The sequence below is a fragment of the Hemicordylus capensis genome, chromosome 5 (genome assembly GCF_027244095.1).
Source record: "Hemicordylus capensis ecotype Gifberg chromosome 5, rHemCap1.1.pri, whole genome shotgun sequence".
Taxonomy (NCBI): domain Eukaryota; kingdom Metazoa; phylum Chordata; class Lepidosauria; order Squamata; family Cordylidae; genus Hemicordylus; species Hemicordylus capensis.
In genome coordinates, this window is record NC_069661.1 from 132,797,082 (window position 1) to 133,085,439 (window position 288,358).

General features: G+C 44.1%; 1 protein-coding gene and 3 long non-coding RNA genes across 9 annotated transcripts; 2 read left to right on the plus strand and 2 right to left on the minus strand.

The window, feature by feature from the left end:
* The first annotated feature begins 23,809 nt into the window (after window positions 1-23,809).
* WNT7B (Wnt family member 7B) lies at window positions 23,810-189,027 on the plus strand. Of its 6 annotated transcripts, none has more exons than XM_053258412.1 (4): window positions 23,810-24,164; window positions 141,382-141,608; window positions 180,928-181,199; window positions 186,845-189,027. In XM_053258412.1, exons 1-4 carry the CDS (start codon window positions 24,082-24,084, stop codon window positions 187,322-187,324), a joined length of 1,062 nt encoding a protein of 353 aa, XP_053114387.1. In that variant the 5' UTR covers window positions 23,810-24,081; the 3' UTR covers window positions 187,325-189,027. The 6 variants fall into 6 exon arrangements, with proteins under 6 accessions (XP_053114387.1, XP_053114390.1, XP_053114393.1 ...); XM_053258415.1 differs by lacking the exon at window positions 23,810-24,164 and adding an exon at window positions 126,934-126,965; XM_053258418.1 differs by lacking the exon at window positions 23,810-24,164 and adding an exon at window positions 138,842-138,860.
* On the minus strand, window positions 112,771-128,096 carry LOC128328431 (uncharacterized). Its single transcript, XR_008309208.1, has 3 exons — window positions 127,897-128,096; window positions 120,827-120,945; window positions 112,771-112,894 (listed from the first exon to the last, which is right to left on the minus strand). It is a non-coding gene; the product is annotated as an uncharacterized LOC128328431 (long non-coding RNA).
* A 27,559-nt stretch (window positions 189,028-216,586) lies between the features above and the next one.
* Window positions 216,587-234,662, minus strand: LOC128327637 (uncharacterized). Its single transcript, XR_008308714.1, has 4 exons — window positions 234,579-234,662; window positions 231,856-232,006; window positions 224,813-225,117; window positions 216,587-216,725 (listed from the first exon to the last, which is right to left on the minus strand). It is a non-coding gene; the product is annotated as an uncharacterized LOC128327637 (long non-coding RNA).
* Window positions 234,663-235,860: 1,198 nt separating this feature from the next.
* LOC128327638 (uncharacterized) lies at window positions 235,861-254,208 on the plus strand. The gene is made up of 2 exons (XR_008308715.1): window positions 235,861-236,253; window positions 253,766-254,208. It is a non-coding gene; the product is annotated as an uncharacterized LOC128327638 (long non-coding RNA).
* Window positions 254,209-288,358: the final 34,150 nt, after the last annotated feature.

Sequence of the window (288,358 nt, forward strand, 5' to 3'; positions counted from 1 at the left end):
AACACTCGCATCAATTTTGCAGGATGAATACAACTGAAGGAAGCCCGGGCAGGTGCACAGCTGGGGGAGTCAGTCATGTGACTTGCCTCGGGTGGGGGGGGCCAAGGCAGTGGGCCCCTAGATAACTATCTCCCCTTGCCCTATTATAGTTACGCCCCTGGGCAAAGCCCCCACATTTGCTGATATCCATCTGTAATATACGATGGTTGCATTCCTGTGCACTGTTCAGCCACAAGTCCCATGGTCCTCAGTGTCCAGGACTGCTGCCAAATTCAGAGCCACATTGATACTGGAGCCACAGAGGTGCAAGAAGTAACAATGTGGTAATAACAAGAACCTTCTATGTAATACAGAGCTTACTCACACATTTAGAAATGCAAAGATCAACTATTGTGATTGATATTGTTCTTATTACAGAATAATAGAATCGTAGAATGTTAGAGTTGGGAGGGATCCTGAAGGTCCTCTAGTCCAGTTTCCTACTCTGTACAGGAATCTACTTTAGCAGGGGTAGGCAACGTGTGGTTCTCCAGATGTTGCTCAACTACAACCCCCATAATCCCCAGCTGTAATGAATTGTAGCTGAGGGTTATGGAAATAGTAGTCTAAGTTCAGCAACATCTGGAGAGCCACACAGTGCCTACCCTGTAGGGATGTGCAAATCAATTCGGGTACAAAACAATTTGTACCCAAATCTACCTGTTTGGAGTGATTTGTGGACAAAACAAATCGCCCCTGTGCTAGCTAGCCAGATTCGGGTACAATTCGCCCAGATTTCAGACCTGGAAAATTTGTAGATTCAAACCTCCATTTTGTGGAGATCTCTCTTGCTGTCTCCATTCTGTGTCAGGAAATATTTTTGAAAATCCCGCCCTCCCAAGTTTTAGATTGGTGACTTATAGTGTGCAACGATTGGCTGGCTATTCCCCCCTCATTCCAGATTGGCTCATTTCCATTCAAATCTTGTGTTGCCAGGGGTGACTGACTCTGCACTGGCTAGGGGAAGGTTCAAAGGGACAAGGGTGGGGGGAGTTTGAAGGAGAGATTTTCAAATGTACTTAAGGTGGCAACTCAACTGCCTGCTGCCTGGAGTGGATTCTCTGCTTTTTGTTCCTGCTTTCCTGATTGAGGAAAAGAGAAGATAATTTTTTCCACCCCTGCTGCTGAGAGAATCACTGCCTGCGCCTGCTGTCTATGCAAATCGATTTGGGTACAAAATGACTTGTACCTGAATCTACCTGTTTCAGGAGATTTGTGGACAAAACAAATCACCCCTGTGCTAGCTGGACAGATTTGGACCCAAAACAAATCAGGAGGGATTCGTTTTGGGTACAAATCAAATTGGAAAAAATCAATTTGTGCACATCTCTACTACCCCGGTGCTACAGCATCCCTTGCAGATGCCTGTTTGGCTTCCATTTGAAAACTGCCAGTAAAGGAAAGCCTACCACTGCCTGAGGCAGTTCCATTGCTGAGTAGCTCTTACAGTGAGCAAGTTCTTCCTAAGGTCTAGCCTAAATCTGCTTCCTTATAATTCCAGCACAATGGTTTCAGTCCTGCCCTCAGGAACAATAAGAACCAGTCTGCTCTACCAGTTCTATGTAACAGTCCTTCCAATCTTTGAAGAAGTCTTCTCTTTTCCAGATAAACATACCCAGCTCCTTCAGCTGCTCCTCCTGGACCTTGGTTTCCCAGCCCCTCAACCATCTTGGTTGCCCTCCTCTGAACCCAGTTCAGTTTATCAATATCCTTCTTAAAACATGGGGCTTTATAACTCAGTGGTTCCCAACTTGGGTTCCTCCAGATGTTGTTGAACTACAACTCCCATCATTCCCAGCTACAATTTGTTGTGGCTGGGGTGATAGGAACTGGATTTCAGCAACATCTGGAAGAACCCAGGTTGGGAACCACTGCTCTAATTGGACACATATTACAGGTCAGGTCTGACCAGCACAAAATAGGGTGCAGTGATTACTTCTTGCGATCTGGACATGCTACATCTGTTAATGCAGTCTAATAGTGCATTTGCTTTTCTTAGCAGCTGCTTCACACTGCTAGCTCATTTTCAACCTGTTTCCCACTCACACACCTAGAAAGCATCTGGGTACAAATAAATGCAGATTGATATAAGGACAACATTATGATTGGTGTCTACTATAGACTTCCATACCAAACAGAGGATGTGGACAATGCTTTCTTCAAACAGATGCTTTAAGGAAGGGAAATGAATAGTAATGGGGACTTCAACTATTCTGATATCTCCTGGACACAAACTGTGCTAAGCATGGATCTCAGAGGAATTCCTGACATGCCTTGCTATCAACTTCCTTCTTCAGAGGGTAGAAGATGGAATAAATGGGTGGTTAGGCTATGCTTGATTTGATTCTAATCAATAGAGAAGAGTTGGCCAATGAAGTTAAAGTTGTGAAAACTTTGGGGGAAAGTGACCATGTAATACTGGAATGTTTGATCTTATGGAAAGCTCAGGGAAAGCTCCAACATGTACCTTGAATTTCAAGGAAGCTGATTTTAATGAGCTCAGAAAAACACTACACATCATCTTATGGCTGAAGACGAAACTGCAAAATGGGCAATCACAAATTATTTCCATGAGAAAGAAAATGGGAGATATTTTTAAAAGCCAATGTGGCTGCACAAAAAGATTAGTGATGAGCTGGGGGAAAGGGGGACACACACAAATGCAAGGAAGAACAGATCATCAAGGAGAAATACAGAAAATTAACCCAGGTTTCTAGGGAGAGTGCTAGGAAATGTAAACCTTAAAATGAGTTGAGGATGGCAAGGGATGCTAAGAGTAAGAATAAAAGGCTTTTCCAGATATGTTCGCTGGTCTGTGACCATAATAAAGATTGATTGATTGACCCAGGTATGTTCAAAGCAAGAAGAAAAGGAAGGAAATTGTAGGCCCACTGCTCAGTAAGGACAGTAAACTGTCACCAGGTGACAAATATAAGACAGGGCTACTCAATTCCTAATGTGCCTTTATCTTCTCCCCAAAGGGGAACTGTGAGAAATTTCACAAAAGCAGCACGAATGATGAGGGGTCAGGATTTCAGTTCAAGTTGGATAAAATCAGGAAACACTTAACTACCTTAAAGGAATTCAAATCTTCAGGCAGGACAAGTTGCATCTTAAAGCACTTATTGATCCACTCTCAGGACCTCTATCTCAGGGACCTCCTGGAGAACAGATAAAGTGCCATAAGACTGAAAGGGGTGATTAATGTGGTTCCAGTCTTCAAAAAGAGAGGAAAGGGGGATACAGGATATTACAGACTGGTCCATCTGACTTAGATACTAGGAAAGAACAGGTGATAGTTTAGTCAGTCTGTAAACATCTTGAGAACACTGCTTTATAGAAGCCAGCACTGATTCTTGTCAGGAATAAATCCTATCGGTCTGATCTTCTCTCTTTTTTTATTGGGCTACTAGTTGAGTGAACTGTGAGAATGGTGTGGATGCAATTGATCTTGCTTTCAGAAAGGCTGAATTTGTGGTAAGCAAGGTGGTCAAATGTGGGCTAGATGACAATACTGTCAGAAAGGTTCACAGTTGTTTGGAAAACTGTAGTCAAAGGCTGCTCATCAATGTTTCCACATAGAACTGGAGGAAGCTTTTGAGTGGGGTGTTGCAGGGCTCTATCCTGGACCTGGTACTCTGCAACAAATTTATCAGTGACTTAGATGAAAGGGAGGAATGAATCCTCATTTATTTTGCAGATAATACAAAACGGAGGGAGAGTTAACCCTCAGAAGACAGAAATAAAATTCAAAGTCAGTATTATAGAATGGAAAACTGGACTGAACTAACAACATTACATTCATCAGACTCAGATGCAATAATAAATAAATAAATAATCAAATGCACTGGTATAGGGTGGAGGATACCTGGCTTGGCAGTAGTATAATCTTCTGTTTCACTCTTCAGTTATTCCTTTCTGTGCTGAAATGCAATGTTTTCAAGATGTTTATTCTCATTCATTCACTCACTCATCCATCCATCTCGTACATTTCTTCCATCATGGAATTCATGGTGACTTGCATGGGGTTATATCAGGTAGCCACCCACCCAAGCAATGAATTTGTGCTGTGCTTAACTTCAGTAAGGTGGCCAGATCATATGCCCTTAGACTATGTCCTAGGGCCCTTGCTCTTTTAGACTCCTTGACCTGAACCTGCATGTCTTAAGTTATTTGAAAATTCACTTCTTGATTTAATTTTTGTGAATTCACAATTTGTTATTTCTGACTTGGTGGTGTGATTTGCATAAGCAAGCTTGTGGGATACAAAATGCCCCACTGAGATACATTTTGGTTTCTGGAACTGATGATTATTGCCACCAAATTGCACCAACATCTTCCATTCCCAACCTTCCAACTAACCATACTGCGACAGGTACCAAGTCTTTTCTACCGGTATGTTTCTGGATGTACTCAAAGGCAGAACTCCAAAGACTGGGCTTCAAGAACCCCGTCCTTTGCTGCCCTTGTGCAGCTGCCGACCTCCAAGGAGCTCTCTGTGACTGTCGGAATCAGTTCAATGGGATCTATTTGCTCTATAGCCTTGTCTATGGACATGGCCCAAGGGAGGACCAAAATATTGCTTGAGAAGACAGAATGGTTTGAAGAGGATGACAACTGGAATAATGACAGCAGTGCTGTTTAGGTAACAAGGCATGTGGGAGGGGGTAGCTTGCCATTTAAATTATTTATAAGCAAAATGCTCATCATTCTGTCAGTGTGGGGAAGGACCTATAGATTGCAGGGACTCCACCAGGAGCAGAGACACACATTGCATTCCCCCCTACCAAAGAGCCATTGTCAGTGGAGCTGAGCCATTCAGTGTCAAAGGCAGTAGCAGACACTGGCCAGGTTCAGATGTAACATGAAACTGGAAGTCCCTTCACATCTGGTTTTGCTAGCTGAATGTCCAAATGTGGCAAACTGCAGTTGAAGAAAAAAATGGACCCGCAGTTCCCCCCGCCCCACTCCCCCGAAACTCCTGTCACCTCTGGTTGTCACTAAGTTTCCTTGTCCCAAACTCTGGTTTGGTGGTGCCTGCGTTATATCCAAATGCTGGCACTGCTGTTAGCCTTCGCCCAAGCCAGAGTTGAGGGAGAAAGCTCCTCCCTTGCTCTGGCTGCTATTGGCTGTGCGGGCTGTTCTTCAGGAAAGAAAGACACCCGCACAGCCAGCTCTCCCACCTCTCTGCAGCCATCTGGACTGCAGAGAGGACACTCTCCCCAACATCTGGATATGGATGGGAGAGCAGGGGGAGGGGCACAGAGCCATGGGTCCATTGGACCCGCGGTTCTTTGTTAAGTCTGAATTTGGTCACAGTGTCTGAATGAGGGACAGATTCCTCCCCACTTCATGTCCTAGATTGAAACCACTTTCATTTCTCTCATAGAACTCAGCAGAGGCCACTAAGAACTAAGCCTGCTACAAACTGTATAAACGAGTCACTCCACTTACATAGCTATTCCTTGGTTCCTTTCTTCCCTGTGTTATTAAAGGGCAATACCACTCTGGGAATTAAATAGACAGACAGACAATGTATTAACAAGTGAAGATCTACAAAAACCAGCCAATGCTCTTCCTGTTTGTGGAACCTCCTATGCTCATTCCCTGTTCACCCTACTCACATGCCGCATGAGGAAATGTTTGAAAATGTGGTCAATGCTTGCTTGGATTTCAGAAGCCAAAGGCAAAATGAGATTGGAAAAGATTTCTAGTGGTTAGAGGCAGTGGTGTAGTGCTGCAGGAATACACTCCTGGTGCTTCTTTTCCTCCAGGGTCTCAGCAGGGATGCAAAGCCCTTTGCTTTCCAAATGGAAGTAATATGCTGGTCCTGTGGTTCCGACAGCTTGGTACATAATTGAACATTGAAATGCAATAGATTCTGTGTTGCAGAGCTTTGCACCTGTTATTTTGTGACAGTAATAATTGCAGTTATAGAATGGGTCCCCAGATGATGTTGGACTACAACCCCTATCACCCCCAGCCACAATGGCCTGAGGCTGAGGATGATGGGATATGTAGTCCAACAACATCTGGGGACCCATGCTTGGGAACCCCTGAGCTATAGCATTTATAAGACAATCCTGTACTCAGAAAAAAATTTCATTGTGTTATATGGGACTTACTCCCTTGTAAGTGTGTTTAGGATTGCAGCTTTAGTCAATTGATTAGATTAGATTAATTGCTCAAAAGTATGTCATTAACTATAAAGATTGCCTGATTGACTGGACAGAAAAGTTTTACTTTTTGAAAAGTACTTTTACTACAAGTACTTACAAGGTGCCATGGTAGAAGCGGCCTTCCCCTTTCTCTCACACCCATTTTCAAAAATTGTGCCTGCTAAGACATGTACATGCATAATTTAACAGAGTATGCTTGCTTTTCCTCTTTCAAGTCTATTGCTTTGCTCATATGCATGTTTATGCAGACTGGATAGCTGGATCACTCATACAATTTTTCAGCTATGATTTCTTTAATCCAATGTCAGCCCTAATAAAAATGATTTGTTAAACATTTGTTCCGAGAAAAAGGCAAGTATCTTCTCCCCCTTTCAGAAGTAGTGCTGTTTTATTCATATGCAGATACAGCCAGCTAATTAATTAACTGGGATATGTGTGTGTGTATACACATGTGTGTATACACACACATATACATATACACATACACCCACTCTCTCTCTCGCTAACTTTTATTTAGAGAGCCAGCGTGGTGTAGTGGCTAGAGTGCTGGACTAGGACCAGGAGACCGGAGTTCAAATGATGCTAGCTGGGTGACTCTGGGCCAGTCACTTCTCTCTCAGCCTAACCTACTTCACAGGGTTGTTGTGAGGAGAAACCTAAGTATGTAGTACACCGCTCTGGGCTCTTTGGAGGAAGAGCGGGATATAAAATGAAATAAATAAATAAATAAATAAATAAATAAATAAATAAATATTTGACTAAGGCTGCAATCTTGCGAACAAGTCCCAAAGAAATAAGTGAGATTTACTTCTGCATAACCGTGTACAGGATCGGACTGTAAATTTTGTTTTAAATGGATGACAGTTTCTATGTGCCTGCTTCATGTACCTCTACCTGTGTGTTAAAACAGGTCGAGGGAAAGGGAGGGTGCAACTCGACTGAAGACAAATGCTTCAGTGCAGACCCTGTAATTATCTGTGAATCCCCCTCCCCTTTCTTGGGCATTTGGCTCCCCCTAAGCATTCTAGAACTGGGGAGATGAGCGCTGAAAAAGCAGAAGTGGGCGCAGAAAGCGAAAATGAGGTATGCGTGAGAATGAGGGAGAGAGGGAGGGAGGGCGAGGGAGGGAGATCCTCCTACCTGGAGCTACAGATCGCAAGATACGTGGTGTTACCTGTGGAAGTCAGAACAAGCAGAAACGCATTGAACTTCAAGGCTGCGGCAAGGCAGTCGCCCAGGATCAGAGCCTGCTCTCTTCTCAGCAGACTTCCCCGCAATTTTCAATGTTGCCTTTTTTATTAAAATGCAGCTCGCTCGCTCGCTCTTCTTCTTCTTCTCCTTCTTTCTCCACTTTTTAAATTTTATTTTTGCCGCTATGGTTTTAGGGGAAACAGATAGTCTGAATATTGTTGCGTTTGCCAAGGTTTCCCTCACTCTGGACTTTGGAGAAGTTTCAGCCAAGTTCTCCAGTGGGATTTAATCGGCAGAGATCACTTTCGTCTGCTTCTCTCCCCCCGCCCTCCCCCTGCACAATTTTATCTCTGTTTTATATGGCTCACTCCATGCCCTCCTAGATCATGCACAGAAACTTCCGAAAGTGGATTTTCTACGTGTTTCTCTGCTTTGGAGTCATCTATGTCAAGTTAGGGTGAGTACGAGACGATTGTTTGGCTTCGTGGGGGAGGGATGATGCGTGGGGGGAGGCAGGCGAAGGCTTTCGAAGCTGGGTGCCCACAACAATGCAACATATTGCTTCGGCGAAATGCCTTCTCTCCCTTTGCACCGTATCAGGAAAAGGATTGTTGTAAAACGTGTAGGAAACGCTTGGTCGCCAAGCAGGAAAGCTCTGGCGTCTGAATGCATGTCGCATGCTCTCCTCCAGCTCTGTGCCTGGCTCATGGAGAGGAAAGGGGCTTGTAAACACAAACCCCGCAATCGATCAGCCATAAGAAAGATCGATTTTGTACCTTGCAGGCGCTGGTCATGTGATCACAGAGACTGGAAAGAGATTTGTGTGTGTCTGGTGTATGCCTCAGTCCATAAAAGGCTCCACTTCAAGGGGAAAGACGTTTATCGCACTGGTGATAACAGGCCCCCCCCCCCAACACTTATTTTGTAGTTCATGGGGTCTTTTTGCAATACATGGGTTTTTGTTTTTTTAATGGTTTACTAGTTAACAGAGCCTGCAATACTAATCGCGTGGTTACTTAGAAGTAAACCCAACTGAAATCAGCGAGAGAGACTTATTGCTGGTTAAAAAAAAAGCATTTTGGGCCGAACCGTTCGCCACTGTCAGGATGAAACTGCAACCCCAATACGGACTTACTTGGGAGTAGGTCCGATTGAACTCAGTGGAACTTCCGAGTAAACTTGCACAGGATCGCTCTGTAAGGCTGCAGTCTTCTAACTACGCGGATCTGCAAGGAAATCTTCGTGAAACCTAAGGGGCTTCCTTTCCAAGTAAATATGGTTAAGGCCAGGCGTGTGAGGCGGTTAGACCCGATTGCGGGACTACTCAGAGACGTCAGAAGCCCCATCATGGGAGTCACAGTCCCAAGAAAGCGTCCATAGGATTTCAGCGGCGGTGGGACTGACTCCTGTAAGGCTTCAGGTAAGACTTGACCTGAACATAAAACCTCACCCACAAATAAGCAGGAGGAGCGCATTTCCATCTCAAAATGGTGAGGGGAGGGGAGGCTCCCAAGGCAGCAGTCCTGCCCCCAGTGACACCCGAAGCAGAAGGAAGGTGTGTGGGCGGGGGCGGGGGCAGGGAGCGAGGACTGCACCGGCGTCTAGCCGAAGGGAGGGCTCCATCCATCCCTGGTCCTCCAGCGCTGCCCTGCTAGCTAGCGGCCTGCCTGTGTGCTTGGGAGGTGGCTGTGAGGCCAGGCCTAGATCCACTTGGCCGTGGAGCCTCTCCATCACCCCCAGGCGTATTGAAATTAACCTGCCAAACTCCTGAGATGGAGACAAAAGCCACAGCCAGAGGGCCTGCACTGCTGGCTAGCTGGAGGAGGAGGCGGTGGCGGAGGAGGAGGAGGAGGCTGCAGAGCAAAGCAGACTAGTCGCTGCCTTTCCTGCCGCAGCTCCAGGCCAAATGGTAGCAAAGCTGGCTGGGCTGCGCTTGGGGGAAAGCAGCCAGCCGCAGGTTGGGCTCCGCGGGCGATCCCGTCGAGCTCGGGGCTGCGTGTGATTCCAGCGGGCAGGTTTTGTCTGCCTTCCTTGTTCTGCGCCCTTCTTCCTATGGCTTGTCGCACCACCAGCCTGCCTGCCTTCCTTGAGTTGTATTTCCACATTCCTTAGTCTCAGCCGAGTTCTTACCTGTTGAGCCGTACGCTTAAAGAGCTCTCCCTTTTCTCCCCCACCTCCTTTTTTTTTTTTTTTTTTTTTTTTTTTTTTGGGCATAGCTGCGGGATTATATTTTCTTCTCCCCCTCTCTAAATAAATGCACAGAGGAAGTCGGGATTTGCAGACGCTGGCCCCTCAGACTGGGGGAACCAGCCGGGGGAGGCCGGAGGGGGATGGATCGCTGCATACAAGTCCCTTTGGACCAGAATCGTGTGTCTGCAGAGTGTGCGGGCATGACGCTCGGGTCTGCAAGCATCTGTATTAGGTTTAGCGCCTTAGAAGGGGTTAGCGCTTGACATGCACTCTCTTCTCGAAGCCTTCTCAACAATCCTGTAAGGTAGATCAGCATTATCCCCATATTGCAGATGGGGAGGGCTGAAACAAATAGTTGCCCAGCGCCACCTAGTGAACTCCTGGCACAGGAGATGTTCGACCTGGAGGCTTGCGTCTGGATTGGCACCTCAAACTAGTGCACTGAGCTATAGAATATAATCTGACAGCAGCACTCAGAATCCAGTTCCACTGTGCTCAACAGAGCTACACCGAAGGCAGTGTGTGTATAGGACTTCTGACTTGGCCTCTGCTTGGAAGCTTACGACCCGATCGTCTGCATGGTTACACTGTGTTGAATGAATGGAGCACACTCCCAAGTATGCGTTCATGGAAATACGACCGTCCAGTCCTGTCATGACTATATTTACTCGAGTACCACTCTGTTCAATTGACTTGTTCTCAAGTAAACGTGTACGAGCAAACTTCAGCGATTCCTCTGAGAGGAAGAGAAAGTCGTTTTCACACGAGACACTAAAGGACTGGCTCCCACGAGTCTGGACGTCACTTGATGATTATGGTGCCCTCGATGACCCGCAGATGAATGTGTGAACGGACTCAATCCAAACGGCCTGCTTTTTGAGGCAACATTGGCTGAACGTTCTATTTATGATGGTCAGTCTGGAAATGGCCCATTTCACACGTGCGAATTGTCCCTTGATATTGAAGTCACTATGTGATAAAACATCATGTGTGAATCATGAATGTGTGAATCAACCTTTCTGTCAGAACAACTGTGAGTTTCTCTCCCTGCCACGTGTGAAAGAAGCACAATGCAGGATAGAAAGAAGATCACTATTGTTCCAACTAGTACAGGCTTTACGTTTTCATTGCACACCGTTTTAAGCACAAACCACCACTTTTATACATTTGATAAGTAGCTTCCCTGATTTTGTGTGTGAGAGGTGTGTCTGCGCTCCCTACAGGATTTCTTCCACATCAGAGCTATCCTGTCTGCCCAGTATTGTTGGAGTCCTGTTGTCTATGCTGATTTGTTTAGAAAAATGCATTTTCCTTACTGTTGTATAGCTTATTACCGTTGTATAGCTTTGAAGCACACAAAAACCCCATTAGAATTTATACACAGGGGTGCAAATCCCTAAGCATCTGAGGATTCCCCTCTCATTTTACTGAACTTCACTCAAAACATAATCCCCCCCAAGTCTTTTCTCTCCTCCCGAAAACAACAAAGTGAGGAGTACCTCCTCAAACTTTCCCTCTGTCTGCACTCCTGTTTAAATGGAAGTGAGTCCAACTTTTACTGAAATAAATATAAGCAGATTATATTTTCAGGATTGCAATCATGCAGTCGTATTCTAAATGGGTTCACTTGGAAATATGCTGCAATGGATTCCTAGGACCATACATGGGAATAATTTCCATTAAAATCCACAGGACTTATTTCAGATTAGATCTATATAAAATTAGGCTGTTTGTCCCATCGATTTAGATAAGAGAGATTTAATCATGTTTCTCATAGATATCAGTCTGATATTAAAAGGCTTAACTTTGACTATATCTTGAGCTTTAAGCCTGGTTCATATATCCATGCACATCAGTTGATTGTTCTGCACTTGATTACATAGCTCTTGTCAGGTGATGTGAGGATATATCACATCTACATACATAACACCTGCAAATAATGAAGTGCTGGATATGCATCTGTGTTCCAGTGCTTGAGTCTTTACTTTCCTCGGGTGGTGCAAAGGCAAACTGCAACAGTTACTGAAAAGGCAATGGAAGGACTAAAATGTGCAGTGTTTTCTTTTAACCAGGACTAGAGAGCCCAGAACTGAAGTCATAAGAAGAGACACCTCTTCTTATGCAATCATAAGAAGAGGTGAGGGTTGCCCATGGACAACTCAGGGCCAGTTGAGAATCGATATCAAAGATAATGACTGGGCAAAATTCTTTTTTGTTCATCTTCACCCTGTATCTCATCTCATCTTCTTCAAGAAATCAGTTTGCTAAGGATGCAGGCTCTTGATTAGGACAGCTTCATTCTGCAAGAAATGGATTAGGCTTTGAGGCACTCCAATTCTTTGTTGCTACAAAAGAATAAGGTGCACACATGCCTCTCTGTCCCTTAGTTAGGCAACCCCTACTGGCTTGCAGTTGCATTCTGTGTGAAGGGCTCTGAACACTTACTAAATGTACATCCTGCCTTTCTGTGCATGTACCCAAGGTGGCAAATAACATCATAAAGAAATTACACTACATTAGTGCAAAAGAGAAAATGGTGGACTGGTCCCTTCTGCTGCCACTGGAAATAGATAATGCTGAGTGACCACAGTAGGGATGGCAAATGGAAAAAAAGTCTTCTGATGCTGACAGTTGATTTCTATGTGCCAACAGCCAGGATGGCAGATGGAAGCAATTCTGACTGTGGTGTTATCAGTGGTGGTGTGGTGCTACAGGGATGAGCAAGGATGCAGGGACACAAAGCAGCGAGCAGAAAGGGGAGCAATTACCAGAGTGGAAGGAGGTGGGAGTTTTGAAATAAGCCCTCATGGAGCTACTGTCATTGGAGCAGCAGCAGCGGCAGTGGAGGCGCTCCTGGCTATAGTATCCAAAACCAATTGCAGTTGGAGGGAGAGGAACAAAGAGGAGAGGGGCAAGAGGGGAGGAGACTTGCACTCACACACCACAAAGAGGGAGGGAGCTGTTGGGGTGGGTGTGTCTGTCAAGGTGGGCTTGGCTACAGGGGGCTGTCATGGTGAGTGCCTACACTTCTAAATTTGCAAATACACCACTGGGTGTTATAAAGTTCAGGGGATTCATTCACGTACACATACAAATTAGCTATTGATGCTAGAGTGGTCAGTAATGAATATGTGCATGTGAACCAGTCTTAACACAGCTAAAAGGTAAAGTGTGCCATGGAGTTGGTGTCCAGCTCCTGGTGATCACAGAGCCCTGTGGTTGTCTTTGGTAGAATACAGGAGGGGTTTACCATTGCCTGCCCCCCTCTACTCCAGGACTAGAAAACAAGTAACTAAAGCCCCATTCAAAAGCTGGCCTGGATCAAGGAATGGATTAACCAAAAACACCAGGGGCTGTACAGATAGACAGCTCTATAACGTCAGGGCTGCTACTGAGAAGGCCTTGCTCCTGGTAAAGGCTAATCAGAATATTAATTAATCAGCTCATCAGAATATTTTATCTGAGCAGGAGGAGGAGACTCAGGGGCTTAATCCAGACATGCATGTTCAACTCTTGATTATTGCCAATTGAATGTATTGATAGTCTCAACTGAAAATCAGATTATTTGAAATTATCTCTAAGGTACCTGATGTACACATGCAAATCATAACTCATCTGATGCTGAACATCATAGGAACATAGGAAACTGCCATATACTGAGTCAGACTATTGGTCTATCTAGCTCAGTATAGTCTTCACAGACTGGCAGCAGCTTCTCCAAGGTTGCAGGCAGGAATCTTTCTCAGCCCTATCTTGGAGAAGCCAGGGAGGGAACTTGAAACCTTCTGCTCTTCCCAGAGTGGCTTCATCCCTCGCGGGGAATATCTTGCAGTGCTCACACTTCTAGTCTCCCTTTCATATGCAACCAGGGTGGACCCTGCTTAGCTAAGGGGACAAGTCAAGCTTGCTACCACAAGACCAGCTCTCCTCTCCCATCCAATGTGCGAACTGGCCCTTGCTTTATTTGACTGCAACATCAAGTGATGACTTGCATGAGTGAATGGGAATTGAATCACAGAATTGAAGGAGTGAATCACAGAAACAAGACCACAGAAAGAATTTCCAAATGGCCTACATGCTTTTCAAAGGAGACAACTCATACCTTCCTGTTATCAAGTGTACAGCAATCTAGTAAATAGAAGTCAAGTGCAGAAGTCAAGACTGACGTGAATCAATCTCTTCTGACGGATAGCTGACTGAGCGAACTTATTATAGCCAAAACTATTGCATTTGAGGGGCTGTGAGGTGATATAAGCTTTGCTAAGGTGGATCATCAGCTGGCGTTCATGACTTAATGAATGTGTGCAACCAATCAAAAATGGAAACCAACTGTAGTTTCCTATAGAATGCGCTATAAAATATACTCGTTTCTTGCACTGACCTTTCCCATATCTAGGTGTAGATTTAGAATGTGTGATGTAGCCCGGAGACTGACCGTCAGTGACAAGGGAAAGAGAGAGTTTTCCTCCGGCTGCTGCTGTAGGTAAACAGGCGAACTATTGCAAGAGAGGGGAAAGTCTGTCTGTCTGTCTCTCTCTCTCTCTCTCTCATAGACTTTCAATGTTGTTGTCTGAGCGGGCGGGCGGGGGAAGGTGCACAAGAAGTTGGGAGAGCGACGCGGGCAAGTCTAGCGAGAGGAGAGCAGATTGTTTTTATGTTATTTCTCTTACAAATGACACAGATGAGTCTGAAAGGGCACGGGGGGTGGGGTGCGGGGTCAGAGTAGCCCCAGACAAATGAATATTGATGAATCGGCTCCTCCTCTGGCTATAACGGCGAAGGTCCTATAAAACAACAAAAACCACCGCGGTTTTCTAAAGAGAACGAGAGCCCCCATCAGATCCTTCACCAGCCCTGGGAGAGAGATGATGATCCTTCACTTTCCCTAACAATAGTGGGTGAAATTGACTCGGGCTACTTGGAGGCTAGACTGGTAGGAGAGGCAATTATTCCTTCTTTCATCGAGCCTTGGAAAGACCAATTTCCCCCCCTTGTGAAACCATATCCTTTTGAATGTAATGATACCTCGTTTTCTTTCCCCGAGACAGTTTTTTTCTACACAAAAAAGAGGAGAGGATGAAATGATAATGTAGCAGTCTGGGTTGTTTTTTTATTTTTTATTTTCCCAGTGCCCCTTTTCCCCTCTTCCTCCCTTCCCCTTCTTGGATTTGCAGTATGAATAAAAGTGTTGTCTTAGGAAAGGGGGCGGAGAGAGATTGCGCGCTTGCTCTATTATTGGCCATTTGGCAAGACTTGATGACGACGATGAAGGCACGATCCAATCCTGCGAGCAAAATATTAAGGCTCCAGATGAAACTAAAACCTCTCCTATTCTTGTCGGCATGATATGCAATTATAGTACTGCAGTTAATATAACTTAATAATAATTTTGCATGGTGTTATCAATATGAAAAAAGGGACAAATTCTTATCCCGAAAAGATTCCAGTCTAAATCTTGGTAGCGGAAGGTAAACGAAAGGAGGGAAGAAACAAGGGACAAGGGCAGGGGTGGACTTTGAAACTGGATCTAAAACTAAAACAAACAAACATGAAGAACCAAAGACAATAGTTTCTGGAGTCAAGGGAGCCGACACATGAAAATAAGCCACGATTAGCTTTGTGATATAATAATAAACTTTAGCACTGTTTCACTGTTCAAGGAGTTTCACTACATCGTCTCCATGATCCTTAACAACTCTGTAAGGTAGGTCAATATTATCCCCCTATTGCAGATGGCGGGGGCGAGAGGAGAGAGAGAGGCTTGCCCTAGGATCACGCCAGTTGAGCATCTGCCTGAAGTGAGGTTTAAAACACCGACTTCTCGACTCACAGTCGCAGCTCCCGCCCTTATGCATGACGAGTTTATCCGGATCAGATCCTTGATTTGAGCACGGATCTCAGGCTTGTTGGGGTTGTTGTTGGTGACCTTATTGAACAAAAGACCAGCGGAAGAATGCTGACAGCGACAACAGTGGGGACATTAAGGACGGCTTTCTTCACTAGTCGGCTAGGGCGCCTTCTTAGATGAGGGGCGGCCGCGAAATCTCCTGATTTTGTATACGGAGGCCCTGAATGAAGGACTACTGGGATTTCCAGCCCAGTGGAATCTCTTAGATGTGTCAGATAAAGACAGCGAAGCAAGTGTGTGCGTCTATGAGCGAGAGAGAGAATGATGCAGAAAAGCCACCACTTTCTCCGGCTGCTTCATCCCCTGTGTAAGACTATCTAGAACCCCTTATGTTAATCTATGGAGTATTTCACACACCCTGAGTCGGCTACTACCTTCTTTCAACGGGTTCACATCTATAGAAAATATGTTTGACCTGCTTTCTGTCAAGTAGATATTTGGCTGAGGGACTGAATAACTAACCCCTTCCTTCTCAGTCAACAAGAGTTCTTAATATTGACAGTGGCAACAGAAAACTTCCAAACCACGTCTGAATTCCCAGTAAGCATTTCCCCTCTTCTGTACTCGTAATAGTCATTAAAGAAATGCTAATCAGAATCTCTCCTCAAGGCCAACCAAATCAAAAGAGTGGAATAAAACGTTTTCTAAGTCAATCAATTTCTTTATTTCAGTCAATGACCAACTTAATAACAACTTTAAACATTACATAATAAGTAAGTCTCACTGAGTTCCATGGAACGACTTAGGCCAAGAATTGAAGCTTTAGAAGGGGTAAAAAACGCTTAACTTAAACTCGGAGTTTATTGATAAAGTGGTAAATAGATAAGGTATATTTGTGAAATGGAATATCACATTGTTAACCATAAACGAAAAACGATTTTTAAAACCATCTTTAACGCGTTAATAGATCTCACTGCAAACAAAATGCCAACCTCCAAACAAATCAACAACAAAAACAAGTTTACAAATTGTCCTAGGAATGCCAAATGACATTCTTAGGTCAAGAGACGTAGGCTTACAAATACTGCTAGTCAAATAAATACAGGTGGCTTAAAAAAAAAAGATTTTAACAACAAACAAGTATAAGCAAGGCTGCAAAATATACATCCTTACATGGAAGTAAAGTCTACTAGACACATTGGGACTTAGTTCAGAGTAAACATGCGTAGGATTGCTCAGCACTAGAGAGTCTGAGCAGGCGTGGCCCATGGATGGAGCCCAGAGATCTTTCTTCTAACTTTGATTTCGTTAATGCGTTGTTTTCTATTAAGGGGGTGGGGCAGAATATTATCAAGTTTCCTGAAGACAACACAGAAGACATATTATCAAAAAGGGCAGTGACTGCTGTCTTTGATCACACAGGACGGGGTTCGGTTCCGACCCAGATCACACACAGAGCCACAGGAGATCTCTAATCCTAGACGATCATTCAAGATCTTGATATGAATCCATATTGAGATTTGACTCTCTTACGCACTAATTGGTGATAATTTTGATAGGACAATGGTTTTAGAACTTCCTATTGCAATTCCGAATCCCGACACCTGAAGAAATGAAATAAAACTGGTTCTTCTTAAACTGGCAGGTGGTGCTGGTATTGAGAGAGGACATTACTCCCCGAGATAAAATGATGGCACCGACTCATTAGTAACCGAAACAGGATATTGTAGGGTATCCCTGCCTGAAGAAAAGTAGATCCGAAGAAAATAAACGACCCGTTGTGATTTATTTATTTTCTTTATTTTAAAATGTCGAGTGTAATTTTTCTGCCATGGAGAACATTCTGAGGAAGGACTGGCTGTGGAATACGGGAATGGGGGTGGGGCGGGGGATAGAGAACTGAGAGAAATCGTATTAACTGCTGTATCTTGAACGAAATCCGGATTAGATCCGAAGGGCGGGCAGTGATTTAGATAACTTAAAAATTCCGAGGAAGATATTCAAATCGGTCGAGGTTGTTAGTAGTTCTTACTGATTTTCCGTTTTTGAGCGTTTTTTTTAAATTTATTCTGAGAGCCTTTAAGAAATCTGTCTGAGACTAGGCTGGTGGTTTACACTTGTATGTCAATGTAGCGTGGAAGCGTCGTCAATTTCCTTGCTACCCCATCCATGCTAAGGCCAAAAATGGAGCTTAAAATACACATCTTTCTCTCTTCCCCAAGTCAGAGGAATGGTCAACTCTTATTTCCACAAATCAAAACAATTTGATACAAAAACCAATGTGAGGCTTACTTTGGATTACGGGGATTCTGCAAAGGAATGGAGGGTGCGCTGCGCCCTTTTTCAATGCGAGGGATTTAGCACTTGTAGAAATCTACTGCATTCAAATCCTTTAGAACCTGTTCCAGGTTCTCGCCTTGGAATCGACGGGTCATGCAGGCCAAGCTTAGAAGTAAATCCAACTTTGTCGAATGGGACTTACTTCCAAGTAAGTATGCGTAGGATTGCAGCCCGAGCATATGAGTGTTTACTTCGGAGAGTAACTGCCACTTCTGGCAGGGGCTGCCTCCCATGGGATAGTGTGGGTGGAATTGCAGCCTTAGAAATGTCTCCTTTTGGCTTGATACGTAGTGAGTTCAGCTTCCTGATAACAGTTAACTAAAGCCATTCTAGAATAGTTTGCCAAATGTGTGGCTTGCCAAATTGTGGTGTTTGCTCCATGCTCCTTAATGACAGAGCTGGCTCCTATTTAACGCATCTTTTCAAAAGAGCCAAATATTTGCAATGGATTCCAAGACCAGCCTCATGAAAACTAGGAGACCAATGTTCTTCTAAACCCCTGTGATTCCTACCGGTCGGGTCTTAACAAGAACAATAATAAAGATCTGCTTGATTTCCACACAGGACCCTTTGAAAATCAATGGGACTTAAAAGTGCTTAAGCCTGCAGTTACTTGGTAGTGGCAAATGGCTTCAGTGGGACTTACTTCTGGGTAGGCAGGCATGCCTAGGTTTGCAAGGCTGCTACTTCCGAGTAAACTTATTTAGAATCAGGCTGTTACTTCGACTGGAACCTATCCTATTATACATAGGAGAGATAGCATGGAAGAGAGGAGTCATGGGTAAGACCAAGACAAGCTTCAAAGTATGTGTGCATATGCATTTATATTATTAATAGAAGCAAATATTTTCTGATTAATCGCTCAGCAGGGGCGTAGTTACAGTTTAACAAGGAGGATGTCCCTGGGCCCCTGAGAGAGCAGCCACAGCTCGCTTTTTTCTTTCCCCCTCGCACCTCTCTGAAAAAGAAGGCCAACCTTCACTTTTTGTCGCAGAGCCCACTCCAGCCTCAGAGCTACTGCTTTGAAGCATAGTTTGGCAGCCAGTCAGATCTTTAAAATGCTTTTTCGTCCCCCGGGAAGTAAGCCCCGCAGATTTCAGTGAGATTGACTTTCTAGCTGGAGAATCCAGAGGAAAGAGTTGTGGTAGGCAAGGACAAGACTGTGGAGTTGAATCAGGAATATTAACGCTTTACAGAGAGGCAAGTGCACAATGCCTTCAGTGCTCTTGCTGCTGGCTGTTTGTTAGCTCCACCTCTACTTCAGGACTGGATTAAAAAAATAACTAAAAGCACCATTCAAAAGCTGGTCTGGTCTGGATCAATGAATGCATTAAGCCAAAACACCACACTAGCCAACTGTTTTAAGAGTGTAGCCTCAGGGACATAGCTAAGGGGGGGGGGTGTTTACCCTTCTCCTTGGTGGCCCCTCGGTGAGGGAGATAATGATGAAAATAGGGAGGGGTGGATCTGGGGGACCCTCAGGAGCTGGGGTGGGTGGGTGGGTTCTTTGAACCCATCTGCTCAATTACAGGTACGCCTTGTTCTGTCTCCAACCCTGTGCTAGTCTACTCAGGAGCAAGTCCCACCCCAGCATACTCCCATCCATGCATGTAGGGTTAGGATTCCAGCTTAAGACTACTGGTAGATATGACAGCTCTCATTACAATAGCACACAGCTGCTGGAAACTTGTCCCACTCGGGTGAAAAGGCGTAACTGTTCTTATGGGAGGGCAAGGCTCTCTCTTCAGGATTATTTTCCTCGTGGATCATTCTCTCCCCCACAGAGGTGCTTCTACCCCTGGACTTTGGGGCCAAAGTCCAGGCCCCCCCCCCAGCCCCCGCCCCCCCCCGGCCCCAATTCTCTTTAGTCTGTCCCAGGTGGTGTGGTCGCACAGCAGAGCATGTTGATGTTTAATTGGGGGCGGGGGTGGGGGCTCCAAAGGCCTTTAGGTCCAGGCTAAACATAGGTAATCAGAAGAAGAAGACGTCGAAGAAGAAGAAGTCACTGACCTGGTCCACACAGTGCGTGCTCCGTGGGTTATAGAAGCAGCTCCAGTGTGGATGAGCCATGGCGGAGGGATTTGTTGTAGGGGCGGGATAAAAACTCAGTACTTAAAAGAACAAATCACCACCACGCACCACCGCCCGTCTGGCGCCCCAGAGGGAACTTTTCTGGCAGGTCGGTGGAGCCCGCGGGCACTTCACACAGCGGCCTTTCCCGCCAGCCTCTAGAAGCCGCTCTGGAGTGTCGCTAAAACTCAAATCACTTTCCAGCTCTCTTTTCTTTTTACGGCAAAGTTTACTATTGGCCTTCTATAAGTTTTAACATATACTGAAGGGTGATTAGAATAGAAGTTCAATTAGATAGATAAGGCTTCGCTTTACTACTTGCTAAGCCAGTTTTGGAGATGAAGCGAGACTGCTAGAGGCAAGGGTCCAATTAAAAAGCAAAGCCTCCCAGGAGCACTCTTTCAGGGTTGCCAACTTCCGGTGCCATTAACAAGCGTGTGAGAAGCGCTTGTTCATGCCTGAGAAGTTCATGCAAGAATGCCTGCTTCTCATATTTAAAGGGACAGGAGGGAAAGGTGGACAACTCGACACTCTGCAGTGGGGTGTGTGTGTGTATCTGACTGTATGGTGTTGTCTTCCTCCTCTTCAGAAGTAAAGGGCAGTTTTTGGAAACCAACTTGATTAAGGCTGTTATAGAAAGCACAAAGTCTTGAACTGGTGGAGCAAGTGGCCTCTCCTCTGTTACACACTCACCAGGTGGCCTTAGGTAAAGCTGAGAAGAATGATCCATGAGGAATTTATTTTATTTATTGATTGTTAAATTTATATACCGCCTTTCATTTAAAAATCCAAAGGCAGTTTACAAACGGTTGTCATGTTAGGGAATATAACCCTAAAGAGAGAAAATGCAATAGCCCTCTAAGAGGAACAGTTACACCTTTTCATCTAAGTGGGACAAGTTTCCAGCAGCTGTGGGCTACTGTAATGAGAGTACCCACCAGTAGTCCAAAGCTGCAATCCTAGCCCTACGGGTTTGGGAGTATGTTGGGATGTGACTCACTTCTGGGTAAACTGGCACACGGTTGGAGACAGTACAAGGCTACACTCCTAAAACTATGTTTTTCTCTCTGAGCCTGCTTCCCCCACCCCAGCATTTGTAATGTGGAAATAAATACCCACCTACCTTCTTGGGTTGCTGTAAAGATTAAAACAAGACTATGTATGTGAAGCTTTGAATACTCTAAAGCTGTGGATAGCTTCCATTCTTTAGGATCCACCCTCAACAGTAAAGGATCCAGCAATAAAAAAAATAGCTGCAGATTAGCACTCAGTAGGGTTGCAATGAAGGCCTTGGAAAGGATATTTAGATGCCTTGACATGTCTATACTTACAAAGGTTAGAATCGTTCAAACAATGTTTTTCCCCATGGCACTCTATGGATGTGAAAGCTGGACTTTGAAGAAGCAAGACAGAAAAAGCATTGATGCTTTTGAACTTTGGTGTTGGAGAAAACGTTTGAGGATATCATGGACAGCCAGGAAAACAAACAAATGGACCATAGAACAAATCAATCCAGAATTTTCACTCCAGGCACAAATGACCAGACTCCAACTATTATACTTTGGATACATTATGTGAAGATCCAGCTCCCTTGAGAAGTCCATAATGCTGGGGAAAGTTGAAGGAAAGAAAAGAAGAGGTCGATTATGACAGCTATGAATGCATCAGTGAAAGACTTTAAAGGCCAAGTTGAAGACAGATCATCCTGGAGAGAATCTATCTATGTGCTCGCTAAGCGTTGACACCAACTTGATGGCACTTAATCAATCAATCAGTTAACATTATTGAGCTCCCACAATCCTTCAGTTATTTACACTTCCACCCCCACCCCACCCCTCTCTCTCTCTCTCTCTCTCTCTCTCTCACACACACACACACACACACACACACACACACACACACACAGTTGAAAGGTGAAGAATGTTTTCCAAATATTTTTTGTGGGAAACCGTGACAGAGAAGATAAAATATGAGACACACACTTCAGCGCTGTGGGGTCATTTTCTGCTGCTGTTTTATTTTATTTTATTTTCCTTCTTACAAAGGAGGTGGACAGTTGACATCTTATTACAGTTTCACCTATACATTAAAATATGAAAACAGGCTGTTTCTTTTTAACTGGATGGGTGTGGGTACTTAAAAAGGGATCACTGGCATATTTCATTGTAGTGCCATCTATACAGAATTATATTTAAGACAGGAAGACAGCTGGCACACCTCGCTTTGGTGCCACACAGAACAATCAGGATCTCACCCTCTCCTTTGTGTATGTGGCATAGGTGGAGATTTTAAAAGTGATGGACTATGAAATTGCACTTCCAGGAGTTAGGGGAGAGGGTTCTCTCCTCTCCCAGGCAGCTCCTTAGAGTGAGGGAGATAATGAAGAAAACAGGAAGGAATAGGGATAGAGCTGGAGGCCCCTCAGACAAGTGGGGGCGAGGTTCTTTGTACCCATCTGCAATTATAGCTACACCCCTGTGCATCCCACATGAGGGACACACACTTTGCAGTGGTGTGGTGTCGTGCGTTTCCAGGAGCTGCCTTCTTCCGAGGTCTACAGGGGGGCTGCTTTCGTGGGTTGATGACCCCATTTGCCCTGTAGGTCAGATCGTGAGTCCCTTGGAGGGAAGAGCCTGGAACTTGGACTTTATCACCAATTGCCAAGGCCCAGACGGTACAATCCTCCCGCTCTCAAACACAAACACACCAGCCCGTCCACACAAGCCTGCAATATAATTAGAGGTGTGTGTGTGTGTGTGTGAGAGAGAGAGAGAGAGAGAGAGAGAGAGAGAGAGAGAGAGAGTTAATTTGTTTGGAAGCCAGTCGCGGTATATAAATAAGGCTTAACCATACTAGAGAATGAGAATGACACCTGATACGCTTTGGTTAACGCCGGTCAAGAGGAACGCATCACGTTTGTCCAAAGCGCTGTCGTGGTGATCTTTGCCGCAGCCGTGTTGGGTAGGCCTACACTCTTATGCCCACCTTGCAGATGGTGAAGGGAGAGGAAGAAACGGCTTGTGCGTGCTGCGCTCAGTTGAGCGAAGAAGGCGGCATCTTAGCCGCCCGGATTGCAAGTGTTCACGCAACACGCGGCCCATTGAGAAGGCCCGCCCCTGCCGCAGCCGCTGCAAGGTTTGGAAGTTCTGCTGCGCCTGCTGAAGCTGTCTTGCTCTGCCATCTGGGGCAACCCGTTAAAAAACGACAGACTTTGGCAAGCCTCGTCGTTGCTCAGACAAGCCGTTAGTAATGATTCACCTACACAATGCAGTCCAAGGGCATGGCACTGTATACAGCTTTCTAAGCAAAACACAACAGGTCCCTACCCCGAGGAGCTTCCAGTTTAGATTTCCAGAGACGACAGAGGGAGGGAAGAGGCAAGGGTAGAAGGACTGGGCAGCCGAGACTGGGCTCCCTCTGTTGCCTTCCCGCTCTGAAGGCGGTACTCTAAGCTCCTCGAAGTCAGGGTACACCGTCCTGCTGGTGTTTGTTCGCGGGCTGCCTGTGCCTTCCATCAAGACCATGCACAGTGGTGGGGCTGTAGAGGAATAGTCACCAAGCACTAGAGCACAAAGAAGCTCGGACTTCCTCTCGCCATAGCCAAGGCGATTGTTTCCCAAGCAAAGTTGGAAAGAACTGCCGCGCCACGGAAGGGTAGCTCTCCAGCTAGCTGAATCAGTGTCATTCCATTGTCATCCTCCCCCTTACCAACCAAAAAAAAAAAAAGGAGGCGGTTTGCCGGGATGGTTCGCCCAATGGTAGCTTGGAGTCTCTGGAGAGTTGGCGAAGAGAGCGAGCGAGCGAGAGGCGCAGTCTGCCCTCCGAATCCCCGGGAGCATCATCATTCCACCGAAAGAAGCCACTCGCTAACAAGCTCCCAACCGCTGCGAGATGACTGGCAGGAGAACTGCGCCAGGGGCAGCAGCAACAACAGGAGCAGGAGGAAGAACGATCGCCACTCCGCAGAGAGAGCAGCGACCTCAGCACCAGCCAGGGAATTGACTAGGCACAGCACTCCTAAGCAAACAAGCCCAAAGCGGCAGCCCCCTCTTCTTCCCCCCCAAGCCCAAACCGGATTCCAAGCACAACCTACACATCTGATCCCCCTTCCCCCACAAAGAAGAACAAACCCCAAGCAGGGTGGGGAAGTTGTGGGGGCCCTCAAGGAAGAAAGCCTAACCCAAAGAAGAGACCCTCCAAGAGTGGTTAGACCTGGATACGACCATGATCCTTTTCTCATCTCGCAGTGTTTTACTTTCAGTCTATTACCCTCAGATTTTCCTCATCCTTACCAGTGGGAGTTACTTGTAAGTGATCCAATTTTTTTTTTAAATTCCCCTCCCCTGTATGTTTGATCGTTTATTTGAAGGCTAGGTGGTGCCCACCCCCTTAAAACGAGCTGGTCAGTTGCGATGTGCGGGGGAAAGACGTTTGATCGAAGAATTGTTGCGGGGGAGAGGGGGGAATATGTGTTGGCACGGGAGGGGGGAGCGTTTTCTCTGAAAGGAGGTTACCTGTAGCGGGTCTGTCACTTCGGGTACTCTCTTGAATAGGGAAGCCTCAAAAGGAAGTCCCTCAAAACCCGTTGGTGTGGCTTTTTCAAAGGACTGTGGCTGTGGGGTTCTGTGGGGGAGATGCTACTAGCAGGTGTTCCATAAGGAGGACGAAGGGCTGGTGGACCAGTCTTGATTTCCGCAGGGTTTCAAGTCTCATCTTTCCAAATGGGGGCTTATAAGAAGCTCTGCTGGACAGAGCGTGAATGGCAGATGCGTGAAGCTCCCTGCAGACCAGGCTGCGGTCCCGTTACTCTTGGGGGAGAAAGGCCAGTTGAACTCAGACTGACTGACTTGCGCGTAATCAGGCATAGGATCGGACTATTACAAGATATGAAGGAAGCCTGCCGCGGGTTGGGCGGGGTGCGAGGCGTGGGGAGGAAAGCAAGGAAGGAATTGATGTGACCTGCTAGCTGCTGAGTTTCCAAACAATTACCAAATTATTTCTGGATTGACTTAAGTAGGCTGTAATCGTAGGAAAGCTGGGAGTAAATCCCACAAAAGTCCGTGGGGCTTACTTTGCAGGAAAGATGAAGAGATTGAATCCTGTTGAACGCTATATTTCGGTGGGACTGAGTGTGCTCTTGGGGAGAACAGTACCCTGGAGCAGAACTGAACAAGAAGCCCTCCTCTGAAGTATTGGTGATGAGGTGATCTTGTATTCAAATGATAGACTTACCATCTTAAGCAGATTCCTATACTGTAATACGATATAATTTAGGACACGACCCAGCCACAAGTTAAGTACTTTCTAATGTCCTACTGGTTTCAGCGGGAGATCTGAGCCCTGTGAAATTACCGGTAATGGCTTTCCACGCTTTGAACTTTGGCTAGATCGTGCCCATGGAGTCTCAGACACACAAGGGTTTCTTCTTCTCTTGCCCCGATTTTCACCCCCTCCCCTCCAGCCCACGATTTCCCAAGCAGGATTCTACTTCTGCTTTTCAGGAGGCGCTTGCCATCTTCTGAACAGCCAAAGGTTGCAGAAGGATATACGCGATGAGAATCGGGGCACAGCTGGAGGGAGTTTTGGGGAGCGGGGGAAGGGAGTCGTGTTGGTTCCGCTCGATGGGAAGCGTGGTGACTCCGAAGTGAGCGCAGTGAATTCCTGAAGCACTTCCTTCGGCATAACCTCATACGGCAGGCTTCCTGTCCGAAATGCCACTGGCAATATTCGGCTGAACGAAGCGCTCCCCGTGCACGCGAGAAATAGCCCACCCAATACGGATTCTGCCATTTCTACTTCATCTTCTTTGCCCGGCTGCGGAAGGTGGAAAAGGGGCTAGACGCGCGGGAGATGCAGGGTGCGCTGTTTAGCCAGCTTCTAGTGACCGGCTTCAGGGTTTCCAGACGCTTCTCCGTTCTGGAGAGGTTTCAAAGCGCTTCACATACATTATGTCAGCGGTCCTTGCAAGGGAGGCAAGTTGTATTATCCCCATATTGCAAATGAGGGGGGCAGGACAGAAGATGAAAGACAATAGGGGAGTCCATTTAGCCTAAATCCTTAATGAGTTCCATGGTGCTTACTTCCAAGTAAGTCCCTGCTAACTGAGCCAAGAGTTACCTTTTAAAATGGTGATTCTCTTTATTTAACAGGGGGGAAGCAAGTGGCCATATCCATCCCCAGCACAGCATCCCTCCAGTGGCTGTTGCTGGTGTCTTTCTTATGTTTCTTTTTTAGATTGTGAGCCCTTTGGGGACAGGGGACCATTTTATTTATGTATTTATATCTATGTAAACCTCTTTGGGAACTTTTGTTGAAAAGCGTTATATAAATTACCCATCCTATTTCCTTTCGTGTCCTAAATTACAGAGAAGCAGATTTAGGCTAGACATTAGGAAGAATGTCCTAACTCTAAGAGCTGTTCTACAACAGTCGGCTTTGGGCAATGATGAGGGTAGACTTTGTTTCTCTAGAGGCTGCCAAACCGAGGCTGAAGGCATCTCTCAGGCATGCTGTAGAAGCCTCCTGTTCTCTGTAGGGGGCTGGACGAGGACTCCAAAGTATCTCCCAGTTCTAAGATGCTCTGAGTCCAAGTTAGTGTGAGCAGAATTGGAATCTTAATAAGCTCATCGCTGAGGCAAGATTTGAACCAGGGACTTCCCAGACTGTCAGCACAAGTGTTTGTAGGTTGTTGTTGTTTGCCTAATAAATCCTCGGCCCTCATATAACTTGGAGAGCAAGAGGGCAGAAGCTAACTGCTTTGATTTCCATTAACTTCAAAGGAAATGTGTGCAAAGCAAAACTATGCACGTTTGCTGGGAGGCAATCGAACTGTGTTCGACGGAGCTTACTCTCTAAGTATACATAAGATCGCCGCCTTAAGCTCTTCGCTAAACCACTCCCATTGAACCCTATGAGATGTTCACGTTGCAATCCTATGTACATATACCTGGAAGTAAGTCCTGTTTAATCAGTGGAACTTGCTTCTGAGTAAACATGCATAGGCTGTAACGCTCAAATCACACGGATAATTACCTGGGAGTAATCTCAATTTAATCCAAAATTTATTTCTGAGTAAACAGGCACAAGTTGCATAGCACTGAACTTGAGGGTGGAGCGTATCCTTCTAACTTCTCCGTCCTGCGGATTATATTCTAGCAGCTATATCTCTATCAGCCTCATATTTATAATTCCATCGATCCATATTAGTGAATGTCCAACTTCTCATTCTCTGTGGGAAAATACACTCTTTCCCAGCTCAAGTTAGAAATATACCCACTTTAAAAAAAACAACAAAAACCCGGGAAAGAAACATGTCTATTTCTCCTCCCTCCTTAATTCATAATGAAATGCATATGCCTTGGCCACCGATTTTAAAAGAAGCCTGATTTATGGAACCACGTTGGGTTTGCATTGCGTTGGAGCCCAGTGATTAACTCGAATCACTCCGGCTTCCAGCTCTTCATATCGCGGGGCGCACAGACCCGTTAGGAAACTGCTTTCGGGTTCTTCTTTTGTAAAAGCCGGGACGGGGAAGAAACATTTATAATTGAAAGAAAGAAAAAGAGAACCCCTTAATATAAACCTAGTTGTATTTTCTTGAAAAATTGTAGGAAATGACGCTCCCTACCAAGTTTTCCTTTCTATAAATAGTTCCAAGCCTTGAAACAAAAGTTTTCTCAACCACACACCAGATGCTGGTGGTTTCCCTTGCAGTGTGACATAATTATATGGTCCGAAGGCAAAAAGCTATAGAAGTATAATAATAATACGAAGGCAGCTCTGCTGATGGGGGAAACACAAGCGTGGGCTTTATTTAGAGCTAACTTCCCGGCGATTGATTCCACAGCGCTGATTCCTGGGACAGTGAGAATTTGTGGTGCCTAAATTAATCCTGATTGCCCCCTCTACCCGCAGCGACCCCTTTCCCAGCTCATCATTTGTTCTGAAATACAGTGGGAGAGTTTAGGGAGCCAGCCGAACTTCGGTCCCCTTGTGTAACCAAGTAGAGCAGAAAAGGAGCAAGAGGTGAAGTGCAAAAAAGTGAGATGCGAATTCAGAACTTCAGAGCACACCAAATGGCCCATCTAGTACAGCAACAGCCAACCAGATGCAAGTGGACGCTCAGAAGCAGGCGTTGACATCCCCCTGTTGTTCCCCCCAGCAACAAGGGTATGCTGTTCCTGAACAAGGAGGCTCCACTTACCTGTTGTGATTAGGAGACCTCGATGGAACTATCCTCCATGAATTTGTCCAATTCTTTTAAAAAGCCATCTAAGCTAGTGGCCATCACAACATTTTCCAGCAGTGAATGCCATAAATTTATTATATACGAATACAAATATTTTTATGCCTTGTTTTAAAACAAAAGTTCCCAAAGCAGTTTACATAGATATAAACAAACAAAAAAATAAAATGGCTCCCTGTCCCCAAAGGGCTCACAATCTAAAGAAGAAACGTATGACAACCACAGCGACTGGAAGATTGCTGTGCTGGGGATGGATAGGGCACTCCCCTTGCTAAATAAAGAGAATAACCACTTTTAAGAGGTGACTCTCTTGTTCAGCAGGGAATTTGTTCAGTTAGTAGGGAATATATGCGTGTGAAGAAGCATTCGGTTAAATGTGAATCATGCCCTTACTTGTGAGTCGGTCAAATTAATACCAGTGGGATCCAGCCATAATTAAACCATTTAAATACCATTGATTTCAATGGGAAAGGTCAGCATATGCTTAAATCAAGTCCTCTTGTCTATTCTGAAGTCATTGGTAGGCGATTTAATTGGGTACCCCCGAGCTCTGTTGCTATGAGAGGTGGCACGACGTATCAGATCAACAAGCAACCTGCGTAATCCTCACAAGTAGCGGGGGAGCCCTGCCACTGCCACGTGGAAAGACGAGGAGGCAGGGCCCGGAGAAGCTGTCTCTGCAGCACCTCTGCTGCTCTTCCGGGTCCTTCCTGGCTTGAGCAGAGGCGGTGCAGTGGAGGAGCCCATGCTGACAGCTGAAAGGGTGTGCCTGTGTGAGCACGGTGTCGGCTTGGCTTGGGTGCAGGAAGCCCAGGTGCTGCTCTCCATCGGCCCCCCCGCGCCCCCCCACGTTTGGCTCCTGGAACCAAAACGGAGCCTGGGGAGCTTGACGGGGCCTTGAAAGCGCATGTGCGGAATCAGCCTTCCGGCCCGGCCCGGTGGAAGGAAGCTGCTTCCTGGCTGGCTGATAGTTCGTGTCTGAGTGCTGCTTTCTGTTGCCAGCACCGCCCCCCGCCCCCCGCTTTATCAGAACAGTTCTGAGACCTTCAAAACTGGGGTTGTTTTCCAAATCAAATATTCTCCTGTATACTTCTGTGTGTGTGTGTCGTGGGGGTGGGGGGGAAGGGTTCTGCACAGCAAGGGTTGGTCCCTCTTCCCATCTGTAAGGAAGGACCCATACCTGCCCTCCTTTCCCCAGTTTTGCTGTCCAGTGCTCTCAACTTCTTCATGCTGTTTATCCACTTTAAGAATATAGGGAGTAATAATGATTTCCTAGGACCCACCATCACATCCTGCCTTCTTGAATCATAGAAGAGAGCCAATTCCACCTGAATAAGGACATAGCTACAATTCAGACACTTTCTTTGGATGGCCACTGGAATGGCCATAGATTGTTCATCTAGCTCAGGCTACCTAGTGGACTTTGCTCAAACGAACCTTTCTCCTCAAAGCCAGGGAAGGGTGGTAGATAATGCATAGGTATTCTAATCGCATTTGATAGAATAGGATGCTGCTGCATCACTGTTATGGTGGGAAGAAACCCACACAAGTATCTGATGTGTGACACTGTGGAACTACTTGGACATGTCTAGCTTAAATAGTGGCAAAGACATTTGTGACAAATGTACAGTAGACATGTTCTGAACAGCAATGTCAGCAGTAAATGGACTGCTCTCCAGTCGGTTGTGTGAATAGCTTTCAAAAGTTATCAACTGAATGTTGACTTTGTATAGGTCTGTATTTTGTTGATTTGGCATCCTCTGGTCCTAGAACTTACTGCCACCAGGCATAATGAAAATGTACTGAAATTTCACACACCAGAAGAGAAGGAGAAGCCCTCTATTCTTTCTGAAGCATAGCGATATTGACGATAATAACCATTTGCATGTTTATAGCACTTTGCAGCACTGTGTTTTTCAAATGTTCTGCCTTCAAGGAACCCACTCTACATATGTGTCTGCCATTGCCTATTGAAGAGGATAATGAAGATAATACTTTGGTTTGACCATATGTTTCAGTAATCCTTATCACAGCCCTGTAATGAAGGCCAGTATTATCATCTCCAAAGATGAAGAACAGAAGGGACTAAGATGTAGCAGCTGAATTAATTGCACAAGCAATATTAGAACTAGAGACTACCTGACTGAAAACAGCTCTATGCTACAGTAGTTCTTGATTGAGTAGGTTCCTCCTTAAAGATGGTTATTTCACGCTCTGTAACCATGTAAAAAGGTCTGAGAAACCAAAGGATGGCAGCTTGGTACTGAAAGATAAATTATTTGGATTCAGAACACAAGTGCAGACTTTACAAGAACTGATATTCCCACATTATATCTTTCACACAATGGCCAATTCTGTGTGCTTCAAGGAGTATACACCACTTTTAATTCTGGATTATTTAATCTGGAATAATGATCACTGAGTTCTGCCTTCACAATCATTTCACAAACGAGAATCTTCACTCGCCTAATAAGCATGCATTGAAACGTGTGTGCGTGTGCACACACGTGTGTGTAGGGAAGTAAATTTTTCATTGTGTTGGCCTCTTCCCCATACATCCACATGAGTTGTTCTAAAATGCTCAACCTACATTAGGAAGTGGTAGCTGAGGTTATGAGGCAATTCATGGTTGCACCAACCTTTGGTTGCATACCCTCTGAGGAACCATACAGAAATACTGGGTGTTACCTGAACTGTGGTAGCACCAGAAAAAATATGGGGGTGCACAGAAGGGGTAAAGTTAATTTCCGGGGGGGGGTGAGAAGTGAGCTTTCTCTTACATGTTAGAATTCTGAAAATGAAATTATAGCATATTTCACATTGCCATCCTGAATATATTTTCTCTCTCTCTTAAAGTAAACACAGGAGTCCAGCAGTGGTGGGTGGGAGTGACCTATTTGTCGGTGTTGGTGAGGGTGGGGGAATTCTTTCCCTCTGGCACCATCCATGTATACTTCTTGTTCACTAGCCTCCAGCAACCTCTACAGTGGCTGCTGAAAACTTGATTCTCCTGTCTCCCATATGCTTTTATCACCTTTTCTTGGAACCCAGTTATACATTGGGTTATACATTGGGAACCCAGCTATACACTGGGAACCCAGTGATACACAGTTAAAATTTGGAACAATGAGTTCTAAAAACTGAATCTTGAACTGTGTGTGGGAGGAAAAAAATAATTTCATTCATTTTGCCTAAATTTGTTCCTGACCTAGAACAGCTGCTTGAAGGGATGGTGCACACATACATGTTCTTCGCTTTATTTCTCTGTATCACATTTGATGACTGGCAGTTGAATATACAAACAGATTCCAAAGCATTGCATCTCAGATGATGCATATGTTCTATCTGTGATAGTGCATTCTCACTAGCAGATCATCACCAGATGTTGAGTCATCCGGGGATGAACATGAACTTCTGAATCAGCCCTAAGCCTCTGTGTTTCTCTTACAGTTCAAAACATCTATCTAGGCTGAGTGCTGCTTTCCTTGTTATGAAATACTAAATAGGCTTGCTCATTATATAATTTACTCATTACTCATTAAATGCTAACACATGTAATAGTGCCCCAACACCATTACAGCAACAACCAAAATCCTTCTTCAGAAGTATGGGAGAATTGCAGAGAAATCCCTTGCCCATCTTCTCTCCATTCCAAAAAGTCACCAAGTGTCTCCTTGCATGTGGGATTCAAAGTGTGTATTTGCTTTCTTAGAAAATGTGCTTTTGTTCTTAGGTTTTAAAATGGTAGAATCAAATATATAGTAATTTCAGTTGATCATTCAAATCAAGCCTCACTGATAATTCTGCTGTATGCGTCTACATAAAAACTTCCAGATGACATTCTTTTGGTCAAGGACAGAAAACTAAAGAGAGGTGGGTGATATATTTAGACTAGACAGAGAGTTTGGATGGTATAGAAGTCTAATCTGGTATCTTTAGGCTTATGTGGAAGCCTTTTTAGAAGGGTCCAACAGAGATTGTGTTATCCTTGGAGCTAGGAGGACTAACTTCAAAGCCTGAACTTACTGTGTGGCTTGGCCACATTGCTATTTTTCAGCCTCCATCTCCTACTGTTTCGAACGAGTTGGACAAATATGGATTCCATTCTCTGCCTTAATGGTGGGGCTCTTGATGTTAAGAACTCCAAGGAGACAGATAACTGGCTAAACTGATGACATTGTGCAAACACAATGCAGCACTATTTTGAAATCATTCTGATTGGCAGGGTTGCTGTTGTATGGGATAGCTGGCCATGAGATTTGGAGTAGGAAAAAAGAGTAAGAACCAGCTCCAGACAGTTGGGGTGCGGCAGGGCAAGGTGCAGGTGAAGCAAAGAGAAGGTGGTCTGTAGCAAGTGTAAGGGGCAGCAATAGCAAAGTCTCCTTGGTGCTTAATCCCTGATCCAGAAGCCTTCATAGGGGGGTCAAGGGGTATCACCTGGGCAGAGGTGCTCTATCCCCTGAACTTTGGGCCCAAGGTCCGGGGCCTCCACACCCCTTGGGAGCCCCCAAGTCCTCTTTAGTCTGTCCTGGGTGATATGGTCACTGTGCCACACCACTAGCCTGTGCTGCGCCAGGTGGCCGAGTGTGATTGTGACCTACACTTTAGAGACAAAGTGGGAAGCGGGGAAAGACTGACATATGTGGGATGGGAATATGTTGAGTTGCATGTCTTGAAATGTTTCTGCTGAAGCATATTTGCATAAATATACCTTATATATTCTTGTGAGTTCAGTTGCTGTTTGTGACCTCAAGAACCCTCGTGTTAAAAATACATCATATGTCATGCTGTGTGTGCATGCAGGGGGATGATGCTTAACTTTCAGCCGGTGGGTGGAGGTGGGGCTCCAAAAGACTTCAGGTCCAGGCTCCAAAATTACCTGCACCTGGGTCGCTGAGTCCAATTGTTCTTGAGAGGCTTTCTTGCTGGTGTGTCTGTAGCTCTTTCCTGCAGATTCTTTCGTTGGCAAGAGTTGGGTAATTGTATACAAGCTGAATCCCTGCTTGACTTGTTAGTTCCTAGATAAATAAAGTAGTATGTAGTCAAAACAAAGTCAGCAAAAAGGATAAAATCATTTATGTAAAACTAGGCATTGGGTTCTTACACTAGTAAGACCAGACAAAATAATGTGAGATGATTTGGCCAGCACACACAAATGAACCATAGTCCATAGGTTGTCCACACCAGTTTCAGAAGCTTATGGTATCACTGAAGATGCATCACTATGAGAGTGCTGGCGCCTTTGCAAACACAAAGTGGATTATCTGAAGTCTACTTCTGCATCTTGTTTCTAAATGCATCTATACTTGGGATATCAATGACATACAGGTATGTCTAGCTGATCAAACATCTTGGATTGACTAATTGGATAATTGGAAAAAGTATTGTTATGAGTTGAGATGTCTTGATTACTGTGAATGGATATCAGTATAGTTTTACCTAAAATTACATACGATGTAATTCGTCAGAGCAGGGCAGTCTCCAAATTTTGTGGCGTCCTCAAGCATCGGTTTGCTGGTGCCTTGCATGATAGGTTTACCTTGGCATGTTGGGGGGAATTGATGATGTAGACAGTGGCATTTCCTCCACAGGTAGATGGTCCTCTCCATGAGCAGAGTCATTCCCTCCCTGGAATGGGATGCTCTCTGATAGTTCCTCCTCCAAGTTGTTGCTACTACTCTTGCATCCCCTTTTCTCTGATGGGGAGAGGGCAGATGCAGGTGCAGGTGCTGCCACAAGAGGACTTGGCTACAGTAGTTCCTTCTTCTTCCCTCCCTGCTGACCGATGGGCTTCCTCCCAGAGACCCCAAATAATCACAACAGCCTCTGAGAGCAAGCCTATTGGCCAATGAGAGGAGAGAGAAGGCAGTGGTGGTGCAGGTCTCTTGGCTGAGACCAATGCTGTTCCTGCCTTGTCCAAGCACACACACACTCCCATCTGCACTGGGAAGTTTTGTTCCTGTTGCAGGTGCTGGGAGAAGGAGGTAACAGTGGCAGTCATGCACCATCGATGTTGTCTTTTGGCATCCTCCATATGGTCCCTAGGGGTCAGTCATGTTTGTTTGTTTGTTTGTTTGTTTGTTTTGGTACCCCTGGGCCCCTGGACTGGTGTCTGTCCTGGCTGATCCCTGGATCCCTGAGTCAGTGGTTTTACAGAAGAGACTTTTCATTGCTTTAATAGCTGTGGATGTTCTCCCGAATGAGCAATTTACCTGTGAGGATGAGGCCTGTGACCTATGCTCTATGGCAGAGGTAGGCAGCTGTTGTTGAAATACAACTCCCATCATGATGTTCAACAACAGCTGGAGAAGCAAGCTTGCCTACTCTGCTCTGTGGTATATCTGTGTTTGCAAAACAGCCATTTTACAATTTGTATTTGAAAAAAAAAAGGAGGCAGAAACAGCTGATGGGACATCTTGTTTGGAGTTAGCGAAACTGGGGTGCAGGCATTAAGGAGACTGCACAAGTTGCTCTCTAGCAATCCTCTCTGAAGTCTGCCCTGCCCTGCCCTCATATCTTTAGGTTTTATGCACATTATAGACACACATAGCTGGAAATCTGCTACCTGATTTGCTAAAAGCATTGTAAATATCTCTTTAAATGCAGACAGACTGTTTGTCACCACCTGATGTAACTGACTATCCCTGCCTTTACTCTATATCTGGTGGGTTATAACTCAGGAAAATTTATGCATTAAAACATTGGTTCGTCTAAAGAACCTTGTTCTCCCCCCCACCTTTTAGCCTACGTTCCTTAAGGAAAGTAAGTTTATGAGATCAACCAACACTGTGTGTGTGTGTGTGTGCGCGCACACGCACATATGTCCTCCTATCAACTTTGCAATGCCTGGACTAATATGAACCAAATTTGCTACAGCTGTAGGGACTCATAGAGACACGATGATGTCATCCACTCCAATTCAAGATGGCAGATGCATGAACCTATGTGGTACAAGTAGGCTAACGTATGAACCACCTAACCAATTTGAACCAAATTTGGTACAGTTGTAAAGAGTGACACATAGGGACACCTCAACAGTGTAGTTTGTGATGCTGTCATTCAACCCAGTTCAAGATGGCAGACATGTAAACGTTTGAGGCGCAAGTGACCTCACTTGTGAACCGCCTAACTGATTTGAAACAAATTTGGCACAGTTGTAGGGACACCGGCATGGTTTGTGATAATGCCATTCACCCCATTCAAGATTTATTTGTGTATTTATTTGATTTATATATCGCCCTTTCAAAAATGGCTCAGGGTGGTTTACATCAAAATAAAAACAATTAAAATTAAAACTAATTCAATTAAACAATTAAAATAAATTAAATAATTAAAATCATTAACATTAAAATAATTTAAAACCAACATTAAAAATGTAAAACCATAAATCTAATTAGCAGATACATGAAAATTTGGGGCATAACTGGGCTAACTTGGGAACCACCTAATCAATTTGAACCAAATTTGCTAGCAACAAAATTTGCTACAGCTTTGGGGAATTTGCCCATACCTGTGGATGTATTAATTAAAATTTACCCTAATGGGAGAAAAATGGCCTCCACTGATTAATCAACTACAGATTAAATTGGTTAATCTGTAGATTAAACTGGATAATGGTTGCTGTCCTAGTGTATACTCTCCTGATGTATACACAATCAAATTATCCTTATTCTGCATTCCTTTGCATTGAAGTCTTTTGCACCTACTCATTTCCCCTCTTGATCCTTTGGACTCTCTTCTGCATATTCCTCACCCTCTTTGTGTTCTTCTGAAATGTCAGCCCATGCCACTTCTTATCCTGGAATCTTCTTCTGTAATGGGACAAAGCTAAGCACCAAGGGATATGATTTTTTTCTAGAAAGATAAGGGTGCAGCTAGATGTGCGAGCAGAACATTCACGATTGGATCTTTTTAAAGTTGAAGCGCTGTGCAGGTGTGTGTGAAAGAGAGTGGGGAGAAGGGAGAGGGAGGGAGATTCAGACCATGGCGCTGGGAGTTGATTTTAACCCTTTCTGATGTTTTCTTGATGAAAATCACCCAGATGAAGCTGCAGTTTCCTCTGTGGGGCAAGTAGTAGCATTGGGTATTAATTTCCCTTGGGAAAATAGCGTGGAGAGTCTCTGTCTTCCTATGTTAGGATTCTGATCTGAACTAGACACCCCTGTGGCTGCTATTCTTTTTCTTCTTTTTTTAAAAAGTGGGAAATCCAATAATAGATCGCCTGCTAACACGGCTAGTTGTCAAGACTGGGCTGTAGGCAGCCACCACAGGATACTAGTTCACAGTCTGAAGTCAGAGCTGACAAGGGGACGAGTAGGGAACCAGGAGTGGGGAGAACAGAGCATGGAAAGAGTCTGGGATCAAGTTGTGCGCTAAAGCCTGGGGTTGAAGCTGTCAGACAACCAGGAACCAGAATAAGGAAGCAAGCCAATAGTCACAGACAAAGCCAGGAGCTGAAGCTGAACAGTCAAATTAGGATCAGTAAGGAAGTCAAGGGTCAGAGCCAAAAACAAGGCTTTGGAAGATGAGCAGACAAACCAGGAACTGCAGACAATGTACCAGCACTAAGAAGAACTTGATACCGAGGCAAAGCCTTCATCTACCAGGCCTGCTCAACTTAGGCCCCCCAGGTGTTTTTGGACTACAACTCCCATAATTCTCAGCCACAGCAGCCAATAGCCAGGGATTATGGGGATTGTAGGCCAACATCTGCAGGAGGGCCGAAGTTGAGCAGGCTTGAAAGCAGAAGCTTAGGGTCTGAAAGAATCTGATGGTCTGTCCAGCTTAGGCAGGGCCTGAAAAATAGATTGTTCCAGGAGGTAGGAAGGAGTATCAGGTGCTCCCTGCAAAATATTTCCTGCTCCCCCATCCACCAATTTGGAACTTTATAGAAAAGTATCAGACAATACAATCATAGTATATTATGGTCATATAGTCTGAATTAATTATTTTAAAAGGCCTTCATTGTTTAAAGAAGCTTCATCCACTCAGTCCTTTACCCCAAAACAAGCAGGAGAAGCCAGGGCAGCCTCAGGCCTCCCAGGAGCCAGGCCAACCCCTTAGCTTCCTGGCCAGGAACTGGGCTGGGTGAGACCATGTGTGCAGGGGGTGCAGGGTCATCTCCCCTGCAGATTTCAGCTGGTTTGGTACTGACCTCTCTCCCCACTCCAGTCTTTCTTCTTGCCACATGGACAGGAAGAGAAAACTAACCTGAAAAGAAGCCTGGAAGGTCTGGCCTAATCCCCAAAGACAGTGTTTTCTAAGAGGCATCTGACTCATTTTCTGAAAACATTTGAAAATGTCAAGCAAGCTTCATTAATAAGGTAACTAACAACATTGATTACCGTATCTCTATAAGTATTTAATATATAGCAGAATCTACGCTCCGGTGGTAACGTTCTTTGCTCCCCCAAACCAGTTCTAGTTTGCCCCTGGCCTGAGAGTTCTATGTTCTGGTATGGTTGTTGCAGTTCAGCCTTCCGTCACATGGGGCAGCGGTATAAAGAGTCTGTTATGGCTCTATGCCTCGAACCAGGCAGTTCCTGACAGAAGTTAGGCCCTTAAAATGATGAATAATCTGATTCTCGTCTCCTTATAGAACATTTTGTGTGAGCCACATGTTGGCAAATCTGAATGTGATAGCAAACAATTTAACAAACTTGTTACCAAAGGCTTTGGAGGTCGGTTTTAGCCGCAGCTCATGGACACTGGGCAGATCAATGAGATTTGTAAAAGAGAAAAGGGCATTCTTATTGGCTGACATTCTGACTAAGACTGTGCATGTGCGAGCAAAAGAAGCAGGTGTGCAGTGGTTGCAGTGCTACTTCTGAAGTGTGGGTGCGTGCTTGGGGGAGTGTTTTTTTGCGGGGATCGGTTCCTTTAAAAAGCAAGCAAACAGGTTCTTACCTATTCTGCTGCCACCCCACTGCTTTTCTGGGTGCAGTTACCTGCTTTCCAAAAGGCCATGTGAGGTTGCAGAACTGCTCCCAGCAGCCTGTCTGTGGCCATGTGTGTGCTGACACCAGGAGCAGGCTGTTGGGAAGCAGCAGCACTGCAGCTGCACATGGCATTTTGGAAAGGGAGCGCCGCACCTGGGAAAGTGGTGGGGCGGTGGAGGAACAGGTAAGGACCTGCTTACCTGCTTTTAAAAGGAAGTAATCCCTGCCCCGCTGAACTGATTTGAATGTTGATGCCTGGGCCTGTTTGATGTTTCCTTAAGGAGACTCCGAACCAGTTCGGACACATCCCTAAAGTACTCTTACAGCAATCCTTCACTATTATCAGGGAGTCACAAATACAGGCTTAGCTCACGAGCCAGCCATTATCTGTGGTTGTCACCAATCTCCTCTGCCCTCAGATTCTTTTCTGGCACACAGGCAGAGGCCTAAGGAGAGAAGCAGGTCTTCTGTCATTTGCACTGGGCTATGGATATGGTAAGAAACAGTGGGAGCCCTCTGCTACTGCTCAGAAAGGATTCCTACTTCTTCTTACCTTCTCAAAAATGGCAATGAGACCTCTGGTGAGGAGATTTTTGTGGTGCTTGGTGCACTGCTTGCCAGAGGGCTGGGGGCACACTCCACTGGTGAGCTGGTAAGTGGATTTGTAGATGCCTTACTATCATTGATATGATATAACCTGATTATAGGTATGACCTGAAAATTGCTTTCCTATGAAAAGTCATGGAAACAAATATTTGCAACATGGTTTTATACTATACATAGTGAAGGAGAAATTAGATAATGATCATGATGATGTTGCTAGTGCAGAAAGATAAGTTTTCTCTGAAATGCTCAAGGAAGGAAACACTTTGTGTTTGCTAAGGCATTGCACCATTAAAGAGAACTGGAGCCTTGCACTTGTCACATGAAAAGTAGTCTTGTGTAAGCCAGGTAAGTACTTGTGTAAGTAGTCTTGTATAAGACTGTTGAGAATTCAGAAGGCTCTGTTGGAGATAGGTAGAGAAAGCTGCAGGCAAACACAGATGGAAGCAGGCACCTATTTCCATCACCTACCTCTAGCATCTGGGTTTTTTTTGGCTGCTTTCCTTCTTTCTGCTTGGTAGCTCATCACACCTGATTCCCCCCACCCTCAACCTTTAGGGACAATTAACCTCTAATGCTGGAGAGATAAATATAACCATGTACATGGGCTTTGGGCTCTTCAGAGGCTTTGGGATCAAGAATGAATGAATGAATGAATGAATGAATAAGAGAAGAAAAACAATGGACAGGCAGACAAAGGTATCTAGAGGCTCCCATTTGCTTGCCTACAATCCCTTTGAGCTTTCTGTGCCTGTCTTTGGAGTAAGCTTTGAAATTCTCAACACTAAGAACATGGCTTACATTTGGCCACCTTTGATGTCTAGGGTCTTGAGTTCATTCATAGCCAGTGGTATAGCAATCTGTCTAACTATGTCTCTACTCTTCCCTTGAAATTCCTTGGGTATTTACTTGGGAAAGAACCTCCAGATTCACTTCAAATCTTACTTTAAATTTCAGTGGCTTTGCTATCTCACCTTTCATTTTGCCACATGGATGTGGTGGATGGGTATTAGACTGTTCATAATTTGCCAGATTAAAAGGTGACACGTAAAATAGTCAGTTTGGCAGTGACATACCATGGAGCAGCTGTAGTGGCAAAAGTATCCTGTACTGAATGGATATCCCATTTGCCCAATGGACTGGGAAGTCAGCTTGTGGAGAAGGAGGGAGGCCTTGCAAATTGATATGCTGGCACAATGTCAGAGTCAGCTCTGAAGTCAGCTCCAGGCAACACATTCTTTATTTTGGGGGATTTGGGATGGAGAGAAATTTGTGTGGTACCTATCAGTGATACATTCTGTCAAATGAAGACATTTACTCATTGTTTGCTTATGTTTGTGAGCACACAACAGGGCTTTGCCAACACCAGATGGTTTGGCTGACTAGTTCAGCAACAAGAATTAGCAGGTGACATATGACAAAATAACAATACCTTGGGGTGTTAGCGAGCATGAGGTGCATTCAAGTGTTTCTAATCCACTCATGAGTATTGTTTACTTGCAATAACCACACCCTCAAGTGCTGTCTGATTGAGGTCTTGTAATGCATTCACTTAAAATCAGTTGCTTGCTTGGCTTGCAGTGAAAGTGACAACACAGTCAACATTTTGGTTGTCACTGGACGCAGCTACGGTTTGCCCAATGCACATACTTTGACACCATCACCTACATTTTATTGATGAAAACAAACTGAGATCCAAAATGGGTAAAATGAAGAAAACAAGATTCTGTTGGTGGAAAAAATATGAATTGCACAACTTTCAGTTTAAAAAGACTGGACTTTTCAAATGCACAGCTTCAGCCGTTAATTTCAATAGTCAGCGGCTTACTTTTCTGTGCAGCATTAGTAGGACCAAACAAAGCAGTATACCTGCAGAAATGAGAAATAAGAGCTCAGTTAGCATGTTGCTCAATGGCCAAATGCGCCAGATGAGGAGGGGAGGGAGATTTTTTTGCTGCTCTCTCCTACCTTCAAAAGTACATTTTGACTTCATAAATATGTCCCTGAGGGTCATGCAGCCCCTGAGGGGCTGAAACTCTCTCTCTCTCTCTCTGTATATGTATATGTATATGTATATGTATATGTTTGGAAGGAGGGGAGAGAAGCAAAAATGGTTTCACCTCCCCCGCCACACACATTTGGGTGCTCAGCAATATGCAGACTGAGCTCCGAAACAGAGTTTTTGCAGGCACAGTGCTCTGTTCTCCCTTTTTTACACTACACAGAATGTAAGCTATTATTATTACTCTTACTACTACTACTAAAATAAAGTAAAGTTGTGCTGTTGACTCCTGGCGACCACAGAGCCATGTGGTTTTCTTTGGTAGAATACAGGAGGGGTTTACCATTGCCATCTCCCATGCAAATGAGATGATGCCTTTCAGCATCTTCCTATATCACTGTTGCCCGATAAAGGTGTTTCTCATAGTCTGGGAAACATACCAGCGGGGATTTAAAGCAGCAACCTCTTGCTCCCTAGGCAAGTTACTTCCCCACTACGCTATTAGGTGGCTACAGCACCATTAATGTAGATGGTACTTTACAGAGTCATATAAGCAAAAACATTGGGTCTCTTTCTGAGGATCTTAAAATTGAAATCTCTACAGTGGATGATAAAAGAGGTAGGACCATTCTAAATTTTCTGATTTTGATACACCTTCTCGAGTACTTCATGCTATTGGACACCTCATGACTAAATTAAAAGACTTCTGCTATTTGGATAAACCAATTGATTTCGATCCATTATGGGAGAGGTTTATGCGTATGTATTACTCCTGGCTGAATTTCCTTTAGTTTAAGTCTTTAAACTGAAAACTCCCTTTAAACTCCCTTTAAAGGCAGGGAGAGTTGCTCTGGCCTGTAGGGATGTGTATGGAACCTGCGGAGCTGCGGTCCGGCATTGGGGTGGGGGTTCCTTTAAGGGTGGGGGGAGGGTGTACTTACCCCTCCCGCCACTTTCCCCCTGTCAGTGTGCATATTTTAGTAAGCATTTGGGCGGCAGGGTACCTGCCTGCCACCCCTTCCCCTGGTTGTCAGCAAAAGTCTTCAGAAAGCCTTTTGTGCCCGCGCACGTCATGCGCGGGCATCACATCTCCGTGACGTGATGATGCAGGGGAGGGGCAGGGGGCTGCGGCAGCTAGACTCCCTCCATGCCTGGTCATGGTTAATAAAAATTAATAAGGAGAAAGAAGATAAAAGAGGAAGGAGAGGAAAAGCAGAAGCAAGGGTTACAGAGGAATAAGATGTGCAGATGCCCTTATCCTGTCCCAAATAGATGTTTTGTTCCAGTTTGGGATAAGGATTAAGAAGATAAGGCAAAAGATGGTGGTGGTGTTTAAGGGAGCAGGAGACTTTGGAGAGTGACTGAGAGTGGCAGAGCTGAAGGAGTGAAGGCCACAGAGAGGAATATGATGGGAAATAAAGGAAGTGTTTTGGAGAATACTAGAGTGAGGATGAAGAGTTTGCTTTTGCTGAAAATTTTGCACCCAGAGGCGCTCTTACCCCTGGACTTTGGGGCCAAAGTCCAGGGCCTCCACACCCCCTGGGGGCCCCCAAATCCTTTTTAGCCTGTCCTGGGTGATGTGGTTTGTGCCCTCAAGAAGTCAAGAACCTATGTGTTAAAAATGATACTTAACTTGCAGCGAGGGTGGGGGGTGGGGCTTTAGGTCAAAAGGCCTTTAGGTCCAGGCTCCAAAATTACCTAGGTGACCTCTGCACCCAGTTCTTTATAAAAAGCAGCAGTAGTAGTAGTGAATGTCTTCTCTGGAGCCTTGAAATGTAACAGATGCCCCTGTGACTGGCACATGTTGTCCATGGCTGAAATTATTTTCAGGTAATTCACCTCAGTAGTTCACCTCACCTATTTTCAAGTAGTACCTCAGTAGTTCACCACAGAAATTGGAGCACAGAATGACAGTTCTGTACTCTGCAAAGAAAATTAGATGTCAAGGAGAAGGGTTCTAGCCTCAGGTTCTGCAACATGCTAGTTTTCTACATGCAGGGAAGTTTTTGTCTGGTGAATCTTTCAATCCTTTAAGCTGTTACCTGCAGTATCAAGTGGTACAGCCAGTCATTGGCTTTCTCCCTCAGTGAATACCAGACAATATCCTGTCATTTATTTAACATCTAATATTGTGTCCCAAAGTGTAACAAGAGGACAAGGCCCTTGAAGGAATCTGTATTTTGAACTACTTTCATTCCTCTACCATATGCATTCTCCTATTTTTCTGTCTCCACACACCAAATTAATGTGACCTCTCATGAATGCTCCTATTGCATTTAAAAGTTGTTCTATTTAAGCCTCTGTTATTGCTGGTAACCTAAGCCCCTGTTTTGTGTTTCTTAATATTGCATAATATGTGTTCCAAGGAGTATCATATCTATGGCTGTCTGATAGCTCTTCAGTTCCTATTGTTCCTTGTACTTAATAAGAAAATCTTCCTTAGCCTTACAGCAGTACCTGGCACAGATTGTGTTCACCGTGAGACATCTCGAGAGATAATTGAAGTGATGACTGATGCTACTTAATGCAGTAAAAGAATTTCTCACAGCATGTAGTAGGGACAATTAAAGGTTGCTTCTGCCAAATCCATCCCTGGCATAATTCCATTAACTTCAGTTAATTACACCAGTTTGTGTTCAAACTTTGTAGCTTCAGGGAACCCTTTCCACACTGAGTTATCTGCCATGGAATCCCTGCCCATTGCAGAGAATTTTGAAAAGTGTTCTTGAACACTTTTCACTAGGTGCTGGCTAGGCCTTTTGCAGCGACCTCAACAAAGATGAAACATGATCTTATTTTCTGCTGCCCATAAGCAGCCGGGCCACGACATTTGGTATCCATTATGTATTGTAGCTGTCATATTTGTTGCTTGTTAATATAGACAAACAGACAGACGAAGAGAATGCCTCCTAGATTCAACACTCTGCCGTGCATTTTAGGTAGGGCTGTCTCTAGATTTTGCAGGGTGCAGGTGGAGAATAGTTTGTGTGTGGTGGGGGTGGTCTACAATGGATAATCATTGAGGTCTTTTACACAACTGAAAACTGGATAGGACAAATGTTTTACCCAGGCTTGGGAACTGTCTGTGCTGCTCCCAATTTTCAGTTGTGTGGCAGCAAATAACTAGGTAGAAGGAGGGACAAGTGATTGTGTGGAATCAAGGTAGGAGGAAAAGCTGGGCAGTGCTGTCCAACCCAGCTTTCATACCTAGCATTTGACCAAAGTAGGAGGAAAAGCTGTCCTACCCAGCTCCCTCCAGGAACAGGGAGCCATTTTATCTATCTATCTATCTATCTATCTATCTATCTATCTATCTATCTATCTATCTATCTATCTATCTATCTATCCTGCTTTGGGAACTTTTGTTGAAAAGCAGTATATAAATATTCATCATATTTGTATTCATATTCCTCCTACCTTGATTCCACACAATCACTTCTCTCTCCTCCTACATAGTTATTTGCTACCACACAATTGAAAATTGGGAACACACACATCTCCCAAACCTGGGTAGGATAATTGACCTACCCAGTTTTTGGTTGTGTGAATGACCTCATTGTATGTTATTTTAGTTTATATTATTTATTTTAGTGAACCAATATTGACAGTGTATGGCCACCCTATTAGTTTGCTTCAAAGCTAAAATGAGGATCTGAATCCCCTTTATTTCCTGCAGCCAATACCCCACACAACTGAACAATTGAGAGCCAAAGTGGTGAAGTGGTTGGAGTGTTGGATTAGAACTTGGAAGACATGGGTTCAAATTGTTCCTCACTCAGCCATAAAGTTCACTGAGTGACCTTAGGCCTTATATTCTCTTTCATCCTAACCTGCCTCACAGGATTGTTGTAAGGATAAAAGAAGGGAGGAAGAACCTCGTATGCCAACTTGAGTTCCTTGAAAGAAGGGCAGGATATAAATGCCGTAATAAAATGCTTGTATATTACTTATATATAACATGTGCATATTTGTGTTATCTTTTCACCACATGCACTCTGAATGTAAGCATGTAAACTGAGAAGCAAATATATAGGGCTGGGAGGGACCCTTGTCTGAAACCTTAGAGAGCAGCTGCAAATCAGTGTTTGTAGACAATAGTGAGTCAGATGGACTGAGTTTTGTATCTCAGCAATATAAAATGAATGTGAAGATCAGACCTGAGGTGTGGCTATACTGGGCATCGCTCCAGTGCAGTTAACTTGGACAACCTTAGTATGGTATAATGTGGTAGTCATCAAGGCAAGGATAGATCACATTTAACTCCTAGAGGAGATTAATAGTTTGCTCAAACAAATGTTTTAACTCATTTCTGAATGGCTACTTTTTAAAAAAGTAGCCATTGAGGGATTCCAAGTTTCCTTGGGATGCAGTTGAAAACCACTGAATTGCACCAATGATGAATACATCATATTATTTTAAGGGTAGCTGACTAATGCTAGGACTGTTCACAGACTAAATTACCAGATCCAATCTGATTCCAATCCAGTGCAAGTGATTATCGAATCATGTTTCTGATAATTGTACCAGCCGGATTGAATCATTAGATGCATTGTCCCATAGCGTATAATAGCCCATAGAGAATACAGTAATGGGAAATCACTGAAATATATTGTTGTTAAGTCAGAATTGGATAAAACATTCAGACATGGTAGACTGCTCTTAAAGTTGATGGTGGATCTTTTTAGGGCTTGATACCAACCCCATTTCATATAGGTGGGAGGATTTCAGAGAAGCATCTGCAAAGCATGAGGCATTGAAGCAGAAAAGTCTGTCACATCACTACTCTCTTCCCCCCACCCACTGCAGCATTTTCGAAAAATGACATATCACCAGATCTGACAACAAGCAAGTTTTGTGACATCATCGGCAACAGAGAAAAGCATATAAATAGCCATTCATCATTTGGAATTCAAAACAGCCTGATATGATATGGAAAATATTATGTTGGGTGGTACTAATATTAGTAATTTTGCATTGAAAACAATGTAGTGCAAAATGCTGCTGATAGGGGCTGTATCAAATGTATCAGAGATGCAAATTTTGTGCAGTATAAAAATATGTTAAAGAAAATAAATAAAAACATAAATGGGATTAGATAATTGTTCAAATTTGATGCACAGCTGTAATGAATACTTCTCAATTCTTAAACAGTGATCAACCAAGTAAAGTAGTTTCTAGTCAGCTAGTGGTGTGGGTGAATACTAATGCACACTTACTAAGTGGTAACTTACTGTGGTGTGTGTGTAAATACCTTGATTAACTGGTTGTCTGTATTGCTTGTTAAGAGATGAGAAGAATTTTCTCAAAGATTTACATTTATTCTGAAATCTGCAGAAGAAGGAGAATACAACCACCACTTGGCAACTTGGGCATAAGTATTGTTCTGTCAAGTGAATATAGTCTGACATCACTAGTGACCAGTTAGTAAATGGTTGTCCATATTCACCCAGTCATTTTTACATGTTTATCAGTAAAAATGTTGATCTAAAACTCAGTATGGCAGAGCAGTGACATGTATAGAATTGAGGTTGCTTCTAGAATACCTGCAGCACATAAGATCTCAAAAGTGCCTGATCCTAGGGATGTGCAGAACGTTCTGATGGTGAGACATTCTGACCTGAAATGGGCTGTTTTGAGTGTTTCAAGCTTGAAACAGAACACCTTTTAAATAAAGGGCATGTTTTTAGCTTGGAGCAGAACTCCCATTTCAATCAAAACATTTTGACATTCCAAGTGCCATTTTAGAGGCCTGTTTCCCCCTTGCTAATTGGCTTTCTGGCACTGGCTTCTGATTGGCTTGCAATCTCCTTGTTTCTTGGTTGGCATGTTGTCATACAAATCAAGTGTTGTCATGGGCAATTGTGCCCCCATTGTCTGGGGAGAGGGGGAACACTTTTGGAAGGAATTTCAAAATGCTTTCAAAGGAACTGGGAGGCAGAGAGAGCCCTTATGTCTCTCTTGAAGAGGATATATCAGGAGAGGAGGAAGGAATCATAGAGGGTTTGATTTTGTGGTTTTATTTCCTCAGCACTGAATATAATATGCTGTGCTATTGCTGCTCTAACTATCTGATTTTGCTGGATCTCAGATTGACAAAGGCAGAACATAGGTGCCTGCCTTCCTTGAGTTGTGGTTTGTTTTGTTTGAGAGATAGTGTTGTGGTGAGAAATGGACAGTGGCAGCTCTCTGTATGTTATTTCTTGGTGGTTGCTATGATTAACTCCATGTCTGGTCTTGTGACTAACTTGTGTATCTATTCTGCAATCTGCATTGCAAAGTGTACTCAGTCAAAATGTGGTTGAAGTTCCTCTAGATAAGCTTATGGCTATGCTTGCTGTTACGTAAGGGTGCTGTTGTGGCAGCTGTTGCTGTGCTAGGAAGTAACATAAGGAGTCATAATTTTGTGTGAGACAGTAACTTGTGCCAGTGATGTTACTGCAGCACAGACATTGTGGCTGTCAGTGGCAGTGGATCCTGGGTCAATAATTCTTTTTTGTCCATTTTTGGATTGTGCTTGAAATGTGTGTTCTGTATTGGGAGGGACAGATTCTCTTTTATTGTGTCCTTCTGCAGTGTTTTTTTTTAAAGACAGGGTTGCAAAATGCATTGCAAATTGCAATGTAAAACTTATGTACAGTGCACTCTGTGAGCGCAGCTTGTTCCAGCCATAGGGAATAATGGGGAACTTGAAACATCCCATTGTTACCCATGGTTAGCTCCTAGGGACACAAAAGTGGGTTGGTTGGTAGGGCATTATGGGTGCTACCTACCATCCAACCCACAAAACAAATGAACAAGCGGGTGATTTTAAACAGATTTTTAACCTTTCCCCCAAATCCCCATAGGATTCTATAGGGGTTTTGGGAAAAGGTTAAAAAATATATGTTAAAAATCGCCTGCTTGCCCATTTCTTTTGTGGATTGTGTAGTAAGTAGCACCCATCATGCCCTACCAGCCAACTCACTAGGAACTACCATTGTTCCCCATTGTTCCCTATGGTGAAATACTCGAAACGTTTCGAGTTTGTTCCATTGAAACAACCAGTCAGACTGGTTGTTTCAACAGAACGTTTCGACCAGTTGCACTTCATTTTGAGCTCGAAACAGAACTCAAAATCTGTTTTGTGCACATTCCTATATGTCACCTTGGCAAGTAGTGCCTCCTCATAGTTACAGTCTTTGGTGCTCCAGCTAAGAGTCAATAGGTCAGATCCAGCCCCTGAAGCAATTTACTTGGCCCTTGGAGGCCCTATCGTATATTAAGATATGTCTGTTTTTGGAGGTCCTGTGTCATAATGTCCATAAGAGGATCAGTCATAAAATCCTAACGACCATTGAAGTTGCTCTGGGGGACTTCTTTCCTTGCTATGTGAACAAAAAGGAAAATTGTTCAATTATGAATTTTCTTTTTTCTAGCTGTAATCACTGACCATTCTATCATGTTTCCAGCACTTGCCCAACCCTCTAGCAGACCTCTCCAGCAGCAAGGAGGTACAGGAGGTGTGAAAACTGAGGACGATCTCCCACTGCCTCTAAACACCTTCAGTTCTTCATACAAAGTGAGAATGGTTGTGCTTGCTTGGGTAATGAATATTTTGCCCAGTTTGGGACCCTGAGTTAGGCCTGTGTATGGATGAATCTACAAGAACAGAAAGTAGACATCAGGGAGCAAATGTAGTCCTAGCAGTGGCAGCAAGAAAAGGTACCTGGCAAACCTAGTGCGCTGTTAGGTCATTAGCTGGCCAACCAGAACAATTAATCAGAATGTGCTTTTAGCTTTCCTCTTGAGGTCCTCTTTTGAAAAGAAGAAGAATGAATTGAGGATAAAATACAGTGCAATGTATTACTTTGCACAGAGTTTGAATGCTTTGAAAACAAACCTTTCCCCCACCCACAATGCAATTCCCATATCAGCCCCATCTTTATGTCTCATCCGTGACCTACATGGACAATGTCTAGGCATAAGTGGGTTGTTCTTCTTTCCCCTGTACTTATGTAAACCTTGGCCAACCTGCTCCAGCTGACAATCAGATTGCCAGTTGTGGTGGTGGTTTCTGTGATGTGGCGAGTGGCCCACAGGGAACTGAATTAAGATCACCGACACATTTGTCATCCTTAGCCACAACACATCTGCCAAACAGCAACTCATTTTTTTCTCCTCTGGTCACTACAGACTTGAACCATGTTTGGATCAATGATGAAAGTTTCCACATCCCAATAACACTCCCTCAAACAATTCGGTTTCCCAGAATAATTGTTTTTAAGAATAAGAAGGAGTAAAACCACATCATATTGTCTTAAATTGCTTTTCATGTCCTATTTTTAATGGCATGAGTTAGCTCTGTAGGTGTATGGTTCTCTAAGCCTAAACCTAAATACTTGGGTTATGTGTATTGGATATAGCTTCCAAAGAAGGAGGTGTTGTATATTGTTGGTCTAGCTGAGTCTTGCCACAAAGACAAAGAAGACAAGTACCCACAAGGAACAGAGGAAAGTGTTTCGGGTTATGTCGAGGTCTAAGTTTTGCCCCACATATGTTTTCACAAGAAGGTGCCAAAGAACCTGGGTCAAGACTCTACCCATGGCTCAACTGTGTTGAGAAGGCAGAATCGGATTGGTGGCCACACCACATAAAGAGTCAGTAGAGTAGTAGATGCCAAAGTCAAGAAATGGACCAAGAGTTTAGTTTGGGAAGTCGTGCTGAGTCAGACGGCCCAGACTGAGGTGCGCATCAGCAACATAGGGTGCAACCAGACTAGGTAGCCAACCACTAAAGCATTATCGAAATATGTTGTGCTTCCTGCCAGAGCTTTATATAGCGGAGAGTGGAGCAGGCTGCCTAGCCTATCATGTCTATATATGCAATACCATGACTGAAACTTAGGTTTATGTTTGTAGTAGGGGTGTGGAAGGGGAGGGGGAGAAACCCCAATTTCCTCTCTCCATTTCATTTCACTACTAAAAATTCATGTGTGGTTTTTTTTCATTTGTCAGAATTATATTTATATAACTGTAACATTTGCTCATTTTCATTCACTAATATATCCATTGATTCAAATGGAGGTCCCAGTTCCAGTTCTTTTGCCTCTAACTTTGTGGTTTTTCACACAATCTGCATGAAATTTGCAGTCATTTGAGGACCTCTTCAGCAGATGATGTCTGCCAAATTTAGATAGACATAATCAAGGGGACCTCTTTTAGAGGGCATTAAAAATGCACACAGACACACAGCCCAACCATTACCAAAACCAATGGTAAATAAAAATAAAACTGATAGGCGCAGCACTCTCAATAATATCCAGAGATGAGAAATTGGATTAGTGTGGTGAGGGGTAAATTCAACATTTAAAAGTTGTATGTCTTCAAATATACTCCCTCAGAATATATCAAGGCAAGGAGTGCATCCCTAGTCAGTATACTATCTCTCAATCAGTTGAGGTAGATCAGCTTTTTGAACAGCAGATTTCAGATGAACTTATCATATGATAATATAATTCCACCACACCGCCCTGTTAGGGAATGGGAACCCTATTTAGATATAGATACCCAAAGACAGCATAGGCAGCCTCTGACTAATGATAATAATGTGCACCCAAGGGGGGGGGGCATTTTCTGAGAACGAAGGAATAAATGAACAACTTCAAATAAAGTGAGGGCAAGCAAGCACCCAAGCAAACACAAGCTTCAAGACAAAACACCCAAATGCAATGCAGTATACACATGCATGTGCATACACACTCGATGGTAATCAACAATAATTATATCTTTATCTACATCTAAATAAAGTACAACACACCTCAGCAAATTGTACTTCTTCTCCCTTGCAATAGAGCAACCAATGGCAGAATTAAGAAACCATGTGTTGTTCTTATGTTTTAGATTTCTGTACATCCCTCCCCTTGTCACTCTGGATTACAGGTTTCTGTATGTCAATAAGTCTTATCATATTCTTAGACACTTTGGTGGGAACAACAACAACAAAAAAAAACCTGGCGAGTTTCCACAGTCAATTTTTACCCTGCATTCTCTCTCCTCTCTCCAGCCTAACGGCAGAAATCAAAACCAAAATGAATGAATGAGGCACAAATGGCCAAAGAGATCACTGCTTGCTCAGGATTCATTTGTGACCATTAGGCTCAGCTCCAGTCGAAAACTTCCTCCTGTTTTCCCATTTGTTCCAAAATGAATGCACACCCTAATTTGTACACCCAGCACAAATGGCCATATAGTTACAGCTGAGCTGCTAATATGTACAGACCCTGTTCCTAAGTCTGTGATACTCAGGTCATGCCAAAATAAATGAGATGGGACTTAAGTTGGTTGCAGATAATATACCCTCTTTGACTTTTGTTTTCTAACTGAAAAATTATTATACTACCAGAAATATAAAAGGTTAAAAGATTAACATCAGTATCTTCCAGAGTATCGATTGCTACAGGGTTACAAGTAACTGAAGTTACAAATAGAAAAAAGTTCTTTCTCATTTATAGTTCTGAATAATTAATATAAAAACCTTGAGTATGATCTTAATCTAGCCTTAAAAAGCTTACTTGGAGAAGAGTAAAAAGCTCTTCTCCAAGTAAAAAACTTAAAAAGCTTACTTGGGGAAGAGTAAGCCCTATTGTATTTGCTAATTACTTTCGAATAAACGTGCATAGAATCATCCTAATATGTTCTGGGATGGGTTGACCAAATTAATAAACAAGATTTTAAAAGTTGATGTACCAAATCCCCTTCAAGTGATTTTGTTACATGTGTAGTGGGAGCAGACCTTTAAGTACATACAAATCTTACTGGCCTTTCTTTTATTAGCTGTGGAGAGCTGCATCCTATCTTGGCACATGGAAATGCTGTGCTGGGGATGGATAGGGCCAGTTGTTCTCCCTCAGTTAAATAAAGAGAATCACCACTTTTAAAAGGTGCCTCTTTGCTCGTTTGGCAGGGAGTTGCACTTCCACTTAGTACACCTGCCTGCCGCATCTATCAGTATGAAATTAGTTGGCTGCCTCATGGGACCGAGCAGGAATTTTTAGTTTCCATCTGATTAGCCATTTCTCCCACCTGTTCTGCACCAGTGCGCCCCCACCACCCGAGCATTAGCTTGCTGTGAGGGGTGGGTGCCTGTTAAATCAGGAGATCCCATCACATTGGCAACAGAGTGTGGGTGCTCGGGAAATATTGAAGCAGCATCACTGTTTAACTTGAGGCAATGCTAGGTGAAGGGGGATTCTATGGAACAGCCCCATAGATGGGGCCCAGGGATGTCTGAGAATTGAACTGGTTTTGAAGACTTGCTCAGCTCACCCACTCAGACCTTTGGGGCTTGAGGGGTGGTGATTGGAATTGTTCTCCTAATCTCCCTTGATGCAGTCTATATAATCTATAGCATTCTATCCCAGCAGTGACCAGCTGGACAGGAAGCCTCCAAGCAGGGCAGAAAGGCAATTGCCCTACGACCCCCTTTGCTCCTTCCCTAGCGACTGATATTTAGATAATGAAGCTGGAGTGTCCATTTAGATATCATGAGTTGTCAGCCCTGTCCTGTAGGGGAAGTATAGCATTATCCAAATTTTTAATGCTGAAATAGTTCAGTTCAGGTCAGTTTATTGGATCTTTGATCAACTATACAGATTTCAGCTCAGACCCAGACAAAAAAAACCCCTTAAGGATTAAATCTAAATCTATCTATCTATCTATCTATCTATCCATCCATCCATCTACATGCACACACATGCACTATTACATAAAAGTAAAATAAAATAAAATAAAATAACCTAAAAAGCCTAAATTGACAATTTCCAACACACCATGTGCGGATCTTAATCACAGCCGTATAAAATCTGGCTACATGCTGCAAAACATCAGTGTGATTATCAGAAAAAAGTAAATTTATGTAAAACTCATCAGAATTATTTGGATATCTAAAAACAAGAGGAGTAATTTATCTAAAACATAAATCACAATAAAAAAGAACTATACAAGAGCACATGGCCCACTTTCTCAACATCCCCATTCTGCAGTTTTTCTCAATGTTGAATTAAAATTTGCTTGGTCATTGTAACTGTATTGGGATGGAATTTCTAGACCCTTAAAAAACAACAAAAAAACCACCCAAGAAACCCAAACAGCAACAAAACAAACCCTTCTTAATGCTCTGACTAGCATTCCTTCTTTCAATTGAAAAGGCTCTAGTTTCGGTACATGAATGCAGCACTACAGCCAATAAATCTTCCACAACAAAATAGCTACTGTGTTTCATTGGTGCCTTAGTTCACTACCAGTACTTTTTCTATTTTATAAAGTAACTCGGGTAGTTCTTTTTAAAAAAATTTAAAGTGTGATCTAAATCAAGCCCATCTGTATATCCTTATATATCTGCATACATGCACCTCCCCATTCATATATGCCTGCAACAGCTAGAAGGAATCCATGCGAGATATGGTGAAAAGCATATTTTCAAAGTGGCCTTTGAAAAACACCAGACCAGCATTTTCTAAATGATAAGCAACTTGCAAGGCCCCCACCCCACTGGCAGGTACCTCTTCAACAGGCAAGTGAGCAGGATCCTGCACAAAGTCCCTGTATGCAGCAGCCCACTGGTGTGCATAAGAATCTACAGAGTGTGGCATGCATCCTACATTGCCATTAAAAGAGACAGGTTAGAACAGAGCATGCCAGGGGGGCAAAAGCCAACCCATGAGGACAGCGGTAGAGAGGAGAGAAGATGCTGGAGCCAGGAGCTCCTCGATGTTCCCTGCTTCTCTGCAGCTTTCTGCTGTGTAGCAGTTTTGATGGCTGCAGTTCTGCCTAGTGCTGGATCCTCCTCTCCCTTCCTTGGTAGGAACATAGAACATAGGGAACTGCCATATACTGAGTCAGACCATTGGCCTATCTAGCTCAATATTGTCTTCACAGACTGGCAGAGGCTTCTCCAAGGTTGCAGGCAGGAATCTCTCTCAGCCCTATCTTGGAGAAGCCAGGGAGGGAACTTGAAACCTTCTGCTCTTCCCACAGCAGCTCCATCCCTTGAGGGGAATATCTTGCAGTGCTCACACATCAAGTCTCCCATTCAGATGTAACCAGGGCAGACCCTGCTTAGCTATGGGGACAAGTAATGCTTGCTACCACAAGACCAGCTCTCCTCTCCAAGTTTGGGTGTTTCATTTCCTCACCTGAAGAGTCTGCCCCACAGTTTGAAAGTGCAGTTTGATTAGATGTGGTTAGGGAATCACCATTTTAAAAGGTGTCTCTTTACTCAGTTAGCATGGTACTGCATTTCTTCGAAGATGAAAAATAAGTATTTATCCAAATAAAGCTTGAGATCCTATTTACAGTTACTTAGGGTTGATGCCCTTTGACGCCAGTGGGACTTACTTTCAAATTTAACATTAATAGGATCAGGCTGTAAAGCTCTCTTAGCAAAAACAGAGAGATTTGTGTATATGATAATGGCCTTTTAATGGATTTTAATGTTACTTGGCTTGATTCCAGTTTTTATATTTTATTGCTTTATTGTAACCACCTTGAGAATTTTTTTGTTAAAATGAAGGGTATACATTCCAAAATACATGTAAAAGAAAAAAGCAGAAACTCACATATATTTGTTACTGAGTTGTACCATTTCTGAGTGAGTGAGGGATCAAACGTTGGATTGTTCGATTGTTCTCCTACATGCCTACACCAGCATGTTAGATAGAAGGTTCTAGGCTAGCCTTTCCCCTGACATGTTAATTTTGTATACATGGGGGACCATTCAGTCCCATTTCTGCAGTACAAAACAGGACAACACAAGAACAGATGCAGCACTCTGCTCATCCATTTCATTTCTGGGAGAATTATGGTAGGTGAGATATATAGAGAGATATATAAACTCCTTCAGAAATTTAGCTCAAATGCACTTCCACAAAGATGTCCATTGTAACCATATGCAGCTAACCTCTTTTGTCCCACAGCATCATACCATTTCTTTCCTCTAGCCCCTAACAGCTGAGATGGGCCTAAGGCACAGTGTTTAGATCTGAATCCAAAGCATCTCAGAGTTATAGGATCCTTTGCTATTTGAGGTTTGGCATCCAGCCATTACTAAAGTTAGCCCTAGGTTCTAACACTTAGACTTGTGTCCAAAGTTTCAGTGGGTATTATGTATGTATGCAAGACCAAAGGAGAGTACAAATAAAAATAATAATTACATGTTGGAGTTGGAGAAGTAGAATTAGATTATATAAGAGTAGCAAGTTGATATGTGCCCGTTCCACAACACCTCCCTTCCATTCTGTGGCAAAGTAGTTTGGGAGCTGCATAGATTCCGCATGCATGCTGTCACATCAACTGAACATTCTTTTTCTCTGGTTAGTTATACTTTGTCCCCTACGGATTCCCAGATTTCTGATAGAGCTGTTGCTGAGAGTTGTAATAATGACACAGTTGACATCTGTGGCTGGCTTTTAAAAAACAGCCAAAGACCTTTTTATTTGTTCAGGCTTTTACCCCTTAGGGGTTGCCAGGACTCTCAGCTCTCCTGCTTCTGTTGTCTTTTTTTATGGCTGGTGTGTGTATGTTTTCTAGTTTTTACTGTTTAACTGACTTTAAAGTTTTAAAGGAAGATGGACTTCTCTTCCCCCCAGATCTATCTTCCTCCCAGCACTGGGGTTGTGTGTATGCTCAGGTTGCATGCCCAAGGAGACTCCTGGAAGAATCCCCAAATGCACTGTGCTTGTCACGCAGTGTGTTGTGGGATACCTGCAGGCTGGGGCAACAAGTCCAGGCTTCCAGCAATCCGTGCTGCATGCAGCAGTGTGTGGATCGTGTTGGTGTATGATGGCACGACTAAGGAAGGATCTATGCCCGCCCAGCCAGTTGCCCAGTCACCCAGTCGCTCAGTTGCCCAGTCGTGCGCCTAGCTTTAGTGTCTATAGTACTGGTCTCGTGTATAATACATTTCAAACTCTAATGATTTGGAACTAAAAAAATCCCCCAGATTCAAAGCCAGGACCCCATAGCACATTCCTTTGCAAATGCCTTGTGTCCCTCTGCTGTGCATGCCAAGAGCCATGAGGTAGCTATGAATAGTACAGACACTGGCACATGTGATAGTCCTGCACTCACAAATGCTTTTTACAAACTCTTTTTAAGGTCAGCACCATGTAGAACACCATGTAGTTACAGTAACCTAGCATTGATGTGAACAAGGCATTTGTGACCATAGCCAGATCTCTAGAGACCCTGGGGAGGGAGCTAAATTCTGAAGGCAGACAACTCAAGCAACTTACAAAATGTTAACAAGACATTCCTGAAAGACAAACATAGGAAGAGATATTACAGAAAAAGGGACAACTGGAACACACAACAAACAAGCATAGGAACATAGGAAGCTGCCTTATATACCAAGTCGGACCCTTGGTCCATCAGGGCTGCTCAACTCTGGCCCTCCAGCTGCTTTTGGACTGCAGTTCCCACAATTCCTAGGAATTATGGGAGTTGTAGACAAACATCTGCTGGAGGGCCTGCAGTTTCTCCCAGTCATATCTGCCAGGGACTGAATCTGAGATCTTCTGTATGCAAAGCAGATGCTCTATTACTGAACTACAGCTAGGGATGTGCCGAAACGCAATTTATCTTCCAAATCATGGAACAATCCATTTAAAATCAAGGGCTTGCCCATCCCCTTTAATGCAGAGTATAGCAGGTCTAGCTCTGCTCTTCCTCCATTTGCCACCCCTTCCGCACTGGCGGCACTCCCTCAGTTATCAGTCTGTGCCAGTGACGCTCTCCCCCAGCAGCCTGTGCATGACACTCTCCTCTTGTTCTCCTTTGTGTTAAAGGGGCTGGGTAAGCCCTCGATTTTAAAGGGAGTGTGCCATGATTGGGAAGCTGAGTCTCATTTCAAGCACATCCCTAATTTCAGCCCCACACTTTTAAGACTTGAGATTGGAGTCAGGTGTGGAGGGAGGCCAGCAGCAGCCTGAGCTCAGCCTGCCATCCTGGCCCTCCTAGCCCTGCCCCCTGCATCAGCATCTGACATCAGATGACATCAGATGCAGGGAGCAGTTAGCCACACCCCCTGAATCTGATGTCAGATGGGGGCATGGTTTAGGTCCCAAACGAGGCCTCGTGGCCCCGTTTGGGAGCTAAAACCCCCATCTGACATTAGGGGCATGTCTGGGGTGCAAGGCGCAGCCTCTGAGGGGTGGCAGCCTGGGTTCTTTGAACCCGTTTGCTCAGTGGTGACTCCATCCTTGAATGGAGTACTTTCAAAAGTTGCTTCTCACTTGCTTCAGATACCTCCATATTCTCCATAAAGTGAAATAAACTGAAGTGTGTTTGAAATTGAATCAAAGTCATACAGTATTAGCACGTGAAAGAGTTGAGGAGTCTCTTTCAATTCATGAAAATGTCCCACTTTTTGAAGCAAAAAAATTAAGGTAGTGAAATCCTTTGATGGGAGTACCATTTTACTCAGTGGAACTTACTTCTGAGTTGACATACATAGGATTGTGCTGTTATTATCCAAGAATAGGATTAACAAAGAGACTGACTGGCATTGACTGACATAATGCACAATGTTATGCACTGACTGGGGAGGAGGGCTGGTCTTGTGTTAGTGGGCACAGGTTGTCCCCTTTGCTGGGTGCAGTTCACTTTGGTTTGCATTTGCATTTGGATGGGAGACTGCATGTGAGTGCTATAAGATTTTCCATGTAGGGGATGGGGCCATAGCTCAGCGGAAGAGCATCTTCTTGTGTGCAGAAGGTCCCAGGTTCAATTCCTGGCATCTCCAGGTAGTGCTGGTAAAGACTCCCGCCTGAAACCTTGGAGAAGCCACTACCAGTCAATGTAGACAATACTGAGCTAGATGCAGCAATGGTCTGACTCAGTATAAGGCAGATCCTATATTCCTGTGTAATGCAAGAGCACTGTTGCACAAGTGTAAAAATTGCCCAAATGGAATTGTGTGACAGTGCCCTTTTAATTTCAATTAGCTGAACCCGTACAGAGCATCTGTGCGCTAGGACTTTGTTACTCTCCTTGCCACAGCCCCTGCTTTATTGCTCAGTATCAGCCTCCCACTCTCAGCTGCCACCTCCCCACTTTCACTCGCTCACTCACCCCCTCCCCACCACTCATGTGCTCACTCGCCCTCTCCCTGCTGCTCGCTCACTTACTCGCCCTCTCCCCACCGCTCACTCACCCACTTGCTCCCTCCTGGCCCACTCACTCTCTCTCCACTGCTTGCCCACTTGCTCGCCCCCCCTGCTGTGCGCCTGTCCCCGCTCACTCGCCCCTCCCCCCACTCACTCACTCACTTGCTCGCCCCCTCCTCACCCACTCACCCACTAGCCCCTCCCCACCCACTTGCTCACTCACTCCCCTCCCCACCCACTCACTCACTCGCCCCCTCCCCACCATTCACTCACTCACTTGCCCCCTACCCACTCCTCTTCCCTATCTGCAAATGGAATCCCCACTGCCCAGTCACCATGGTGCTTCTGTTGCACCCCCAGGCCCCCAATGAAGACAGGACACGCTTAGTTGGAGTAAATAAGGGCCACTTTTATTATTGTACAGAGGTAACGACACTTGCAATGAGGTCCCAATTAACTAGAGTGCGGGTACTACTCTCGCGTGGTGGCCCTTCCTAGTGAAGGGCACCCCACACCAGGGTGAAGGGCCGGGTCTTGATTTGGTCAGGCTCCAAGTCCTGGCCTCCTCTCATCGCAGGGCTCCACTCCGCCAAGGGTGGTGGTGGTCTGACACCCCCCCCAACCCAAGCCGTCAAAGCTCTGAGCCGGTGAGTCGCGCCCACCCCCGAGTGGGGGCCATTCCCAACCTTACAGGCCGTCAAAGCCCTGAAAGGCTGTTCCTTGACCCCCCCTCACCCAACTGGCCCTCCAGCCAAACACTGATCCCTGAATCTACCTACCTGACACCCGCCCTCTCCTGCAAAGTGACCAATCCATTCTCGATGCCTACCTGCCACCCGGTGCCCATAGGTAACGATGGCTACCAATGGTCCAGCTCCTAAGCCTCAGTGAGAAGTAGGAGAAAAAAGGCCGTGCCCAGCCAATCTGGCAAGACCCAAAAAATTCCTACTTGGCCCCCGTAGGCGACCGGCTATCCCTCACTGAGTACCGGGAGGGTGGGTGGTGCCCGGCAGCAGAGAGACTGCTCCTGAGATGGCTGCTGGGCTGTTTCCCCCGGCCCCCTCTCCTGATTGGCCGGCCCTAGTCACATGGAGGGGGCCAAGATGGCGCTTCTGTTCCTGCTTCTTCCGGCCGGGTGCACAACCCCGCCCCCCCGCCTCACCGCTCGGGCACGGAGGCGAGAAGTGCTGATCGCTCTTCCAACTGCCTTATTTACGTTTTTACGTGCCCTATTGAAGCACAGGGGGCCCCCTTGGTCCCTCCAGCATGTTCTTGGGAGCAGGTTGGACCAGACCAACTGCATCTCAGGCCACCGGGCCGCCAGGCCCTGAAAATCCTTGATTGCCTGCAGGCTCAGGGCCCTGCCTTGCAACAAACCCAGGTCATTGCCTCCCAGGTGTACAACCAAGATGTGCGGTGCCCCCTTTGCAGCGATGTACTCATCTAGAAGTGGAAGGAAAAGGTTCCACAGCATTCCTCGGCGCCCCATCCACTCCACTTCTGCCGCTCCTGCCAGGCCTAACTGGGTACCCAAGCTGGTCTGCCGAGCTCGCCGACTAGCCCAGAACACATAACTGTGCCCATAGATGAGTATCCGCAAAGGGAAAGGAGGTGCCTGACTGTCTGTAAGACAAAATTGGGTGCTACTTCTGTCGGCCATCACTTCGGCAGCGGGAGTATGTAGCGGCGACATGTGGATGAACGCCACCTCCCTAAGTCCAGGATCCGGTTTTCAGGCAGCCCCGCCGCTGCCGCTGAAGATGCTGCCCCTATCCGAAAGGAGTGGGTGCCATAAACCCATGGGTCCAGGCCTGCTCTTCTCAAAGCCTCCTTAACCAGAGCCCAGAACTTGAAGCGCGTCAAGGGCGTAGCATCCACATGACAGAACAACTGGCCTTCTCCCTCCCCATGCACCGCCATGTAATCCTTCATGGCCTGCACCGGGCACAGGCCCACATCAGTCCCCTCTGCCAGGGTGATGGTGGCTCCCTTGCCCTTCTGGTGAGTCTTAGCCCGCCTCAGGCGCAACACCACCTTGTCCCTCTCAACCCGGGCATCCCCGCACTGCAGGGCCCACGCCGAAGTATCAGACCTGGAGGAGGCGACCAGCTCACTGATTCGCAGGGCACTGAAGAAGGCCACAAGGCAGGAAGCCCTAAGCAACCATACCTCAAAGTTGGAAAAACAAATATCGTTAAAAAGTGGGAGCACCTGTTGCAGGGTTGTTGGCGCCAGCGGGACCCTCATATCTGGTCGAGGGGGGGTGTTCTTGCGCTCATCCCTCGAGCATTCTGCGCACCCGGAAGTCAGCCATGGAGTCCGCAAACCCCTTCATTTTTGCCTGGAAAGCCAGTGCTGCCAACCTACCCCCAATGGATCCCGTGGCCAAGACCCTCCCATGTAAATGTGTGCTATAGTGCATTATGTGCTCCACTGGGATGGGCCATAGGTCCTCCAGCCCTGTGTCAACCTTAAATGCATGAAACTTACGGACAGCTGACGCATAGCGCACTCTTGTGCTAGGTGCTAGGGATAGGTGAATGGCCTCCTCTGCCTCTAGAATCCAAGGTTCCATAGGTGGGGTGGAAAAACTTCGGGAAGCTCCCTGGCTGCTGGGGCGAGAGTTCGAAAGCGCTCTTCCTGCATCCGAGAGAGCGCATCCGCAATGCTGTTATCCAGCCCTGGCACATGTCGTGCGGAGAACAGAATGCTGTGGCGCAGGCATTGCAGCGTGAAGCAGCGAACCAAGCACATCACCCGAGGACTCCTGGAAGTCCCCGAGTTGATCACTTGCACAGTGGCCATGTTTTCACACCAGAACTGGACAGCCCTGTCTTCAAAATCCCTAGCCCAGATGTGCACTGCGACCACTATCGGGAAGAACTCAAGGAATGTCATATCTTGTGTCACTCCCCTTTCTTCCCAGTCTGGGGGCCACCTGGATGTGCACCACCGCCCCCGGAAGAAAAGCCCCAAACCGTGCCCCCCCCCCGCTGCATTGGACTGGACTTGGAGCTCTGCTTCTAGCAGGAATTTGGACTGCCACAGGGAAATGCCATTGAAGTCCCTCAAGGACTCCACCCACATCCTGGCGTCCTCCCTAAGCTCATGTGTCACACGCACCTGGTGATGTGGGGCCCTAAGCCCCTTAGTGGCATCACAGAGCCTCCGAAGGAAGGCACGGCCGGGTGCAATCACCCTGCACACGAAGTTCAAGTGTCCCACTATAACTTGTAAGTCCCTCAAGGTGATCTTCCTGGCGTCGAGCAGCTGCCCCAGGCGCCGCTCGAGAGCAAGGACCTTCTCTGGTGGCAAGTGGGAGCACTGAGACACTGTATCTATTTCAGTTCCAAGGAAGGCCAGCCGGGTGGTTGGACCCTCTGTTTTTTCCGGCGCCAATGGTACGCCCAGTTCCTTTGCCAGCTCGTGAAATGTGTCCATTAGATACTTGCAGGTCGATAAAGACCCTGGGCAACAAAAAAGAAAGTCATCTAGGTAATGCACCAGCGAGGCGAGCCCTGCCCTCTCCCGGACTGCCCATTCCAGAAAGGAACTGAAACACTCAAAGGCAGAACAAGAGATGGAACAGCCCATGGGCAGGGCCTTATCAATATAGTAGCCGCCCTCAAAAGCAAAACCCAGGAGTCATCTGGATGGACTGGAAGGAGCCTGAAGGCTGACTTGATATCACACTTCCCCATCAACGTGCCCTTCCCCTGCTCTCGAACCATCTCCACTGCTGCCTCAAAAGTCATGTACTTAACAGAACACAGCTGGTGAGGTATGGCATCATTAACCAATCCGCCAGCAGGGAAGGAAAGGTGATGGATCAAATGGTATTCCCCTTTTGCCTTCTTAGGCACCACCCCCAGAGGGGAAACCCTAAAGCTGGGTAAGGGTGGCTGAGGGAAAGGGCCCAGCACCCGCCCTTCCTGTACTTCTTTATCAATTTTTGCCCTTACAATCTGCTCCAACCCCTTAACTGAATGCAAATTTTCTGCCCAGGAACTAACCCTGGGACCCTGATAAGGGATCTGAAAACCCCTTTGAAACCCTTCCCCCAGATAGTCCCTATCCTGCACTACTGGGTACAGTTGCAGCAGCTGCAACAGCGGACCCAGCCTTATGGGGCTAGGTCCTTTTTGCCGGAGCGGGGATACCACCTTTTCTGGCGGTGGGCCCATCTCTGGGGCCAGTCCGGGGCCAGCGGCCCTTTTGACAGAAGTTGAATGAGTGAGCGCCTCCACAAATAGTGCATGCGTGCCGAAAACGACACGGGCGGTGCGAGCAAGTCCCTGCTGATGCAAATTCCCAGCAAGGCTGACGAAACTGGCCCGCAGCACTGGGCATCTGGCCCTTGGCGGGTGTGGCAGCAGATTTTACTATGAAGTGTTCACTGTCAGAGAATTCCCCACCCCTGGGCCGGTTGGGGCCCATGATCCTCATCCAGAGTTGTTGGTGCTGACAATCCCACAGGAGCTCTGGGTTCATGGCTGAGTGTCTCCTAAATGCTTCGTCGTAGCGAGCCCAAGCGGGCCCACTGTACTCCGAGAAAGCGTGATATATGATGTCCTAATACTTCACCATAGATGCTCCCCGCGCTGGCTGTTTCTGTAACACCACCCCCATGTACACCATGTAACCGACCAGCCAGTTGGACCAGTTACGCTCAACTGTTTTGTATCTGATTCTTTCTCTGTTCCTCCGGTCCCCCTTTCCCCCCTCTCTGGGTTCTGTTTCCCGAAACAATAATGAGAACATATCAACAAATTTGTTTTTAGTGGCGAGCAACAAGTGATCGCCCAGGGGCAGGGACACCTCCCCCTGGGGGTAGTGCTCAATCCTATCACTTGTGGCTGCTGTTTCCTTGCCCTCGGATACCTTCCCTGGGTCTGCACTGGCCACCTTACCGCTCTGCCACTTCTGCTCCCAGGGTGTGAGTTGCTGCTGTCACGCAGCTGGTTCTGGTTCTGTCTTCTTCTCAGGCGCCCCAGCCATCCCTGAGACTGGGGGGGCTGAGTAGCCTAGCCCTACTGGCCATGCCGGCACCCCCCCCCACACACACACATGCTAGCCAGGTGCCCCGCCCAAGGTGGATAGCACCATCCCCAATTGGACTCACCAAAGGACCCAACATCTGCATCCAAGGTGTTCCGGCTGGCATTCTCCGTTGATCCAGTTGCCTCCCCTTCGCCACTCTCTAGCGCGTCCAGCCTTGCCTCAATGGACTGTAAAGGTTGCAGCTGCTTATTAGGTTGGTGCCCTGCTTTCCTGCTCCTGAGATGGCTGCTGGGCTAAGATGTTTCCTCCGGCCCCCTCTGCTGATTGGCTGGCCGTAGTCACATGGAGGGGGCCGAGATGGCACTTCCGTGCCTGCTTCTTCCGGCCGGGCGCACAACCTCGCCCCCCGCCTCACCACTCAGGCACGGAGGCGAGAAGTGGCATTCTGTTACCTCCAATTAGTAAAACACTGCATGGGCAGGGTTTGCCACATATGACCTCTGTGTGTGTGTGTGTGTGTGTGTGTGTGTGTGTGTGTGTGTGTATGAATACTTTTTAAATAATGTGCATCAAGCCTATTTCTCCTTCCAACCTGCACTCCCCACAACACACAATCTGTCTGCCCCCTTATCTGGCTCAACAGCTTCTTGCTGGCAGCATTGCTCCTGGACTGCAAGGTGATGTGGAGAGATTGAGTCCATTGGTTGGCCATTTGACTGATGGGCTGGCCAGCAAGGTGGCAGCACAAGAAGCACTGCTGGACCCTGTGGAAGACAGCTTCTGCTTTCTTTTCCTGAGATTCAATTCCTTTCCATAGAGAGCTTTAGAAGAAGGCTAAAATGCCTTGGCCGGCCTGATGGATGATCTCTGTTTTACAGTGGTTCCACTCCTACCTCTCTGGCAGATTCCAGATGGTGTCACTTGGAGACTGTTGTTCCGCTAAATCGAGAACTGAAGTGTGGAGTTCTACAAGGCTCCATACTGTCTCCAGTGCTCTTTAACATCTACATGAAACTGCTGGGAGAGATCATCAGGAGGTTTGGTGCTGGGTGCTATCAATATGCTGATGACACCCAAATCTACTTCTCCATGCCGACCTCATCAGGAAATGGCATATCTTCCCTAGATGCCTGCCTGGATGCAGTAATGGGTTGGATGAGGGATAACAAACTGAAGTTGAATCCAAATAAGACAGAGATACTGACTGTGGGGGGACAGGACCTGAGAGATGGTTTAGATCTGCCTGTTCTGGACGGGGTTACACTCCCCCTGAAAGATCAGGTATGTAGCTTGGGAGTGCTCCTGGACCCAAAGCTCTCCCTGATTTCTCAGGTGGAGCGGTGGCCAGGAGTACTTTTTATCAGCTTCGGCTGATATGTCAGCTACGTCCATTTCTAGAGGTGAATGACCTTAAAACAGTGGTGCATATGCTGGTAACCTCCAGGCTTGACTTTTGTAATGCGCTCTACGTGGAGCTGCCTTTGTACATAGTTCAGAAACTACAGAACGTGGCAGCCAGATTAGTCTCTGGGACAACACAAAGGGTCTACATAATACCGATTTTGAAAGATCTGCACTGGCTGCCGATATGTTTCCAGGTGAAATACAAAGTGCTGGTTATTACCTATAAAGCCCTTAACGGCTTAGGTCCAGGCTATTTAAGAGAGCGCCTCCTTTGTCATAAACCCTGCCACCTGTTACTATCTTCTGGAGAGGTCCAGTTACGGATGCCACCGGCTCATTTGGTGGCAACCCATGACTGAGCTTTCTCTGTGGCTGCCCCAGAGCTTTGGAATATGCTCCCTACTGAAATAAGAGCATCTCCTTCTCTGTTTGTTTTCAGGAAGAACAAGTCTCTCCTGTTTTTGCAGGCTTTTAATTAGAATTAATTTTTATAATTTTAAAACCTTGTTTTAATATCTATTTTATTCTATTGTTTTTATTGTCATGTATTTTAATTTCTAACTTTTAAATATTTTAAATTTTGTACACCGCCTAGAGATGTACATATCAGGCGGTATAGAAATATGATAAACAAACAAACAAATAAAATCCTGAACCAGCAGGCAGAACTCTCAGACAAGATGTCCCTAGTTATAGGCACATATTGTCACAAACACCTCATAAAGCAGCTTTTCAGCTGGAACCATGTAAGCAAGGAGCACCTTTTTTCCTGCTCAATCATGATCTACTAGATCAGGTGTAGTATAGTGGCTAAGAAACCAAGCAATGATTAGCAAGTCCCAGCTGAAATCTTGTGTCTGTGATGAACTCAGTAGATGGCCACCATTCTCTCTGTCTCCCTGCAGTCTGTAGTATGTGGATACTGACTTAGCTCACAGGGGTGTGCAATTTGATAAGAGGTTGAATCGATTTGGGTCAAATCGGGCACAATTTTCAGATTCGACCTTGAATTGAATCACCCTCAAAATAGAGGGCCCAGTTTGAGATTGATGTGAATTACCTCTGAGTTGACCCAAATTGATCTGGGTGATTCAAATGCCCTTTAGAGGCCCCTTTTGCTGGGAAACGAGCCTCAAAATGACACACACACACACACACACACACACACCCGGCTGAGAGAGCTGGTTTATCATATGGGCTTGGCAGGTAAACCAGCCCTCCATTCTGGACCTTGCGCATCTACCTACCTAGGAGGACTGGACTAGACCTGGTCTGGAGTGGAAGGCTGATCTACCCACTGATCCCAATTGGTAGAGCAGCTCTTCTGCTCTAAATGGTGATTTTCCAGAGTGAACTGCTCAACCAATTGGGGTCAGCATGTAGTCCAGCCCTTTGCTCCAGACTGAACATGTCTGCCTGTCTCTGAGGACTGGTCTACCTGGTCTGGAGCCAAGGGCTGGTCTACCTGCCGATTCCAACAGGTAGACCAGCTCTCCTGTTTTTCCAGGGAGAGCTGGTTTACCATTTGGAGTCAGTGGGTAGACTAACCCCCCACTCCAGATTTAGTGCATCTGCCCGCCCTGGAGGCAGGCAGATGCATTAAATCTGGAGTGGAGGGCTAGTCTACCTGCCAATCCCAATTGGTAGACCAGCTCTCCCTGGAAAAAAACAACACCATTTTGATGCCTATTTCCCCAGCAAAATGAGCCTCAAAATGGTGTTCAAAATACCCGAACCAATTCAGTTGATTCGAGGGTGGTTTGTCGAGACAGAGGGCCAAGCTGGCTGTTTTCAAAAAACAATTTGATGGTTCTGTGATTCGATTCAGCCTGGACCATTTAATTCTCTTAAATGGTCCCTTGGCCCCAGGAAAAGTGCAACACTGTGCAGAAATGGCTCTAACATTGAAGGATTTTTGCCGAAGTGGTCCATGCTTGAAAAATAGTAAAGGTCACTGACATAGGAGATGCCAATTTGTGTGTGAAGATATCACTGCTTTAGCTACATTCCCTTCACATTTTGAAATGCTAGACATGTTTTATAACAGTGAAAGCTTAGCAATCCTGAGAGCCTAATTATGCAGCAATTTACAAATAATCTGCAATTATGTGGCCACATAATCATATTACACACAGGGTTGTGCTTGTGAAGGGCAAAGCCACAAGTGAGTTTTAGAAGGTTTATGCCAGATAAACTCCTTGTGCCATTCTCTGGTTATTTTGAACATATAACCCCACTCATAATGGAATTGACTTCTGTAGGAATACTTAAGAGTGTCAGGCAGTGCTTTGACACTCACTGTCTGCTATCAGCCGTTGCATGCGAAGCGCTTGCTTTAGCACCCTGCATCTAATAGCTTGGCAACAATGTGACATTTTATTCTTTGAACCTGAATGTAAACAATTGAATTAGCTGACACTAATGCTGAGAGATCACTGATCAGCACAGTTGCTGTTTGGCACCCTGTCAGCACCCTGTGAATAAACCCTGGCCTCAGCTATGCCCTTACTTGGCTCAATACCTCATCTAATTCTGTTGTTTTCTCATGCCATTCTGAAACATTAACACTATATTATAGTTGGATTGAGTTGCCCAAGGTGCTATTCTGTGCTATTAATTAATTAAAATATAATGGTTTAAATAAAAACACAGCTGAACTACAATTCATAATAATATCCTTTTTAAAATAGCACACTCAGAAAAAAAACAAATACGAATATGACAAATATTTATATACTTATTTTCAACAAAAGCCCCCAAAGCGGTTTACATAGATATAAATAAATAAATAAATAAGATGGCTCCCTGTCCCCAAAGGGCTCACAATCTAAAAAAGAAACATAAGATGGACCCCAGCAACAGCCACTGGAGAGATGCTATACTAGGGATGGATAGGGCCAGATGCACTCCCTCTGCTAAATAAAGAGAATCACCACTTTTCTCAGTTAGCAGGGAATACTAAAAAAGATGTTTTAGGCCTTGCCCTAACACTAGACCATACAAGGTAGAAATACTACATGTAGGGCCAGACAATATGCAATTGGCACACACGATAAGTAAGGGGTTGCGCTGAGAGTGCACCTGCTGTGTCATCAGTGGAGGGTATCCTTCCTGACTCACTCTTGGTGCATCCTTTTATCACATGTGAGGGTCATCATGTACACCAGCTGTGTATCACTCATACCAATCTCTAGTTTATAATATGACAGTATATTTATGGATCTCATAATAATTCTCCTTGATAATCTCAATTGGTATTCCTCGCACTGGGCACAAGGGGCATGTGCCCCAAATGTTTTTGCCTGCTATGCTGCCAATTGAGAGTGGGCTTAGCCCACTCTCCCTACAGATGAGCAACCTCCAAGCCCTGGGCAGCCAGATTGGCCACCCACACGACTGCTGGCTCCATCATGGAGCTGGTGGAGGCTGTGGGGATCAGGGGCCACCCGGCCCCCAGAAGTTCCAGGATGCTCCGCGCGAGTGCGTGGGGCATTCTGGAGAGATCCCTGAGGCCAGGAGGCTGGCTGCAGCCTCCCGGTCGGGGGTCTACACGAGTGTCACCGTAAGAAAAGAGCAAGAAAATGAGGTTAACGGGGAGGGGGAATTAGGAGGGCTAGCCGCCTTGGAACCACCGGGCCCATCCATGAACCCAGTGGTTCTGACAATCAGTAGAAAGAGGGGCTAGGTTCCCTTAGCCCATTCTACTGATCGTGAGAATAGCTTCTCTTTGGAACAAGCACGAGGCAGTGGTGAGGGAGCATGTGCTTTGGTGGAATTAAAAATGCCCACCCAGCAAGCGCCCCCATCACTGCCTCCTCTATTGTTGAGCCTCCACTCCCCCCACTCCATGTGCATTTAATGGAGCAGAGTGCCTTCTTACTGTTTCCTCTAGTGCTCTCTATCCATCACATTTCCATTTTGTGTAGGAGGGGAAGAAGAGACTACAGTGTTAGGGCCTGTGGCCTTGCTCTCAGCAGCAAGACAGCTTCTGGACTCAGTGGAGTAATGGGCAGCTCTTGTGTCCTGCAGCAAGATAGCTGCTGGGTTCAACAGAGGAAGTGGCAGCAGCAACCCAAGGAAGTATGTGGGCAGCAACTCCCAAAAGTACTTCTAATCCTCCCAATCCTCTGTTTAAAAGAATTGCACGTTGGCAAAATTGCCACTGGAGGAAAAAGATGGAGGGTTGAGATACTAATGCACAGTAAACTCACACATATATTACATGGTGGGATGAGGATGTGGACAAGATCCTGGGCAGTGTGCAGGCGACATTGTGTGCTCTTGACCCTTGCCCTTCATGGCTAATAAAAGCTGCCAGGGCGGGTACAGGTAGATGGTTGGAGGTGATTATTAATGCCTCATTAAGGGAGGGCAGGATGCCATCGTGCCTCAAGGAAGTGGTGGTAAGACCATTATTTAAAAAGCCCTCCCTTGATCCCTCCAACCTGGACAACTATAGACCGGTCTCTAACCTGCCCTTTTTGAGCAGATAAAGTGTTTGGTGGCGTCCTAGCTGCAGAGAGACTTGGATGATACGGATTATCTGGACCCTTTTCAGCCTGGCTTCCGCCCCGGATATGGGACTGAGACTACCTTGGTCGCTCTAGTGGATGACCTACACCGGGAAGTAGACAGGGGGAGTGTGTCCCTGTTGGTTCTGCTGGACCTCTCAGTGGTGTTCGATACCATCGACCATGGTATCCTTCTGGGCCGCCTCTCGAATATGGGAATTGAAGGTACTGCATTGCAGTGGTTCCAATCCTTTCTTGGGGAGGGTCCAGAAGGTGGTGCTGTGGGACTGCTGCTCGGCTCCATGGCCATTGGCTTGTGGGGTCCCGCAGGGTTTGGTCTTGTCCCCCATGCTGTTTAACATTTACATGAAACCGCTGGGAGAGGTCATCTGGGGACTTGGACTGAGTTGTCAGCAATATGCAGATGACACTCAGCTCTATCTCTCCTTGTCACCTGATCCTAGGGAGGCGGTGGGTGTCCTGAATCGGGGGCTGGAGGCTGTGATGGGTTGGATGTGGGCTAATAAACTGAGACTTAATCCAGACAAGACAGAGGTACTGTTGGTCAGTAGGAGAGCCAATCGGGATGAGGAGATTTTACCAGTTCTGGATGGGGTTGCACTCCCCTTGAAGGAGCAAGTATGCAGCTTGGGGGTACTACTGGACTCGGCTGTACTTTTGGAAGCTCAGGTGGAGGCGGTGGCCAGGGGTGCCTTTGCACAGCTTCGGCTAGTGCGCCAGCTTCGTCCCTTTCTTGAGAAGGCAGATCTGGCCAGAGTTACTCATGCCTTAGTCACGTCATGGCTGGATTACTGTAACACACTCTACGTGGGGCTGCCCTTGAAGACTATACGGAAACTACAGCTAGTGCAAAACATGGCAGCTAGGGTTTTATCTGGAGCTGCCTGGTGGGAGCACATTACATCCATTCTGAAAGAGTTGCACTGGCTGCCAGTTTGTTTCCAGGTCCAATTCACGGTGCTGGTTTTGACCTTTAAAGCCCTTAATGGTTTTGGCCCAGGATACCTGAGGGACTGCCTGCTCCCAAGGGTTGCTGCCCGCTTGACAAGGTCATCTGAGGGGGCTCTGCTTCATGTGCCAACAATGAGGGAGGTTAGGTTGTCATGCACTCGGGACAGGGCCTTCTCTGTTGCTGCCCCCAGACTCTGGAATGCTCTCCTGGTGGGTATCCGCTCCTCAATCTTCATCACAGTTTTTAGAAAGCATTTCAAATCGTGGCTTTTTACCCAGGCTTTTATATGATAGTTTCCACTTCTGCTTCTTGAATTTTGTACTGTTTTTATGCTTATGTTTTAATTTAATTTATTTTTTTTTTAAATCAGATGTTTTTATATTTTTTAGCTCAATGTTTTAATGTGTCTTTTTTACAATCTTGTTTTAAAATTTTATTGTGAGCTGCCTTGGGATTTTCTTAATGAAAGGTGGGGTATAAATTTAACAATAAATACATGAATGAATAAATAAATGGTATCACACATACATACCATGGTTGCAAAGTCATGACAAGAAGGATCCTAACAACACTCCTGGTGCAGATGGGTCAGGATTTCTCAACCTGTGACGTCCATATATTGCATATGGGCACTCTGAAAAAGAGACTATTAATATAGCATAATTGTATTGCTAATCTGATGATTGTGTATTATTTATAATATTACTATTGTTATTTATTTTTGTTTAGTACAATTATTGTTATAAAGTAAAGTGGGCCGTCGAGTCAGTTTCGACTCCTGGTGTCCACAGAGACCTGTGGTTTTCTTTGGTAGAATACAGAAGGGGTTTACCATTGCCTTTTCCTGCACAGTATGAGATGGTGTCTTCCAGCATCTTCCTGCTGCTGCCCAATATAGGTGTTTCTCATAGTCTGGGAAACATACCAGTGGAGATTCGAACCGGCAACCTTCTGCTTGTTAGTCAAGCATTTCCCTGCTGCGCCACTTAAGTTGGCTCTACGAATATTGTTATAGATACTTGCAAAATGGTTAATAAACATACCTTTTAAAATACTCAATTATTCTTGAGGGGAGGGGGTCAAGATTGAGCTTAATAATCTAAATTGGGGAGGGGGACCATAGGCCTGAGATAGAACCTGAGGACTCAGGCCTAAGATCTTTCAAGTAATGACCCTAATCTCTATCACTAAGTGGACAAAAGCAGTTCAGAAATGGTGCTGAATTTGTGAAGTGCAGCTAATATATATATAACTTCCTTTTGCAAAATCCAAGATTCTCCACTTCATTCGCTGAGCTGGACTTTTATTACTGAGTCGGGATCCCCTTGACCAATCTTGTTCATTTAGCAGAAGAAAGGCACGGGGATAACAAGATCACACAATATTGAATTGTATGTATGTATGTTTGAATGTATTGCTAAATGTTCAGGTCAGCTGCATGTTTGTTAAACACACGCTTGACCTGTTTGGCTATAAAAAGGAAGTAACAAATGAGGATAATCGTGCTTGGACCCAAACTGAACATTATGGGAGATTCATGGCAGCTATCAATCCCGTCCCCAGTCCTCCTCCAGACCAGGTGCTAAAAACAGATATTTGACACATCACAGCAAACATTTCCTTACCTCCACACCACCTCATTGGCTGTCACAGGGAGCAGGGAAATGTTGAGCACAATGACTTGATGTTCTGCACTTTCCTTCAATAGTCATGGATCAGCAGCATTCCAGCGTTCCCCAACCCATCTAGCTTGGACTATTGGCAGCAACTTTGGAGTTCTAAAGCACTACAACTGGTTTTCAATATTTTATTAAGTAATAACAATGTTGGTAAAAATTTCATAAACCAAAAAGTACATCTCACATGTAATCCTCACCCCAAAAGAAATGATAGAGGAGTAAAAGACTTACTATGCAAGCCACCTAATGGTGTGGTGGGGAAATGACTTGAATTGCAAGCCAGAGGATGCCGGTTCGAATCCCTGCTGGTATGTTTCCCAGACTATAGGAAACACCTATATCAGGCAGCAGTGATATAGGAAGATGCTGAAAGGCATCATCCTCACTGTGTGGGAGGAGTACCCCTCCTGTATTCTACCAAAGACAACCACAGGGTTCTATGGTCACCAGGAGTCGACATAGACTCAATGGCACACTTTATACAAGCACAGCTTCTGAATCAACATTGTGCAAGTCACAGCTAGGAATTCTTGCTTAGTAATTCTAACCAGCATTGAAATGTCCATATTCCTAAATGTGCCTTAGTCCATCCTACTCAAATATCTCACACAGCCCAGCTATTTAACTAATTAAATATTAAATATTAAATCAATACAAACATTAATATTTAATGATTAGATGACAAGGTGCACCTTATGATACATTATATTGTAAAGCAATATATGTCTCACCCTGCAGCTTAGTCAGGTTCTTTGTTTTTGGGCTAGATGCCAAAAATGCAAGAGGCAAAAACATTCAACCTTCCCCCCAACCCCAAACCTTCTATGAACAGACAGCACAGCATTGATCTGGACTTGCTCTAGATCAGGGGTTTTCAACCTGTGGTACTCCAGATGTTGATGAACTACAGCTCCTATCACCCCTAGCTACAATTTATTGTGGATAGGAGTGATGGGAGTTGTAGTCCAGCAACATCTGGATGACCACAGCTTAAGAACCCCTGCTCTAGACTTTCCAAAAACTGCTGGGCTTTGCCAATTGGCTCCACCACCAAATCCACCCTGAGCTCCACCTCCTGATCCAAAAGTCTCTGGATGAAGCCACTGCTCAGGTACCAGATTTATTTCTATTATTAACATTTCAAGGGGTTTTGGTAATCCTAGTCACACCCCATTCAGTTCTATGTATAAACCAGGTCAAAGCCACTGCCAGACAGAAACAAACTTGGCCATGATAAGCTTATTACATGTTAACCCACTCCCCCTGCCGTGTGTGTGTGTGTGTGTGTATGTGTGTAGGATTTGATCCAAAACCCATTCAAGGCACTGGAATCACTTCAGTTGACTTGAATGGGCTTCTGGTCAGGCAGTCTTCTTTTTACTAGATCGGTTTCAGAGAGATTCTTCCAGATGCCTCTTGAATTTAAGTTCTGGAACAGTCACTGTGGTGAAAAATGTCTTTGCCTGATACAAAATATATGCTGCCCTTTTCTACTAATTGCCTGTGTGTTATAAGTTAAACCACAACAAACATTGCTACTCTGAGATTTAATAATAGTCCTGTGTCTCAAATGCAGAGTACTATGTGAGGCAAAGAGAGGGGAGCCATTTCAGTTTTGAGGAGTGGGGGAGTGGGATGGATATGGAGAGGAAAGAAATGTTGAGTCTGTGAGAACCACAGTGCACACTAGATTTCTTCTAATAACTTTGCTGTTTTCTTACAACTCACTGGAAAAAATCCAGGGGAGTAAAACTTAGATTTGTGAAATAACAATTACAACTGATCTGAGGAATGTGTCTAGTTACTATTCCATCTGGGCCTAGGACTGTTCGGACCCTGAAGAGCTCACAAACCACTGCTGCAAAAGTTCCTCGCATAGTCATCTTTGCAGATCCTATCTCATTCCGAAATCTTCTGGACTGGCTTCCTAACGAGGCACTATGTAATAATCTTCCCTCCACCTCAGAGTAGTCAGTCATCAGTGTTGGGTGATTTCACACTTTCTGCGGCCTTCCCAAAGTTCTTCACGTTTCAGTGGGCTCAGCAGAAGGAACCCCAAACTCTCCACAAAATAAATCAGTGGTAGTGTTATTCCTTTCTGGGAATGGTGGAGATGAGTCCATATGAGTCCAGGGCAATGCTTTTCATATTTAGTTCAATGTCTATGGGTTGTTTGTATAAGCATATCCATGCAGCTGGTCCACACGACATCTCCAGAACTGTCACATCTGTAGCCTACACTTTATATGAAACAACAAGCTTTCTGACCTCCACGGTTGTAGATATGGATTGACTCCATATATCCAATCCAGCACTGATTCCTGTGACGAGAAGGCTTGTAGAATTTCCTGTGCAATGTAGAGTCCAACTTCTGCTATTGCTTGAACTGCAGATCTCTCCAGGGCCAAACCAAGACCTTCCTGTGCCTTGTGTGACAAATACTGCCTCACTCCAACTTACCTGTCCCCTGCCAGCCCGGTCTCTGCTGCCCCTCATATTCCTTGCTCCATGGATTCTAAAAGGAAGAGAGGAATAGGGGTGTGCATTTTGTTTCGGATACAAAACGTTTTGTGCCCAAAACAGGCCATTTCGGCTATTTTGTAGCTGAAACAAAACACCCACTGCTCAAAACAGAAAATTTTGTTGCCGAAACAAAACGTCCCTGTTTTGGAAACAAAATGTTCTGTTGTTTCAGCTGTTTTGGAACTCCATTTTGCAAATGCAAAAAGTCTTTCTCCTTCAGTCTCCATTTTGAGTTTTGACATCTGTTTGAATTTCTGACCCTTCCAGCCTGATCTGCTGGCAATTGCCTCTTTATTCCCTTTAAGGAAATTTAAGGGTAAAATTTACCCTCATTGGCCAGTGGAGCAGTGTGCATTTCATTGTTGTTGTTTCACACTGTTGTGTGTAGATCAGTTGCATTTCTGGGGGGGATGTGGATGTGCATGATCTTTGGAAATCTACCTGGTTCTTTGCAAAGCTCTGCTGTTGTTGATGTGTGATGTTGATGTTATTTGGGGTGGATTTGGGGCAGAAAGGGGGCTTTGGGGGCAGAAGAGTGGGTCAGGTGATAGTGCCCCAATGGGTGCCTGCTGCCACCCAGATTCCAAAGGAATTGGGAAAAGGGCTGATTTTTAAAGAATTTTTGAAGCTTCCATGTCTTTGGGGCAGATTCGGGGCAGAAAGGGGGCTTGAGGGGAAAAACAGTGAGTTGGGTGGCAATGCCCCAAGGGGTGCCTGCCACAACCCAGATTCCAAAGGAATAGGGCAAAGGGCTGATTTCTTAGGAATTGTTGAAGTGTATGCATCTTTAAGGTCCCCCCCCCAGGGAATAATGGAGGTTTCAGCAGACCCATAACTCCACCTGGGGGGCACTGGGGTGGCCGGGAGTGAGTGGTGGTGTAGTGCACATAGGGTGCCAACCACCCCCATGGGTTGCTAACCCATGGGGTGCTGGGTTCTTTGTTTCTGATGTATTCTGAGTGTAGATTCTCTGGTACCATATGAGATATTCAACAACCAACCATGAATCCACTCTCATATGTTATCAGAGAATCTACACTCAAAAATCTCAGAAACAACAGAACCCAGTACCCCTTGGGTTAGCAACCCATGCGGGTGGTTGGCACCCTATGTGCTCTACACTATCACTCGCTCTAGGCCACCCCAGTGCCCACCAAGTGCAGTTATGGGGCTGCTGAAACCTCCATTATTCCTTATGAGGAAGAACTTTAAAGACGCGTAAACTCCATTTAAAAATCAGCCCTCTGCCCAATTCCTTTGAGATAATTCTGGCAGCTTCCTTGCCCCTACTGGGCACTACCACCTACCCTACTCTGCTCTGGGCCACCCCTTTCCCCCCAACGTGAAGCTATACTTTTGCTGAAACCTCCATTATTCACTGTGGGGAAAATCTTCAAAAATGCACCAAAAATCAGCCCTTTGCCCAATTCCTCTGAAATTTGGGTGGTAGCTTCCACCCACTGGGAACTACCACTGCCACCCACTAGTTTTGCCCCAAGGCCATTTTTTTAAAAATCAAAAACATTTCAGATTTGGATTTTGCAATTTCGAACAAAGAACAAAATTGGGGTGTTTTGGATTGGCTGATTTCGAAAAAAGAACAAAATCGAGGTATTTTGGATTCAAACCAAAAACGAAACAGAAAAACAAAACAAAACACACAACCCTAGAGAGGAATGAAGTATGGAAGAGAGTGGTGTGGGTATAGCATGTCCTTATTCTCTGTCTCACAACACTCTCCTTCCCTTTGCACTTCTGTTCTATTCCTCTCTTCCTTTTTGAATCCATGGAGGAGAAAGGGAGGAAGAGGAGGAGAAGGAGGAGTCAGGCTAATGAGTGGAAGCCAGATTGGGCAAGTGGGGGGTCTCCCCTCACCAATCCACCACCTGAGGCAACCACAGCCTCATGGATGGACATGGCCTAGCCATGGAACTTTTGTAAGATAAGGGTGGAGATGATCTAGGTATATCCTGAGGCAATATTCAACAAGCATTTCAACCAAGCTAGACCCAATTGTAAGGCAAGGACTAGCATGTTGTGCAGACAGGAATTTTGCTCAGTCCCCTGAAACAGTCCTCTTCAGTATAACTTTTGTAGTCCAGTGTTCCCTCTAACAGGGATTCCCAGATGTTGTTGACTACAACTCCCAGAATCCCCAGCTGCAATGGCTTTTGCTTAGGGATTATGGGAGTTGTAGTCAACAACATCTGGGGATCCCTGTAAGAGGGAATACTGCTATAGTCTATATCATTTACTCAGCTTGCCCATTAGCCTGGGGTCTGTAAAGTACAATCTCTCTAAGGAGATTGTGGCTGGGGAAATCCTGCAACACTTCAGAGGTGAAAACCCTACTTTTGAGTGAATCAGTAATGTCTAGTACAGTGAGAGATGCAAACAGTTAACAGAACTGTAATGGCAGCAGTTGATGGAGCTGGGGCAATAGCTACTTCAAGTGATTTTGAGTAAGAATCCATGACATATTGAATGGATGAGTGGACATATTGAGTGGATGACATAACTACTACCACTCAATAGTTATGTGATCGAGGATGGCCTCAATCTGCAATGTTGAGGCAATATATACAGTATAATGGACAGTGGCCTCTGCTTATCACTATAAAAAGGTAGAGTCAAAACTCTGTCATTTCTTAACATTGTGGAATACTAAAAGTCAGTCATTTCTTAACATTGTGGAATGCTTCATCAAGTTGGTAAGTCCACTCCCAGCAAGATTTTTCTATGGAGGCTTTGTTTTTATTAAGATTTGATTAAAAAAATTAGGGATATGCACAAATCGAGTTTTTTGTTTAGATTTGTACCAGAATCGAAACACCCCTAATTTGTTTTGGGTCCAAATCTGACCCCCCAAATCACCCCAGATTTGATTTGTACTCAGATGTTCCAAATCCGAATCGATTCAGATAAAAAAGGGTCCCGGGGCCAAAAGGGGTGGTGGTGGTTGGCAGTGCCCAATGGGTGGAAGCTACCACCCAAATTTTAAAGAAATTGGGCAAAGGGGTGATTTTAAAAGACTTTTTGAAGTTTACGCATCTTTAAGCTTTCCCCCATATGGAATAATGGGGGTTTCAGCAGCCTTATAACTCCATGTGGGGGGCACCGGGGTGGCCCAGAGTGGGTTGTGGTGAGTGGTGGTGCTCAATGGGTGCAAGGAAGCTACCACCCAGATTTAAAAGAAATTGGGCAAAAGGCTGATTTTTTAAAGAACTTTTGAAGTTGGCATGTCTTTGGGACAGATTCAGGGCAGAAAGGGGATTTTGGGGACATAAGAGTGGGTCAGGCGGTAGTGCCCCAATGGGTGCCTGCTACCATCCAGATTTCAAGGGAATTGGGCAAAGGGCTGGTTTTTAAAGAATGTGTGAAGTTTGTGCATCTTTAAGCTTTTCCCCCATAGGGAATAATGGGGGTTTCAGCAGCCCCATAACTCCACTTGGGGGGGCACCGGGATGGCCCAGAGCAAGTAGTAGTGTAGTGCACATAAGGTGCCAACCACCCCCATACCCACAAGCCCATGGGTGCTGGGTTTTGTTGTTTCTGAGGTCTTCTGAGTGTAGAATCTCTTGTAGCAAATGAGAGTGGATTCATTTTCAATGATAAACCATGAATCCACTCTCATTTGCAAACCACGAGTCTACACTACCCTTCTAACCACCTACTAGTTCAAACCATGAATCCCATTTGCTACCAGAAATTTGCTTTCTTCTCCTTCTTGACTTCTTCTCCTTCTTCAGTCTTCAGATTTGGTGGGGGGGCTTGGGGGGGTGGGGGGCAAGCCTGGAAAATCTGGGGGGGAAAGGGGGTGGCTGGTCAGGTGGCCAGTGGCCACAGGGGCTGGGACTGGTGGCTGGCACAGACACAGCAGGCACAGGCAGGCAGTGATTCTCTCAAGGTAGTGAAAAAAGAATTCTTCTCAGGAACAAAAAAGCAATGCAGCAGATAATCCATTCCCAGGCTGGCATGCAGTAGCCGGCAGGGGCAGGCAGGCTGGGTGGCAAGGCAGGCTGGGCTCAGATTGCCAAGGCAGAAGGCAATAGACATGGCAATGGCATGGCATGGCATGGCATGGCAAGGCAAAGCAAAGCAAAGCAAAGCTCCCACGAGGCAGAAAGGCAGAATGGTGGCTGCTGCCTCTTTAAATCTGATTGAAAATCCCTCCTTGAACTCCCCCCTGCTGCTCCTTCTTCAACCCTTCCCCTGGCCCATGTGAGGTCAGTCAGGAGTGGCAAGAGCCAAAAGAGCCAATCGGGAACAAAGACATGATTGCCAGCAGATCAGCCCATGCTTTCGTTCATTGATCTGAAGGCGGGAAATTCAAACAGACGTCAAACACAAAATGGAGACTACATGGAGATCGCCACAAAATGAAGGTCCAAAACAACAAAACTTTCGGGTCCGAAATTCGGGTGATTTGTTTTGTGCACAAATTGTTCGAAATGGCCTGACTTGGTTACAGATCGTTCTGTACCTGAAATGTTTTGCATATCCCTAATAAAAATGTGGCAGTCCTGGAATGCTTGGAAAATTTCTCTATATTTTTCATCTAGGGCATCATGAATTGCCTTTACTTTCTCTTCAGTTAGATGGATGCCAGATGCATTAAGCTGATATCCCAGCTGACATTTCTTTATTTTAACCATAATTTCTACTTGATACATTTTTGTAGGAATTCTTGGAGATGTTCATGTGCAGTGAATTGTTCATCAGCTGGATCTGTGATTGAAGCATAATCAAAATAAGGCTCAACCCTGGGAATTTCTGCCAGCGGTGTTTTCATAAACCACTGGAAAATCTCTGATGCTACTAAAATACCATATTGGCTTCTTGATTTAGCAATGGTTTGGGTTACCAGCAGCTCTGCCATGCACTATCAGTTGCTGATAGGCTTGAGTGAGGTCAAATTTGACAAAAACCTTTCCTCCTGTGCGAGCAGACAATAGTTTTTTAAATGGAAGGCACTGGGCATGTGTTCTTCTTTAGTGTATTTTTATTGTGGTGGATATACTGCATGTGGAATATAATGTTTGCACAATTGGGCAAGAGTGCTGTTGTGCAACAAGAAAAATGGTGCAACTCTGGTTGCACCATTTTTGTGTTTGTGCATCAGGGCTCTTGCACAACTGCACAATGTTAAATTCCACCGCATGTGTAATGTTACACAGTATGTCAGCCCATGGCTGACATGATGTGGGAAATTACTCAAAATAGTCCCACTGAATAAACGAACAAGTTAGGAGGCGCTGTCCGATTTCAGTGGGATTACTTTGAATAATTTCCTTCATTATGTCTGCCAGAGCATTTACAATCTCCACAAATCTGAACATCACTATTAGGCTTCAGCACAGAAAAACCAGGTGTGGTGTACTTTGTTTATCCAATGGATTCGAGTACTCCTTGGATGAGCTGCTCCAGTTCTGCTCTCGGCACAGGGTGAAGGGTACACTTGAGACCTTCATATGTCTTATGTCTTGGTGAATACACATAGAAACGGGTAGCTTTTCTAGTCTCTCCATACAGACTCATGGAGAGTTCACATCTCCATGAAACAGTTCATCCCTAGAAAATTTTACAATTCCCTTTTTACTAGCAACTGTTGTCTAACAGATCCATAGTGGATATTTATATCACAGTTCCCATTGAGATGCACTGCATATTACACAATAGGAGATTTCTAGAAAGGGAGGAAACATTCTCAACCAGGTTTAAATGCCTATTTCATCTATAGGGAAAGTGAAACAGCAAATTCTTTTAATACCTCAAAATAACTACAGCATTGTTATCAGTGCAGCTCACGTTCTTTTCTTTTAAGCAAAGGAATTTGTGCAATGACATGCATATTTTACAAAACCCACTCAATTGTTTTAACAATAGTCATTCAATGTGTTATTCAGTTTGAACTGACCAGAAATATAGTTGTTTCAGCACAATAATTGCATTGGGTCTGAAACAGGTGTGTGTGTATGTGTGTGAACACACGCGCGCGCGCACACACACCCCACCAACTGTAAATTGCAACTCTAAGCAAAGGTTTCACCATGGATCAATTATTATTTGCCTTCCCTTGTTTACTCATTCATGACATATTCAGGGATAAAACTTACACTGGACCTTGAGTCACCTGAAACCTGAATAGAACTTATTTCCTCCCAGATCTAGAACAGAATTCAAACCATTCTCTGTTGAGGCTTTCAAATGTCTAAATACAAACTTCACCTCGAACATAATTTTCAGAATCAAGATTTGGCTGTGCCTTAGGGATAGGGCATAGGGCACAGGCTTTGTTTTAGGTCACAGGTTCAGTCCCTGTGTCAAGGATTTCAGTGCATGTTACTAGGTCAATGGGCCAATGGTCTAACTCAAAAATTTAATGTCACTCCTTATATTCTCAAGTGAGCCCGACTTCAAGTTCCTTCCAAATCTAAAACTAGATCCTGTAGGTGAAGCAGAGACTTTTCTGTAATGGAGCTTTCCTTGCAGCTTATTCTGCTAAGGAAAGTCCATCAAACTTCTTCCATAGAGCTTTTAGGAAAGAAATGAAAAAAAATTATTCTGCCAAACTTTTTTTTTTTTAGGTGTGTGTTTGTATTAGTTTTTCCATCTTTTAAAACATCTATATCTATGCTTATCATATTGGGTTTGGGTTTTTTTGGCTGTGTTGTCATTCTAATGATGTGTGTGATTTTTATATTTTGAGCTAATTTGGGGTGCTTGAGCATCTGGCACAGTATGCATTTAGAAATACAGGAAGAAAATAAGTACCCATTTGTTAAAATGTGATGTGATGACTCTAAAAATGAGGGGTGATAACTCACTGACCCCAATTTAGGGAAGGAAAAAGTGTAGCATTTATGATGGTTTCATTCTTTTCTCCATTCCAGGAGGATTCTTTATCTTAAAACCATGAGTAATTTCAAGCTACTCCATCCCAGGCTTTATCCTGCACTAGCAAGATAAAGGATATTCTCAGAGTAAGAACCAGAAAGTTATTTCCTCCAGGTTGCAAGAAGTGTGATCATGCTTGCATAGTGAATGAGAATTCAAACCCTCTCTGCCAAAGGCATACAACTTCTTGTATTGTCTCTTATTTTTATTTTTATTTTTTATTCAGTTTTTATACCACCTTTCATAATGCATCTCTAGGTGATGTATGTATGAGAATTTGCCTCTGCAGGATTCCTGATCCCACTGGACAGCTAGTGGTGTTTTCTTCCATTTATATGATTTTCACTTCAGGAGCTGTGCCAGACTAATGAAATCCATAGGTGAGAAAGACAGAGTAGCAATACTAATACTAGTATTACTAATAATAATTTAGACATATCTCCACCTTCTTGACTGGTGGTGCCATTACAGACGTATGAATCTCAACACAGTCCCTATTGGCACTTTTTGGGTCCAAAAACTCAACTGATTATCCACTCCATTGGGTTTCATATGCTCTTAGTGACATCAGCAAACAGCCAAATCTGACTAGCTACATAGCATTGTGTATTATATTTAGTACGTGATGCCTGATTAGTTGGGATCATTGGAGGAGAAAAGAAGAAAATCGTTGCCAGAGCAGCAGGCAAGGATTGGGGAAGGTAGATTCAAACACAAGTGAACAATTATACAGTAAAAAGTAGGATTTTGAGTTTTTTTGTCAGTGGGGGCCCTGGGGATGCTGCAGTGCAGTAACGTTCTGGAGTAGGTTGGGAACCCCTGCCCCAAATCATAGTTACCAATGTTGGAATGATTGCGTGTCCAACCCCATAAAACGTAAGGATGAAATCCAACCAAAGTTAAGCATTTTACCTCCCACTGATTTCAGTTGGAGAGATTGAAGCACTTGCTTAAATATCTTGTTGAAATCAGTGTGATTTAAAATTGCCCGTCTGCACAGATTCACTTTGAAAATTCACTTTGAGCTGCTTGGGTGTGCAGAATTCAGTGCCTTCACTGACTTGCTGCCCATTTCAGTTCTACTATATCTATTTGGGTTTTTTCAATACAATTTATTGCACCTAAAACAAAGTTACTGAAATTAAATGGTATGGAAACAGCATTTCTTTCAGAAAACAAATAGCAACAGCAACATTTTAGTGTTTCAAATAAACCAATAAGTTCCACTGCTCCTTACTGAAGGCTGCGCTGCTTGTTTTCTCCATATAGTTTTCTATAAAGTACGAGATACACAGAGTTATAAAATTAAAGTAAGACAAAATAAGTTCAGAGTTTACAGACAAACATTTGCCTTCCAGTATTCAAGAAAGCCTTGCCCAACATTTTTTTTAAAGTGGTCCTCTGTTGTCTTCCTTCTTTGGTTCATACAAGCAGATCCACAACCAGATATACATCCAAATGTGGATGTTGTTCATCCACACCACATTACTTTCGATGGGATGTGCATTCCCACCCACATTCTGCCTCAGCTATGTGCAATTAGAGTTGGATCAGGGCATCATTCACTGCTGATTTGCAGACCCATCTCAAGGTGGGGCTGAGGTGGTGATAATCTAGGGTTCTATGCTTCAGGGGGTCCCATGCTGCAGCACACACCTGACCTGCCCAGCTATAGCTTGTTTGCTTCTCTCCCGCTAGTGTTGCCAGCAGCAACACCCAACCCAAAACTCCACCTGCACACTTCCTCCCCACTAAAGCACAGCAGAGGAGGAACTTTACCCCGCTCTCAATGCGAATGTGTTTGAAATTTTTGTACCTCTTTACAAATGGATGGATGTCAGAGTGAAGCGAGAATGCATCCCATTTGCCAAGGTGACTAGGCCAATGCTCCCTCCCTCATCTAGTCATGTATAGTGGAGGCAGAATGCGGATGAGGAGGATGTACAATGGAATGAACACCTTGGGTACTTCCAGGCGGGAAATTTAGCTTCACAGAGCCAAGAAAGAGGTCTGATTGATGCAAAGGCACAGCATAAACTGGGGTGGGTGGGGGGTGGGCTGGGGTGGAGGTGGGGAGGCATATAGGTGAAGCATAAAACAGTTCTTTTTAAAAAAAGGAAAAAGGAAATCTACCACCAGCATTAACTAACAGCAAGCCACCCTAATGAAACATTAAGAAAGCTGCACCCCCACCACACCAAAAGCTTAAGGATGGGGCATATTCACTGCCTGAAAATGGGGCTTGTTCAGATTAGCAATAGTCAAAACACAGTGTTATTCCAACGGGGCTTTGGGGTAAATTTGGCAACTGGCATTTAGACAGTTTGTGACATTTAGATGGTTTTAGCAGAGTAATGTGCCAAATGGATTAGTTATCAGATCCTCCGTGAACCTGTTGTTTTTCCAAGCAACAAACAATCAAGCAATACTGAGTGATTTTCTTAATCTTCCACTTATGCAATGCAATGAGAACCCTTTGGAATTCCGCCCCCCCCCACCCGCAACTCTGGGGTGGGTGAAGTTGTGAAGCATGACAAACACAAGCAGGCTGTTCCAAAGAGCACTGAAACATACTTTTGGAGGGTAGCATTAAGGTATTGTTTCATAATGCCCTTTCAGTGAAAGCATTCCAAACATTTGCTTTTATTTGCTAATGTTACTTCCTGAACAAATAAACACGATGAACACCTACTGCATCTATTATTTTTAAAAATACACACACATACACACACCACCACCACCAGTCATTAAAACATTCTTTGAATAGTTTCCTTTTAGGTGCTCAAGAAGTAGAAAAGCTTGTAAGGTGTTGCAAACCTGCTTGGAAATCTAAGCTGAAGATCAGGCCTGCAAAACTGGAGAGCAGCCACCAACCTGAATGTGGCTCACTAGCCAGCCATGTCTGGAAGAGTGGCAAGAACTCTTGAAGTTTAGACCCTTAGACTGAAGGGCTGGCAACTAAGGAGTTACACTGTGAGTTGGTAACCTGAGTGTAGTGTTCCTTGAATGTGGAGTAGTGATGGGACAGTGAAGTTACTGGCTCACCCAGTGGTGCACCTCATGGTCTTTCTCTCCAGTTATCATGCAGGAGACTTTAGTAACTAACTACAGGTCTCTTTATTACTTCTGAGCATGAAGGAACGTCAGCTTCTGAAGAACCCGATTATGCAAGCTGAGACACTCCATTGCAGCTTCACCCAATACAAAGAAAAAGAGACCCCACCAACATAGTTTTCAAGGGGGAAGAGGAAACTAACTCTTTTAAGCTCAGTTAAAGCTATAAGTACGTTCACATCAGGCTCTGAAGAAAGGAGTACCCCAGTACAAAGTACACATTGTTAGGTTCAGCCAGGACATATTAGAGCTGCATTGTGCAAGCCATTCCAGAGTACAAACTGGAAGGAGAGACTGGTAATATACCCCAACTCCTATACACCCCAACCATAACCCAACTCCTAGCGGTCCATTGGTTCTGTCTGGTATGGCTTAGTTCTCTACCAGGGTAACAGCTTGACTCTGGCCTTGATTGTTTGGCTCTCTACTCTTGTTCTACAAGCCCCACCCCACACCTTTCTGGTTATCATGGTTATCACTAGCAGGCCATAAAGCCTACATATTCTTATTGAAGTAACATGACTTTTAAAGAGAACCTTCTGTAATGGGCTAGAGTTAGATTCCACTCTTCTTGGATTTTTCTTGTAATTGGATTAATCTTGGATCAGTCTTGTGTTTTTGTTCTGCCCAACAAAAAGAACGTTTGACTGCACATACAAGTGAGTACGGGCTTATTTCTTTTGGAGTACAGATCTCTCTACAAAAGTGGTGATGAGAAAATATAGCTATGGCATATTAAGGGGAAATTGAGGGTTTGATGTAGAAAAAGGATGAGCAAACTATCAAGGCTGGGTTAAGCTTTTTGCCACCCATAGGCAAAAAGGCTTTTACCACCCTTTTACCTTAAACAAAAAAGGTTTGCCTTTTTAAGAAATTAGGTAAAAGCGGGGTATTTTCTCCTCACCCACTCCACCCTTGCTGCAGCTGCTGCTGCCCACGGAGAGAGGCATCAAAATTTGAGGAGGGGCAAAATCTGCTGCTCCTCAAATTTTGCTGCAGTAGGCAAATGCCTACTCTGTCTGTCCATTAATCCACCACTGGCAACTCTATACTGAATGATGGGTCACTATTTTCTAGCAAATGATACCAGAGATCAAGAGAAACAGAACACAGTTTTTCTCTGTTTCCGTGGCAGCAAAACATACTGGTTGACATACAGACTAACTTTCCATGTCCCAAAAAACATTTCCCACATGTAATGGGGAAGGACAATTCACTAATCTTCCTTCCTTCTGCAGTGTCTCAAAGGTATGTCCATAAGGGTCCCACAACCCTCTGGGACATAACTTAGGAGACACAATGGGATGATAAGAGAAGGAGGGGGTTGTTGAAAATCACCACTCTCTCATTGCTCACACCAAAAATTTTTTTATCCTATTGGTCTGGATGTCAGCCATTCTCTCTTAAAAGGTCTGTTGTGACCTCAGAAGCCAGAGGACACAGCAGAAATGCAAAAGACATAGGAACATAGGAATATAGGAAGCTGCCTTATACTGAGTCAGACCTTTGGTCTATCTAGCTCAGTATTGTCTTCACAGACTGGCAGAGGCTTCTCCAAGGTTGCAGGCAGTAATCTTGCTGAGCCCTATCATGGAGAAGCCAGGGAGGAAACTTGAAACCTTCTGCTCTTCCCAGAGCGGCTCCATCCCCTGAGGGAAATACCTCACAGTGCTCACACTTCTAGTCACCCATTCAATTGCAACCAGGGTGGACCCTGCTTAGCTAAGGGGACAAGTCATGCTTGCTACGACAAGACCAGCTCTCCTCTCCTGACCTTAACAGAACATTATACTCCAAAGCCAAACATTATTGGGGAACATTTTGAATATCATAACAAGATGAGAAGAGGAGGAGAGTATATGTCAAAATATGTAGCTGAGTCCAGAAAACTAACTGAGCTGTGCTCATTTAGTATTGTCCTGGAACACATGTTGAGAAATAGGTTTGTTTGTGGAGTAAATGAGGAAAAAATCCAAAGGCAGTTGGCAGAAGGAAACTTGACCTGAGCCAAAACTAGAATTGGCAGCAGATATGGAAGCAGCAATGAGGAAGTTAAAGGATTTGCATCTGGAAAACAAGGACGTTCATATGTACTCTATAATTTATTTATTTATTTATTTATTTATTTATTTATTATATTTATATACTGCCCAAAACTTGTGTCTCTGGGTGGTTTCCAATAAAACAGCACAAATTAAAAGAAAATAAAAATGTAAAAATATTAAAATAATTTAAAATTTAAACAATATTAAAATCTGTAAGTCTAATTAAAAGTCTGATGTAAAGTCTGGGTGAACACATGTGTCTTAACTGCCTTCTTAAAAGTTATCAGAGATGGGGAGGCTCTTATTTCAACAGGGAGTGCATTCCAAAGCCTTGGGGCAGCAATGGAGAAGGCCCGTCCCTGACTAGTCACCAGAGGAGCCAGTGGCAACTACAGACAAATCTCCCCAGATGATCTCAATAGGTGGTGGGGTTCGTAACGAAGAAGGCATTCTCTTAAATACCCTGGACCTAAGCTGTTTAGGACTTTATAGGTTATAACCAGCACTTTATACTTTGCTTGGAAATATCTTGGTAGCCAGTCCAGTTTTTAGTGTAGGTGTAATGTGGTCTCTTTGAGCTGACCCAGAGATTAACCTGGCTGCTGCATTTTGCACCAATTGCAGTTTCCAGACTATGTACAGAGGCAGCCCTGCATTAGAGCGCATTGCAGTAATCAAGTCTGGAGGTTACCAGCATATGGAAACCGCCCTGAGCCATTTTTGGAAGGGCGGTATAGAAATAGAATGAATGAATAAATAAATAAATAAATAACAAATAATAAATTAATATGCACTACTGTTCTGAGGTTGTTTATCTCAATAAATGGATGCAGTTGGCATATCAGCCAAAGCTGATAGAAAGTGCTTCTGGCCACTGCCTCAACGTGAGACTCCAGAGGGAGGCTTGGATTCAAAAGCACTCCCAGACTGTATACCCGTTCCTCCTAGAGGAGTGTAACCCCATCCAGGACAGGCAGATCGAAGCTGTCTCTTGAGTTCAGGCCCCACTCCATGCAATAAGTACCTCAGTCTAATTTGGATTCAGTCTGTTTGTTATCCCTCATCCAGTCGATCACTGCCTCCAGCCAGTGTATGTAAAACCTACGAAGTCCACAACACAAGACTCAGGGTTCAAAAAGGTGCTTTCACTGTGGAGGAATTTATTTAGCCTTAGTTTGTAAGCATAAAATGTTCCCGTACCATAGATATCTTAAAACTGGATACTTGGTTAGAAAATGTAGAGCAGGCTAGCAAAACAAAAAGGCCATGAGAGTGATCAGAGAAAAATGAAAGAAGTAATAAGCTTACTACCTGAAGGAGGCAGAAAAGATGGATGGGCAGAGGGGGTTGTCCAAAATGTATGGAAAATAAAGTGCAGCCCCATCATATAACTGTAAATTAAAATAATCAACCATTTTGCCTGGAGATAGATAACAGCAGTTTCACAATGCTCAATGAAAAGACTTAGCAGCAGCATACAGTTGGTTTGAAACCACTGGTAAAGGCAAAAGTGAAACTGGAGTAAACCATTCTAGTGATCAGGGAGGTTTCAGTCTTCCTGTAAAAAACAAAGGACAGCAGAGGTATTTAAGAGCACTAGCGATGAAAGGGAAAAGAACAGATGTGTTTGGTAGGGACTGGCTGAAAGAACTCAGACTGGATTGGGAAGAAATATGCAAATTGGTCTTGAAGAAAATATTAGGAGTCAAGGGTGTTGTGGATGCCAATCCTGAAGTGATCTGTCAAGGTTTAGGTACCTTGAAAGGATGAAGATCAGCCTTTATAACCAAAAAGGGAGTCCAAGCCACCTTGGACCCCACAAAAGCTAAAGATGGTCTGTCCTAATAATGCAGTGCACATCACAGAGCTGGCAAAAAAAAAAAAAAAAAGTCAGGAGAACTCCGCCCCTTTTGGAACAGGAGTTGAGAACTAAGCACAGAGGATGGCTGCATATTTTGTGGTACCCAGATTGCTGTTTCCGCACAGGAATGACAGCAAGTTCTGGCAGACCTGCATGCATCCTTTCCAGAAATTTCGCAAATGAAGGCTTTATTCTTTGCTATATTTGATGGCCACATTTGGATGAAGACTTGAAATGGGTAAGTCAGGAAGAAGGGTCTCCATTGTCAAGAGCAATAGCAGACTTCTGCACTGGTCCCTCATCACACTTTGGAGTGTCCAGGACAACTACGGCTTAAGCTGCATCTAGACTTTGCAGGATTCTTCATGGCAAAGACTTTTTAATTGCAGTAGTTCCCCATTTAAAGTCATTGGAAATACAAAAGAGGGGAATGAAAAATAACTGATGAGAGTTTTGAGACAAAGCCAGCCTAATTTCTTTTGAAATATAGAATTGCACACAAAACAATGATGTGGATTAGTCCAGTCTAGTAACTGGTGGAAGGAAGATAAGGCCTCATGTGGACTTAATGCATTTATTTACTTACTTACTTACTTACTTACTTACTTAAACTATTTAAACGCCACCCCTCCAGTATATTACTGCTCAGGGTGGCTCACAACATGTACAAAATAGTTACAATATAAAATCAGACTAATAAAATCAACCAAATTATACAAGTTAAAAATCCAGGCTAAAACCACAATCAGAATTAGCTTTTAAAATTTCATATTAAATTATTTAAAAAGCTAAAAACTAAGAATTATAAAAACTGCATCCCAGGAAGGAGGGAGAAGTGTAAAAGGGACAAGTCCTTCAAATACACAACCATGAATATTATGCTGGGGAGAGAGACTTGTGGATAAGGGATCCTCTTTGCATCAAAAGCTTTAGTGTCAACTATCTGGATTCCAAGTCGGAACCAGGAAAAATGGGTCCTTTAGCTGACACGATGTGCAGCACTACAGCACTGCTGTGCACTTTGCTGGGGGCTCCGCAGACTCATAAGGCAGACTAATAACACCCTGATGCTGCAGAGAATTAGGGGTTGTGACATCAGTGCTTTGCAGACACTCCCATTGTTGTGAATGGGAGTAACTGTGGTAGAGCTGATTGCACTGATTGCTGATTGCTCGTTCTCTGCAGCATTGGGGATGCCTTATGAGTCCACAACAGACTTGACATGATGTGCAGCAGCTCTGTACTGCTGTGCAAAAGATCAGCCTTTATCTTCTAAAATTCACCATTTAAATGGTGACCGAATGTTCAGGTGACATCAAGATCGCAACCATGTATAAATCAGCATGCTGATGCCTGAGCCACTGGTTCAGAGGACTGAATGATTGAACAGATTCCATGTGGAGTTACTGAAGCATCAAAAGCTTCTGATGTGGGGCCACCCACAGAGTTACCTTACCAGGAAATCAGAGAAGGTCATGTATCCCCTAAGCCAGAGGAAAATCCATTTTGTGAGGGAAGCTGTTATCCAATGAGGGAAAGAAGAGATCCCAGTTATTTGTAAGATTAAGTGCAAGTTGTAAATTAAAGAGAGAGGGATGTATTATTATTACATGATTATTAAGAAGCTAGATATTAGAACCTGCTGTTATGGGCTGGAGTTAGATTCCACCCTTGGACTTTTCTTTGCTGTTCCTTTCAGTGTGTGTGTGTGTGTGTGTGTGTGTGTGTGCGTGTGTGTGTTCAGCAGTGAAGAAGCATGTTTATTTGACTGCACATAAAAATAAAGTAAGAGGGGTTTTTTTTGGAGCATTGACCTCTATACAAGACTTAATACTTTAACATCAAATATGTATCTAGTCTTAACTTTCCCTGACCTGACTTGACTTGACTTCACCTCAGTAACTACCTCACTTACCACTGAACCTTCCAACTGACCTCTTCAAAATCTTTAAACCAATCAGAGGCCAAGATATTTCCCTCCCTGGAAGGAGGTGTGTGAACATTTCGAGGAGTGGTTCAAGACAAGTGTCTCTTCCTGCTGCCATGCCAAAGTGTCTACCTACTTTCCCACTTGCTAGGTCCATGCCTTCTCATTCCAGATCCCTTTGGTAGGACTTCTGAAGTCCGTTTCTGGCCTGCAACCAACTCTGCTTCTGGACTGATCTTTCTCTGGATCTGCCCTAGCACTCTCTACCTTGTCTGATTTCCCCATCCTGCCTTTTCCATCTCTCTGTATGCTCAGATATCCAAGGGTCAACCCTCATATGCGCTACTTGTCATACATGAAAGGCTGCTTGAGCATATTTTAAAGACCCACTTAACTTCAAAATAAGCACTGACAGAGACTTGATATAATCCTGATTGCTACTCATGTGTATATTAAATTGACCTATACTCTAGCACAGGCCTGCTCAACTTAAGCCCCCCAGCTGTTTTTGGACTACAACTCCTATAACCCCCAGCCACAGTGGCAAGTAGCCAGAGATTATGGGAGTTGTAGGCCAACATCTGCAGGAGGGCTGGAGTTTAGCAGCCTTGCTCTAGCAGAAACTTAAACACACACTCAGAACCGTCCTGGTTTTCATGAAGCTGTCTCTGGTAAATCACTGTTCCTATTTTGCATTTTTGTGGGGATTTGGGGATGTCTTTTAAACATTTGCTGGGGTACCTAACCTTGTAGAAATGAAGAGTGGTGAATCTATAACCTGTAGATTACGTGAACAGTGAGCTGGCTAAGCTATCACACAGTTAGGGGTTTGTGGGTTTGTTTGTTTTTTGGTTCCTCACGTGCCGGGAGAGGGAGGAGCTGGGCCAGGAACAGGCTCGCAAGAACAAGAAGAGCATGAAGTGGTTCACAAAGTGATTCGCGTGCAGGTCAAGAAATGTGAAGGCTTCCTGCGGCCTGAATTCCGCACTTTTGCTGTGGGCCCATAAACCACTTCAGTAATGTTGCTCAATTTATTTGAACTGCAGCTAGCTTATAAAAGAAATCAACCCAATCCATTGTGAGATGAAGCATTATATTAAATATTCTTAGATTTCTCAACAAGGAAATTGTTATGGGTCAATTTACTAACACCCATCTACAGGAAAAGCTATTGCATAAATAATTTAAGCATATTGTGTACACAAGGGTGCACATGGACATTTTTTTTGGGGGGGAGTATTAATTATAACTGCAGGTCACTGTCTGACTCTCTGCAGTCTTTATACTATTGACACCCCAACCCCCATGCCATTATGTGGTGCTAAAGAGCCACTGGGGCCTCCTGGACTGTGCCTGTGTGGGTGGTTTACTGCATTGTACAGTATTAGACCTTTTAGAAGTAAGCTGCAACAAACAGCTTTGATTTGTCCATTTAAGGACAAATCAAGGCTCTGGTCTACAGATTCAGGCCATACTCCTGAGCCTACATTCCTCGTCTAACACAGAGGGTGGGTTCTCACAATCAGATCCATGGCTGGTAAATGAAAAACCTAGCTCCCAGCAGTGAGAGCACTCCCATGGAGCATGTTGTGTGAACCCAGGGGAAATTGACACTTTCCACTTGTCAGCACACCAACCCCACATTCACCTGGAATTGACAGCTGGAGTTCAAATCTAAGATTACAATCCTGGCTAAATGTCAGGTTGCTGTGCTGCCAACCGGAGATAACTAATTTTTCATGGGTTCACACGATATGCTCCACAGGAGCATGTGTGCCACCAGGACCTTGGTTTTTCATTTACCAGCCGAGGATCTGATCATAAGAACCAGCCCAGAATCTCTTATCTGTCTTTGTTAGAGAATGCCAAGCATCAGCTCTGAAGCCATCTGACTTCTTTATATCTGTACAAACAATACGTATCTGTCAAACAAAACAAAAAATCAGTACATGTAGAATTTATATTGAGAGTTTTTAGGAAGGTTAGAATTCTGGTGTGGCGGAAGTGTAGACACCCATGAGTGCACAGAAAAGATAGCTTTTTGCAACATGTTAACAGTGGTGGTGAAGGAGGCAGTGCTCAGGCAGTGAAACTTGCTGTGAGAAGACGACGACCGACATAACTATACAAGTGTGTCCCTCTTTCTTGAGTGAAATGTCGGAGCATATCCACTGAAAATGGGGTTAAAATGCATGCAGTACTCAGGTAGTTATAAAATCTTCCTGCATTTTAGCTTTTATCCTGTATGTTAGGCATTGTGTTTTTCGGCACTTTTTAAGCAGCACACCCACCCACCAAATCCCTCCCCATCCACTCCTCTCACTGTGCACAAACAATTTCAGTCTCATGGACACATTTCCAAAATAAGTGAGATTTTTTGTTGACCCTCTGAATGGGTGGCCGGCTCATCACAAAGATTTGTCCATCAACTGAGTAGATTTGTGACAAGGGTGAATAGGCCTCATTAAGGGACAGAACCCATGACCTCCTAATCTTATCGCATGTGTAAGAGCATGTGTAGTTCAATGGGCATTAGACTGGGGTGAACAATCTGGAGGAAAATTTGAGCCATTCCGAGGATCAAGGGTTCAAGGCAATGAAGACCCAGTTTAAATCTTTGATGCTACATTCACTTTCATGTGGCTGCATTTTATTTCAGTCTGCAATGTTCCAAAATGCTCTGTCTCTGTGTGCAACCATTGTAAATCTACATGCCAACAGAAGCTCTTAAAATCATTGGTTTAGAAACCGTGTTTTGTTTTGTTGTAAAAAAAGAAAATCTACTGTGAGTCTCTGCAGTCTGTCTTTAACTCCATAATTTCCAAACTCTGCCACAAGAGAGCTGCTAATTGTTAAATACATAAAGACTCCTGTGAGCCCAAAGTAGCCACTGACATATGTTGCTGCATACTGCATCTTCTCTTGATGATACACTGTTTTGGTCTTACCTACTTCCAGTGAGCTTTTACTGTGGTGGGGATTGTGGTGGTGGGGATGGTGGTGGTGGATAATTCTGCCATGTCTCTCAAGTGTGGATTGGATCATTCAGTCAGAATCCCAATCCAAAATGATTAACTCTCAGAGAAGACTTCGCACTACATCTCTACTGGACTTACTGCTAGGCTTCCCAGTTGGAGGCAACATCACACCCGTCACTTAAACAGAAATGGTATTTTTTCATTGTTGTATAAGATAGCCACTAAGGTCTGTTAGATTCTGTTTGTTGTTTAAAGAACTATTTAAAATGAAATTTCCATCCCACTGTCAACTACACTATAACTTCCATAAGCAGAATCCTATTCACCTTTCTTCTCCTTTCTGTAACTATCTTGACCTCCTTCCTCTTCACTGAACTTCTCCCTTGCAATCCCTTATGCTTGGAATAAATTCTACAATACACACATTGTTCTTCCTCAATCTCCTATTTAAAGCTCTCTGAAATCTACCTGTCCTGCATAGCTTTTCTTTTGCTCACTCTTGATTAGCTGCTCTTCCTCCATCAGGAATGTCCCTTCGCAAATGGAGATGTGTGTGGATTTGTACTTGTTTTGTTTTAGTATGAGAATTAAGGCCCAGAATTAGTAAAATACAACAGGTCAGTTCAGATTATAGTCCACTGACCCTCTCAGGCACAGGGGCATAGGTGTTCACACTTGGTTTACTGTCTTGCTGTCACTTAATTGCTAGGTGGTTCAGATGAGTCACTCCCACATACAGTTAAGCAGTGGTGAGACAATGCAACTGATGTGGGGTGGAAGTGAATGTCCATGCTCCTCCCATATGCACTTGAGAGGGCCAGCAGGGTGATGTCATTGCTTTCAGTTTTTCTCCTCTACAGAGTTTTCTTGCTCTGATTGGATGTCACATGTAAGGGGTGAGGGAACTTTGGAGCATAACGATAAGACATCAAGATGAGGCAGTTTGGATGAGATGCCTGATCTGACCCACCCACTATATGATTAGGGACATTAATGAGCTCCCTCTCCCAGTGAGCTTTCGCTTCTTCTGACTGAATGGGGAGGGGTAATATGTGATCAAGAGCATGAGGTTGTTCTTAAGACCAGCTCTACCTGGGCTGGAGCACCCCTACTCACATAGAGCTGCTTGTGAGAATTGCCGGGATCGGGACAGATCCCAGTGCTCCTTGGCTGGACAGCCCGGTTTTTTTTACCCAGGCTAATAGTGAGGAAGACAGGTGCGAGTGTGCCCTTCTATCCCACTCCCTGGCTGTGTGAATGCTCGGGCAGCCTGCAGCCCAAGGGTCTGCAGAGTCAGGTGGTGAGGGCACCCAGCAACGGGGAATGCACTGCATTCTTGGTGTGGTGCATTGTGGGATGCCGGAGGACTTCCTCCTCTGGCTTCAGTTCTGCCGCTCGTTGTGGTACTGCAGAGATCTTAGACTAGCGGCGATGGTGTGCGGGGAGGCTGGTAGGAGCCTGCCTCTGTGCCCACCCTCCCCATTGCCTGGTCTGTTGGCTGTGTGAATGACCTTCATGTGTGAGGGGGCAGTTTGTTCAACCCTCCCCACAAAATTAGAAGGGAAGTGGGACATGCTCATCTATGTCCCTAAACCAGTGGTAGGCAGGCCAACTCAAACGTATCATCCAGACCAGCCTATAATGCTTTACTAGATATTAACCAGGGATGGGGTTTGGCAGCAGCCATATGTCTTGTTTAGAATATAGCTTATGTTTAAGCTGTATCTTTTCCCATGCTATGTCATACCCAGATTGAGAGTCTTTTAGAACAGAGATCTATTTCCTTTATTGCTGTTTAGTACCAGTTTGAGCTGTTATCTTTGGAAAAATAAAGATCTCCACACCCACTCCAACAAATGTAGGGTTATAAGCAGTGTTCCTTCTAACAGGGTTTCCCAGATGTTGTTGACTACAACTTCCAGTATCCGCAGATGCAATGGCCTTTGGCTGGGGATTATGGGAGTTGTAGTCAACAACATCTGGGAATCCCTGTTAGAGGGAACACTGGTTACAAGCTTGTAATAAGTTTCGCCCTTCACCCAACATACATCTGAGTGTGTAAAGAGAGGGGAGGAAAAGTGTGTCTATGTGCATTTACCATTATGTCTGAAAGACCATGCATAAATGCTGTATACAAACTGAATGTGTGTAGGCTCTATCTATGCTATCTGGATGGAGCCTAGGCTCTTGCACACATTACATGAAATGTGCATATGGGTTGGGGGTGAGGCCAGCAGGCATGAGCCTACCCTCTGCTTTGTGCATGTTTAGAGGAACATCTGAGTAGTGCTATATGTACTGTAGTGCCGTAGGGATGGGCAGGGAACCATCCCGGTACTTTCCCCCCACCAGGGTCTCAGCAGGGATGCAAAGCTTTTGACTTTCTGCATGGAAATAATGTGCTGCTAGTTGTTAATCCAACCAATTATCATCATTCTTCCTGTCTTAGTAACAAGCCAAATGCCTTATATTGCTGCCTTATACTGAGTCAGACCCTTGGATCATCTAGCTCACTATTGTCTACACTGACTGCCAACAGCTTTCCATGGTTTCAGGCAGGAGTCTTTCCCAGCCCTTCGTGGAGATGCTGCCTATGGTAGCCTAGTGTCAGGACATCCTAAAACGAATGACAGGGAATGCCCACTGAAATGCACTGGTTCCTTCCAAATGGCCATAGGAATGGATAGAATTTCCAAATAATTCAATTCAGTTTATTACGATCAAAGATCAGCAAAGAATTTCCAAATAACCGTTGGCCATTTTGAAAATTCAGTGGACATTCCCTATTATTCATTCTAGTACATTCCCAAGAGTCTACGTGATCTTTGACTTCTTGTAACAGAGCCCCCCAAATTATTGCATCTATCTAAGTGAGGGGTGTGGCCATTACATAGGAACATAGGAAGCTGTTATATACGGAGTCAGACCATAGGTCAATCTAGCTCAGTATTGTCTACACAGACTGGCAGTGGCTTCTCCAAGGTTGCAGGCAGGAATCTCTCTCAGCCCTATCTTGGAGAAGCCAGGGAGAGAACTACTTCTGATCACAATAATGATTTATTTACAAAGTGCCATCAGTGTACTTGGTGCTTTATTGAGCTTCATAAGCCAAAAATAGATGATGTCGTATGCTCTGTTCTGCTAAATCTGCCAGAGTATTTTCACAAAGATAGAATGATCTGAGAAGTGCAGAATACAGCAGAAGAAGATGAGTCAGTTTCTGCAGGCCCCTCCTGTCTGATCACAGTTAGGAGAGCTAAGCTTTGCAGGTTGGGTCCAGGATTGCTTTCTCCAATGTTGTCCCTGATGGAATATCCTGTGGTTGGAAAAGAATAACAAATGCAGTTATCAAATATTTGATAAATATTTGATTTTAAAATGTTAAATATTGGCAATTATTTGAATATTCAAAGGATGTCCAGTTCATATTCAATATTAAAAAAAATCAGAAGAGAACGTTCAAAAGAATTCCTGGGAGCAAATTCAACTTCACTGCAGCTCTTGGTAAAACCAGTGTGTTCATTGTGCATGAAAGACCGTAACAAGCCAGTGCAAACTCTGAAGCACTGGTATATAATGTATTTATCTGGTCCATGCTCTTTGTGAAATATGCACTCTTTTATGGCCCAGCTGGAGCCTGCAGTTAATCTTCAAAGGCAGCCACCCACACAGCACATTGCGGTAGTTGAGTCTTGAGGCTACAAAGGAATGAATGATGGTTGATGAGTCCGAAGTTAAGTGAGCTAAGGTCATCGCTTCTTTACCAGGTGGAACTGGTGAAAAGTTCCTTTCTCTGTAACTGGAACTTAATTGTGCAGCTGCAGGCTTGGGTCTAGAATCCCCCTGAAGAGCACGCCATGGCCACATGCCTCAAGGGGAATTGAACACTTCCAATGGCAGTACAGAACCTATGATTCAATGACAGGTGTCAAATTCCTTCCAGCTACAGTCAAGACATAAATCCAATCAAATATATGCCTATACCTGTCCAGTTGCTGTTGGTACAAAGTCATACAAATCTCTCATGTTTGAATGTCTTCTCACCACCCCTAGTTATTTGAGTAAATAAGACAACTGTGTATCTGGAATAATAAAATTGTAGAAGGGAGGGTAGGAGTGTGCATGGACCAGTGGTGGCAGTTCAGTCCAAATTTGGACCAAATCTGTACCGAATTGCTGCTCCACAAACCAAATAACTGATCAGCTTGAACCAGTTCAAAGTGGTTCATGATCAAATCATGTGGCAGTCGTGAACTGGTTCTGCACATCCCTTGTTTGATGCACGAAATCCAGAGTGAGAGTTTATCTGATCCAGGATTTGAGGTGACGTATAACGTAGCCAGTTTTGTGTTGCTGCAATGTGAATTCACCAACATATTTTGGCTAATGAGATAATAGAGGGAGATTAAGATCAGAGTCTGACCAATGTTTATTAGTTACTTTATTAATTAAGCAATTATAGCTGTAGATTGTTTTATAGTAATGTTACTTTTCCTATGAATGGCATTTTGTATCTCTGTGTTATTTCTGTACTACTGCATTTCTGTACTGGTAAAGGACTGTAATAAAGCTAAATCTGAATCAGAGTAAGGACATCTCCAACAGATGCCCGTCCAGCTTCTGCCTGGAGGCTGCCAGTGAAGGAGAAGCAATCACCACTCCTAGCTAATTGTTTCCATTGTTGAACTGCTCTTACCATTAAGACATTTATCTCAATGTTCAGCTGAAATCTTCCCTCCTGTAAGTTAAGCCCTTTAGATGGGGTAGCAGAGAACTAATTCCCCCCTGTTGATTTTTATTTTGTTGAATTCAATTCAGTTTTCCATTCTATCAAGGTCATTTTGAATTCTGTTTCTGTTTTCTGAGGTGTTAGCCTCAGAATACCTTTGAGTTTAGTGTCATCTGCAGATTTGATGAGGTTTATCTCTATCCCTTTTCAGTTAGCCTGATGTGGAGACTGGGCAAGGCTGCCAACAGTTCAGGCTGCATTTGTAGGGGCTGAAATTTTACAGTTCAAATCGTCAGTTCCTCTGGTTCAGGATCAGAAACAAGCATCAAATACTGGCTGCATTCATACAATCACAAGGATCCTGGTTAAAAAGTTAATCAGGATGGAGCTGATTGAGTGAACCCAGAATTTCAGGGCAATCCTGGTAAAAACCACTCTAGTTAACCAGCATTTAACCAGAATAGATTCTGGCTATCTATCCTGGTTAAATGCTGGTTAACCACTGGGCTCATTAATCCTGATTAACTTAACCAGGTTGTGATTGTGCAAACTCAGTCATTCTAAAATATATAGGCAGCTATTAAAATAATGCTAAATTATGTAATTCTTCCTTTACACTATGGAATCATTAAGCATGTTTTCAAGACAGAAGAGGAAAAGCTAGATATCGACTTCCTTGGAGGCTTAGTGAAAGCATCTGGCAGGCAGAGTGCCACTACTGTGGCTTCTCACTGGCTCTATTTCTGCAGCCTAACACAGTACAGCACATTCAGCCATTGATTATTGGTGAAAAAAGCAGAGACCTGATATGCAGCAGCAGCCGGCAGACTTTCTACATAAAAGCTTCTGAGCAGTAGCAATCTACCTGAAGAAAAAAATGTGTCCACCATTTTATATCTCAGCAAACTGAATGCTCATAATATCCAAAGTAGCTATTTAGCACCATAGTCCCACCTTATTTTAATATACATTAAATATGTCCAGCCATAAAATATTTATATAAATATGTGCAGCCTCAATTTATCTTATGATCTTTGATAATATAGTTTGGTTTAGATGCTTTTGCTTATGATAGTTTATAAGCAAAGTTTTCCTAGCTGGAGAAAGAGGGAGGAGAAAAAAACAGAAATGTAAATTATTTGCACTGCATTTTCACTATGGGAAGAAAAATAACCAAAAATGTGCTGACCATCGACACTATGAATTTCAGTTGATATCTGCTGCTACTTGGGGATAAGGGATAATATTTATAAGGGAAATCGAATGTAATTGTCTTATCTGTGAACCACTGGAATCAAGTGTCTCAGCTAAACTTCCCTTATGACTATTAATAAAAAATAATCATTTACAGCACCATCAATGTGCCTTTGTATGTAGTTAGGAAACTTCAGTTCGTTCAAAATGGAAAAGCCATATTGATCTCCAGTATTTCTCAGAGAGACCATATTATGCCTGTTTTGCGTGGGCATGGCCTCAGAGCTGGGGAAGGAGAGAAGTTCATTTACTCCCTTCTTCTCCTATCAGCAGGAGCAAAAGGTCTGATCTCCTTCCCAGGAGACAGTCAGACCAACAAGCCAATACCGGCTGATCTCCTCATCCTCGGCAGCCCCTGGCTTAAATAGAGCCTTGCATTTCAGACACTCTCCCCCTCCTTCCAACGTGTTCTGCCTTCCTTGGCTGGGCAGGTGTAGTGGCCAGCCAACCCCTGGCTCCCGAAAGGGACTTGTTCTCTAACTCCACCCCCTTCCTTAATATCCCTGCACCTGTTTGCAGCTGTGGAGTTAATATCGTTGCTATTCCCTCTCCACCAAGCTGCCGTCTCCTGGGCTGTCTCCACCCCAGCAACTGTTGCATTTCTCTCCGAGCTCTCCCTGACTCCTGAGAGGTAATTACTAGGGTTGCCTTGGCATTTGGAGACCCTGGCTTCCCTTGGCACCCTGACATTTGGCTGGGTACACAACCCTGTCTCGCAGGGGAGGGTAGGAACTCCGACACCGTCTTTCCTTCCCTGGTCTCACCCTATAATTCACTGGGAAAGGAAGCAATGCTATGCCACCAAGCCAGTGTAGTGTAGTGGTTAGAGTGTTGGACTAGGACCAGGGAGACCCGAGTTCCGATCCCCATTCAGCCATGAAACTTGCTGGGTGACTCTTGGCCAGTCACTTATCTCTCAGCCTAACCTACCTCACAGGGTTGTGAAGAGAAACATAACTATGTACACCGCTTTAGGCTACTTGGTGGAAGAGTGGAATATAAATGTAAAAATATATAGTTAAATAAATAATGATGTGCCCTTTCCTTGGGGAAAAATATCCCCCCCCCAATATATATTCATATATTTTTCCTATAGTTACAGGACTTGACCATTTCCCCGCAGTAATGTGCCAGGAAATGGGCACAGCATCATAATATTGCTTCCTTTCCTGGTGCATTATTGAGTGAGGCCAAGGAAGAAAAGCTGGTGATTTTAAAAGCCACTGGATCTTCAATAAAAGTTTAAAAATGGCATTTTTCATGCAGCCTGAAAAGGAACAGTACTGTGGGATTCTGCTATCTCATTTTGTTGTATGTATAAATCAAGCCTAGGACCAGGGCTGGCTCCTCTGGATTTAGAATAGAACAATATTGGACCTCTGAAAAGTATAAGCATGCATATGTATTCAGTACTTGGTTTGGGTCCCTTTTGCAGCGGTGTGGCATGGATGCTATCAGCCTGTGGCACTGATGAGGTATTATGGAAGACCAGGATGCTTCATTAGCGGCCTTCAGCAATTCTGCATTGTTTGGTCTCATGTCTCTCATCCTTCTCTTGGCAATGCCCCATAGATTCTCTATGGGGTCAGGTCAGGCGAGTTTGCTGGCCAGTCAAGCACAGTACACTGTATACTTTTCAGAGGTCCGATATTGTTCTATTCTTTAATCCTTGTCTTCTTGGTTCCATGTAATATTCTAATTTTCTGAGATTGTGGATTTGGGGTTTTCATGAGCTGTACGCCATGATCATCACAATTATAACAAATTAAGGCTTGACTTATCTCGCTTTGCATGTAATGCGTCTGTCTCATATATCAGTTTCACCTTTTAATTTGCATTACTGAAATTAATGGACTTTTGCACGATATTCTAATTTTCTGAGTTTCACCTGTACATTTCACTGAATACACACATGCACACTTCACAATATATAGTGATATATATATATATATATATATATATATATATATATATATATATATATATATATAATGTGTGTGTGTGTGTGTGTGTGTATATATATATTTGTGCTACTTTTAATGCCTAGAACACACTAGAAACACTAATTATTAAAATGGGACCCTCGCTGCAGATTAGCAAAGGAGACTTTCAACCATGCAGGGTGAGCCTATGTATGTTTTCTCAGAATTCTGAACAAATTCAGTAAAGTTTGATTGCAGGAGGTTTTTCACACGAGGCTTTTAAAGCCCTTTAACACACATCTCCTCTGGAATGGAGGTGCTGCATTCACATGTTGGCCAGATTGACCCTGAAGTCCCTGCGAGTTATTGGGGAGCAGTTCACACACAAGAAAAATAAAATAAAATAAAAGCTCCACACAAGCTTCACAGTTCTCACTCAGACCTTCTGGGTTGCAAAACAACTTGAACATAAGTGAATTTATAAATGAGTGAACAAACAAATAAATATAATATTGTTTGTTCCAGAAGTTTTTATAATTTTCTGCCATGAAACAAGCCACTTATAGGACTTTTTAGATAGTTTTTTAGCCAGCAAATTTTCCAAGCTGTTTTAAATTAAAATTTTCAGACACTTATCAGTCTCTCGCCACTCCAAAGCCCTATGACAAGCAGATCCCTATATATGGGTGGGAGGGGGAGGACCACAAAAAGGAGTTCACATTCTACCTGGCAAATGCTGGGCTGGGCAGAGGGTCTGCTGCAGAGAGCTGTGGGGGCCACTCTGCCTGCCTGCCTCCTTCCTTCCTTGCTTGGGGCCTCCTTGCAAGCCTACTCCAGGCTTCACTGAGGCCTACACGGAGGCCTCCCTGGAAGCTCCGCCCACCCGCTGATCAGCTGATTGGCGGGGAGAAAAGGAGCTCTTTGCAGGCAGCTTGTCTGCTGCCTGCAAGGACAAGGAGGACAAGCAGGAGAGACGGCGAACAGGGGAAGTGGCTGAGGGGACTTGGGGCAGGGCAGGGGGCAATGGGGAGTCATGTGAGGTGTCTTGGGGGGCCCCCAAGGCAGTGGGGCCCCCAGGCAACCACCTCCCCTTGCCTAATAGTAGTTACGCCCCTGGGTGGGGGGTTGCTTTAAGAGCGGGGGGAGGGTTTACTTACCCCTCCCACCACTTTCCCGCTCTGGCACCCGTAATTTTAGTAGTAATAGGGGCGGCAGGATACCTCCCTGCTGCCCCTTCCCCGCTTTCGCTATGAAAAGCTCCCAGGAGTCCTGTGACGTGTGCGTGTCACGTCTCTGTGATGTGCGCACATGTGCAGAGGACTCCTGGGAGCTTTTCATAGTGAAAGTGGGGAAGGGGTGGCAGGGAGGTATTCTGTCGCCCCTATTACTACTAAAATTACGGGCGCCAGAGCGGGAAAGCGGCGGGAGGGGTAAGTAAATCCTCCCCCTACTCTTAAAGCAACCCCCCACCCGAACCACCCAGGTCCGGACCAGTCTTTAGAATGGCCTCCGGACCGGTCTGGGCACACCCCTAAGTTCTGATGCTCAGGAAAGAAAAGAAACCCCGTGGGGTTGACCTGACATCAATAGTAAACCCTTCTGAGATGCTGGGACCCAGATGCTGCCCATGAATGCCATGTGGTGATGCCAGGACTCAGGCCAGTCCACTCACTAGGTGAACTAGGTAGCCACCACAGCCATCCAGGTGACGGGTGACCATGGGTGAGTGGCTGCACATACTATTGGAGTCAGCCAGCCAGCCGCAGCCAGCTAGGGTGGGTCACAGGGATTGCCTGCCTGCCCAATGGGAGATGCCCACTCATGCGGACTAAGGGGATGGGTGAGCACCAAAGCCAGGCTTTGCTTGCGGCACCCCTGATCCTTGATCCAGCCATGCTAGGCCTGCCTAGCGCATTGGAGTGTTGTAATGCTGAGTAAGTGTTCTGTGTGCTTTGTGTAAGCGGAGCACATCAGCATGAAAAGTGTGGGTCTCTGAAAACTGGCATTTCTATCTTTTTACTCCATGCCATATAGCACAATTCAGCTGTAACTGTTAGAGAAACAGCACTTTCTAAGCTTATTAGATAGCAAGAACGGATTTTCGTGCAAAGTGGAAATGCATTTGTGAAGCCTAGTTTGTACAGCTGTAAGTGATTTTCACACTGTAGCGATGGTGGTGGGGAGAATGCCAGTAGCAGAATCCTCTTTTGTCCTTTGCTTTGCCTCTCAATACTAAGTTCTGTTTCCTTCCTGTACTCTGACTTTAGGTTCCTCTGTTTCTTTTTGCTACATTGTGGCTTGGATTCCCTTCCATTTCTATTATGTGTCCTGTTTTTGCTCTCTGCCTGAAGGGTTTCTTTTAAAGTGGTGTGGAAGTAGGGTTGCCATACATCTATCTAGGATTGTTCTGAACAGCAAAAAAAATTCTTGTCCAGGGTCCAGCTCAACAAAAATGAAGAACATTATGCAGCACTAGTGAGATGTCTACCAAATACTAGGAAGGTTTGGATTCTTTAGCTATGGCCCTTTCAGAGGTGCACCTAGGTAATTTTGGAGCCTGGACCTAATGGCCTTTGGAGGGCCCCCCTCCCCTGAAGATTAGGCATCATCATGCTCAGCTGGGTGACCACACCACCTGGGACAGACTAAAGAGGATTTTGGGTGCCCCAGGGGCTGTGGAGGCCCTGGACTTTGGCCCTGAAGTCCAGGAGTTAGAATGCCTCTAGGCCCTTTGCCAGAGTTTTTCCAAATATGCAAACTGAGGAGAAGATGCAAGAAGAGGATTGGTCTACTGACTGCTGCTGTAAAAAGGCTGTGGTTGTGTAACAGCCATGACCATAAATTGTGACTGAGGATGATGGGAGTTGTAGTTCAACAACAGCTGGAGAGCCAGGGTTGCCTATCTCTGCTCTAGCCCAAGGGCAGCAGGATGATCCTTGCCCTAAGTGCCAGCTGTCTGGGAAGTAGAATCTGGTGCTACCTAGATTTTACTTGGGTATGGTGCAGCAGCTACAAACTATTCTCTGTATGAACGTTTGGCAAGCCACCTCTCACCTTAAGAAAATGGATGCTGGGAAAGAAGATTCCATCCTTCCAAGTACAGTTACTTAGTCTTCTTAAGAGTGTTGGAAATGGCATCGACTCTTAGCACAAACAACGCTATTAACCAGCTACTAGTCTGGTGGATGTGGGCCACCTCGAGCCTCAGAGGCACAATATCTCTCAATACCAGTTGCAAGGGAGCAACAGCAGAAAAGAGGATATGCACGTACCTCTTGCCTGTGGGTTCCCCAGAGGCATCCAGGCCTGATCCAGCAGGGCTGTTCTTATGTAACCATGGGGGCACTAAGGGTAGAGATAGTGGGCAAGAGAATCCCCTCTCTGACTGTGCTTCCTCTACGCTGCTTCCCCTTCATTAGACTGACAATCTCAGGCTTCATTCTCAAACCTGGAAAGATAGAGAGACTTCCTTCTCCCTTCCCCTCTTCCTGTATGTAGCTAGCAGCAAGGCATATAGGCCTTATCTGTCTCCCTGATGGATTTCCTAAACAAACTACTTTATTAAGAACTTTAACTCCATGACTTCAGACAGTATTAATTAGCAGTGCTCTCCTTACCTGTACACTTCCACTGCAGCTGGGCTAGATAAAGAAATCACCCCTCCAAGCTCTCTAACAAAAAGAAAGGCAGTCAATAATTCTAAAAGATAAGTCAGGGAGGTCATTCACACAATCAAAAACTGTGTTCTGTCCAGGATTGGGAGCAGTGTGTGTTCCCAATTTTCAATTGTATGGAATCATGAAAGGAAGAAAACCTGGTTAGAAGTGACTGAAGCTATTCTCACAAGCAGTAGAAACTGGCCGAAGAAAGCCCAGCCCGGTTCCTGCTGCTCGTGTTCTGCAATGGGAGCCACATGGATCCCAGCAGGAAGCTTCCCTAAATGCCTCCCCACCTAAATGAGGTTAGTGGAGCAACTGGCTCTGTGACTGACAGGGCCAGATTAAGGGCAACTGATGCCCTAAGCACAGCCCAACAATGCCCCCCCCCGGCCCCCTCCATTGCTTAACTGAGAAGACATTAAGACTCAAGCAAATTATTTACTTATACCTTAATATTTAGTTAAATTTAAAAAGTTTTCTTCTAGATTTTTTAAGGTGAAACAAAACAGTTCCACTGCCTATAATTTATTATAAATAGCCACAACAGAAGGAATGATTGAGAAAAATATTTCATCTTCAAGACATCATAACATACGGCCATCTTTTATGTGAAGTTTTATCAATGTTTTGTACTGCTCTTTACAGTAATCTTTTGCAAATCAATGACTTTTTACTTAAGATACATAGTTTAGTAGTTTCTTGAAACTTTAGTCACTCACCGAGTCAAATAAAACATTTTTTTTTAACAATGCAGAGTAAAGTCGAACACAGCAGATAAAAACAATTACAAAAAATCAACTAAAGTTGAGTGTGGCAGTGAAATGCAAGGTGGCAAAAGAAATGCAAGGTGACAATAAGGGAGGAAAAAAGAGAGTTTGAGGAACATTTAGCTAAAAGTATCAAGGGGAATAACAAGAACTTCTTTAAATACATCAGAAGAAGGAAACCTGCCAGGGAGGTGGTTGGACCATTAGACAGTGAGGGAGTGAAAGGATTATTAAGGACAATATGGAAGTTGCAGAGAAGCTCAAGGAGTTCTTTGTGTCCATCTTCATGGCAGAGGATACAGAGCATATACCTGTTACTGAACCAGACTTTTCAGGGATGGAGGCCAAAGAACTGAGTCAGATAGAAGTTACAAGAGATGATGTTCTAAACTGTCTGGAAAAATTAACAAATTGCCAGGGCCAGATGGCATCCATCCAAGAGTCCTGAAAGAACTCAAATGTGAAATTGCTGACCTCCTTGCCAAAATATATAATTTATCCCTGCAATCAGGCTCTGTACTGGAGGACTGGAAAGTAGCAAATGTAACACCAATTTTAAAAAAAGGGATCCAGGGATGATCCGGGAAATTACAGGCTGGTTATCTTAACGTCCGTTCCAGGCAAATTGATGGAAAGCATCCTCCAGAATAAAATTGTAAAGCACATAGAAGAACAGACCCTACTGGGAGAGAACCAGCATGGCTTCTGCAAAGGTACTGTAGATCTTGCCTCACAAACCTTTTGGAGTTCTTTGAGTTTCAACAAGTGTGTGGATCAACGTGATCCAGTTGACATAGTATACCTGGACTTCCAAAAAGCTTTCAACAAAGTTCCTCATCAAAGTCTCCTGAGGAAACTTAGCAGTCATGAGATAAGGGGACAAGTACATGTGTGGATTGCTAACTAGTTGAAAGACAGGAAACAGAGGGTAGGCATAAATGGAGAGTTTTCACAATGGAGTGGGGTAAGAAGTGGGATACCCAGGGATCTGTACTGAGACCAGTGCTTTTAAATTTATTCATAAATGATCTAGAAGAAGGGGGAAGCAGCGAGGTGGCCAGATTTGCAGATGATAACAAACTCTTTCAGGTAGTGAAATCCAAAATGGATTGTGAGGAGCTCCAAAAGAATCTCTCCAAACTGGATGAGTGGACGACAAAATGGCAAATGCAGTTCAGTGTTGGCAAGTGTAAAGTGATGCACATTGGGACGAAAAACCCCAATTTCAAGTATAAGCTGATGGGATCTGAGCTGTCGGTGACGGACCAGCAGAGGAATCTTGGGGTCGTGGTGGATAGCTCGTTGAAAGTGTCAACTCAATGTGTGGCAGCTGTGAAAAAGGTCAATTCCATGCTAGGGATCATTAGGAAGGGGATTGAAAAGAAAACTGATAATATTATAATGCCCTTATACAAAATGATGGTGCAGCCACACCTGGAGTACTGTGTACAATTCTGGTCACCACATCTAAAAAAGGACGTTGTAGAACTGGAAAAGGTGCAGAAGAGGGCAACCAAGATGATCAGGGGCCTAGAGCACCTTTTTTATGAGGCAAGGCTACAAGACCTGGGGCTATTTAGTTTAGAAAAAAGACGACTGTGGGGAGACATGATAGAGGTCTATAAAATCATGCATGGTGTGGAGAAAGTGGATCGAGAGAAATTCTTCTCTCTCACACATAACACTAGAACCAGGGGTCACCCCATGAAAATGATTGCCAGGAAATCTAGGACCAACAAATGGAAGTACTTTTTCACACAACGCATAATCAACTTGTGGAATTCTCAGCCATGAGATGTGGTGACTGCCAACAAACTGGATGGCTTCAAGAGGGGTTTGGATAACTTCATGGAGGAGAGGTCTATCATCGGCTACTAGTTGGAGGGCTGTAGGCCACCTCCAGCCTCAAAGGCTGGAGCCCAACCTGCTTTCCTGTGGCCGTGGGAACTGCTGGGAGCAGTGTGGCTCCTGGTGGTTAGCCTGTGTAAGTCCCCCCCCCCCCTTAAATGAGGTTGGATGAGCAACTGCTCCGCTAACTCTGTTTGGCGATCATGTGCCACTGTGGTGTGGCTCTGTGCTGCGGCGACACACAAGTAGACCTCTGATTGGGAGGCTACAAGCAGCCTCCCAGCCTCGGGGGGTCTGCCCAGAATGCCCCACACATTCGCGTAGGGCATTCTGGGACTTCCGGGGGTCCAGGTGGCCCCTGATCCCCACCGCTCCTAGCAGCTCTGTGACGGAGCCAGTAGTAGTGTGGGCGGCGAATCCAGCTGTCCAGGGACGGCTCCCTGCTTGTCTGCGGGGAGAATCCGGTAAGGCTCTCCACACTGCTTGTGTGGAGAGCCTCAGTTTTTGATTGTGTGAATGACCTCAGTGTTTACTTTTCAGTCCCATTATTACTTGAGTTCCCAGCTCGGAGCTAAGGTCTCTAAGGACCTTTAAAAAAAAGTTGACCCTTAAACTCTAGAAAACAAGTGTTGGCTTCTACATCTGTACATTGGGCACTGCAATCCCAATGAAACTGTAGCATCCCCCTGGTGCTGCTTCCATAATGACCATCTCTGTGCTGGGAGGAGTCTCTTCTGCAGGAAAGAGCCCATAGGGCCGAGAGCTCACATAGGGTGTACTTTCTCCCAGCACTATTTCCATGCCTGCGGTGGATGGACATGTGAGGGAATGCAAGGAGCTGGCAACAGGTTGTGGAAGAGAACACAAGCTAATGTGAATGCTTATGAGGAAGCAGAAGCTGCTGGCAAGGTAACAGGGGTCCTTGCAAGCGATATGAGGCAGTACTGTGGGGGCAGGGTGGTGATTGGGCTTGTGAAAGCACGTATGGCAGCAGTGAGGGGGCAATTGTACTTACCAGGGAATGCAAGGTGGAGGCAAGATGACCAGGGCCTTGTGGTGGCATATAAGGGAGCGACAGAACTGCCTCTGAACTCAGAGGTCTACTGCTTAAGGTCTATATGGGGCTGCCTTTGTACATAGTATGGAAACTGCAGTTGGTACAGAATGTGGCAGCCAGATTGTCGGAGAGGAGAGCTGTAGCAAGCATGACTTGCTTGTCCTCTTAGCTAAGCAGGGTCTGGCCTGGTTGTATATGAATGGGAGACTAGAAGTGTGAGCACTGTAAGATATTCCGCTCAGGGGATGGAGCTGCTCTGGGAAGAGCAGAAGGCTCCAGGTTACCTCCCTGGCTTCTCCAAGACAGGGCTGAGAGAGATTCCTGCCTGCAACCTTGGAGAGGCTGCTGCCAGTCTGTGAAGACAATACTGAGCTAGATAGACCAATGGTCTGACTCAGTATATGGCAGCTTCCTATGTTCCTATGTCTCTGGGTCATCTACAGGCCTAATATACAGTACTGGGCAAAGCTGATGTTTAAGGCAGCTTAATATGCAGCTTAAGTATGTCAGAGGCGGCGCCACCGTTGGGCCAACAGGTTCAAAGAACCCGGGCTGTGTCCAATCAGGGGCTATGCCTCGTGGCTCCGACCCTCCCCCCCCGCGTCTGACATCAGACATGGGGGTGCTGGTTTAGCTCCCAAGCAAGGGCTGCGCAGCCCCTTCGGGAGCTAAACTAAGCTGGCGCTGTATTCACAGCGCAGCCAGGAGCGGCTCTTCCCTGCTGCAAACACAGAGCCAGCCTAAGTAGCCCCTGAATGGGCCACACAGCCCCTTCAGGAGTTAAAGCCCCTTCAGGAATTAAAAGGCTGGTGTGCGGCCCCTTCGGGAGTTGAACTCCAACTCCCGAACTGAGCCTCAGGGCTCCGCTTGGGAGCCAGACCATGCCCCCCACATCTGACATCAGACGTGGGGCATGGCTAGCCCCTGCGTCTGATGTCAGACGCGGGGAGGTGGGGTCAGCAGGGCTGCCACCGCAGCCGCACATGGGCCGCTGGAGGTCAGGCTCTGCACCTGGTATAAGTATAAGGCAGCTTTGTATGTTCATGTGTATGTACTTCCTTAAAAGAAATTAACTATACAAGATTTGTTTCTTTTGGGGGGGGGAGAAACTTGCTATGTATGTAAAAGGCACACAATCAACGCTTCAAATGTTTGTAAAAATGATTTTCTACAATGCGTTCATTTAAAAATTGCAAATTTATTTCTGACATATATATTCCAAGACAGGATGGATGAGCGACAAAACTGGAGAAGGAAATAGAGCTGGCAGTAATCTTGATCAGTGAGTGCTGCTTTACATGATTAATTCCCCTAAGATCGGTCTCTTTCAACCTGAAGGGTGAAATTAAGTTAAAGGAAGTTGAAAGAAGCACCAAGCCCCACTGGCAAAATTGGGAACTTTTGACTTAACCTCTTTTATCTTAAAATAAGTAATCCTGTAGATGATAGCGGTATCTCTGGTATGCAGAGGTGGGTGGGGTGCATATTTCCCTAGAAACACAGAGTGACATGTGAACGACCCAAAATAGTTGGTATAAGAGAGTGATGCACACCCTCTGTGTAGGAATTCCTCATCTGACATAACCTATGAATCTTAGTAGTGCATACAATTAAGCAGGTCACATAACAGGACTGTATCATTTCAGTCTGCAGGTGGGTAATCACATTAGTGAATGACCCTCTCCCTTCAACTTTCATTTTGTTTTTTTGTTTTTTAAATCCTTTTGCACAAAGAAAATTAGATGTCTAGGAGAAGGATTTTAGGCTTGGGATGGTGATTCTCTGTAGACCTATGCAGACATCATCTTCTATGCTTTTACTGTGTCAGGAACTCTGGCTTTATTAAAAATGCCTAGGATTCAGCAGGGCTGCTGAATCACTCCAGTGAAGCGATGATGGTTTCGCTGACTACTGCCCACACCTCTTCTGTGCATCTCCACACATTGACTTGCATAGCATGTCTACATAGTAGCCTACACCGTAAGCTTCAGCTAGATGATCTGTTTATTAGGACGATATGTTCAATATGATCTGCTTCTGATTCCACAGTTTGGCCGCCTTTATACATAATGCCAAACTGGAGGCAAAGGGGGGGGGAGTTCCATTTCGTGGTCATCTGAATGTGTGAAACCGAGGTTATATCACCAAAGTGAACCAAGGTTTTTGAGCTGAAACTGTGATCTGAACCTCTGGTTTGTAGTGAGTTTTGTTGCTCCAACGTGAGGTTTGAAGGTAGTAACATCATGTCATCCAAATGCTGCTGCTGCTGTAACCTGGGTTTTATGCTGCCAAAACCATAGACAGGGTGGCTCAGACCAGCCCAGAAACGCTCTATGCCTGCCACACTTCTCGCTGGCTGCCTCTCCGAGTACTTAGCCCACCCCCACTGTCTCTGCACTCCTCCAGCCATTGCCCGGAAAAAGGTTTAAATGCCCTTTCCCTGCTGAGGGCGGGCGGTCCATGCTTAAAAGTCATGATTGTGCTGGGTACGCCCCCTTTAAGATCGTGGTCAATGTCTGCTGCCCAGCTAACTTGCTGGCGCCCTGCCCACAGTCTGGCAGCATGAGCACTATGGAGCTTTCTGGGATGCGGCCTCAGCGGACCAGACCGCATCCTGGTCCACCATGAATGAGGTCCACCACAAATGCAAACCCAGTCCTGCAGTTTGAAATGTCCAGGAACAGTGTTCTGTGAACTATGTGATTAGCGGTTTGTGTAGACCTAACTTGATGAGAGTGGCGCTCTACAATGCAGTCAATGAGAGTGGCACTCTACAGTGCAAATTCTAATATGTGTCCTGTCTTGTAAATGTTTGAAACTCTCCATTTTAAGTGATAGGAGAAAGCCCCTGCAGAAATGGAGGAGTTGCTTTAAATGTTTTGAATAACAACCCCTGGTTCCACAAAGGTTCATTTTAGTGCACAGGGAGTAGAATGGGCCTTCCAGAGGACTCTTGAGTTTGAGATAAAGATTCCATGATGCCCTAACATGCATTGTAACCAGGTGGCATAGCCTCAGGGAGTGTCAACTGTTCTCTGAAGTGATAGATCTCTGCCAGACTTGGGAGGAGAAGAGGCTCAGTGCCAACAGTTCTATTCTTGTCAACCACAATTTTCTCAATTTGTTTTTGCAAGCAGAGTGTTGAAATGCATTAACTGGCTGCAGTTACAAGGATTTGTTGCTATGATCACACTATATAAATCAGGGATGGCCAATTGGTTCCCTGTGGGCAGATCTGGCATGTAAAATGTTTGGGGGTTTTTTCAGCTCCCTAATATCCCTACAAAAATCTAATCAAAGCATGGTGTTTTTAAATTAAAAATAAAAAGTGCCTGCAATTGCACATGCAAGGAAAATGATACTGTTTTCAATAATTCTGGGAGGCAGAAATAGCCCACATGTTAGGGTGGAACGGAACATACATGTATTTGCTGGTTAACAGTGTGCAAGATTGATGTGTTGCATTTGCTGGGGATAATCAGCAAGCAGAAGGAGGATGCTTAAGTATTCCTCTGCCTACAGATTCTTCTTTCCAGTTCTGCCTTCCTAGATATAATCGCCGTTACACACAGCTGGGCTTACGCCCAGTTTTGGCATCAGCTGGGGGGAAATGGGAACAAGAAAACTGATGAGAGAGGAAGGGTTGTGGGGGAGAATCAGTTGGTAAGGGGAAAGTTAATATAAGGATATAAGAAGAACCACTAGAACTGTGCTTCCCAGGAGGAACCAGGAACTAGTTAAGAGTAGCACCTGCTTCCCCTGGAAGCCCTGTACCATATTTACCTAAATGAAATTAAAGCAGGGTTGGAAGCATAAAGTCTGATGCTGTAAGCTGCCCTACAGTCTCCCACTGATTCTCCCCTGCAAAAGCCCACCTATACTGGTGTTACAAGGGAAACCTGGAGTTGGTATCTTGAAGCACTCTGGGGGCATCCCTTAATTGCATGAGTGTTTTGGAGTGGCTGATTCAGATGAAGCCCCCTCATGTTAGTAAGTGACACGCTGGAGAGTGCTTTGGGAAGGAAGAAGTGATTGTGTGGAAGCAAGGTCGGAGGAAAAGCTGGGTAGGACAGCGCTGTCCTTTCTTCCACACAGTTACTTCTCCCTCCTCCTACCTAGTTGTTTGCTCCCAGGAGAAAGGAGGCCGTCTGCTATCACACATTAGTGTATGACACCATTAAGATTGTCTCATATAAATTAATTATACTCAGTAGAATGTTAGATACATTGTAGTGATGCAATGACATTTTTTTCATATGTGGTGAACATGCATACATTTTCTCGGCATAGAGTTCTGCAATATGTAATAGATATAACAGGAATGATGATTCCCTATGATCCTGTTCTTATTCAATATGTTTGATGATATTTCTATTTGATATATCTATTATTTTGAGAAAGGAATTGATATTACTTTTGAATGCTGCTGCTGCTGTTTTGTGTGGCTAAAGAATGGTGGGGGGACAAACTCCCAAAATCAGGGACTGGTTTGAGAGAAGAAGGATTTGGTAATTCAAGATAATTTGTCCTCGCAAATAAAAGTTTCAATGAAACTAAAAAATATAGGGGTTTCTTCTTAAACTGTTGGATGCCATTTTTAAGTTATGTAGATAATTGTAGCGGAAATGAGATTAGACCAGGAAGATTAGAAGTAATCTCTATTTTATATCTTAATGATACATGATAAGGTACTGAAAGTTGAACTTTGTACTTAATGCTTTTTATATTTGTTACAATAGTGTTTTCGAGTATGGAATATCTTTAATGATATATTTCTATCAATGGTGAAATCATTTACTATGTTCATGTTAAAAATTGTATTGCCTTATTTTGTTTCTCATTGTTTTATGTTCTATTAAATTCACATTGTTGATCAAGATTAGCTAGTGTAAACGGTGTTCATATTACGGTAGGATATTTCTGTTGTTCAGTTCTTCAACCCCTCTTCCTGTTCCGCTCCCTAAAGTAAAAATATAAAGTAATTAATAAGTAATGTATTTCACCATTACATTATTCAAAAGCAAAATAAAAAATAAAAAAAATCTGGGGGGTTTGCACAGTCCTGGCTTCTTTTCTTCCAGCCTTTCAGGCAACTTGTTATGTTCCTGTTACTCTAATCCTAATGATAGGGCAGTAGGTAGTCTGGGAGACCAAGAGAGACAGGCAAGCAGGCAGAGACATCTGGGGAGCCAAACAAACAAGGTCAGAGTTTTGCTGTTACTTTGCTGTTACCCAGACCTTACCAGGAAATAGTTATAGCCAGGCTAGGTCTGACGGAGAGGTGGAACTATGATGAGACATAGGAGTAAAATACTACTGTTTCTTCTCTCATTTTTCAGCCTTGAGTGGCTCCCTACGTGGGCACTGGTGCGCAGAGCAGGTTCCTGGTTTGAGTCTAGGCTGATCCTGCCAGTGAGAGATTTGCCAAGTCTGAATCAGCTCTGAGTCATAGTTCCTACCTTGTTGACTAATGGAAGAATAATTTGTTTTTCACAATGTCCGAGGGTACTAGCTGGACAATACAATCTATCCTAGAAGAATAGGAAATCTAGTTACAAATTTTATGACCAATTATAACTGAAAACAGTGACTGATCTATTGGGAAAGATATTAAGGCTGTTCTCACGACCAGAGCTAGGGTTAACCCTCTACAACCCAGGTTGCTCTGCAGCAGTGGGAGCCCTCCCAAGCAGAAGCTCCATCCCTGGGTAGCCCCAGCTGCTTCCAACACTGCTCCCAGGCAACTTGTGGCCATGCTTATCAGAGAGTTGGGGGAAAGAGGGGCCAGGCAGAGCAAAACTGCTGCAAGGCTGAGGGCAGCTGCCCCACTGCTCACATATTGCATTTTGGGATTCTGGAGGACCCAGCACAAGTTTCCCTCTCCGATCAGAGCTGTGGAGCTTGCTGCTACACTGCTTGTATGAGCATGTGAGCAGCAAAGCCCAGAGGAGGCCCGTGTTGCCCCCAGCTCTCTGATAAGTATGGCCGCCAGCTGCCCGGGAGCAGTGTTGGAAGTGTCAGCAGTGCACATGGCCAATGAAGGAGGTAGGTAGGGGTTTGTTCTCCTCCTTCCTCACTTTTTATCCGGGATGATGATGATGATGATGATTCTTTTGCATTTATATCCCGCTCTTCCTCCAAGGAGCCCAGAGCGGTGTACTACATACTTAAGTTTCTCCTCACAACAACCTTGTGAAGTAGGTTAGGCTGAGAGAGAAGTGACTGGCCCAGAGTCATCCAGCGAGTATCATGGCTGAATGGGGATTTGAACTCGGGTCTCCCCCGGTCCTAGTCCACCTAGTCCTAGTTCTAACCACTACACCACGCTGGCTCCTAGATGATCTGGGCTACCCAGGGGTGGAGCTTCTGCTCAGGAAGGTAGGTGCCTGTCTTCCCTTCTGTCTCCCCGCCCCTATTCAGTCATGAGAATGACCTTATTTTCTGGGATACTAGTTTCCTTTACTACACAGGAATGTCCTCAATGTCCTAAATTTACTACACAGGAATGTCCTAAACAGGAATGTCCAAAATGTCCTTGAAAGAATGGGAAACTGGGCTGAAACTAACAAAATGAAGTTTAACAGCAAAAATTGCAAAGTTCCGCACTTAAGCAAAATACAGAATCATATGCACAGATATAAGATGGAAGATACCTAGACCGAGAGTAGTTCATGTGGAAAGGATCTCAGGAATGCAGTCAACCACAAGCTGAACATGAGTCAGCAGCGTGATGCAGGTACAAAAAGGCGAATGCAGTTTTAGGCTGCAGTAACAAAAGGCTTCCAAGTCACAAGAAGTAATAGTTCTATTTTATTCCTCAGTAGCCAGACCTCATGTGCAGTTCTGTATACTGTTCTGAATGTGGCGTTTTAATAAGAACTGAGACAGCCTGAAACAGTTTAGAGGAGGGCAACAAAGATGATCAGGGGTTTGGAAAACGAGTCTTATGAAGAAAGGTTGACGGAACATAGTGTGCTTAGCTTGGAGAACAAAAGACTGAGGAAGAACATGATAGCACTATTCAAATTCCTGAAGGGCCATCACACAGAAGAGGGCTGAGACTTGTCCTTTACTGCCTCCGAGGGCAGGAATAGATGTAATGTGCTTAAGTTACAAGAGGGAAGCTTTTAGCTGAACATTTTCGTTAGAAAACTTCCACTGAAAGAACAGTTTGGCAATGGAGGTAGGGAGTTCTCCCACACGGGTGGGGGGGGGAGAACTTTAGGCGGAGGCTCTTGGAGATGCTCTGTCCCTGGATTTCCTGCATTAAGGATGGGAGCTGGACTAGATGGCCTGCAACCAGAGAAAGGAGAGAAATGGTCCCTCTCCTAACCCCTGCAGTGTTTCCCCAGTGGCTGTGGCTGGTGTCTCCCTTGCATTTCTTTTTAGATTGTGAGCCCTTTTGGGACAGGGAATACTCTCATTTCTTTTTCTGTGTAAACCACTTTGTGAACTTTTGTTGTTGTTGTGAAGTAACATATTGGTATTTGTAATAATGATAACCACCTCAGTGCACTTGAGCCAGGATACCAACTGTAACGTGCCCCCTTTGAGCACATCCTCCTCCTCCACTGCCAAATGCCACCACTGCTGCCCCCTTCACATGGATGTGTGTGCAACTGCTTACGCATCCCCTCTTCTTTGTGGTGGGGTGATATCTGTCGTGCTGTGTCCTCTGTCACATACTGCTGGACATACTTTCTCATTTGAATAGGGAGGAAGTGGAAGAGGAAATGTTAGGAAATATTAGAGATGCTGTAAAGAATTTCTCCAATATGCTGCTGCCTTTCCCTCATTGTCTCATCTGCTTCCTTTCCCTTATAGCCAACCCATCATGTGAAGAAGAAGAAGGTAGTGGTGGTGGTGTAGGAAAAAAAGGGAAGGGAGAGAAGAAGGGCTGTCTCAGAGCAGCTCTTTGCCAAGCAATGGCTGTGCTATTGCTTGTCCAAGAGCTGCTCCAATGGTGGGGGTGGCAGAGGGAGGCAGGTGAGGTAGAAGAGGGCAATGTGGGGGGGGGGAGTATCTTGCCATCTCACCAGTGCCCCAACAAGCCACCACTGGAAGTGATTTCCTGACCTCACCTTATGGAAGGAGTGTCCCCTGTCTAGGGTTCAGATTCTATTATTTATGGCATACAATCCAATTTTTGTGGCAGATGAGAAGGGCCTACTTGTGGAGGCTTTTATGTGAGTGCCGAGCTGGATGGATTGTTCTAGAGGTATATCCAGAGAGGGATGTATGCATGTAGTCCCCAGTTCTGCATGTAGTTATAATAAGTGGAGCCTGTCGTGTGTTAGTGATAATGAAAGGTCCTGTGTGAAGGGAGCCGCCTTCTAGGTTAATGAGAGGGTGGATATCGGAGGGACCTGAGTGCCCTGTAACCCAAACTCTGAATCTTCTTCTGGTTCTCTTTGTTGCCAACTATCAGGAGATATATGGGAATAGGAGAGAAGAGAGAGACAGTGAGTATGTGTGCATACACACACACACCCTCTCACACATGCAATTGTTGTCTGGAGAATCACATCCATGCTGTTTTTTAGCTGCTATGCCACAGACTGAGGCAGTTATGTGAATGTAAACCAGAGCACTCAGAAGTTTGTGCAGATGGGTTTTCACACTTGATTGCATTCATAGCTGCCTCAGCCCTTGGCAGCACAAATGGAAGTCAAAACCAGCTGTTAAAGAGAAATGCCACTACCACATACAGAGGTGGCTGTGTGAATGGGCTTTGGATTCCTATTACATCACCTTAAGAGTGTCCAGTTTGTTTACATCTCATGAAAAAGTTCCCAAGAAAGAAAACGTTCTCTTTCTAATATATCTCAGAAATGCAATCCATGACAGAAGGGCACATGAACTTAGAAATTCGGCTAAGAGTCAGAGCCACAGTTGGGATTGCCCCACCACAGTGCATTGTAGAGCAGGCTTATTTGATTTCCATTTCATCATTATGTGTGCCAACAATGATTTCTTGAAGCCTGAAGTGGAAAACAAAATTGAAAGCATAAAAACATATGCAGATGAAATCTAGAGCCAGAGAGGCTTCTGCCAACTCTCAGCAGTTTATATATGCTCAAAAATATTTACTTAGGAATTCTTAATTAAATAAACCATCCAGTAGTGATATCCTGTTTCAGATGTGTCACAGTGTCACCACAAAATCTGTCAGTGGTTCCTTTTCACAAAGATTCCATTATAGGTTTGGTTGGGTGTTTTTCTTTTCTTTTTTTAAATCGGTCATTGTAGAGTTAGTTTTTAGTGCAGTGTGAAGGGATTTGAGCTGAACAGCTTTTCTCTTAGAGCAATATGGGGGGGGGTTAAGTTCCTTCAGTCCATACCTAGCACATATTGCTTGTCCACAATGATGGAAAGTTTCTGACAGCAGCTAGTACTTCTGCAACAACCCCTGTGTGTAGTAAATAAAACAACATTCCAGGACCCTGTTTTAAAGGACTACTAAGCTGACTTACACTGAATCAGACCACTGGTCCAACTAGCCCAGGATTACCAACCCCAAATGACAGCAGCAGTTCTCTGGGGTCTCAGGCTAGAAACCTTCCTGCCTGAAAATTCTTTCATGTACAGGTGCCAAGGATTGAAGCTGGGGCCCTCTCCATGAGCACAGTCCCTCCCCACACAGCAGCTGCATTTTGGAGCTAGTGTTGACACTAGACTTGGGGAGAATATGCCCCTAAAATATTCTTCCCCTGAAAATCTTCAGAGAATATGAGGGAGGGAAATTGAGGAATTTCTACTGTTTTCCAAAATGCTCATGAGGGTATTTTTCTTCAACACAGCAGGTGACTTTCGGAAATTAAATCCCACCCCCAGCATGCTCCTCATTCAGGAGCAGAAAAGAAATAATAGAGTTCAGCCACCACTGAGGTAGACAGAAACAGTTTCTTGGATTGTTGGTTGCTTTCTATAGAAGGATAAGAGAATCATTCCATAAGCAGCTGATATAACCAAGTTTTATAAGAAACTCTTTGTTTTAGAAAAAAGAGGAATCTCTTTTTTAAGAAAACAGAAGTCTTCATTCACTGGGTCCCACCCCCACCCCAAGTATGCTCCTTAAGGTATTCTGGAGGCCTGATTTCTCTGTTAGTCATGCTCCCAGAGAACCATCTATGAATATGTGAATTATTCCTTTGTGAATAAATCTGTGAGGCAAGAATCTACACATATAATTCGCTAAGACATACAAGTGGCTAATCCCACGCGTGGCAGCTCTCGTGAGATTTCACAAGCGAGGGGAGGGGGAGAGGAAGGTGAGTGGCCAGCGAAAAGAAATGGCAGTGCTGGCTGGCGAGAGAAAGCACTACTTGGAGAGAGGAAGTGAAGCGGCAGCCAGGTCACCCTCCACCCAGCAAGAGGAAGTGCTGCCTGCCGAGAGGAAATGAAGTGGCAGCTAGGCTGGCTACCAGACCGTGAGAGGAAGTGCTGCCTGGCAAGAGGAAGTGGCGGTCAGGCTGCCTGCTGGGCGGCGAAAAAAGTACCCGGAGAAAAGAAGCAAAGCAGTGGCCAGGCTGGCGGTTGGGCGGCGAGAGGAAGTGAGAGGAAGTGGCGTCCAGGGCTGAACCAAGTGGGAAAACAAACTAGGGCTGAAGGGAGGGGGGAGAATGAACTGGGGCTGAAGGGAGGGGGGAGGATGGCTGAAGGGATGGGGGGGAGACACAGGGAGAACTAGGGTCGCAGATGCTCTGTACCAGGTCAGCTAGTTGGCGAATAATTCTCTTTAGCATTCTCCTCCCCTCCAGGTGAAGAATATTAGAAAAGCAAGAACAGTGGTTGGAGAATACTGTCTAGTTGCTACGTATTTGAAAGTTCCTTCTTAGGTGAAGTGTCCCAGGAATGGCAAGGGAAGCAAAATAAAGCTTTGATAATTCTCATGTTTTTCAATAATGTTTCAGAAGAAAAATATTCAAGTAATTTCACTAACTGGTACTCTTGCTCCCAGAAAAATTAGTGCATTGGTTTGTCATTGTGCTGTTAGCATCATATGCCCTCACACTGTCACTGGCAAGGTCTGGGGCTGGTGAAACATTTGATACACTGAGAATACGCATAAGGCCCGAGATCAGAGCTGCCTCCAAATTTTGCCAAAGGTAAAATTTCAAGGTGAATTAGAAGGAATATAAATGGGATTTTGAGGGAAGCAGAAGGGTTTTGATAGGAAAACCTTTCTTATTTATTTCTTATTTATTTCTCATTTATTTATTTTTCAAATTTATATACCACCTGACGGGGCCAGATTATGACACACTGAGACCATAAACTTTGTCAAGCTTAAAAGGCCTCATAGCATTAAAAAGCATTCTAACAAAAATGACAATGACAATAGGAATAAAGTTTTGTTTTTGCATATATTCTTGACAAAGATGCAACAAAAATTGAATAATCTAAACAAAACAGTTATCTTGCAATAAGCCTATTTGCATTAGATATACCTTTAAATGAAAACACATCTTGATTTCTTATTTAGCATTTATGGAAACTTTCAATGTACAGAAACACAAGAGCAGTTACATGGTTCAGCATTACTAAATTGAAGCGGCAATATAACCTGCATTATGGTCTGTCTGCGTATCACATACAATTCAAAACATTTTCTTTTTCCTTTATTTTTCAACCAATTATGAAAAACTTTAAATTGAGTCCTTCTTTTGTATTCAGAGGACCCTCATAATGTGAGGCCCTAAGCTATAGCTTACTTCGCTTGTGCCTAAATCTAGCACTGCCATCTATTATATATCTAGGCAGTTATTCTTGAAGGAGCATCCACTGCATGGAAATGTCAATGCATCTCTGAAGACAAACATTGCACCCCTTCTGTTTTTAAAACCCATTTTTCTCCTTGCTACTTGCCTATTTTAGTAATTTTGTCACTTATTTTGTCACTTTATTTTGTCACTTATTATTGTAATTCAACTATTTCTATTAAAGAGCCGCTTACCACTTTGTGGCAACTGAGGTACACCAGTGTTCCCCAGAGTACATTAGCCTAGTTAGGACTAATTCAATTTTATGATAGCCATATGTAAATGAATGTTTCCTGTGAGGATCACATAAAGTTTGAATGGAAGAAATGCATTTTCAAAAACTCAGTGACGTTGAGAGCTGCAACTTAATAGTGGGAAACATCCAGACTAAGTTAGCCATGATTAAGCCCCATGGAAATTAAATGGGATTCAAGTTAGTCATGACTTATCCAGCCCAGCGACTCCCTGGCACATGTCTATTACATGTATGAACACATGGTAACACAATGTGTTAAAAAACAAAATGAACAGATCCTAACTATGCACACATTACCACATTTAATAAATACAATACACCATTGTATTAGGCACAATTGAATAGTGCAATTGTTAAGTGCTGGTGACAGTAGATTCGCTGCTAGATATAATACAACACACCCCTCCCCTTTATAATACACAGAATGGAATTGATTAAAATTTGGTGACAAAGTCTTGAAATCTTTTAGGTGGTCTCTGAACACACTTCTCCTAATTCTTGGAGTCTCTCACACAGGAGCTATTAGTGATTTGTTTTCTGGTACAGAGGATTGTCCATCAACTTCATCAACTTCATCCTTGAGGTCAAAACTGGAGGCAAGATCAAATTCCTCTACAGTTCCTCTCTTGAGATCAGACCCCCTTCCCTCTTTTCTCATAATATGCATGCTTGAAAGTCTCAAACTCTTCCATTTCTTTCCATCATCTGATATGACAGAATCACCTTGGATTTTATTTGTTTTTGTCCAGAATATCAGAAACATCCATTTCTCACTTTATAAGACAGCTGTACTCTAACAAAGCTGAAATGTTCGCTGTTTTGCACCCCATTTCTGACCCACATACAATTTATATTTGTGTTGCTTCTCCCTTACCCAATTATGAATCTCTACATCCTCATGGTGAGATGGTATGGAAAGCCCTATCAGTTCTTGCTATTGGGTTAGTTTGGTGGTAGCTTTGTGTCCTCTCAGCAGTTCAAAAGGTGATTCTCCTGTAATAGAATAAGACAGATTGGCTCCTTTGAGGGTTGTGATTGCATAGTAGACAGTTGTAAAGTTTCTTTCACCGATTTGTTCATTATTTCCACTAATCCATTCCTTTGAGGATGGTACACGGAAATAGTCTTGTGTTTTATCCCATGGTTATGCAAATATTGCTCAGTTTCAAACGAGGTAAGCTGTGTCCCATTGTCAGTCACTTGTTCTTTAGGAACACCTTCCCTTGCAAAAACTGCAGCCATGAACTGGATCACCTTGTTTGTTAATGGTGTCAGCGGATGAAACTTCTGGCCACCTGGAATAGTAATCCACCATAACTATTACAAATCTTTGTTTTGTGGCTTGGTTATCAAAAGACCCCATTATATCCAGAGCAAGTTTTCCCCAGGGACCTTGGGATACTCTACGGGAGCCAAGCGGGTGGTAAAAGTCCTTTGTGCTTTGTAACATAGAGCTTAAGCTATACAGTGCCTGAATACATTTTCAATGTGTTTGTCCATACCTGGCCACCAGAAAAATTCTCTGATTTGCCTTTTAGTCAAGATCATGCCCAGGTGACCTTTGTGGGCAATTTTGATCACTTTCACTTGTAAGGAGGTTGGCATCACCAAACGATCAGTCCTCAGCACTAACTGACATTTCTCTAACCTTATTACAATTGTATGCCATTTTTTATGCCTTCTACTATCTCTCAGGCATACTATTTTTAGTCCTTTTAGTATTATGTTCTTAATTTTAATTTTTAAGTTCTATGTGTAATACTTTTTTATCTAATCTCACTTTTAACACATAATCACTCTTACATTTTAACATTGACTTAGTATTTTTATATGTATTATTTTATGTTCTTTTATCTAATCTTACCTTTACCATGTAACCACCCCTATACTTTATGCTGGTCTGAGACCATAATAAAGATTGATTGACATTCTTCTTCAGAGATAGTTAGTCTGTGTTGTCAGAGTTTTCTTAAGAATTCTGTCAGTTTAGCATCAAGCTCCTCAATGGTTTTGTCATACACGAAAATGTCATCCTGAAAGTAAATGATGTCAACCATCATTCTAAAAATTGCATGCATCATTCTTTGAAATACTGAAGATACAGAGGCTAATCCAAAGGGAAGTCTTTTGAATTGGAAAAGACCCTCTGGGGTAATGAAAGCTGTGTATTTGTGAGAACTTTTGAGCAGAGGGACTTGGTGACAGGCTGAAGACAAGTCCAAAGTTGTAAACACAGAGGCTTCTTTCAGAGTAAGCAGCATTTTATTGATATTGCGTAAATGGATGACAATCCACTACTCTATTGTAGTTTACATCTCTTAAATCTATGCACATTCAAAGTGTACCATTTGATTTTCATACAAGAACAAAGGGAGAGACCCATTTTGATTAATCAACAGGTTCTATGATGCCAGCATGCTGTAGTCTTGAAAGCTCCTCTTTAAGTGGTTGGCACACTGCTATGGGTATGTTCCTCACTTTGTGTTGTATAGGTATTGCATTTGCCTTCATCTGCATTTTATGTTTGAAGTGTATGGCAGTGCCAGTATCAGCAAAAACATCTGAAAAATCAGCAGTTGTATCAGCCCATGGAGCTATCCATATGTATCAGCTATCCAGCCAATATTGAGGCTTCTTTTTGTAACATGTATATATCTGTATATATCTGTATATATTTATTTACGACCCATGGTCAGCTTACAAATAAACTAGAAATAGTAGAATAAAAGAGATTAACAAGAGGTTAACAGTTGCTAGAAAATAATAAAACATCAATCACATACAGTACCAATCAAAAACTTAACTAGCAATTGCTAACAATAAAATATAAATATAAACTAAAAATGCAGGAAGAACATACACATGAAATAAAAAACTGACGTAACCACATCGCATTAGAGCAAAACTTCGCCACCTTATATGTGATAGATGGAGATTGATTTGCCAGAAGATAAGAAACACAACAATCTTCTGAGCATCCTGAAAAGGGTGCCAGACAAGGAGATATCAGGGAGTGTCTTAACTCTCTGCAAAACAGGCAATGGAGCAATACATGTTGGATGGTTTCAATCTCCCTATAACCACAAGGGCAGATTCTGTCTTCCCTAGGTATACTCTTTATTCTCCCCGCCAGGACAGCCGATGGGAGCATGTCATACTTTGCTCTAAAGAAAGCCCTCAGATAGCGTGGATTTTCTAGGGTATACAGATAAGTAGTGGGACCCCTGACAGCAATGCATAAACCCAGCCTCCTTCTTGAACATTCAGGGATCATGGAAAGCTCGTGTTGATTTTCAATATCCAGGATTCTTTGCTTCAGAGCCTGTAGAGCTTGATTATGGCTCAACAAAACCAGATAATTCATGGAGAATCCCAATGAAAGAATTTTAGCATGGATTGCCTGGGCCCAAGAAGATTAAAAACTATCAGCTAAAATAGCCAAAATCCATCCTTGAGGAAAGAAATTTATCCTAAGCAAAAATGCTAGGATCAACATCCAAGCTCTAGCCTCAATTCTCAGAACACCCAGATCAAATCTCAACATCACAGAAGGAGCACATCTTGGTGCTCTACTGTCCTAAGACATTTATTGCCCTAAGAAATTTATTTTGCACATCTTCCAGGGGTTTATAAGAAGGATAGGGGCCTAACTGCACGCCATACAGTAACTGACTCCTAGAGGCTATTCACGCAATGGGAAGAAATCGGGCTAGTGGAGGCTAGATCAATTTCCTTCCATTGTGAAAACCACCAGGCTCGGCTGCAGGCCCGGTGGTTCTTAAGCGGGTCACCCGCTTAAGTAGCTCGGCAGTTAAACTGAGTTTGCGGAGCGAGTGCTCCGCACACCTGGTTTTTCTGCTCATGAGTTGCCACGGTGTGGCACAGCTCTGCACTGCGGCTACTCACGAGGAGACCCCTGACCAGGAGGCTGAAAAGCAGACTCCCGGCTCGGGGGTCTCTCCAGCATGCCCTTCGCACTTGTGCAGGGCATGCTGGAGCTTCCGGGGGCTGTGCGGCCCCAAACTCCCCAGCCCTGGCCATCTCTGTGACGGAGCCGGCAGTTGTGTGGGTGGCTGCTGCGGCCGCCCAGAGCAGACTGCCTGCTTGTCTGCGGGGCGAGTGGGCTAAGCCCGCTCTCCCCGCAAACCCTCCCCAGGCAGTTCCCACTGATCGTGGGAACCACTTCCTAGCTTTGGCCACAAACAGCTTGAGAGCTGCTCGTATGATCTCCCCTCCTCCAATATAAAAAAACCTCCGTATAGCCAGAGAACGTTTCTGAGCCTTCAGTGTAACGTATTCTATATGAGCCTTCCAGATCCCTCCAGCATGCAAAACCATTCCCAGATATTTATAGGTATAAACCTGCTCAAGCTGATGATTATCTATCGACCATCGTAATAGTCTGGATCTTCTCGCAAATACCATAACCTTCGACTTCTGATAGTTAATGAAGATCTGGTTAGTTCTACAATAGAGAGCCAGACTTTTCAAGGCTCTTCTGAGGCCAATTGGCAATCTAGCCATAATTCATTCATTCATTCGATTTCTATACTGCCCTTCCAAAAATGGCTCATTTTTAATAATGACAGCATCATCCGCATGTGACATGTATATTTTCCCTTCTGCAGTACATCTTTTTATTTCAGAACAGCAGTGAAGTATTTATATCCCCATGGGTGGATGTCTGAAGGCTGTAGGTGCATATCTGATGTAGCGAGTTTCATGTAAAGCAGATGAGAAATGATAAATTAAGCTATCTAAAGTGTGATAGATGCATTTTAGTACTCCTGAAAACAGAATCCAGACATACTAGCCCTTCACATTGTAGCTGGGATTCAAATGCAACTTGATCTAGTGGTTTAGTTGGATCTACAGAATGCTAGTTCTTCAAAACAACAGCGAATATGGAATATAAAGTACCCCCTCTCTCATATTGTGACACCGTGGGCCAAACCACACACAACATTAAACATGTCTTTAGAATACTTGTTTATTTAATAAGGAAATGGATGGAAAGTGGTCCTCTTAGCTTCAAAAATTAGTTGTGAGGTACCTCAATCCAGCTTGTGAATGTGATGTATGGCGGGGAGGCAGTTAACACTTCTCCCCTGTGCAATTTTTACCCTGCCAGATCATCCCCTACCCACACAACAGTTTATGCCTGAAACAGCAGTGAACAGGAAATGACTGCTTTTGAGGCAAATTGCCACTTCAGTGGGGGAATTAATTTTGGGATGAAAATTTCACTGGAGTAAAGCATTCACACCCTCTTTGCCATGCATCATATTCCTGGATTGGATCGAGGTCCCTCATGATTAATTTTTGCAGATCAAAGGACCACTTCTGCATTAAGCATGTCTTCTAAAGACATGCTTAATGTGTTGAATGCCTGGCCCTTAATACAGTCAGATACAATTAGGGATCAAATGAGTATATCCCTTGTAGTATGAGTTTATTTATACCTCATATGCATGTTTAATTCTAGAATTCTTTTAAAAACCCTTTGGTTTAAGAGAAGGGTTAAGTTTCTTACAAATTCAGTCATGCACCAAAAAGCATGAAGATTGTAAGTTAAGGTGCCCTTCCTAACTTGCTTGCCATGTAAACATGGTTTACAGTCTCACATATTGTGCTCATTTACAATTTAGCATCACCCACACTTTCCCTTGGCCTTTCTGACCCATTCTTCTTCTTCTAAAGGTTGGGGCAACAGTAATGCTTGGGACACTTCCAGACTGCAAAGCAAAAACTGTGCAGCCTGAACAGCTTTCCTGCAAGTTGGAAGGAAAATCTTACTCAGTTTCTAGATGCTCCTGCAGGTGCAGGTCTTCTTTCCCAGTGTAAGCTCATGGGCTGATCACACAGTCAGAAGGGATCTTGGGCAATTTCATAGCGCCATCTGCTGGCCTTTTGCCAGCAATCCATGATGAAAATTAAACAACTTTTAAAGTAGTTTAAAACATGTCATATGCAAATTCATGCTACAACAGGTCACACATGAACCCACAGCACACCATTGCACTCACTGCAGCACATTGCACACAAATGCACAGTGCAACAGGCTACACACAAAGCTGCACCAAAACATACTGCATGCAGCAGAAGTGAGAATGGTGACACATACAGTATGCCAGTTCTCTGACATTGGCAGAGGCAGTCACCTAATAGATTGGATGCTATTACAGATCCATTAGTTATGGAATGTGAACTCTCTGGGGAAGTGGGGAAGAGAAGGGAGGAAATGGAATGGACAGGTAGGAAAAGCCAGATGAGTAGTTTTAGGGAGAAGCAGTGGCGGTTTGGTGGGTCTATGGAATATATTTGAAATTTATGCTTACAGAAACACACACTTGCACACAAACAGAAACATGCACATGCAATAGAAACACATGCACACAAACAGAAACACACACACACACACACACACACACCACATTCATGCAACACAATTACACATATGTACATGCAGCACAATCACAACACACAAATACATGCACCATACATGCAGAAACATGCACACACATATATACAATACAAATACATGAAAAAACACAAACACATGTACATGCACACAACAAAAACAGATTCATAAAAAAACATACAAACACATGCACACAGCACACACACAAATGTATGCACACAGAAATACAGGCACACATGACAAAATCATATGTGCACACGTACACACATGCAAACATGTATATACACATACCTGTATGTATCCATACATACATGCAAAACAAGCACCTGTATGCATGCAAATGTTTGTGCGCATCCGTAAGCACATGGAAACACACACACACACACACACACACACACGCAAGTGCGTCTATGCACATACAGAAACACACCCACATGCATATACAGGGGCGTAACTATAATAGGGCAAGGGGAGACCATTGTCTGGGGGCCCACTGCCTTGGGATGGGCCCAGAGGCAAGTCACATGACTGACTCCCCCAGCCGCACACCTGCCCGGGCTACCTTCGGTTGTTTTCATCCTCCGAAACTGATGTGAGTATTAAGACCTGGAGCTAGCAGAACAGCATGTTTTTCTCTAGTACCATTAACTGACTTGCATCGTCCACAGTTTACAAAACCTTTTAAACAATAATTTAGGATGATGTTCTATTGTGGCACATAGGAGATAGATAGATAGATAGATAGATAGATAGATAGATAGATAGATAGATACATACATACATACATACATACATACATACCACTATTCAGTTATTGTTACCACTATTGTTACCACTATTCAGCCTCATTTAAGATTTCTTTACTTCATAAGCTGAGCTTCAGTAAGTGGGGGACCCATTTTAAAATCTTGTCTCTGGGCTCACTACAACCTTGCTATGCCCCTGTGCATATAATCACACACACACACACACACACACACACACACACACACACACACACACCCCAAACAAGCAAACCTGTACAGAAACAAATACATGCAACTTAACACCACACAAAGACATGCATGAACACAGAGACAGGCACACAATGCAAAGATACGTACATGCATACACAAAAGCTCTCTGTCACACACACACGTAGTTAGCTGTGTAGATGTGTAGAAATAAAACTACATAGGATATATTAGCTCAAGTCTCTTTCTGTTCATAAGGACTTCCTTCTGAGTAAGTCTGCATAGAATTGCAGCATCCTTTTTCTCTCTTCTCTGTTAGGCAGAGAGTGACTCTCTCAGCCTCAAAATTACCTCAAAGTTACCAGAGCTTGTCTGATGCCCATCCCCCACAGTCAGAATGCTTACAGGAAAATTGATCTCAAAAGAAGATATCATAGATCACTTTAATTGCATCTATTCGATAAATGTATATATAAGATATATAAATGTATAAAGTGGGCCACTTTAATTAAACCTATTTTGTTAAAACAAAACCAGAAATCCACACTGGTTTACATAGTACATAGTTACCTGCCAATGGAAGCCGGAAGTGTGTGTGCTGCCTCTGCCTTTGCCCATCCTGAAATCACATTGCTGTGCCTGGTGATGGTGTGTGTGTGTGGTGATGCTGTGCCTGGTGTGGGAGACTCCATCCAACGCGATGAGCGAATCTCAACAAAATTCCATCTATTACCTGTTCACAATGCCCAGCCTATTCCACAATTTCAGCTTGCCAGCTCCTTTCTCTTGTCACTTAGACTTCGGGGCAGGGAAGTCTTTGTTTTTACAGTGGAAAAATTCCATAGGTCAGTCAGTGATCTTCACTATTTTTCAAATGAGGGATATTTTGGCAAGCAATCTTCACTGAGAGCCAATTCCCATCTTCATGCAGTGTTGTGCTTTTCCCAGTGTGTGTGTGTGTGGGAGGGGGGGGACTTTAGGAGCAACAGAGCCCCGTCAAACCTAGTGCCATCTTGGAAGGTGTGCATGAAGTGTTGCGAAATGTAGTCCAAAGTTCTGTGTGTACCCAAGATAATATTGTACATTCTGTAGTATATCACAGAGAATATTGTAAGACTACTATAATGCAGAATATACTACAACTTTTAAAAAATATATAAAATATATTTCTTTCACTGTCTCTTTAGAATCTGCACTAAAGGTTATACTGGTGCGGGTATTGGATTTCCAACACTGTACTGATAAATTTCATTTTTAACAAACCACAAAAATTTGATGGTAAAAAAACCTCCGCCTGTTTAAGACTAGAGTTAAGACTATGTCATTTTGGCTCAGGCTCCACAAGGCCAAGAAACTGCAATTTAAGGCTGATGCCTTAGCAGGCATGCTATGTGATCAGTAAAGATTTTGTGCAATGTCACATATTGTGCTTGTTTACAACGTGCCCTCTGGGCACCCACATGGACAATGAGGGCACCCTTGCTGGTGCCAGGCACTCTGTCTTCCCCATCTTGAGTTGGGTCTCAAAGACCAAAGAAAGGTATAGATGCATAGAGGGCAAGTTGTAAGTGAGCAGAACTGGTAACATTGCACATCATTACACATGGTATGTCTATTAAAGCATCAGCCTTAAGTATCAATTTTGCAGCTTTGTGGAGCTTGAGCCAAAATGAGATATCCTTAATTCTTGTCTTAAAGCGGCAGGTGTGACCATCAAATAAAAGAATGGACCTTTATTTTTAATTATTGTTCTAATATAGTTCCTAAAGTGTCATACAATTTTTAGAAGAAAATTCAACCCAGACTATGCCCTTAAGCCACTATAGATTCAGGGCCCAACTACATGTTACATTATCATTGTAGCTGGCTTTGTGGAAATTCAAAATGCTCTACCCAAAGTTGTTGTTGGCTCTGGGAGGAGCGTTCCCATATTGGAACTTTCTTTACAAGGAACTTTGTGGGAGTGTTTTTGTCAGGATTGTGGAGAAAGAGTTCAATAATGCGGCTGAAATTAAAGAGTTCAGAATTCAGATTCAGATCTTTATTATGTCCATTGATCAGAACATCAGAATTAAACCCATCAGCATCCATCGACCATCAATTTGAAGCTATCACCCTTATAAGTAAATCTGGAAAATAAGAAACCTATATAAACACTTAATTGCTTGCTTAACTATCACCATCAGCTATAACAGGAAGCTTTTACCTTTTCCTGACACATTTTGTGTGCAGTGGCACAAAATCTAGCAATACGTGCATACATGTACATTTTTTACTGAGAGGAGATATAAAATTCTTCTGACCTATCCAGTAAGTAAGATAAAAAGGGACTACTAATTTACTATGTAAATTGCAATAAAACACATTTAAGTAAAATGTACCCCATAGTCTCTACTTCCCCCAAGCCAAATGGGTATTTATGTAAATAATATGGAGTTCTTGTATATATGCCCGCCAGCCACGCTGATGGAAAAATGTTAAATCGAGCTAAGGTAAATGCTCTTTTTGTTGTTTTGGGATTGTCAGAGTCAATCCCAAATCAGCTGGTTTTAAGGCAAACGATACCCACCAACTCAGTTCAGTAAAGCAATTGAATTTAAAAGAACAAGTTAGGCAATGCATAACTTGTCCTTTTTATTTTAGTGGAACTACTTTGAGTAATTGTCCTCATCATGTAGGCCACTATTTTTATTACTACCTTTTATATTCTGTCTTATGGCCACAAGACCTCCAAGGCAACTAACTCTCACTTAAATGAATAGCTCTGTATCTCTTCTCATCTCAGGCCAATGCACTATCACAGTGTAAAAGAATTACAGTGCATCACACAAAATGTCTTGATAAAACACAGCATTCAGGATTTCCTGTGATAAAAAAAAGGATATTGCACCATGAGGAAAGATTAAATGGGCAGCGATGCCAAAATACAGCATGTTAATCTGTTTTTCAGCCGTTATAAAGCAAAATACTCTCAAATCCATCTACAGATGTAGCTCACAATCTGCCAAGACCCAAATGTGCAACATATCCCATTAGAATGTGTGACAAACAACATGAGGAAGCCCACAAGGAACAGCTTAAGAGGAAGCCTGAAATTCTGTTGGGCACATTTATTTAATATAAATAAAGAATTATCCAAACCTCAGTCTCATGACTCAGCATTTCTGCTGGCAATAATTTATGGCAAACATTTAGGAGTTGGCTAAAACCAGAGCTGCAGGATATAATCGTAAGATTGTGCTGAAAGGGGATGAATTTATTTTATTTTTTAAATAGTAACCAGTTTTCTTTCTTTTTAAATGAAAGGAATTAAAATGGCTTACATTTTAAAATATTTGGTTGACGTTTTCCACCTCTAGAAGAATCCAAAGCTAGAAAAAGTGAACAGTTTTGTAGGCTGTTGCAGGACAGGCATGGTGAAATGATGTCAGATTGCAATAGAGCAGGCTTGAGCTGGACATTGGCAAACCTCTGATTGGATATTGACAAACCTTTGTAAGACCAGATGGATGAAAGGAATGAGTCCAAGGAATGTGTGAAATCCCTGGAATTGTGTGAAAAGTATAAGGGAATTGGGCATTACAAAGATTGAACTCGATGTAGAGTTGTCATGAAATACCACCTAAAGCAAAATGTGATGTGAATTTGGAGGAATCCAAAGAATTTTTAATTCTAAGACTAGAAAAATTTATCAGGATAGCATCCATCTATTTATCAGGATAGTTAGTCTCATTGATTTCAATTTATTTTATTTTTATTTTTATTTATTTTATTATTTTTATTTTTAATTTTATTTTATTATACATTTCTATACTGCCCCATACCCCCCAAAAAAGTCCCTGGGCAGTTCATAATGGTGCTTAGTCATGACTAACTAGTCTGGATGCTGTTCTCAGAGTGTGGGTGGCCTGAACATCTTTCAGTCATCATTGGGATTTCAGCTACAGTGAAATTGGAAGATAGATGGGTTTCAACAGAACTAGTGGAATTTCTCTGGAAGGTTTTGCACTTTCCCAGTTTCTGTTATTGGAGTTCTTGATACAAAATCTGAAACAAACACGAGTTTTTCTGGACACTTGGAGGGAAGGCAAGAGTTTCTATAAGACTTTTTCTTGTAAAACATATGTATCCCTTGAATATACCACATCTCACAACCCTAAATTGCAAGCCTTTCTAATTAGGAATGCTGTGATAACCTGCTAGCTTAAATGTCAGATGCAAAAATTGTTGTTTCTTTGGTACAGACAACTACCTCAATTGGTATGTCTGATTATTTCAGGTTACTTTTCTTTGTGGGGGTGGGGCGGGGAAGGAAATCTAGATGAGCACATGAAGCTAGATGTGTAAACTCTTGTGCATGCTAGTCAGAGAAGCTGCAAGAACACTGAAGTGCAGGTGTTTATTAGCATCAGATGCATGTCAAATACCAAATAGCTCAATACTAATCCTGTTGCTTGTTGACACCAAATACTGTCAGATATCAACTGACAAAAAATTTTAAAATCGTATTATAGAATGTGAAATAAATAAAATGTCCTGTGAATATACATCTGAAGAATTTTTGTTCTCTTTGGTTTGTTTAAATTTTAGGGTTTTCTGCAACATAACCACATAATTGGAAGCACATGGCTTATAAATGCTTCAATTATTTTCATGTTGTTTGATAATTTATTTGTTTAAAACATTGATACCCCATCATTCCACCTTTTAAAAGGTACTCATAGCAGTCATAAAAATCATACCCAAATATAAAAAACATATTCAACTAAATAAATCGAACAGAGCAAAATTAAATTGTAGACATCAACAGAACATAAACAGGATAGTACAATAGCAAATTAAATGCTATAATGTTGGTATACTATGCTTATCCACCTTAAAAATGTATCTCAGAATCTTTATGACCTGTCTCCTAAAAGAGAGGAGGTCAGAAGGACCTGACTGTTGAAGATAGTTCCACAAACTGGAGGTCACTACTGAGAAGGGCCATTTCCTGGTGCCCAATAGTTTAGCCTACCAGTAGTGACAGAGCAAGGCCTTAGAAGATGACACAGAACATAGGAAGTTGCCTTATGCCGAGTCAGACCATTGGTCCATCTAGCTCAGTATTGTCTACCCAGACTGGCAGTGGCTTCTCCAAGGTTAAAGGCAGGAGTCTCTCTCAGCCCTGTCTTGGAGATGCTGCTAGGAAAGGAACTTGACCTTCTGCATACATGCATGTACAGCAGCTCTTCCCAGAGGAGCTCCATCCCTTATCTTACAGAGCTCACATATGTAGTCTCCCATTCAAATGCAAGCCAGAGTGGACCCTGCTTAGCAAAGGGGACAATTCATGCTTGCTACCACAAGAATAGCTCTCCTCCCTAAGTAGTCAAGGTGGCTATTCTGACGATTAGGAAAAATCGGGCTAGGAAAGCCTAGCCTGATTTTTCCCGATTGCCAGAACCACCGGGCTCGGTTGCGAGCCCGTTGGTTCTAGAGCGGGTAATCTGCTCAAGAACTCCTGGTTTTAAAAATTGTGAGTAGCCGCAGTGCGGCTTCCTGCTGCGCCTACTCATGAGTAGACCCCGGAGGGGAGGCAAAAAGCTGCCTCCCGGCTCCGGGGATCTCGCCACCATGCCCTGCGTGCTCGTGCAGGGCATGCTGGAGCTTGCAGGGGCCAATCGGCCCCCACTCCCCCCAGCCCCCACCGTCTCCATCTCAGAGCCGGCAATCATGTGGGTGGCCGATGCGGCCACCCAGGGCTCCCTCCCTGCTTGTGAGTGGGAAGAGCGGGCTTAGCCCGCTCTTCCCACTCAACTGCAACAAACCGGGTCTCAGGGATCGTGAGACCTGGTCCAAGCAATTCATGAGGCTATTTACACATGCGTGCAAAACCGTGCTCAGCCCAGTTTTGCATGTGCATGTGAATCACTGGGATTGGGCCCAATCCCAGTGGATACATGGCAAACCCACCTAAGTAGCCTCCCATTAAAACGAGGTTAAGGGAGTGAGCACTCCCTTACCCTCCTTTTTCTGATTGTGTGTCAGCAGCTGCGGCTGAGTGGAGGGGAGTGGGGAGTGGAGAGGAGATTCCCATAATGTTTGGGGAGTGGAGGGGAGATTCCCATAATGCCCCATGCACTTGTGTGATGCGTTATTGGAGCTCCAAGCGGGTGGGACACTGTACAGCGGTGCTTCCATGCACCCTGATCACTGGAGCTGACCAGTCTTGGGGAAAGGTAGCAGATCGTCTGTGGGGAAGGTAAGGTAACCTGTGGGGAAGGGAAGGTAACCTTCCCTGCAGACCTCCCTGGAGCTCTTTTCACCGATTGTGAGAAGAGCTCCATTAGAGAGCAGGAGAGACTTCAGGTACCCTGATCCCAAACCAGAACCTGAATTGTGCACAGAAACCAGCTAGCAGCCAGTGGAGTTGTCTAGGAACAGATGCTTGATCTCTGTCTATTGAGCTTGGAAAAGTTTGCATTTGAAGTCACACACTTGCACTTTGGGTAAACTAAACGTGGATTGCTGGACCATATGAGAATCAAACACCATGCACATATTATTAAGTACAACCAAATTCTCTGACAGATCGCTGCCTTGTCTGTGGTATCATCAAGGCTATGTCTTGCCTCAGGGCTGTACAACTTTGGCTCTCCAGATGTTTTGGGGGCTACAACTCCCATCATCCTCAGCCACAGTGGCCAATAGTGAGAGATGATGGGAAAGTCAGTTCTACATCTGCAGGAGGGCCAAAGTTGTTTAGCCCAGTCTTGCCTGAATCTCTGCATTCCATTGTGGTTTTGTGCATGAGCCATCATGAAGTGTACTTTGCTGGCATTCACTGTTAAGTGAGTTAATCAGCAAATATTATTTTTGTATTATGTTAATCACTGAGAAGGGCATTGCAATAATGCTTTGTACAGGGGCTGCTACACTTTAGAATATAATCTCAATTGCTTGTAACAAAGTCACAGCATTTATTCTCCCTCTGATCATGGAAATTATACAGAAGGTTGAGAATTGGAAGTGTGCTGCGGTGTAGAAAGCTATTACTAGCATAGAGGCTAAGACATGCTGTGGGAGTTCTGTAACTGGAGCTCCTGACAGCTTTTTCCTTTTTGAAAAGTAGCTGCAGGAGGGGGGATTTGGGTTGGAGTTGTGATGCACCCTGCACCCATCCCCCCAGAGCTGCTATTAACTGCAGAAGGGAAAACTTAGAGGTACAAAAATGATGATATTAAACCTGGAGCAGAATGGGGTAGTAGCAATGCTGAGATGGTAGAACTGGCAGACTGATAGCCATAGGGCGTGAAGGCCAACAGGTATGCTGCGAGAGCCATCATATGTTAATGTGAAATAGCAAAAGCCTAAATTCATTCATCCATTCATCCATTCATTCATATTTATATACTGCCTGATATGTGTATTTCTAGGTGGTGTACACAATTTAAAACAAAACAAATATAAAACAGAGTAAAAAAATAGTTAAAACAATTTCACGGAATAAAAAAAGTTGAAACAATTTCATGGGATAAAATCAATTAAACAATTTAAAATTAATTTCAGTTAAAAGCCTGAGAAAACAGGTGTGTCTTGAGGGTCTTTTAAAAAGCAATAAGAGAATGAGACGCTCTTATTTTGACAGAGAGCATATTCCAAAGCCCTGGGGCAGCCACAGAGAAGGCCTGGTCATGAGTTGCAACCACCAAACAAGCTGGTGGCAACCATAATCGGACCTCCCCTGATTATCTTAATAGGCGGCAGAGTTCATTACAAAGAATGCACTTACCCTGGACCCAAGCCATTGAGGGCTTTATAGGTAATAGCCAGAACTTTGTATTTCACTCAGAAACATATCAGCAGTCAGTGCAATTCTTTTATAATCAGTGTTATATGGTCCCTTCGGGTTGTCCCAGAGACTAGTCTGGCTGCCACATTCTGTACCAATTGTAGTTTCTGGACAATGTATGAATACAGCCCCTTGTAGAGAGCATTACAATAGTCAAGCCTGGAGGTTACCAGCATATGCACCACCGTTCTAAGGTCATTTACCTCCAGAAATGGGTGTAGCTGACCTATCAGCCAAAGCAGATAAAAAGTACTCCTGGCCACTGCCTCATTCTGAGAAACTAGAGAGAGTTATGGATCCAGTAGCACTGCCAATCTACATACTTGATCTTTCAGGGGAAGTGTAACTCCATCAAGAACAGGCAGATCTAAACCATATCTCGGGTCCCAACCCCTCACAATCAGCAACTTTATCTTATTTGACTTCAGTTTGCTATCTCTTATCCAGCCCATTACTGCCTCCAGGAAGGCATTTAGGGAAGTTATGCCATTTCCTGATGAGGATGATATGGAGAAATAGATTTGGGTGCAATCAGCATATTGATAAAACCCTGCACCAAACCTCCTGATGGTCTCTCCCAGCAGCTTCATAGGAGACAGTATGGAGCCTTGTGGAACTCCATACTTTAGTTCTCACTTTGCAGAGCAGCAGTCTCCAAGCGACACCATCTGGAATCTACCGGAGAGGTAGGAATGGAATCACTGTAAAACAGTGCCACCCAATCCCATCTCCCTTAGGAGACTCAGAAGGATACCATGGTTGATAATATCGAAAGCCACAGAGACATCCAAAAGGATCAGCAGAGTCATACTCCCTCTGTCAATAGCCTGTCTTCCATCAGGCTGACCAATATCTGATATATTAAAAATTACTTATATTGAAAGTTACATTATGGGGAAACCACTGTCTGATATTCCCTTCAAAACAGAGAGGTTATATCTTCCCAGTGTAGCATTCGCTGACCTTTGCACTTCACAAACATAAAACTAGAGGTGGGGCAGGCTTTTGAAGGGGTGCTTGACTAAAACTGGGTTTATACATAACAATAAACCTAGTTGCAAAGTTGGTAACTAACTTGTCCATCACTGTCTGAGCCTACGCCAAGGCAGAAACCTGAGGATCACTCAGGGCCTTAAATCCGGAGTGAATTTTGGTTACAAACCAAAATATGTGAAGTGGCTGTCCAAACCAAGTGCTGCTTACCCTGAGATGCACATTATATTCCTGAACCCACACTCTTCGTAAACCACTGGTTCGTTCCAGTCAAGCCAGCCCCTTTGTAATAAGGACCAATAGCTTCAAGGTGGATGCCGTAGGGAAGGCTTGCCAGTCTAAGGGCAGTGCAAGGCAGGCTGGGCTAATATCCAGGGCCTCATGGGAGTCCCAGACGGGGCATACTTAACTCAACCATTCCAACAAACCAAGAGATGTGATTGTCTGCAGCACCAACTTCAAGTTCCCTTCATATCTGAGGCCGGGGGTACCTCAGGTTCCATGTTACGTGTGAATGATCACATCCCAAAACTGGTGAGCAGATGGTCTCAAGTACTAGCAGTTCCCAATTCCTCCTCTTCAAGGCTAAAAACCTTACGGGAAGAGAAGGAGGAAACAGTGGGGACATCTTTTTTCCACTGGGGATCTTAACTGCCCCGTACTCTCTCCCGTTTCCCCAAGGGTCTAGAATACCACATAGACTCAAGTCCTTTTCTCTGGTGGGAAAAGATGCTCCACATGCTATGGCAGTGCCAGCTGGCTCCTCCTTCCTATTCCCTAAGGTAAAGCTTTTTACCTTGGGATAGGAATCCAGTGGCCTCCTTGAATATTCATCTGGACACCAGATAAGTCCCTCAAGGTTTTTTTGAGTATTCATTTGGAGCACTTGAAAAGCTTTGAGCACTTTTGGGGCACGGAGTAGCCCGCTTTATCACCTCTGTGTAAAATGACACCATCCTTAGGGGCAGTAATGTTTCATCCAGCTATGTGATAGGTAACTGAGAGCTTTACTTTGCATGTAACTAAGGGAACTAAACAGTTGGAGGAATGGCAATAATGCAAATATGGAAATATGTCATTCTAAATTCCTTCTCAACATTAGTGTCTGAAAGGAGCTCAGGTTTTAGTTAACTGAGAGGGGAAAGGGATAAGGATGGGTCAGAGATCAACATGTTACTCACTACCATATCATTCTATTGTACCTAATTCAATCTGTAAAATGTCTTTGCTGTCCTTGGGAACTGGATCTCATGTTTTGCTAGTGACTTCTTAATGTATACATTTGGGGCAGGACAGGGGTGGAGTTAGCATTTGTATAGGAGTGCAATGCTATGAGCAGTGATGTAGTTGCCAGTTCAGAAGTGCAGGCGCTCTCCATGACAGCCTACATGGCCATGCCCACCCCAATAGCCAGAGAAGCCGAGAGGTACTGATGCTCTGTCCCTGCCCAGGGCAGTGCGGGAAGATGGCTATTAACCAGTGCTTTTTAATTAATAACATGTGAGTTGCCAGAGATCCACCTGCCTGCAAGTTATCCCTTCTAACCTAAAACTCTTCCCCTATACATGCCCAGGGATACTACTGACCTATTTGTAGTCTTGGCATTGAAGGAGAGGTTTATCCTTTGGACCCTCACAATGTTTGTTTTTGTTTTGTTTTTTAATGGGGGTTTTTTTGTAATGGGAGGACAGCTTAAGAATACTTTTTATAAATGAAAGTTGGGGGTTTCATTTTTCAGAAAGGAGGCCCAGTGTGTCTCTAAGAGAACAAGGGCCCTCTAACATCATCAACTAGCCCATTTCTACAGGTGGGATGAACCATATTTTGGAAGGTTACTCTGCATACAAACAAGAATGTATCTGCAAGAAGAAAACTAGCACAGCTGAAAGGAGTTTGGTCTAGGAACATTCTGCTTGGTATGCTAGACGTCTAGCTGCAGTGAGGTTTAAAAACACACACACACACCAGGGTGAACATTAAAATATAGCCCTGCCATCTGCAGTCCATACTACTATCTCAGTCTCTGCTCCTTTATTACTACTACATTCTGCTGCATATATGGATCCAGCTATTAATCCAACTCCTTGGATTAATTCACACCCTCTTCATGTGGAATTGTTCTTGTTGTAAACTGCCTTGAGCAGTTGATCCTGACAGTAGTGAAATAAATAAGCACAATGCTTCTTAGTGAAGTCTTTTGGCTGTGAGACATCAAGTACTGTAGATACACAGTGTGAACCAATCCCTTGGTACACATCCTTCTCTTTTTCCCAGGACAGATTGTGATGATGTAAGGAGACAAATTAGGGTAGTATTTCCAGTATGATTCCCTTATACTGCCTATATAAAAGGCAGAGCCTGCTAACTGAGCAAAGAGGCACCTTCTAAAAGTGGCAATTTTCTTTGTTGAGTAGTGGGAGAGCAATTGGCCCTATCCATCCCCAGCACAGCATCCCTCCAGTGGCTGTTGCTGGTGGCTGTCTTATGTTCCTTTTTAAATTGTGAGCCTTTTGAGGACAAGGAGCCATTTTATTTATTGATTTATATCTATGTGAACTGCTTTGGGGACTTGTATTGGAAAGCGGTATATAAATATACCGTTCTGTTGTTGTAGAGGGAGATCATTGGTCAATCTAGCCCAGTATAGCCTGCTTTCACAGAATGTGGCCATTTGAAGTATGAAGCAAAGGACTTTCTGCTACTTAAGGTTTCTGTTTAGCTGGGGAATTGAACCTGTGACCTTCTGAATACCAAATGTGTGCTCTGTCTACACCACTGAGCCCTGAGCTCAGTGGCAGGCCCCAAAAAGTGCATGAGGCAAGAGTGGGTGAGCAGCAGCGGCAGCTGATCAGAATCTTGAGGATTAAGGCTCCTGGAGAGCTGAAGAAGCTTAGACCACCAGTACGTTGATGTGAATATACAGGGGCACACTTAGTTAATTTTGATACCTTGACTGCCCTCACCATGAGCCCCTCCCCATGCAAGGCCTCCTGAAATCTACTTTTGGGGGCCTCCTGCCATGCCGAACCTTTGAAAAATTTTTTTCAGCTGTCATGTGGTTGAGGGGTGGCTGCCGGGGAGTGAGCCGAGCAGTCTTTCTCCACCCCGGTGGTGGCGGCCATTGTGACGCTGGGCCTGTCTTTTCGGCCCAGTGTCTCCTGCTAACTGCAAGGTGCGCCTGGGCAGTTGAGAGAGATCTTCGCAGGCCTCTGAGGGAACAAGCCCGTGAGTAAGAAATGCTGGGCTGAATGGACAGGCCACCGCTGGGTGTGTGTGGAGAAGGACTTCTCGGCTCACCCACCCCCACCGCAACAGCCACCCCTCGGCCGTGCGGTGGCCTCTGAGGGAGCAAGCCCGTGAGTAAGAGATGCTGGGCTGAATGGACAGGCCACCGCTGGGTGTGTGTGGAGAAGGACTTCTCGGCTCACCCACCCCCACCGCAATGGCCACCCCTTGGCCATGCGGTGGCTGAAATAAAAACAAACAAATAGAGGTTTGGAGCAGCAGGGCAGGCCCGGGGTGGTGGCAGGACCCCGCCCGGCCATTTGGAGCCCCCCGCCCCGACCTTGGAGGCCACAGACTGGGGTCCCAATGTCCAGGAGTTAGAGCGCCTCTGTGAATGTAGTGTGCAGGATCCAGTGTAGCAAATGACATTTTAATATATTTTTTTCTAGGGGAAAGGCAACTTAAAGTAGACATGACTGTTGCATTTCCATCAACAGATATTAATATGTTGTTTTATAAACCACACACTTGTTTAGGCCTAGCTCCAGCTGGTGGCAAAGTTGGATATTTACCAGGGCCCCACGATCAGCCAAGGGCCCACTGTTTCAACAGTTTCATCACTTCTACTTCGCAAGGATCATCAGGACAGTTAGAGGAAGCATGATGAGAGCATTTTTGATGCCTATGTCTCACCCAGTCCTTCATAGGGCCTACTGAGGGTGCCTTGGCAGTAACTCTGCAAAATCTCAGAGCTAGAAATTTTGTGCTTCAGTCTTCAGCTGACTCTCTGCTTTCTGACAACTCTCTGTTCTTTGTAGTGTGCAAGCTGTTCTTCCTCTTTCATTTGCTTGGTACAGGCAGCAGAAGTTTATGGCAGGCCTTTACAGGAGGTAGCTGGAAGCATCTTGGCTCATGCACAGTCAGGTTATTTTCCTGCCTTCTTTCCCAGCACTGCTGCCTCCTTTTCCACTGGGTAAACCAGAAATAAAACCACTACACTCCTCGGTGGCTGCATTTAGACGGTAGTGCACATTAGGATGGCATTATCTCCTACTCTGGACTTGAAAACATAACAAGAGCCTTGTTGGGTCAGACTCAGGATCATCGAATCTAGCATTCTGTTCCCAACAGTGGCGATTCCCCCTTGAGCCAGTGGTGCTGAGGGATTCAGACCCACAATCTCATAGGCTTATAAACTGAAGGTAGAATTTACTGTTGGCACACTCCCCGTTCTACTGAAGTCAACAGCAAAGCTCCCATGGATATGAGTAGAGCTGGATTGCAACCTTGAAGCTGTTGATTGTTGAAACAGCATTATGTTCTGCATTACAAAACAGCTTTAATGAAATGTATATGTGTGTCTGTTACTATCATTGCAAACTGTTTCTTTTACTCTAACTAAATGCTTTAGACGCTTTCATGAAAAGCTCCAAACCACTTTCCAGGACTGAAAAATCTGACTCTGAAATTTATGCGCACAAGTTCCTATTAATCATTCAGCACCTCATGTTTATAATAATGAATGTGAATGTTGGTCGAATAAAGTCATTCCCTACTTTTTATGTTGTGGTTTAAAATTAAAAGGGGATGTCCTGGCTTGAAAGCATTCTACAGCAAGGCGGAGCCAGTGCCCACTCAGCTCAGCATACACTTCAACCATCAAGATTTCAAAACATCCAAATTAAATTTTAATATCTGTTTCTCACATCTCCTCACTTCCTAGTCTGATCACAGGCAGAGGTTGAAAGTGCCAATATTCTGTAAGATGGATTGTACATGTGGTAACTCTGGTCCAAGTGAAACCAGGCATTACCGAAAGTCATGCAAGGTTTCCAGCCTTATTGCCAGACCAAAGAGGTTGGGATAAGTGTGTGTAATTATATAGGAAGCATCTTCCAGCCTTTTAGCTTGTAACCCACTGCCTTGTCCAGCACGCTATGCTATCAAGGAAATGGAACGAATGGCCTCCATTAGCTCTAATGCTTCTTTTCTGCTTTTCTCAGAGCTTTGTCATCTGTGGTGGCTTTAGGAGCAAACATAATCTGCAACAAAATCCCTGGCTTGGCCCCTCGGCAACGAGCAATCTGCCAGAGCCGTCCTGATGCCATCATAGTGATCGGAGAAGGGGCTCAGATGGGAATCAATGAGTGCCAGTACCAGTTCCGATATGGCAGGTGGAACTGCTCAGCACTGGGAGAGAAAACGGTCTTCGGCCAAGAGCTTCGAGTAGGTAAGGGATTCCTTAAAGTATGAGGAAAAAGCCAAGACAGTTTGCTTCTTGACTCTCTTCCTACTGAGTCATAAGCTTTGTGAACTCACAACATTTGTTCAACTTGCACGTAGTGGCGCTTGCTGCACACACACACAAGTACCATTCCGAATAACTGAAGTTCTTTTTTCTGCTTTACTCTAATTTAATGCTATTATTTCAATGCCATGTATATTCTATCTGAGGTTGGATTTTTTCTCCAAGACCCCCAAAGATCATTATTTTAAAAGCAAACCTGCGTATCAGATGAGTTATGCACATTTTGTTATTCATAAGCAGTTGAATAAATGCATTTATGCACTTACTGTAATGCATAAATATGAAGCAAATACAAAACTATCTGATATGAATAGGAATACTGTATAAGAGATATTAATGTCATTGTTTCCTCTTCTTTTAGTCCAAATGTCCTAGAATTCTTTTTCAGCTTCTTTATGATGACAGGTTAGTGTGAAACCATCCAAGAATGTGAATTATTTGGAATCTCTGTGAATAATACACATGGCAGAAGAGAACAGTAATACATTGTATAAAATAAAACCTCAGTAACTCCTCTTTTCCTTTAAGTTACATGGGAAAATTTCCCACTGACCACATACTTCAGAAAGCTTTATGAGTGCTTCTTCAGGTGGAACCTTCTGGTCCATGTTCCTTCTCTTCTCGGCATCTTAAAGGGCATTATCCATCCTTTAGGTGTGAGGGTTAAAAACACACAGAGAAAAAATTGTTTTGGGGTGACTAACAAATAAATTTTATTATTATAACCCCTGCTAACTTGGCAAAGAGGCACCTTTTAACATGGTGATTCTTTTTATTTAGCGGGGGGGGGAGTAACTGGCCCTATCCACCCTCAGCACAGTACCTCCAGTGACTGTTGCTGGTGTCTATCTTATGTTTCTTTTTAGATTGTGAGCCCTTTGGGGACAGGGATCCATCTTATTTATTTATTATTTCTCTGTGTAAACTGCCCTGAGCCATTTTTGGAAGGGCGATATAGAAATCGAATAAACAACAACAATACAAATGCTCTGAAATTCTGAATATAACCTGCACCATTTGTTGTTCTGCATTAGGATTATTTATTAATTAAGAATATGTATATTTTGCCTTTCTAGTTCAAAAAAGAACCACTCAATGCAGCTAACAAAAACAAACTTAACACAAACTAACAATAAACTAACAATAAAAAACAAAAAACAATAAACTAACAATAAAAACTAACAATGCAGCTAACAAAAACAAAACAAAACACACGAGTGGCAGAATAGTAGATAAAATACAATTACAAAAATCACAGTATAAGGAATTACAGAATTTGAATCATAGAATTTTAGAGCTGGAAGGGGCCTTGGAGGTCTTCTAGTCCAGTCTAGAAAAGAGCATCAGCAAAAAAGAATCAGCCAACATAAAAGCCAAAGGTCTCCCTGAACAGAAAGGTCTTCAGGAGGCAGTGGCATGCCGCCAGAAAGGGGGTACAAACAGAGATCTCCCAAGGCTGGAAGTGTTAAGACCTGGAGCTACCAGAACAGCATGTCTTTCTCTAGTACCATTAAATGACTTGCAGCGTCCACAATTTACAAAACCTTTTAAAAAATAATTTAGGATTATGTCCTGTTGTGGCACATGGGATATATAGATATAGATATAGATATAATAAATTTTATTGTGTTTTTTGTTACCACTACTCAGCCTCATTTAAGATTTCTGACTTAAGATTAAATGATTTCTTCATGAGATGAGCTTCAGAAAGGGGGGAGCATTTTAAAATCTTGTCTCTGGGCCCACTCCAACCTTGCTACGCCCCTGCAAGGTTGGTACAGATACAGGGACTCACCCAAGGCTAGTCAGCTAGCTTTGTGTCTGAGGGAGGATTTCAGCCCAAGTTTCCAAATCCCTTGGACTAAATTGTTTTTAAAAAGTAGTTAGCTAAACAAGACACTAAACAAGACTTCTGTTCTAAATATCTCCCTCTTGTCCCACATGGTCTCTGTAATGAATTGAAATTCTGATCATTTTAGCTCACTTTCTCATGTCAGCATCAGTATGCAGTTGGGGAACAAATACCAGACTGGGAAGGAATCATATGAACAGAGAAACATAGGGCATGATCCAGCCAAAGTTCAGCAGTTTTCTTTCTGAAGTGTGTATCTTCCCTTGAAATCAATGAGTCTGAAAAGTGCTTAACTTTCATTGGAGTGAGCCACTAGTATTTCCACTGAATGCTTTGTTAAAAGCAAAATTCAAGCAAACTTGGGGGCTCCTTCTCATGTAGAACATTTGAGGGATTTCAAGGGAAGCAAAAAGACTTTTGTTGACATTAGGAAAATTTCAGATCAGAGTTTTTCATATCTGTAATCCTGCCCTATGGCCATAGTCATTGATGAGGGCAATGTTGGAGCCAAGCATGGCGCAGTAGTTTGTTGGAGGCTATCATCTGATCCCAGCGTATTAACATGGACCTGAACTAGTTTGGAAAATGTGATGGACTTTAGATTCAAGTGATTATACTTCAGTGTGAATAATTTTTCAGCATTATTTGTGTAAAAGCTAGTTCTTCTTTTAACCCTGAAGTACATTTACCAAAATATTCACTAAGTTCATAAGTGTTCAGTGAACCTGAGGAACTCCCAGAAATGTCTGACTGATTGATGTGGTGATTGGTCATTTTTTAATGGCTTAAACCAAACTCAGACTAAACATGGTTGTTTCAGATCCGTTTTGCTTTGAGTCTGTAGGTTCATCTGCAGCCAAAGAAGAAGGTTAAATAGAGGTTTAAGAACCCACAAGAACAATAATAGATGGGAGAACGAACTCATGAGCACCTTCAGACTAACTCAAAGGAATGCAGAATTCTCCAATCTGCATATTTCCCAAAATGTATTATTGGAAGAGTAACTGCATGATTAAGACTGGAGTCAACTTTTTACCTGTGATATTTACTTATTTCATTTATTTATTTGGTACCCTGCACTTTATTTTTATTTATTTATTTTTATTTTTTTACATTTTATATCCTCCAAGGATATTTTCCTTTTCACATTTTCCTCCAAGGAGCCCAGAGCGGTGTACTACATACTTAAGTTTCTCCTCTCAACAACCCTGTGAAGTAGGTTAGGCTGAGAGAGAAGTGACTGGCCCAGAGTCATCCAGCAAGTATCATGGCTGAATGGGGATTTGAACTCGGGTCTCCCCAGTCCTAGTCCAGCACTCTAACCACTACACCACACTGGCTCTCCTCTTTTCAGCAAAGAGAAACCCCAAGGCAGCTTACAATGAATTTAAAAAGAAGAAGAGGTGAATGCTATACAACAATGAAGCAGTAAAAAAGCAAAACAACAACCACCAGATGATCTATTGTCAAAGCAGCAATATCAAACATATTATAATGTTGGGCCCAAGGCCTTTTTGGAGGGGGCGGGCGCACAAGAGGGATAATTGCCTTGGGTCCCACACATGGAAGGGGCCCCATCTAAAGTATGGTTCAGTATTTGAAATTATCAGATTGGTCCTTTTCATTCAAGGCAATAAAACTAATTAAACAAAAAAACAACTAAACAACTACAACCCCAGCATCAAGGGTTATTTCAGTATGTAAGGTTTCCCCACACATGCTATTTACTGGGCCATTAACTTCATGTAGTCCATTAAGTCATTCTTTCTCCTAGCTTGGCTGACAGAAAGGAATACTTAACTGGTTCAGCTGAAGTTCTTAATAGGCAACACTGACAATGTTTTCCCCCCTTTCAGCATCTCACAAACCCTGATGTTCAAAGACTATTAATCAGTGGGAGAAATCACCAACCCCCTCACCCTCTGCTTTGTAGTAATGTCATTATGGTATGAACTAACTAATTTAGACACACATTAGAAATATACATTGTGGTTGATGTCAGGTGCCATGAATTATTCTTCATGTTTGAAGTCTCAACCACCTAGAGACTTTGGTAGTGAGCGGTACACAAACATGCTAAATAAAAATAAATACAAAATGTTTGGAAGAGGAATAAACTATTCCCACAACTGAGCAATAAAAACAGCTGCCCTTCTCCTTGCCCCAAGCTAAATGGATTTCACTTTTTCAATAGGATTTTCAACTATTTCCATGAATTAGCAACAAAAATAGCAACTTGCCCTTCCACAAGCACCTTTGCTGTGAGGCGTAAAAAAGCCAGGCTAGAGAGCCTGAGAGATAATAATTCTACAGTCACTCTGGCTCCAGTTACTTCTGACAGATTCAGTTTCAGATGAAATTGGTTTAGTTCATGAAAACATCTGCCATCATAAATCTATCTATTAGTCCTTAAGGTGCTACAAAACTGTTGGCTGCATTTGGTGCAACACAGCTACCCCTCTGGAAGATCCTGCTTGGCATTTTATTGTCAACAGTTGAACAGGCAAGGATCAGGCAGGCCTCTCGAGAATAGCAAACAGTATCTATGCTGGTTCTACTTAGTATTTTTGGACCTATTGGATTCCTGTAGCTGTCTTGCTGCTTTGGCTGATGGCAGTGGTGGACAGTGGGCATGGAGGGCAGTGAGAAAGGGAGCAGAGGACTTCAAAAACAGGGACTTTCATGCAGAAGGTTCCACGTTCCCTCCCTGGCACCTCCAAGATAGGACTGAGAGAGTCTCCTGCCTGCAACCTTGGAGAAGCCGCTGCCAGTCTGGGTAGAAAATATTGAGCTAGATGGACCAATGCTCTGACTCAGTATATGGCAGCTTTCTATGTTCCTATGTTCCTTACTCACTGCTGTTGCCAGCAGAGAGGGCTAGCCTGGTCCAGCATCCTGTACACTCGACTGGACCTGTGTTCTGTTGAGCACCTTATCCCTGCTGCGCACCTTTCTGATGGGCATGTGTGGTGGCAATTTGAGGAGTCAACATGGCAAGTTGCTGACATTTTCTTGTTGACCCCATGGAGGCTGCTGCACATACCCATCAGCCAGCTGAGTGGTTGCCTGGGGCAAAGTGTGCAGCGAAGCATGGACCCGACCGAGTGCAAGGGGAAAGGACATAAGAACAGCCCCACCAGATCAGTCCCAAGGCCCATCCAGTCCAGCATCCTGCTCCACACAGTGGACCACCAGATGCCTCTAAGAAGCCCATAAGCAAGAGGTGAGAGCATGCCCTCTCTCCTGCTGTTGCTCCCCTGCAGCTGGTAGCTGGAGGTGGCCTATAGCCATCAGACTAGTAGCCATTGATAGACCATAAATTTGTGTAAGCCCATTTTAAAGCCATCCATACTAGTGGCCATCCAAGCTAGTGGCTATCACTACATCTTGTGGCAGAGAGTTCCATAGATTAATTATATGCTTTGTGAAAAAGTACTTCAGTAATGCCATCATAAAAGTACTTCAGTACACCAGTAGTGTGACTATCATTTCACTGCTTCCCCATCCCAGGACTCATTGGCTACCACTGGCTGATGGGTGGAGTTTATTCCATAGAGTTCCATAGATTAATTATATGCTTTGTGAAAAAGTACTTCAGTAATGCCATCATAAAAGTACTTCAGTACACCAGTAGTGTGACTATCATTTCACTGCTTCCCCATCCCAGGACTCATTGGCTACCACTGGCTGATGGGTGGAGTTTATTCCATAGATGTTATGCGGCAACAAACTCCACCACAATATCAGCCACAACATACTCTTTTTTAAAATTTTGATGCCAATAGAGATTATTTTTGAAAATATTATATGCATATCTAGCATTTCCCAAGCTTTGGAAAATTAAATTGACACAGGATGCAGTGAGAAGAAAATGATGGGGGAGCGGAAGGGCTCAAATGAGCATTCTGCCCTCTGGCCTCTCAGAGTCTTAAAAAGGCCCTGAAGAAGCAGTCCTACTGTATATAATAATGGATTCCCTTAAGTCTTTTGATGGTCACCTAGGAAGCCAGCAGGAGAATGATTATGGCTCAGTGGGAGAGCACAAGCTCTGCATGCAGATAGTGCCAGGCTCAATCTGCAGCATATCTGGTCAAAAGGATCTTGGGGAACAGGGCTAGAACAATCCACTGCTTAAGGCCTTGGAGAGCTGTTGCCAGGTCTGCAGAAAATCGTGCTGATGGTCCCATGGTCAGGATTTTGTGTACTCTCTGCTAAAGAATTAAAACTCTGCATAGAGGCATAGAATCCCAATTCTGTGCCTAGAAAATTAGAATTCTATGGACGATATAAATGATGTAAACTACACACATGTTAATAATGGCCATATTTTGCCTGCAATTAGGCTGTATATTTTACTTTTTGCAGAATTTGTTCTAGTTTTGCTAGTTATGGGCTAGGGCAATGAGATATTAAGGGCACTATATCCCCATCCAATCACTGCAAATTTTAGCCAGCTACCCCTTTGGCTTTTGAAGTTTCATCAAGTATCGTCCAATGTCCACACATTTTGAGTAGCAGCTTCATATCTCCTCCTCCTCCAAACATGGCTTCCTGAGCTTTTTCTGTGCTTTAGGGGTGTGCATGAGCCATTTGATGCCAAACTGGTTCACCTTGTTCCAGGTCAGTTCAGAAGCAAGATCAAGAACCAAATGGAGTTTGGTCTGCGATTGAACCAAACCAAGCCTGGTTTAGGCAGACCGGTTTGGCATCAAACAAGTGTTGGGCGCGGGAGAGAGAGGTAGTTAAAGGGTCTTACCCCTGGCATGGCTGCTGGCACTGCTGCTCACTCCCACTGATGCAGCCCACAGCCTGCTCAAGCACACCAGTGCCTTTTTTAGCAAGCTTTCCATGTGGCAGCAGCACTGTTCTGGCCTCTGCGCATCCACGGAGTTTGAGCAGTGCCACCATAGCACATGTGACTTGCTAAAAGAGACATCAATGCACTTGGGCAGGCTGTGGGCTGCGCCAATGGGGACAAGTGGGGGCTAGAGGTGGCACCAGTCACTACACCAGTGGGTAAGACCCTTTAACTATCTCTCTTGTTGCCCCCTCCCCCGCCACCCTTTAGAGCTTATCAGGACCCCCATCCCATAGACAAGAAATTGTGCCAATAATATAACAATCAAAAAGAATGACAGTGTGAGACAAAAGAACACAGTAAAACGAAATGAGTAAAAGAAACCCTTAAGAACAATTTTTCACACTAATCAAAACCATGTCTGAATCAGTTTAGGATTTCTCTCTCTTTAAAATGTTCTAAGTAAACTATACCATTAGTATATTTACCATTGTTATAAAAGTATTCTATAGAAGCACAGTAGGGGTGTGCATGAAGCAAAAATTGTGGTTTGGTTCAGATCGAATTCGAACCAAACCATGTGTTGCCAGACCAGTTCAGTCAAACTGACCGGCTGGTCCAGTCTGTTTGACCGAACCAGATCAGCAGTTTGAGTTGCTATGCTTGTAAAGGGGAATCTGTTGAGGATTCCCCTTTAGAAGTAAAGGGGTGGTTTCCCACTCATTTCTGTTCTCTACGACTACAAACATTTTATAGACTGCTTTTCAACATAAGGTTTCACAGTGGTTTTCAAAGAAAAATAAATAATGAGATGCTCCTCTGTCTCCAAAGGGCTCACAATCTAAAAAGAAATGCAAGGTAACACCAGCACCAGCCATTGAAGGAATGCTGTGCTGGGGTTGGATAGGGCCAGTTGCTCTCTCCGTGATAAACAGAAGAGATTCACCACTTTAAAAGGTGCCTTTTTACTCAGTTAGCCAGGATCAATAATCCCACTAAAAAATTAAGTCATCAAATGAAAACAAGCTCTACTCTCCCTTTTATCATGCGTCATCTTTTATTTCCCAAGTGCTGCCCCTTCAAATGTCAGGGTGAATGGTAGCCCAATACCTCAGTGTGCATGAGGCAGGGTGCCAAATGACACTCTCTCTCTCTCTCTCTCTCACTCACTCACACACACACACACACACACACACACACACACACACACACACACACCATCACTTCCTCCTCTTTATTTTTCTGTATGGCAATGGCATAGCTACTTGACTTCGCAGGTGGGCAGAAACACACACACCTCCCTGCTGTGCTGTCTCTTGTCGAAGAGCTGCTCCAGTGGTAGTGGGTGGCAAAGGGAGGTGGATGAGGTGAGGGGGAGCATCTTGCCAACCTGCTGATGCCCCAGTATTGTTCTTATAGACAAATTATGTTCTTATAGACAGATTCATGGAGGACAGGTCTATCAATGGCTACTAGTCTGATGGCTATAGGCCACCTCCAGCCTCAGAGGCAAGATGCCTCTGAATGCCAGTTGCAGGGGAGCAACAGCAAGAGAGGGGGCATGCCCTTAGCTATTGCCTGTGGGCTTCTCAGAGACATCTGATGGGCCATTGTGTGAAACAGGATGCTGGACTAGATAGGCTTTGGGCCTGATCCAGTAGGGCTGTTCTTATGTTCTTACTCTTCTATTTGGGGTAAATGCCTCACCTTGTCTCATGGAACAGCCACTCCTGACTCAAAGTCTGAAACTCAGGAGGTCTGACAACCCCAGTTAAAATATAAATGTCAACATGCACCACCTTTTGAGTATTTACTGTTCAAAATATACAGGAGCTCTTGGCTGCTGGGGACAGGGTAATAGTTCAGTGTTTTTAGTAAATGCATTTCACGTAGGAGGTGACAGCTTCAGATTTTGGCATCTTCAGGTTAATGGATCTGGGAAAGATCCCTCACTGGCACTGTGGTGAACCACTACCGGTGCTATAATACTGAGCTAGGACCAATGGTCTGACTCAGTATAAAGCAGCCTCATCTGTTCTTGGTGGTGGTGGGGGGGGGGGACAGAATGGAACTGCCATTCTGGATCAAACTTCTATCAGTAGCATATTTTCACCACAGTTAGTCTTTGTTTCAACTTTAACTTAAAGAGCAGAAGTGCTAGTATTTTCAGCTTCTGAGAGTCATTAACTCCAGTTATGTCTAAAGACATCAATTATACAATTATGTGTGTAAAGAAGGAAAGTTATTGAACTATTTCAGCCACATTATGTCAAGCACCCAGTAGCCAGCAATGATAAACACCATCTAAAAATGGCTAGTCTGGCTGTTCTTGAATTTTCTCCGAAGCAGCAAATCAGCAGAAAGTCATGTGTGCAGGGAAAATAGCGCCTAGGGCAAGCACTGAAATTGCACCCCCTGTCCAAACATCTGACACCCATCTTTCAGATAACTTTACTATAATATCAGCTGAAAAATATAAGCCAAGCTCATTAATCTTTTAAAATTTCAAAAACTATTTAGCAGTGGATGTGGCCAGACCAAAAAAATGCTGGAAAACTACAAATTTCAGTATGCTGGGGCTCATGAAATACCCAAATACTATGTGGAGGTGTACTTGGAAAACTAAACAGAAGTGCCTGTCTAATTCTCTACTATGCATCTACTAGCATCACTATTACATAAGTTTTAAAAATAAATGGAGAATTTGACTTTTCCCAGATACTCTGAAAATAATTAAAGGATATGCAGAGTCAACTGTGTCACTGCTTGGAATTTATTCTAGTATTTCAGAAAGACAGTGAAAATGAGAGAAAGAGAGCAAGAAACTCCCAGTGGGCCTTAATACTAAGGATTTCACACTGATTCAAGGACAAACTCACCATTAATAACCATATTTTTAAGACACCACATTTAACTCACTTATCACCAGAAGCAAAGTAAGAGCAAATGAATACAATCCTAGCTCATAAGCTTCACCTCAGTATTCACAAGCCCTGATTCTCTGTACATAGTGCCAAACTGAATATGTGTACAGTGACTTATATTATATTAAATTAGTTTTTTTTTAACCTGTAACCCCTTTGGGGCACTTCCTATAGGCTGTGGGGGGGTCTGCAAAGGTTACCCCTCCAACTGTTGGCCTCTAGGGCCTCGCAGAGACCATTTGAGCATGTGCAGTGGCCTGTTTTAAAAATATATATTTTTTTTAAATGGCCACTGAAAACAAAATGGCCACCACGCATGCTCAAATGGCCTCTGCGAGGCCTGGGCATGTCCTAGGGCCTCACAGAGGCCATTTGAACATGTGCAGTGGCCATTTTGTTTTTGGTGGCCATTAAAAAAAAAAAAATTTTAAGAATTTACGCCTCCCTTCAAGTGGCGCCCAGGGCACGTGCCCTGCCTGCCCTACCCTAGATACACCCCTGCATGTGCGCTGAACTTCCAGTTCTATCGCTGGGTAGCTGGTAAGCAGAAAACCTATGCTTAACTGAATAGTTTACAGCAAGTATTCAAGCTAAAGTGTTTTAGAACAATTAAAATAATAAGAAACCACAACAAATAAATGCACAATTTAAAACAGCAGTGGTTAGAGTGCTGGACTAGGACCGGGGAGACCCGAGTTCAAATCCCCATTCAGCCATGAAACTAGCTGGGTGACTCTGGGCCAGTCACCTCTCTCTCAGCCTAACCTACTTCACAGGGTTGTTGTGAAAGAGAAACTCAAGTATGCAGTACACCGCTCTGGGCTCCTTGGAGAAAGAGTGGGATATAAATGTAAAAATAATAATAATAAAATAAAATGATACTAGAAAAAAAACACTTCACAACATAAAAGGCACATCAGCAGTGTGCAAATATTTACAGATGTTCAATGATAAGATAAAGAGTAGGCTATTGTTACTGCAAAAGAAAAAGGAGAGGTGAATCCCAGTCTAGGCATGTGTAGAATTGTGTGTGTGTGTCCAAAAAAACACAAAGGAAGTTTTCCTCTTCCAAGCCAGCTGATAGTTTTATGTAACAATTCTTTGTGTGAACACACAGTTGTAACCGTTGGAAGCTGCCTCATTCTGTTCAAGCATCCCTTTTCCTCTCCAGGATCAAACTCTGAAAGAAATGACCTTCATGTTTGCTGCAGAAGGTGACTGTTGTCAGGCCTGATTGGGGATTGTGCCACTGCTGGTTCTCCTGCAGCTCTGCAGTCTGACCAGCCTCACCAGCAAAATGCACAGCAGGTGCCCTGGGTGCCCTTGCATGGGCAGCCTGACTATTTCTTCTTTCCCCCAGCCAATAAAAAAGCCACCTGTCAGCTGAAGAGAGCAGCAGTGTTGAGTAAACATCAGTTTTTAAGCTGAAACAGTCTACCTGAGCAGTGAAGATTTGAAATCTTAGGAGCAACACTGTTAAAAGCCCACAACCACTCTGAACTTGCCCTGGTGCTACTTGGGATACCCATCGGACCAGCTCCCTTTTAGCATATGAGAAGTTAGTTAGAATCAGGTGTTCTGACTGGATTCCTGATTATTATTAATAATTGATTTCTCTCAATGTTACATTTTAATTTTTTAATATAAAAAACACCTCTGCTCTTTTATCCCCCATTTGTTTCTCATGTGGTTTATTAATACTGTTTCATGAGTACAATAAACAGTATCATATTGTTTTATTAGAAGTCTCCTTGATGACTTAATCTTTGTTAAAAGGTGTGCTAAATATGAAAATAAATAGATACAGGTATGGACCAGGAGTATACTGCCACACAGGAATATATTATATGGCAGTATATTCTTGGTGTGCATGTGTTACCTGCGCCTGTGCCTGAGCGTGGTGAAAGTTTTAGGCACCTTTCACTCTCAGAAGCAGAAGGGGTTGTGATTGTCTTGAGGGAGTATTCTTCAAGCTGACATTTCCTGCCCTTTTTGTTCATGCCCTTCTTCCTCCCTGCTCCTTGCCACTGAGTTCCATTAGTTCTGCCCTCCTGGTTGTCTGTTAACTGTCCTCTGATTCCATGAGCATTCTGCTCCATTGAGTTACATTGAGGAGGTGGCTGGCGAGGGGGCAGGGGTAGCCTCCCCTAAATTCTTTTCTTCAGATTTTTGTGAAAGTGAAGTATCTACTTTACCTCCTGCATAGAAGCAGGTGCTCCAAATATGCATCCACAAGAGAAATAACATTTCCAGCTCTTTCAGAAATAGATGCTAGATTAAGCATTCTGACTGATAAAGCGAAGTCTTTGTCAGCATTTCATTTGGGGCTGAAATCATGCCCCCCGCATCTGACGTTAGACGTGGGGGGCGTGTCTGGGGCTGTGCTTGCAGCCCCTGATTGGTGGCCGCCCGGGTTCTTTGAACCCGTTCACCCAATGCTGGCTCACTCTGCCCATGATTACAAGAAAAGAACAGAGGTTTGGCCTGACCATATTGGCGAATTAGGTGCATGCCTAGGGCTCCAAGCTTTACAGGGCACCTATGAGGGTGTTACTCTACTTCAGGGTATTTTTGCTGTCACCACTCAGATCTCATTAGGCAGGATCTGAGAGCAACTCTCACTCCCCACCCTCTCTTGTTTGTGTAACAGAGTGGGGGATATTCTTTAGGTGAAGTGGGAGAGGAAACAAAATGCACTTGATAAAAGTAAATAAAATGATTTATGAAGGTTGTTCTCACAAACACTTACCAGCATGCTGGGGAGGGCTGGTGGGGAGGAAGGCTCCTCCCTGCCTCCTTGTAGACAAGCAGGATGTTCTACAGAACATCACCACTCATGCACCCACACGGTCACTCTGAGCATCAGAGTGCCTGCAGAAGGAGGGAAAGCAGTAGGGGTGGGGAAGCTGCTTCTCATCTCCTTTGCCCCAGGGCAAGGAATGCCTCCATGCTGTTGCCATTCTTACTACTCATATGAGCAGCCTGAAGTGAAAGTTCTTGAAAGACCACCCATGTGAATCAAGTCAGAATAAATGGAGGTATTTTTTCTCACATATATCAATTTAAGTACCAGGGACAAGACTCCAACAGAAATTTAACTCGATTCTCAAACTTTCTGTGGCTGGCAATGTGCATAAATATATGAAGGAAGTTTCATCCCATGAAACTGAAGACCAGGAAATTTAGGACCAACAAAAGGAAGTACTTTTTTAGACAGCAAATAATTAATCTCTGGAATTCTCTGCCATGAGATGTGGTGATGGCCATTAGCTTCGATGGCTTTAAAAGGGGCTTAGACAAATTCCTGGAGGGCAGATCTATCAATGCTACTAGTTTTGTGGCTATAACCCCCTCCTGTTTCAGAGGTGATGCCTCTAAATATCAATTGCAGGGGAACAACAGCAAGAGCGCGGGCAAGCTTCTCAGAGGCATCTGATGGGCCATTGGGTGAAACAGGTTGCTGGACTAGATAGGCCCTGGGCCTGATCCAGCAGGGCTGTTCTTATGTTCTTAAGTGTTCAATAGCGATTTGATTTGTACAAATGATGTATCTGCTATTCAGAATCAAATACTATGTTTAGAGTTGGTGTTGGAGTCGCCCAGACATTTGGTCCTGGGGAACTTCAACATCCACTTTGGGGCTGGCTTGTCTGGTGTGGCTCAGGAGTTCATAGTGGCCATGACAACTATGGGCCTATCCCAATTAGTTTCTGAACCAACTCGTGTTGCCGGCTACATACTCAATTTGGTTTTCTGTTTGGATCAGGGTGGTGTTCCGTGGATGGAGGATCCGGTGGTTTCCCAATTGTTATGGACAGACCACTACCTGGTTAAGTTTGGTTTCCCAGCAACAATCCAGCTCTGCAGGGGTGGTGGACCTATTAGGATGGTCTGTCTGAAAAGGCTGCTAGACCCAGTAGGATTCCAAAAAGGCTTGGAGGGTTTTGACGCCGGTGTGGCCGGTGATTCTGTCGATGCCCTGGTGGGAACCTGGAACAGGGAATTCAACAGGGCAGTACACATGATTGCTCCTAAGCATCCCTTCCGACCTGCTTCAAAAATGGCCCCTTGGTATACTGAGGAGTTGTGGGGGCTGAAGTGGTTGGGTAGGCGACTAGAACGCAAGTGGAGGAGAACTCGGTTTGAATCTGACAAGATGCAGCATGTGACCCATTTGAAGTCTTATGCGGTAGCGGCGCATGCAGAAAAAAAAATGGCATCTGCAGGTTCGTGTTCAGCAAAACTATCCCGGGTTGTGTGGAGTTTAATCTCTGCCCCTTCTGTTTTAAATCAGTTCCCGGGGTTGTTCTGCTGCAACGCTTTTAATGGGTTCTTTGTGGGCTGACTTGGACTCTACTATTTCTGCAGGGTGTATGAGGACGGTATCCAGCAATCCCTCTTGCAATATTAGGTTGGATCAGTTTCAATCTGTGACTCCTGAAGATGTGGACAAGCTGCTTGGGGCGGTGCAGCCTACCACTTGGTCTCTGGATCCTTGCCCAACTTGGCTGCTGCAGGGAGATTGTTGGAGGTGGTCTAGTTAATATGATAAATGCATTGCTGAGGGAGGGGAGGGTGCCTCCTTGTTTGAAGGAGGCAATGGTTAGACCGCTTCTTAAGAAGCCTTCCCTGGATCCCTTAGTGATGGACAGTTTCAGGCCAATCTCCAGTCTCCCTTGGTTGGGCAAGGTGATTGAGAGGGTGGTGGCTGACCAGCTCCAGGCGGTTTTGGAGGAAACCGATTATATAGACCCATTTCAAACTGGCTTTAGAGCTGGCTATGGGGTCGAGACAGCCTTGGTTGTGGAATCGACAGGGGGAGTGTGACTCTGCTGGTTCTTTTGTATCTCTCAGCGGCGTTCAGTACCATCGGCCATGGTATCCTTCTGGATCACTTACGGGAGTTGCGGATATTGACCACTAGTCATAGCATAACATAACATCAGGGTAGTGCAAATAGGTCCTTCCACCCGAACAACTCCATTTTACCATCACAACATGGTGTATGGTAGGCTGAGAGTCTATGACTGGCCCAAAGTCACCCAGGCTTCATTGATCAAAGTTTAGCACTTTATTTACTGCATCACATGGATGGTATGTTGTTGAATATTCACATTTTGGCCAATTATTTGATGTCCATATTTGTTATCCTACATAATTTGTTTTATATGTATACATCATCACTGACATGTAATCGTATTTTACATTTGATTGAGGTGCCTCAAGATGGTGCTTAGCCCGCTCTCCCCATAATCTCACTAATGGATTATAGTTGTTTGATATTCATTTTTGCAATGGGAGAAGTTAAAGGGAAGCAGGTTCTTTTCTTATAAGAGGGCATTGCCGATTGTTAATAACACATTCCTATCTTCCTTATAGGAAACGGCTAAAGATTTGCTCATCCACTCCCATTACAGGAAGGGAGTTCCCCTGCCATTCCAGCAGGGTTAGACATTGTATATTGGCCTGCTCTCCCATGGTGCTTGGCAGAGCGCTCGTCCTGGGCGGCCAGATCGGCCGCTCACACGAATACCGGCTCCGTCATGGAGCAGGTTGGGGTTGTGGGGATTGGGGATTGGGGACTGCCTGGCCCCTGGAAGTCTCAGGATGTCCCACACAAGCATGTGGGGCATTATTGGGAGACCCTCAAGGCTGGGAGGCTTGTAGGAGCCTCCCGGTCAGGGGTCTTCTTGCGAGCCGCCAGGAAAACCAAGTTAACAGAGCGCTCACTCCATTAACCTGATGTAAGGGGAGGGGGAATTAGGCGGGCTAGCTGCAGTAGAAACACTGGGCTCACCAGGCTCGCTGGCAAGCCCAGTGGTTCTGACGCTCACTAGAAACCAGGCTGGTCTCCCTTAGCCCGGGTTTCAAGTAATCATCAGGATAGTTTCATTGTATTTTAATCTGAACATTTTGTATGTTTTAATTGTTTTAAATTTTCTTAGTTTGTTTTACTGTTGTAAACCGCCTAGAGACTTTGGTATACAAATATGTTAAATGAATAAATAATCTAATAGTACTGTCAGATAGTGAATGTTTGATACACAATGCTATTTGACCATTGATATAAGATTTCATATTTGACAGCTGACAACATCAAAAACCACCAAGAAATGCCTCCCAAACTAAAGCACTCAAATTCTTTAAATTAAAATTACTATTAAGAATCCAAAGGCCAAGTTTTAAAATGTCCTAGTCCAATTCTGAATGGTAACACAGAAAATTTAGTCCGTAAACATTTTTAGTTACAAATGTAACAAAACTCATGCTTAACTTTTATTTTCTAAAGAGGAGCTATAGGAGGCCTGATCCACGTGGAGTCCATAGGATGGGGGAGGGGGTGTTAACCCTTTGCCCTCACCACTTTTGCAAGCTGTTTGCTCCCCCACTTTGTTTCCAAGGCTTCTGTTTGCCTTCGGAGGAAAGTTCCCATGGGTGCTTGGATAGGGCCAGTTGTTCTCCCCCAGCTAAATAAAGAGAATTGCCTCTTTTAAAAGGTGTCTCTTTGCCCAGTTAGCAGGGGAGCTGTGGTCCCAGTCCTGTGCTTCCTATTTAGTTAAAGAAAAGTTAAGTACATAAGCTCTAATAATGTGTAGTTTTGACCATAATCATATAAAGTACCAAAATTTTCATTCAGCAGAACAACAATTTAAATGAATCAAACCTTGGATCCAAAAACTTGGGCAGGTTTTTGTTGTGAATTATAAAAATGAAAACAAAATCCTCTTCAGTTTAGTCAGACACATGCCAGATAGCATCAGATTTCCTCAGATACCTTGTTCATACTGTTTTGCAGCTAATTAGGCCCAACTCTCTGAACTCTGGTAGACAAAGAATGTTTGCCTTCAGCACTTTACTATGTTCTGACATGAACTAAAACTGCAAAAGTAACTCAGTGAAACCAAGTAAAATACTGATTTCTGATGTATAGAATTTTAATATAAAAGTCTGGATGCTTTCTCATTTCTTATGTACTTTGTATTTATACAGCATAATCAGAGTACATGGTGCTTTACAGAGTAAAGTCCCTGCCACAAATTTACATCTCAGTATTGATTCTACAAAATACATGCATATTAAATTGAAATATAATCACTAAAACCTAATTAGCAAATACATACATGTGGAATCATGTCCATTTCAGTTCCATTTGCTTTTCAAAATGCTGTAGCATTTGCTGGTGATTACCATGTTCTTGGAAGTCCCTTCCCTGCAATTACAGATGATAGGTTGGCAATCTAGTCCAGTTCTTTACATAGAGTGGGAAATGTTAAACATAGGATTAAAATTCACAGTTACATGTGTAGCATCTTTCCTTTTCTTCTTTCTTCCTTAACAAAAGCCTTGTTTAGTAAACCATCTGTTTCTTAACCAAAAAAAAGTGGGTGGCATTTACAAATTTGTTAAGAAAACCACAGAAACATACTCAAAGCCCCATAATGCAACATAATGCAAATATAAATACAATGCAGGGATTTTATACAATAGTATGTTCACATTGTCTAGTGTTATGCCTACAAGGTTTGCCTCTTCATTGAAATGTTTGGACAATTTTTGTAAAATAAAAAATGATATTATGTGATACAGAAACAAACAAGGGCTGCATATTAACATTATTTTACCCTGAAGAAAATATTGGAACCCACTGCCCCAACCGGCTCTGTGATGGAGCCATGTGGCTCCCGGCAGCGGTGCAGTGGCAAACCTTCTTGGGTACTCTGCCACTTAACCTGGGTTCTGGGTGCAGGAGTGCCTGAAAAGCAGGTTCCTGGATCGTGTGTCAGCATGGCGCAGCTGCTTGCTGCAACAACTCACGAGTAGCCTCCTGATTGGAAGGCTACAGCAGGCCTCCCAGCATTGGGAGTCTCCCCCAAAGGCACTTGTGCAGTGCCTTATGGGAATCCCGGGGGCCGGGAGGCCCCTGAACCCTGACGCCTCAACCGGCTCTGTGACAGAGCCGGTAATTGTCTGGGTGGCCAATCCGGCCGCCCAGGGAGGGCTCCCTGGTCATCTGCGGGGAGAGCAGGTCAAACCCACTCTCCTCGCAAACCCCCTTCCAGCTCTACACACAGATTATGTGTAGAGCCTTATCGTTTCATTTGTATATTTTAGCAGTTGAACATAATGGTTTGAATATGCAAGACATCTGTGCTGACTGATCTTAAAACTGTTTTGGAACAATACAGCTATGGCTGTGTTTCTATGCCTACAGCGAGTGTTGTTAAAGAGTTGATTGTGATTGCCAAGCCCCATATGCTTTCGCAGAGAGTGACCTGAGAACCAAGAATTTCTGGGCAATCCCAGTCAAACCCAATTGAATCAATCTTGATCAAACCACATTTAACCAAGATAGAATATTAGGATAATTATCTATCTCGGTTAAATGTAGTTTAACCATAGCAGTTTGGCTGCGATTGCCCAGAAATTCCAGGTTCACACATCATGTTCTGAAGGAGTACATCGGGCTTGGCAGTTGCAGTTTACTCTTTAACCACACTCACTGTGGTTGTGAGAATACAGCCTAAGTTGCTCAAAATAAACTTAAATCCACCCTAAATGCATTTTGGAATGTGAATGTTTTAAAGAATTTGGGCCTAGAGGATAAGCATTTTAAATTATGTGAAAAACAGTATTTAACAATTTTGAAATGAAACTGACAGCCACTCCCACCAGCTTCTATCCCACTCAGTGAGGAATTTCTTCTCCAGGTTCAGCTTTTCTTGGACATCCATTGTTGGTGAGAGACAGATGACACCCATGCTTGACTTACAACCTGCATCAATCTTTTCTGTAGGTTTCAGGCTGAAATTTGCAGATTCCTATAAGATTGTCTATCTATCTATCTATCTATCTATCTATCTATCTATCTATCTATCATATCTATTTATACCGTCTGATATGTACATCTCTAGGAGGTATACAAAGTTTAAAATAATATAAAAAGTAAAAACAGATTAATATTCTACAAAACACAATAAAACCACTCTCATGAAAGAAGTTCTTAAAACAAATTATTAATGGAATTTCAATAATCCTTTCAAAACTGTTTTTGTTTCCATTGAAATTCCTCAATTTTGACCAAGCAGGAGCTTCCAAATTCTATTTGAAATTTCACATTAGGTGAACACTGCTGACAACCACAATTTAAATGTATTTGCTGTAAGAAGGGACTTTGGATGCATTCCTTTCCCACTACTTTTCATGTAGCTAACAGGAAAATAAGGAGAAAAAGATGGAGTTTCTGTAGTCTTGTAAAAGAATATTCTCCTGCATTATTTAGCATAGGAGAGAATATTTTGGATAATTATTCTAACCATTCTATTAAATGTATCAGAGAATATTCTTTTACAAGTGTAGGTCTGTGGAATTGCACAGAACAAGTCTGGATTGCTTTTTGGGTGCAATTAGCAGTTAAAAGAATTAACTATAGTGCACTAAATAGGCAAACAGCATAGTTTCAACTAGCAATTATGTTTAGACAAGCTATTTACTACCAGCACTATCTAAAACATTCACCAAGAATGCCTTGCAAGGTCACCAATTATGCCGTCACCATTATCTTGATCCAGTAAGCAGCACAGCACAATATATGACCCAGCAAAAGACAGGCTGACATACTGTGCAAGAGTAGATCAGTCTAATAGCATGGCATTTGCACAATTTTCACAAATGCAAAATTGTGCTATGCAAGAGTTAGCCCCTTATTTCCAATGGGCTTACCCCTGTGTAACACAGATTGCTCAAAGCCAAAGTTACTAGACTGATGTACTCCTGCCACTGTCCATTAACCACTTATGATGACCTATCAGGAAATTGATATAAACCCTGCTTTTGTTGCCTTCAGGATTATCTAGCAAGATACATGGCACGTTGCTTGATGGACCACAAATCGTGCAGGCTTATAGTAGAGAAAGAGGCTAAAGTAAACACTATCTTTGGTTTCAGGGTCAAATTATGGAGATAAGGGAATAAGTAGGGAATACTCAAGCCCCGAATGGAGAAACCTGTGGAAGCACAGCTTGCATAACCACCCGTTTTGCACAGCCCCGGGCCCCCAATGCTGCCTTTGAAGTCCACAACAGCCTTGAAGCACAATGTTATACTACCATAATGCTGCACCTCATGTCAGCCACTGTTCTGAACCTGGTCTGACATTCTCTGAATAAATCACACTGTTTTTGTAGTGCATTTTTACTCCCAACATCTGAATTCAAACAATGAAACCCTATCATATTCTGCCCTATATCTTTTTCCATTTATATTTACTTTGACAATTCAGGAAGTGGGTAATCAAGTTTTCTCTCCATCCCCCCAGCTGTTTGCTTTCTCTTGTCCATTGATCAACTGCCTTGCTTTGCTACAGGCACTGTAACATTAACTACTGTTCAAACAGAAGCTCTTAGCAGGGGAGTTAGCTGAGATTTTTCTGACCTATTACCCAACAGGATTTTCTGCAACAACACGTTTTTGTTTGTTTTTCGGGGATTAGTGGCAATATTCCACACACTACTGACAAAATGAAACATAGGTTTCATACCAGAGAAGGAAAAAAGATTACCATGCAAACCCCCTTGATTTTTTTAAAAAGAAAACCTGTGTAGATCTGAGTCCATGGGATCAATATTATCAATTTCAAAAATCCAAGACCAAATGAGAAGAATAGAAACATCAGCTGCCAGTAACAAAGGGAGGGGCCACCTCAATTTGCCATCCCTATGCAGTAATTCAGCAGCATCAATGTCCAGCAACAGGAAGGGCAAACCCTCGGATTTCTATTTTGTGTCAACAGTGTAATTCTGTTGTTCATCTTTGATTTTATTAGCTGTTTTGAGCATACTAATGGAAAGACAGGATATACATGTCAGTAAATCAATAGCAACGTACACCCTCAAACGTGCTTCTATTTGGTGATTTTTTTCCCCAGGAGCCATTCAGACAAAAATATATTCATTGGGGAGCCAGCATGGTATAGTGGTTAGAGTGCTGGACTAGGACCGGGGAGACCCGAGTTCAAATCCCCATTCAGCCATGAAACTAGCTGGGTGACTCTGGGCCAGTCACCTCTCTCTCAGTCTAACCTACTTCACAGGGTTGTTGTGAAAGAGAAACTCAGGTATGTAGTACACCGCTCTGGGCTCCTTGGAGGAAGAGCTGGTCTTGTGGTAGCAAGCATGACTTGTCCCCATAGCTAAGCAGGGTCTGCCCTGGTTGCATCTGAATGGGAGACTTGATGTGTGAGCACTGTAAGTTATTCCCCTCAGGGGATGAAGCCGCTCTGGGAAGAGCAGAAGGTTTCAAGTTCCCTCCCTGGCTTCTCCAAGATAGGGCTGAGAGAGATTCCTGCCTGCAACCTTGGAGAAGCCGCTGCCAGTCTATGAGACAATACTGAGCTAGATAGACCAATGGTCTGACTCAGTATATGGCAGCTTCCTATGTTCCTATGAGTGGGATATAAATGTGTGTACACACACACACACACACACACACACACACACACACACACACAGATATTTATGCTCATCAATGCACAGCAATGAGGCTGCAAAAAACAACAACAAAAGAAACAATTAGCTTCATTTCCCTCACTAATATAACAGAGCTGGAAGGCATCTTGGAGGTCTTTTAATCCAATCCCCTACTCTGTGCAGGAGACCACTACAGCTTCTCTGACTTATTTGTTTGTTTGTTTATAATATTTCTATACCGCCCAAAACTTGTATCTCTGGCTTTCCAGACTCCATTCGCAAACTTCTAGAGGAGAACCCATTGTTGCGAGGCAAATTATTGCACTGTCAAACAGCTTTCACAGTTAAGAACTTCTTCCAAAATGGAAGCACATTTGAAGGGTACAAAGATGTTCATGAAATTTGCCACCCCACCCCCCAGTTCAGGTCAATATTTCTGATAGCATCCCTAATCTCTCAGCAGAAATGTCGCCACACAGCCAAATCTGATTGGCTATGAATGCCTGTGATGTCAACATATTCACAATGTGTGATCGTTGACTGGCTGAGAACACATCATGAAAAACCCTGTTTTAGATAATTTGCTGAGTCCTGTATCAATTACCAACTGAAGAAATGGAAACATATGTTGGATAAATTTATATGGAACAATAAAAAAATTATGAGTACTCTTTGCCATCTTGCAAAAGAGTTACAAAAAGGGTTGCTTAAACTTTCCTAGTTTATTGAACTATGTGTAGCTTCTCAGCTAAATACATTAATGTACTGGATTTAGGGAAATCTTACTATATATTGGTTTTTAGAAGAGCAAAGCTTCTCGGAAGTACCTTTAGCCATTTAGCATGACAGGGCATTCACCCTGTTAAATGGCCCAGTTCAATAGTTCTGTGTGTTCTGTGATAAATATAAGAAAGACTAATAGGTGTGGCCCATCATTGACTGGGCAGAGTCATTTTGTGTAGATTATACTTCTAGGAAAGTTGAAGAAATTAAATATATATAAAATAGAAATTTTGTATTGGTGTACTTGGAAAAGGGAAGTAAAAGAACCGTTTTAAATTTGTAGGATTCCAACTTCAAACATTATTCTTTTATTGTATATTGACCATATGTGGCAAATGTGAATCATAGTATATTTGAATCTGTGAGGTTCTCCTGTAATGTTAGAAATGTCAAGATTCCTATAGTGACTTTATGCCATCTCTTTCTGGGAACAAGTGCTGGTGGCTGAAGAATGATGAAGCCATCATACAATATTCTTTACCACTAGAACCACCTTGTGCCCTGTTGAGAAATTTGAAGGATTCTGTATTACCAGTACAGTTCAAAGTTTATTACGGTCTATGACCAGCACAAGGGGAAAATATTACCAGATGGCATAGCATTTTCTCACCACTGCAAAGATATTGTTGGCTAAATACTGGCATAATTGTCATTTGCAAACCTCAATGGAATGGTTTGTTAAATCTGGAACTCTAGTGAGCATGGGAAAATTGACAAAATATGTACAATTGAATGACAGGAAGGAAAGGTTTGAAACCTTCAGATTAGAGGTGTGCATAGAGGTTCGGTATGTATTATTTATTTTTCTATGCATACCGCTTTAAGAACTTTGGTTGAATAGTGGTATATAAATATTGATAGTAGTAGTGGTGGTGGTGGTGGTAGTGGTAGAAGAACCAGCTTGATGTTGAACATGCCCAGTTTGAGGGCTAGATGTCTAGCCATGCTCAGACTGAGTCTGCCCCTGTTCAGCCCAAGTTTGAGCCGAACAACCCCTGCTTCAGGTTTGAGGGTTGGATTAAAATTTTTTTAAACTTTTTTTAAAATTCGAAAACTCACCGCCTCCCATGCCAGGGACTTTTCCGTGGCTGCGGGTGTCTGTGTATGTCTCCAGATGTTCCCCCTCTTCCGCTGGCCTGCAGTTTGTTACAAATACACCCAGTTCAGGCAGTTTGGGGCCCATTCCGGGCCTGTCCTCCATGGCAGCAGCCATTTTGGAGGTCGCCACGCATGCCCAATGGGCATCTGTGTGGCCTGGGTCATGACCTGGGAATGTTCGGGGGTGCACATAACCAAACATGCTTAGTCTGATTTGAGTCTGGTTTGGACTTGAACCAAATCGGGCAAACTGGTTTTGTGCACACCCCTAGTAGAGATTGATCTCTCTTTGTGGTTTATTTAATCACACATTTTAGTGCAAATATTAATATTATTTATTTATTTATTTATTTCTATTCTATTCTTATGGATCTTATTTGTTGACTGTACAATTTATATAACATGATAAAAAGAAAAGCTATTTCAAGTAGAACAAAACTGTTCCGAAGTAGCAGCAAACTAGGCAACAGTGCCTGGGAAGAAGCATGAAAAATGACTGAAAGAATGGAAGGCAGAGGATTTTTCAGAATCCATTTGTACCCTTTGAAATGGCACTTTCATATCAAGTAGCATGAACATGTGATGCCACACTAATTGCAAGAATGTCCTTGTCTTTATCTTAGAAATGTCAGTTAATATAGTAGTCTTTATATTAAGCTGCAAGTTTCAATTGGTTGAATTGCTTTAGCAGATGAACCAAAAGTTTTCGCGGATTCATATGGTGAATCATTTTTAATCAGGGTGATTGAGAATTAAAAGAACACTATTATTTTGGTGGTTATTTTCTTACTATGGAATGAATGAGAAAGAAAATATTAAAGATGGCCTTTCCATCTTTCCAAGATTAGCCAGCCATAATGGTTGTACATTTTTGTTTATTACATCCAGGAACTCTTACACAGTTTGAATTGCTTCCAGGTCTGCAGCACCAGTGTCATGAGATTCACACATTGTGCATCATGTTGGCCAATGTGTGAATCTTTTTGCAATATTATATACTGTTGTTGCACTTTGAGTATTGGCTTCTGATATCCAGGAAGAAGCACATGTTCCACAGGAAGAAGCATATGTTAACTTCTCTTATTGTTACACACACACACACACACACACACACACACACACACACACACACACACACACACACCCTTGGTTTTTTTCTCCCTCATGACTAGCAAAAACAGAATAAAATATGCAAAACATTGTATGTTTGTCCAAAATGCAATGGGAGAAATGGGAGGCTTTTTGGAATAACGACTATCCCATGGAATGTACACATTCAGCATTATTATCAATATTATGAATGCAGTTGATCATTTTGTTGTGGAAATGTAATTTATTCGCTGTTTTTGCTCTGTCTGTTGGTTGGTAGTGGTTCCCATCCTCCACTCACACATATACACAAACATACACACACACACACACACACACACACACACACACACTCTCTCTCTCTCTATATATATATACACACACACACACACACACACACACACACACACAGAGAGAGAGAGGCAAACATATAAATATATAAATATATGAATAAAAGAATTTAAAAATCTATCCGGCTCTTTTGCTTTTTAGGGTACTAAAAGAATAACAGAAGAGAGATACAACACAACAGTGTTATTCATTGCAAGGCCCTTGGGCCCGTGGCAGCTCATAAGGATGCTAAGTGTGGCTCCCTGACTAATTGTGAAGTAGAATACTTAGCATAGCTCCCCTGGAATTGCATGGAGGCAACTGTGCAATGCTGTGATTTGCTCAGCACTGGTGGGAAGGACTACACTTAGGAACATAGGAAGCTGCCATATACTGAGTCAGACCATAGGTCCATCTAGCTCAGTATTGTCTACACAGACTGGCAGCAGCTTCTCCAAGGTTGCAGGCAGGAATCTCTCTCAGCCCTATCTTCAGGGAGGAAACTTGGAACCTAGATGCTTTTCCCAGAGCTGCTCCATCCCCTAAGGGATCTCCATCCCCTGAGGGATGTTAAAATGTTACAGTGCTCACACTTCTAGTCTCCCATTCATATGCAACCAGGGTGGACCCTGCTTAGCTAAGGGGACAAGTCATGCTTGCTACTACAAGACCAGCTCTCCTCTCCCAGCACTCTGTGTATGCTTTCCAAGTGGGTGCTGGTGCTCAAGAGGACTCAAGATAGCTCCCCGCCACCAGCTCAAGATACCTCCCCACCGCAGGTCACCAGTAGTGTGGAAAAGCACAGCACTACATGGTAGTGATGGGTCCGGACCGGTCCGGAGGCCATTGTAAAGACCTCGTCCCGGCGGGTAGACCAGGACTCCGATGATCGGAGGCCCGGTCTACCCGTCGCATCGGGGAGACGTGAAGCTCGCGCGCCACGTGCGCAGAAGGCTTGTCGCAGCCTTTTGCAATGAGGAGGAGGCAGAAGGGGTGGCGGGGAGGTATCCTGCCGCCCCAATTTCTACAGTAACTACGGGTGCTGGAGGGGGCAAAGTGGCGGGAGGGGTAAGTAAACCCTCCCTGCCAGAGGCGTATCTAGGGAAAATAGCGCCTAGGGCAAGCACTGAAATTGCGCCCCCGCCCAAACATCTGACCCCCATCTTTCAGATAACATTACCATAATATCAGCTCAAAAATACAAGTCAAGCTTGTTAATCTTTTAGTATTTCAAAAACTATTTAGCAGTGGACGCAGTCAGACCAAAAAATGCTGGAAAACTACAAATTTCAGTATGCTGAGGCTCATGAAATACCCAAATACTCTGTGAAGGTGTACTTGGAAAACTAAACAGAAGTGCCTGTCTAATTCTCTGCTATGCATTGTAGCATCACTATTACATAAGTTTTAAAAATAAATGGAGAATTTGACTTTTCCCAGATACTCTGGAAATAATTAAAGTTAAACCGTGTCGCTGCTTGGAATATATTCTAGTCTTTCAGAAAGACAGTTAAAATGAGAGAAAGAAAGAAAGAAACTCCCAGTGGGCCTTAATACTAAGGATTTCACACTGATTCAAAGACAAACTCACCATTAATAGCCATATTATTAAGACATCACATTTAACTCACTTATCACAAGAAGCAAAGTAAGAGCAAATGAACACAATCCTAGCTCATAAGCTTCAGCTCAGTATTCACAAGCCCTGATTCTCTGTACTTAGTGCCCAACTAAATATGTGTACAGTGACATATTATATATTTTTAAAAGAAATTACCTGCAGCCCCTTCAGAGGGGCTTCCTAAAGGCCATGTGTAGGGGGTCTGCAAAGGTCCCCCCTCCCCCTGCTGGCCTCGAGGGCCTCGCAGGGACCATTTGAGTATGTGCAGTGGCCGTTTTTTTTTAAAAAAAATTAAATGTCTACTGAAAACAAAATGGCCACTGTGCATGCTCAAATGGCCTCTGCAAGGCCTGGCATGGCCTAGGGCCTCACAGACCCCATTTGAGCATGCATGGTGGCCATTTTGTTTTCAGCAGCCATTTTTAAATTTTTTTTTAATTTTTAAGAATGGCACCCCCCCTTCAAGTGGTGCCCGGGGCACGTGCCCTTCCTGCCCCACCCTGGATACTCCCCTGTTCCCCGCCCTTAAAGGAACCCCCTCCACAGTGCCGGACCGCAGCTGTGCGGTTCCGTGCACACTACTACATGGTGGTCAGCACAGGGGGAAATTCCCAAAGTGGCTCCCACTTGAAAAACAGGGAAGATCACTGCACTACAATATTAAAGCAAAATAATTTAGTAATATAATCCATCAATCATTCTCCAAAGGCCAAGGCCATATGGTGATGAGACTATATTAGTCTCCCTAGGGACTCGTACAGAACATTGTTATCAAAGCTGAAAAAGCTCTGCCCTTCATGTTCACCCACCATACCCCAGTTTGGAGGGAGGAATGTAGAAAAGGCCCTCTGTTGTTTACTGGATTAGATGGGCACAGATGGGAGAAGGCAATCCTTTGAGAGAAAAATGTAGAAATATATATATATGCAAAATAGGTAGGTAGGTAGACACATCAGGGCATCTAGTACACTAGCCTTCTATATTTTATTAAGTTGGCTAGAAACAAAACAAAACAAAAATGCATCAGAAATAATACCAGAAAAGTTAAATCTCAAATCTCATGCCTAAATATATATTTACAGCAAATGATTTCTTTATTTTTGCTGAATATGGTCATATACTGAAAGTAGGCTGCAACATACTTATGCATTAGAATGCCTTAAACTTCCACAGTTATGAAACTTATAATAGTTTCCACAACGAGACCATAGCAAATTGAGTGCCATGTTAGGTTTTTTTTTAAGTTAGTAAAAGTTGACATGAGAATTAAGGGTGGGCTATTGGCTGGTCCAGATTCCAATGATGCAATTAGTCCATCAGATCAGATCTGGATCTAAATTCCTCCTTCTGCCAGAAATAGCATTGCATATACCCGCATACTCCAGAAAGAAGACACAGAAGCCAGGACAGAGATAAAATTAAGACCACAAACAAATATAGACTTCAGTGGAAAGTATTAATCCAGCATTTATTCTGGTGGTTGGTGCTGTGGCTGTTTTTTGTAAAGTGGCTAAATTTGTTTGGTATTGTATAAGAAATAACACAATCCCTTGTCCTCATGCTTACAATCAAAAGAAAAACATGACACATTAGGAAGAAAAGGAAAGGAGGAGCAAGGTCTCTTTCTCCCTTCATCTCAAAAAGTGGGTTGGCTGTTTGGGGCATCTGAAAGGGGAAGGGCCAGATGGCAAATAGATTAGTTGGTCATTTTTATCCTGACCAAAGGATAAAAGTGTTCATATTACATTGGGAGAGTAAAGTATTTCTCAGATTTTATTTTCTCAAAAGCATTTGAAAGTGTTTTTTTAGAAGTTTAACAGTATAAAATCAAATGCCCTTAGCATATTAATCATTGGAAGTGAAACACAACAGCAACCCAATATCCAAATCAGTCACTTTTGTAATGGTTAAAAATGAAATAAAATTTTCTAAAATTTGAAATTCAGCACACATTTTTAAGCTTAGACAGCACATTTTAGGGGTGAATTTTTTGCCTCAATTGAAATTCTACTACCTTAAGACATATTGTCACTTATGGTTGTTTTGATTTATTGATTGGATTTTATTTATTTACCACCCAGGATGGTAAATAGCTCAGTGTGGTGCACAGTCAGAAATAAAAACATTTTTAAAAATTAGCACAAAACCTATTTAGAAGCACTAAAACCACTTAACTATTATTAAAAGCCAGGCTGAAGAGATGGGGCTTTATGGCTGTCTTGGAAACCTCCAGAGGTGTTAACCCTCTTATTCCCCATGTGGAGCATGTTGCACAGTCTAGGGGGTGCTACTAAGAAGGCCTGATTCCAAGTTGCCACCAGTCGAACAGGTGGCACCTGAATACAGACCTCTCCTGATGCTCTTGATGAGTGGTGGAGCTCTTACAGAGTTTTTATTTTGATAGGTGTCAAATAAGAAATCTCATAGCTCAAATAATATCATATGTGACAATCACTCAATAACTCATAACTCAAATATTGTCATATACTATATAGACAACACCGCCTAGAGATGTACATATCAGGCAGTATAGAAATATGATAAATAAATACATACACATACTAGGGCTGTCTCTAAATGAACCTCCTCCCTCCAAATTCCACTGAAACATTTGTGTGGGTGGTGAAATGGGGGTGGGTGGGTTTCAAGAGTTTTCAAGAGGACTAACTGGGTGTGAAAGGGGGGGCTATTCATCTGATGCTGGCTACAGTGTTTCCCCCAAAAGCTCCCTAGCACCATGCTATTTCATCAGCCCTATTCAGACATGATGTTGTACAAGTGAACAGATGTCTGTACACTTGTGCAAATCATTTTAATTGCATTCATTTAAAAATGAACATGGGTAGAGGTCTCTCAAATGAATGGTAAAGACAGGAAATTTACTGCTCTACCTGTGTTCAATATAATGTGAATAACTATACCTGTGTACAGATCTATACCTGTATACACTCTACACTCATTGTATGAGTGTTCAACATAATGTCCTGGTTCACACAAGCATCAGAATCAGGGTAGGAGACAGGCTACCCTGGCTTGCATGATCATGTGAACTCAAAAAAATATCTCTAGCCGAGGTTACTCAAAGCAGGGTAACCCAGTTTTCCTACCCTGTTCTTCACTGAGGTAGGAGGAGGAGAGAGCTCTCTTACCTTGATTCTCTGGTAGGAAGGTGCACAGAACCGATATGGCCAATTTGGTTTGAATTCAAACAGACCCAGCCCAGTCCGGTTCCAACCGAACCAGGCCCAGTCTGGTTCAGCCGCCAAACCAGGCCAAACTGTTTGCAGACAGGTTTGGGTCAATGCTTGTAAAGGGAATTTGCTGAGGGTTCCCCTTTACAAGCAAAGGGATCTTCCCTACGGGTGGGGGGAGGGGAATTTACCTTCCCAGTGGTGGTGGGATGGAGGGCTTCTCTGTCCCGCCCCCCCCCCCCCAGCGACTTCCCCAATAACAGCCCGGGCAAGTGGCTGTGGCCTGGTTGGAGCCTCCTTGTGGTAACTGCAGAGTGTGCAGCAGGCCTCTACCAACACACAAGAGCACCAGGCTATCTATTCTAATGGCCTCTGTGTGTGTGTCATGGCCTGCTGCACGCTCTGCAGTTACCGCATGGAGGCCCAAACCAGGCCGCCTGGTTCAGTTTGAGTCCAGATTGGCCAGGTGAAAAAAGTAATCAAACAGAGGATAATAGACACAAGGCCAATAAGAATGCAGAGGGTGATGTAATGAGAGTTTCCAGTCTGCTGGCAGTGCAGAGAATGTTCGGAAGGAATAGAAGGGGGCCCAGGCCATGCAGAGGCCCATTGCACAGGTGTGGCAGCCTTCAAAATGGCCACTGCGCCAGGGAAAATGAATGATGTCATTTTTTCAGGAAGAAAGGCCAGTGGGGGAAGGGGAACCTCTGTGGACCCCACCCCCTGCTGCCTTGGAGAACCCCTCTGGAGGGGGTAAGTTAAATTTTTTTTAAAAAAATTATGTTAGGATTTGCGGGGGGGGGGACCCCAACCGATGCTGGGGTGGTGGTTTCAAGGGGATGCTGGGCCGAACTGGCCCAGTCCGGTTCAGGTCGCATTTGGACTTGAACTGAACTGGACCAGCTGGTTCCGTGCACACCTCTATTGCAGAGAGACTTTGTCCCTGTGACACCGGGCAGGTAGAAACCACAGAACATGTACTCCTCTTTTGCCCCCTTGACAGAGACATTCAGGCCAAGTTTATATTTCCACTACTTTGCAAGTACCCTGACCACCCAAACCATGTCTATACCCAGTTGCTGCTTTCAGATGAAGACCCAGCCTTCATGTATAACACTGCCAATTTCTGCATGGAAGCGTATAGAATCTGCCGGGTCGTGACTGCCTGGTCATTCTCTTACATCAGCTCTGTGTAATTTTAAACCGTTGACTATTTTATCTTTTTTAGTGTTCCTATTTAGAGGCCTTATTTTATATACCCCATTTTAACCAATGCTTTTTGCATTTTATATATTTCATATTATATATGTTCATTTTTTAAAAATATAGCTGTTTAATAATCTCATAGCTACCCTCTTTTCTGACAGCAGCTTTATAGTATTATAATATAGCTTTATACAATTAGAGTAGTAATTTTAAAGTAATATAGTTTTACTAGCTGGCCTGGGTGTAGAGCATCTGCGCCTCTAGTTCTCCCTCATTCTCAGCCTCTCGTTCTCAGCCCTCCCCCCTCCTCTTCCCCCTTCCCCACTCCAATGTTTTTTCTCTCTGGCTGGCCACCTGACCAGCTGCTTTTTCTGGCTAGCCGCCGCTTTCTCCCCCGCCACCACCACCACTGCTCCCCCCCACCGCCACTGCTTTCTCTCATCCCTGCTGCTGCTACTTTCACTTTCTCCCCCCCACCTCTTTCTCTTCCCGCCCGCCTGCCTGCCTGTCCATTTACTGGCCTGTCTGTTGGCCTTATGTTACCCACCGCCATCGCTTTCCTCTCCCCCTCCCCTCGCTCGTGAACTGTCACGAGAGCTGCCATACATGGGATTAACGGTGGCTACGTCTAAGAGAATTATATATATAGATGGTTCCATAATTTGTTTTTATTATTTTGTATCATGCTGGTTTTGGACCGTAATAAAGATTGATTGATTGATTGATTGATTGACCCAGCTAGAGATCAAGCTGGATAGGAACTGTGAGTACAAGTTGATGGTGCAGTCATGGCTCCTCTCCCCAATCCAGTCATTATGTGAAATCTGCTCCAAAAAGCAGCAACCATATATCTTTGATTCTCAGCTCTGTGCTGGTCAATGACTGAAATAAAGACTATGCTATGCTTCTCAGCTCTCCCTTCATTGCCAACCAGCTCATTGGTGCTATTACTGTGTTTGTTGTTGTTGTTGTTGTTTTAAGGGCTCTGCTTTGAGAGAATATGCCACCAAATTATTCTTTCAAAATATATCGGGTGGAAATAAATATGAGGGAGAGTTGAATTCTGAGGAATTTCTACTGAACTTTAGAATATCCTCCGAAATTCTGAGGCTATTTTTTTCAACACAGCAGGTAACTTTCTAGAAATAACATTTCCCCCCACCCAGTATGGTCCTCATTCAGGAGAATAAAATAAAAGGCTGGGGGGAGCAGGGGACAGAAGCCAGCCACCACTGAGGGAAACAGAAATGACTGAGACTTCTTGAATTGTGGCTTGCTTTCTATTAAAAAAAACCACCCATAAGATAATCACTCCGCAAGTGGCTAATAGAATCTATTTAATTTTATAACCAAGTTTATGATCGGGTTTATGGCTCTGCACATACTCAAGAACTATGGATATATTTAGATTCATGCAAAGTAGATTGGGGTCTTACATTCAGTATATGCTCCAAGACAGTGTGCATAATTCAGTAACAGGCCTCACTGAATGAAGGGAGAGACAAAAGAGGGGTTGATAGTGTACTGAATACCAGTTTATGACTGTTCTCTTTGGTTTGCAAAACAACTTTCAGCTACTTTAGAATTGCAGATTAACATTTTCTGACTAGGGTACAGAAAGAAAGATTTGCCAAGACAATGAGGGACTTGGTTTCTCTGATCTTGGAAAAATATGATTTTATTCATAAACTTTATTATTAAATTAAATAGATTATATCAGCCACTTATAAACCTCTAAAAAACCACACAGAAGACTTAATTCATTGCCCCCCCTCCGCCATCCCGAGGATGCTCCTTAAGGTATTCTGGAGGACTGCTTCCCTGGTTACCCCACGGAGCCATCTATGGATATGTGAATTATTCCTGTGTGAAGAAATCTGTAAGGTGAGAATTTGTGAATTGGAGAATAATTCTCTTAAGCATTCTTCTCTCCTCTAGGTGGAGAATATTAGCAAAGCCAGCAGTTAGAGAATATTCTCACCAATATCTAACTTGCACAGCCTGAGCAGCAGCTAAGTGCACACAGAGTTGAACTGGGATCTCTGCTTTTCTCCTACTTATGTCCAGTATCAGTCACTGTCAGATAGTAAATATTGTTGCTTGACAATAATAAAATACTAGGTCTGTTGTACTGGGGACCACTTTGGAGCTTCCAATGGGTCCCCAATAGGGATGTGCGAACCGGTTCGGATCCAAACCGGTTCGGGTCCAAACCGGTTCCGGTTGGGAGGTTCGGATCGAACCGAACCACCCCCGGTTCGGTTCGAATCCGAACCGAACTGGGGGTGGTTTGTTTCGAACCGGTTCGGACTGGTTCGGATCAGTTTGGAAAGCTGAAAATTGGTCAGATGGTAGCTGGCACCCAGGGGTACCTGTCACCCAAACCCCAAAGCAATCGGACACTTGTATGATTTTTTATGAATTTTTGAAAAATATTTTTTTTTCTCATAGGATATAATGGGACCCGAACCAGGCCATTATTTCTTATTGTGGAGCACTCATGGGTGCCAACAACCATGCAAACCCTGAAGCAATCAGACACCCCTATGATTTTTTATGAATATTTGAAATATTTTTAATTATTTTTCTCATTGAGTATAATGGGACCCGAACCAGTCCATATACCCTGTTGTGGAGGACTTAGGAGCACAAAAGCAGGGTGGGTGGTAGACAGGCATGGGTGCCTACCACCCAAAAAATCTCAAGGCAATTGGACACTCCTCTGGTTATTGGTGAATTGTTAAGTATTTTTGAATTCCTCATAGAGAATAATTAGGATTGCAGCAAATGTATAGCTTCACGTCGGGGGGAAAGGGGTGTCGTAGAGTGCAGTGTGGTGGGTGGTAGTTCCTAGGGTGGGCAAGGAATCTATCAGAATTATTTGAAAGGAATTGGGCAAAGAGGTGATTTTTAAGTGATTTTTGAAGTTTACGCGTCTTTAAGGTTTTTCCTCATAATAAGTTATAATGGAGCTTTCAGCAGCCCTATAAGTGCACATGGGGGTGCTGGGGTGGCCCAGAGCAAGTGGTGATGTAGTGCACATAGGGTGCCAACCACCCCCATGGGTTTCTAACCCATGGGGTACAGAGATCTCTGGTAGGGGCACCCCCATGGGTACAGGGTTCTCTTGTTTCTGAGGTATTGAGTAGGGGTGTGCAATTCGGGATTTCGGGTGATTCGGCTCGGACCCGAACCGAATCACCCCTGTTCTGTTTTGTGCCCGAATCTGGGTCACCCGAATCACCCTTGATTCGGTTCGGATTCGGATTTAATCTGAATCCGAATCGATTCGGGGGGTAAAAAGGGGCCCAGGGGCAAAATTTTGGGGTGGGGTGGTAGTGCCCAATGGGTAGAGTCTATCACCCCAATTTCAGGGGGATTGGGCAAAATCCTGATTTTTGGTGAATTTTTAAAGTTTTAGTGACTTTGGGGCAGTTCGGGGGAATAGCATGGGATCTGGGCAAAAGGAGTGGGGTGGGGTGGTAGTGCCTAATGGGTGCAGGCTACCACCCCAATTTCAGGGGGATTGGGCCAAGGGCTGATTTTTGGTAAATTTCTGAAAATTTCATGTCTTTGGGGCAGATTGGGGCATATTGGGGCAGAAAGTGGGGCCTGGGGCAGAATAGTGGGGTGGGGTGGTAGTGCCTAATGGGTGGAGGCTACCACCCCAATTTCAGGGGGTTTGGACAAAGGGGTGATTTTTTGAGAATTTTTGAAGTTTTAGTGACTTTGGGGCAGTTTGGGGGCAGAAAGTGGATCTGCCCCAAAATAGTGGGGTGGGGTGGTAGTGCCTCATGGGTGGAGGCTACCACCCCCATTTCAGGGGGATTGGGCAGAGGGCTGATTTTTTGAGAATTTTTGAAGTTTGGGTGTCTTTGGGGCAGATTGGGGGCAGAAAGTGGATCTGCCCCAAAGGAGTGGGGTGGGCTGGTAGATAGTGCCTAATGGGTGGAGGCTACCACCCATCCCCAATTTAAGAGTGATTGGGCAGAGGGGTGAATTATGCTGAATTTATTTGTATGAGGTTTGTCTTCATAAGGTGAAGTGTGCTAAATTGATTACTTCCTCATATTCATAGTAAGTGTGAAAAAGTGAAAGTGGGGTCATGAGAGTTGTTTAATTGAAAAATATCTCATTTGCTATGATAGAATGAGAATTCACACCTCAGAAGTTTTTTCTGAGGTGTGAATTCTCATTCTATCATAGCAAATGAGATTTTTTTCAATTAAACAACTCTCATGACCCCACTTTCACTTTTTCACACTTTCCTTTACTATGAATAATATGAGGAAGTAATCAATTTAGCACACTTCACCTTATGAAGACAAACCTCATACAAATAAATTCACCATAATTCACCCCTCTGCCCAATCACTCTTAAATTGGGGATGGGTGGTAGCCTCCAATTCACCAAAAATCAACCGTGAACCGAATCACCCGAATTTTTCATGCCCGAAATTCGGGTGATTCGGCTCGTGCCCGAAAAATATCGGGGGACATCGGGGGTGATTCGGTTCAGCCCCGAATCACCCGAAATTGTTCGTTTCGGGCACAGATCGTTCTGTGCCCGAAATTTTTTGCACATCCCTAGTATAGAGTGTGGATTCTATGATAGCAAATGAGATTTTCAATGAGACACCATCAATCCACTCTAATATGCTATCATAGAATCCACACTCCGCCTCCTGCTTCTTCTCTGTGTGTGTGCTTAGTGTGCTGCTCCACTGCTGGCAGGCAGCAGCAGCAGTGGCCTTTTTGTTAGATCAGAGAGTTGGTGTGTTGTCTCTCTGAGTGTCATCTTGCTTGGGTAGGTGGTAGGTACTAGGTGTTAAGTGTTAGGGCGCCCAGAGAGAGGGGCAAAAAGCCTGGGGTGGCAATTGATGGGTGCCCCTAGCATTGTTGGTGGATTTCTTGAAAAGAAGAGAAAAAATCCCATTGGCTAGATTGGGGTTTTTTGGGGGGCAGCCCCGGACCCGCCTCTGTGGGGTGGCAGCACCCCCAAAGTGGGTCTGGGGCCATGGCAAAAATGGCCTCAGTCCCTCCCGGCAATCCCCGGAGAGATAGGAGTGATGGTTTTTTTATTAGGATTTCCTAAGGCATTAAATGAATAACTGTCTCTCTATGTGGCTTTTTATCACCTTTCACCCAGTGACACACATTCTATTCTTTCCAATTAGATATTATTTAATGCCTTAGAAAATCTTAATAAAAAAACCCATCACTCCTATCTCTCCGGGGATTGCTGGGAAGGACTGAGGCCATTTTTGCCATGGCCCCGGACCCACTTTGGTGGTGATGCTGCCCCACAGAGCCGGGTCTGGGGCAGCCCCAAACCCCCATTCTAGTCAATGGGATTTTTTTTTTTCAAAAATTCACCAATAATACTAGGAGCAACCAATTGCCTTGGGATTGTTGGGGTGGAGGACACCCATTGGTGGCTACCACCCACCCCAGCTTTTTGCCCCTAAGTGCTCCACATAGGGAGTTATGGGCAAAAATTGAAATTTTTTTTAAAAATTGTAAAAAATCAGAGGAAGGTCCAATCGACTTGAAATTTGGGTGGCAGGTAGAACACAAGGTCCCCTTTCAAACCAGATATTTTTTGAGATCCGAACCGGTTCGGTTCAGATCCGAACCGGTTCGGATCTGAACCGAACCGGGGGGGTGGTTCGGCAAAACCAAAACCGAACCACCCTGGTCCGGTTCGGACCCGGTTCGGATCCGAACCGAACCGGGAAAACCGGTTTTATGCACATCCCTAGTCCCCAATTTGCCTCAGCCCTCTTTGGTCCTATTTTGAGGGGTCCCACTTCACTTCAAGTGGAACCCTCCAGCAGCCCAAAGTGAAGCTTCAGCCTTTCCCCCTCACTTCATAAACAACTTACCAGAACTGGCTGGGGCAAGGAGAAAATACTCTAGTTTTTCTCATGGCTTCCCTCTGCAAGGAAGCAAGCATTCCACAGCTTTACTTCAAAAAGGATGCTTTTTAACCTTTTGCTATGGAGTTCTGTGAAATGGCACAGGTGCTCTTAGGATTTGTAGTCTTTTCTGCAGCTTCCGAATCATGGGAGAACTTGTACCATTTCCCAAGACTCCATGGGAAAAGGTGAAAAGGTGTTATTTTAAAAGTCATGCCATGGAATGTGGCTGCTTGTTCCCTCATAGCAAGGAGAAAAGCTAAAACTTAGAACAAGGGTAGGCGATGTGAGGTTTTCCAGAGGTTGCTGAACTACAGTTCCCATCTCCTCAGCCACAGATGATGGGAGTTGTAGTTTAGCAACATCTGGAATGCCACACGTTGCCTACCCCTGACCTAGAGCCTCTTCTCCTTGCCCCTGCCAGTCTCGTTAAGTAGTTTGAGTGGTGGTGAGGGTGGGCCAAAGCAAAGCTTCAAGGGGGCAAAGGATTCGACCTGGTTTGCTTTGCTTTGACTCGACTTTGGCAACTCCCAAATGATGCTTCATTTCAAACTGAAGAGAGATCAAAATGTATTGAAGTGGGCTGAACCAGAACAGCCCCCTGAAGTTTCTAATAGTCCTCAAAATTACAATTAGGTCGTTCTCACAACCAGGTCTACTTGGGCTAGTGCAGCCCTGCCTGGGTAGACATGGTCGTGAGAATCGCCGAGATCAGGACCAACTCTAGGTCTCCTCCACCGGAAAGCCTGGGATTTTTACACGGGTTAAAAGTAAGGTGGGCAGGCATGTGCACACCCTCCAAACTCACCACTTGGTCATGTGAGTGTATGAACTGCAGGCAACTCCTTTTGGGCTGCCAGCAGCCATTAAAACCATAGAGGCCAAGGGAAGGAGCACCTTGGCCTCAGGGATTTCCATAACCCACTGCGCTGCTTGTGCGGTGTATTGTGGGAAATCTGGAGGTCATACTTCATTCCCTCTGCCTCCAGATGGCTGCACCACTTGCTGCAGCATGGATTGTGTGTGTGCACAAGCAGTGCAACTTCAGAGGAACTAGCAGTCATGTGGGGGAAGGTAAGAATGATCCTGCCTTCCCTCCAGCTCTCCCTGGCCCCGGTATGATGGTCAAGTGAATGACCTTTACTAAAATTAAATACCATGCATATCCTGCCAAATATTGTCAAATCTAAATGATGAAGTGACAGCGAATATTAAAGGAAATATTAAATGCTGAAATAAAGTATCATTAGATATCAAATACCAAGATCAAATATTGAGCAACGACTTGGCAAATATTCAGCTTTTCAGAACATGGCTGGTGAACATTTGACATCAACATTTCCAGAGGATAATTTGGGGGAGGTGATTTTTAGCTCTTTTTCATCTGTTGCATGATTCCACAATTTCATCATCTATGTTTTCATTCTAACTTAAATTATTTCATTTCAACTGTGTTGACTGACATGTTGAAACTGAGATGTATCATTTATATATTTACCTATATACTATCCAGATTTACCAAAGAATTTGGGTTATGTGAGGCAATATTAACTAAAGTGAAGTGGAAAATACTCCTGCAGTTTCAGATTTACTTCTTTACATCCTGAGAAAACCTTGACTTCTCATGTGCAGAGCTTGGCAGAATCAGGACAGAACTTTGTTCTTCTTCTACTACTGCTTTTTTTACATGTGTTAGCTGTTTCAGGCATGTGAACAGAAAGATAGGATAGACATGTTTTAGCTAGGATGTCTTCCCAGCAGTCAAGAAGCCATTATGCCAGCACTCTGCCCTGGCTGCTGACATCATGTCCTAGCCACTCAGCACTCAAGTACCTACATGTTCCTCAGTTACAGACCTCAGCAGCCTTGCAGCAGCTTCTGGTAAGGATGCCAGATACCCTGTTTCCCTAAACCACAGGGTGGAAACCTTTTTACCCCCAGTGAACCAACCACTCATTTCACACTGTTAGAGACTGAAAAGCCGGTAAATTGCAAAATTGCGATAGATTTCATCCACACCCATGAGATTCTGCCCTGGGAATACTACTCTTGCCATGCCAAAATTCAATCCTGGCTGTGTGGCTTCATGGTGCGATGTTAGCAGCCCTCAGGCCTCCATTACTGCCTCATTATGCTTCTCTGATAACGGGCACCGAGTCAACCTCCTCTTCAATCACTGCTCAACTCTTTTGCCGCCTTCAAAGTGTCTCATGACCTCTGCTAGGTCTAGTACATGGTAAGCAATGTTCACAATGCAATTTGTGTATAGTGCACATACAGACAGATCTATATGCATGTAATTCACAGATTATGTTCAGTGCATGTACATAGTACACTTCCTACCTGTACCCTACATTTGAGGGGCTTGTATCCCACTTCACTTTTAAAATGAATGCATGTACAATCATCCCCACAAAAACATGTGTGTGTGTGTGTGTAGGGTAGTGGTGTTAATGATCCACAAGTGCAGCTCATTCCTGCTCTCCTCTCCCTGCCCTGGCTCACCCCTGCCCTGGCTTTGTTTCATTTCATCCATCTCCTTATTAACCCTTGAGGTGCAGGCTGGTTATTTGCCCAGACCCTCAACTGGGCAAATAACCAGCCCATGCACTTGTGGTTAACATGGCAGTGGGTGAAACTAGGAAAAGCTAGGTGACCAAACTAGGGAGCAGGAATGAGCCACACCTGTGACTCATTTATCCCGCCCCCCCCCCAGCATTCCATCTGTTCCAGCCACTACTGGTGTAGAAACACCTGTATGCACATACAGCATAATGTCTGGATATGGTTGTGGAATATAGTTTGACTAATCAGACTATTTAAATACCAGCTGATTGGGAAGCTTAGCATGAAACTGCTACACATATTGTTTAAATGTTATATTTTTAAAGGATTTTAAAAAAAGCATGGCCTCTTCTCTCTCCTCCCCAGACTTGATGTTGGCTTTTTAAAAACATTTTCCACAGGAAGCAGGGAAGCCGCTTTCACCTACGCCATCACTGCTGCTGGAGTTGCACATGCTGTCACTGCTGCCTGCAGCCAGGGAAACCTCAGCAACTGTGGTTGCGACAGAGAGAAACAAGGTTACTACAACCAAGAGGAAGGGTGGAAATGGGGAGGCTGCTCCGCTGATATCAGATACGGCATTGAATTCTCCCGGAGGTTTGTCGATGCCAGAGAAATCAGAAAGAGTGCTCGGAGGCTGATGAACTTACACAACAATGAGGCTGGAAGAAAGGTATTTCAGATTAGTAGGGGATGGTCAGATGTAAAGGGAGGGGCTTCCTTGTTACTCTCAGTGGCACATTGTTCCCACTGAGGCAGTACATCTGTGCCTGGGCTCTCTCATTGCAGATTTCCAGTGGGGGCTGGAATGATCAATGATTAAATACTCCACCACATGAAAAAGATGACCAACGAGCAGAAAAGAACATGTCTGTAGGAGAGAGGACATGCCCTCAGCTCTTGCCTGTGGGTTGCCCAGAGAGACTTCTGGTGGGCCACTGTGTGAAACAGGATGCTGGACTAGATAGGCTTTGGGTCTGTTCCAGCAGGGCTGTTCTTCTGTCCTTAAAAGTTCTAGCCTTTTTGGCTGACATACTAGTTCTCTTTATGAAAGGGCTGTTCTGCTCCATTTTATTATGGGAGGAGTCGTCACGTGAGCTCCTCCCTGCATTCTGAAGTGGCCTCAATACAGATTTACCATCTCAGAGAGAACTAAGCCTGGGACAGAATATAGGAAGCAGCCTGCAAACATTTCTGTGCTTTATGCTCCCCCCCCCCCGCCTCTTGTCCTATCAAATATTTTTCTGGAAATCTTTAATGCTTATCATTGTTTACATGGTTGGGGTGCCAATGAATCAACCAGCCAAAAATTGTCCACAGATGACTTAATATTAGAGCCAGCGTGGTGTAGTGGTTAGAGTGCTGGACTAGGACCGGGGAGACCCGAGTTCAAATCCCCATTCAGCCATGATACTAGCTGGGTGACTCTGGGCCAGTCACTTCTCTCTCAGCCTAGCCTACTTCACAGGGTTGTTGTGAAATAGAAACCTAAGTATGTAGTATACCGCTCTGGGCTCCTTGGAGGAAGAGCGGGATATAAATGTAATAATAATAATATTAGATTGTGTGCCATTTGTTCCTGAAGCCAAAATTGTCCCGATATAGATAAAAGCCATTTTGACTGCACATGGAGCTTTGCTCACTTTCACCATGGAGATCTGGATGCACAGCAGCTCCACTGGAACCCAGTTACCCTCCCCTCCCCTCCCCTCTTTGCTTTGTGGCACATTGTTGTGCTGCTGGCTACATTCTGTTGTGACCAGAGCCGCCTCTTCCCATGCTGCTTCCTGTACTACAGCTTTGAAGCTTCCATTGACCTACCCACCCACAGGATTTTCCCCACTCACAGGTTACTCTCTTGGCAGAAGCAGTTTTGCTGGATATGGGGGCCTAGCAAACAATAGGTCTTGTGCGGACTGAGGCAAAGTCCATTATGATGCCCTCATGATGCAGGAGTAGCTGGGTGCTCATAAACTGACTATACTGCCAAGTCAGGTGGAAGGGGCATTGTTCCTTCCTTAAAATCTTCACTCTATTTCATTTGTTTTTAATCCCACCTTTCCTCCAAAGAGCTCAGGGTGCTGTGCATGGCTTCTCGCCCCCATCTATCACCACAGCAGCCTTCTGAGATAGGCTATGCTGGTGAATGGACTAAGGGCTCCCAGTGGAAAAAGACATTCCAAACAGGCAGACCCAAGTGACATGTTTAAAGCAGAGTCTTGTTTAGCTCTTCATTGCCTTTCCTTATAATAGTACAAGGAAAATCAGCTGGAGAGAGGACATCTTTTGCAAGCAGCCCTTCCCACTTCACTGCCAGCGACACTACCAGAGTGGAGTGTCAAGGGCTGGTATGAAGTGAGGAGAGGGGAAGAAAAGGGGGGCTTAAGGAAGGGATGTTGAAAAGAGCAGGCGGCAGAGAGAGTGGAGGAGGTGGGAAGGAAAGGTAAGAGGTACCCTGCTCCTGCTATCCTGTGCCTGGCTGAAGGCTGGACAGGGAAGGAAGGAGGGTGATATTTTGCTGCTTTTGCTGTGCTGCTACCTGCTCAGTATTGACATGAGGAGCAGAGAAGGAAGTGCTGGTTGGCAGCACACACAGACAAGTGCCCAGCCAGCTACATGCTGAAAGTCTGTCACCCAGTCCCCAGTATCCAGGGAGATCCATAACTTTTGCAGGGGCTAGGGTGAGAAGTGTGTTTGTGTGTGTGTGAGGGGGGGGGGGCTATGATAAATCAATACTGTATCAGATTTAGCTTATGCCAACCAATCTTGACGCTTGGCTGCCTACTAGCTTACTTCACAGCTAAAATGAGGATCTGAATCCCCTTTCCACCCTGCAATCAATACCCCACACAACTGAACAATTAAGAGCTAGTGTGGCATAGTGATTAGAGAGCACTGGACAAGAATCGGAGAGACCTGGGTTCAAATCCTTCCTTACTCAGCCATGAAGCTCACAGAATTACCTTAGGCCATACACTCTCTTCAGCCTAACCTGCCTCACAGAATTGTTGTGAGGATAAAAGCCATACAACCAAGTTAGCCTGTAAAATTCAGCATGCAAAAGACCTGAGAAACTTACTAAAACTATAACTCAGCGAAGGAGCTCTCTGACGAGGATAAAAGCAGGCAAGAAGAACATGTATGCCAACCTGAGCTGTTTGGAGGAATGTCTGGTTATTATTGTCATAATGAAATGTGTGTGTGTGTGTGTGTGTGTGTGTGTGTGTGTGTATACACACACACACACACACACACATACACACACACACACATAGCAGATGTATATTTCTGTTGACCTTTAGCCATATGCACTCCAATCCTAAACATTTAAACTCAGAAGCAAATGTATAAGGCTGGAAATGACCCCCTTCTAAAACCCTAGAGCAACTGCTAGTCAGTGTGTGAAGAAAATACTGAGCTAAATGAATCAATGCTCTCATTCAGTACAAGGCACTTATATATAGTATATGCAAAGCCGTAGAAAGTAGACATGAAGATCATGCCTGAGATGAGGCTACAGTGGATGCCCATTCAGACATTAGGTTGGACCTGTGTTCAGATATCTGTACACACATTTCTGTATGAATGACAGTACCTGTTTTCACTTTAAAAGTAAACCTGGGAACAGGTCCCCTGAAACGCAGGATACAGATAGGAAGTATATTGCTGCACCTGCATTCTGCATAACATGTAGATAGCTATACCCAAGTACAGAACTGTAACTGTGTACCCTGTACCTAGATTGTACAGGTACTGAACATGTGAATGGGGCTGGGGTGTAACCCCAATGCAGTTAACTTGCTCAACTGCTTTGAGAATGTTTTAAAAGAGGTATATAAATATTTGTAGCAGTGTAGTATGAGTGATGGATGACTCACTCATGTTGAATCCTGAGGTTAAGCAGAATTACCTGCCCACTCCTCAGAGACTGATTGGAAGGATGTAAGGCCAGAACCACGAATCTTTTACTGACACAGTCTCTTCCATGGATGGATACTTTGGTTTCAGAGTTAATTAAAAAAAATTAATCTCTTGTGACATACCACTATGCCTTAGATGAATGTTGGGGAATTACTGCTGTAAAGATCCACCATTCCACCCACTGACATTAAGTGAAAGCAGTACCAAAATGAAGGGTGTTGCTTCCAGGCACACTTGAGCCGTAACATTCATTTTTCCAGGTACTGGAGGTGTGGGTGTGTGAGAGTGGAGGCACAATTCCATCAGTGGACAAGTCAACTATAGAGTCTCCTTTCCCAATGAAATCTCCTTGTCTAACAACTGTTAGACAACTTCTAGAGACTGTTGTGTATGTAGACTTAACATACACAACAGTCTCTAGAAGTTGTCTAACAGTTGTTACTGTTCCAGTAGCTAAAAGTGGTGTAGATTTTGTTATGTGCAGCATCGAGTCTACAAGTGAGCATCTCCACCAAGAAAAACACAAAACAGGCAGATCAAGCCAAAACTAACACATGCCAAATGTTACTACTGTGTTTATACATTTTATTCAGATATTTTCAATGCCCAGACATTGTGCCTGATTTGAAATGACAAAATATTTTATACACTTTAGTTTGATTTCTTCCCTGATAAAGAAATTTCTGTCTAAATTGCAAGGGGAAATTATGCCATTGTGTTTCAGAACTCATTTTAAGGAGCAGCAGTAGCAGATGATTTTTCTTGGGGGGGATATCATTAAAGGGCTGGAGAGAATCCATATAGGGAACAGGAAATGTTTCTAATATTATTCTGAAGTCAAATAATGGGAATTTGCTTTTATGAACACCTCTTGCTGTATAATATGTTTAATATTAGATATTTAAAAGTTGTCTCAAAACAAATATTTGAAGCTGCAGATCAGGAAAGCTAATTTTGGTCATCACATAATTAATAGAGCTGCAAACTGTTATCAGTTTACTTTAATAATGAGGGCAAAGTTAAACTGGAGAAACTACAAATTAAGGGCCCACTTCATAGCCGGGTCTGCTGCCGAGAGCTGTGAAGCTCTTGGCGCTTCTTCTCATAGCCCTGTCTTGGCTGCTCATGAGAACAGCCTCCATGCCTTGCATGCAGAAAGTCCCAGGTTCAGTTCCTGGCATCTCCACATAGGGCTGAGAAAGACACTTTCCTGAAACCACAGAGAGCCCCTGCCAGTCATCGTAGGCAATACTGAGCTAGATGGATGAATGATCTGACTCAGTATTAGGCACCTTCCTATGTACCCAACAAAGCTTAGGTAAGTGTAACTGCCCTGTTGCTATTGTTTCTCTTCTTCCTCCCTTTGTCAACTGCATGAATTTTCAACTGCATAAATTGGGATCATAAATCTAATCTAAAAAGCCAATAAAATGTAATCCATAATATCTAATCCAATTCTAAATTCCTCTTCAAGGAGAGATATGTTGGCCAGTTGTTTTTCTCTTTTAAGCATTGAACCTGAACTTGTTGATGATGCTATAAGAAATCATTGATGATGATGATGATGATGATGATGATGAAGAAATTGATTCAGGCATGACCAGTTGCTATTGGCAACAATGTTAGGACTCCCGAACAATCTGGGATTAAGTTTCCACTGGTGTAAAAGGGAGTTTTCCCTCCTAATGGAAATAGCTGTTCCAGGTAGGAGAAGGGGTTAAAGCCTTCCTCCTATAGCATGATCCCAAATTCTGAGCACCACCATAGCCCCCACCCTCCGAACCTCTTATCAGTGAAGGACCCAGGTACTCTGTCTCTCCCATGGCATATCTAACACAACTGGAAGTCCCAAAGCATAGAAGTGCCTTCATTTTTGCACGATGCCACATTCTCCCCTCAGCCATGAAGGATGATTCAGAAAGATCCCACACTCAGAACGACAATGCCCCTGCGACTCCAGGTCATCTTTGAAGAATTGTCAATTTGCTGTCCTCATTCATAATAGTGACTAGTCACCTGGGAAAGGTAAAATGGAATAGACACAGAGACAGTATCATTCAGTTTCCTTTTTGCCTTTTCTTGGCATCTCTAACATTTTGCTATTACATTTTTCAAACAAAGGGCATGATTCATCTGAATTAAGCATTCCTAATTTTCACTTGTTTTAATGACAGTTGAGCAAATGACAGTTATCCCTCTGAACCTAGAGAGAATTAAGACTGCTTAATTTTGGCCAGATTATGCCCCTCATATTTATAAGTGATTTTGTCACATATAACCTTTAATGGGACACTTTTACTAGTTCTAAGGAACATCTGTCAACATCATAAACCTCGAGGAACCAATAGTTTTGCTATTTTCTTGTATTATGTTATATTTCTCTCTTTGTGTACATAGGTACTTGAAGAGAGAATGAAACTGGAATGCAAATGCCATGGGGTTTCTGGTTCCTGTACAACCAAGACTTGTTGGACAACACTCCCTAAATTCAGAGAGATTGGATATATTTTGAAAGAAAAATACAATGCTGCCGTGCAGGTGGAAGTGGTACGGGCCAGCAGGCTTAGGCAACCTACCTTTCTAAAGATCAAGCAGATCAGAAGTTACCAGAAGCCAATGGAAACAGACTTGGTGTATATCGATAAGTCACCCAACTACTGCGAAGAAGATGCTTCCACTGGGAGTGTGGGCACGCAAGGACGTCTCTGCAACCGCACCTCACCCAGCACTGATGGATGTGACATGATGTGCTGTGGGCGGGGTTACAATACTCACCAGTACACCAAAGTTTGGCAGTGTAACTGCAAGTTCCACTGGTGCTGCTTTGTGAAATGTAACACATGTAGTGAACGGACAGAAGTGTTCACCTGTAAATAACAACAGATGTTTCAATGGAAAGGAGGACACAACCAGAACATGTGAAGAAACATTAGAGTGGAACAAAACAAACACAGCATCATTTTGCACATTTACTTTTCTTGGGGAAGGGACCAATCTCTTCCTAGTTACTGAATAATATACATTTTGAAGAACAATGCATTATTTTCTGGCTGGCTGCTTTGACTGCGTTGGAAACAGGGACAAGGATCGTGACGATGTTTCTCAACACAAGAAACTTTATCTTTCCCCCCCAAATTGAAATCTGGGTGTTGTAGAGTTTTGCTCTTAGATTAAGTTATACACATCAGAGACACTTAATCCAGGAGGTTATTTTCAGATTTATAGCACACACAAAATTATGCTAACAAGACTGGGGTTTGTTTTTTTAAGTGGGGGGAGAGAAAGAAGTATAGAAAGGAAACTGTTCACAGACAAATGGAAATTCCAGCAGTATTGCTGAAAAACTTATAAAGAAAAAGAAGCAGGTATAAAGGGCAGCTTTATAAAGTGAGTTAAAGATGTAAAATGGGGGTGGGAGGAAATTAAAGGATCCATTTGGAAAACAAAAGTCAGAAAATTCTGATAGCTGCCAGTGACACTGGAACCTTTTCAATGGAGATTTGAGAAAATATTTATGTTTTTAATAGCATCAAAACAAATTCTCTAAGCACTAACGGGTAGCTATGTTTATTCTGTACTAAATGTAAGCTTATTGGAACTCTGACTTTCTGATTTATTTTTATATATATAGATATATATAGATATATTTAGGTCTCCCCTATGTTTTCAATGCTACTGATTTCATGGCACTCCACTGTTTTTAAAAAAGTGTTCTGTTAATGTACACCTCCAGCATGGCCCGAGCAAGAACAATATGGAATTGTGGTTAAAAATGCCAACAACATGGTTTCTCCTTTGCCCAACTATACAGTAGACAACCCATTCAAAATAGTAGCAATTATCATCTCAGTACTGACCAAAATAAGGCATCTATGAGCTGGCTCACAAGTTTGTTGCTTGATTTCTTAACCCGTGGGTTCCTCTTTTCTATATTATTGTCATTATCCTGCAAGCTGCTTTTCTCTAGGCTCATTCCATGGTGTGGCTGTAACATTTAAAGAGCCACCACCATATGGGCAAGGCCAATCACACAGAGCCTTAACAAAAAACTGTTGCTTTCAAGTCTAGCTGGGTGATAATCTTGTGTTAAGGATTCACAGTTTTGGACTTGCCCACATGGGTGCAGGGTTTAAAACATGACAGCCATACTGTGGGATGAACCCATGGGAAAGCTGCACTCATGGCACAGCTATTATGTTTTAAAGGCAAGAAAGTCAATTCTTCAAAATTTGACAACTCTGAGACCTGGTTCAGATGCTTACCTGTGTGAAAAATCCTGCTTCAATGGTGGAGGACCAGGACCATGTGCCCCCTTTCTCCCCTTCATTGTGTAGCTCCACATGGACGCCTATATGCAGAGATGGCCACATTGCACAATCCTTCTGTGACTGAAGGGGGTCTCTGCAGATCTGGGCAGCTATGTGGAGCGCCTACATCACTCATTACATTATGAGTGTGGTGGAAGGGGGGAGATATGTGTCCCTTCTTCCACTGTGAGAACAATATCTTTGGTACTGTAAGTGTCTGAACTTTGCTGAATGTGTGAACTGTCTCCTCTGAATAGAAAGGATTTTGTTTGAGCTGATGATATGCAAGTTCTTTCTGTAGCATTTGATAGGCAGCTGGTCTACAAGTTACACTCATTAGCATGATAAAGATACGATACTTAGCATTTATATGGAGCTTTTGGTGTGTGCAAAGTGCTTCACATGTGTATCTTGATATAATCTTCACAACAACCTTAGTAAGCTGAATAGATATTATTAACCCCATATTACAGCTAGGGAGCTCAGGCTGAGAAGGAGTGGCTTGCCTAAGACCACCAAGTGAGTTCATGGCAAAGATGCAGGGGCGTAACAAGGCTGGAGTGGGCCCAGAGACAAAAATTTTAAATGGGCCCCTCACTGATACACACACACACACACACACACACATACACACACACACACACACACTTACTTCACATGTGACTTGCCTCTGGGGGGGCCCTCGAGGCGTGGGGGCCCCCAGGCAGCCGCCTCTCCTTGCCTAATAGTAGTTACGCCCCTGTTACACCCCTGCAAAGATGAGATTCCATCTGGGGAGGTCCTGATTCACAGCTCAGTCTCTTAGCCACTATGTTACATTAACTCTAGTAACTTTCTTACCAATTACAGTGGGTATTGAAAAGAATCACCCCCTTCGATAGACCTTAAATTCTGGTTCCCTTTACATCCTGAAATGAAAACACAAATGTGGAAAAAATGTGGCTTGTTCGGGAGGGTCACAAGGAGAAAGCCACTTCTCAAGAAAGGCCACATTTAAGCTCATTTGAGCTTTGCCAGAAGGCACCTTGAAGATTCTGATGCCAAATGGAAAAAGGTCTTATGGTCGGATGAGACCAAGATTGAACTATTTGGCCTCAACACCAAACAGTACACCTGGCGTAAATCCAACGCAGCTCACCATCCACAACACACCATACCTACAGTGAAGCATGGAGGTGGCAGCATCCTGTTGTGGGGGTGTTTATCTGCCTCAGGGACTGGGGCTCTCGTTAGGGTAGAAGGAAAAATGGATGGGGCAAAATACCGTCAGATTCTGGAAGAAAACCTGCTACCCTCTGCCAGACAGTTGAGGATGGGCAGAAGATTCACCTTTCAACATGACAACGATCCGAAGCATACAGCAAAATTGACCACACAGTGGCTGAAGGAGAAAAAAGTGAACGTCCTCATGTGGCCCAGTCAGAGCCCAGACCTAAATCCCATAGAAAATCTGTGGGGAGATTTGAAGATAGCAGTCCACCAACACCTACCATCCAATGTGACCGAACTTGAACAGTTCTGTATGGAGGAGTGGGCAAATATTGCTCCGTCTAGAGGTACAAGGTTGATAGAGAAGTATCCCAACAGACTCAAGGCTGTTATTAAAGCAAAAGGTGGTTCAACAAAATATTGACATGGGGGGGGGTGTGATCCTTTTTCAATCTCAGTAATTCTTGTTTTTTATTTCTGACACTTTTTCTGGACTGTAATTGTGATGTTTTTCAGTTGGATGTTATAGGTTGCATTGGATAAGTACAGCTGGTGAAGGGAATTTTCTTTGTGTTTTCATTTCAGGATGTAAGGGAACCAGAATTTAAGGTCTATCAAAGGGGGTGATTCTTTTCAATACCCACTGTACATTCATTAATACAATTCACTTGGTTAGTTGGGGCCACTGGCTGACATCCTGACTAACGAAGTGCACATGTAAGCAGTAGGGCTGTGCACAAGCTGAATTATCAACCCATTCCCAATCCTGGCCATTCTCGTGTCATGTTAATGAGGCAGAGGGAGGTCAAGATTGCATAGAGTTGATCATTTTTATCAGTTGGATGCATTGGGGTGAGAATGGGTGTGAGTTGGACTTAGCTTTAATGAAGAGCCAACTTGTTTGAAGGAAGTGGCTGCCTTTCGGCAGCAGTAGCATTTTGCAATGCCAACCTTCCTTGCCTGTTGCCATCTTATAATGCACCAAGAAAGGAAGTAACACCATGATGTCAGATCCTTTTCCTCATGCATTACTGGCGGGGTGGGAATGCTGTGCCCTGTAACTATATAAGATATGGTCTTTTCCTCCCAAAAATGCACCAGGAAAAGTTCATTACACGTCATGATGTTGCTTCCTTTGTTGACGCATTATAGGGTGCACCAGACATGGAAAGGCTGCAGTTTGAAATATGCTGCTGCCAGAAGGCTACCAGTTTCTTCAAACAAGCCAGATCTTTGTTCAAGGTAAGCCCTCACTACCCTCCAATCCTATTCAGTATGATAGCAATACAGTTTGGTATTTTATCAAATCAGTTTTTAATACTGGATGAATCTGTCTCTGGAATTGTTTCTAGAGGGGGAAAAAAGTTCTGATAGAGATTGCAGCACCTCAGACCCGATTATCAGTTCCTATAGCCCTAGTAAAGAGGCTCTATGGGGACACAGGTGCCTGAACACAACCACCCCCCCCCAGTCCTACGCATGCTGTTGTGCCACAGGCGTAAGTCATCTGAGCGCTGCTTGTGCTCTGGAAGCACTCTTTGAGACTGCTATGGCTGCATCCCTAAAAAGAACTACACACCCCACAATGCACCACACTCCTGGGGACTTAGGAGAATTTAAAGGGGGGGAAGGGGGTTGTCGCAGAATCCACCGTGGAGGCAAATAGCTGTGGCAGCTGACTCCAGTGCTCCATAGGAGCAAAGAGAACATCATGCCTGCTGCCCCTGGCCTCCTTTCAGTCCCTGGTAAGTGAGGGATGGAGAGAGGGTGGAGGGAGGATGGGGAAGTTTGACAAAATGTCAGAAAAATATTGGGGTTCCAATATGACCTGACACAACCATTTGGAGGGATGTCAGCCCTTCTGACAAGGAGTTTTTTTTAAAAAAAAAATTCTCCATTTTTGAGAGGTTTCAGCCAGTGCTGAGCTCCCAGCCTGGTTGGGGATGCCTCTCCTTGCCTTTGAAAGCAGGGAGAAGCCATCCGAGCCATGCTGGGAGCCACGCATGTGGCAAATTTTACTTCACAATGCGGGAGACATTTGCTATCATTGCCACACCCCCTGCGTCTGACATCAGACAGATGGAGTGTGGTTGGGGCCACTGCCAACAGCCTGGACAAGAGCCACCGGCATCCTCACTATGCCACTGAGTACAACTTTTGCATGTATGAATCACAGATGTAATACCCACAGCTAGACATTTTGTATCATCCAACATCACCTCAAATGTATTATTTTTCAATGGCATCTGTTCACATTCTACTGATAGGTAATAAGAACTGAGGAATCTAGTGACATGGATGCATGTGTGAACAGCCCATAGTCCTATATCACTGCTGAATGATTACAGCAAGATGGGATCAGGTAGTAGAATTTGTGATGACGTTTGGTGTTCAAAAACTTGGTCTGAGTTCATATCTCCCTTTCAAACATCTTATTGCATGTTTGCTGAACAGCCAATTCAGCAAGTGGCCAATTTTTTAAAATTGAAAATTAATATGTAATCCAGCCATTGTGACGCTTGGGCTAAGCTAGGGCAAATTTCAGTCAGTAAAAGCATCCTTCTTAAATTTTAATCTGTAAACTGCAAACAACAAGTACTTGCAGATGCTATAAAAACCACAAAGATATTTGCATCACAAACATTCATTTTAGTAGGTGAAGCTGACTGGATATCAGGAGTTATGGGGAAAAAAATCCTTCAAATGTCATACCAGAAACATATCCTAACCCATCTCTAGCATCACAGAACTTTGGCCCCAGATAGCAATATATGTCCCCATGGGCATCAACATATGCATCTAGCAAATCAGTGAGGTCCAGCTGAGCACTGAGAAACAGATGAGACTGCACATTCAGATGTGTATTTGACTTTGTATTGGCTGTGCACATTGAAAGCTGTGTCTGCATAGATATCCGTTGCGGGACTGGGGCAACAGACTTTCAAAGCAACTGAATTTACCTCCAAGACTCAGGTCCTATTTTGGCATTGAGGTTAGAAGAAGACATTCAAAAATATTGAGATGCAGTTCCTAGGAGCCAGATTTTGAGTTCAGTGTGGAGACAAATTAATACTTTTAAGTGCAATGGAAGTGATTTGGAGGCAGTTCAAATACATTTGGGGGCTGTTCACATACATTTGGGGGCTGTTCACATAAGCAGCCCTATCTGGGTAGGGTTGCTTGTAAGGAGCACCAGGATCACACCCAATCCCAGTGCTGCCCCACTGGGTAGCCACAGCGCCCCCCCCCGCCGAACTATTCCTCATGTGGTGCATTGTGGGATTTTTTGACACCGAGTTGTATTTCCCCAGCCTCCAGAATGCTGTGCCACTCGCCACAGTGGCGATCATGTGTGCAGCCAAGCAGTATGGCAAGGGAATTGTTGCGGTTGTAAGGAGGAAGGAAGGTATAATCCTGCCTTCCCCCCAGTCCTCCCCCCAGCCCTCAGCCTTCCCCCAGAAAAGCAGGGATTTTGGTCATGTGAATGACCTTTTGCTGTCCTGAAAACAAATGTCTTGGAATGCAGCAACTGTCTGTTCAAGCTATTTCCACACTTAAATATTACATATGGTTTGGCCCTTGAAATTAGGGATGTGCATGGAAACGGCTGGCCCAGTTCGGTTCGAGTCCAGACTGAACTCGAACCAGATCGGCCAAGTTTGGTCTGGCCCCCATCAACACCCCCCCCCCGCCGCCGGTCCAGTCGTCCGCAATTTAAAAAAAAATTAAAAACATATTTAAAATACCTGTAGCCCCTTCGGGAGGCTTCCTGTAGGCTGCGGGGGTGTGTGTGTATTTCCGTGAAGGTTCCCCCTCCCCCTGCAGGCCTCTCAAATGACCGCCATGGCCAGGTAAATGCAGTATTTTCAGCCCTTTCGGGCCTCTGTAAAGGCGCACAGTGGCCATTTTGGCCACCGCCGTACATGTGTACATGGCCTCTGTGAGGTCGGGCATGGCCTTCGGCCTCGCAGAGGTCATTTGCACATGCACAGTGGCCATTTTGTTTCCAAATGGTTCCAAAGGTTTGAACCTTCACGGACCCTACAGGAAGCCCCCACAAGAGGCTACAGGTATTTTAAGTATAATTCGCAGACCTGTCCGGAGGTTCAGTTCCGGTCCGGACGGAACTGGGTGTGTGTGTGTTTTCAGTTCAATCCCGAACCCCCGAACTGAACCTCCGGACCAGTCCGCACATCCCTATTTGAAATGTTACTTCTGTTCACACTCACTGACCTAGTTATGTGTATCATTTTGCCAACTGCTGATAATTTTACACTCATTTGCTTAACCAGATTTATAGTGCATATCAATCTATGGTAAAATTAACAATTGACAGCATATTACAGACAGCCCACTGACTCTTGGGGAACACATTCACCACACATCAACCTGGACCTTCTGCATGCAAGCATGCAGACACTCTACCACCGAGCTATGGCCCCATCCCCTATGGGGAATATCTTCTGGTGCTTGTGTGTAGTTCCCCATACAAATGCAAACCAGGGCAGACCCTGTTTAGCAAAGGCGACAATTCATGCTCACTAATGCAAGACAAGTTCTCCCTCACTCAAGCGAACTGTGAGTTCAAAGAGTTAATACAACCCACAATTTATCAGCTTGTAACTCATCTCAGTGTGCATGATGTAATAACTCCATATATATTTGTAACGATCAAAAGGTGTGGGGGATACAAAATTCCTCCTCTAACTGTGAGGAGGCCTGGGTAGGCTGCCACCATCCACTTTTAATAGGAGCAGATGCACCCTTCCAAGGGAATATTCTAAGAGAGTATAGTGGAAAACCCCTCCCTACAAGAAGGGCTTGAGCAGCCTTAGGCCTTCAGGAGCATGTGACTAGGGCAGCACCCAATAAGGAGTGACACTCTATAACAACAAGAAGGATTTATTAATAATTAGATGAGAAGGAAAACTATATATAGAGGCATCAACAATCGCTGCTTCCATTCAAGGTGGAAAAGCCTCCCCCAGGAACTACAAGAGCATTGCAGTCAGATCCAAGCACTCAAGAATAAATTCCTTGAAATGTCTAGCTAAACTGGTCCCTATCCTTCCTACTTACTTCCAGGTAAGAAACTCCCAGTAGATTCTCAGCTCAAGGCTGTTAGACTCCTTTTGTCCTACAGTAGTTGCTGATCAGACCTCCTTCAGAGACCTCCAGGGAAGAACTGAACTCTAACACACCCCTCCCTTACTTCTCTATAGGCTGTTGTCCTGTAAATCCTGCCCTCACTCTGGATTCGGTCACAGGGATTTGATGCTCCCAGGCGTGATTCCTTAATTGGAGAGGCCCACCCTCCAAGTAGTTACTCTGACTGAGGCCTAGTCCTCCCTCAAGCCTATCACTACAATATCATTCATCAGTAATACACTTTTAAATGGTAAGCCTCTTACCAGCTCCCTGGTATTTTTCTGAGTTTCTGATCAGGTGCAGAAATGTAAAATTCTCTTCAGCACATAACAGTATGGTAAAACTGACCACACAGCTAAATGACCACACACATATGGGGTTGGATATATACCTTGCATCACAGGAAGGAGCAGGTCTCTTCTCGTGAAAAGCAATTCCACTCATTTTTAAAAAATCTCTCCCTTCCCATATCCCATCCAACCCTATTCACAACCACCACCTAGTCCTCAGGAGAAGCTCTTCAAGGTGTGAGAGCTGTTGTAGGAAGAACATGAGTAGAAAAGTTCCTTTTATTAAGTTTCCTACTCACCCAAGGTCTACATCCAGTCCTACATGTGATAAATCACAATTTAGCCACCTGTATTAAATAAATAAATAACACAGAGACTAAAAGGGACTTGACAATTTATACATTATCCGTGCTTTTTAACACTGGTAGCATCTTCAAGATTCATGTCTCCTTGATTGATTCCTTGTTTGCTTTGATTTGTTGCATAGTAAATTATGTGGCTGACCATGTGAGAGAAAGCCAACCAGAATACAGTATTTCTTTTTGGTCATCTAATTGGTGGATTTGGCTGTTTATGAGTGATTGAAAAATCAGAGAGGGTTTTGTAGCTAAATCCAATGGAATGAGTTAGAGCCAAAGTAAATATTCAGATTTCATCAACATTTCTAAATTTCCTACACAACTGTTGAATAAGAAATTTCAAATATAAACTTTGAATTTGCATTTTACCTCAAGAATTCAAATGTAAGTGCTTTAGTGTTGTTGACATCTCCTGATTCATTTGGGAGGCATCAAATATATAACTTCATAAGCTGTCAGCTGTTAAATACTAATAAATACCATTGATTCTAATACCATTGCATTTCAACTATCAAAGCTACTGTCAGATATCAAATACTGAGATCAAATATAAACATCACATGACAAATATTAAATCAAGTATAATGGATGGCATAGGATATGCAACACAGATAGCAGGAAGCATCTCAAACTGTCATCACTATGTTCCTTTGAAATTAATGGGACAAGTTAGTCATGACTTCCAAGTACTCATGACTAACTTGTTTCACTGATTGCATTGGTGTTTAGTCAGGACCAAGTTGTCTGGATATTGCCCACTGAATATTTAGCAGTTACTTCAGTGTTCAGAGCCTATCTGGAAAAGATTAATTTCAAACCTCACTGATGAATTTTGGAAGACAAATTCATTTCAGTTCTAGAGTTAGCTAAATTCAACAATGCTATGTATTTGTGGTGCATTTTTAAAAAGTTAGATGCTATATTGATAAAAATCCTGTCCCCGGTCAACATAATTCCTATTTAAAAACAGTCATTTGTGGAGTGTTAGCTCCATTTGCTGAGCAGACTCATTAGTGAATTCCCCCACACACAACACCCCCGCCCTGCCCCACAAATCCCAATGCACTGCACAGAAACATATGAATGTTGCATTCAATTCAGTATCATTTGTAAATGAATAAGCAGTCTATCTGAAGTCAATGCAATCACACAAAAACAGATCCATCAATAAAACCACAACCTCCCTTTCAATTCATGAGCACAGCTGTTAGAGAAACAGCTGTATACTATACTTTCTAAATGTCCTCAGTAGATCTATCATGTCCCCATATACAGTCTCTAGGATATTAAATGCGGTAAATATACTAGTAGCACTTGTTTATATTTGAGGGATTCAATTAAGTTATATGGTTTTATATCATTTAAATGTCTATGGTGTTATTTTAAGTTATTGTGAATACTCGAAAAGGTATGTATGACATCCACTGAAGCAGAATATCTGTTGTTATTTTCAAGCTCAGTTCTCCAGCTTTCCCAGTTATCCAGATTAATTCACACAAACTCCTGTTGCTTGTGCTCTGATTCATGCACAGCACTCTTCTTTGTAAAAACTGCCCCATTCATTCTCTACATGTAAATAAATGTGAGTGCAGATCTTCTACCCCTGTCGAGAGGATGAGGTGCCCTTTATGGGAAGGAGAGACTCCCCATGCGGATAAATAAAAAATCCTGCACCCATTAGAAAACACTGGATCAGGCCCCCTGACCTGTTTCTCATCATGTTAGGAAGCATCCTTTCTATTATCCAAAGTTCTGATTGCCGACATATTTGAGCCAATCATTCCTGTCTATACTATCATAGGCATTCATCATACTGAAATTTCTTCTGACAATTTTACAAGAATGTAAATGGAGCAATTCAGAATGTCCTAACCGAGGCATGTTTTCATGTCGGTCATATGGAGACATGTTTTCAGTAAGGGGTTGTTGTTGTTTTTAGTAGTAGTAAGCATGGCCTGTTAACTTCAAAGGGAGAAAGTCATAGAAAGATACCATATTGAACTGAAAGACAAATTGAAAACTATGCTGGCTTTGTCTCAAAAAGTAAAGACATTATAAATTGTTTGGGGAGAATAAGTATAGTGCAGTGTCAAACGAGTGGTGACACATTCCAAGTGCTACCAATGTCACACTGTGGTTTACAGTAATTAACAATGACCTAGCTCAAAATACTGTACATTAAAGAATTTGGGGAAAAAATCAGATTGTTTCTTTGTGATGATTAAAATTTATGAGCAGCAAACTTTTTAAAGGGGATGAATCCCCCTTCAGTCATATTGGTCTGCAGTAGCAAAAACAACCAAGAGTCCTCTTGCATCTAAAGACTAACAATTTTACTATGCTTTCATGGACTTTTGGTATACTGGGCTATAGTCTATGGAAGCTGATGCCACAGAAGCTGATGTTACAGTACAACTGTTAAGCTTTAAGGTGCTTAGGGCTGATTTTTAAAAAGAAGAATCCTATTCAGTCCTCTCCACTTATTGTATATAAAACTTATGCCATGTTTTTCAAGAAATATTCCATGGATCTGTGGGATTCCCTAGAAATGTAGAAAAGGGTCCTCAGTGAGAAGATCAGTAGTGCTGGGCAAGGTTTCCTGAAAGGCAGTTATGTCCACCATTACCAACCTTCCATTGCCATGGGCAGCCACTGAGTGTTTTGGGTATGTTATAGGTCAGACCTTTAGTTCACATGATGTGACAAGAAAACCCAGCCAGATACAAGCACCTCACATGAACTGAATGTGGAACACGTTCTTGGGTGCAGATCTCTGCATCACACAGGGTTCCCTCAGCAGACAAGGGGACGTGGAAAGGGTATTCTCCTGAAGGTAGAAAATGCAAAATCTGCTGCTATGTGGCTTAGCACTTCAACAAATATATTTAATACAGCTACAAGGAGAGGATCTCACAAAGTAGAGCAGCCAACCTCCTTTAGGAAGAGAAAATAGGCAAGGTGCTGGACTCATTTGTAAAAGACTGATATTTCTTGAGCATCACAAGTCTGGCTGAGAGGATTGACCAGACAGGCTTCAGAGACTTGAATACAGCTTGGCTGGTGGGGCAGCTGCAAGTGGTGATGGCTTTCCATCTCCTGAATGCCATTGGGGTGGTGGTGGGGGGGGCTGCCCAATGTGAGGAGTGTGATGTAGTTTGTAAAGAGGCATTTGCCTGATCACTGATAGTAAGTGACTCCAGGCAACTTGGCAGGAAAGCAGTATAAACACTGGGTTTTGTTTCCTTTGGTTTTTTATTTAAGCCACAAGTACATATGGGCAGGTGGGCTAGTAGACCATATTATGGCTAGGGGAAGGTAGCCAGCTACCTACTCTTGGCTCCCCTCCAGCTTTCTGTGCCTGGCTTCAGAGGAGCCTTCAGAATGCTCAAGAGGCAGAGTTTGGTTACACACGTCTACTTCTCACATGGTGAGTGTAACATGTACAAACCTATAATGGAGAATAACTATCTCCGTGGGAGCTAGAGGGGGAAACCCTCCTTGAACTAGTGGGATGATGTTATCTTGAAAGCTTGCATTTGTATAAGCAATGTATTTATATATGTGAAAGTACCCCTACTCTCTCTGCAACATCTTGCACACATTCCAGCATCTATATCTGAGGCAACAAGATGTCAGCCTAACCAGCTACCCACTAGAAGCCCTATCTACATATGGCGATACTATTTATCTTGTCCTCAATTCTGGATGGACTACATCTGCGGACACAAGCAAAACATTTGCTGCTCAGCCCCACTTCAAGGAAACAAACCCAGATCACCATTTAGGGCCTCTACTAATAAAGCAGTATTTTCTAAATGTCTGATAGCCAAAGCACATTTTCTTAATCCCCCACCCCTGCCCGAGTGGAGGCACATTTTATTTCACACCTCATAGGTTTATTTCAGCATGTGTAAGATATACCTGCCTTTAGAGGAAACCACTCATTGTGACCCATATGTTGACTGCATGGTGACTTGCCTGCCTGGTGAGAAGGTTGCGGACATCATGCAACATCTAGATTGACTGTTAGGCAGTGCTGGGGAGGAGACAGCTGTCGCGATGCACGTCGGCACCAATGATGTGGGAAAATGTAGTCGCAAGGTCCTGGAAGCCAAATTTAGACTGATAGGGAGCATATTGAAGTCCAGGACCCACAAGGTAGCATTGTTAGAAATGCTACCTGTTCCACACGCAGGGACAGTAAGACAGGCAGAGCTGAGGAGTTTCCATGCATGGATGAGATGTTGGTGCCTGGAGGAGGGGTTTAGATTCCTTAGGCACTAGGATACATTTTGGGGCAAGCAGGGCTTGTACAAAAGGGATGGGCTGCACTTGAATCAAGATGGAACCAGACTGCTGGCACTTAAAATAAAAAAGTTTGCAAAGCAGCTTTTATAAGGACACCTGGGGAATAGCTGACAGTAGCTGGGCAGTATCCAGTTCAGCAAAGGCCATCCTTTAAAGTGCGAGGGTGCAAAGGATTCAGAAAAAAACTGCCCTGAGCCATTTTGGAAGGGCAGTATAAAAATCGAATAAATAAATAAATAAATAAATAAATAAATAAATAAACAGAATGGGATGGAGCAGAACCACATAAATTGCAGACAGGAGCCTGTGTTAGCTGGTCAAAGAGTCAAAAGAAAGATAGCAGACACCAGGGAAGAGATTCCACATATAGGTTCTTATATGCCAATGCCAGAAGCCTCTGAGCCAAGATGGGTGAGCTGCAGTGGTTGGTTACTAACACAGAAATAGATATAGTGGGCATAACAGAAACATGGTGGAACAGTGAGAACCAGTGGGACACTGTTATCCTTGGATAAAAACTCTATAGAAAGGATAGAGAGGGGTGCCTTGGAGGTGGAGTAGCACTGTATGTTAAAGAAGGGATAGAATCTAACAAGGTAGAAAACTTAGGTGGACTAGAGTCCTCCACAGAAACCCTGTGTGTGACAATACAAGGCCTGAAATACTGGGGACGTGCTATTGCCCTCCAGATCAAAACACTGACAGTGACTGGGAGTTGCAGGAGGAAATCAGGGAGGCATCAAGGAGAGGCAGGGCAGTAATAATGGGTGACTTCAATTACCCACACATAGACTGGGTACACTCACAGTCAGGTCAAATTTCTAGATACGCTGAATGACAGTGCACTAGAACAGTCTTGGAACTAACCAGAGAAAAGGCAACCTTGGACTTAACACTGAGTGGCACCCAGGACCTGGTGCATGTCATCGACCCTTTAGGGAACAGTGACCATAGTGCAATCAAATTCAGTATACATGTGGGGAGAGAATCACCAAGGAAGTCTAACACACTGAATTTCAGAAGAGGAAACATCTCCAAAATGAGGTGTATGGTGAAAAGAAAGCTGAAAGGGAAAATCAAGAGAGTCACTTCGCTCCAGAATGCAGTTGTGCTGACAAATGTAAAGTGATGCACAACCCCCAACTTCAAGTATACACTGATGGGATCTGAGCTGTCAGTGACTGACCAGGATAGAGATCTGGGGGTTGTGGTGGACAGCTCATTGAAAGTGTCGACTCAATATGCGGCAGCTGTGAAAAAGGCCAGTTCCATGCTAGGGATCATTAGGAAGGGGATTGAAAATAAAACTGCTACTATTATAATGCTCTTATACAAAACTATGGTGTGGCCACACCTGGAGTACTGCATATAATTCTGGTCACCACATCTAAAAAAGGACATCGTACAACTGGAAAATGTGCAGAAGAGGGCAACCAAGATGATCAAGGGCCTAGAGCACCTTCCTTATGAGGCAAGGCTACAACACCTGAAGCTTTTTAGTTTAGAAAAAAGATAACTGTGGGGAGACATGATAGAGGTCTATAAAATCATGCATGGTGTGGAGGAAGTGGATAGAGAGAAATTCTTCTCCCTCTCACATAACACTAGAACCAGGAGTGATCCCATGAAATTGATTTCCACGAAATCTAGGACCAAAAAACGGAAGTACATTTTCACACAACACATAATCAACTTCTGGAATTCTTTGCCATGAGCTGTGGTAACAGAGGATGGCTTTAAGAGGGGTTTTGATAACTTCATGGAGGAGAGGTCTATCAATGGCTACTAGTTGGAGGGCTATAGGCCACCTCCAGCCTCAAAGGCAGGATGCCTGTGAGTACCAGTTGCAGGGGAGTAACAGCAGGAGAGAGGGCATGCCCTCAAATGCTGGACTAGATGTGCCTTGGGCCTGATTCAGCAGGGCTGTTCTTATGTTTCTGCATTGTAGTGAGCATGCCTTCCACTTGGACAGAGGCACGCCCAGAGCTGCAGCCCATTAAAAACACACACATAAGGGCAGTTCATTTTTCTACCTCATTGCACTTTGGTTTAATTGTAAAACTTGTATCTGTTGAAAACTAGTGAATTTAGAAACATATTAGAAAAAGGTATACCGCTTTTGTACACAGTTATGTTATTTTCCATGTGTGAAAGCTCCACTCCCCACTCTCACCTACTTAATCATATGAAACTTATTTAGACTCCCCTCAAAATTCCTCTGATGTTTTATCCAAGGAGGACCCTGCAAATTACTGAGATGTTTAAGATGAAATTGGATGACAATTTAGAGGAGTGCAAAAAACCAAACCAAACAAAAACAAAAAACCCTTGAGAATGTTGAGTAATCTTTCCAAAATTCATAGTTCTTTCAAAATTCCTCAGAATTCACTTGGGATATAATTTCATATGAAATTCAGTGACAACCTAGTTATGTTTGGAATGTTTCTGAGAAATGTTGCCAGTTTCAGATGTTGTGCCTGAGAGGACTTCCCACCTCCATTTGCTTTAACTCAACAGCAATTCAGTTTCTGCCTCTGTTGCACCTGTCCAAGCACTTGTTCGGTGTGACATCTTCAATCTTCAGTACCACTAACAGTATCACTATTTTGTAATGGGATGTCAGGAATTTTCTCGTTTGAAGCATACATACTTATATATCCTTCAATAAACTAGATTGTACATGCAAACAAATAGAATCTCTCTCTCTCTCTCTCCTTCTCCACACACATGAACTATTACTGCAATATAGTTGATGGAGGCTGTGGTAATACATGCAATCTAAGCATTTCCAAGAAAGAACATGGATGAAAGGTTTGTTCTGTTGCTGATGAATGCTGCTATTCCATACTGGAGTTCATGAATTTGATTTGATAAGACACTTACTTGAATGCAGAACAAACCACATGGAACTTCAAATGCAGATTTAGATTCCCCCCCCCTTCAGAAAAAAAATCCAAACCTGTATTTAACTCTTGTCAAATCTAGGCCACCAAGCTGAAACCACATGAGTAGTTCACTAAACTCCATGAAACTACTGCTAGTAAGCAGTTTCAAGAGTCTGGTCTTTGAGGGTTTTTTTAAAAATTCCAAAACAGAAATACATATAAAAACTAGCATGCATTTTCTTTCACTTTTTCATTCTGTGGAAAAGAGACAATTTTACTTTCAATATTTTACTTTTTAAGCATTGCTTCCTTTGATTTCCAAAGGATTCATATTCCAGATTTTTCATTCTGAAATGTAAGTATTTTTAATTCTTCTCTTGATTGCCTCTTAAAAACTAAAAGAGGCAATTGTCATATAATTTGATATGTCATGGTCATTTGCTCCTTAGGATGCTCCTTAGGTAAGAGAAAGGTTTTTTAAATTACACTCAAAACAGAAATAAATCAATGTTTTAAAATCTACGTGTTACAGTGAATGCCTGAAATTTTGTTAATGTTAGCATTCAGATGTGAATGTATTAACAATCTCAAGCACATTTTGTGAATGCCTGAACACTCAGACATGAAAACTACTTTTATAGAGGCTTTTTAAAAAAGCTGTTAATAATGCAACATAGTTTACGCACCAAAATCAGCCTACCACTAAGACAGCATCTTTCACTTCATACTCTCATACAAGTTGCATAATGAACAATGACCTTCTTTGGCTTAGCTAGGGAAGTCATGAGGATTTAGACTTAACGGTTATTGCCAACATTCAGTGGTACATATCTGGATAGATTTGGAAATAACAGCATTCATCTGGGATTGCCAACATTTACCAGAATTGTAATGATGAGTGAACTCAGACTTGACTCAGACTTGGATCAGCAATTGTGAGAGTTCCCTTCCCACAAAGGGAATATTCCCTTCCCTGGGTTGGGCTAGGGAAGAGAGGGCATAGCCTTTATCCTGGAAACCTTAGCTCTTGTTCTTTTCACTTCCTCTTCAGGGTGGGGGAGGGGAAGAAGACATATTCGCATTGTTGCTAACAGGGACTTTAATAACTCTCATTTTTTTCTTTAGATTGTGCCACATCTAGATAAAGCCCAGTTAATGACCTTAAACAGAGTTAATATATTCTCTCCCCTGCCTGCACCCCCACCACATGATCTATACAGGAGTGAGTCTTTAAGCTACTGATTTCAGCACACGACCTGCCACCAGCCATGATCGTGTGCCGGCTGTACTTGAAGAACCCAGCAGGAGTGTAGTGCTTCAGGGATGGGCAGCGACACAGTGCGGGTGTATTTTCCCCTCCAGGGTCTCAGCAGGGACTCAAAGCCCTTGGCTTTCTACATGGAAATAATGTGCTGCTCTTGCTATTCCAACCATTTATTGCCATTCTTCTGATCTTAGGGACATAGGAAGCTGCCTTATAAAAAGTCAAACTCTTGGTCCATCTAGATCAGTACTGTCTATACTGATTTGTAGGGGCTCTCTATAGTTTCCGGCAGGAGTCTTTTGGAACCCTACTTGGAGCTGCTGCCAAGAATTGAACTTGGGACCATCAGCATGCAAGTCCTATAGTGGACTAGTGTCAGGACATCCTAAAATAAATGACAGGGAATGCCCACTGAAATGCACTCTTTCCTTCCAAATGGCCATGAAATGCATTGAATTTCTGAAGACATGGTTCAATCATAAAGGTACATGGTTCTTCCTCCCCTCTTTTATCCTCACAACAATCCCTTGAGGCAGGACAGGTTAGGATGAAAGAGAGTATATGGCCAAAGGTCAGTGAACTTTATGGTTGAGTAGGAAAGATTTGAACCCAGGCCTTCCCAATTTGAGTCCCACACTCTAACCAATACACCACCCTGTCTCTGAATTGTTGGATTGTGTGGGGTATTGGTTTTAGAAGAAAGGGGGTATTCAGATCCTCATTTTAGCTGTGAAGCAAATTATTGGAGTGGCCAAACATTGTCAAGCTTGGTTGGCATGCTAAAAACATACAATATTAAGAACATAAGAGCAGCCCTGCTGGATCAGGCCCAAGGCCTATCTAGTCCAGCATCCTGTTTCATACAGTAGCTCACCAGATGTCTCTGAGAAGCCAACAGGTAAGAGGTATGGGCATGCTTTCTCTACTGCTGCTTCTCCCCTGCAACTGGTATTGAGAGGCTTCTTGCCTACGAGGCTGACGGTGGCCTGTAGCCAACAGACTAGTATTCATTGCTATCAATGGCTACTAGTCTGGTGGCTACATGAACCTGTCCTCCATGAATTTGTCTAAGCCCCTTTTAAAGGCATCCAAGCTAGTGGCCATCACTACATCCCACGGCAGAGAATTCCATAGTTTAATTACGCACTGTGTGAAAAAGTACTTCCTTTTTTGGTCCTAAATTTCCCGGCCTTCGGTTTCATGGGATGATCCCTGGTTCTAGTATTGTGAGAGAGATCGAAATTTTTATCTCTGTCCACTCTCTCTAATCCATGCATAATTTTATACACCTCTATCATGTCTCCCTGTAGTTGCCTCTTTTTCCAAACTAAAATGCCACAGTTGCTGTAGCCTTGCCTCATAAAGAAAGTGCTCCAGGCCCCTTATCATCTTGGTTGCCCTCTTCTGCACCTTTTCCAGTTCTACAATGTACTTCTTAAGATAAAGTGACCAGAACTGTATGCAGTACTCCAAATGTGGCCGCATCATAGATTTGTATAAGGGCATTCTAATATTAGCAGGGGGGCCACCACAAAGTATTCTCACCCTGGGCCCTGCAGTGTCATTACTTTTTTTTCTTCCTAGCAAGCTGCTCTGGCGAATATCTGGATAATGAAGGTGGAAAGAAAAAGCACTCCTTCCTCTCCACTCCACATGTTCTGCTTTTGCTACCCTTGACAAACCAGTACGTAAAAGGTAGACTGAGTGTGTAGGTGGGGCTGGTGGAAAGGGTGTTTTGGTGATAAGCAAGCTAGTGAGAAGGTAGTAGGAAGCCACTGGCAGTGTGGGTGCAACCTGCTGGCAGTGGCATCCTCTAGGTGCCATAGCCACACCCTCTGCATCTGACATCCCCTGACTTCATTTGTGAGAAGCTTCAGCCAGCACTGGGTTTCCAGCCTGGCTGGGAATGCATATCTCTGCCTTTTGTGGCAGGGAAAGGCACTCCCAGCCAGGCTAGAAACCCAGCGCTGGCTGAAGTGCCTTACAAATGGGGCCGCACAGCGCCATTTCTGCATATGACTATGCCACTTGCATCAGATGCAGGGGGCGTGGCTAGGTTGGATGTGGCAGCCGGGTTCTTTGAACCCATCTGCACAATGGTGGCTCTGCCTGTTGGTGGTGAGGAGATGCTGGTGAACCTCTATGAGTGGACTCTCCTGTCCTTTGAGGTGAGTACCCACCGACATACAATTCTCCTCCAAGTCCAAATCTGGAGAAGTCCATCTGCTGAGCTGCAAGAAGTTGAAATTTTAGCAGCAGGACCCTTCAGAGTTCACAGTCATTCTTTACTCACCCTGCAGTCAAATTCACAGTGAGGAGGAGAGCAAAGAGCAGGGAACCTGCTCAACATAGAAATAATGAGTTACAGGACTGATTTCTATCAAATGTTTTTTGGGGGAAAACAGACCTTCTCTCAACTCTTACGATTTGTGTAAATTTTGTATAAAATACATTACATGTGTTGAAATTAGTGTTATGATTTAGCCAATAAATCTCAGTAAAATAACACCAAACCAGCTACCATTCAATACTGATAAAACATATCTAGGCAAATAATTGACCAATGGCCAGTTACAGAAAAATACCACTGTTGTAGTTATTAGATTAACAGAATAAAAATTAAAAAAAAAAAAGATGAGGCAGCCGCAATGCAGAAAGACTGGTTTGCTCACTACATTTTGTTCCAATTGATCTGGCATAAAGCCATCTCTGCAACTCAATCTGCTTTCAAAACTTACAAAACCTAAAATGTAAGTTAACAAAACTATCATATATATGCAATCTGGGGGATGAAGATTCAATTTCCTCATATTAAACGTTTTAGGTCAAGGCTACCCAAATAGGGTATTTGCCCTTCAGAGAGGCATGAGGACAGGTGCTGGTGAGGTGGGGAAAGACACTGCTGTCTAAGGCCAGCTGCGGCATGTGCAGGGGCTGAAGGGATACACTGCATGGCAGGACTGGCCAACTCACTTAAATGGTTTGCCTCGGTTTTCCAGGGTTTTTAGCTGTCTGAATGTTTAATTGGTTTTATTCTGTTTTTTATAGTTTTGATTTAATTGTTAACTGGTTTTAATCAGTTTTATTCTGTTGTAAGCTGCCCTGAGCCATTTTGGAAGGGCGGTATATAAATAAAACAAACAAACAAACAAATAAATAAAACAATTCAGTGGGTCTATACACTAGGTACACATCCCCAGCGCTGGCATTAGATAGCAGGCCAGTAAAGCCCGGTGCTACCCCCTGATACTGAACTTGGTCCCCGTCCCCACAGCATGCTCTGCTCCCTTTCCCAAGGGCACCCTGTTAGTTTCCCCCATGCTGGACACCATCAAGGGGGAGCAGAGGACTGTCAGGAACATAAACTGGGAAGTGGGCATGCTGCTTCTGATGTGACATTTGCTGATAATACTGCTGACATTGCATCAGGGGGTGGGAACATTTGGGAAATCCAAAGTGGCACGGTACACAGAAGGATGAGGGCATCGACTGCTACTCCCCACCTTTCACCAGAGGGCAAGGCCCAATGGGGACATTTACTAGGTGCTGGTGGGCAGCAGCAGACACCTTCTTTCTTCTTCAAAGGCCAGTCAAGTAGGCACTCGTATGAATATGTGCCTTTCTCTTTGTGTTTGACCCAGTCAACCCCTGATGCTAACCCCACATGTGCCAAAGGAACAAATCTGTTCGATTTTATGTGCAATAGTCTAACTGATATGGAAATATTTTCTGCTGAGCAACATACACATTGTGAGATGCCGGACAAACATTTTGGAGATATAGACTCAAGACCTTTACACTTCATGGATTGTCCTTGAAGATCAGTCCATGAGGACTGACCCAATACTTAAAATCACTTTATATCCATCTGCAATATCTGCCCATCATTCTTTTTTTGTCACCTGTCCTGAAATTCTGCTAACACAGCATTCTTAACTGCCACCTTGTGTTGCTGATGAACACATAAGTCAAAATTGGGGAGAGAGAGAGAGAGAGTTCATCAGGGGTTGGCTGGGTCAAACACAGACTGAAAGGCCCATGTTCATATGAGGGGTATGTGTGTATATACCTTCGGTCCTGGGCTTTTGGCTGTGCCACTAACACTGGGCATATCTACATGACCAGCTTACATCACCTTTACACAAATTTAACTGTTATAGCAACCCCCAAAGATTCCGGAGAACTGTAGTTTTGTTCATGTGCTGAGAAGACAACAAACTCTCCCAGAATTAGAGATCCTAGATCTATAAATCTGCAGTGCTACTTACATTGTTTCAGTGGAAGTAGAATGACAAGTGCCTGTGCACTGCACACTGTTTTATTTTCGACATGTTTCAAATTGCATGTCCAGAGCTGTCTTTCACATGCAGCCCCGGCAGGTCGGACATGCCAATGTTCTATTGTGCAGCATGTTATCCAATGTATTTTTAAACAAGCTCCACAGATTTCTTCAAAATGCTCCAGGCAATCTAAAAACAAAATGAAACATAAGAGATATCGTTTCCCTAAACTGAAGTCTGTGGAAAGGGTAAGAAAATATGCAACTGGGGCGTTTCAAAGCGAATACCTGAAAGAGAAGGAATGAGGAAATGTCACTGTGGTCGCCAGATTCTCCTGCCTTTGCTACCCTGTACACAATTATTACAGAGTGGCATTTCAGCAAAGTTAGGGCACTGAGAACACAACACCTTCACATTTTTTTTGAATCAAGTGTGCTCAGTTACAAACAGTTCGGTTCTGGAAAAAATGTTTTAAAACTACAGACTACCCTTTTAGGGGGAAATGGTATCCCAGCAACAGGTGAGCTGAGGGTCTAAGAACTAAAAACACCAATCAAACACTTCAGCATATCTGTCAGAACACTAGGAGGTGGGTCTCACGATCAGTGAGACCCGCTTTCGCCGGTTTTGCGGGCCTAAGCCCGCTCTCCCCACACACAATCCGGGTGGGAGCCCTGGCAGGGGCCGTGACAAAGCCGGCAGAGGCTGGAGGGAGCAGGGGCCGATTGGTCCCTCAAGCTCCAACATGCCGGCGAGAACCCCGGAGCCAGGAGGCGGCTTTTCGCCGCCCCTCCGGGGGTCTCTTCATGAGTAGCTGTGGCATGGAGCCGCACCGCGGCTACTCACGATAAAAAACAACAACACGGGTTTGTGGAGCGCTCACTCCACAAACCCGGTTTTAGGGGAGGGGTACTTGAGCGTGTTACCCGCTCTAGAACCACCGGACTTGCAACCAAGCCTGGTGGTTCTCACGATTGCAGGAAATCGGGCTAGTGGAGGCTAGCCCAATTTTCTGCAGTCGTGAGAATAGCCTCTAGATGTTCTGAAGCAGGATCTGGTCTTGCTATGTACATACATCTAGAGGAAGGTCTGGAAAAGCCTATGCACATGCCTACATCTGAAGCTTGTGTTGGTGCAACTGCAGATCCTGCCTGCTCATGGGTCCATCGTTGATTGAACAAAATATATGTGAACCAGCATCAGAATTTTAGAGTTAGCAAAGACCTTAGTCTTCTAAACAAATCCTTACTGTGCAGGAAAAGTGGCAACTCTAGAACAATTTGTTTGGGGAAGCAAGGGGTCAGCAAAGAACACAATTAGGGGAGCAAAGATTTTGTCATTCATTATATACTGTACTTATAAAAATGAGGTAATTAATGTTGTTAGCTTACATAAGAACAGCCCTGCTGGATCAGGCCCAAGGCCCATCTAGTCCAGCATCCTGTTTCACACAGTGGCCCACCAGATGCCACTGGAAGCCTACAGGCAGTTGTTGAAGGCATGCCCTCTCTCCTGCTGTTACTCCTCTACAACTGGTATTCAGAGGCATTCTGCCTCTGAGGCTAGAGGTGGCCTATAGCCTTCTGACTAGTAGCCGCTGATAGACCTCTCCTCCATGAAGTTATCCAAACCCTTCTTAAAGCCATCCAAATGAGTAGCCAAAACCATATCTTGTGGCAGAGAATTCCACTAGTTGATTATGAGTTGTATAAAAAACTTCTTCCATTTTTTGGACCTAAATTTCTTGGCAACCAATTTCATGGGATAACCCCTGGTTCTAGTGTTATGTGAGAGGGAGAAGAATTTCTCTCTATCCACTTTCTCCACACCATGCATGATTTTATAGACCTCTATCATGTCTCCCCGCAGTCATCTTTTTTCTAAACTAAAAAGCCCCAGGTGTTGTAGCCTTGCCTCATAAGGAAGGTGCTCTAGGCCCCTGATCATCTTGGTTGCCCTCTTCTGCACCTTTTCCAGTTCTACAATGTCTTCTTTTAGAACTGAACTCATTTATTTACGGTCAATGACCAAATAAACACCACAGCAAAGAGCAATACAGTACAATACAATAACATAAGTAAAAATTTAAAAACCAGTTTGCAGACACCTTATTTTACATGCCTCCGAACAAAAGCAAGCCATCCTATGAGTAACTTCTTCATGCCTATCTCCTAAAAAATAAACAATAAAATGTTCCTCAGACCAATCCAAATCTTTCTTTTGATAGGGGGTGATCTGAATGGAACGGGTAATATCATAGAAAGGGCAGTTAAACAAAGTATGTGTTAATATTTCCACCTCAGCAGCTCCACATGGGCACAAACGTTCCTCCGAGGGGATCCCTCGAAATCTGCCCAGCTGAAGGGAGGACATTAAAACAGGCCTGAGAGAAGACCCTTCTCAGCCTGGGTGTAGGCAAAAGTGTAAGGTACGCAGCTGGCCTCGGGTAATTTGAAAAGCTGAGATAATTATATCTGGAAGCAATCAGGCTAAGATCACTCTGCTTTTCTATGTCTCTTACCGTCTGTGTAATGATCTTTTTTGCCTGATCATAATCATATATATTGCTCCGAGAGGCCACAATTACCCAGGGTGTCATGTATATTCCTCCTCCAAGTGGAACAGAAATCATCCTCCAAAGTTAGTGAGCCTAGCCCTTGGGGACAGCTAGTAAGTTTAAGCCAATATAAGACTGCTTGCAGCCGGGCCTGAGCACTTAATCTAATAACGCCTGCTTCCAAATGCAAAGCTGCGTTCAGGATGCAGCTGGGAAGTTGGAAGATGTCCCGTAAGAACTTTGACTGAACAACTTCAAAAGATTGTAAGTTCCCAGCTAAAAGAATCTGGGCACCATATAGCATCTGAGCTCGAGGTTTCGCCTGATATACCTGTAGCGCTGCCGGGATGTTCTGAGCGCCTTTAGAGTAAAAAAAATTCTTAATAGCTGCAATGGATCTTTGAGTATTTGCAGTCACAAACTCACAATGTGGTCTCCAGGAATTCCTCGAATAGAGGAACTAAATTAAATAGCCCCAGGTATTGTTGCCTTGCCTCATAAGAAAGGTGCTCTAGGCCCCTGATCATCTTGGTTGCCCTCTTCTGCACCTTTTCCAGTTCCACAATGTCTTTTTTTAGATGTGGTGACCAGAATTGTCCACAGTACTCCAGGTGTGGCCACACCATAGTTTTGTATAAGGGCATTATAATATTAGCAATTTTATTTTCAATCCCCTTCCTAATGATCCCTAGCATGGAATTGTCCTTTTTCACAGCTACTGCACATTGAGTCGACACTTTAAAGAAGATGTGAACCATGACCCCAAGATCCTTCTCCTGGTCAGTCACCAATAGCTCAGATCCCATCAACTTATATATCTTATTAATGAAAGGTGCCTGGCATTTTTAAATATTTTCAGAACATGGGCCAGATTTAACAGATTACTCTTAGAAAATACTGTATTTTTGGATTAGGCCAGTGATCTTCACTGATTTTCAAGTGTGGGCCATTCTGGCAAAACACTTTCCATTTGAAAGCCATTTTTCCACTGTGCTGACGTCTGTGCAGTACTACCCTCTTTTCAGTGCTGGAAGAGCCCTTTAAGGGAGGCAGAGTCCTTTCTTCAGAGCTAGGAGGAAAGCACTGGGGCTGACTACGCTTAGCAGCACTCCATGCACACCTTCCAACATGACACAAGGGCTCAAGAGGGCTCCCTTTCCCTTAAGGGAGACCCCCCCCCGACCCACCCACCGTAGCGCTAAGAAAGCACAGCCCTGTATGGTGAGGGATAATTGTCTCTGCATTGTGCCAGGGGGACTGTGCAGTGTCTTCAGCTTTGGTCAGAGCTTCACACAGGCCCAGTAAACAATTAGTCATGGAGGCACACTTAGGGTTGATTAGGGCTGCCACTGGCCCCCAGGCCCTACAATGAAAGCCTTACTGGATTTGGCCAAACCTTCTAGTCTGCTTTCCAGGTTAGTTTTCTCTTGCTGTCCAAGACCATGTCAGAGGATAAACTAAAGTGGGGGGAAAGGTCAGTACCAGGCTAGCTGAAACCTGCAGGGGAGATGACACTGTGACCCCTACAGACATGGTCTCACCCAGTACAGTTCCTGGCTAGCAAGGAAACAAAGGGTTTGGCTGGACTGCACTGGCTTCTGCTCTTTGCTGTGGGGTGAGCGAATGAGACTTCTTTACCAGTGTCAGGCTTTAAAAATAATCAATTCAGGCCATAGGACCATAATATACTATGACTGTATGGTCTAACACTTGTCTGTAAAGTTTCAGAATGGTGGGTGGGGGAGTGGGAAACATTTTGTGGAAGCATCTGCTACCCCTTGGAGTCATCCCACTGCACGGAACTGATACAGTATTTGTGACAGTTGACTGTCCAGTTTCTGTTTCAAAACCTCCAGTGAAGGAGAGCCCACCAGTTCACGAGGCACCCTGTGCTGCTATTGAACACCTCTTACAGTTAGAAATATTTTCTAATGTCTAGCCCAAATCTCAGGGGCGTATCTAGGGGTAGGGCAGGCAGGGCACGTGCCCCGGGCGCCACTTGAAGGGGGCGCCATTTTGTAAAATTAATTTTTAAAAAAATGGCTGCCAAAAACAAAATGGCCACCGTGCATGCTCAAATGGCCTCTGTGAGGCTCTAGGTCATGCCAGGCTTTGCAGAGGCCATTTGAGCATGCGCGGTGGCCATTTTGTTTTCAGTGGCCTTAAAAAAAAAAAAGATTATTTTTAAAAACGGCCACTGCACATGCTCAAATGGTCCCTGCGAGGCCCTAGAGGCCAGCGGGGTGAGGGGGAATCTTTGCAAAACCCCCCAGCCTTTAGGAAGCCCCCCAAAGGGGCTACGGGTAAAAATAATAATAATAATATAATATAAGACACTGTACACATATTCAGATTGGCACTATGTACAGAGAATCAGGGCTTGTGAATACTGAGCTGACGCTTAAGAGCTAGGATTGTATTCATTTGCTCTTACTTTGCTTCTTGTGATAAGTGAGTTAAATGTGATGTCTTGCTAATATGGCTATTAATGGTGAGTTTGTCTTTGAATCAGTGTGAAATCCTTAGTATTAAGGCCCACTGGGAGTTTCTTGCTCTCTTTCTCTCATTTTAACTGTCTTTCTGAAAGACTAGAATATATTCCAAGCAGTGACACAGTTTACTCTGCATATCCTTTAATTATTTTCAGAGTATCTGGGAAAAGTCAAATTCTCCATTGATTTTTAAAACTTATGTAATGGTGATGCTACAATGCATAGTAGAGAATTAGACAGGCACTTCTGTTTAGTTTTCCAAGTACATCTCCACATAGTATTTGGGTATCTCATGAGCCCCAGCATACTGAAATTTGTAGTTTTCCAGCATTTTTTGGTCTGGCCACATCCACTGCTAAATAGTTTTTGAAATTTTAAAAGATTAACAAGCTTGACTTGTATTTTTGAGCTGATATTATGGTGAAGTTATCTGAAAGATGGGTGTCAGATGTTTGGACAGGGGGCGTAATTTCAGTGTTTGCCCTAGGCGTTATTTTCCCTAGATACCCCTCTGCCAAATCTGCTTCCTTGTCGTTTCAATCCACTGATTCTATTTCTGCCCTCAGGAGCAACAGATAATTCCATTCCTCCTTCTACATGACAACTATCATAGTTAGCTTTCTCCAGGCTAAGTACAGCCAGCTTCTTCAACTATTCCTCACAGGACTTGGTTTCAAGACCTCTTACCATCTTTGGATGGTACCTCTGGACCCATTCCAGTTTTATCAATGTCTTTACAATTTGGGGCCCAGAACAGGGCACAATATTCCAAGTAAGATATGACCAGTGCAGAATAGAGTGGAATGATTATCTCTCACTATCTGGACACCGTTTGTTAATGCACCCTAGGATTGCATTCGCATTGTAAGCAGCTGCTTCACACTGCTGGTTCATGTTCAGTTAATTCTGTCTTTGTGTCATTTCCAAATTTGATTTTATAAATCCCTTCTGCTACCTCCTCCAAGCCATTTATGAAAATATTGAGCAGCACAGGGCCCAGGGTAGAGCCCTGTGGCACTCCACTTGATACCTAATGCTAGGATGACATGGAGCTACTAATGAATTGTTTTTATTTTGTTTTTTAATTTTTACATTTATGTCCCGCTCTTCCTCCAAGGAGCCCAGAGCAGTGTACTACATACTTGGGTTTTTCCTCACAACAACCCTGTGAAGTAGGTTAGGCTGTGAGAGAAGTGACTGGCCGAGAGTCACCCAGCTACTATCATGGCTGAATGTGGATTCGAACTCAGGTCTCCCCAGTCCTAGTCCAGCGCTCTAACCACTGCACCACACTGGCTCACCATTATTGAATTATTGTTAAGTACAGTTATTCAACTAGTTGTGTGAATCTGCTTAACAGTAGCATCATCTAGCCCACATCTTATCAACTTATAGACAAGGATCTCATGGGAGACTTTGAGGCTGTTCTCATGAGGGGGGGAAACTGGGCTAAAGGAGCCCAGCCCAGATTTCCCCCATTGTGAGGGCGAGCCCGGTGGTTCTCTGGCAGCCAGCCCGCCAAAGTAGCCCTTCCCTTAAATGAGGTTAGCAGAGCAAGCACTCTGCTAACCCCATTTTGATGATCGTGAGTCACCATGGCATGGCTCCGCGCTGTGGTGACTCACGAGGAGACCCCTGCTGGGAGGCTAAAACAAGCCTCCCCATCTTGGGGGTCTCCCCAGGATGCCCTGTGCACTTGCGTGGGGCATTCCGGGACTTCCGGGGGCCAGGCAGCCCCTGATCGCCGCAGCCCCTACCGACTCTGTGACGGAACCAGTAGTTGTGTGGGTGGCCACCCCAGCTGCCCAGGGCTCCTCAGGCGATCATCTTGGGGAGAGCGGGCTAAGCCTCCTCTCCCCACCGAACCCTCCCAGGCTCTACACACCGCTTTTGTATAGAGCCTAGTAGTCAAATACTTTGCTGAAATCAAGATACACAATGAGGCTTAGGTTAGGGCAGACCTACTGGGTAGGGCTGCTCATGTATGCCTCAGGGATAGAGGCTGATCCTGGGGCTGCTTCCAATGCAAGCTCGTGTTTTTTACCTAGGCTTTTACCTGGGCTAAAGGGAGCAAGGGCGCACTTTCCCCCACTTGCAGGGTCATGTGTATGCTCAGAGCGCACGCAGCCTGAGCATACGCAGAGTCAAGCGCCTAGAGCCCTAGAGCCTAGAGCAAGCGACTCATGAGGAAATCCCTAAATGCAGTGCGCTGCTTAAACAGTGCATTTAAGAATTCCTGGAGGTTGGGACTTGTTTTCCCAACCCCCAGTGATCCACGCTGCTGGGAGCAGCACAGACCATTTGGGCCCGTGGTTGTACACCAAAGAGGAGTCCGCTGGTTGTCTGGGGGGAAGGCAGGTTCATCCCTGCCTTCCCCCTGCCCTCCCTCCCCGCCCTCTCATGGTCGTGTGCACAACCTCCATGTCTACAGCATTGCCAGGATCTACTAACTAGTAACTGTCAGAAATGGAGATGTGATTAGTCTGGCATGGCTTGTTCCTGACAAATCCACACTGGCTCCTACTAATCACCGGATTTTATTTAGATTTAGATTTATAAGTTTATTCGGTCATTGACCAGCAAATAATCACCGGATTCTTTTCTCAAGTGCTCACAGACAGATCACTTAATAATCTTTTCGAGGATCTTTCCAGGTATTGATGTCCAGCTGATAGATCTTTAGTTTTTCAATCTTCCCCCCACTTTTGAATTTAGGGACAGCATTTCTGCATCTCCACTCTTCCAGTGCTCTTACTCCTGGAGGAGTTCCCAAATTCTTGGTTTGTTTTATGCTGTAAACTGGCTAGAGACTTGGGTAATGGGTAGTATACACGTTCATTAAATAAATAAATAATATAAAGTGCTTTGAATTCTCTAAATTACTATACACATGCTTATTATTTTATTTCCATTATTCTTTTATTTATAATTTCTCATTTTTATATTAGAATGACTACATTTTCTGCCAATTTCATATCTAGTTTTCTAACAGCTCTATCTTACAAAGCAAAAAGAGTTACATTGAATTAGATACTGAGTCCTCTACTGATGGGGGAGCATTTGCCATGGAAGATTAGTTTGCTCAATCTTGCAGTTAGACTAGTTAGACTAGAGCACAGCTAGCAGCCTGAAAGATTTTCAGTTTTGACAGCTTGATTGATCTGGCAGCTGAAAGCTTCCTGTGTAAGAAATGAAGTTCCTTGGTCAGTTACAAACATTTCCCTTTCGTGCATTTACATAGAATACAAAAAACATAGGAAGTTGACTTATTCCAGGTCAAGACTATTGGTCCATCTAACTCAATAAGGCTCTACACATGATCAGTGTGTAGGGCTGAAAGAAGAACGCAGGACGCAGGGAGAGTGGGCTTGACAGGAATCCTCCTCAGGCGGGCAGATCACCTGCCCAGACAAGTGACGGCTTCACTCTGGCACTCCCGCACCTGGCCACGGCTCGTCCGGCAGCTCTGGGGATCGGGTGAAGGGAAGCACTGCCATGCGGTGCCCCCCCCCAAGCCCCAGTAATGAACCACATGAGTGTGCAGTGCATTCCTAGGGTCCCCCCTCCCCCATTTCCAAGTGTGTCCACTGTGGCTGCAAGCAGCCGCAGCAGCAGACAGATGACCAGGAAAATGGGGCTAACGGAGCACTCGCTCCGTTAACCTCATTTAAGGGAGAGGGTATTTAGGCAGGCTTGCTGCCAAGCTGCCGCTGGGGCCTGCACAGCTCCTGTTTCTGCACACAAGCAGCAGAAACCGGGCTGGGCTCCCTTAGCCCAGTTTCTGCTGCTCGTGAGAATTGCCTCAGTATTGTCTACACTCACTGGCAACGGCTCTCCAAATTTTCAGGCAGGAATCTTTCCCAACCCAAAGAGAGCTGGTCTTGTGTTAGCAAGCACAACATGTCCCCTAGCTAAGCAGGGTCTACCCTGGTTGCATATGAAAGGGAGACTAGAAGTGTGAACACTGTAAGATAATCCTCTTAGCGGGATGGAGCTGCCCTGGGACTAGCATCTAGGTTCCAAGTTCCTTCCCTGGCATCTCCAAGATAGGGCTGAGAGAGATTCCTGCCTGCAACCTTGGAGAAGCCACTGCCCGTCTGTGTAGACAATACTGAGTGAGATGGACCAAGAGTCTGACTCAGTATATGGCAGCTTTCTATGTTCCTTTGTAACCTTACCTGGAGATTCCATGGAGTGATCCTTGAACCTTCTGCACACAGAAGATTATCTACTACTGAGCTAATGGGCTTCTGTTTATTTACATAAACAGAAACCAGTTCATAAAACATAAATAGCTTTAACCAGTTTATTTACTGAGTGTCACTGCATTTGGGTAAACAAAATAGCTAAGGAGGACTGAAAAACCCGTGCTCTTCAATAACAATACTCAGCTTCTACATGGACTTCTTGATACATGGACTTGTCTGGAAATACCAATCACCTGTGGAAAAGCTGCAAAGCAGGAGAGGGATGATGTGATTTGCAAGGTAGATTTGATGGGTCAGGTGGAGTGCTTAACCCCAGGCCCATACCCACTGGAAGCCTGTGGGGGCCTAGCCCCATTATTATTTTTATTATTTCTTGTTTACACAGTCAGACAGGTGTTATTGACTGGTTTGTTTTATCCAGACATCGAGTCCTTCCCAAGGACCTGGGATGGCTGAATTTTATCATCAATACTGTTGGTTATTATAGATATCATCGCAAAATATAGGCTGTTCCCAGTAAAGTTGCTTTTTGTAATTGGCTGATGGTGATTTCTGTGGCCCCTATGGTGTTGAGGTGCTCTTCAAGTTGTTTTGGAATTGCACCTAGGGTGCCAGTTACCACTGGGATTATTTTGGTTTTTTTCTGCCACAGCCTTTCCATTTCAATTTGTAGATCTTTGTACTTTGTGATTTTTTCCATTTCTTTTTCTTCTATTCTGCTATCCCCTGGTATTGCTATGTCATTATTTTCACTTGTTTTTCTTTCTTCTCGACTACAGTTATATCTGGTGTATTGTGTGGCAGATGTTTGTCTGTTTGTAGTCGGAAGTCCCATAATATTTTTACATCTTCATTTTCTACCACTTTTTCAATTTTATGGTCCCACCAATTTTTGGCTACAGGTAGCTTGTATTTTTGCAGATGTTCCAGTGTATCATCCCTGCTACCTTGTCATGCCTTTGTTTGTAGTCAGTCTGTGCGATCTTTTTACAACAGCTGAATAGGTGGCCCACGGTTTCATCTGCTTCTTTACAGAGGCGGCACTTGCTGTTTGTGGTGGATTTTTCAACTTGTGCTCTTATTGCATTTGTTCTTAGCACCTGTTCTTGTGCAGCCAGTATTAAATCCTCTGTTTCTTTCTTCAAGTTGCCATTCTTAAGCCATTGCCAGGTCTTGGTGATGTCTGATTTTCCACTTATATTGTGCAAATATTGACCATGCAGTGGCTTATTTTTCCATTTTTCTGTTCAGTTCTTGACTTGTTCTTTCTTGTAGGCCTGCTCAGTTTCATTGGTGTTGAATAGTTTCTCATTATTGGCCATTTTAAGTGCATCTTCTTCACTGTCCTTGATATATTCTTCAAGGCCTCTTTTCTCCTCCTCTGCAGTTTGATGGACTTGCAGCATTCCTCTTCCACCTGAGCTGCAAGGGACGTATAGCCTATCGACATCACTGCGGGGGTGCAGAGCATGATTGAAGGTCATGATTTTCCTGGTCTTACGATCTAGCGTCTCTAGCTCTGCCTGGGTCCAGTCTATTATTCCCACAGTGTATCTGATAACAGGTATAGCCCAGGTGTTTATGGCTTGTGTGGTGTTCCTGTCATTGAGTTTGGACTTGAGGATTTTTCTAACTCTCCTGATGTATTCACTTCCAATTTTTCTTTTAACTTCAGTGTGTGCAATGTTATCAGCCTGGAGAATGCCCAAGTATTTGTAAGGTTCTTTCTCTTCCAGGTTCTTGATCTTGCTTCCATTGGGCAGTTCTATTCCTTCTGTTTTTCTTATTTTTCCTCTGTTCATTCTTAATGCAGCACACTTGTCTAGTCCAAACTCCATTGCTATATCGCTACTGAATATACGGACAGTGTTTAGCAGTGATTCGATTTCTGACTGGGACTTTCCATACAACTTTAGATCGTCCATGAAACAGAAGATGGTTGATTTTACTCGATGAGATGTTTTAGATGTTTTGTATCCAAGGCCTGTTTTGTTTAGTATTTCTGAAAGTGGAGTCATGGTGATTACAAACAACAGAGGTCATAGTGAGCCCCCTTGGAAAATACCTCTTCTAATGCTAACCTGTCCAAGTGTCTCACCATTGATTGTTAACTGTGTATTCCATATGCTCATTGCTTTTTAAATAAATATCTGAATGTTTTTGCTGACACCAGTTCTTTCTAAACAGTTTAGTATCCATGTGTGAGGCAATGAGTCGAAGGCTTTCTTGTAGTCAATCCATGCAACACTTAGATTGGTTTTTCTTCTCTTGCAATTTTCTAAAATCATTTTGTCAATTAGCAGCTGGTCTTTTGTGCCTCTGCTGTTTGGACAATTTCTTTTCTGTTCAACTGGAAGCTGTTTGTTAGTTAATAAGTGTTGCATTCCTTCATCTGCTATTATTTCAGTTAATAATTTGAACATGGTTGGCAGGCAGGTTATTGGTCTATAATTACTTGGAACTGTACCTTTTGCTGGGTCTTTCATGATGAGATGAGTTTTCCCAGTTGTTAGCCATTGTCCAATATCACCTCCTTGCAAATGTGTGAACTGTTTTGATAGTTGTTTATGAAGGCTTGTTAGATGTTTAGGCCAAAAGCCATGCACTTCATCATCGCCTGGTGCAGTCCAATTTTTAATTTTCTTTACTCTTTCACTTATTAATTCTGGTGTTATTATTAGATCTTGCATTTGTTGGTTACATTTTTCGTCCTCTTTCACCCAGCCTGCTTTTTTATTATAATCTATTGGATTGTCCCATAATTTCCCCCAGAATTGCACTGTTTCTTCTTTGTTTGGTGCTTCTATATTTCTTGCAGTTTCTCCTTCTATGCTTTGGTAGAAACGTCTCTGATTCAACTGTATTGGAGGTTCTGCCTGTGTTGTGTAGTTCTGGCTTCATATCTGCTAATCTTCTTTGACACTGCTGTTATTTGCTGCTTTATTATTTCCAGGACTTCTCTAATTTTCCTTGAATCGAGGTGGTATTTTTGGATCTGATACTGTTTGGTGTTTTCATTCTTCAGCTTCTTGTCTTTCATATCTTTCAATTTACTAGCATCTGATCTAAGCCTGGAGATTTTATTTTCTAATCTTATCTTCTATTTAGGTGATGTACTGCTTTCTTTTTTTACAGGTCCACTGATCTTATATCCGAGCTCATGTGCTGTTATTATTGCTGCACTGTACATTAGTTGGTTTGTTTCTTGCAAATTATTAGTTGTTATTTCTGCAAGTGCAGCATTGACATCTTTTAATGCCTGAGCAAGTTGTTTTTTGGCAACTGTTTTTAGAGCTGGAAGTCGAACCCTGGTGGTTGTTTGGTTCATGTGCTGAGTTATTTTTTGCTTTAGTTCTTGTTGCTTTTCTGTTAAACGGCATTCGGGTTTTTGAGGTGAAGGCAAAGGGGAGGTTGCCTGGTTTTGATTTTGAAACAGTTCAGCAACAGTGGCACCCTCTATTTCCAACCCCTCCTCCTCCACCTGCTCCTGAGCAACTTCTTCAGTTGGTGGTAATTCTTCTTCCATATCTTGAGCCTGTGTTGCTCTTTGCAGTTCTTCCAGCTCAACTTCTGTGAATACTTTATTTCTTATTATGAATCTTCTCTGGTCTGCTAGCCTTTGTTCTGTTATTTCTGTATCTGGATGCTTCTCTTTCTAAATTTGGTACATTCTTTTAAAATAACCTCTTCTAGTTGGACTAGACTTGTAATAGCAGATCATTATTTCTTTGTTGGCATTTTTCGTATTTTTTTTTCTCGGTTAAGTGATGTTTCTTCCAGTAACCTTGCAGTCTCCAGCCCTGGTTGCTCAACTAAAGATCCTGAGTCCTGTTGTCCACTTGCCACCAGATGTCCAAGGACTCCAGCACCTGGCGTGGTCCTTGTTGACCCGGGCAATGACCGATCCGGTATAGATTTATTAAAGTTACATCTCATCATATTGTTGATGGGAGAGGCACTCTTTGTCTGGCTCCTCTGGTGAGACCTTTCCAGTATGGTTGGACCTCTGGCTTAGCTCTCACCTTCCTCAGAGCACGCAAGCTCCACAACCACACCAAGGTAGTGCCTCACTGGGGGTTGTTGTTGTTATTAAATTTCTCTACCGCCCTTCCAAAAATGGCTCAGGACAGTTTACAGAGAGAAATAATAAATAAATAAGATGGATCCCTGTCCGCAAAGGGCTCACAATCTAAAAGAAACATAAGATAGACACCAACAAGAGTCACTGGAGTTATTGTGCTGGGAATGAATAGCGCCAGTTACTCTCCCCCTGCTAAATAAAGAGCATTCCTTAAGGATGCAGCAGGACCTCTTCTGAATGGAATAAAATTAATGCCTTCAAACATATCAGACATATATTTTGGGGTTTGCAATTTCACATTGACTCGTGATTGATCCCCCAGTGAATGCTTTAGCCCCCTCAGTCTAACATCTTTGGCTGAGGTCCTGCATCTTTCTTCTGTAATCTCCTCCCCCAGCTGAGTTCCCACAACTGTGTTTGTTGCATCATGGGGAAAAGCTACTGCACAAGATGGTTGTCAGGAGGCGGAATAGCAAGTGGAAACTATTAAGGCTGGAACTCCTAGATATATCTGCCATCAAAGATTTAGTTTGGAGAACTTTGAGAGAGAAGGAAGTATTTATATAGTAGTAAATATGCAGCCTGCCACTAAATTGAGATATGCTGTAAAGGAAGAGGAGACTATAACATGCAAGTAAATCATTTTCTTTAACTGATACCTATTCTGAACTGTGTATATGATATAAGCCTTACATGATTACTGATTGAATTGAGTTTTGGTCTCCCCTTCTACAAGGGAAGTGGTGCCCAACAGGGGAAATGGAGCCATACTACAGGGGACAGTCTGCCAAATTTAAGAAAGTTTAAGGTTCACAGATTTCAGTGGGAGAACTCTTAAGCACAGGCTTAACTCTCCAAACTTATGTCAGTTCAAGAAATTTACTTCATTTGCTTAATTTTCTTTGCTCACTGCATTGAGATGTTACAGAATGCTTGGTTGGCAAATGTTTTTGATTGTCTTCACCCCTTCAGAGAAGCCTTCTTTGGACATTACTTAATGGGTTAGAGTGAATGTATGGAGGGTGAAATCAGGAACATGCCATCCAGAGGTGTATCTAGAGTAGGGCAGGCAGGGCATGTGCCCCAGGCACCACTTGAAGGGGGGCGCCATTTTTAAAAATTATTTTGGCCACCGTGCATGTTCAAATGGCCTCTTTGAGGACCTAGGCCATGTCAGGCCTCGCAGAGGCCATTTGAGCATGTGTGGTGGCCATTTTGTTTTCAGCGGTTATTTTTTGAAAAAAAATATTTTAAAAAATCGCCATCGCACATGCTCAAATGGTCCCTGCAAGGCCCTAGAGGCCAGTGGGGGGAGGGGAACCTTTGCAGACCCTCCCACATCCTTTAGGAAGCCCCCCGAAGGGGCTACAGGTTTTTTTAAAATTTAATTTAATATAAGTCACTGTATACATATTCAGTTTGGCACTATGTACAGAGAATCAGGGCTTGTGAATACTGAGCTTAAGCTTATGAGTTAGGATTGTATTCATTTGCTTTTACTTTGTTTCTTGTGATAAGTGAGTTAAATGTGATGTCAATAATATGGCTATTAATGGTGAGTTTGTCTTTGAATCAGTTTGAAATCCTTAGTATTAAGGCCCACTGGGAGTTTCTTGCTCTCTTTCTCTCATTTTTCTGAAATACTAGAATATATTCCAAGCAGTGACACAGTTTACTCTGTATATCCTTTAATTATTTCCAGAGTATCTGGGAAAACTCAAATTCTCCACTGATTTTTAAAACTTATGTAATAGTGATGCTACAATGCATAGTAGAGAATTAGATAGGCACTTCTGTTTAGTTTTCCAAGTACACCTCCACATAGTATTTGGGTATTTCATGAGTCCCAGCATACTGAAATTTGTAGTTTTCCAGCATTTTTTGGTCTGGCTACATCCACTGCTAAATAGTTCTTGAAAGATTAAAAGATTAACGAGCTTGACTTGTATTTTTCAGCTGATATTATGGTAAAGTTATCTGAAAGATGGGGGTCAGATGTTTGGACAGGGGGCGCAATTTCAGTGCTTCCCCTAGGCACTATTTTCCCTAGATACACCTCAGATGCCAGATAGACAGAGCTTGTTCTGAGCTTGTCTGAAGAAGTCACTGATGAGTGCAGGAAGAGTTCTTCCTTGTGAATTGGAACCACAAAAGACAAGGAGGAACTCCTTGTTTGGCTCCAGATAAGTGCTGAATGTGCAGATATCCCCTACTAACTGAACAAAAGAGGCACCTTTTAAAAGTGCCTTTATTTAGCAGGGGGAGAGCAACTGGCCTGATCCATCCCCAGCACAGCACTCGTCCAGTGGCTGTTGCTCATGTCTGTCTTGTGTTTCTTCTTTAGATTGTGAGCCCTTTGGGACAGGGAGCCATTTTATATTTATGTAAACTGCTTTGGGAACTTTTGTTGAAAAGCAGTATATAAATATTTGCCGTTTTCATATTTGTATTGGCGGGGGTGGGGGCAGGGGGTGGTCAAGCAGAGTGCCAGGACAGAGAGTGTGAGATAGTTTGTATCTTCCACTCCACATATTTGCTCTACCCTAGTATATAATGTCCAAAGAAAGCTAGTATCTTCAGACATTTTAAAAAACAAACAAACCCAAAAATCCAGCTGCAGAAAGAGATGAAGTGTGGGTGAATTGTACTTCCTCTTAACTTGCTTCTGTTGTAAGCAAACTTTCTGCATCCAAAGCCTGACAGTTCCCCCTTCACACCCCTCCAAGTTACTCTGAACATGCTAAAAGAGGAAGCACAACTTCTCCTCCTCTCACTTTTCCAAATCTAGTCTCCTGCTAACTCATTGAGAGCTGAAATAACACAATCAAACCACTCATATGGTGCAGCTTTTGTTATCGATCTGCCTGCTCCTCCAATGACAATTTCCTAACCATGGTGGGCTGTAAAACTGACACATAGCAAGGCTCTGTTTGATGACCTCAGTGGAGTTGAGAGGCATTAAACTAGTGTTACCTACCAGATAGGTGTAGCAGAATTCCAGTAGTCCAGGACTGAGGTAACCACATAAAAATCAAGCAGAACAAAGTGCCTAGCAATGGTACTGAACATCTTTGTTATGTTAGCAGTTTTTATTCAGTACAGTATTGCCCCTCTTTGTAAAGCTATTCAGACTTTATTGAAGAAGTCTTCTCAACCGTTTCATGGTGATGAATGAGACGCGCTGGGGGAGAGTTTCTACTGTACTGTGAAGTTAACTCCATCTTCACCAAATTCCAATGAAGAAATTGCTGAGGCAAAGTAGATTCTTTTGGAATTTCACAACTGCAAAGCACAGGAACAGTGACATAAAAAGTGACACGGAACTCCTTCACTGTTTCAAGAATTTCTATTCTCATTATAGAAATAAATAATAATGTTTCTCCCATCTTCCAAATCAACAAGTTTAATTGCAATGCCATGCTCTTGTTGCAACTCCAGCAAAAAGGGAAAAATAAGTTCTACCCCTTCACAAAACCTTTTAGCCAACTATTTTCCTAATACTACTGTGTGATTGCTCAATAAAAGGCTTATTTCTTGGATTGGTGCAATAATTAAGTGCTTTCCAGAACCACACTGTAAACATTAAGCATACAGTGTTCTCACATGCAGCCTAACTCAGGCTAAGGAAGCCCAGCTTGGGTTAGGCGGTGTGTGAAAACCGCTGGGATCAGGCTCAATCCTGGTGCCTAGTCCAGCTTCTAATCGCGGCTTTTAGCTGGGGTTAAAGGTGCAAGCCTGACTGTAACCCCGGGATCAGATGTTCGCTCAGGTTGTGTTCAGCCCAGACACAGACAGCGCCTGTCTCTTGGGGGAGTCCCCCAATGCACTGTGCACATCACAGCGTGCATTGTGGGAAATCCAGAGGCCAGGACATGTGGTCCCAGCATCCAGAGTTCCACACTGCGTAGCACAGTGCAGATGCTCTGGGAGTGCGGTCCACAGTCCTAGCAACATTCAGGTGCTCATCTGGGGTGGGGGAGGGAGGGAAGTGAGTTGGCCCAGTCTTCCCCCTCCCCTGCCCACCCACCTGCATGGTCATGTGAATAGTCCCAGTGTGTACAGCAGGAATGGGCAACTAGAAGCTCTCAGAGCTCATTATTGCAGCCTATGGGGCTCTTGCTAGAATCCAGAGTATTATAACTTCCATTAAAAAAGAAGGTTCTACATCTGTTATTGCTCATACCCTATTATTGATAACGTAGCAAAAATAAAATTATAGAACCCTCAGCTCAAGAAGAGGGGAGGCAAAAATTCTGAACCAGATTGCTCTGATAAGCTGCAATGGGGTGGGGAACTAAAGAGAAATCTTAGCAGTTCTGAGTTGCAACCTGTTCTCAGACCTGTCTCCAGAGGTGTTATGTGGCTGGCCAAAAAGGGGAGAACTACAATCCTGTCAAAAGCCCTTGGGCAATATTTTTAGATATGCTCTCTACATATTAATATGTATTTCCCCCACCCCCACCCAAACCTCTGCCTTATGTTTCAGCCTCTCCCCAACTCATCCATGGAAATATTTGCAGTCATTTCTTTTACCCATTATGTTAAATCTGCAGGCCACACATAACATTGGACATGAATCCACAGCAACTACTTCGTTATTGAGCAGGCAGGTAGCTTGCTGGATCTTACAGGCAGAAGCCTCCTAGAGGCTTGACAGGAACATGCACAACATTCCTTACAAAAATAATGACACCCCTCCCACCACCACCATCCTGGACTCAGAACAACAATTAACCAACAACCCCAGTGATTGCAGAACAGTTAAAGCAATACAGTTAGAGGTTGAGCCTGTCTGGTGGTTTTCTCATTTCAACAGGATAACATCATGCTGGTACTAAAGTGACTTCAGCAACAACTTCTAAGAGACGTTTTGGAACTACAACTTCTGAGGAAAGGTGTGAGGCTACAGGGACCTGCTACCCACCTCAGCCGTCTGTCCACCTCAGGAACAAGAGGACATGCTGACTCCAGAGTATCAAGTGTGCAGGGTGAGTCTTCCAAATTTGGCATCAGAAGTGGTGGACATTTGGAGTCTTGTTGGGTATCCAGACTAATGGAATTGCACCACACACAGACACACACTTATTTAGTTATGTTTTTCTTATTCTTATCCTTATTATTTCTTGTTTGCACAGTCAAACAGGTGTTATTGACTGGTTTGTTTTATCCCAATGATGCTGATGCTGATTGAGTCTCACCATTACACTAAACTGCCACAGAACACAGCTGAAAAGGGTTTATTTTCTGTCCCGTGTATGTTTTTAGTTTGATGGTGGTTGTATGCGTGTATACATTGCTGAAATTATTTCCATACGCTGTACAAGGAATGATAGGCACAGCCGATCTGGTGTGTCTAGTTCCATCTTAAGCATTTTGCCCTCTAACAGAGGGGTTATCTAGATGGGCTCTGTATCCTTACCCTGAATAGAAGAAATCCATACACATGCAACACTTAAAGCAGCTACATCTTCCTCACGTCTGTCCCCATTACCCTCTGTTGCATGTGCGATAGCTGTTCTAACATTGCTGTGCATCACTGGTTGCTGCTATACTGTGTGTGGCAGACCTACATACTGATTGTACATGCCCAGTTTTTCCACGCCACCAGCATGTCACATTTGGGAGACAGCAGTTTATGGCCATATGTCCTGCCTTGTCACAATGACTGCATTTCTCTTCTGGTTCTGTTTTGCCCCTTTGACTTGGAGTGCTGGCAGGCACACTCCTTCCTAAGGTTTGCCATTCCTGTGGCTGCTTCCATGGCTTTTTGAAAGGTATGGTCAGATAATGACATTTTCCAGACAGCAATTTATAGCTGCTTCATTATGGTTACAGTTGCTGGGTGTTCAGACAGTGAACTGCCCTTCCTGGCTTCCCCTCTGATGAATGGCCCTTCAATGTGTGAAATAACAGTCTTTTGGAAGTTGTACTTTGAAACAGTTCTGAAAATGGCAGCGTGGATTAGTGCGGGAGTTAAGAGCAGCCATGGAACAGGCGGAGTGTGAGCTGGAGGTGTGGCTAGGTCCCTAGAGGCTGCCTTTGGTGTCAGCTCCATCCGGACACATCCTACCCCCTTCATTCCATGCTTGGGAGCACCTCTGCAGTCCTCTTTCCTGTGGCGCACAGTCCACTTCCGGTCACCAGCTAACTTGCGGGCGTTTCCTGGGGCTTCCCCTTACATTCACTTTTTCCAGGTTTATTTAAATAATAATAATTTTATTATTTTTATTAACCCCAGGATCAGGTGTTCGTTCAGGATGTGTTCAGCCCAAACCGACACAGACACTTGAACCTGCAGCTTCACCACATCTGTGGGGTGGATGGTTTGTTGGGGGTGGGGTTAACTTTAGGGTTACTTTAGTTATGGATTTTCCCCTGGGCACATGTGCCTTGTCTGGTAACGCATGTGCCTTCCCCTGGGCACATGGGCACATGTGCCCTCCCTTTAAAAAAAAAAATTCTATATAGATTTACGCAAATGCACATTTGCATAAGCCAGCAAACACATTTCAATTGCTGGGCATTCCTCCTATAGCTGTAACATCTCTGGGTCATTTTCTTGTGGTGCAGGTTGGGGGTTAAAATTATTTTTAGAAGTATTTGTGTACATTCACTCTTTTGCACGTCCAGGAAAACATATCAAAACAATAAAAGGTCAATTTTCAGGGGTTTGACTGTGCTCCACCTTTGGGAAGGTGGTAACCAAAGTACTTCATTGGATTTCTGCTTGCGTGCACTCTCTCTCTCTCTCTCTCTCTCTCACACACACACACACACACACACGTATGTACATTCACCCTTTTGCCTGCCTGGGATAGGGTTGCCATATTCAAGCTTCCCAAATCTGGGTGACCTAATTTGTACATTGTGCAAATTATGCAGCAACCAATTTGCATTTTATTTATTTATTTGACAGATTTGTATACTGTCCCGTCCTTTTCTGCCCTCCCATGTGATTGGACCCGGAGTAAAATCCAGGCAATCTGGGCAGCACATTTGAAATCTGTATAAATCCGGGTGGAATTTAGCAGCCGGATGGAGGAGCCAAATTCTGGGGGACATGGCAAGACTAGCCTGGTAAAGGCTTTTAGGAAGGAGGAGTCTTAAAATCTATAATGGACATTGAACTTACCTTTGAACTTATCAAACTCATGATATAAGACTTATTTAATATACATTAAACAACTCTGTTATGTTGCAAGGGCTGATTTATACCCAATAGTAGGCTTATAAGATCACCTGGAATTCTGTGTGTGTCCGCCCGTGTGTCCATGTGTGTCCCCCTCCCCCTCGCTCTATCAACTTTGCAAAGCCTGGACCAATATGAACCACATTTGGTTCAGCTGTAGGGACACATAGGGACACCTCAATGGCATAGTTTGTAATGATGTCATCCACCCCAATCCAAAATGGCGGACACATAAACTTTTGAGGCTCAAGTGGGCTAACTTGTGAACCACTTAACCAATTCTGAACCAAATTTGCTACATCTGTAGGGACACATAGGGATGTCCTAATAGCGTGGTTTGTGATGATGTCATCCACCCCAATCCAAGATGGTGGTCATGTGAACGTCTGAGGCGCAAGCCAGCTAATTTGTGGACTGTCTAACCCATTTGAACCAAATTGGGTACAGCTGTATGGACACATAGGGACACCTCAGTGGCATAGTTTGTAATGATGTCATCCACCCCAATCCAAAATGGCAGACACATAAACTTTTGAGGCTCAAGTGGGCTAACTTGTGAACCACTTAATCAATTTGAACCAAATTTGCTACATCTGTAGGGACACATAGGGATGTCCTAATAGCGTGGTTTGTGATGATGTCATCCACCCCAATCCAAGATGGTGGTCATGTGAACGTCTGAGGCGCAAGCCAGCTAATTTGTGGACTGTCTAACCCATTTGAACCAAATTGGGTACAGCTGTATGGACACATAGGGACACCTCAGTGGCATAGTTTGTAATGATGTCATCCACCCCAATCCAAAATGGCAGACACATAAACTTTTGAGGCTCAAGTGGGCTAACTTGTGAACCACTTAATCAATTTGAACCAAATTTGGTGCAGCTGTTGGGACACATAGGGACACCTCAATGGTGTAGTTTGTAATAATTTCATCTACCCCAATCCAAGATGGTGGATGCATGAATGTTTGAGGTGCAAGTGGGCTAACTTGTGGACTGTTTAACTGATTTGAACCAAATTAGGTACAGTGGGAGTGAGTGACACACAGGGACATCTCAGTGGCGTAGTTTATCATGATATCATCCACCCTGATTCAAGATGTTGGAACCATAAACCTTTGCGGTGTAAGTGAAACACTTAACAAATTTGAACCAAATTTGCTACAGCTGTAGGGACACATAGAGACACACCAGTGGCATAGATTGTGACAATGTCATCCACCCCAATTCAAAGTGATGGACACGTAAGCCTTTGAGGTGCAAGTGCACTAACTTGTGGACAGTCTAACCGGAACCAAATTTGCTACAGCTGTATGGATACATAGGAAAGTCCCAATCGTGTAGTTCATGATGATGTCATCCACCCTGATCCAAGATGGTTGATGTATGAATGTTTGAGGCGCAAGTGCACTAACCTGAGGACTGTCTAACCTGGACCAAATTTGGTAGTTATAGTGAGTGACAGACACACACGGACACCTCAATGATGTAGTTTGTAATGATGTCATCCACCCCGATCCAAGATGACGGACGCATGAATATTTGTGGTTCAAGAGATCTAATTTGTGGACCTTGATTTGAACCAAATATAGTCCAGTTGTATAGACAGTGAAAGGAAAGTAGGCTGATTAGTTCATAGTAGAACAACTTGTTAATATTATCAAACTGCTAGCTCCATGGGAGCTTTTCTGTAGATTGTAAAAACTACTGACAAACTCTAAGAATTCATAGATTTTCCAGACATTTCATCTCAGTTTGTGCATTCTGATCCCCACAGACCAAAGAAGGAATGATATTTGAAAGCAACAGTTTTCTACCTACTTAAGAGATTGATGCAATACCATATATTAAGCTAACTGCAGTACTGGACTAGGCAATACAAAAGAGTTTACTCTATAGAAACGTAAGGACTTAGTGGGACAGACACCACCAGATGCCAAATTTAAAAGAATGAAATTGCCTGAACTCCCATTAAGTTATTTAACAGTTACATTTGGATACTACCTTCTTCCAAAGAGCTCAAGGTACCTCTTTCATTTTATCCTCAAAGCAAGCCGATGAGGTAAAATTAAGATGACAGAGTAAGCAATTGTCACAATGTCACCTGGAAGTTTTTCACACCTAGTTTTTAGTTCACATCCTCTGTAATGGAGGTGAGTATTCACATATCGGCCAACTTTACCCTGAACTCCCTGTGAGCTATCGGGGAGCATTTCCACACACAATTCGGGTTTTTCACTGTGCATTAGAGTGTAGCCCGATTTATATCTGGAGTAAAAAAAATATCCACTTTTTGCTGCAGTTTTTTTGGGCAACTTTGAACTTGCAGTAAAGCATGCTGACTGGGAAAGCTCAAACTCAAAGCTATCCCAAAAATGCAATGCAAAAAGTGGATTTTTTTTTTACCCTGGATATAAACTGGCCTGCACTCATGCAGTGAAAAACCCAAATTGTGTGTGAAATGCTCCCCAATAGCTCACAGGGACTTCGGGGTAAATCTGCCCGATATGTGAATGGACATCCTCCATTCCAGAGGAGATGTGAACTAAAGGGCTTTAAAAGCCCTGTATGAAAAACTTCCTGGTGAGTTTCAGAGCCAATTGCACCAGTCTATTATTCTGTTGAAAATACTGTACAGGTTACCCATAGGCTTGTGAAGAAGAACCTCTTAGTGGATTGTATCCCTGTGGTTCAACAACTCAGACTTATCACAGCATGCTTAATCTTATGAAACACCCTCTCTGGTGTATACCTTTATGTACACCTCCTTTGAAATTCCTAACCCTCAATTCATCCACAGGAAGGAATATAGCATGCAAGCATTCTTACCTTTGATACTCTATAGGATCTAACAATATTTAACCGGTGAAGTCATTTTTGTTTCCAAATATATGTCGCAAATGGGCTTGGGAACTTGGAAAAGAAAAAAAAGGAGGAAACAATGCCCTTATTCATGACATCAGATTCAGCTCCATGGAAACTAGTTGTGATGACAAAAAAACACGCATACAGATTGCAAGGTCATAAGTCACACTTAAGAGAACAGGCAAGAGAGAAACTGTTAGTTTAATGAATAACGTTCATCAGCCTCAAAAGGGAAGATAGAAAGCGAGGAGAAACAAAGCACCTGAAGTTAAATACCCTCAAAAGTACTTCAAAACATTTTATCTTTGAGTGAAGTAGCTCTTCATGAATACAAGGTTCCACAGGTCTCTCTTTGCAAGAAATGGAGGGAAAGCACATATACAGAGCACAGTGGGCATGCGATTAATAGCAAATCTCAAATGGGTAGTCTTCAATTTATTTATTTTTGCCCTGGGAATCTGGGATGTTTCAACATGATATTGCCTTCCCAATGTGAAACATCAATAAAGACATGTGGTGTGAGCCATAACTGTATTGATAAGAAATGCCAATTATTAGCAAAAAAAAAGTCCTAGACTGCAGTTCCATGGGGTTGGCAGAGCCAGGCGTTGATCTATTGCTTGCCTTGAGCACTGCAATCATGCCAGACAAAGGTCTCATCAATCTTGCCCTCTTAGTTCCCCTCACATCTTTTTAAGCTGATGCTGGGCGATTTGAATGTCCCTCCTTCAAATGCAAGGGAGCTGATTTGGCCCACGCTTTTGCCTCGAGTTTGGCAATCAAGGCCTGCACCACCCCAGGCCATCCCTCCTATTCCGAAGAGGAAAGCTGCATAGGGAGCAGTTCTATAGCAGGCTTAACAATCCTGCCATCCTTCTTCCCCTTTGCCTGCTTTGGGGCTGTGACTGCACCTCAGCAAGATGTCAGGCCCTTGTACTGGTTCCAGGGTCTTTGTTTAATTGTATATTAATTTAAATTATATCAAAACAACTTTGTGTGTGTGTGCATGAGTATCATTCCATCAGTGTCAATATGCAAAGTACCCAAGCCCCATCAGTCAAACAGTATTAAGAAAACTCCCACTGGGTTATCTCTCAAGACCCAGGGAAGAAAGCAAGCCCAGAAACACCAGAGACAGAAACTGTGCAGACAAGCCACTCAGTATGCCTCTCAAAAGCGGAGAGAAAGGCTGGGTGGGCTTGCCTCGCAATAGCAATAGCACTTAGCACTTACATTTATATACCGCTTTATAGCCGAAGCTCTCTAAGCGGTTTACAATGATTTAGCATATGGCTGGCTTGCTCTGCTCACCCAGACCCCTGAACCGATAACTGATCCCAGCCTCATGCTTCAAGATATGTGGGGCAAATCTGCCATGTCCAAGACATGCTTGGGTGGATTGCAACGTATTCAGGATTGTGCATCATTGTCTTAAACACAAGCAATCCTATATAATAAAATGCTAGGTGTCTGCGTCCGTGTCTTTTTCGGGTGTTCTGGGCATGCGCGGAGTGCGTGCGCAGAACACACCGAAGGAGACAGGGACGCAGACACTGGCCGCCATGTTGGCCGGGTGGAGGAGAAGTGGCATGCCGAGGAGAAGCGGCCACTGCCGAAGCTGGGTGGGGGGAGGAGGTGGCAGGGGAAGCCGGCCGAGGCCAGAGGAGGCGGAGGGCCAGGCCGCGAAGTGGCAGAGGCGTCAGGCCAGGCCCGGCGGCCCGGCCGCAGATGAGAGGTGGGGGCGGGGCGGGGGCGGTCTGGCCTGCCCCGTCTGCCGCTTCGCGGCCTGGCCCCCTGGCGGCAGGGGGGCAGAGAAGGCGGAGGCGGCGGAGGAAGCCGGGCGAGGCGGCGAAGCGCGCGCCTGAAGAAGAGTGGCAAGCAAAACAGGCAGCTCAGCCCAAAGGGGAAACCCCGAGGAGGCACACCTTCTGCTGGAGGAGCCAGCGCGGGAGTCCCGACTGCCCGCAGCAGCATCCTGCTGCTACCGTGCCCACCACCCCGCGCAGGTCTTATGCCACCAGCGGCTCAGCTGTGGCTAGCGGTGAGGCATGGTGGGACGCCACGCGAGGATCCTCCAAGTTTCCTGGGGGAGGGCAGAGCTGCCTGTACCCTTTCCAGGGACCACGCTCTAGGGACGTTCTCCTGCTGCAGCCAAGAACCCCCCGACTGGCTGTTCCTCCGGGGCACTGCACCCTCCCCTTCCAGCCTGCGGGAAAGAGGGAAAACCCTCCCCTTCAACCTGGACATGACGGCAGCCGCTCATTCTTTCGCAGCCCTTCGCAGCCTGCACCTCACAGGCCTTAAAGGCACAGCGCGCTCCGGTCGGCTCTACCTTTTCCTAGCCAATCTGCCAGGCGGCCAAAGGAGGCGGTGGGCCCAGACAGGAAACCGGAGGAGGCAAGGGCTGCCAATGGCAAGGGCTTCCAGTCTTTAGGCGGGTGGGCGGACGTAAGATGGCAATGGCGTTGGCGGAGGGGAGGGGGAGAAGGCAGAGGAGGCGGCCGAGGACAAGCCGCAGAGGGCAGGATCGCTCCTCCGCTGTCAAGTCTGAAGGGAGCTGTGGGAGAAGTTTCTACTAGCGCCCGTTAATTTAACGGGCTGAAAATTACTAGTACACAATAAAGTCATTCTCATGGCCGTTACTGGGCGGAGAGGGTGGGTGGGGAGGAAGGCAGGGTCGAACCTACCTTCCCCACAGACAATCAGTCATCCTTTGTTTGGCACATGTTGGAGATGGAGTTCCAGTGCATCAACCTTTTGCACCAACTATCCTAATGACCACTAGGGGCACTGGGAGTAGAGATAGTGAGTAACGGTCTCCCTAACTGTTCTACCTGTCTCTACTCTATGACCCCTGATCTGACTCTTCCACACTTCCTGTGCTGAGTCACAATCCTTTCTTTCCTCTTAGAGAACAGATGGAAGCATCTGTTTCCCTCCTTACCTATTCATTATATAGTCCTTTAGATTAGGACTTTCCTATCCAAGTGTACTTAACCAATAAATACTTAGTATTTAGTCCTACAAGAATCTTCATGTGTTTCCTCTAAATAGCTGCAACAACTAAATAATCCTCTGCTACCTACTCTGTAATTGGAGTGTGTGCTCATTCCTTAGTGCTCTGTTTTACCTACTGGGGGTAAAAATTACCAACCCCCAACAGCATGTGGCTCACGTGCTCACCTGATCCACACTGCTCTGAGCAGGTTGGGCAGGAAAATGAAGCCGGGCCTCTGAATGTGCCATACAAGGAGCGTGGTGCATGGAAGGATTTCTCCTCAAGCTGAGCGCTCTAGGCACCAGACTCTTTGTCTGCTCAGGCTGCCTGCAGTCCAAGCATATATACAACCGCGTACCTAGTTAAAAGGATGCACTTGCACCCTTTTACCCAGGCTGTCCAAGAAGGCAGTGCCAGGATGAGCCTTGGCACTTTAAACCAGGTAGGGCTGCTTAAGCCTGGGTAGGGCTGCTCGTGTGAACAGTCTCAATGATTCAGATTGGCGCTATACTGCTTGGTAGGGATGTGTGGAACGTTTTGGGTATAGAACGATCTGTACCTGAATCAGGCCGTTTCAGGCGATTTGGGCACAAAAGAAATCACCCGATTGCAAGTCCTGAAAGATTTGTGCACAAAACAAATCAACCGAATTTTGGATCAGAATATTTTGTTGTTTTAGACCTCAATTTTGTGGCTATATCTGTGTGTAGTCTCCATTTTGTGTTTGACATCAATTTGAATTTCCTGCCCTTCCAGGTTTCAGATTGGTAAGCGAAAGCATGGGCTGATCTGCTGACAGTTGTCTCCTTGTTCCTGATTGGCTCTTTTGCTCTTGCAAGTGCTAAATGACCCCGCATTGGCCAGGGGAAGGTCGAAGAAGGGGCAAGGGTGAGGGGGAGTTTAAGGAGGGATTTTCAAAGGGATTTAAAGCGGCAGCAGCCACCATTCTGCCTTTCTGCCTTGTGGAAGAAAAGAGAGAGTGAGAGCTTTGCTTTGTCTTGCCTATTGTTCTGGCTTGCTAGCCTGCCTTGCTTGCCAGTGCCACCCAGTCTGCCTGTGCCAGCCTGGGGTGGATTCTCTGCTGCATTAATTGCTTTTTTGTAGAGAAAAAGAGAATCCTAGAGAAGAAAAGATAATTCCATCTGATTCTTTTTTTCACCCCTGCCTGCCTGTGCCAGTCCCCAGCCCCAGAGTGCCTGTGGCCACTGGCCACCTGGCGGCCACTGGCCACCTCTTCCCCCCAGATTTTCCAGGCTTTTGTCCCAGCCCCCGCACCTCCCCATCTGAAGAATGAAGAAGAAAGAGTAGAGACCAGTCCACAGAAGTGGAATACTGGACGCAACGTGGGTAAAGCCTTAGGCTCAGTGAGTACCCATTTATTTTAACACACACACCACACTATACACACACACACATCTCTGGAATTGTGAATTCTTGGGGTTTTTTTTCCTGTTTGGAGGGAGGTTTTGGATTGCAATTGAATTTAAAAAGTTGTGTGTTACTTAGTTTAGAGGTTTAAATAGGGGTTCTGCCTGTGGGAGGGATCCCTGTTAGCTAGTACTAGTAGGTGGTTAGAAGGGTAGCATAGCCTTGTGGTTTAAAAAAACAATTCTGTCTTTTTTTTCCCCATTCCAAAGATTTTTTTTCATTTTTAAAAAACAGAAGCCTGTGTTCCAGCCATCTGTGCCCATAATATATATAGAATTATTAATATTCTCTGCCCAACAGCCTACAGGCTCTGAGTGGGCACACACTCCAGCCTTCTCACTACGCCCATTTACCATCCACCCCACCCCCAACCTTGCTCTAAACAAGCAAAGCCTTCAGCCATCACCCCAGGCCAGTAGTCCAGCAACAGCAGCCTATATTGTGCCTGTCTGTTCCCTGTGCCAAGCTCAACCCAGGCTCTGAGTGGGCAGTGGGCACAGATTCTAGCCTCCTCCCTTACCATCACCACCCCCAACGGCAGGGGGCACACTCTGCTGAAGTCAGCCCAGCCCCTGTTCTTGGCCCTTCTCCCAACGGAGTGTCTCCTTCCCTGAGACACTCACTCCACTTCTGTCCCTTGCCCTCCAATTCTTTTTAAAAAGTTGTTGCTGTTTTTTAAGTCAGGGTTTTAAAAAGAAGCCCCAAAAGAAATGGCTGGGAGAGGCAGAAGAGTGCCAGGTAGGGGAAGGGTTTTCTTGCTGGTCATGGTGGGGGCAGCAACAGGAACCTATTCCCTGAGTCACCCCCGCCCCTGCTTTGGTGCGCAGGCTGGACTTCTATTATCTGCCTGGCCCTACGCCAGAGCCTGCGGCCGGGCAGCAGTTGGAGGGGAGGGCCTCCCCTGCCAGGGAAGAAGTTCTTCCCATGGCAGATGTGGAGGTGGTGTAAGTGGAGCCGGCTGCCAGTCCAGCCAGATCCACCTTACTGCCCTCCCCACTGGTCCCTGTGTGGGGTGGGGGCCGCAAGGTTGCACCTGAGGAGGCCCAGGAGGAAGCCCCGTGGTTCCTGTCCCTGAGACTTCCCAGGCCAGCTCTGAAGGCAGTGGTGGTGGCGTGCGCCAGAAGGAACCAGCAGAAGTGCCACCACCTGAGCGGCCCGGTGTCGCAGGAGAGTCCAGCAGTGTGGTGTGGGATCACGTTGAGCTTTGCCCTGGTGAGCCCAGCTATGCTGCCTGCACCCACTGCAAGGCACTTGTTAGCAGGGGCAAGAACCCTAAGCACTTCAGCACAATGGGTCTGCTGTTGTGCCTGCGGCAGCACCCTGGCACTCAAACCTCTGCTGGCAGTGGCACTGGGCCAAGTGCCTCCTCTAGCACTAGCAGCAGGCAGTCAGTGGCTCCTGCTCCTAGGCAGGAAAAGCTGACTGAGCGGTGGGTGCAGCCTCTGGGGAATTGGTCTGATCGTCCCAAACCATATGTGGTTACCAGGGCCATTTGGGAGATGATGGCTTTGGACGATCAGCCATTTAATATCGTGGAGAATGTCGGCTTCCGCCGTCTGCTCCAGCTGCTTGCCCCAGAGTACAAAATCCCCTCACACACCACCTTCAGTAGGACGGTGGTGCCCTCCCTGTACCATGCATGCAGGGAGGCTGTGTTGGCCCGGTTGCATGCAGCCAGGACCAGCAACAGTGTGTACTTGACTGCGGATCTCTGGATGAGCCTCCATGGGCTGCACACTGCCTTCATGTCCCCAACAGCCCACTGGTAGAGGCATGAGGGCGAGGGGACATCCGGCTCTGCTGGAGCAGTATCCATCTCCTCCTATGCAGGCAAGCCTTTTTGGGCAGTGTTGCATGTGGAGGCAATGGACACAGACCCACCTGTCAGATGAGTTGTCAGCGATCATGGACCAACAGGTGGGGACTTGGCTAGCCGGGGAGCGAAACCTCCGCCGAGACTTCATGGTCACTGACAACGCAGCCAACATTAGTAAGACGGCCAGGCATGTTCAATTTGTGCACATCACTTGCGCTGCACACACTTTGAATCTGGTGGTGCAGGATGCACTTGGGCTTAAGGAGGTGAAGTCTAAGTGCCAGCAGAGGTTAGGTTTAGTTCCTGCCCCAGAACCTGCTACTTCCATGGCTGCTCTTGTGGACCAGTGCCACAAGATGGCTGGCCACTTCCACTGGAGCGAAAAGGCAAGGCCAGGCAGATTGAGCTGGGCATGCCTGAACATCTGATCCCCCAGGATGTTCCTACCCGGTGGAACTCCACCTTTCTTTTGCTCCAGCACTTGTAGGAGCAAGAGGGAGCCAGCCACAGCCTGGCAAGGCGTAGTGGCTTGGATGTGTGCGACCTGTCCACTGTGGACTGGCAGCTCATTTCCGAGCTGGTCTTAGTACTCAAGCCGTTCTATGCTGCCACAAACAGCTTGTGTACTGAGGCAGCTATGCTGAGCCGTGCTTTGCCCACCCATCTTCTCCTCGAGAAGACTATGGGTGATCTCTAGGCCACTCTGACCACTGGGATGCAGTCACCCTGGCAGATCAGCTGAGGACTGGGGTAGTGGAATGGCTCATGACACCCTTGGGTGCATCTGCATGGCATGTCCTGGCATGCATCTGTGACCCAAGGATGAAGGGCAGAGCTGTCACCCCTGATGAGCTGCCCAGGTGGTGGGATCTCCTGGTCGAGCACATCTGGAGTGCAGAGGAGAAGAGGCTAGGATGTGTGTGACCTGTCCACCGAGGACTGGCAGCTCATTTCCGAGCTGGTCTTAGTACTTGAGCCATTCTATGCTGCCACGAACACCTTGTGTACTGAGGCAGCTACACTGATCCGGGCTTTGAGAGTAGATTCATTTTCAGTGACAAACAATGCATCCAGTCTCATTTGCTGCCAGAGAATCTACACTCAGAATACCTCAGAAACAACAAAACCCAGTACCCCATGGGCTTGTGGGTATGGGGGTGGTTGGTACCCTTTGTGCACTACACCACCACTCAATCTGGGCCACCCCTGTGCCCCCCAAGTGGAGTAATGGGGCTGCTGAAACCCCCATTATTCCCTATGGGGGAAAAGATTAAAGATGTGCAAACTTCAGAAATTCTTTAAAAATCAGCCCTTTGCCCAATTTCTTTGAAATCTGGATAGTAGCAGGCACCCATTGGGGCACTACCACCTGACCCTCTATTCTGCCTCCAAAGCCCCCTTTCTTCCCCAAATCTGCCCCAAATACAGGCCAACTTGAAAAACTCTTTAAAAATCAGCCCGTTGCCCAATTTCTTTGAAATCTGGGTGGCAGCTTCCTTGCACCCATTGGGCATTACCACCCACCACAACCAGCTTTGGGACACTTCAGTGCCCCCCCCCCCATGGAGCTATAAGTTTACTGGAATCCCCATTATTCCCTATAGGAAATATATTAAAGATGCATACACTTCAAAAAGTCTTTGAAAATCACCCCTTTGCCCAATTTCTTTGAAATTTGGGTGGTAGCTTTCACCCATTGGGCACTACCACCCCCACTCTTTTGGTCCTGGGACCCTTTTTAAAATCTAAATCAATTCGGATTTGGATTTGGATTTGGAAAATTCAGGTACAAATCAAATCTGGGGTGATTCGGGGGGGGGGGGTCAGATTCGGACCCAAAACAAATTGGGGTGTTTTTATTCCGGTACAAATCAAAATGAAAAAATAGATTCATGCACATCCCTACTGCTTGGAGAGATGCATGCGCTTTCAAACGGGGAATATATACTGTGCAACTAAACCAGGGATTCTCAAACTTGGGTCCTCAGGTGTTATTGGACTTCAACTACCATAATCCCCAACCAAAGGCCACTGAGGCTGGGGATTATGGGAGTTGAAGTCCAATAACACCTGAGGACCCAAGTTTGAGAATCCCTGAACTAAACTAATTGCAGCTAACAAGCATGCAATGTGCAGCAGTTATTCAGATCTGCATGAATCACATACCTGCTCTCATGTCCCAGGCATGAGATACCCACATGGAAACAATTAGAAATATTCTGATCCTCTGAAAGCTCACAAGCATAGCATGAATGTGATGGCCATCCCCTCGTTTGCAAATGTATACATGGAGACCTCGAAACATTTCAACTAAAATGGGCCATTTTGAGTGTTTCCAGCTTGAAACAGAACACCCCTTAAATAAAGGGTCTGTTTCGAGCTGCCCAGGTCACGACTGCTCTGTCGTCCTGTCTCTCTGTGGCAGGGAGGGAGGAAGGAAGGGAGGTTTGATTTTGTGGTTTTATCAGCATTAATATGCTATGGTGTTATATTAATATGCTGTTATAACTATCTGGTTTTGCTGGATTGACAATAGCAGAACTTGTGTACCTCCCTGTGTTCCTTGAGTTGTGTTTTGTTTGTGAGATAGTGTTGTGGCAAGAAATGGGCAGTGTCCCCCCCCCCCCCCTCGCTCTCATTTCTTGGTAATTGCTATGATGAGCTCCATGTCTGGCTTTGAGACTAACTTGTGCCTCACTCATTGCTCTGGTCTGGTCTGCAGTGTGCATTGCAATGTTTTGTACTCAATCAAAATGTGGATGAAGTTGCTCTAGTTGAGCTTATGGCTATACTTGCTGCTGTGGCAGCTGTTGCAATGCTAGAAAATAAGGAGTCAGAATTGCATGAGAGAGAGCAACTTGTGCCAGTGATGTAACTGCAGTGCAGGCACTGTGGCTGGCACCGGATTCTGGGTCAGTGATCCTATTTTTCTATTTATTTATTTATTTATTTATTTATAGTAGTAGTAGTAGTAGCAGCAGCAGCAGCAGCATTATTTTATTTTATTTTTATTCTTTTTACATTTATATTCTGCTCTTCCTCCAAGGAGCCCAGAGTGAGGTACATGATTGTGTTGTCCTCACAACAATGCTGTGAGGTAAGTTAGGCTGAGAAATAAGTGACTGGCCCAGAGTCACCCCTTGAGTTTCATGGCTGAATGGGGATTTGAACTAAGATCTCCCCATTAAAAATTTATTTAAAATCGCCCACTTGCCCATTTCTTTTGTGGGTTGGGTAGTAGGTAGCACCCATCATGTCCTACCACACAACCCACTTGGTGTCCCTAGTGGTACCTATGGGGAACAATGGGGTGTTTAGAGTTTCCCCATTGTTCCATATGGCTGAAATACTCAAAACATTCTGGCCATCTGCATTTCGTTTCGAGCTCAAAACAAAACATGAAATCTGTTTTGTGCACATCCCTACTGTTGATGGCCTGCCTTTCATGGACTCATCTAATCATTTTAAAGCCATCAAAGCTGGTGGCATCACCACCCTGTGAAAGTGAATTCCATTCAGTGATTATATATCTGGAGGCCATCTTGGGACAGTGAGAACCATGGGGTGCGTCACTACTTATGGGGGCAGTCACTGAAAAGCTGCATCAAAGCCAAGAGGCAGGCAATGCGGACTCAACTGCCTAGACAACAGGGCTGTGGGCTATCATTTTTACCATGCCAGGAAGGGAAATGAAGCTGCAGCCCATTTCCTTTTCCCTCTCTGGTGTGATGACAATGATGGCAACAGGGCTGTGGGTCCTCCACATGCCTGCCTCTTGATTCTGAGGAGTTTCCTTTCCCTTGGAGCTTTTCTAAATCTGGAAGACACTGGTGTTCTGAGGAACATGTGGTTAAGACAGGCAAGGTTGCCCTGAGGCTCACTTGGGCCCCAGGAAAAGAAGGTCTACAAGATTCTCCCAAACCACCTTCCCTGTTAATCAGAGGCCTTAGTCATCAGGGTGTGTACCAGGCCAAGCCAGCTCTTCTCCACATGTTTCTTCTTCACATTGCGAGAAAAAGGACAGCCTTTATAGCAGCCTCTGTACAGCAGTATAGAGATTACTGAAAAGGTCTTAGACATTTTAAAATATTATCACATACACCCAGTGCCAACCATTTGCATCCAGCAATGCAATAAAAATATCACGCCCACCAGACAGGTAAGGGGGGTTTGATGGTTTTCACCTGGGAGTGATATAATTTGTTTATTTTTTTTTAACTTACTTAATTCAGAGCTCACCTTTCAGTCTGCACCAGACCCACAACACATCTCACTGAGCAAAAAGAGCAAATGATAAATATTAAAGCAACTCTAAGCATATTTAACAAAGTGGAATATAAAATAAAAATGATAAAATCAGCAACCATGAGAGTAAAATCAATAAACCGGCAATAAAATTGAGTCTAATAATAGTTTACTTAGCCCTGAGACTATCTGTACCAAAACAGAAGTGCTTGAAGAGAGAGAGAGAGAGAGAGAGAGAGAGAGAGAGAGAGAGAGAGAGAGAGAGAGAGAGTTGGGGATTAAAACTGTTTCACATATATTGGGGCTGTTCTCACAAACATCCGTTTCAGGGGGAGGCAGTAAACCCTGCTGTTCAGGCTTGAATGGAACCATGGGAAACCCTCCAACTCAGCTTTTTTAAACCTGGGCAACCCAGGGTCTACCCTGCTCTTAACTGATGTAGGAAGAGAAGGATCCTTTCCTGCCTTCCCCCCCAGTTGTGTGGCACACAGCCTTTTCACTCAGCAGGACGCCATGCCCCCTGCTGATCCCACATGGCTACCACAGAGTTCTGTGGCCAGAGGAGGAGGGAGGAGCAGGGAGGAGCCAATGTCATCATGAGGTTTTCCCAGACTTCTGGTGGAACAGCTCATGCTGAGAAGGCAAGGGCGTGTTTCGAGGGCCATCTAAAGCAGGGCGAATACTTGCAGCTCCTGATTTCAATGAAGTCCTCTGCCAGAGCCTCAGTCATTTGGTTGTCGGGTTTGCAAACCCTAACAGAAGTTCAGGTCATCTTGGAGTCATGAGGTAGGAGCAATCCTGACCGTCTACCCACCTCCAGAGGGTCATGTGAACAAGCCTATTATCTTGTTAATGCCCATAAAACCACCCTGTCAGTTTGACTATCCCTGTTATGCAGATGAGGGCTGAGGCAGAGAAAATAATGGCTTTCCAAAAGCCATCTCATGAGTTCATAGCAAAGCTGGCATGTTCAGCACAAACCCTCCTAATTTATGGCTCACTCTCTTAGCCACTACACTACACTAGGTATGCTCACACAATCCTCTTCCATTCCTCTGCAATAGCATTAGGTCTTTGCCACTTGAATGCTGTTGGTTTTGTTTTAATTTGTATTTGATTGTGTTATGTTCATTATTATATTTTTACTTAATTGTACCTCACTTTGTAGGCCTTATTATGGTCAAAAACTGACAAAAATAATAATTGTTGTTGTTGTTGTTGTTGTCGTCGTCATCTGTAGTACAGCATTCATATCCCCCCTGCCTTGGCCTATGTACAAACTCCTGGCATGAAGACAGATTGCATGCCCCCTCCCCCTTATAGAGGTTATACAAATTTTGAATGTGGCATTGTGAAGGAAAGCCTTCTTCATAATGTTCCAGCATAGCAAGGTCACAACTGAGGGTGCTTTGAAGATGTAGGGGCATTTTTCTGGTGACTCGGAGCCAACTGCATGTTATGTTGATTTCCGCCCACCCACTAATTAGCAAGTGGGGGGTGGTGAATCTGGATTAGGACTGCAGTGGGGGCAAAAGGTTAAAAGCTATGTTCTCAGTCAGGATTGGGGCACCATGTCTGCTATTTAGAGATTATGATGATGAAGAGGAGGAGGAGGAGGACTATACCACTTTTGAACAGAAACATTCTCAAAGCCATTTAAATAGAAAAAGAATCAAGATGGCTTCTTGTCCCAAAGGGGATCACAATCAGCCTAGCGTAAAGAGCCTGGGTGTGATTTTTGATGCCTCTTTGAATATGGAGGCTCGGATCATGGAGGTCACTAGAAAGGCCTTTTTTCAGTTACGCCAAATACGGCGGCTGGCCCCTTATCTGTCCCCTCCGGATTTGGCCACTGTGATCCACGCGATGGTCACTTCTGGGTTAGATTATTGCAACTTGCTTAATGTGGGGTTGCCACTGCGCCTAACTCGGAGATTGCAACTGGTGCAGAATGCAGCGGCCAAGGTCCTTACTAAGGCGCCTTGGCGAGCACATGTGACACCTTTGCTCATTCAGCTGCACTGGTTGCCCATTGAGTCCCGGATTAAGTTGAAGACATTAACTTTAACATTTAAAGCCCTACATGGTATGGGTCCTCCATACCTCCAAGACCGACTTGTTCGATATGTCCCTCGCCGAGTCCTGAGATCAGCCACAAGTAATGTCTTTTTTTTAAATAGAATTTTAATTTTCAAAATAAAAAGTAGATAAAGGAGAGCTACAACAATAGTATTTGAAAATATCAAGCAATACAAATTTCAAAAAAGGAAAAGAAACAGCAACCTCTTCCCACTTTTCACCGCCCATAGTTTGATAACTAATTAAACAACCTAACATTTCACAATTACAGATATGATAAAAAGCCAGTTCTATTGAGTAAAAAAGAATCATTTCGATAAAAATGCCAAGTTAACGAATGGAATAACATCCGTTTCTGCAATGTTTTATGCCATTTTTACCTTGTATACACAAAAGAACATAAAACTGAATAAAAAAGCAACCTAACATCCCATAATTACAGATAAGAATGATAAAGAAACAACAGCAACCAGTTCTATTGAGTAAAAAAAAAAAGTCATTTCTATAAAAAAAAGCCGAGTTAACAAACGGCAAAACACCCCTTTCTGCAGTATTTTATGCCGTGTTTACCTTGTGTACACAGAAGATCATAAATCAAATCCCGACACTGGGAACAAATGGAGACCTTGTTGGATGTTGTAATTTATAAAAGGCTCCCAAACAGACATAAATGACTCAGAAGAGAGACCCTTCTTGTAAGCTGAGATTTTCAAAATTGATGCATAATCCCATAGCTTCAAAAACCAGTCATTTAGAGAGGGAATCACAGGTACCCCAAGTAATGTCTTGGTGATCCCAGGCCCTAGGGATATTAAACTGCAATCAACGAGAGCTAGGGCCTTCTCAGTAGTGGCCTCGGCTCTATGAAACGGTCTCCCGGATAATATCAGAACTCTCCATGATCTGTTGGCTCTCTGTAAGGCATGTAAGACTGAAATTTTCCACTGGGTGTTCGGTCGCTGAAATAGCTGGTCGTAGAGTGATCTTGTAATCCATGGTTATTATGTCATGTGGAATGGGGTTGTGGTTTATGAGGTTATGTAAGATATATTTTATGGAATTGTGTTGCTGTGTACGTTTTTGCTTGTAAGCCGCCCTGAGTCCTATAGGAGTAGGGCGACATATAAATCTAACTAACTAACTAACTAAACAAACAAACAAACAAACAAACAAATCTAAACAAAAAGAAAACAAACAAGCCACAAGGTAGACACCAGCAACAGCAACTGGAAAACTGCTATTTTGGGGATAGATAGGAGTGGTGGCCTCTTAGCTATGGAACTCCTTCCAAAAGAAATGCACTTTTGGGCCAATAATACATACTAGCTGGGCCGTGCGCAGAGCATCTGCACCTCTAGTGTCCCCTGCCCCCCACCACTGGTGCTTTCTTCCCCCACCGTCAATGCTTTCTTAACCACCCACCGCCTCCATTTTCTTCTCCTGCCCACCGCTGCCATTTTTTCCTTCCTGCCGCCATTGCCATTCTCTCCCTCTGCCTATCCCCGCCACCATTTTCTCCCACCCCCACCATTTTGTCCCCACGACCACAACCTTTTTGTTTCCCGCCTTGCCTCCAGCACTGCCACTTTCCTTTTCCCCTGCAGGAAGCTTGCTTGCGAATTCTCGCAAGAGCTGCCACGCCTGGGATTAGCAGTGGGTATGCCTAAGAGAAATATATATATCGATTTCTTATTTCACCAGGCCAGATTTTGGGCTGCTGAGATTCCAATACTGTATTTCAGATTTTTCCTCCTGTGCTTGTGATTATTATTTTTTTCTGTGGATTTCAGTGGTGCTGTTTTATTTATTTCAATTATTTTATTTTATCGCTCTGCTATAAGCCACCTTGAGCGCTTTTTGAAAGGAAGGGTATGCTTCTTGAGCCAGGGACCTGTCTTCTTATTCCTTGTAAAGCAGCCATAATGGGTGACATAACAACAACTACAATAGTGGCACAAATGCTGCACAAGGGTGGAACAAAGGCTTTGCCCTCACAGGGAGCCTTGAGAGCAGTTGCATTAAAGGCTCATTCCGCAGCCCAGAATGCGGGGATAAGGATTGGGAAGCCATTTTTGCTTCTCTCCCCTCCCTGCAAAAACCCTTGTTGCTGCCAGAAATATGTCCTTGAGGGCTGCATATTTCTCATAGACATATTTCTGGCACTGCAAAGAGCAAGGAGAGAGGACAGGAGAGAAGCAAAAATAACTTCTCAGTCCCCCTCTCCACATGCTGGGCGTGGAGCAACTGGTCTCAAGGCTCCCTGTGAGGGCAAAGCCTTTGCTTCAACTTTGTGCTCTTGTGCAGCATGTGGGCCAATAATAAATATGTTCTAAAATAAACAAAAACACAATTAATTAACACATTAGGGCTACAATCCTATGCATAGTTACCTGAGAGTGACACAGTGGGACTTCTGAGTAAACATGCCTAGGATTGTACTGCTTGTTTAATGGGTGCCATGGCCATGAAAGGTCATGGGGAAATATGGTTTTCTCTTAATGCCTAAATAGCCTCATAGTTGATTGCAAAAGGTAAATAGCCTATAAGGAGTGTGCTTTGCTGTTGCCAAGTCAATGAATTTAACCTTGTACTCATGGTCATGAATCACAATTTCTAATATATGCAGAGTGACTACCAATCAATAATTCAATCAAAGTGACTATCAATCAATACAACATAATGCCTTCAATAAATATAGAATTACACAGCAACCAGCACAAATCCATAACATTACCAAAAGATACAGCAGAAACTCATCCTAGGAACATAGGAAATTGCCATATACTAAGTCAGACTATTGGTCCATTAAGCTCAGAATTCTCTATAGTCCAGGGCTGCTCAACTTCAGCCCTCCAGCTGCTTTTGGACTACAGCTTCCATAATCCACAGCCACAGCAGTCAATAACCAGGGATTATGGGAATTGTAGGCCAACATCTGCAGGAGGGCTGAAGTTGAGCAGCCCTGGTCTACACTGACAGTGGCTCTCTAGTGTTTCAGGCAGGGGTCTCTCTCAGCCCTATCTGAGAGTGAACCTGGGATCTCAGATGCTCTTCTAGGAGCTGTGGCCCCATCTCCTAATGGTAATATCTTACAGCACTCACATATAGTCACCCATCCAAATGCAAACCAAGGAAGACCCAGCTTAGCAATGAGACAATTCATGCTTCCTACGAAAGGCTTCATCTCATACTGGGCAGGAGATGGCAATGGTAAACCCCTCCTGTATTCTACAGCACAACTTTACTTTACCACCAGACCAGCTCTCCTTCTCATCTTGCAGCACTATCCTGTCTGTTTACTCAAAAGCCAATTCCACCTAAACTAGTCCTCACAGAAGTGGTAAACCTGTGTCTAGGCTGTATCATTTTAAAAAGCTGGTTCACATAATTGAATGTTCTCCGAACACACACACAAAAATACACACACACACACACACACACACACGGCAGCTTCAAATGTCCTGGTGAAGCTGTCGCTTGGCTGAACCACCAGTTCCCAGAGTGCACACAGGAGCCCAGCTTCGGGTGTCAAGATGGGCATGCCAACATTGAGCGTGTTGTGCAAATCCACCAATGTCTGCATGTTCCACCCTACTTGTGGTTCCAAATCTGAATCTGACACCTATAACATAGATTTGTAACGTAGCAGGTTACAGAGGTCAGGTTCAAAACTACAAATATGGTGGGGCACACCAACATTGGCAGATTCACATGACACATCCAATGTTGGAATACCCATCCGACATGAAGTCAGGCTCCTGTGTACGCTTCAGGAACCAGCATTTCAGCTGAGCATGGGCTTCAGCATGATGTGTGAAGCTGCCCACACACAAACAGCATAAATTGTGCACACGTGTGCATGTGAAAGATCACACACCATGCACATACACACAAATCACTGCACACTTAAGACAAGTATGTTAGGCAGAAGGCTAGGCTAGAACCTGAATCCTAAGTATCTAGTTTTCTGTATGGAGGGAATTTTCTGTATTGAGGAGCATTCAATTATATGAGCCTCCACCTAGAGTCTGAAGCGGTACAGCCCAGACACAGGTTTGAGAGAGAGAGAGAGAGTGCTCACAACAGCTGGGCAACATTGCTGCTTATAACTATCAATCAGGCTTCCAACAGCAAAGCAATCCAGAACAGAGCTTTCTTTAATCACCTGAGCAACTGGGGCAGTTCACTTAAATATGCAGTCCTTGGACTATCTGATATATGAGTAGGAAAGTACATTAGAGCTGAATGTATTTGATGTTGCAAAGGTGTTGCAGTGCTGCATAGGGAAGTGGCAGATCCACCTGAGAAATGGTACTCAGAATATCTTTTTCTTCCCTCAAAATTCCAGAAACTTCAAATTCAACATACATTTTGCTTTAGGTAAAAGTAAGTTTAATCTTAAAATTTTGTAGAAGGCCCCCACTGGGAAATGTTGCTAATCTTATCATAGTCTTTTTGTTTCACCACAAATCCTTCAGATGTTTCACTAAAGCAAGAATATTTGAATTTGTCCCAACATTTCACATTAAGTAAAATTTAGTGGCATTCTATTTTATTCATTTATTCATTCATTTATTCAAAATATTTCTATACCGCCCAAAACTTGCATGTCTGGGAGGTTTATAATTTAAATCATTTAAATATTAAAATCATCAACATTAAAATTGTTTAAAACCCAACATTAAAAGTATTAAAACTATAAATCTAATTAAAAGCCTGGGTGAACAAATATGTCTTCAGTGCCTTTTTAACAGTTGCCAGGGATAGGGAGGCTCTTATCTCAACTGGGAGTACAATCCAAAGCCCAGGGGCAGCAACAGAGGAGGAGGCCCATCCCTGAGTAGCCACCAGATGAGCTGGTGGCAACCATAGTTGTACCGCTCCAGAAGATCTCAACAGGTGATGGGATTCATGGTGAAGAAGACATTCTCTTAAAAACCCAGGGCCTAAGCTGCTTAGGACTTTATAGATAATTACCAGCACCCTTGTATTTTGCCCAGAAATCTATCAGCAGTCAGTGTAGCTCTTTCAACACAGGAGTAATATGGGCTCTCTGAGAGGAGCCAGAGACCAATCTGGCTGCCTCATTCTGTACCAACTGCAGTTTCCAGACTACGTACAAAGGCAGCCCCACATAGAGAGCATTGCACAAGTCCAGTCCGGAGGTTACCTGCATATGTGCCACTGTTTTGAGGTCATTCATTTTAAGACACGGAAGCAGCTGGCGTATCAGCCGAAGCTGATAGAAAGCACCTCTGGCCACCGCCTCAACCTGGGACACTAGGGAGAGATTTGGATCCAGAAGCACCCCCAGACTGTGTACCTGTTCCTTCCAGGAGAGCATGACTCCATCCAGAACTGGCAGACCAAAATCATCTCCTGAGTTTCAACCCTACAAAATAATTACCTCCGTCATGTCTTATCTTGATTCAGCCTCAGTTAGTTATCCCTCATGTTAGTTATCCCTCCATCACCTCATCCAGCCCATCACTCCAGGCAGGCATTTAGGGAGGTTATGCCTTTTCCCGATGAGGTTGACATGGAGAAATAGATTCAGGTGTCAGCAGCATACTGATAACACCCTGCACCCAATCTCCTGATGATCTCTCCCAGTGGCTTCATGTAGATGTTAAACAAAATCAGAGACAATATGGAGCCCTGAAGGACACCATATGGAAGTACATATTTTGAAGAATGTCTCCTAGAGATACCATCTGGAATTTCCTTGTAGCTAGGAGTGGAACCACTGCAAGGCAGTGCCTCCCACCTCCAATCCCCTCAGATGTTCCAGAAGGATACTATGGTCAATAGTATCAAAGGATGCCAAGAGATCCAAAAAGAACAACAGCGACACACTCTCTCTGTCAATTCTCAGTTGGAGATCATCCATCAGGGCAACCAAGGCAGTCTCCACCCCATAGCCTGCCTGAAAGCAAGTTTGAAATGAGTCTAGATCAGGGATGTCAAACTGTGGCCCTCCAGCTGTTTTTGGACTACAACTCTCATAATCCCCAGCCACAGTGGTCAATAGTCAAGGATGATGGGAGTTGTAGGCCAACATCTGCAGAAGGGCCACAGTTTGACATCCCTGGTCTAGATGATCAGTTTCCTCTAAGACCACCAAGAGCTGGGAGGCCACAACCTTCTCAAACACCTTGCCCAGCCACAGAAGGTTGGAGTCAGGCCTGTAGTTGCTTAAGTCCGAGGGATCCAAGGCAGGCTTCTTCAAAAGTGGTCTAATAATTGCCTCCTTCAGACAAAAAGACATCATGCCCTCCCTCAGAGGAGCATTTTTATAATATCTGCCAGGCCCTCAACAACAGCCTCCCTACCTGATAGTCTAAACCATGCTGGGCAAGGATCAAGAGGGCAGGAGGTAGGCCTCACCATTCCGAGCAACTTGTCCACATCCTCAGGAATCACAAACTGAAACTGGTACAGGGTCTGCTGAATACCTCCACATCAGACACTGTAACAATTGTGTAGTGTGAATCTAAGTCGGCCTGAATATGGGAGATTTTGTCCACAAAAAACTCATGTAAAAGTCTCAGCAAGTAATTGTTGGTTCCAAGTACTGATTCAAGGGGGAAGGGGCACACACTAGCCCCCTCACAACCCTGAACAATTGTGCCGAATGTGAACCTGCAGATGCAATACCGGTATAAAAGAATAGAAAAAGAATTCTTTGCCGCACGTATCGTCTGAGCATATTTATTCAAATATGCTCTATGTAATAATCTGTCGGATTCAAGTCAAGTCTTTCTCCACTTGCGCTCCAGTCATCTACCTCGCGACTTCAGCCCCTGTTGTTCTTCCATATACCAAGGGGCCAGTTTTGAAGCAGGTCAGAGAGAACACTTAGGAGCAATCATGTCCACTGCCCTGGTGGGTTTCCTGTTCCAATTCTCCACCAGGGCGTCAACAAGGTCACCGGCAGAGCCAACACAAAATCTCTCCATTTGGTATCTTATTGGATCCAATAACCTTCTCAGTCGGACCATCCTAATGGGCCCCTCACCCCTGTGGAGGTGGGGCACCCCACAGAGGTGGGGAGGACTCACATGATTGTGAGTCCAACCATAACCAGATGGTGGTCCATCCATGACAATGGGAAAATCACAGGAGTCCCCACCCATGAAATACCACCCTGCTCAAAGTGAAAGATCAGATCAAGTGTGTGACCAGCAATGTGCATTGGTCCCAAGACCACTTGGGATAGGCCCATAGTCATCATGAGCGCTATGAACTCCTGAGCCACCCTGGACAAATTGGTACCAAAGTGAACATTGAAGTCCCGCTCTACCACAAGCCTGGGAGACTCCAACACCAGGCCTGAAACCAAGTCCGTCAGCAAACTTAGGCTCTGTTGGGCAGCGGGGTAATTAGTACACCAACAGAAGTCTTGGTCCCAAAACTTAAGTACACACATTCAATATGGTCAGACACTTCAACAGGGATCCTCTCACGGCAGATATTGTTTTTGTAGACCACAGCCACTCCACCTCCCCGCCCACGTCCCCTTCCCTGCTCCTCAACAGAGTACTCTGGAGGGAGAATCTGGGACCAGACCGGACCACCAGCCTCCCCCAATCAAGTCTCTGTGATACATACCAGGTCAGCCCCTTCATCCAGAATCAGATTATGGATGACTTCAGGTTTATTCTGGACCAACCTGACATTGCAAAGGAGCAAGACAAGGCTCTGTGGTTGGCTGGCACTGCTCCCGAAGGACAAAGAGCCGGTAGGACAGCCAGAAGGGAAAATAGCAATTAAGTTTCTGATTTCCCTTTCCCTGCAATGGCCTGCTGACTTGCAAATGTTACTTCTGTTTCCCACCACAACTAGAATTGCTGCCCCATAATCTGCAAATGAGCCCCAGGTCCCCCCACCTCTGGACAAACCCAGGCACATTAAAACTAAACTCACCCAGGATTTAAAACAGAACCAAATTAAAAATACCCACCAACCATTGTTACACCCACAAAGAATCCAGGGCCAGGCAGCCTGGCCCTCACTCTCATTATCCCCTGAAGTGGCTCCCCCAAAGGGGCAGCCCACTTTGGAGTTTCCCCTTCAGTGGCAGGCCTGCCGCCACAGGCAGAGTTCCTATAAGACACCCAGAGCTGGGCAGGTGGTACCAGGAACTGCAGAGTCACTCACCCTTGGCCCCAGTCCTGCACACAATCTCCACAGATGTTCAGCAGGGGCAGCAGACCACAGTCTCACATTCTAATGCTGAAGTTTAACATAAATCTCGCCCCCCCACACACACACACAATTGAGCATGTCTACATAACTTTATTTATTTGATTTATATCCCACTCTATCTCATTGGCTCAGAGTAGCTTACAGCCAAGGGACTCACAATCTCAAAAACAAAACAAAAACCACATGCACCCCTTCAATAAATAAATAAATAAATAAATAAATAAATAAATAAATAAATAAATAAAAGCCCTGTGACCTGCCAAGCCAAAATGCAACCCAGCAGCCACACTCAGGAGTGTGTGTGTGTGTGTGTGTGTGTGTGTGAGAGAGAGAGAGAGAGAGAGAGAGGTGGGGGGAGGCACAGATTACATATCCCTCAATATTCTGCTTCTGATGAAGCAGGCTTTTGACTATGAAATTAATGCTAGAATAAACTTGTTATTTTTTATGGGTGCCAAAAGTCTCTTTTTTTATATCCTTCCTCATTTGGCTGGCTGCCTGGGATTGGAAAAACAGTGGAGAGGGGTTGGATAGCACCTGGTAGACCACAATACATGGCTGGTGGTCTGCATTTAGCTTAGTGAGTCACAACTGTGACAGGCTTGGTTTTGAGAGTTACAGCCCTCCATCCATGTCACATGTGGTAGCAGGGGCTATGGGGTTCTTACCCCAGGCCTGTCATGTGCTTCTCCATAAGAAAGGAATCGCAGGGCCATGGTGCTTTAATTGGTTGGGTTCTGCTTTTCCTTTTTCTTCCTGCGCGTGAAAGACATAACAGAGAACTAGCAGAGCAGAAGTAAGATGTGTTTTGTTAGTTGTCTGAGGCCCTGGGGCCCGGAACCGGATAAGTCCTGATATTATGCCCTGGACTGAACAAAAATAAATCCATTTTGTTTCCCTACAAACATTTAGCCATTAAAAAAATATATGAGATAGAAAAAACAGACCTCACTGTCTGCGTGCCTTCTTGTAAAGCTTGCATTGTGGAAGTGTCAGAATCATTAGCTCATTTGGCATATATTTTGCAAGCTAATGCTTCTCCTTTAATTCTCCCTGGGGACAACATGTCTGCTTTCCAATTTTTATTTTTTTTTAAACAGGCTGAAGAAAGTGAAGGAGTGTTGCCACAGAAGCTGTTGCTGCTCTAATGGCTGATGGCAATTCGGACCAAGAAGAATTACTGATGAAATATGATGACTGATACATGAAAAAAATGATACATACCAACTCTAATCCGGTGTACCCAGAGACATTTGGGCGTGTTTAAAGTGCCTTTAGACATTCTTTGGGTGTGTTTAAAATACATACCATTACAGTAAGAGTTGTTCTACACGTTATATAGAATTAAGAAGTAGAATTCTAGACTATGTAACTTCTTTTTTACTCCTCCCCCCCCTTTTTTTTACTTCCTTGTATAACTAATAAAACTAGTATATCAGGGAAAGAGCTATGTCAAACTCCCCCCCCGATGTGCTAGTTTACTACATTGTTGCTTTTTTTGGTTTTTAATTATGGGGAGCATTAAAATATATCTATCTATCTATATCTATATCTATATCTATATATACACATGATACTCCCTACATGCACATAAACCTTCCAGACAGAAATAGTACAGCCAGGGATTTTACCATCTCATTTTTGATGTCTTCAGAAGAGATGAGTGGAAACCAGATTGACTTCCATGCTTCCATATCCTGTCTGAAGCCAGAGATCCATAACCCCAGGGGAGAAAAGTTCCTCCTTAATTCTCTTCATGGGCTTCCTATCCACTTCTGCACTCAAAAGTAACTCCACTCCATGGTCTTGTAACAACTTATCTTTTAGGGATGTGTAGAACATTCCAATAGCGAAACTTTCTGACTCGAAATAGGCCATTTCAAGTGTTTCAAGCTCAAAGCAGAACACCCTCTTTTAAAAGAGCCTGTTTTGAGCTCAGAGCAGAACAACCCCATTTCTATTGAAACATTTTGACATTCTGAGTGCCATTTCGTTTTGACATTCCAAGTGCCATGTTTTTCTCTTGCTGATCGGTTTTCTGGCACTGGCTTCCGATTGGCTTGTGATCTCCTTGCTTCTTGGTTGGTTTCTTATCATACAAATCAAGTGTTGTCATGGGCAACTGTGCTCCCAATGGCTGGGGGGAGGGAGGAGGGAAGGGGAGCACCTTTGGCAGGAGTGTCAAAATGTATTCAAAGGGACTGAGAAGCAAAGAGAAACCTTATGCCTCTCTTGAAGAGGATACATCATGAGAGGAGGAAGGTAGGTTTTGTGGTTTTCTTTTCTCAGCACTGAGTATAATATGCTGTGCTATTGCTGACATAACTATCTGGTTTTGTGGGATCTCAGATTGACAAAGGCAGACCATGGGTGCCTGCCTTTCTTGAGTTGTGGTTTGTTTTGTTTGTGAGATAGTGTTGTGGCAAGAAGTGGACAGTAGCAGGTGTGTGTGTGTGTATGTGTGTGTGTAATATTTCTTGGTGATTGCTGTGATGAGCTCTATGTCTGTCCTTGAGAATAACTTGGGCTTCACTCACTGCTCTGCTCTGCTCTGCAATATGCATCGCAAGGTTTTGTACTCAGTCAAATTGTGGCTTAGGTTGCTCTAGTTAAGTGTATGGCTATGCTTGCTGCTAAGTAAGGGTGCTGCTGTGGCAGCTGTTGCAATGCTAGGAAGTAAGGTGTCATAATTGTGTGTGAGAAGGTAACGTGTGTCAACAGGGGTTCACCTAGACAATTTTGGTGCCTGGACCTGAAGGGCTTCAGAGTCCCCCCCCACCCACACACACACCATGACTTAAAACTAAAAAGTTAAGGGGGGCCTCCTGCTACCACCCCATTCCACCACTGCCCCACGGCACCAAACCCATGTGTATCAATGATGTTACCTCAACTCAGACACTGTGGCCGGCAATGGATTCTGGGCCAGTGATTCTTTTCCAGCCACTTTGGGACTGTGTTTGAAATGTGTGTGCTCAATGTTGGGAGGGACAGATTCCTTTTTACTGTGTGTTTCTGCAGAGTTTTTCATGGCAGGGCTGCAAAATTGTGCACTCTATGAGTGCAGCGTATTCTGGCCATAGGGAACAATGGGGAAACTCAAAGCACCCCCATTGTTCGCTCCTAAAGAAACCAAAGTGGTTTGTGTGGTAGAGCATGATGGATGCTACCTACCACGCAAACCACAAAGGAAATGGGCAAGTGGGTTATTTTTAATCTTTTCCCCAAAACCTCATAGGATGTGATGAACATTGGCACATCCACCAGTCATGTTGTGGCAGGTGCTTTCTCACCATTGCTCTGAGGTTATCACATGTGCAGAGCTGTGTTCATTTGAACCGGCTGTCCAAGGGTTGTGGTATAATCCTCTTGTACAGGTGTACAGCTTTGTTTGTGTATAAGTGTACAGCTGGCAGAGGCTCTCCTGAGAATGGAGTTGAGCACTATGAGACACAACAAGCTAGACATACCCCCAGAGATGCAACCACATTCACAAAGGGAACCACTGTCACCTGTGGTTGGATTCGATGGACAGAAGGCAGTATTGTGTGTACCCTAGAAGTGTGTGCCCAAGGACAGCTGCCAATAAACCAACAAAAGATGTGATGATTGTGGGAGATTGACCTGTATAATGACTTGACCAGGTCCCAGACCTTTAGGTAAGTCACTGGGTATCTTTTCAGCTGAAAGTTGAGAACCGAGCTGTTGAGATTTGAATATTCATTAGCATTTTGATTGAAAGGGCATACATAGGTCTTTATCACTTGATGGATGAAATATCGACTGAAACAGCCCAAGGAATTTCTCAGTTCAGCATTCTTTTAACAATTAGTGTTATTTTATTATTATTAGATTATTTGATTTATTTATGTATTTGATATATTTTCCATATATCTTTACTGATCAGTGGGCACCAAGTAGATTGCTCCATTTACACACTAGCAAAAAGCTCATCATTATGGCACAGGTGGAGACACAGCAGGGAAACCAAGCCTGTATACTCCAGTGATGGTACTACAATTCTATGCAACACACACACACACACACACACACACACGTCCCTTCTGTTTTTAATTCCTATTATACTTTGTGCCAATACATATAATGGTCTTTCCTCAATTATTTGCAGCCAAAATATTTGCAGCATTGGAGCCTCCCAGGCTTGTGGTGCTGGGCAACTTCAATGTTCACTTTGGGACCAATTTGTTTGAGGCGGCTCAGGAGTTCACATTGGCCATGACAACTATGGGTCTATCCCAAGTGGTCTCGGGACCGACACATAATGCTGGTCACACGCTTGATCTGGCCTTTCATGGTGTTCTGTGGGTGGGGACTCCTGTGATTTCCCCATTGCCATGGATGGGCCATCATCTGGTTAAGGTTGGACTAAGGAACATGTTCCACCTCCGCAGGGGTGGCGGCTGGGGGCGGCATTAGGATGGTCTGCCTGAGAGGGTTATTGGATCCAATAGGATTCTGAGAAGTCTTAGAGGGATTTAGTGTTGGCTCTGCTGTTGATCCTGTCGGCACTCTGGTAGGGAACTGGAATAATCAACTCACCGGGGCAGTGGACACGATCACTCCTAAGTGTCCTATCAGACCTGCTTCAAAACTGGCCCCTTTGTATACGGAAGAACTACGGGGGCTGAAGTGGCAAGGTAGACAACTAGAGCGCAAGTGGAGAAAGACTCGACTCGAATCCGACAGATTACTACACAGAGTGCATTTGAAGATTTGTGCTCAGGCGATACATGTGGCAAAGAAGCAATTCTTTTCCTCCCATATCTCATGCACAAGTTCATGTCCAGCAGAGTTGTTCAGGATTGTGAAGGGGCTAATGTGCGCCCCTTCCCCCTTGAATTGGTACTTGGAACCAACAATTACTTGCTGTGAGCTTTTTGTGGACAAAATTGCTCAGATTCAGGTCGACCTAGATTCAAACTCCACAATTGTTACAAAGTCTGATGCGGAAGTATCCAGCAGCTCCTCTTATGTGATGACCCTGGATCAGTTTCAGTTTGTGACTCCTGAAGATGTGGACAAGTTGCTCGGAATGGTGCGGCCAACCACCTGCCCTCTTGATCCTTGCTCAACATGGCTTATACTATCTGGCAGGGAGGCTGTTGTTGAGGGCCTGGCAGATATTATAAAAATGCTCCTCTGAGGGAGGGCATGATGCCTTTTTGTCTGAAGGAGGCAATTATTAGACCACTTTTGAAGAAGCCTGCCTTGGATCCCTCGGACTTAAGCAACTACAGGCCTGACTCCAACCTTCTGTGGCTGGGCAAGGTGATTGAGAAGATGGTGGCCTCCCAGCTCTAGACGGTCTTAGAGGAAACTGATAATCTAGACCCATTTCAAACTGGCTTTCAGGCAGGCTATGGGTTGGAGACTGCCTTGGTTGGCTTGATGGATAATCTCCAATTGGGAATTGACAGAGGGAGTGTGACTCTGTTGGTCCTTTTGGATCTCTTGGCGTCTTTCAGTACTATTGACCATAGTATCCTTCTGGAACATCTGAGGACGTTCAACATCTGATGATGCTGATGACACCCAAATCTGCTTCTCCATGTCAACCTCATTGGGAGAAGGCATAACCTCCCTAAATGCTTGCCTGAAGGCAGTAATGGGCTGTATGAGGGATAACAAACTGAAGCTGAATCAAGATAAGACGGAGGTACGTATTGTGTGGGGTCAGAACCCGGGAGACAATATTGATCTGCAAGTTCTGGATGGGGTCACGCTCCCCCAGAAGGAACAGGTATGCGGCCTGGGGGTGCTTCTGGATCCGAACCACTTCCTGGTGTCCCAGGTTGAGGTGGTGGCCAGAGGTACTCTCTATCAGCTTCGGCTGAAATGCCAGCTGCTTCCGTTTCTTGAGATGAACAACCTCAAAACGGTGGTACATAAACTGGTAACCTCTAGGCTGGATTACTGTAATGCGCTCTATGTGGGGCTGCCTTTGTATATAGTCCGGAAACTGCAGTTGGTCCAGAATGCAGTGGCAAGGTTGGTCTCTGGGTCATCTTGGAGAGACCATATCACTCCTGTGTTGAAAGAATTACACTGGCCACCGATAGGTTTCTGGGCAAAATACAAGGTGCTGGTAATTACCTATAAAGATCTAAACAGCTTAGGCCCTGGGTATTTAAGAGAATGTCTTTTTCACTATGAGCCCCACCGACTGTTGAGATCAACTCGCTTGGCGGCTACGCAGGAACAGGCCTTCTCCATTGCTGCCCCGGACTTTGAAATGAGCACCCTGTTGAATTAAGAGCTTCCCCATCTCTGGCAACGTTTAAAAAGGCACTATGAAGACACATTTATTTACCCAGGCTTTTAATTAGATTTATCATTTAAATTTTTAATGCTGGTTTTAAATGATTTTAATGTTAATGTTTAAATGATTTAGCTTTGATTTTAACTGTTAATTGATTTTAATTGCTTTTTTGTTGTTGTATACTCCCTGAGCCAATTTTGGAGGGGCAGGGAGAGAGAGAGAGAGAGAGAGAGAGAGAGAGAGAGAGAGAGAGAGAGAGAGAGAGAGAGAGAGCTGCTTCCCACATGACATGGCAACAGGGATACACTGGCACTCTACCCATGGTTGCTGAGGAAAACACAAAAACAGAAAGGAAGCATGCATTCTCAGACATTCAACACCACACACTAGGCAGGCATAATTGGTTACAGCTGCTTGACATGTCTGAAAACGCCTATCTCCATTCACACATTGCATGTTTCTCACAGTAAACACTGGTGGAAACCCATGCAACTGATGGCCACTTAAAGTCTGAAGCAACTCTGAGAATCTAATATACCAAGTTTCATTGTGGTGTATTATATATTCATTAATGATGCAAGGTTTTCTTGTAAGTAATGGGTTGGGTCTACTCATGAGTAAGAGTGCAGTGCATTCATGAGGAAATGTATGGGTGCATGGAGACTCATTTCTACAGCCTCATAATATACTAGACTGTACAAAGTCTTTACAGTTTATATGGCAAAGAAGTTAAGATGAGCACCTTGATTTTCAATGTCCATGCTTTTTAGAGCATGTGAAAACATCTTCCTTCTCATTTTAAACCAAAGTTCTTGAGGTTACTGAATTTCCAGACTTTTTGAAAAGGAAAATCTGATTGGTCATTCTGGGAAAGGCAAGTAACAGTGGCTCTTAGTCATGCTGGTTAAGTGGAGCCGCCATAGTCATAGGCAGATAGCCCCCTAATGGCACAGCAGGGAAATGACTTGACTAGCAAGCCAGAGGTAGCCGGTTCGAATCTTTGCTGGTATGTTTCCCAGACTATGGGATACACCTATATCGGACAGCAGCGATATAGGAAGATGCTGAAAGGCATCATCTCATACTGCGCGGGAGATGGCAAAGAAGAATACACTTTACCTTATGTCTCTGATGTAGAAAGTTCATGTTCAAAGGGAGTCTACCACTGCTCTGCATGCTATAACAAGAACATTGTATAAGAAGAGTCTTGCTGAATCAGGGCAAGGCCTATCTAGTCCAATACCCTTTTCGCACAGTGTACCACCAGATGCCTTAGGAAGTCACACAATCAGGGAATGAAGGCATGCCTCCTCTCCTGCCATTGCTCCCCTGCAGCTGGTAGTATTTGGAAGCATCTTGCCTCTGGCATGGAGGTAGCCTTATCAGGGCTAGATAAGAACATAACAGAAGAAGAATTCCCTTGCAAACCTCCCTCCATTGCTTCATGTTCCTTCCTAATCCCATTTGCCCCACCCCATTCCACCTTGTGTGTTCTCACAAGGTGCTTTGCCACCTTGCTGCTGCTTCATTGGAGGCAGAAACCAAAAGCCTATCAAGAAAAAAGAGGCATAGGGAACATTTGTTTAACTCAAGAAGTGCCAGAGACTTAGACTCTTATCAGGCTGTTATGTTCAGAACCAGGAACTCTCCAGAACTCTCCAGAACTTGCCTGGACTTGCCCCTCCCAACTCTGGATTCAGAACCCAAAGTGGGAAAAATCAATAATCTGCCTTCTTTGTTAATTTTACCCTGTTGTTATGAGGATTTCAGAGACTAATAACTCCAGAAATATAGGATCACTTCCCCCTGCAAAAACACAGGATTATGCTTCAGAAAATACACCCAACTTTTAAAAAACATGTAATGGGAATTTTAATTTTTTTAAAAAACTTATAAGATATGTTATTGGATGGCAAAAAATAGTAGCCCGCAGTTGTCTTCTAGAATTCAAGAGTCAATTTTAAAACCATTTTAGTGTGCATCAGCCATTTTTACCAGATCTTCACCAGATTTGGGGTGGTGGTGTCTCTTGTCGCATAGTTGTTGTCTGCAAATGGTAAGACAGATTTGAGGTTTGAATTTTATGATTAATAGAATGTTCAGGGTTTATAACAGTAGAATGCTGAAACGATTTCCTCATTTTAACAATACTGGCACTAAGACAACATGCTTTTTTTTTTTTTTAACACCAGCGATGTCCCACAGCAGTTTTCTAATACTTTTCATACTCCTTTCACTGACACTGAAGTTTAATATTGTCACCAGTGTTTTAAAATATAAAGGTAAACTATTGTACAGTCTTTTAAGAGAGATGTGTTCCTATTTTTAAAGCAATAACAGAACAAATAGTAACATTTTGCTCTTAGGCATCACACACAATGGGTTTTAAAACATTTCAGAAGATTTTATACTAAAGAGCTACCACAATTAGAATTATTTGGCAATTCCAACCAGTACAATCAACCAATGATTTTGGCTGTCACTTTGGCCAAAGGAGGGCAGTGTTTTGAATGCCTGTGACCCAGCAAAAAGCTTCTATTGGTATCCAGCCAGCCATTAAACCCCTCCTCAAAAATTTGTGGTTAGGAAAACATAACATGATAAACCTTTCCCTGCTGGAAATTACAGTGCTTGTAGCATTATACTGTTTTACTGCCTAATTGAATGTTAAACTTACTATACTAAGGTATTTTACTGGCTCTCCTTTCTCTATGTCTGTACTGTACTAACAAACTATTATTAAACCATGGTTTCTGATCTGACAGATTAAAACACCAAGAATGAGGAAATCGAACGGTATGCAAAATCAACAGGGGAAGTTAGTACAAATATCAGTATAATTATGCTTTTATTGAGTAGAGTTCATTCTTTTAAAAGTTCAGTAATCAAAGACCTTAGAAGTTGAGACAGAGCCGGAAATGGTGATTAATCTTTTGACTACTTTTAGAATTTGTATTTCAAGTAATTCAAAAAGAGCTGCTGCAACTTTAATGTCAGAGTGCTATTAGAATTTGCTCTCTAGCAAACATGTCAAAATTTAGTGTGCAAGGAACCGTACACAACTACAAATTGACCAGTATATAAAAAATCAGATTTTATGTGTTTCATCTTGTAATAGTAATTTCAGGGAATTATATTAGATGATGATGATGGTGATGGTGATGACGACGACGATGCTTTTATATCCCTCCTCAATAACTAAGAGACCCCCCAAGGTGACTTACAATCATTAAATTTACAATACAATGTCAAACATCTCTTTCTCTCTCCCCCCGCCCCATTTAATGCTTTAGTTTCGAGGTGGTGACCAGGAATAAGACTGCTGTGGTTGTGGTTCCTCAGCCTTTGAACACTCTCCTGAGCGAGTCTTGCCTGGCACAGAGGATGTGTTTTCAGCAGCAAATCAAGTACTTTTTGTTTGCCCATGCCTTTTAGATGAAGCTTTCTGATTTTTCTGTTTTGATTTTGTAATAATGTTGCCTGCTCTTTGTCTGCTGTACTGTTTTATAATTGTATTGTTTTATTTGAATTTTTGTGCCAATCCTCCTGGGCACCCACTGCCCCGGCAGCCTAGATTTCCCCCTCTTTCCTCTTCCTTCTTCCTGAAAACCCTCAGAGGATATCCAGGAAGGGAGTTGCATTCACCCTGCCATCCTCCACTGGTCCTTGCTGCCAGTCAGCTGTTCCCATGATGATCCCCAGAGGCACTGTCTCTAACTCCCTTCCGTCTCTCAGCAGCCCTCATGCTTGGTGGCCTCCTCACTAAATAACCCAGTGCAGCTCTGACAAGCTTCAAAATCTGGGCTAAGCCACATCCCTTCCTGTTCCTCACTTCTGGTTTCCCTTCTCAGCCTGTGGCTCACTCTCTCTAGCTGGCCTTCTGTCACTCCCTGGTACTTGACTGGCCTGAGGCACGGCTTCTCTGCTGCCACCTCCAGGCCTCCCTGGACAGCCCAGCCTCGCTGGACATGCCTGTTTTCAGGTGAAGAGGAAGGGCACTCTCTGCGACATCGCCACCACCCGCCACCTGGTAAGCACTTAGAGCCGGGAGGCACAGTGTCCTGACATTTTATATGTGATTGTTTTACAATTGTTATAAACCATGATGGGAATCTATTTGGACTTGATGTAAATAGTCTGTTTAAAAAAAAAAAAATCTCACTATATGAAGGTTGGCTTTCAGAGCAACCCTATGGGCCTACTGAGCTGACACATAACAACAGCTTCATAATGTGCAATAGTTGTGATTCTGTGCACTCCTAGGAGCCAGGAGTGACCCTTCCACTGAAATACCTGTGTGTGTGTGTGTGTGTGTGTGTGTGTGTGTGTGTGTGTGTGTGTGTGAAAATGGCCTTCTACCCCTTACTTTTGTAAAAAATGGAAGTGAATTAGGGTGTACACAAGGAAGGTGGCATTTGGCACCCTGCCAGCCACACACAGGTCTTGAGCCACCACTGCAAGGAGCAAAGTTGACAGCAACGTTATAGAGAACACAACAATGGACAGATATCCCCATATTGTCCATGGAAACGCCACCATTTGTGACACAACCTACTGATGATTCCATCCACACAGCAGCAATGTATTGAATGAACCAGTCCATTCACAGCCACTGCAGAAATCCTCATGATAGCACTCTACAACACTAAAGATGCAGCACAGAAGACACAAACACACAGAAAGCCATCAGCAATGTGCCTCACTGCGGGGCAATCAACACGGGCCCAGTGATTAACACACTCCAGAGATCCAGAGTTGTAGGGACACCTCAACGGTGTAGTTTGTGATGATGTCATCCACCCCAATCCAATATGGCAGGCGCACAAACTTTTGAGGCGCAAGTGGGCTAACTTGTGAACTACCTACCGATTTGAACCAAATTTGCTACAGCTGGAGGGACACATAGGGATGCCCTAATGGCGAGGTTTGTGATGATGTCATCCACTCCCATTCAAGATGGTGGTCACTTGAACATCTGAGGTGCAAACCGGCTAATTTGTGGACTGTCTAACCCATTTGAACCCAATTGGGTACAGTTGCAATGAGTGACACACAGGGACACCTCAATGGCATAGTTTGTGAGATGTCATCCACATTGATTCAAGATGGCGGACGGGTAAACTTTTGAAGTGCAAGTGGGCTAATTTGTGAACGGCTTAACTAATTTGAACCAAATTTGCTGCACCTGTAGGGACACATACGGACACCTCGATGGCATAGTTTGTGATGTCATCTACCCCAATCCAAGATGATGGACGCATGCACGTTTGAGGTGCAGGTGGTCTAACTTGTGGACTGTCTAACCAATTTGAACTACATTAGGTACAGTTGTAGTGAGTGACACACAGGGACTAGGGATATGCACTGAAGCACTTTTGAGGTGCAGGTGGGCTAACGTGGACAGTCTAACTGATTTGAACCAAATTTACTACAGCTGTATGGACACATAGGAATGCCCCAATGGTGAAGTTTGTGATGATGTCATCCACCTCAATCCAAGATGGTGGATGTGTGAACTTTTGAGGTGCAAGTGCGCTAACTTGAGGAATATCCAACCAATTTGAACCAAATTTGGTACAGTTGTAGTGAGTACCACCTTAATGGAGTTGTTTATAATGAAGTAATCCACCCTGATCCAAGATGGCAGATGCATGAACATTTGAGATTCAAGAGATCTAACTTGTGGACCTCAATTTGAACCAAAGATATTCCAGTTGTAGAGACTGTGAAAGGAAAGTAGGCTGATAAATTCTTACTAGAACAACTTGTTATTTTCTTGAATGCACTAAGATTTATGCTTCCTTTGTGCATTCCTTTTCTAGAAACAAAATGGCAGCTGGCAGCACCCAGAAGAGGAGCAGTGTTTGAAGTGCTGCTGCTACTGCTGTCCTCAAAGTGGAAAAAATGCCATCCTGCCTCTGCTGATAAGTTACTCCTCCATCCTCACAACTATTTGGGATACTTTTGGAAGTCCCCCTTGAAAGTATCAGACTTCTCCACCCCTCAAAAGGCAAACAGCACAGTGAACGTTGCTGACAATGCTGGGGGGGGTCATGTTTGGGGGCCCAACGTTAGTCTGCATCACTTGAGAAAAACGGTTTTGGCTCATTGTAGGACTATCTAATGTAAAGTAAAGTGTGCCATCAAGTCGATTTTGACTCCTGGCGCCCACAGAGCCCTGTGGTTTTCTTTGGTAGAATACAAGAGGCGTTTACCATTGCCTCCTCCCGCGCAGTATGAGATGATGCCTTTCAGCAGTTTCCTATATCGCTGCTGCCCAATATAGGTGTTTTCCCATAATCTGGGAAACATACCAGCGGGGATTCGAACCGGCAACCTTCTGCTTGTTATCATGCATTTCCCCACTGCACTAGAAAGAGCCAAAAGACTATTTCCTTGTGGAAAGGGCAGATCAATCACATAAATGCAAAATTAGTGAGGTATTTAAAATGCTGTTCTGAAGCTTATCATTTTATTCTGAACTAATACAAACTTGAACACATTTCTATCTTGTGCACAATTAAGGATGGGAGGAAACAATAAGATAGATATATGGAAAAATAATTGCAATGTGGCTCATTTGACACACAGCCGTATAATACAATGTTTCAGTGAATCAGACATTAGGTGTTCCTTGGCTATAATTCTTCGTACCCCAATCAATCTGCTCCCCATTTTCCTTCTCTTTCTATGCTATTCCTGAAACATTAAGGACAGCTTTGGGGGCATTACAGAAGTGGATTGGAATGGAAGGAATTCCCTCATACCAAGAAGAGAACTGATCGGCTTAAGAAATCTCCTAGTCTATATACCCTTCTTCTACAAATCAGAAAGCAAACCAGTCAGTATAGTGGTTATTTGGATAAGGACTGGGAAACTCAGTTTCAAATCTCCCCTCAGCCATGAAGTTTACTGGGTAATATTGGACGACTTTTTGTCTCTCAGCCCAGTCTAGCTCACAGGATTGTTGTGAGGAGGACAGCATGGGGGCGGGGCAAAGTTGCACATTGACTTGGAGTAATCTGTGGCAGTTCCTACCTTTCTCAGCTTAACCTGTCTAACAAGGCTGTTTTGAGCAAAATGAGATATCCCCACTTGCGTAACCCCAAGCTATTTGAGAAAGAATGGTACACAAATCCCATATTTGAAAGAAATGTAGATATGAAATGCATTTTAAATATTGTTTTTGTTTTTGTTTTAAATAAAAATTGGACATTGATAGCAGGGAAGGGAAGAATAATGAGACAGAGATTTGAAGGGGTGACAAGAGGCTGTGGGGGTGGGGTGGGGTTAGTTAGGAAGAAAGGGACAAAGGCAAGGGAGGTCTGTGTGTGTGTAGACAAGTTATGCAATCCCATCAGTAGGGATGTGGAAAAGAGAATGCAGATTAATTTAGTAGACTTGCTAGAATATTGGTCTGGGGAAAGTGTGTATGGCTTGGGGAGGAGGGGGGAGAAGATGTGTAACTGAGAATCAGTCTTGTCTGTCTGTGTTTGTCACTTTTTTCAATTCAGGGTGTGGTAAACACCAGTAGAGGTGCTCTTACCACTTCTGGGCCGAAGTCCAGGGCCTCCACAGACCCTGGGGGCCCCCAATCCTCTTTAGTCTGTCCTGGGTGGTGTGGTCACCAGGCCGAGCATGATGATACTTAATTTGCAGGGGAGGGGGCCTCCAAAGGCCTTTAGGTTGAGGCTCCAAAATTACCTAGGTGCACCTCTGAGCACCACTACTCAGTTCTTCATTCTCTTCCTGGGCTTTTCGGTGCCCAGCCCAGTTGTTAGCTTTCTCCTCCTCTGACTCCCGCTCGGCACTTAATCAATACTTTTTTTTTTTAAGGCTATAGTTCTGAGAACTTTCAACACTATGAAGATTTCAAGTATGAACCAAGCTCAGACACTAGACAACGAGATTAAAACAATCTGGTGGTACTGCTGAAGACAAGTAAAATGGTCTCAGTGGTGCCAAACTCAGCAACCAAACCACGGGAAAGGAAGCCAGAGCAGCAAGGCCTGTGGATGAAACAAATTCACAGGCATTTGTGCATGGTAGTGAGGGGATTGTGGGTGGAAAGAAATACTTTGAAACTGCCATTGTTGCTTAAAATCACTTCAATGACTTACCCCTAAGATTAACCCATGAGATTAACTGGCAGATGATCATAGCGTGTTTGGGGGGGAAATGGATAACCCCTTGCAGAAGCCACAATACTACCACAAAACATTTTGTGCTAAATCACTGGTGTGGCACAGAGCTGAAACCAATTTGCTCAATTTCCCCCAGAATCCTCTGAATGCTCAAATATTCTCCAGATATGGAATAGCTGTATGTCCCATGTTCTAACATAACCACATTATGTGTTTCCTTCCCCTCACCAGGAGCAGCTGTTGTCAGGGCGGGAAAACGCACAATGTGGTGATGTTACAACATGGACCTGTATTCCTGCATATATGTGGGAGGGGGAAACCACAACACGGAGATTTCAGAAATGTTTTCAGTAGCATCTTCTTGTTGATAATCCAGTGTAATTCCAGTCTTAGTGCTCATGCACATCAACACACACAAGATGCTTCTGCCCCCTCACCTTAGAGATTTCAAGATTTGGAGAGATAAAGCAGAAATCAGAAAAACAGCAATTCCAGCAAACTCGCACACAATTTTCCCCCCTTCAAAACAAACCCTCCCAACCAGGGGCATAGGGTTGGGGGCTTGGGGACAAAGTCTGACCGGGGGCTCCCACGCCCCCTAGGTGTTCCTTTGCGCGTGCTTCCCCAAGCCACACCTTCAGCATCTGACATCAGACACAAGGGGGGCAGGGCCAGTGCAGAGAAATGAGCTGTCACAGCCTCAGCATAGTTTCATTCTCCCTGTCAGCAGCTGGTAGAATTGCTGAAAGAGAGCTCCTTTCACTGGAGTTCCCTTTCAGTGATTCTACCAAACAGGAGAAATGAAATTATGCTGGGGATGTGACAGCCCCATTCTCTGCACTGGCCCTGCCCCCCTTGAGTCTGATATCAGGTTTAGGGGAGGGGCCAATGCCCAGGAGAAGAAGAGAGTCCTGCCCTTCCCAGCCAGAGTGAAACACTGGCTGGAGAGGAGAGGAGCATGCCTCATGCTCCCAGCCGGCAAGTGCTTTGCTTGCTGGCTGGGTGCAGGAGGGAGCAAGGGGGCGCCCTAGCCAAGGGTGAGGGGGAGCCTTGAGGGGCCCCCAGACCCTTGGGCCTGGGAACAGTTGTCTCTCCTTGCTCAATGGTCACTACGCTCCTGCTCCCAACATTCCAATAATGAAATTAGGGGCCTGCCTGGGAAGATGTAGGGGTTGTGGCTGTGCAACCTTGGAGGCGTGGCATACCATTCTGACTACAATCATGCCATGAATGGAAAGCAGGTAATAAAGTGCATGCAGAGCACATCATTCCAGAGTACCAAAGCAAATGAACCAAGTCCATACTCTTAACATTTTGTAGATGAAAATAGGATATGCTTGTAACAGCCAAGTCTCATACCAAGGATTAATGTCCAAGTTTCCACCCACCACTGGATTCTACTTGTTATGCTGTGCAATGAGTGTTGTGCGTCCGTTTACATGCAGGTGCCCTAGAGACACTTTGCATTACTTAGAGATTTAATTTCCAGCGACACTGGAGAGGCAACGGAATCCTGAAGAATGACACCTCTAGCAACTCATGTGGGGGGAAATGAGCAAGGCAGCACCAAGTGGCCAGTGGCAAAATAGGGACTGCCTCTGGAAAATAGAGACAGCTGGAGGCTGTGTCCTCCCCCCCCCCCATTTCACCAAAAGGTACAAAAGAGAGGCTGTGATTGTGCCTGGCAAATAGGAATCATGCAGGGGTTCCCCACAGGGTACAATAGTACACCTAGAGCAACTTGAAGGGTTCCCAGGGGTAATCAGAGCCCTCCTGCCTGCAGCGGCAGTATTTGTGCCCAATCTGAGGATCACTGTGTTGAAGCCGATGCATCCTCAGCAATATGTCTGCTGCATAAAGGGAGGGAGGAGGGTGAAAACCTCCTCTCTCCGTTCTGCTCCCAATTGGTTCATTGTGTGCTAAAGCTCTGCATACCCACCCACCGCCTCAACCTTACTGGCCGGCTTCAGAGAATCATCACTGAGAATACTCATACTGGAGGGTTAACAGTTAATTAACTCAGTTAATACACATTCTGGAGCATTAACTGAGAATACTGAGAGTACTCACAAGCAACTTTGCCTGGGTGTAAGTCAGTGACTGGAGTAGCCTATCTCATAACTACAACATTGAGATTTGTGTGTGTTTTTGCATGCACACACACACACATGCACAATGGGGTACCTAAGCTGAAGGTTTGCTATAGAAGGGGTACACTTGTTTAGAAATGTTGGGACCCCTGCATTAGAACATCTGTGTTGCCTACTAGGAAATGAGTGGGAAAGGACTGGGGGCCTTGCTGACTAGTAGCTAACAAACTGCAACTACCCTGGTGCTGCTGAAGGAGTAATTCAAGCTGATACAATAGAAGAAAAGGAAAGGAACGCCAGGACTTGCCTGAGAACTCAATGATAGGCCTGTGCTGAAAGATCTTATTCTGATGGAGCCTAACCGTGCCGACTTTGCCAATAAAAGTATTCCACCAGCATGTAGAGGGTTTATGACTGCATTCACCGTGGACCCACACAGCTCTGCAATGAAGTCATTCAGTAGCCTGATTAAAACAACATCTTCTAATTCTCTTTTTGTTGTAATTTACAAGCTCTTTCCTTTGGCTGAACCTGCTGGCCATCCTGGAGGCAAATAAAAGAGAATGTGCTAAAGTTGCCAATCTAAGGGCTGGGTGTTAAGAGGAAAACTTTTGTTTCCAGGAGGTGTATTTATTTGGGAGACAGTTCATCAAAGCCCTTTTAAATCTCCAGTTAAGTGCCTGATCTCTGTCCCTGTTTCTTCAAATCCTGTAGTAAACTAACTTAATTGTAATTGTAACTTATTACAAAGTATCAGGTTTATTTCAACTTCAGTTTAGATAATGAAATTACATAGCTTCACTGTAATTCAGGCTAGTGCCATGAATGCCTCAAAAGTAAATTGAGAACTCTTTAGTGGAGAAAATATATTACTACATTTTTCAAAAGATGTTCAGAATGTACAGTAAAGATGGTGATGAGAGAAACAGCCAGTGAGTTATGTTTTCAAGCTAATTAGAAAATTGAATATGTTGAAATGGAATGGAATGGAATAAAATGAAATGAAATCATCATCATCCTCCTCCAGTGAGGCACTACCTTGGCGTGGTTGTGGGGCTTGTGTGCTCTGAGGAAGGTGAGAGCTATGCCAGAGGTCCAACCATACTGGACAGGTCTCACCAGAGGAGCCAGATGAAGAGTGCCTCTCCCATCAACAATATGGTGAGACGTAACTTTAATAAATCTATACTGGATCGGTTGTCGCCTGGGTCAACAAGGATCGCGCCAGGTGCTGGAGTCCCTGGACATCTGGTGGCAAGTGGGCTACAGGACTCAGGATCGTCAGTTGAGCAATCAGGGCTGGAGACTGCAAGGTTACTGGAAGAAACGTCGCTTAACCGGAAAAAATATACGAAAAATGCCAACAAGGAAATAATGATCTGCTGTTACAAGTCTAGTCCAACTAGAAGAGGTTATTTTAAAAGAATGTAACAAATTTTGAAAGAGAAGCATCCAGATACAGAAATAACAGAACAAAGGCTAGCAGACCAGAGAAGATTCACAATAAGAAATAAAGTATTCACAGCAGTTGAGCTGGAAGAACTGCAAAGAGCAACACAGGGTCAAGATATAGAAGAATTACCACCAACAGAAGAAGTTGCTCAGGTGCAGGTGGAGGAGGAGGTGTTGGAAATAGAGGATGCCACTTTTGCTGAACTGTTTCAAAATCAAAACCAAAATCAACCTCCCCTTTGCCTTCACCACAAAAACCTGAATGCTGTTTAACAGAAAAGCAACAAGAACTAAAGCAAAAAATATCTGAGCACATGAACCAAACAACTACCAGGGTTCGACTTCCAGCTCTAAAAACAGTTGCCATAAAACAACTTGCTCAGGCATTAAAAGATGTCAATGCTGCACTTGCAGAAATAACAACCAATAATTTGCAAGAAACAAACCAACTAATTACAGTGCAGCAACAATAACAACAAAAGAGCTCGGATATAAGATCAGTGGACCTGTAAAAAAAGAAAGTAGTACACATCACCTAAATGGAAGATTAGATTAGAAAATAAAATGTCCAGGCTTAGATCAGATGCTTGTAAATTGAAAGATATGAAAGACAAGAAGCTGACGAATGAAAACATCAAACAGTATCTGATCCAAAAATACCACCTAGATTCAAGGAAAATTAGAGAAGTCCTGGAAATAATAAAGCAGCAAGTAACAGCAGTGTCAAAGAAGAATAGCAGATACGAAGCCAGAATTGCACAACACAGGCAGAATCTCCAATTCCAGTCAAATCAGAGATGTTTCTACCAAAGCATAGAAGGAGAAACTGCAAGAAACTTAGAAACACCAAATAAAGAAGAAACAGTGCAATTCTGGGGGAAATTCTGGGACAATCCTATAGATTATAATAAAAAGCAGGCTGGGTGAAATAGGTCGAAAAATGTAACCAACAAATGCAAGATCTAATAATAACACCAGAATTAATAAGTGAAAGAGCAAAGAAAATTAAAAATTGGACTGCGCCAGGCGATGATGAACTGCATGGCTTTTGTCTTAAACACCTAACAAGCCTCCATAAACAACTATCAAAACAGTTCACACATGTTGCAGGGAGGTGATATTGAACAATGGCTAACAACTGGGAAAACTCATCTCATCATGAAAGACCCAGCAAAAGGTGCAGTTCGATATCTATAACAATTGACAATAAAATTCTGGCATCCAAGGTCCTTGGGAAGGACTCGATGTCTGGATAAAACAAACCAGTCAATAACACCTGTCTGACTGTGGAAACAAGAAATAATAATATTTATTATTATTTTACACAGTCAGACAGGTGTTATTGACTGGTTTGTTTTATCCAGACATCGGGTCCTTCCCAAGGACCTGGTATGGCTGAATTTTATTGTCAATGTTGTTGCTGTTGTTATAGATATCGTCGCAGAATATAGGCTGTTCCCAGTAAAGCTGCTTTTTGTAATTGGCTGGTGGTGATTTCTGTGACCCCTATGGTGTTGAGGTGCTCTTCAAGGTCTTTTGGAACTGCACCCAGGGCGCCAATTACCACTGGGATTATTTTGGTCTTTTTCTGCCACAACCTTTCAATTTCAATTTGTAGATCTTTGTATTTGGTGATTTTTTCTATTTCTTTTTCTTCTATTCTGCTATCCCCTGGTATTGCTATGTCGATTATTTTGACTTGTTTTTCTTTCTTCTCGACTACAGTTATATCTGGTGTATTGTGTGGCAGATGTTTGTCTGTTTGTAGTCGGAAGTCCCATAATATTTTTACATCTTCATTTTCTACCACTTTTTCAATTTTATGGTCCCACCAATTTTTGGCTACAGGTAGCTTGTATTTTTTGCAGATGTTCCAGTGTATCATCCCTGCTACCTTGTCATGCCTTTGCTTGTAGTCAGTCTTGCGATCTTTTCACAACAGCTGATTAGGACAGTGCTTAGCAGTGATTCGATTTCTGACTGGGACTTTCCATACAACTTCAGATCGTCCATGTACAGCAGATGGTTGATTTTACTGGATGTTTTAGATGTTTGGTATCCGAGGCCTGTTTTGTTTAGTATTTGTGAAAGCGGGGTCATGGCGATTACAAACAACAGAGGGGATAGTGAGTCCCCTTGGAAAATGCCTCTTCTAATGCTAACCTGTCCAAGTGTCTCGCCATTGATTGTTAACTGTGTACTCCACATGCTCATTGCTTTTTTTTATAAATATCTGAATATTTTTGCTGACAACAGTTGTTTCTAAACATTTTAGTATCCATGTATGAGGCAATGAATTGAAGGCTTTCTTGTAGTCAATCCATGCAACACTTAGATTGGTTTTTCTTCTCTTGCAATTTTCTAAAATCATTTTGTCAATCAGCAGCTGGTCTTTTGTGCCTCTGGTGTCAGTATATTCAGTAGTGATATAGCAATGGAGTTTGGACTAGACAAGTGTGCTGCATTAATAACGAACAGAGGGAAAATAACAAAAACAGAAGGAATAGAACTGCCCAATGGAAGCAAGATCAAGAACCTGGAAGAGAAAGAACCTTACAAATACTTGGGCATTCTCCAGGCTGATAACATCGCACACACTGAAGTTAAAAGAAAAATTGGAAGTGAATACATCAGGAGAGTTAGAAAAATCCTAAAGTCCAAACTCAATGGCGGGAACACCATACAACCCATAAACACCTGGGCTATACCTGTTATCAGATACACTGCAGGAATAATAGACTGGACCCAGGCAGAGCTAGAGACGCTAGATCATAAGACCAGGAAAATCATGACCATCAATCATGCTCTGCACCCCCGCAATGATGTCGATAGGCTATACCTCCCTCGCAGCTCGGGTGGAAGAGGAATGCTGCAAGTCCATCAAACAGTAGAGGAGGAGAAAAGAGGCCTTGAAGAATATATAAAGGACAGTGAAGAAGATGCACTTCAAATGGTCAATAATGCGAAACTATTCAACACCAATGAAACAAAACAGGCCTACAAGAAAGAACAAGTCAAGAACCGAGCAGAAAAATGGAAAAATAAGCCACTGCATGGTCAATATTTGTCAATATAAGTGGAAAATCAGACATCACCAAGACCTTGCAATGGCTTATGAATGGCAACTTGAAGAAAGAAACAGAGGGTTTAATACTGGCTGCACAAGAACAGGCACTAGGAACAAATGCAATAAGAGCAAAAGTCGAAAAATCCACCACGAACTGCAAGTGACGCCTTTGTAAAGAAGCAGATGAAATCGTGGACCACCTAATCAGCTGTTGTAAAAAGATCGCACAGACTGACTACAAACAAAGGCATGACAAAGCAAATTGTTCTCTGGGCAGCATTAAATATCATAACACAACATTAAAACTTCCAGTAAAAACACATAAATCACATCAAATCACAACACACACAAATAATAAGACTGGGACTATCCAGAGATCATTCAGCTTTGCAGTGGATCTGAACTACAGGAATTATTTGATATGTCTGTCAAAGCCGGCTCTGGTACTAAAGGCAAGAGACACAGTAATGGCCAATTGGACCTGTGCATGCCAAGGCTCCATAAGGCTGAGGGCATCCTGTCTGGTTCTTCTAGAGCTGAGGTCCCTGAAGAAGCTCACCTGAAAACAAGAGAAGGCATCAACAAAACCATTCTTGAGCCCAAGAGTATGGCATGCAACCAACCAACCATTAGCCTCCAAGCACTGTAGCACAAAGCAACAAACTAACTTGACAATCCTGTGCAACCATAATGTTTGGCCATTAATAAGCTGGACAGCTGCTTGATTGTCACACAACCAGAATGTGGATGGTTATATCACACAGATCATTTGCCTGCAGATGATTGGCCATAACAATAGGAAAACATTCAAAAAATGCCAAAATGCACATCAGACTAGTTTTCTATTTCACTAGCTATCACTCAGCACACCATTGCCCCCTGAAAAATATGCCAAATCCAACCTTGCCAGATGCACTGGATTTATCTGAGTGATATTCCTAAGAAAACCTACACTTTTTATTTTTATTTTTAATTTATTTTTACATTTTTATACTGCCTTTCATTAAAAGAAAACCCCAAGGCGGTTTACAAAAATTAAAAACATACAGCAAAAAGCAGTAAAAACATCAAGCTAAAAACAAGCATAAAAACAAGACAACAGATAAAAACACACAAGAACAGCAGTAAAAGATGATTATGTAAAAGCCTGGGTAAAAAGCCAAGTCTTTAAAAGCTTTCTAAAAGCTGTGATGGAGTCCGAGGAACAAATGGCCACCGGGAGAGCATTCCAGAGTCTGTGCTTCTTTCAAAATGTGCTTCTGTGCTTCTTTCAAGCATGTGCTTCTTTCAAAATGTAGTACTGCTAAAGTGTAGATACAGAAGCACATCTATTTTTGCCCAGAAATCCAAAATAGCTGCCAATTCGAATATGGCTGCCTGCACAGCTACCATTCTGTGTGGGGGGTTTTCTAGCCATATAGTAGTCTATGGTGAAGATATGTTGGCTGAGCTCTTTAGAAATGGTTTTCTAATGTAATTTCTTTTCAAACAATATCCACATATGTTAGTCCATTCTGAGGTTATGGTTCCCTGAACTCAAAAAAGTCCAACTTCTGTTTAAATAACTACTGTATGCAGAAGGCTTCCAGTTAATGCAAGTGATCTCCTCCAGTTGCCCCGAGGCATCCAGTTGTCCCAGAATAATTCCAATCTGCTTACCTGGAAATGGCCAAGTCAAGCAACCCTTTTTCTGCTCTAGGGATTTGCCTAATTGTTACATTGTTTTAAGTTTTTGTAAACTTGTTTTATGCTATTGTTAACCACCCAGAGATGAAAGTTTGGGGCAGTGTACAAATTTAAATAAATAAATAAATAAATAAGCAAGCACATGAGCAGAACAGTGCTGAGACAAATGCATCAGGCTATAGTGGTGCTATCAGGCTATTTCAAAGCTTGAAATTCAAATTGCATTTGAGCTTCCAAGAGCAGTTCCTTCCTCCAGAAGGAAATTCAATTAGGGTCAGCAAGGAATTCAGACCACATACACATGTGGTTGACCTGCATTGGTCCTGTCACACAGTTGTGAGGATAGAAATTCCATTAGAGTCAGCAAGGAATTCAGACCACACACATGTGCATTGGTCCTGTCACTGGAATGTGATGTTGACTAGTCAATCCTTTGACCATGACATGAGAAAGATGCCTTAAGCAGGAGGAGAGCTGGTCTTGTGGTAATAAGCATGACTTGTCCCCTTTGCTAACTAAGCAGGGTCCACCCTAGTTGCATATGAGTGAGACACTACATGTATTAGCACTGTAAGATATTTCCTTTAGGGGATGGAGCTGCTCTGGGAAGAGCATCCGCACGCAGAAGGTTCCAAGTCCCCTCCTTGGCATCTCAAGAGACCTGCCTGCAACTTCGGAGAAGCCACTGCAGTCTGTGTAGACAGTATTGAGCTAGGCCAGTGGTCTGACTCAGTATATGGCAGCTTCCTATGTTCCTAAGAAAGCAAAGCCAGGAGCAATGACCTTGAAGGCAAAATTTAAATGTCTGGCCAGGTTCTGCAATAGTCTGAGTGTAAGCTTTTGTGTGGCCAACTCCATTGATATTTGGTCCCTGAAAGCCAAAAGCTTATTGTCAGGTAACCAGATTGATTGTATAATCAACTTCAATTCAATACTAAGAAAAGTCATGTGACTGGACAGCCCTTCAGTCTTCTTAGTGAGCAGAATGCCAAGAAAACAAGCAAGGTAGATGAAGCTTTTCATCAACTTCTCACACTAGCTGCAGTAAACTGGCCTGGCACAAACAAAAATTATCCAAGAAATTGGCAATTGACCCTAAGGGTCCTCTGAAGCCTAGTATGAAACGTCTCAAAAGCAGAGCAGGGGGTTAAGCATCCCATAGGCAGGGCCTCATTGGCATTGTGTTTTTCCTCAGGTACAATGGATAAGAGACAATGCAAACTTAATATTGCATTTGGCCAAGAAGGCACCAGGTCCACATTGTACACTTTGTACCATGTTCACCAGGCCCATATTGTACACTTTGTACCATGTTATATAATGAACTGAGCAAAGCTTGGACTTAATACCTTAACTGACGGATGAACCTTTGGGGAAAGACATATAATGTCATTTGATAGTCACTTCAAGTTTCTGTAGACACTGTCTGTGGTGCTCTGTAGTGTTCTGTAGGCACTATCCTATGGAAAGGGGAAGGTGGTCAAAAGAACTGGCAACCCCCCTAGTGTTTCCTTCTGAATGCTAGCAAGAATGACACTCTGCAAACCCAATACTGATCTCAGATTTTTGGCTCTAGAGTGACAGAATTCTGAAATGATCTGAAAATGCATACTACAAAAAAGATCAACATCCTTCATCAAGTGCTACAGAACTTTCACCAAAGTGCCAAATCTGAATTATCTTTTATCAGGGACACTGTATTATGAATATCAGATCAGGAAAACAGAAGAACAATGCAAAAGAATTCAAAGTGGCCTTACATGGAAGCAAATAGCAAGTGCTCATGCTGCTCTCGAACAGCTCTTTCTTCTCATTGTTCTTCCCTATCTCAGTTTTCTCTGCCTAAAATTTTTTGTGAGTGTGTGTTTGGCAGGGGGCAGTGGGGAATTCCAGCAACCAAGCATATCAAACCTACTGCACCAATTCCTAAAAGGAATTGAATACCAAATATCAAATTACTTGCCTAGCAAGCAAGAACTTGCTGATTTGAATCCCCTCTGGTATGTTTCCCAGAATATGGGGAAAGCCCTATATTGGGCAGCAGCGATATAGGAAGGTGCTGAAAGGCATCATCTCATTCTGTGAAGGAGGAGGTAATGGTAAACCCCTCCTGTATTCTACCAAAGAAAACCACAGGGTTCTGTGGGCGCCAGGAGTCGACACCGACTCGAGGGCACAACTTTACTTTACCCTTGTCTTAAATCCTGAGAGTGAGGTGCCAAAAACAACACAAGTAATGGAGGACTGGGTGGAAGGGAGGGTGGTAAGAGGAACAACAAACTCCTGCAAGCAAGTGTAAGAGCAGCAGCCAATACCATGCATGAACACCCTTGACTGTCATCTGACTAATTCTCCCTGTCCTGCAAGGCTCTGTATGTTCCTATTTCCTTCCCCACTCTCTCTGTATATGGACACACATAAACAAACAAGAGCAGTAATTAAAAACATACACACATACACAAAGGGGTGGGTGGGAGGAGCAGCAGCCACTACCACCATCACCACCATCATGTGTATCATTGCCAACTGAATTTTTTCCTTGTCTCCTGGTGTGCCAGCTGGCAGAAAGAGAGGAGGTGATCAGAACCTGCAGCTTCCAGCAGCATCCTGGAGCTTTTTCAGATGGCAACTTTACCACTTTTCCGCAACTTTACTTTGGGAGGGTGGGTGTGCGTTCACATATCAGCCAGATTTACCCTGAGGTCCATGTGGTATTTCAGAGAACACTTCATACGCTCTTCAGGGTTTCCCCTCCATATTAGAACCTAGCCCGCTTTATGTCCGGGGTAAAAAGAAAATCCTCTTTTTGTGTTGGAGTATCCATTATGTCCCAAACTCCTGGTAAAGCCTTGCAGTAAACCTGCGGTAAAGACTGCTGTCTGAAAAGCCTTCTGGGAAGGAAGCCAGGATGGTCTGGTAATAACCAGCCCTGTGAATAAGGGCAGAAGGCAAGCAAACCAACCTCTTGCTTCTCCCACCTTCTGGACTTTACTGCTGCCAGCAAATGGAAATCTTTATTCCTTCTCTGTCTCTACCTAAACAGGCCATAGTGTCTCTCAGTCTCCAGCATCAACTGACGTAGAGTAGGATGGCATGGCTAATTCCATGCTAGGGATCATTAGGAAGGGAATTGAAAATAAAACTGCTAATATTATAATGCCCTTATACAAAACTGTGGTGCGCCCACACCTGGAGTACTGCATACAATTCTGGTCACCACATCTAAAAAAGGACATTGTAGAACTGGAAGAGGTGCAGAAGAGGGCAACCAAGATGATCAGGGACCTAGAGTACCTTCTTTATGATGCAAGACCATACACCTAGAGCTTTTTAGTTTAGAAAAAAGATGACCGTGGGGAGACATGATAGAGGACTATAAAATCATGCATGGTGTGGAGAAAGTGGATAGAGAGAAATTCTTCTCCCTCTCACATAACACTAGAACCAGACGTCATCCCATGAAATTGATTGCCAGGAAATTTAGGACCAACAAACGGAAGTACTTTTTCACACAACGTATAATCAACTTGTGGAATTCTCTGCCACAAGATGTGGTGACAGCCAACAACCTGGATGGCTTTAAGAGGGGTTTGGATAACTTCATGGAGGAGAGGTCTATTAATAGCTACTAGTCAGAGGGCTATAGGTCACCTCCAGCCTCAGAGGCAGGATGTCTCTGAATACCAGTTGAAGGGGAGTAACAGCAGGAGAGCGGGCATGCCCTCAAGTCCTGCCTGTAGGCTCCCAGTGGCAACTGGTGGGCCACTGTGTGAAACAGGAAGCTGGATTAGATGTGCCTTGGGCCTGATCCAGCAGGGCTGTTCTTATGTTCTTAAGAGCCAGTATAGCATAGTGGTTGGACTAAAACCGGGAAGACCCGAGTTCGAATCCCCATTCAACCATGAAACTCATTGGGTGACTCTGGGCCAGTCATGTATCTCTCAGCCAAACCTACCTCACAGGTTTGTTGTGAGGATAAAAATAACCATGTACACTGCTATGAGCTCCTCAGAGGAAAAGCGGGATATAAGTGTAAAAATAAAATACAATAAAAGTAAGCATGGGGTGCGGAACAAAACTCAGATACCATAAGCGATCTGAACAAAATTATGCCTTTACTTAAAAAGAAAAGCAAAACAATTCAAGTTATATTTCTAGAAAATGTTTTCTGAATATTTTATTTAAAATCCCATATGAGCAAAAGAAGATGATAAAAACCATGTAGGATAAATGCAACCAGCTATCCTGACTAAACCTGTGTTCCTAATGCAACCAGATTCACCAGTTCCTCAGGCCTTCGGCAACTTTCTTTTATAATGCACCTCTGACAATGAGAAGACAGGGCTGTTTCCCCCCCCCCCCTTCAATCTCCTCTTGCCTTCTAAAACCCCTCTTCAACTCTGCCCTTTATACCCTAAACTACCCTCTCCCTCTAAAGTAGCCAAATCCAGAGGACAGATTTTGCATTCTTGGTTTCTGTTTCCTGGGTTAACATTTTCACCTTACAGGCAGCAAATTATTTTCTAGGCTGACTTTATGACTTTAGGCTGCCATTTTTAAAACATACAACATAATCATAATAGAACATAAAATGGAGAACTTAATTTCAATCCTTTACAGAAACCCTTCATCTGATTTGACTGTGAGAGCATGCCACTTATAGTGGTGACTTCAGAGATGGATGTATTTTCCCTCTGAGATTACCCATGGTCCCAGAAGAGGCAATTAGAACAGTAGCAGTCATATGTTATCTGCCCAAGGAATTTGCCCCATCTGCCTCTTGGTGCAGCTGCCAGCCAAGAGAAAAGAGGAGATTGGGAGCCACAAATTCCAGTAGCATCTCACGGAACAAGCCCCACCGCTGGTTGAACTAGAAGAGTGAGGCACCTAGAACACCTATCCCCCCTCCTCCCCCGCTGCCTACTGCCTGCAGTGATGGGTCACCACCAAAGGTGCTGATACACAAGGGGGGAACATCTAAGCAGGGCCACTCCTTTGACTCCATTTGGGTCACTCCTGTGGGTGATTTTTGGTTGGGGGTGAAATTTTTGATTGTGGATGGACTTGGACAAAGTTTCTTCTTCACTATTGTAGAGAAGAGGCTACGGTGGGACGGGTGAAAGCAGCCCCTTCTTGGTGAAGTCTTGCAGATTTTCTTCTTTTTCCATGGCCCTATTGAATGAACTGGGAATTGGTTATGGTGAGAACATTTCAACCCCAAGTGGTTTAGTGTTGACATCAGGTTAGGTCTCTAATATGTTATTGTTGCTTTATATAGATGGAGTTAGTGCAATTAGGCTGATGAGACACTGTTGGGATTCTACTTCTGTACTGCCCACCCCTGCTGTATAACAGTCTCCCAGCCTGAGCTGATGGAGGTGGTTTTGAGGACACTTTTGGACTCCTCTAGGGTTTAAGTGCTGGGTGATTTCATCATCCATGCCAGGGTCTCCTCATCTGCAGTGGCTCAGGGTTTCAGGGTGAACTGCCAGGAAGACAATTCAAGGTGATTCTTGTGACTCAAAACCCATGAGGTATAATTTATCAGTTACAGTTATGTTGTTTCTTATCCACAAAGCTTTTGAAAGTAAGTGTGTTTGTGTGTGTGTGTGTGTGTTGGAATACTGAATTACTTGCTGAACCCACGCAGAGCATCTGTGCGGTAGTTCACTTCCTTTTTGGGGTTAGTTGGGAGAATTTGTTTGGCTGGTCCTCCCACAGCTCTCTCACTCGCTCTGTCCCCCCCCACAACAGCACTCTTGCTCGCTCTGCCCCCCCCACTGCCTCACTAGCTCGCGCTGTCGCTCCCCTGCGCGCCTCTCTCGCTCGCGCTGTCGCTCCCCCCGCGCGCCTCTCTCGCTCGCGCTGTTGCTCCCCCGCGCGCCTCTCTCGCTCGCGCTGTCGCTCCCCCCACGCGCCTCTCTCGCTAGCGCGCTCTCTCTTCCCGTGCCTCTCTCGCTCGCGCTCTCTCTCCCCCACGCCTCTCTCGCTCGTGCTCTCTCCCCCCGCGCCTCTCTTACTCGCTCTGTCTCCCCCTCCCCACGCGCCTCTCTCGCTCACTCTATCTCCCCCCCACGCCTCTCTCGTTCTCTGTCTCTCCCCCCCCCCGCGGGCCTCTCTCGCTCGCTCTGTATCTCCCCCCCCTCGGTGCGCCTCTCTCGCTCACTCTGTCTCCCCCGCCACCTGCCTCTCTCAATTGCTAGAGTCTGTGGCCACCACCGGTCGCCAGGCCAGGCCCGCCAGCGTGGGCCGGCCAATTCTCCTACTCCCCTCCCCACAAGCCTTCTGCCTCAGTCCCCTCCCCCCCAATCCTTCTGTCCCAGCTTGCTCCCTCCTCCGTTTCCACCTCTTTCTCTCTCTTTCATTCGTGCTCCCCCCCCCGCCTCCGCTTTTTAGCCTGCTTGTGCTTTCTCTGCTGGCCGTTGCCACATCCTCCTTCCTCCAGTCCCTGGTGTTGGGCCGCCAAGCATCGCAGCAGCCAACTGTTTGTCTCTGCCCAGCCAGGCTCCCCCGCTTTCTCTCCCCTCCCTTCTGCCCCAGTCCGTTCAGTTCTCCTCTCCACTTGCCCGCTTTCCTTCCTTTCTTTTCCTCCCCAAACGGCCACTTCCCTACGCGGCCAACCAGCCAATCTGGCGCCTCCACCGCCCAGCGAATCCACCGGGTTGCTGGGACGCATCCCCACAGAGGCACGTAGGAGAATTAATATAATAGATGGCACTGCCCCATTGCTGGTGGTGTTATTTTAAACCTTGTGAGCAGTGTGTGTGAAGCTGCCTGCTTTTGCCAAGGCTACTAGTTGCGATTAGGGATGTGCATGAATCGATTTTTTAAAAATTCGATTTGTGCTTAAATTGAATCACTCCTGATATATTTTGTGTCCAAAACTGTCCACCTGTATCACCCCAGATTCGATTTGGATTTGATTCAATTCAGTTTGGATGTGGATCGATTTGGACCACTTCTAAAGGTCCCAGGGACCTTTGGGTGGTGGGTAGGTTCCCCGTGGGTGCTAGCTGCCACCCAAATTTCAAGGCAGTGGAACACTTAGATGATTGTTAATGATTTTTCTTTAGTTTTTACTGATTTTGTATATTTTTGCCATAGGAAATTATGAGGATTTGAAGCTGCTCTATCCTAACATGGATCCCCAGCTTTCATGTAAATAAATAAATAAACAAACAAACAAATAAATACTAAGCCCTAGCCCTTGTAGAAGTGGAGCTGTGGAGCAAAATGTGTGGTCACTATTTTTAAGTGTTTGGATTCTTTGGGGTATAAGAACTTTTCCTCATAATGAATCCCTATGAGGATTCATTGCACACCTGTATTTCATGTGTTCATTTTGACTATCATTGGACAGTGCCAACTGTCATTTGCCATGTTCCAACTACACTAAATGGGCCTGAACCAGCAAGGCCCTTCTTTTGATCTGGACAAGGGGGCCACCTAGCCCAGTAGTTTGGGAGCAGCTTCCCAGTGCCTCAGGCAAGGGTCCCTTGCAGCCCTGATTTCTGGTCTTATGGTAGCAAGCATGAATTGTCCCCTTTGCTAAGCAGGGTCCATCCTGGTTTGCATTTGAATGGGAGACCTGTGTGAGCACTGTAAGATACACCCCTTAGGGGATGGGGCTGCTCTGGAAAGAGCATTTGCATGCTTGCATGCAGAAGGCTCCAAGTTCCCTTCTTGGCATCTCGAAGATAAGGTTAAGAGAGACTCCTGCCTGCAACCTTGGAGAACCTGCTGCCAGTCTGTGTAGACAATACTGAGCTAGAAGATCCAATCGTCTGACTTACTATAAGGTAGCTTCCTACGTTCCTACTTTAAAGATCTTGCTTTCTGCTGTCCTTTTCTATTTGCACCCACTGTCCTGCAGCATTTCTCTTCTCTGATGACATCATCTGCTGTTATTCCCCTTCTTCTACACGCCCTGTTTTCCTTGGTCTGTCTTAGACGCAACATCTTCCTGTTGGCTTTGGATCTGACTTGTATTTTTATTGGCTGGAACTTGCAACCTTGAAAATATGGGGCTATTTCAGGCAAAACTGATCTTTTTCCCCCTCAATGTTTTTTTCAGAGTTGACAGCCACACCCCTGACCTTTTTCTTCAGCCATCCCATTAAATAAACAGGCAGAAGAAATGTGCTATTTCCGCCTTTGATTGAAGTTAGTGTGCTTAGGAAGATGGATTGAGGTTATTGGGTAAAATAGAAACTTGCAAAGATTAGGAAAGGCAGTGCTGGAAGCACGAGGAGCAAAACCAACCTTATAGACATTATTAATAATGATGATAATAATAATAATAATTCGATTTCTATACCGCCCTTCCAAAAATGGCTCAGGGTGGTTTACACAGAAAAATAATAAATAAATAAGATGGATCCTGTCCCCAAAGGGCTCACATTCTAAAAGAAACATAAGATAGAAACCAGCAACAGTCACTGGAGGAACTGTGCTGGGGGTGGATAGTGCTAGTTAGGCACAGTAGTACCTTCGATTATTGTTAGTCAGTCTCAACTGCAACAAGACTTTTCTGCATCTCCATGGCTTCTTTAGACCTCTACAATGGGGCACTCCTGCAATGAGAGGGTGAGTACATGGAAGGAACCAGTTCTAGGAAACACCAGCAGAGTCTTGAAACCCAGGACAACAGCTATTTGGAGATCAGCTGCAGTAACACTGAGCAACATTGCTTCTTCATTGTCTGAATGCATCATCATTTTATAAAGCCTGCAAAAGTAAGTATTACAGCTGCTGTGCCAAGTTACTACTTATTTTCTTCCAGGACTCCTGTAGCTTTAACCGCTGCATGTCAAGCAGAGACACAGGACTCATGTAGTCTAGTGGTTAACAATTTGAGCTGTGAAGGCTTTGGTCCAAGTCTCCCCTTGACAGAATAGCAATTTTCCTAAGGCCACCTCGTGAGTTCATGGCTCACCTCAAAGGATGGTCTTTAAAAAAAACAAACCTGCTTTTCTCTCAATGTGATCCTGCCATCTGCAACACATGGAGGTCTTCACACAGTCAAAAACTGTGCTCTACCTGGGTTTGGGTGCTGTGTGCACTCCCAATTTTGGTTGTGTGGAAGCAAGGTAGGAGGAAAGACTGGGTAGTTTCCCCCAGTTTTCCCAAAAATCGGGAGTGCACACAGCACCCAAACCAGGTAGAATACAGTTTTTGATTGTGTGAATGACCTCATAGATAGTCAACAACATGTTTTGAAAGCACAAGGTATGACAACTACACCAAGGCTCTTGGTTTTAAATGTTATCCTAAGTTTCTTATGGTATTGTTGGAGTGATGGGTAATATAAGTATTGAGAAGATGAACACCAAAGATGATGAATGAACAAAGATGTTAATCCAATATCATTGTTCATATCTGTTCATTCATCATCTTTGGTGCAAAATGATGAATGACCAGAGAACCCACTATCATTTTGCACCAAAGAATCCACAGAACACCTCAAAAATTGAAAACAAAAACAAAACCCAGTACCCTATGGGCTTGTGGTTTGGGAGTTGGTTGGCACCCCATGTGCACTACACCACAACCCACTCTGGCCCACCCTAGTGCCCCCATGTGGAGTTATGGGGCTGCTGAAATCCCGATTACTCCCTATGGGAAAAGGCGTAAAGACGTGCAAACCTCGGAAATTTGTTTTAAAAATCACTCCTTTGGCCAATTCCTTTGAAATTTGGGTGGTAGCTTCCTTCCACCCATAGGGCACCACCACCCACCACACAGGTGCCCCCCAAGCAGAGTTATGGGGCTGATGAAATTCCCATTCCCTATGGGAAACAGCTTAAAGACATTCAAACTTCAAAAAATTGTTTAAAATCACCCCCTTTGGCCAATTCCGTTGAAATTTGGGTGGTAGCTTCCACCCATTGGACACTACCACCCACCCCATTATTTTGCCCCCAGAACCCCTTTTTGATTCAGATTGATTTGGATCCGAATTAAATCTGAGTTGATTCGGGGGGGGGGGGATTCAGACCCCAAACAAATCAGGGGTGATTTGATTTGGGTACAAGTTGAATTGAAAAAATCAATTCGTGCACATACCTAGTGTCCATATTCCACCAGAATCGCATTCACTGCCCCTTCCTCCTCCTCCGTTTCAGGCACATGGGGGCCGCAGAGGGGGCAGGAAACCACTGATGCAACAAAAAAAATTCTCACAGCCATTGCACAAAGATGCCAGCAGGGGGAATCGCAGCTAGGGCTGAAAGATTACCCTTGCACAAGAAACAGAGTGATTATATATATTGAAAATTTTGTGGCTTTACATATCGACAGATCCTCGATCTGCCAAATAAGTCAGCCAATCCACAGCACACACACAAAAAGGAGGAAACATTAACATGTCCGAAAAATTAGTCTGATGAAAAATAAAAGCATATGTGACCAAAAGCCAAAAGCAGATGAGAATCAGGTTGCACCTTTGAGCAAAAACTCGAGTGGAAAATTTTTAACAAAAAATTCATTTCATGGAAAGATTATTTCATGAATGGGACAGAAAGGGACTGTAAAAATCAACAAATGGTTGTGCCATGATTTGAACCGTCCACACCACACCATGCTGCAACACATAAATGATGGGGCAATTCTCCTACAACAGAAAAAATAAAGCTACATTCCTGCAACACATATACAACGTTGTAGGGCAACAATGCTTCAATAAAATCCAAAACCAGGAATCGGAAATATGAACAGCACCCTGCTGACAGTGCAGTGACCGTGAAGTTGCAACACGGGCAATAAGGAGGGGCACGTTGCAAATCTGTTGCAGTGTGCAATCTGGAAAACGCCCAGGAGCAAGCCAGCCCATCTTCCCTACTGAAAAAGCAAATGTGCTTTATTTATCTCTGCTTAATCAAATTAGTAGCTTTAATCATCAGGTGTGGCTGTAACTATATATATTAGGGGCTTGCAGTTTCAAGAAGTTTGAGAAATCCTGCCTTAAAATAAACAAATAATAACTATTTTCAAATAAGCATAGCATGGCCAGTCTCATCCAGGATGACAGCACTGGTAAGAGGGGATTTAACTCTTTCTTTGCACCACAATCCCAACAATACCTCTCTCCTCCCCACTGCTACTTGTCCTCGGAGGAAAGGTAGTGTGGATAGTAACAGCAACTTTCCTCCCAGGAAATGTTGCTCAGGAAAATGACATGAAGGGAAAGGTTTCCTCGTGCTACAGTTCCAGACCAGATGAACCCCCGCTGGGGTTGCTATTTTTCTTTTCTTTTGGAGGGGAAGGTGGAAGTAAAAAATCTGAAAAACACAAGCACATTTCATGACACCTTGAGCTAATGAGGCTTTTCACATGAGCAGCCCTCCCTAGCCTTGCACAGCCTTACCTGGGTAGGGCTGCTCATGTGGAGTGCTGAGATGGCTGCCCTGCTGGGTAGCCCAAGGTTTTCCTCTGGGCTAGTAACGAGGTAGAAGGGCACGAGTGCTCCCTTCTCCCTCAGTACCCAGTCATGTATCTGCTCGGGCTGCCTGCAGTCCAAGCTGCTAGAGAGCCAGGCATCTAGAGCTCCCAGCTCCAGGGAAATCCTCCAACGCACTGCACTCCTCCTGTGGTGGACGGAGGGATTTCTGGAAGTTGGGCTGCATACACCGGGTCTCCAGTTTGCCGCACCACTCACTACTGTGGTGATTGTGTTCGTGGCCAAGCGGCACAGTGAAAGGATCACCCGGTGATTTCATTTTATTTATTATTTTATTTATTTTTATTTTACATATTTTTATACCGCCCAAAACTTACGTCTCTGGGCAGTTTACAACAAAATAAAAACGGCATTAAAACATTAGTTGAAAACAAAAACAAGAAATTTAAAATATGACAATTAAATTTTTTTAAAACAATATTCTAAAACAACATTAAAAACAATCTAAACAGTATCAAAAGCCTGGGTTAAAAGCCTATTATTTAGTTAAAAGCCGATTTGTTTCTTTCTTTCTTTCTTTCTTTGTTGAATTTCTATACCACCTGATACAGAAATCTTCAGGCAGTGTGCAAGTTAAGACATAATATAAAAACAATATAAAACTTTCAAAATTCATAAAACAGATTAAAATCTCAATAAATAAACACACATTAAAATTTCAATTGAAAGCCTGGGGAAACAGGGTCCTCCTAAAAGCAAACAGAGAAGGAGATGTTCTTATTTCAGCAGGGAGTGTGTTCCAAAGACCCAGGGCAGCCACAGAGAAGGCCTGGTCCCGAGTTGCCACCAATCGAGTCGAGCGAGAAAGATACAAACTATGACTCCACCCCCAAGCCAGTACATAGACACATTCAAACACAGACAAGCATGCCCCACACAAAGAACTGAGATAATGTCTGTAGCAAAATCCCAACAAGCCACACCCTGCTTTACCTCACTGGTCCACCAGGAGGGCTTCTAAATAGTACTGATGCCACTTGCACTGCAAGACTGCAACACCACGGGATTCTGCCTCTGCAAATGATAAAGTATCCTAGTAATATTGAAATGCCAGCAATCTTTTCCCAGCTGATCCTGGCCTTACAGTGTAAACAGGTAGTATGGCTGGGTAGTGTGGCACCACCATCTCTAAGTGATCCCATGCCACACTATACTGTTTTCATAGTGAGGGACCTGCCTTCCTCGAATCACAACCCCTATGCTTCCTTGGCACTGGCAGAGCAGCAGAAAGGAGAGTTGTGCCTGCCGCCTCCTCTTCCTCCTCCTCACTCTCCACAAGGTGTGCAGAAGAGTTTGGTCTAAGGAAGCTGTGAGGAGCCATAGACACACACAGGTGTGTCTGTGTGTGAATAAAGGACAGATAAACAGACCCACAAGTAAGGGTTTTTGCTTTGTTTTGGTTTTTTTTCAAAGCAGGGGATACAAATACAATGAATATTTATACACTGTTTTTCAACAAAAAATTGCCAAAACAGTTTACATAGATAGAAATAAATAATAAATAAAATGGTTCCTT

What these genes read in the sequence shown, in the direction of transcription:
- WNT7B (XM_053258412.1), top strand. Translation starts at nt 24,082, where the DNA reads ATGATCCTTTTCTCATCTCGCAGTGTTTTACTTTCAGTCTATTACCCT. An exon ending in CGGCCAAGAGCTTCGAGTAG is followed by an intron (nt 141,609 to 180,927) that starts GTAAGGGATTCC and finishes CATTTTCCACAG; the next exon opens with GAAGCAGGGAAGCCGCTTTC. An exon ending in ACAATGAGGCTGGAAGAAAG is followed by an intron (nt 181,200 to 186,844) that starts GTATTTCAGATT and finishes TTGTGTACATAG; the next exon opens with GTACTTGAAGAGAGAATGAA.